Raw genomic sequence first — 288,358 nt, 5'->3', positions numbered from 1 at the left:
CCTGTCAGATGCAAATAGACATTTGAAATAAGCGTCTTTAAGATGTATATGGTTTATGTAAATCCACTTTAGAGACGTATGTGTCCTTACTGGAGCTCCCCTGTTAGCTATACAAAATAAAATGTGTTTTTACAGCAAAATCACAACTATACTATACTGTCTAACGTCTTTAAACCTTCAACAATTCAACAGTTTACTCTACACAGTAGTTCAACACATGCAATTTTAACACAAGGAACCGTGTTTACTCACATTTGAAAACACCCACCTCGCTGATCTCCGCAATTGTTTGATGATGACGTATCTTCTCAAGTGGCCTCCTGGAATAGAAAAGTATCCAACGGATGAGCACCATAGACTGTAAAAAAATAGCACTCGAAAATCTGGCCAGAAGTAGTAGGCCATACGGCCATTCACGTATTGTATTCTCCTACTATATAGTAGGTAAGTAGGCATATTCGAACGCACTATTAGTATGCGTCCGAATCTCGCGAGAATTAGTACATCACCCAGGTAATTCTCGCTTACTCTTTTATGAATACTAAGGATTCGTACATACTTTTTTGCTCGCCTACTGCTTTCCCCCTACTATATAGTAGGGAAGTATGCGGTTTCGAACGCAGCCAACATGTCTTGAAAAAGGCAGTTGCTACCAAGTGGCTAAATGGGACAACAGAGGCTGTCGAGGAGATTAAACATCATCACGTTGAACAGGTAAACTCAGTCCGCTTTTACAGCATCGTTATGCTTATAATTGTGCTCTTATAAACAATTATAACTCAAACTCTCTGGGAAAATGTTTTTTAAAATAAAAACAGAGAGTTGTCAGAAGCTTAGTGATGGTGACGTCGAATTTGTGGGACCGTGGTGTAGTTATTTTATAGCCTACATTTAACTTTTTACTTCTGACGACTGCATATAGGCTTCATAATTCATAAAAGTTGTGCTCATCTGTGATACTTGATTTTTGTCAAGGGAACCAGTGTGACACTAACCGCTGACTGGCCTACAAAGTGGCGTCATACCTGCTTATAAACCTGCTGCCGTCTGTGTCCTTGATGATAATCAAACAATAATTTTTTATATTTACTGCACACAGTGAAGATTATGCAGTTTTTCATTTTCTACATTTAATATTTTATTAAATGCCTACAGTAGGCTATTTCTGTAGTATAGCCGTACTATTTAGACCTACATGAAAAAATAATGTTGCTTATATCTCTGAATCAGTTGTTTACATGGGTCAAAATTCAAAAACAACAAAAAATCATTGATGTTTTATATACTAATTATTACTATAGCTTTTCACTATGGTAAATATGGAAATAAACAGTAATTATATGCAGGTGTGACTCATTTCTATAGGCAGGCAGGGCAAAGCCCAACCAAAATATTAATCAACTTGAAAACATACAGTAGATCCACACAATAAACTTCCAATAATATAATTTGTTAATCATAAATGCATTAAAAAATGAAAGAGTTTTGAGTAAATTATGTTCTTATTTACTTTCTAATGTTGTTCTAAACCTGTATTAATTTCTTTCTTGTGTTGAACACAAAAGAAGATATTTTGAAGAATGTGGCTAACCAGACAGTTGTTAGTAGGAAAGTCCATAGTAGGAAAATATATAGGATACTATGGATGTCACAGGGGACCACTGTTTAGATACCCACATTCGTCAAAATAACCTTTATTTTCAACTGAAGAAATTTCAGTTTTATAAATTTTGTGGCATCTTCATTTTTTTTGTTAAAAGTGTTCAGTGACAATGTGCACTTCATACATTTCAGTGTGTTCACTTTTCAGTGACACTGTGCACTTCATACATTTCAGTGTGTTCACTTTTCAGTGACACTGTGCAATGCAAATAGCTTTGCTAATAAATTGGAATGGAAGTTTTTATTTTTCTGCAGTATAATGTGATACACATACCAGAATACCTCAGATGGCACATGGCAAGTTGTATTTTCAGCTCTATTGTTTTTTACATTTTTGATTTTTTTTAAATATTGCAATATATCGCGATATATCGTATCGTGAGGCCCTTGCCGATACCTAGCCCTACTGGATAGTGGATGCCATCGCCTTGGCTTACCATTCACAATTCGTGCCTTGTCCGCTCAGGTTGCGAGCTCACTCCACAATTCACGAGTTCACCCTTACATCAATTAAACAGAGTAAAGATTATGCGTATTTGGCGTGCTGTCCGGAGGAAGGCTCCGAGCTTGGAAATTTTGCCCGAACACAGAGTACTCCCACGTTGTTGTAAGAGTATTTAGGACTAGAAGTGAGGAGATGGGGTGGTGAAGGGATGCTGTTAAACTGTCAATGAACAGAGGTAAGTTTGCAGTATATATATATATACACCTCTTACCTCATTGATTGGGTTGATTAACAGAGTGTGGTCCACTCGTGTCTAATTAGGTTTGATTGTCTGAATGTGCTCCACATGTGTTTAATTAGGTTTAATTATCTGAACGTGCTCCTCCCGAACTTTGATAATAAAACATCATGAAGTGTTGCATCCTCCTGTGTATTGGCACATTGCGCCTCACTAACAGATATCTGTAGAACTGTGGGCTGGGTGACACCTAACACGTTGGCTAGATTCTATAGCCTACGTGTAGAGCCGGTTTCCTCCTGTGTTCTCACCTCAAATGTGTAGAAGCACCGAGAGGCCTGTCTCTTGTTGGGTTGCTGCGCTTTAACAGTTGTGATTATATTCTCCAGAGTTTAAACCTGTTGAGTCCTCCTCGGTTGCTTCTAATTGGAAGCCCGTGTCTTAACCCTGCGAGAACCCATCTCTTATGAGGTTGGAGTCACCCCAGTATCTTCCATTTGTAGTACAACCCTACACGCTTAGTCCATATGTACATCTCCACATAACTCTTTCGGGGAAGGATGTGGCTTCCGCAGGGTTTCTTTCCAGTGGAAAGAGCACGCTTTCCCAGTGTTATCCAATAGTCTCACTGAATGTGTTATGCGGAACAGCATTGATGGACATTCTCTGTGTAAGCCCTCTCCCATCAGGTAAGAGGGAGAAGGAGGCTCCACACAGGGCACTGGATGGGGGCAGCAGCTGTGGCACAGTCATCCGACATGACGGCGAGAGTGACTGACTGATAGGGAACATCTCGGTTACGTATGTAACCCTTGTTCCCTGAAGGAGGGAAAGGAGACGCCGCGTCCCGTTGCCACATCTGCTGCTCATTATGTACACGTGCTGCGAGGCAGAGCAGCTGATGCAATTATCAAATGCCAATGTGCATTGGCTCGTTTAAGTTACACCCGAAGTAGATTGGCCTCTCTAGCGAGATTCCTATTAGTCGGTCATCTGACGCGATGTCTCCATTCCCTCCTTCAGGGAACGAGAGTTACACATGTAACCGAGATGTTTCTTGAGCTGCAAATCAGCATATTAGAATGATTTCTGAAGGATTATGTGACACTGAAGTCTGGAGTAATGAGGGTGAAATGCGTGCTCTGCCATCACAGGAATAAATTATATATTAAAAAACATATTCAAATAGAAATTGTCTTTTTCCAGGTGCATGTAGTTTTGTCTACCAAAGGGGGGCCCGGCAGAAAAAGTTTGGGAACCACTGGATTAAAGACTCAAACTCAGACTCAACTAAGGTGGATTCGAACACAACACTACCTAAGAGCCTAAGAAGTGTAATCCTGAGTTTAATTTGATTAAAGAAAACTGCATCCAAATAGATCCAGTTCTTCTATTTCTTCAACAACTCTTGCGTGACAGTGCAGCAGAGTGAATCATACTTGAGTGTACTGTATGTGTGATGCATAACAATTTCTGCTGCTTGCAAACGGACTCTTTTGAGGAGAAAGCTGGTTGTGAGCTATTCATTTGTCACTCTGATTGGGCTTTACTTTCTGAACAAGTACAGACCCAAAATCGAATTGTTTTCACATTCACATGAATCGCACCACAGAACCAGTGCAACCAGACCACCTCTTATACAGGTACCCTCGGTTCCGGTACCACGGTGCACTCCCTGGTCTACATGACAGCTTCCACTAATTTTCATGTGTACTGTTTCAAACTAAACTGTGAAAGCACCTCTCTCAAATCTCCAATGTGAAAGCAACTAGAACTCAGAACTATATATACCCCTGTTCTGTTTTCTAACATGCACCTTTGTGCTAACAAAGGATAATAACGCCAATGCACCAGGGTTTAACAGAACAAGTGTGAAACCAGACCAACGCTACAGGGGACACCGGGAACAATTGCTCACAAATTTGGACTGCAACAAAAGTGCCCAGTTTAAAACCTCCCTGAGTGATATTTTGTTTTTCAGTAAATGGAAATACGAGTTTACTGTATATTGTTCCGTTATGTTTGATATTTAGAAGAGTTTCTGTAATGTTTTGAATTCTGTGGTTACCATTGTGCTAAAATGTAGGGCTTGGGCATAGGCTGTGGGAAGCTTAATGAGAGCTGTGGTGTAAGTTTAGTTGCTTCACTCAGTGAGTAATAAGGATACTAATGTCAGTAGTGACAGTCTTTTCTTGTTTGTTCATTCTATATGTAGCAGGGTGACTGAATCCACTAATGAGGATTTAATTCACCTGTGCTTAATTTAAGCCCTGCCCCTTGTTTGATATAAGGGATGTGTGTTTGCCACTTGGTATCGGCCTTGTGACGTCATCCGTGGTTGCCGCAGGCTTGGACCGTAAGCTGGCATCCTCGTCTGCTGTGTGCTGGCTGCCCACGCCTCACAGGTATGAGTAGCCGTTTTTTATATAACAAGAAGAAATTGACCGCGGCTGATTACTTACATTTTGTTTTCGGTGGCATTGATAGCATGTCATTGATAGCATGTGTTCCTGTCTGAGCTGCTGTACTGCAATATGGTGTGCGACTGCGAAGCGGTTTGTGCGCCGGGATCATTCTGCGGTATGTAAGATTTTAGTCTTGTGAGTTAATAATTTGCTTCTGTTTTTAATATTATCTTTCTGCTCGGCAGGCCCCCCTGCGTAACTGACGGTCTCTTGGGCTATTCATGAGAATCGAATATCAATGCTGAACTGTGATCGCGTATAATTGCGACTGCGTCGCTGTTTTGCCTCTGTTCATCACAATAGCAACTATTAACTGCTGTGACTTTGTCGCACGTTGTTATTGAGTACTGTGTATTCCTTTGACTGTGCGAGCTGGTTGGTTGTCTCCTCTGGCCACCGTCTATCGAATTCCATTGGTTTGAAGCATCTTGTATGTATGTTTAACTGTGGGTAATGTATATTTGATTATTTGGTTTATTTCAATGTCAACTTGTTTTTATGTGGTACTGAGTCCTAATTATGTCAAGTGGTTTAGATTCTTGAAGTATTTGACATCTTATCTTCCTGAGTTGTATTTATGTTTGTTGTGTGTTTCTCATTGTTGTCTTTGTTGCAGGAGCTGGGGGTTTCTGGAGGGTGAAGGCGAAGCTGCCATTTGTGTGGTGTGTTCACACCTAGTGCTGTGTGTCTTCTGGCATTTAACCCTTCGTGTGTGTGGGTATTTGTAGTGGATTATTTGGGCGGGTTTGTTTTCCAATTTGGCAGCCGGCCCGGACCTCCAGATACCTCTGCTCTTGATTGAGTTTCTTTAAATTGCGTTTGTTATTCAAAGTGTGTGTATTAGTAGATGCTAATTGATGGTGTTCAGTTATTATAATGCCAATGTGAGTTTTTAACTTTGAATTTCCAACTATTTATTCAACATTGACAAAGAAAACTTTTCTACTTCTGTATATACGACTCGTGTCCTCTCACCCACCCACTCAGAACGAACCTGTGTGCCCTTAGGGCTATTAGTTCCCCGGCTTTCCGGGGTGGCGTAGTCGATCATATATTGCCATTTCTGTTAAAGTGTGGTAAACCTTTCTCAATTCTATTACCCTCTCACCGCCATAGCGCTACATATACATTGCATGTAATGATGAAAGAAACCAAAAAAGTAGTTAGTTCAATTAACTTAATTAAATTAAGGAAAACATTTCCACGTAATTAGTTTAGGTCGGTACAATAAAAACGGTGCAAATTTATTTAAACAGATAATGTTTTGTTGAGCCAACTTAATACATTTGATTCTTAATTTAAGTTAATTGAACAAACAGAGCACTAGCACATTTGTCTGTGTTCAAAACATAAACATTTAAAATTATTACATAATAATATGTAACAGAAAGCAGATCACCAGGTCTGCATGATGATTAAATTAACGAAGTCTAATCTACAAACACCCCTGTCCTCCCCGGATAGCAAGACCAAAGCACATAGTGTCTTGTTTGATTAAAGCTATTTGACGTTCCGACCAACAAACAGGCTCTGTTCTTCCTGGACTGTCTACAAGCAACAGATGGCGCCTATCATCTAAGTAACTCATTGATTGTCATCTAAAGACACCTCTCTTGTTCCTGAATCAACAAAAAACATTTTGTTTTACTGCTCCACGGGGAGTCACGAGCAGCAAGGCGCCGCGATGTCTGCAATTTCGCAAATCCCCTAGGGATCTCTTTAGACACTGATTTACACTTCAGAACAACAGGACAGTGTCCGACCGGATGCGCTGGCTGATAATCCCATCAATTCAAGTAAACGCACACACATAACCCATCACACCGCGTTTCGCAGAGCAAAAGTTCAGCATGCGTGGTGAACTCTCGACGATCCCCACCACACACACAAAACACAGAACAGCTCACATGCCTGGACATTATGATCAAAAATCACTCTTTTCTATATATTCCTGAAATGTATTCGTGGTATATGTCATGGTCCTTATATGGAAGACCGTTATAACTAAGTTTTATGGTATAATCAAAAGTTGAAATGCTCATTATATTGAAGAATCATGTAACTCTGTGTTATTAATCACCAGAACCACGGTCCATTGTATCATTATGTTCAGGAAGAACCAAAGGTGTTGAATTCTTAACTCAATGTATAAAATTATGCATTCTTTCAGTTATACCAGGTTATAAGTGTTTTATACCAAAGTTTATCTCTCCAGTACGTAGCTCCAGAGGGCGTGTACTTAGTTAAACAAAGAAAGTTTGGCGCCACATACATTCGCCCCACGATTGGAGTAGGTACGTGAGAAGGCGTGGTTTTAGCTCCTTCAAAACACGGCGCCATGTCTCTCGAACTTCGCAGTCTGCCAGAGAGGGAGACCTTCTTCCTGCCTTCTTCCAAGAAACCTCTGTTTGCTTTATTATTTCGTTCAAGTCTTTCTTTTGCTAGTCTACCTCAGTTTGATACTTTTCTTACAAACCAACGTAACCAACTTAAGGCTAAAATCAGCTTTGGCTAAGTTTGCGCATGCTCCGAGTTACCATCGCAACCAAGGACGCCGCGACCACGTGCTCCAGGTTCCTTTGTCTTCGCAGCCATCACCCACACTGAGGGCCAACCGCCAGACAGAGTAAAGTAAATCCTTAAATTCGCAATCTGAAACAAATGCTGTTAGGTTGTTGAAAAATTACTAGAAATTGTTGGGGTTTTCGTTGTTAAGGAATGGTCTAAACCAGGGTTCCTCAATAGGCGGCCCGCGGGCCACATCCGGCCCGTGAGAGAAAAATGTTTGGCCCGCGCTTATTTCAAGGTTGTCATGGTAACATCAGCGTAAGCACGTCACTGGCGTTAAAATTCAAACGCTGTATCTGACAGCATTCGCGCACATCGAAAATATGGCAAGTGTTAAGAAAAGTGGACACAGAAAATAGACGATTCAAATCTGAATGGACTGAACAATCAAAAGACTAGCATGTTTAATTTTTTAACGGTCCTCCACGACGACGGCGCGCGAGTGAGTGAGTGAGTGAGGGAGAGTGAGTGAGAGTGTGTGTTCGCGAGTGTGTGTGTGTGTGTGTGTGTGTGAGAGAGAGAGAGAGAGAGAGAGAGAGAGAGAGAGAGAGAGAGAGAGAGAGAGAGAGTGTGAGTGCGTGTAACTTATGTGAGTGAGTGCGTGTGTGAGTGCGTGTGTGTGTGTGTGTGTGTGTGTGTTAGTGAGTGAGTGCGTGCGTGTGTGAGTGCATGTATGTGAGTGAGCTAGTGTATATGTGCGAGTGAATGAGTGTGTGAGAGTGAGACGGCTCGCGATGACTGGTCGGAAAACAATGTGTAGTCTGACATGTTTCTTGTCCACAACATGACAAGATCAAAATCGTGTGACATCTGACACAGTGACTATCGTAACAGACAAAAAAATCGTGTAATCTGAACCAGGCATAGGGCTGATAATATCAAACGCCATTTCAACTCATTGCACTGCAATTTTAACAGCAATTTTCCTGAACATTTTGAGAGTCACAAACAGAAGGTAACACAATTGGTAGCAGCTTACAAGCAATCAGTTGCTGTTATTTATAAAACCACACCCATACAGGAGAATGCCACCGCATTATCCTTACGTGTGGCTTGGAACCTGGCAAACAAGGCCAAAAAGCTGTTCACGGATGATGACATTTCCGGACATGGAGATCCAGAGTTGTTATTTGTTCATTTGTTTTTAATATCCACCATGCAAAGTTCTTTAGTTTTCTTTATCTGAATACAAAAATGCTGATAAGTGCTTGAATAAAACAGACTAATGAGAAAAATAATAAATAAAAATAAATCAAATCAGAATAATTATATTGTGATTTGTGACTCTTTTAACAAAACAACAACAACAACAATAATAGCAGAAGAGCAAACATTAAGGTCATAACATTTTGATCGGTGGCCCTTGGCTTTGTATTGTCGGCAGAATTTGGCCCTTGGTAAAAACCAATTGAGGAACCCTGGTCTAAACTGTTTCTGTCTTTCTCTGAACACACAACCACGTGTTGCCAGAGACACACACACCCACATCTTCTTAAAACGCTACCAACTTACACACACATAAAATCATTTTTATTCTCACTCTTATCATTCTCTCTCTTATTATTCTCACTTTTATTATTCTCACTCTTATTCTCTCATTTTCTTTCTCTCTCTTAACCTTTTATTTTATTTTACTTTATTTTATTTTATTCCTTATTTGCGATCGCTATATTGTTTGTTTGTTGTGCATATCTACTCCTGCGTATTTGAAATAGTATATGTAATCTTAGTTGTTTGATTAAAAACTATAATCTTTATGAATTGAATCTGTCTCATATTGTGCCATTCCTGAAATCCCTGAAAGTGTTATGGTCTACCAGCTCTATCATCATTCTACTATTAAAATATCTAAGTTGTCTAAACACGAAAATAACCAATTCTTTGTGGCCACAGGAAGGGGTTATTTGTTGGTGTTAAAGACAATAGGTTTTTGTTCAGAAATTGTGCATCCGATCTGCCGGACGGATGGTTCGCACGATAAATGAACCTTAAACTCCTATCTAAATTCCCCTAATTAAAATATAATTCTACCTACCTATATCAGTAATTACTATGATAAATTGTGTAACTGTTGATATAAGTTGAGGTTTTGACCTATTCCCTATTTGGCATAATTCAATTTGTGTAAACGACATATACATATTCATATCTTATGAATAAGACCTCTCATTTGAGCTAATAAATTCCCTAACGTAGAGGCATTGTTGTTACAAATAATAATAATTAATTTATCTGTAGATTAAGTCCAATTTAATAATTAGTTTCATCAGTTGACAACCCTAGTTACAATATAAGTCATCATTTGCTCTGTCACATTGGATACTCTGTTTAGAATTAAGGAACAGAGTTACTTAGTATTTGTATCGCTGTTGTTGAAAAAATGTAACGTGTGATGACTCTACTGTGGACTATTTAATACACCATATTACAGTAAACAAAGAGACAAAGCTCTATAAGGAAAAGTTCCTAGATCTGAACTGAACAGAAATCTAGCATTACTGCAGATCAAACAGTAGAGCATGGCACTGTCCATATTAAGGTTGTGGGTTAAATTCCCTGGTAATATGGGAACTGATGATGATATGTCTTGTCGTAAGTCACTTTTACAAGCGCAGACAACAACAGCAGACTGCCCTAGTTTCAAACCAATCAGGTTAAAGGCAGTTTATCATGGTGCATTTGTGGTTGCCTTATATTTCCTATTCAGTCTGCTAGCTGTACTTTTGTTGTTTTGGGTACTGTTTGTACTCTAAAAATCCTTAACTCGTGCACACCTTTAATATAATGTTCCTTTCTAGTTTTCAGCATTGACCAAATTGGATTACCTTTAATAACAAACACAAGACGTGAGCTACACACTATGCCCTAGTTTGATCGATATCAATACTTTTGAAGTATCAAAACTATTTACTCTGTTTAATGAAATATTGGTCAGAAACACTGAGAACAGGTGTAGAGGAAGAAACTGACCACAAACCACAAACACATACCAATGACAGAAGTCTGTGCAGGTTTGTACAGGTTTGGCTATACTTGTTGTGAGGGCAAAACATCCTCCCATATATAGTATTATATACATAATATGTAATATAATATATTAATAATATAATATAATAAATATAATATATAATATAATACATAATATTTCAATATTATGAATTCCCGACTAGTGAGGCCATTTTACTGGTCTTCACTAGTTTAAAAGGGCTTATAAATCGTCCAAAACATGTTTTCACAGCCTGGTCTCATTGTTAATAGTTACGTAGGTATTAAATTAATATGTAACATTTACAGGTGCAGAAGTGAACCGTACATTTTTATATGTTTGATAGATGTGGAAAGGTACAATATGGACGTATTGACAACATTTAAACATAAATATTAATATGTATTAACAGCTAAAGAAATGTAAAATATTTACAAATCTTTTATATCATAAAGATATTTGTATAATTGGCCTTTTACCATTTTATAGATACATTTTAGATCCCTTGACTCTACCCCCAAACATAACAATTTTATAGGAAATATAAAAGGAATATATATAACATAATGGACAGAAATGTGTAGAAAAATGACACTTTTTGTAACAATATAGAATTAAAAAGATATTTTAAGCTACCCATAACCATCTCTTAAAAATATGTGCAGTTTATAATGAAAAACATAACAGACAGACAAGTGGAATCACAATAATTTATAGCAAAAATGTCAAAAGCGGCATCAAAAGCAGTCCAAATAACGATTTGGCAGTTGCACTCCTCTCTGGTGAAATATAATAGTTTTGTATGAGGTACTGAGCAGAATTTAAGAAATTATTTGCTGAAAATCGTATCCCAATCCAATTTGTGAATCTTATCAAAACATGGCATCTGATGAAGAGAGAGCCAATGAGTGTTTGATATCACTGCAGTAAAACGTGTTCCAGTGGTTCCTGGGGTGTCATAACATCGCTGAATAAAATCTTGAATTCAGGTCTGTTCCTTGCAAATGAATGTATTGTAAAGATGTGGATTACAGCAAACGTTGTCAGTCTATACTAGGACTATATTGAGAAAATGCCTTTTGTGTCCCACAGCAAACAAAATAAATAAATAAGTAGATTAATAAACTGTGAATTAAATGTGATTTAAAAAAAAACAATGTCATTGATATGACTGAATACCATAAAATCAAAATATTGATGCCATGATTTTACTATTCATAAAGATTTGTACACAATTGCACGACAGTACAGTTGTTCATACATACATTTACGCTGTAGTGCTGTGTAGGTCAAACTTTATATGACATTCTTTATACAGTTTGTTTGAGTCTAACAGCTTTGAAGTCTTAAATATTTCAAAAATCTACTAGCTAGCCTATGATGCAGCTTACAGTACCATAACAGAAACGTGTTTGATTAAGCTAACAAATGTACAAACTTTAAATATTTCATATTTTGGTGTTTTTACAGTGACTAATGAGGAAATTAGAACATTTATTCGCCTGAAAAATCACAGCCATAATAGCACCAGAGATGGCTGGATGTGAGTAACATTATCCATAAACAACCACATTTAATTAAAACCTGTTTGCATCTGTTGAAGTAGCAAATCTGTTAACCACGGCAAAAACTTTACCTTTATGTCTTCCACGATTTCAGAACTGTTTAGTGCAAAGTTTATATGTAGTGATAGTTTAAATAAACATCTTCAGTACCACTATGGACTCCCTAGGGGTCAGTGAACACTGAAAATATTTTTATCATACCGCTCATTGTCTAATAGACAACAGAACTTGGCAGTATCTCCACTGCCTTGCTCGAGCTGCTCTTCTCCGTACCAAGCATTTACATAAGGTAAGAACAATAAAAAGATCACGAAAGGAAACATTTTGTTGTAGAACCAGCACAAAACTGTTACTTTTAAAGTAAAAAGGTGGTAAAAAGTAGTTCGCGCTGATGGCGCAAAACACAAATCGCATTTATATGTGTGAAATATAATAAAAGTTCCCTTTCGTACGGTCACTACGAGTTATGTCAGTGACTGACGAAATTGGGGGTTTCGCTTAGAAGACCTTCGAGTTCTACAAAACGAGCCAATCAGCCATCTGTGCAGTGATCTGCCGACAGTGTGTGTGCTTCTCCCTGGGTGCTTCAGCACTCCGCTGAGCTTTTTCCTCCCTCTAAAAGAGCTGCACGTGGTACGTCTTTTTCAAGACGGCTCGCCCGTGTGTTTTCTGGATGTGGGCGTGTGATCCATCTGCCTACTGGTCACAAGCGCTGTTTTGCCGTATTGGGCTTAATCACGCAAGTAATCATGAACGACCCAGTGTTTTCATTCGGGGCTCCGGCGGATGATATCATGTCACTCACAGCATCACAAGGCAGGCTTGATTCCTCTGGAAATGACGCAGAGGGCCGGGGGAGAATCTTTTGTTTTCTAAGAACTGATGCCCGTTCCTCCAAGCCCCAAGAGGCCGTGGATGGCAGTGTGCAATGTTCTGCTTCGCCACTCTCGTCCCCCTCTGTCACCAAACCCCTGTCAGAGCAGGCCCCCGTGGAACGCTGGTCATTCCCTGGCCTACTCTGTCAGGATGCGGCTTATGACCGTGCCCCCACCCGGGATGCTATGCCTCTCAATTTGCGGTCAGTGGAGCTTAAGTTCCTGTCCATGAAGACAGCACTCCTGACCGCTTTGGCCTCCATCAAGAGAGTATGGGACCTGCAGGTATTTTCGGTTGACGAAGCATGCCTGGAATTCGGGCCGGCTAACTCTCACATGATCCTGAGACCCCGGCCTGGATACGTGCCCAAGGTTCCCCCCACTCCTTTCAGAGACCAGGTGGTGAACCTGCAAGTGCTGCCCTCGGAGGAGGCAGACCCAGCCTTGTCCAGTACACGCCTCTGTGCTTACGTAGACAGAACTCAGTGTTTCAGGACCTCAGTCCAGCTCTTTGTCTGTTATGGTGGGAAGCTGAAGGAAAAGGCTCTCTCCAAGCAAGGTTGTCTCACTGGATAGTGGACACCATTGTCTTGGCTTACCAGACACAAGGCCGACCATGCCCCCTTGGTGTGAAGGCACACTCCACCAGGAGTGTGGCTTCCTCTTGGGCTCTAGCGCATGGCGCCTCGTGACAGACATCTGCAGAGTTGCAGGCTGGGCGACACCCAACACATTCGCGAGATTCTACAATCTCCGAGTGGAGCCAGTGTCCTCCCATGTACTCGCCCCCAGTGGCCGGTAATAGGACCCGCTCTGTGTCATCGCTTGCCGCGCCATTCCACTCCACGCACTGGATGTGTGCGCTATTTCACTCAGATGAGTTCTTCTTACTAAGACCCTGAGTTCCTCCGACATTGATGATGCTGTCACCAGAGTGCATGCCCGGTTGGTCAGCCCTCATGATTGGCTAGGTGTTCCATGTGCATGGTTCTGTCACGGGGTGACAAATAAGCCCGGGACTATCCCTGCTAGAGAAATGTCCCCGCTGAGATTTGGGAAGCGAAACACCGTCCCAAAGCCTGGGTGAGTGCCTGTCGCTATGGTAACCTAGTGGCGGATTGACAGCAGGTGTGGGTAATTTGCGCTGAGCGTTTGAATGGGGCCACACTAGCTCATGAGAGTATAAAAAGTCAGAGGAAGAGAAAGTGAGTGTGGTTCTTCCCCGGGACGAGGAGAGGTGAGGCGCGCAGTATGTGAGCGGCCGTGGCCGCGGTCGCGGCGGGAGGCCGCGGGAGAGAGAGGACAAGAGAGAGAGACAGACGAGAGAGACAGATGAGAGAGACAGATGAGAGAGCCAGAGAGAACTTCGGCTGGATTGCGGGCGGAGGCCTTGGTGCACTGTGGGTCTGTTGAGTTGCAGTTTTATTGTGGAAATGAGCACGAGTGAAACCTTACAGTGTGTGGTGGAAATGTGAGTGTGGGAATTGTTTCTGCTGTTCACTCGCAATCACAGCTGTCCATTCCTCCCTCTGTCTGAGTCCAGTGAAGAGCCTGCTAATGCTGTGAGTTACACGTGTCTATTCCTCTCTCTGTCTGAGTCCAGTGAAGAGCCTGCTAATGCTGTGAGTTACACGTGTCTATTCCTCCCTCTGTCTGAGTCCAGTGAAGAGCCTGCTAATGCTGTGAGTTACACGTGTCTATTCCTCTCTCTGTCTGAGTCCAGTGAAGAGCCTGCTAATGATGTGAGTTACACGTGTCTATTCCTCCCTCTGTCTGAGTCCAGTGAAGAGCCTGCTAATGCTGTGAGTTACACGTGTCTATTCCTCTCTCTGTCTGAGTCCAGTGAAGAGCCTGCTAATGCTGTGAGTTACACGTGTCTATTCCTCCCTCTGTCTGAGTCCAGTGAAGAGTCTGCTAATGCTGTGAGTTACACGTGTCTATTCCTCCCTCTGTCTGGGTCCAGTGAAGAGCCTGCTAATGCTTGAAGAGCCTGCTAATGCTGGAAGAGCCTGCTAATGCTGTGAGTTACACGTGTCTATTCCTCCCTAATGCTGTGCTGAGAAACGCGAAGAGAACGCTGAAGAGAATGCGGAAGCTGTGGATTATGTCCATTCCTCTCTCTGTCCGAAGGTGCTGAGAAACGCGAAGAGAACGCTGAAGAGAATGCGGAAGCTGTGGATTATGTCCATTCCTCTCTCTGTCCGAAGGTGCTGAGAAACGCGAAGAGAACGCTGAAGAGAATGCGGAAGCTGTGGATTATGTCCATTCCTCTCTCTGTCCGAAGGTGCTGAGAAATGCGAAGAGATACATGAAGAGATAACCTGAACTGAAGAGACTTTTAAAATGGTTTTTATTATTTAATAAAGAGTATATTTATTTGAATTCTGTGTCCGCCATTTCCTTTGTGTCCACGGCCGGCTCCTCAGGGGCGGCACGCAAGCGAAGGGGTGGGCGGCCCGCTGGCGCTCCACCCCGACCTGTGACAGTTCCTCCGTTGGGTGACCCCCACATGTGTATTTCCACGATAAGTCTCCTCCGAGCTTGTGTCTTTCCCTCTCTCTCGAGGTTGAAACACTCCAGCCTGCGGGCTGGATACCTCTGAGTCTTCCATATGCATCCTGTACACGGGTTATATGTGTATTCTAAGTCCTCCCTACAGGTAGGCATTTTGTTACATATTCCTCCTGGGATATGTCACCCAGTGTACCTTGGTATTCTTGCGTTAAGCCCAGCCCTTCGTCCGTGCTAGTCTCACGACAGGGAGCTCAGTCAAAGAGTATAGAAGCCCAAGAGGCGAAACTCTGTTGTGTTATGGGTAACAGTCTGTAGATGGCGCTGCGGAGGCGCATCCGCCATTATGGACTGAAAGCTGCTGAAATCGTTAGCGCCAGTTTGCACGCCACACAACCAAACTCTGAAGATGAGCAAGTGGTCAAAACGCAAGCAGTGTTCTGCAATAAGTTGCAAAAATTATCAGTCCACCAGAAGCGATTTGGCATTTCATCGATTTCCAAAGGATGCACAAAGGTAATAACTCATTTAAGTGGAAATATTTTAATGATGTCGTGATTTAACTTGAATGTTGAATGTGAATGACAGCTCTGTCGTTTGCCTTATGAACTAATGATTGACGGATTATTAGATCGCATTTATTTTCCATAGCATAGACATGCTTTTTTAAGAATAAAATTGGTGTTTTGAGTGTGGTGGATGAAATAGTGGTAACAATTTTCAGGCTCAACCTGGCGGGAATTTCTTTTAGCAGGGAATGCTAAATGATAGATGCTTGCATGAGTTGATTAAAACCCGCACCAGCTTAAAATGAAATAACAGAAATAACAATATACTATGTTGATGGTATGCGACAGGAGAAGTAGTTATTACTTAAAGGCACACTATGCAAGAATTGTACCTTAATATAACAGCTTCAAAGTCATTTCAGTGGCAATGCAAGTTTGAGAGGAGCGCCCCCGACAAATCTCGCGAGAATCACAACTTGCTTTACGGCAACGACGTCACACACATCAACAACAACATGAAGCACAAAGACACTTGAGAGCACTCAGGAGTGAACGGCCATGAAACAGAAAGAAGAAGAAAAAGACACTTGCGCGCATTTCAGTCAGGATTCTTGTAGACGTGATTCTTGTAAGACTCGACGATGGGAAAAACAAAGAAAGCGTGGTCGGAAAAGTGTAGGAAAAGGAAGAGAGAATCTGACCGCGTGAGGAACCGGACAAGAATCCCACTCGGTCAGGCTTTCACTCGTTGGCGTGAGCTAAAAAGCAGCACTGGATGCAACAGCGATGCTGACCTGGCGATCTTGTTGATGGACTAACGTTAGTAAGTAAATCTCTTATTTGTAAACAACGCTGTTGACGTTGATTCATGCGATTATCATGAGAACAGTTGTAAATATCTCACATAACGTTAATTATCAGGACATAAATAAGCCTAGAGGTTGTAAATAGTGTAAACGAGCACAATTTACAAACTATTATGATGTAATAATCATGTCTAATGACATCATAATGGCCGGCCAATGTTATGAAATAATGCGACGTACATTTAACTTTATTGATGTCATCTGGCATTTTGTAATGTTTACATTACAATCAAAAAACATAAATGAAATTATACAGTAGGCCTAGACTACAGGCTATTTACTTGTGATTTAGCTGCAATCATGTAAAAACGTTATAAGCCAGCAAACGCGGTAGGCTACTTTATTATTATAAAGTAGTCTAACACTTGACATAAACTTATTATAGTCCTATTACCATCATCAGTAGTTCAGTAGACTATGCAGTAGCCTAATATTTTTATGAAATCGTGAAACATTACCTGGTCAATATCTTCGGAGTCTATCTGTGCCTGTTCCATGCCTGACACTTTTATCCTACCGAACAGGTACCGGTGTACAGGGGTATTTACGACAGTGCAAGTATTCCACAGCGACTCTAGGGGTCGCTGTTTGACAAAAACACAATTTCTGCATAGTGTGCCTTTAATTTTGCTTAAAGGACAAGTTCGGTATTTTACACTTAAAGCCCTGTTTACAGATCATTTCTGATGAAATAGAACGGGTAAGATTAAAATTTGGACACATGCTGCTGTCCCGAGAATTTTAGGTTTCTTTCGCTCCTCCCCCCCCCCCCCCCCCCCACCCCACTTACACAATGGCAGCCTATGGGCACTGGAACAATCCTTCCTAAAACGCATTAAACTTTCATTTACAAAGACGTGAAACTCACAGAGTGGTCAGGGGTGTTCACTTGATATGCTCACACAAAAGTCGCTGCAAAAGATGCTTTCCAACAGGTTTTATCGTAGTTTTTGTCCAACTCCATTGACTTATATTGGATCAGCTGTGTGAGGTACGGTATTACTCCGCCGCTTCTTCTTCTGCTTCTTCTGTGTATTCAATTAAATGCCAGTGGTTTGCTTGCAATTGGCAAAGGTGCATTATCGCCACCAACTGGGCTGGAGTGTCTATTATTCAAGCTCTCAACGGAAGAATCTACGGGTGTGAGACGTTTGGAAAAATAGATCCACAGTTTTACAATGAATGGTAAAACACCTGTTGGAAAGCATCTTTTGCAGCGATTTTTTTGTGAGCATATCAGTGAACACCCCTGACCACTCGGTGAGTTTCACGTCTTTGTAAACGAAAGTTTAATGCGTTTTAGGAAGGATTGTTCCAGTGCCCATAGGCTGCCATTGTGTAGGTGGGGAAGCGAAAGAAACCTCAAATTCTTGGGACAGCAGCATGTGTCCAAATTTTAATCGTAACCGTTCTATTTCATCAGAAACGATCTGTAAACAGGGCTTTAAGTGTAAAATACCGAACTTGTCCTTTAATGGCTGACCGAAATGAATGGTACATTTAACTGAGGCAAAGTGTTTGCACCCAGATAGCAATTGCTATCTCGTGCGTGCCTTAGCTACATGAAAATGCATACCAGGTGCAATGCCATTTTATGTTTGCATTATAAATAGATTTAAGTGTAACAGAAGTTAATGCTATGATCTTCACTGATGTGTCTGACAGTCACGGTCTATCAGCAATTGCAAAGGTGCATTTGAGCAGTAGCATCAAATGTACTGTGGAAAATGACAACTAGAGTAAAGAGGCAATAGGTATGAGATCAATGCAATTTTTCAAAATGTTCATATTATATTATCTCCAGTCACACCAAGTGCATGGACATTAATGGTGTTACCAATTACCAGACAAATATGCAGATAGCCTAGTCTCTGCATTTCTGCATAAAGTGCAGTGCTATTTTCTTGTTCAAAATAATTTTGACACTTGAAAACATTTATTCATCATGTTTCATATATATACATTGCAGGTGTGCCAGGTGGGTCCAGAATCTAAGGAATGCATCCCTTCATGGCATACCTTTGGATCAGCTGCATCGGACCTACAAGGTGTGCAGTGCCCATTTCCACAGCAGCCAGTTCAAAAGACCATCTGATGTGTATGTGTAATATAAAACTGTAATACTTTTTGAAAATAGATGGTGGTGTCTGATTAATTACTGAGATCTTATGGCACCACTTCCATTTTAGTACTGTTTATAGTTCATGTGTGCACTTGCTAGACTGCACATCTTTTTTGTACCTTTCCGCCTGTAATAGGACATTCACAGATTGTTTTTGTTCTTGCCATTGAAACGTTCACTGTGTGCACTTTCACTGAAGATGTTGAAAAAACAAGTTGTTAATATTTTTGTGATATTCTATGTAAAAGATTAACTGTCTTTAGAAATGTTCATTTATAATTTTATTTATTTATTTATTTATTTTTCCAAATCATATATATGGTGATGTTCACTAATTTCAAAATCAACATTTGAATAAATATCTTATTACTGTGTGTCTGCCTATATATTATTTCATGAATTTCTGTTATTCATATAACAATGAAAATGCATAATAGAACATAAATATTGATAGATTAAAGGTTTGCAGTAATTTTATAATTGTATCTTTGCAAACCGCAAGTGGTAGGCTAATGAAGCTGATTCGGTGGGGGACATACCCTTACGAAAAAGTACTATAGGAATCTTATAGTATTTTGGGACAAAATATTATAGTAATCTTATAGGAATACTATAGTAATTTGGGACATACTATAGAAGTACGATAAGACTACTATAGAAATACTATAGCAGCTTTAAAATATTATAGAGGTATTACAGAACATCACAGAAGTATGTTATGTTCTGTAATACCTCTATAATATCCTAGAGCCGCTATAGTATTTCTATAGTAGTCTTATAGTACTTCTATAGTAATATTTTGTCCCAAAATACTATTTTCCTAAGGGTAATTAGGCCATGCATAACCAACACATAGACGTAACATTTTCTGTCATTTAACGTCGGTCATCCTCATTAATGTATTTTAAATTGTTTTCATATTTAGATATGACGGCCAGAAAAAATTAAGTTGTGTTAAGTTTTTGTTATGTTAAGTTGGTTCAGTTGCCATTGACTCCCTTTATTTTTCTGCGTTTTCCTTCAGTTTTCAGTCCATAATGGCGGCCGCGCCGTCACGTCATGGGGGCAACTGTTGCTATGGAGCGTTCTATTGAGTTTCGCCTCTTTAGTAGGGAGGTTAAGCCCAAAAAATAGGCCTTTGACTTCAAGTCATGATGCAAAGGTCGTCTTTGGTATGGAAGTACCTTAGGGTCATACAAATAAATTTATCCAAAGACACAAGTGAGATCACACTTTGTATCAGAAATAAACAGGTTTTTTCAAAAATGGCCGCCAATGCGCCGAAAATACTCTAGAGCCCATATCTTTGCTTCTGTTATCACTATAATGACAAATTTGGTGTCAAAGTGTACATTTTTGGGGTCAAGAAATCCAATAAAATTGGTTTGAAGTTTAAAAAAACAAAAAAATTCCCCATACCATGACAATTGGGGGTAAATATGCACATTTCACATAAAAATTGTGTCATCAGAGTGACTTTACTTATCTTTTCCTTCAAAAACTTTAATTTTGTATTTAAGCAGTGCAGCTACTTCTGTACATTACATTTGTCCTAAGTAGCATGAGATTTCGACCAGTCAGGAGTAGCCTATAGCAAATCAGTTCCTGCAACAACACATCCTATATGCACCAGGAGCTGTGACAGCTGTTGAAGGTCAGAGGTGACAGGTTAACACTTTGAGGTTCGTATGACTTCCTCATTAAATAGAAAAATGCTTTTAATGTTAGATAACTAGTAACTAGCTAGCTAGTAACTAGTTAGCTTCATTATAACTAGGTCGCTAGTAACTAGTTAGCTTCATCATAACTAGCTAGTGACTAGTTAGTGTCATTTTTATTGAAGCAAGCACATAGCCTACATGTTGCTAGCTAGTTAGTTAGCTTCATTATTTGATATTTTTTTACTTTTGCGAATGCTTGTTAATGCTCATATTATCTCTCTTATGATGTTAAAGCAACTTCATTTCTTTTTTCAGATTAGCCATAATGGAATGCCGTGACTGGAGTTTATGCTTCCTATGTCAGTCCGCCCTAAAGATTGAAAAAACATTAGATCCCTCTTAAACCGAGGACCGTGACGTTGCACGGTATGGCGCAGCCGGGGCCCCACCCTGGAGCCAGGCCCGGGGTTGGGGCTCGCATGCGAGCGCCTGGTGGCCGGACCTCCCCCCACGGGGTCCGGCCGGGCTCAACCCGAAGGAGCGACGTGGGGCCGCCTTCCCGGCGTGGGCTCACCACCTGCAGGAGGGACCGTAAGGGGGTCAGTACTGAGAGGATCGGGCGGCAGTCGAAGGCGGGGGCCTCGACAACCCGATCCCTGGACACGGAAGCTAGCTCTAGGGACGTGGAACGTCACCTCGCTGGCGGGGAAGGAGCCTGAGATTGTGCGTGAGGTTGAGAGGTTCCGACTAGAGATAGTCGGGATCACCTCTACGCACGGCTTGGGCTCTGGAACCACACTCCTCGAGAGAGGATGGACTCTTCACCACTCTGGAGTTGCCCATGGTGAGAGGTGGCGGGCTGGTGTGGGTTTGCTTATAGCCCCCCAGCTCAGCCGCCATGTGTTGGAGTTCACCCCGGTGAACGAGAGGGTCGTTTCCCTGCGCCTTCAGGTCGGGGATAGGTCTCTCACTGTCGTGTGTGCCTACGGGCCAAACGGCAGTGCAAAGTACCCGGCCTTCTTGGGGTCTCTGGGAGGGGTGCTGGAAAGTGCTCCAACTGGGGACTCCGTCGTTCTACTGGGGGACTTCAATGCCCACGTGGGCAGTGGCAGTGACACCTGGAGGGGCGTGATTGGGAGGAACGGCCCCCCTGATCTGAACCCGAGCGGTGTTCAGTTATTGGACTTCTGTGCTAGTTACAGTTTGTCCATAACGAACACCATGTTCAAGCATAAGGGTGTCCATCAGTGCACGTGGCACCAGGACACCCTAGGCCGTAGGTCGATGATCGACTTTGTGGTCGTTTCATCTGACCTGCGGCCGTATGTCTTGGACACTCGGGTAAAGAGAGGGGTGGAGCGGTCAACTGATCACCACCTGGTGGTGAGTTGGATCCGATGGCGGGGGAGGAAGCTGGACAGACTCGGCAGACCCAAGCGTACTGTGAGGGTCTGCTGGGAACGTTTGACCGAGTCTCCTGTCAGAGAGATCTTCAACTCCCACCTCCGGTGGAGCTTCGACCGGATCCCGAGGGAGGCTGGAGATATTGAGTCCGAGTGGACCATGTTCTCCACCTCCATTGTCGAAGCGGCCGCTCGGAGCTGTGGCCGTAAGGTCTCTGGTGCCTGTCGAGGCGGCAATCCCCGAACCCGGTGGTGGACACCGGAAGTAAGGGATGCCGTCAAGCTGAAGAAGGAGTCATATCGGGCCTGGTTGGCTTCCGGGACTCCCGGTGCATGTTGGACTCCGGCAGGGCTGCCCTTTGTCGCCGGTTCTGTTCATAATTTTTATGGACAGAATTTCTAGGCGCAGCCAGGGGCCGGAGGGTGTCAGGTTTGGTGACAACACGATTTCGTCTCTGCTCTTTGCAGATGATGTTGTCGTGTTGGCCTCATCAAACCAGGACCTTCAGCATGCACTGGGACGGTTTGCAGCCGAGTGTGAAGCGGCTGGGATGAGAATCAACACCTCCAAATCCGAGGCCAGAAAAGGGTGGCTTGCCCACTTCAGGTTGGTGAAGAGTTCCTGCCTCAAGTGGAGGAGTTTAAGTATCTTGGGGTTTTGTTCACGAGTGAGGGATGGATGGAACGGGAGATTGACAGACGGATCGGTGCAGCTTTTGCAGTAATGCGGTCGATGTACTGGTCTGTCATGGTGAAGAAAGAGCTGAGCCACAAGGCGAAGCTCTCGATTTACCGGTCAATCTACGTTCCTATTCTCACCTATGGTCATGAGCTTTGGGTCATGACCGAAAGGACAAGATCCCAGATACAGGCGGCCGAAATGAGCTTTCTCCGCAGGGTGGCTGGGCGATCCCTTAGAGATAGGGTGAGAAGCTTGGTCACTCGGGAGGAGCTCAGAGTAGAGCCGCTGCTCCTCCACATCGAGAGGGGTCAGCTGAGGTGGCTCGGGCATCTGTTCCGGATGCCTCCTGGACGCCTTCCCGGGAAGGTGTTCCGGGCGCGTCCCACTGGGAGGAGACCCCCGGGAAGACCTAGGACAGACTATGGAGTCACTATGTCTCCCGGCTGGCCTGGGAACGCCTCGGTGTCCCCCCGGAAGAGCTGGAGGAAGTGTCTAGGGAGAGGGAAGTCTGGGCATCTCTGCTTAGACTGCTGCCCCCGCGACCCGGCCCCGGATAAGCGGAAGAAGATGGATGGATGGATGGATGGATAGATCCCTCTTCATCATTCAAACTGAGAAACAATCCTGAAAGATTGCAATCATGTTACAAAGAAGCTTTAGATAACATCCAGGAGCTGAAGGCATTAGGGGATCTGCCTGAGTTTACAGTGGACATTAGTGGTGGTAGTCAGGATGTAGTTCAGCTGATGATTCAAAATCCTATGGTGTGGCACAAAAGCTGCAGAAATGCGATTGATAAACAAAAAGTTGAGAGAGCAAGAAAAAGAAAAAAGCATGAAGAGTCTGTGAGTCCAGTAAAAACATGGCGCATGAGTGACAAGTCCACCACACTCGCTTTACCCAGACCCTCAACATCATCATGTGAATCATTTGATAAACTGTGTCTCTTCTGTGGTGAAGTGGGCAAAAAAAGGGAACTGAGGAGGGCTGCCACCCTTGGCTTGGATAGAAAAGTGAAAGAATGTGCTCAGGTGGTGGGTGACAGGCATCTATTGGCTGAACTAGCTGCTGGTGACATGGTTGCTATTAATGCTGTTTATCATTGTGCATGCCTGACTAGGCTCTATAGAAAAGCAGAAACTGTTGGATGTGACTCAACTGAAAGTAATGCAACTCAGGTCATCAGAGCACATGTCCTCAATGAGTTGCTCGAATACATCGAGGACTATCGTTGCTCAGGGGAATCACTGGCAATGTCTGACTTGACAGCCCTCTATGACGAGCGCATTGCATAAAAGAGGAATGTGTGTCATATGACCGCTTGAAAACATTTAGCATAGATATAGCGAATTCAGTGATCAGTCACTAGGAGCAGATTGGTGTGGTGGTCCCACCTCAGGCAGTCCACTGAATAAAACGGCCGATTTTGTCAAATAGGGTGTCAAATTTCGTTCAACCTACCCTCCATTAGATGGCAGACATGTCATACTTCATCCGCAACTCAAAAAAACGTCATGCCTCTATACAAAATCTTCAAGCTAGAGTGCATTGAATCAGTGCGAACAAAAGCGGAGCTAGTGTGCGAGTGAGCCATTTTATCAGAGCAATATTGTCAACGTCAGCGAGTATTTGCATTAGATTATTATTATTATTATTATTATTATTATTATATCTAATGGCATCAATAAAGCTTACCCGCAATGAAGTGTTGGGTCTTCTATTTGTGGACCCTGATTATGAAGGGGAATATCTGCCTGATTCTGAAAGTGAAAGTATAGCCCTACACCAAGCACAAACGGTGAATCCTTTGCCCAATTTAGATGGTCCTTTACCCAATGTCAGTGGTGGGAACAATGTTTCTCGGGGTCGGAGTGTTCATCGCGATGTTAGCAGGCGTGTTAGTGTTGTGGGGAACGAGGCGGGAGATTTTTACCGTGTGTGCCTCTCCACAATCGCGGCGACAGTATTGTGGTGGAGACTTTGTTTGTCTAATGCCACTGGGTATGTTAGACAAGGTCGAAGTATTCATAGGACAGTTAGGGGGCAACGTGGAGGCAGGGTGGGGAGTCGCAATGACAATGACAGTAGTCCGAGCTGTGCACACTCGGCGCGCGCGGCAGATCTGGCCGCGCTGCTCCCAGCAGGAGCAGAGACGGTGTGACACGGGGCAGAGGGGCTATTATGCATAGTCTATCGCAAGCTGATGGGAATGCCGGCTTTTGAGTACTTGGCCAATGAGGATGATTTACTATATGTAGTAAATAGAAAATCTCTACAGCAAAAGGCCAACCGCTACTTGCATTCGGTTTGTTTCTACCATTTATTAGTAATGATTTACACAGTTTGTTTACTACTTACTATATACCTGAGCATTCAGTATTGTGCAATATAGCATACAGAAGGTGAGGGACATTTTGGGGGGAAAGAAGTGCTGCATTTGATCATTTTATCATTTAAACGTGACTTTTCATGAAAATTCTATAATCCAAGATGGCCGCCACCATAATGACGTCATAATATGCAAATTAGATGGGAAAATGTAATCCCTACATACACTTTGGGTCATCCTTAATATTTCTCTAATTTACAGAAAGTCTCTATCTTTTATCACTTTTAAGATATAGCCTTTTGAAATTAAGATGTCAAAATCGAACATTTTAGGAAAAAAACTCTGGCGCCGAAACACTGTGTGTTTGGCATGTGTTTTTTAATAAAAAAATGCATACTTCACCTCCAATTGTCATGGTAAGGACAACATTATTGTTTTTTAGTCTTGGAACCTATTTTATTGGACTCCTTGACCCCAAAAATGTACACGTTGATACCAAATTTGTCATTATAGCTATAACAGAAGCAAAGATATGGGCCTCTCAAGTATGGTTGGCGGCCATTTTTAAAAAATGTGCGTATATAAGATACAAAATGTGATCTCACGTGTGTCTTAGGATAAATTTATTTCTATGGCCCTAAGGTACTTCCATACCAAAGGGGACCTTTGCATCATGACTTGAAGTCAAAAGTCACTTAACCTCCCTACTACTTGGGCTTCTATACTCTTTGGCTCAGTCTTGCGCAGGGCACTGGATGACAGCCGATGTGGCGTGATTATACTGGGACCCCCAATTTTGTCAGTCACTGTCTATCTGTGGTGCAATATGAGATACCCTGATGAGCAGTTATTATACAGCGTTGCTTTTGACAATGGTCATTATCAGGAAATAACTTAATAACAAGTTTAATAACCTATAAACAAGTTTAAATACCACAATAAAATCAGCAAATGTTATGTTCTTTGTATACATACATTTTTAATTGAGAATCTTCATCATTTACTGATAAACGTGAGCACATTTCTTCACAAATGTATTTACATTTTAGTACTGTGACTTTGCTAGGCTATTGTAGAACATTCAAATGTTAAATCATGACTTTAACAAGATTTTTAATTTTATTTGCTTGTTTGGCTGGTTAGTATGGCAAGCATAGCCCCTGCTGGAGTAAATGTCATAAAAAAGAAGTTATCATGGCAGAGTTATTGGATATCTACTCAGTTTATTTCAGACCATTGGACTATATATTACTACATAAACAAACCCAGACAGCGTTTTTAGACAGATTGGGAATAAATGTACTAAACTTAAGTACAGTATGTAAAAAATAATGAATGTGTTTTTAACATTAAAGCCTGTTAACCTATTATATTGCACACAATAAAAAAATAATGAACTAAATTGCATCATACGACAACTTTAATTTTAGTCAATCAAAAAATTAACTGAGATTCGGGAACCTCTTTGATTGGTGGATTTAACATTGGTTTCCAGCAGGTCATATGCTGCCTTCACATGATTTCCTACTTTCCCATTTATGAAATTGTGATTTTGAGCTTGTTGCATTCAAGTGTTTGTTGTCAGAAAGAACAGGAATGGTCACAATTACCAGCTGGAGTGCCCTTGATAGTGTGTAGCAGAAGAGTAGACAAGCTTTGGGACAAACTATCATGTCATACAATTGTGTCTGTAACGCCTGCCCTTTGTCGCATCCTGTCACAATAAACTGGCCTGTCAATCATCTTGTCAAAGATAAAATCCTCCACATTTCAGACAGAAATGCAGTTGCACATTGATCTGCAGTCGAGGGTCTTTCATGCAGAGACTCTCCTCATATTCATGCAGAAATATGCATTTAAAAGTTAATGGCCGAACGGATCTTTATAAAAGTCCACATTGTTATTGCAGATTAAATATAACATGAATAACATTGAGTATTTTTTTTTAAATCAGGTTAAACTTTGATTAGTCACTCAATCCTCTATCTAAACATCTCACCAACGGTTGCTCATATCTGTGTTTTGTAGTTTTTTAACACTTTTTACTTGTGTTTGTAGTTCCTCCTCCAAAGCGCAATGGGTTGTGGGCAATATTAGCCTTTAGGGTGTGCATGGATCCACACTTCAAAAATCCACCCGAAATTGTAGGCCATCCGGGGACTTCTGGTATACTCTTTTCAACATACTATACTTTGGGACACACTTATTTTAATCTCACATACTGTTTAGGATGGATGCTATGGACACTGAGACGCAGTGTAAAGACTTCAGCCCCCATAATCCTTTGCCCAGACTCATCAGTACTCGTTGTTTTCAGCTGTGTCTCATTTACCTTGTTATCTCACCTTTTATAAGCCTGATCAAATCAATCACACATCAGTAAATACGACTTGTCATGGATAAAAAATATCTCGTTACGGAGACTTACGTCCGTTTCACACATACTCCATTTGCAGTGTGTATGTGGTGCGTGTACAGCAGTGCAGCGATCGTTTCCACACTGAGTGTATTTTTGCTGTGCTGCACGTGGTTCGTGGTCAAAATGAACACCAATTGACATGGAAGAGCGAGAGCGAGCTCATTTCCAGTTTTCAACCAGGAAACTTTTATTTACGATAATGCCGATAGCATGTGAATGCAGCAGGTATACACAATTATGCTATATGTGTCATTATAACATAACCTGACATAAAAGCCAGTGCTTTTTTCCCCCCTTTTCTTTTTTACATAATGATAAATTGCATTTTAAGTAACTTACTCATCATATATATCAGTGATTCGCGACAACACTCATCAATGTTTATTTATAGAGCACATTTAAACACAACCAAGGTTGACCAAAGTGCTTTACAAAGAATAAAAAAAACACAATAAATAATAAAACAAGACAAAGAAGAAAAAAACTCCTTAACATACTAAGGAGTGTTAAAAGCCAGGGAGAATAAATATGTCTTGAGATCATGGAAAGGATATTTTAATAAGAGTGTTTTTGGTGTTTGGTCGGAAATGTGTAGTCCGTGTGTTTCTCTTCGCGAGACACAAATAACTTCTTTTGTAATGAATTCATCAAGTACATGAAGAAAAAGACAACTCTTTAAAACTAACAAGTGTAATTAAGTAGGATTGAGTAATGAGCATTTTAAAATGTTTTAAGGGGCATGATGTTGCATATGTGTTTGTGTCAGTGTGAGCACCTTGCTTAACTGAGTTATCATTTGCTCATGGAAAGCAGATGTGAATAAATTTCATTGGTAATGTGTTTGCTCTTGACGTACGTGCATTTCTCATTTTGTGTGGGATTCATTAATAAAAATAAAAAAAACTGGTAACACTTTATTACCAAGGTTCACTTTAGACATTCTACTAATTATATATGTAACCTTGCAACTACATGTCAACTATACCAGTCATTAGAGTATTTGTCTGCTTAACACTTTATCTTGATGCTCCCCCAACAGACATTTGACTGACTATACATAACTTTGCAACTACGTCAACTTATTGGAATTTCCCGACCACTAACATCTAACCTAACAGTCTACTTCAGTCTACCAATACTCTAATGAAATTTACTTGACATGAAGTTGACAAGTTACTTATAGTTAGTAGAATGTCTAAAGTGGACCATCAAAATAAAGTGTAACTTTTTTTCTGTTAATTTCCTGTAGCACTAGAGAATTAAAACTTGCTTGAGTAATCAGAAGCAATAATATGTGATATTAATTGAATTCCTTGCAAGTTGCAAACTTTAGATGGTAGGATCTCCTCACTGTGACTTAGTTTCCCTGGAAGTAACAGACAAAATATGTTAGTACACAAGAGACTAACAAGATCCACACACCATAAAGAGTGTTTTATTGGTATACTGTGATAAATAACCAAATGAAAAGCCCACTGCAACCCAATTAAACAGTCTAGCAGTTGGGAAAAGGCTGTAGTGTACAATGAAGCAGGTTGTGATTGACATATACGTAGTTCCTGTATTGTTTTTAATACAGTCTTATCTGCATTTTTTTTTTTAAATACAGGAGTAAATGAGATATGTTCTGTAGCATAACTACATTGTAACAATACAAAATCAAAGATAGTTTATTGAAAATTGTACAGTTTAGACCATTGTAGACCTATAGTTTCAGACCACTGAAGTTAAAGACAGTTTACAATTGAACATATTCTGGTCACTTTATACAGTATTTCCTTTTCATTCTGTTAGCTTTACCTTTGTGGTTGTGGCTTACATAATAACTATTGGTTGTTGGGTTAAAAAGATTTAATACCAGCGCCATAAATCATTTACCTGGTTTAGTGCCACATTGACCACTGTAGAGTCAGTGTTGCTGGTGGCTTTGCAGGCAAATCCTGAGATACAGATGGAGATGATGAACTGAAGGATGGAGAACACCAGCAATATCCCACTGGTCCCCAGATTATAGCTCTAAAAAATATTCAACATGATCATATGAAAGTAGTTTCACAAATAATATCCCATCAATTATATTAAGTGAGTTTGCATTCAATACTGCATTATACTATAAGGAGGCTTTTGAACACTTGAAACATAGCAGTCACATGGACTACTTTGTAATTTTTATTATACTTTTATGATGCCTTTTGCATTGAATTTTGCAAGCATGAAATTAGTCTAATCCAAAAAAAAAAAAAAAAAAAAAAAAGAATAAAAAAATCTGGTCATTGTATGGAAAACAATGACCAGCACAATCTTTATTAGTAAAAAAAAAATGATTTCAGTTAGTAAATGATGACACGTTTGTGTAACTATTCAAATAAAACAGCAATTAAAAAACAAAAACAAATGTAAACAGATCACATTAATATAGTATTGTACATTTAGTACCTTCAAAGTTGAACAGTCATCATCATAATAATAACTGCAACCTCTATAGCCAATGAGTCGTAACTCTATGGACACCAGAGCGATGGCGCCCCCTGCAGTTATGGCACTGATCACATTCATTATAAGAGAGGCTTTCACCTACAGGAAGAAAAAATGACATGTGAAAAGTGACTAGTAGTAATGGTACACACTTAATAAAACACCCTGAACTCAGTTTTTAACAATGTAAATTGATAATGATTTGGGTGTCCCTTTAGTCCACATCCATGTAAAAGGAGGAATGTCTCATTGCTCTTAGAAAGCTGAGATTAAGGTGCAAGTTATTAAAATGTGTAACTGTTGAATATCAAATGAGTTAGGCAAAGTCAGTTTTGCACCTGAAGCAGCTTCTAATTAGAGGTCCAGTTTTCTTGGTCCTTTTACCACCATTTAAATGCTTTGCTACACAATTTTGACAGCTTTTAGTGGTATAATATTGCACATTTGTTTAAAATAAACAGATTTTACTTATAAAATTAAGCATAAACAGCTTACAATATTTTGTAACAACTGTAGCTTTAAATTGAGTTTATGGTTAACTTGTAAAAATGAAGAAACACAACAAGTGATTGTGAGTAAAGTCAGAATCAGAAGAAAGAGCTTGGTATTGAAGCTTTCAAAATACACATATAAATATAACAAGACACATTATAAAATTCAAGAATAAAAAATATAAAAAGCATAAAGACAGATTGTTGGTTTAGTCAGAATGAACATTTACTGATAATGAAAATATTTACAGTATTGTGAATAATAATATGATTAAATATAAATTTACAAAGATATTGCACTAAACATTGTGGTATTGCACTTGGAAGGCATTTAACTGTTGAAGAGAGAAATAGCCTGTGGATAGAAACTGTTCCTGAGCCTAGTCATCTGATGCTGTCATGATTTTACCTGCCCTCTTTCTCTGGAAGAGTACAGATCCTGGAGGGTGGGCAGAGTACACCCAAAGTCAACATAATCTTGAGTTTAGTCAACTTAGCACAATTTTTTCAGGATTTTACAAAGCATATTACCTCATGATGCATAACTTGATGGATGTTGAATCAAACATTGTTTAAAAACCTAATGTAACCTCGGTTCTCTCTAGAAGAGGGAACGAGTATTGCGTAAGTTGCTTACGCATCGGGAAAGTCTTCTTTCTTCGAGATCTGAAGCCAAAAAATTATCCTTAATTTTGTATTCATTGTCAACGCAGTGCGGCAGCCGGCAGACCAAGGCAGGCTGTATAAGCGTGCTCATTGGCTGCTCGGCGGGAACTGCTTAAGCCTATCAGTGAGCCCCCTGAAACGTGGCCTCCAATGAGGGCGCTTCGCGCCCTCCACACCCTTCTAACCGTCAAGATGGGTGTGGCCAGCGTGTATATAACCAGGGCTCACAGGCTAAATATCTGGTTTTCGCAGTCTGAAGCGCAAAAGCTCGTGGCGCGACACGGCAGGTTACGCAATACTCGTTCCCTCTTCTAGAGAGAACTGAGGTTACATTAGGTAACCGAGTACGTTCTCTTACGAGAGGTTCTCTCGTATTGCGTAAGTTGCTTACGCATCGGGAACCCTTTGTCAACGCCGTGTGCGCCGAGCATCCAGCGCATGAATCCCAGGGAGACCGGGGAAAATCATTCTGCTGGAATAGGTGGCCGGTCGGAGAGACGGGCCAACACAGTACAAAGCACTTCACTCAGTATATAAAATAGAGCGGCGCGGCCGGTCTATAAGCATATATCAGTTCAAAACAGTAGAGCCGGCAGCGCGAGCCCACACAGTACATAAGCACTCATTAGGGTAAGAAAAGGTCTTTTACGAAGAGAGTAATCCCCCGCACCACAGAGTGGAATACGGGCGGCCAGCAACGCGGGCCAGCACCGGTAAACAGCGCGTAACGGGGAATGAGAAACAGAGCGGCCCAGCCAGTCTGAGTATAAAACACTTCACCCTAAGTACCATACCAGAAATATCGCCAGCATGTGAACGTAGTCTGCACATAAGCGACTGGGCAGAGCATAAATGTCACTTATACTGACAGTAATTTCGCCTGCAAGGCGGGAACTTCCAGGTTATAAAACCTCACGAATGTCGATGGGGAGGCCCAGCCCGCCGCCATACAAATATCGTGGATAGAAATTCCACTGGACCAGGCCCACGAAGAGGCCATGCCTCTAGTGGAGTGGGCTCTGATACCCAGAGGGCACTGCAGGTGTTTGGAGGCATAAGCTGCTGCTATCGCGTCCACTATCCACCTGGACAGGCTCTGTTTCGAGGCGGCGAGACCCTTGGTGCGTCTGCCGAAGGAAACAAAGAGCTGCTCGGAACGCCTGAAAACGGCGGAGCGCGTGAAGTAAGCTCTCAGCGCCTGGACAGGGCATAGGAGGTTATCACTGTCCCCATTATCGGAAGCTGGCAGAGCCGAAAGGGTAATGATTTGTGCCCTAAAAGGGGTTCCAATCGCTTTGGGGATGTAACCGTGTCTCGGTCTGAGAATGACTTTCGAGTCGTTCGGTCCGAACTCAAGACATGCAGGGCTAATAGATAGCGCATGCAAATCCCTCACGCGTTTTACTGAAGACAGCTATCAGAAAAACGGTTTTAACCCCTTAAACCCTAAGCGTCCCACCGGCGGGACGCCACCCCATGAAAAAAATCCATAATCAAATTACTAAGCAACCACTGAATGATATGATACAAAATAGGTATCATTTTAAAGCTTAGAATCTCAGCTTTTCAATGCACCTATACATTTTATTCAACTCCTAAAAGGTGCTGAGTTATTCCTTTAGAACGGATTATACCGCCGGAGGGCGCCACCTAGCTATGGAAAAAATTAATTGTCATATTTTTCAAAACTACTGCATTGATCAACACAAAATAGGCATCATTTGAAAGCTTAGAGTCTAAACTTTACAATGAATGTAGCCATTATGATTATCTCCAAAGTAGTGCTGAGTTATTTGCTGATAAAATGATTTTTTTTTAATACATAATTTATGAGGAAGAGGAAATTATTATGTACTGCAATGTGTCAAAAACATCATACTGCTCAGATAGTCATGTGTCATATGTCATTTGAAAGGTCTCAATGAGTAGAATACAACAAGCATAATTGTTTCAGGCTTTTACTAAACTTGAGCAAGGTTTTTGTAAAATAAGCCCCTCAAGAGACCCATGGGTAAACCATATATGGATGCTGAATTTTAGACACATTTCCGCTTGTAACTTCATGAAACATGCTCCGATTGTGGAAAATGACACACCATTATTTACAGCAGATGCTTACAATTAAAATGAGTCCACACTCAACGTAATCCATCACTCAGAACTAAAGATACTCCTCATGGAGTTCTAATACACAAAAAATACACAAACGCACGTAGCCAAGCGAGGTAGCTTAGACTTGGCCTTTTTACTCGTATCTTCATGAAACATACATCGATCATGAAAAATGACACATCGTTATTTACAGCAGGAGCTCACGATTAAGAAGAGCCCAAACTCATCAATCACATCTAAAGATATTCTTCATGGCGTTCTAACACAGAAAATACCAAAGACGCACCTAGCCAAATATATACTCATGAAGCACTCGCGTTTGGTTTTCACTTATAACTTCATGAAGCATGCACATATCGTAGAAAAATGCACATCATTATTTTCAGCAGACTCTCACGATTAAAAAGAGCCCAAACTCAGCATAATCCATCACTCATATCTAAAGTTATTCCTCGTGGAGTTGTAACACACGAAGCCACAAATGCGCACATAGACCTTTATTATAGATGTAGCACTTATGTCGCGTTCTAACTCATAACTCAATGAAGCATGCATCAATTGTGGAAAATGGCACATCATTATTTACAGCAGATTGTTAAGATTAAAAAGAGCCCAAACACACCATAATCCATCACTCAGATCTAAAGATATTCCTTATGGCGTTCTGACACAAAAAAATACCAGAGGCGCACCTATGAAGTAGCAATAGCAGTGATGCTATGTTGTTTTGATGTGACGTTTCAGCTTATAACTCAATAAAACATGCATGGATTGTGAAAAATCGTCAACATCTTTATTGACAGCAGATTCTCACGATTACAAAGAGCCCAAACACAACATAATCCATTGCTTTGATCACGAGATATTCCTCACGAAGTGATGCATACTTGGCTAAAAAACAAGTCTCTCATCCTTCTGGGGAGCAAAGTGTTTTCCAATTTTCCCGGAACCGTCCGCGCTCGTTTTCAAACGTGGAATAACACAAAATATGTATCATCTTAAAGCTTAGAATCTCAGCTTTTTAAAGAATCCAACCACTTCAATCAACTCTGAACGAGTGCTGACTAGTCTCTCTAAACCGGAGTGTACCGCCCGCGTGCGCCACCCATGGCGCCACCTAGCTGCGAAAATATTCATTATCATATTTTTCAAAAATATTGCCTTGATTCAAACAAAATTGGTGTCATTTGAAACCTTAGAGTCTGAACTTTACAGTGAATGTAGCCAATTTGAAAAACTCCTAAGTATTGCTGAGTTATTTGCTGATAAATATTAAAAAAAAATCATAATCTATAAAATACTTTTTTGTACTATGTACTGCAATGTGTCAAAAACATCATACATCTCATGAAACATTAAAAAAATCGTTGAAAATGGCACTTCATTTTTTACAGCATATTAATACAATTAAAATGAGCCCAAAATTAACTTTATCTATTGCTTTTATGATAAGATATTCTTCATGGTGAAACACTATCAAAAATGCCCATGAGGGGGCGTCAAGGTCTCAACAAAAAGGCTATCTTTTTTTTTCTTGCTGTAACTTTTGATTACTTTATCCAATCACCACAAAATTTTAACCAGATGCAGCTCATATGTAGAGGGACTTCCCCCCCCAAAAAATTTTCCTCCTACCTTATTTCCTTCCTGAGTTATACCATGTCAAATAAGAAAGATATGCATTATCATTATAAAAAAAATATATATATTTTGTCTTTTATCAGCAGTTTCTCGGCAGCAGAATGTCCAAATGTAATGTAGTTTATATTTTCAAAAAATTTGAAAAGTGTTCTTTCAAACGACACCTACCTTTTGACTCTCCTTGCTATAGTTTTGAAGTTATGAGTCTGTAGTTTTGTGTATGTCACTCAGAAAACTCATTTTTTTTATTGCTTTCCAAATGTGCGAGGACTAAACAAAAAGGCTACCTTTGGATGCGCATGCGCAGCGGACGGTGATGGCTGCTTAATATCGACGCTCCACCTCAGTGCCTATTTTTCGCCCCTTTTCAATCCCTACTAAGTTTTTGGCCACATTTCATGTAAATATCTGGATTTAGTGCTATTCTAGATGGCATCTAAAAGAGATATAATCCAGTCCCCGGCGAAGAAAAAGCAGAAAGAGGACGATCGCCTTCATGACGCCATTGCCGAAATGCTTGATAATCAACTGAGCGCCATAAAGCAAAGCATGACGATGATTGTTCGTGAGGAAATATCGACGATTACAGCACGACTCGACTCGCTGGAAAAAGATGTCAAATCGTTCGGCAGTAGATGTGACAAGATGCAGGCAACGGTCCGGGATGTTAAGAGAGACTTGATTGCTAACAAGTCCTGTCTGGAGAAGCTCCAGGAGAAATTACTTCTTTACGAGGATAAATCCAGACAAAATAATCTAAGGTTGGTGGGCCTAAGGGAAGGAGCTGAAGGCGGGAATGCAATTCAGTTTTTGCAGACCCATATTCCCAAGTGGATTCCGGCTCTCAAAGGGAAGATGATAGAGATAGAACGCGCGCACCGTCTGTACGCGAATGAGGATCCCTCTAGGAATAGAGCACGCACTTTAATTTTCAAGCTTCTTCGTTACAATGATCGGCAGGCGATCCTACAGGGAGCCAGGAGTGCTTCACCTCTGAGTTTCGAAGGTGGTATCTTACGGTTCTTTCCTGACTTCAGCAAGGGAACGTCCCAAAAAAGGAAAGCTATGGCTGAAGGTCGGAAACGTCTCCAACTACTAGGGATCGAGTCATTCCTGCTCTACCCCGCGTCGGTTAAAGTACGTCACGGCCAGGAGCAACTGTTTTTCAAGACCCCTGCGGACCTGCAGCGGTACATCTCTTCTCTGAGCGCTGCCACCACGGAGATGGATACCACCGCGCTATTAGATATGCCGCTGCCTGAGGATTAAATTCGGCCTTTTTGCTTTTGTTTTTTAACATCCTAAGTAGGGATATAGTTTTGATTTCGCTGTGATGGACACTCAGGTGAGAGATGCTGATGTTTGAGTAACTGTTACCCTTACAGTCCGAGTGCATGGCCTCGAGTAGATTTATTTTCCAGGCAGATAAGAGGGTGCGGTTTTCCCCTCTGCAAGCTGCCGATAGTAAATTGTTCTTTGTGTTATTGTTGTTAACTAATATTATGTTAGAACTACCAGGGTTTGCTGTTTTTGTTATTTTACTGGTCCATGGGGGTGAAATTATTAACGATGCGTTATGTTATATGGCTAACTTACCGTTGTCTTATGGGTAATTATATTGTGACAGAATGAGGGATTGTAATGTGATATCGTGGAATGTAAATGGTCTAAATTCTCCCATAAAAAGATCTAAATGCCTAGATTATTTGCACCGTAAACGAGCTGACATTGCATTAATACAAGAATCTCATCTCAAGGCTTCTGATGTTACTCGCTTTCAGAATAGACATTTTAAAATGATAGCTTTCTCTTCGCATAATAGTGCCTCAAGAGGAGTTATTATACTCCAGAACAGGAAATTCCCGTTTCTATTAGAGAAAATAGGAGGGGACGAAAACGGGCGGTTTACTTACGCTTCTGGCTCATGGAACAATTTAAAAATAGTTCTCTTCTCAGTATATTCCCCTAATAATTACGATGTAGACTTTTTCCCATCTCTTACTAAACTATTTCTTAACTTTGTAGACTACAAACTGGTTGTAGGTATGGATGCTAATGCAGTTTGTAACCCCTTAATTGATAGATCCCTTGTCGCTGTTCATGGTGATCTGGCTTCGCAGTCATTAAACGAGCTCATTGTTGATAACAATTTATGTGATATTTGGAGAGTGAAAAATGGGAACTCTAGAGATTATACTTTTTACTCGGCGCGCCACAAATCATTTTCGAGATTAGATTACATCTTGATTTCTAAATCTCTTATCCAAGGAGTAAATCACATTGATATCCTACCTATCCTGATTTCAGATCACTCCGCTGTGATTTGTAATCTATCTCCTCCGATAATTCCCTTAAGCTCCAAAAGGTGGCGTATGAATACAACTTTCTTGCAAAATGAAGATTTTTTGTCCCAGTTACGTTCTAAATTATCCCTCTTTCTTCAAGAAAACTTAAGTTCATCTATTAATCCTCAAATCCTATGGGAAACGACTAAATGTTTCTTGAGAGGAAACTGCATTTCTTTTGCCTCCCATGTAAATAAATCCAGAGGGAAAAAATTAACCCAACTGGAGGCCCAGATTAAACATGTAGAGAAGGATCTTAAAAAAACCTTTACGGAAAATAAAAGCAGACTCTTGGGCAATTTAAAAACTGACCACAAGGCTATTCTATTAAAAAGGGCAGAATTTTTGATACACCGTACCAAACAAAATTACTATCTTAATGGTGAGCGGCCAGGAAAACTTATGGCTTTAAGGTTGAAACGTAATGAGGCCCTGGCCTCAATAACAGCCATTAAGGATAATACAGATGTTCTTCACACGGCTCCAGAGGATGTAAACAGAATATTTAAGGACTTCTATGAGCTGTTATACAGATCTGAGGTGGGAGCGAATGAACAAGCTGTTAGTGAATTTCTGATAAACTTAGATCTCCCTCAATTAACTGAGGAGCAATGTGCTTTTCTCGATTCTCCAATAGTTTTAAAAGAGTTGAAGGAGGCTTTAGTGGCTATGAATAAAGGTAAGACCCCAGGTTTGGATGGGTTACCTCCGGAGCTGTATCTGGCAATATGGGATATGATTGGACCACTCCTCCTCGACTCCATAAATTTCGCTATAGATACTGGTTGTTTCCATAGAGACCAAAATACTGCTCTTATCTCCCTGCTGCTGAAAAAGGGAAAGGAACCCCTATGCTGCTCTAGTTACAGGCCGATTTCACTAATTGGTACGGATGTCAAATTATATGCCAAAGTTCTAGCCCACCGTTTGGGAACGGTTGCCAGTTTTTTAATTGCCCACGATCAGACAGGTTTCCTTAACCCTGTAAGACCCAAATATAGAAAAAAAATTAGCAAATTTTTTTTTTGACCTCCCAGATATTGTTTTAGGAGGCCTCTGATGTAGAAATGAAAGAGTTTTCCGATTTTTTACGTTTTAGTAAGTTTTTAGGAAAATGTTGTAAATTTGCAACGTTGGGCATTATTGGGAGCAGAACTTCTGTGTTTGTACTCACTTTGTCTGAACAGATATACAGAACATTTAAGCATTCATTTGCAGGGTTGATTGCTTACTTAGCCCCATAACAGTATATATCATGAGTAATAACCATACAACAATCATAGTTTTATGAATAAGCATTTATTAATAAAAAATATTGGAAAAAAATATTTACAAAACTTTTCGTAAAAAAAACAAACAAAAAACTGTGGTTTGAAGGCAGTCTGTGTTCACTTGCAGTGATAGTCCCTAAAACAGTTATTTTCATCTGTTAAGCACAGGCGAACATTGCACTTGCTACACAGTGTGTTTGTGCATCCATCATAAAAGACCTTTCTGCGCTGGTGGCATTCTGAAATGGAAAAATTTAAAAATAATGTGAACAATTAACATTAGATATGTGAACATTAAATATGTGAATAATACATATGGGTCTTACATTGTAGTAGATAAACTGAAAGAATAGACAGGGTGGTAGACCATGTGGGTAGAAATCTAAGTATTTCCATTAGCATGCCCATAAGTATTATAATTTCAATTAAGTGATAATCAACATTTCAATACATTCAAACAATACTGTCTATTGCAGCCTATTATGCTCTCTACTTATCATACTAAAGGAACACATGCATCCCCCCAGAGCACTTACAGGTTCACATTCAAGACCATTCGCACCTGTCCCTGGACAATGCAACAGGCATCCCAAGAATTCCAGAACATTCAGAATCTGTTTTTCTATCTCCTAATGCTACTAACTGCTGCTTGGGCAACACTGAGAAAAAATGGCTCAGGATCATTTAGAAGTTAAAAAACAAACAAAAAACTACAAAGATACAGGGAGTTTCAAATGCTGCTATAGATGCTGAAGTTTCAAATATCATATACAATTTATTCATGTGTTTAATAATGGTCTAAGATAAACTAAGTAAAACAATTAACAGAAAAACACATTTAAAACTTAGTTACAATGAATCACTACGGAACGTTTTGCTGCGGATAACTTGCGACGTCTTTTGAATATTATTTACTCACCCGACCCGGTTAACGAACAACGTGCTATCCTCTCGCTAGATGCTGAGAAAGCCTTTGACCGGGTCGAGTGGACATATTTATGGTCTGTCTTAACCCGTTTTGGCTTTGGCCCGCGTTTTATACATATGATTCAGACCCTTTATGTTAACTCATCTGCGCGGGTCTCCACGGGTTTGTGCTGTTCGGAGGCAATCCCATTGAACCGGGGAACTAGACAGGGTTGTCCGTTATCCCCTTTACTATTCGCAATCTCATTAGAACCCTTAGCGCAGGCAATTCGACAAGACCACATTATTTCCCCGATTACTGTAGGTGACTCAAAGCATTTTATCTCTCTTTTTGCAGACGACATCCTGCTCTATATGTCTAATGTTTCATCTTCTCTTCCTCAATGTCTTAAAATATTTAATGATTTTAGCATTATAAGTGGTTACAAAATTAATTGGGGAAAATCCGTATTAATGCCCTTGTCAGCGTCGACTAATGCTGCATTGGCATCCTCCTCGATCCCAATTAGCTCGATCCCAATTCGCAAGACATTCAAATATCTGGGAATTCAGATTTTTCCTTCACTGCAGACTATCTCTAAAGAAAATTATAGTTCTTCATTTACTTCTATCAGACAAGATTTACAGAGATGGGATGTTATTTTAACCTCACTGCAAGGCAGAATTTCTATCATCAAAATGAATATCCTCCCTCGACTTTTATTTCTGTTCTCCATGATCCCTTTATCTCCCCATAGAACCTTCTTCAAAGAATTAGATTCCTTGATTACCAAATTCATATGGAACAAGAAGCGACCAAGAATTAAACTTTCAACACTACAGAGAAGATCCAATAAAGGAGGTTTGTCACTTCCAAACTTCCATTTGTACTTTTGGGCATGTCAGCTGCGATCTCTTAAGGTTTGGTTAAAGGATGATTCCCAGATCGCCTGGAGGGATGTGGAAGCGTCCGCTGTGCTCCCGCATCGGCTCCAGGATATTTTATTCACGGGTGTATTAAAGAAAGATGTGAAGGTTGGGAACACAATTGTGTGTAATTCTCTGAAAATCTGGCATGAGGTATGCAAATTCATGGGGTGTTCATTTAAGTTCACGTCTGAATCTCCGATCTGGCATAATAATAATTTACAATCAGATAACAGACCTTTTGTTTTTAAGTCATGGTCGGATCAAGGTGTACATACCCTGTGTGATATATTCAATAATCAGGGCTTGAGGTCCTTTCAAGATCTGAAAGAGTGTTACAATCTTCCTGGACATTCCTATTTTTTATATTTAAGGTTGAGAAGTGCTATGCGTGCTTACGGAGTGCCGTGGAACTGTAAATTGGACTCTCACCCTCTGATGGACTGTGTGAATTATTCACAGACACAAGGAGCAGTGTCATTCATTTACAGCAGGCTGCTCAAGCATGGCTATGGTAGGCTCTCTATTACCACGATATGGGAAAAGGAACTCGCTCCCCACAAACTAAATTGGGACTTGATATGGGACACTATTCCAACAATGTCTAAAAATCTTGCCCACCAATTGATACACTTTAAATTGCTTCATAAGGCATATGCTACTCCATATGTTTTGCACAAAATGAAGCGATTACCTACCCCCTTCTGTTCACTTTGTAATTCCAATTCTGTGGGTACCTATATGCATATGTTTTATGAGTGCCAGCTTATCAGTAACTTCTGGGATGAAGTGTTTTTAAGTGTATCAGAACTATGTGATAAGGTTATCATCAAGCACCCCGGTCTATGTTTGCTGAATATTGATGAGGATCTTGATCTGACGGTTAGCCAGCGCAGGATTCTACACACTGCTCTAACTGCAGCCAAAAAGATAATTTTTAAGATCTGGCATGAGCCTACGGTCCCAGCAGCCAAACTATGGCTTATAGAAATTAAATATATTGCACTACTAGAACTCACTACAGCGAGAATCAACAAAGCTAAACCAAAGACACTTAAGGCCTGGACTGAATTTGTTACAAAAATATCTCATATAATAACTCGTTAGCTCATATGTACTGAATGTTTCGGAGTGTTGTTAAGGAGCAGTGGAAATCCTAGAGCTGTGCTAACGTTAATTGACCCCCTAACTTATTCATCTATTTTCACTGTTATAATTTTTATTTATTTATTTTTTCTCTCAAAGCAAACCCTGGTCTTGTATATAGTTAATGGTGGTCTCATGTGGACCTTGTTCAATCTTGTAATTAATCAATAAATAAATAATCATAAAAAAAAAAGGCTACCTTTGTTCCAAATGCTGTAACTTTTGAGTACTTTATGCGATCACCACAAAATTTGATTCAGATGCAGCTCACATTTAGGGGTACTTCCCCAAAAATTTTTCTGCTACCATATTTCCTTCCCAAGTTATTGCATGTCAAACAAGAGAGATATGCAAAATCATAATAAAAATTATGTTTTTTTTTTTGTATTTATCAGCAGTTTCTCGGCAGGAGAATATCCAAATGTAATGTAATTTATATTTTCAAAAAATTTGAAAAGAGTTCTATCAAACGATACCTACCTTTTGACTCTCCTTGTTATAGTTTTGAAGTTATGAGTCTTTACTTTTTTGTGTGTCACTCAGACAAAACAACTCCAAAAATGGCCTCAGGGTTTAAGGGGTTAAGCGACAGGTACTTTAAATCCATGGATTCGAGCGGTTCAAAGGGAAACGCCTTCAGGGCCTCCAGGACCAAGGACAGATCCCAAATAGGAACCGAGGGGGGCCGCGGGGGATTCATCCGTCTAGCTCCTCTGAGGAAGCGGATAATGAGCTTGTTCCTTCCTATTGCCCGGCCGCGCGTCGTCTCAGCGAACGCTGCAATAGCCGCCACATACACTTTGAGCGTGGAAGGGGACCTGTCCTTGTCCTACACCCGCGAGACCCCACATGCACGTGGATCCAAGCTCTTAGTAGCGCACCATTTAGAAAACACTGACCATTTAGACGCGTAGAGCCGTCTCGTGGAGGGGGCTCTAGACTGCGTGATCGTGTTCACGACCCCTTCTGGCAGGCCAACGGGTATCCGTTGATTACCCATGCATGCAGAGACCATCGTTCTGGATGGGGATGCCAGATCGATCCACCGGCTTGGGAGAGGAGATCCTTTCTCACCGGGATCGGCCATGGGGATGAGTGCGACAGCCTCACTAGCTCTGAGTACCAGGTTTGGTTCTCCCAATGCGGGGCTATAAGAAGCACTGGGTGGTGCGTTTCCCTGATCCTCGAAATGACCTGTGGTAACAGGGAGATCGGGGGAAAAGCGTACAGCGGGAGGCTGGGCCATGTCTGGGACAGCGCGTCCTCGCTTTTCGAGAAAAATTTCGGGCAGTGAGCGTTGTCTCTCGACACAAAGTGGTCGATCTCCGCTCTGCCGAATAGGCGCCAGAGAAACTGGACTGTCTGGGGGTGCAGGGACCATTCTCCCGGGGGAATGTTGTCCCTGGACAGTCTGTCTGGACCGACATTCAGGTGGCCCGGCACGTGCGCGGCTCTCAGCGAGCGCAACGAGCGGTGAGCCCACACGAGAAGACGTTCTGTCAGCTTGCACAGGTTCCTGGATCTGACACCGTCCTGTCGGTTCACATAGGATACCACGGACATGTTGTCCGAGCGGACTAGCACATGGTGATCTTGTATGAATGGGAGGAAGCGCTTGAGCGCGTTCTCGACCGCTATCATCTCCAAACAGTTTATGTGGAGGCATTTCTCCTGGTCTGACCACAGGCCAAAAACCGGTTTGCCCTCGAAAAGAGCGCCCCAACCTGAGGTGGAAGCGTCCGTCGAGATAACTTTGCGGTGTGAGATGGCTCCCATTGTCACTCCCCGCTGGTACCAGTCGGCCGCTAATCAGGGCTTCAGTGCTGAAACGCAGCTCTGAGTCACTCTGATTCGAAAGCCGCCGGAAGCCCAGGCTCTGTGAGGCACTCGGGCATTCAGCCAGCATTGTAGCGGGCGCATACGTAACAGACCCAGCTGAAGCACTGCTGCAGCTGAAGCCATACAACCCAGCATCCTCTGAAATGTCTTGAGAGGTGCGGTGCTGCCCGGCCGGAAGGACGCGGCCAGGCGTCGAATGCAGCGCGCGCGCTGTGTCGACAGGCGGGCCGTCATTGCCACAGTGTCCAGATCCAAACCCAGAAAAGAGGTTGATTGACTGGGCACTAGCGAGCTCTTGGTCCAGTTGACCGTAAGCCCCAGGCTGTCCAGGTGGCTTAACCCTCTGGGGACCAAGCTGTTTTTGGGGTCCTTGAGATGTTCTGACATGCCTTGACATTTGTGCTTTTTTCAGTTATTTATAAACATGTTAATGGCAAAGGTGTAAATTCACTCTATATAGCACAAACAGGGCTACCATAATATGCGAGCAACGTGTATGTAGATGTTTGTATTTTTAAGAGAATAATGTTTATGCGTGGTTATTCGAAAAAATTAAAATGAAAGTTGCTGAATTAAGACCACAAAACACATATTAAATATGTGTCCACAAGACTTTTGACTAATGGATGTTGTCCCTTTGAGTTCTAGCTTCAAAATTATGTGAAAATAGTCTTGCTTTATCGTTCACAAAAAAAAATACATTGATTTAAATGGTGTAAAACAGGTTTTGCTTGGAAAGCCAATATGCGAGGGGGAGGAGCAGTTTACACCTTAGATTACAATGTCCCACCCACTCTGCATAATTAGCCATACATTCAGGTGTGACACTGAATGAGCCACAATGCAAGGACAAAAGATGTATTTAGAAGAAGACTTATATTGACCATTTAAGATTTCGCTTACATCTCTCTTGTAAATATGTTTTGCTATTTTATTAAAAATGTTACAATTACAACAATAATTACAATTTCAACAATATTTCAAGTGTACTCTTTCTTTGTAAAAAAAAATAAATAAATAAAAAAAATAAATTATAGGCCTAAATTTTATCATATGTATTCATTAGTTTGAATATAGCCAACATTGGAACATCTAACATCTTAGTCTATGAATTTATTTTTGACAAAAATAGTATTTTTTTTGCAGTTTAATATGTTGCTTATACAAATACATTTTATTTCAACATATTCCAGTCGATTTTTACTCATCTCAGTAGGCTATAGCAAAGCAGTTTATTCTTTCACACACAGACGCGCGATTCATATTTAGGCTAAACAGTCTTTACAAATATGTCCCCTTCATTCATCTCACAGAAAGGCGAGTCATATTATAGAAATGCGATTCATCTTTTTGCGGTTTACATAGGCCTACACTAACGTTATTCCATAACGTTATTCCACACGTGAGAAAAGAAAACAGCCTACCTCACTCCTCAGCGGAATCTGCTCCTCATTTCAGGAGATATTGCTCCTCATCAGCACTGTTCTGAAGAATCTTTTCTCCATAAGGTAGGCTATAATGTCTCACTCGCGAGGAGTCGCGACGCGCTTTGTTTACAGCTGATGTGGGCGTTTCACAGCTCTGAAATAGTTCTCAGAATTTGCGTTTGAATAGCATGCGCTCTCCGGGGAGTGGTCACATTACAGTGAATTAGCTCGTAATGAGCTCGACAGGAGTCGCTCTCTTTTTATACATATTACAGAAGCTGATAATATTTGTTTTTTATATAAATGACTTCATTTAAAAGATGCGATCTCAAGCTTTATGCCCGTGGGTCTGTTTGCCTGTTTGACTGAATTTTCGCGGAGTTATAGATCATTTTGAACGCGTTTCAAATGGGAGTTTACTGACAGAGAGAAGGCAGAAATCGCATCATGTTAATTTTTCTTTATTTGTCAAAAAGCAAAACACTTTATTTTTATTGTGAGTATACAGAAAAAAAATAGAAACTGAACAGGATCGATTGATGTATTACACGAAAATGAAAGATCAAAATTAACAGAGCATTTAGTGTTTATTTTCATTGCTAAAAAAAAAAAACGAGCAAAACGCGCGGGCGCGTTTGTGGTCCCCAGAGGGTTAAGGCAGGACGGTGTACTGATATACCTGACCGTCGAAGGCGAATCAAAAGAATGGCCTGTGACGGGGTATTATCTGGATCTGAAAGTACGCGTCTTTTAGATCGAGAGATATAAACCAGTCCCTCGGGCGAATTTGCGCGAGAATTTGCCTGGTTGTGAGCATTTTGAACGGTCTTCTCATAAGAGCCTTGTTCAAACGTCTCAGATCCAAAATTGGTCTGAGAGCTCCGTCCTTCTTGGGAACGAGGAAATAACGGCTGTAAAAGCCCGACTCGCTCATAGAAGGGGAAACCGGTTCTATAGCCCTTTTGCACAGAAGTGTAGCTATTTCTGCTCGAAGTAGATGTGCTACTTCCCCATTCACTCTGGTCTCGATACGCGCTTGAAAGCGCGGAGGGCGGCGAGCGAACTGCAGAGTATAGCCCTGTTTCACTGTGCTTAGCACCCATTCTGACGCGCCTGAAATAGCTTCCCACGCTTTCGCGTGTGCAGCCAGGGGCAGAATGGCCTCCGGGCTCTGATCGCCGCTCATCGCGGACTCGAGAGCTCGAAACGGAGGGGCGGGCGCGGCGCGCGCGCTCTCGGTGCTTAGATACGGCGGGTCGCATGCAGCGATAACTGGCCGTTTCACACACAGCGTCCCGGTGGCTTTGGACGGGGAACATACAGTGTGAGGCACGACGCTTGACAGCGGCGTCGGGGGCGAAGTATTCGAGAGAATGTGTGAGCGCGTGGGAGCGGGCACAGCATCTGTATTTAGAACATGACCGGTCGTGAGGGGATGTGCAACAGAGCGGGCAGTGAGTAGGTGTGGGCACAGCGGGGTGGACACGTGACCTACTTTTAACGCTCGAGCGGCTTCTGCCTGCTTTAAGCGAGCGGGCTCTGTGAGAAACACAGGGTTTATGGTGCTTGTGTGCAGAGGTGAACACAGAGAAGTGGGCACATTTACTGCATTTGAAACACATACAGCGCGAGCCGCAGGGCGGCGTCGGGGGCGAAATGTTCGTTAGTATGTGTGAGCGCTCGAGGGCGGGCACAGGATTTACATTTAAAACATGACCGGTCGTGAGAGGCCGTGTGACAGAGCGGGCAGTGAGTAGGTGTGGGCACGGTGAGGTGGACACGTGACCTACTTTTAACACTCGAGCGGCTTCTGCCTACTTTATGAGAGTGGGCTCTGTGAGAGACACGGGATTTATAGTGCTTGTGTGCAGGGGTGAACACGGAAACGTGGGCACATTCACTGCATTTGAAACACATACGGCGTGAGCCGTGCAACCGGACATTATGTTCATTTGAGATTTCTCTGGGTCGCCGTGAGAACGGTGGTTGCGCGCAGGCGAGCGGGAAGATATACCGGTTCGTTGGCTGCGAGGTAAACATCTGCAGTAGCCGTGGCAACGGGGACTGACAGAGCGTGAAGCTTTGACGGTGGTCCAGCCGCAGCGGGACTTAACCGTCTTTTCTTCCCTCGTGTATCGACGCTCAAAAATAATCGAGCACCATGTGGTGCGAGAGGCGGGTTCGCTTTCTGTATGTAAGAAAAGCAGGCCGCGAGCTAGGAGAAGCGAACAGTAAAAAATGTTATCTGCCGCGAGAGCTGGGCTCGAACACAGGTCTCTGGCGTTACAGCCTATGATTCTGCCACTGGGCTACAGGGGAGAACACATTAGCTTTCGGTTAGCGCGGTTAAGAGTACGACCTCATGTTTGTTTGCAGTCGTGCGTGTAATAAAAACAGGCTTGTTTACTGCAATAGTAATATTTCCAGCCGCCTGAACTTAAGAGGGGACTGAGAAATGTTTGAGAATTGGCGGTTTGTCCGGCCACAGCGGGACGAAAACACTCTCTCTCCTCTTTTCGCCGGTGAGTGAGGTGCGCGCGCTGAACGTTGCTCGTGACCGTCCGCTCTGTCATCCCTTGTGAACGGCGCAATGTGCGCGGCCCAACAAGGGGGAGTGCAGGTTCGCTTTCTGTATGTAAGAAAAACTGGCCGCGAGCTTGGAGAAGCGAACAGCATACATTTTTATCTGCCGCGAGAGCCGGGATCGAACCCGGGTCTCTGGCGCAAAAGCCTATGATTCTGCCACTGAGCCACAGGGGAGAACACATCAGCTTTCGGTTAGAGCGAGCATATAACAGCGTCATGTCTTGTGATGGCGTTTGCTTGCAGGCGTGCGTGTATTTATAACAGGCTCGTATACTGCAATATGAACAATTCCAGTCGCCTGAACTTAAGAGGGGACTGAGAAATGTGTGAGAAATTGAGGTAGGTCCGCACGAGGACGGAGTAGCTTTCTTGTAACGTAAAGAGAGCTCCTGGACCGTCCGTTTCTGCCATCCCTCGTGAGCGGCGCAGTTTGCGCGGCTCGAACAGAGGGAGAGAAAGCTCGCTCCGAGACCGTCCACTTCTGCCATCCCTTGTGAGCGGCGCAGTAGCGCGGCTCGAACAGAGGGAGGGTGTCTATCTCATTCGCCTCATCCCCTGACGCAGCGGCGGCGCGGACGTTTAGCCAGCGATTGAGCGGCCGGGAGGGGTGGCGGAGAGGGCGAGAGAGAAGCTCGAGGGAGAGGTTCCGGCGAGCTCCTCAGTCATATTAGCAGGGTTCCCACACCTTGGTTAACTTCAAATTCAAGGACCTTTCAAGGACTTTCCAGGTCCAATACCCTCAAATTCAAGGACTTAATGTGGGGACACATTTGTTGTGTCCAACAACAAACGTTGAGGTACCATCGTAGTTTCACGCACGCGTGAACGTCATGGTGACGTACAACGTACACTTATCGTAACCAGGGTTTTTCCTGACTCAAAATGAGGCGGAGGTGGTAAAATCCTAATAATGTACTTTAATAATAAGATAATAAAAAAAATTTGTAGATCTTCATATAGCCTAATGTTTTTTCCACAGTATTTTTGTGTGTGGTGCTTGGTACCTCTAGGGGGGTCCGGGGGCATGCCCCCCCGTAAGAAAATTTTGTAAATTTTAAAGATAAATTCATTAATCTGGTACACTTTGAGTCACCCAAATCCACTGTTAAAAATAAATAATCCACCCGCAAACCACCCATATTCTCTGATTTAGATATCTGCATCTGATCACATTACAATTATTCAAATTCTTAAGGTGATGATACACAGGGAAACTTTTTGAGCAATGTTGTTGGGCAATCTTGCAGAGCGATTGTTTCTTGGGAACGTTGCCATTGAAAATGGGCAATACATTTCTATCTGGATCATTTAGATTGGTCGTGGGCCCTGTGTCTCATCTGGTTGCCCGTTGATGGCAACATTGCTCAAAAACTTGCCCTGTGTATCATCACCTTTAGTGTTAAGCATGATAATATGTTAACATATCACTCTGAAGTAGGCTGATTTAAAATTAACATTTATTTAAAATAAAAGTTCTTCTTTTGGCAAAATTACATTTCCTTAATAGCCTAAACCTTTACTCCCTTCAAGCTTAAATTGTCAATGTTTTATTACATCGCTGTTTGAAAACACAAATGTTTTGTACCTTTATAAAGGGCATTTTCCCCTAATTTTATTAAATGTATGCTCCATCTTTCATTTCAAATTCTTAAATTTGATCAATATATTCAATTAAAATAATAAGACACTAGGCTGTTACCAATCCAATTAAATAATTTACAATGAAAAAGTATAACTGTATTAAATTGGATTATTTTAAATATTTTTAAATATACAAATAAGGAATGTTAAAAGGAATGATACTTTATGAAACTAAACCGCCAGTAGGAGGCGGCAGGCGACCGTCTTAATGAGCGAGTCATTGAGTCATTCATTCAAACGATTCGTTCAAACGGCTGATTCATTCAGAATGAGGCAGTTTATGAATGGGTAATTGAATCTTTGACTCAACCGATTCGTTCAAAACGCTGAATCATTCAGTAATGCTACAAGTGTTCGTTGCTGTGAGATTCGCGGTGGTTCTGCTGTGATCTTTGTTTGGGACTATTTTCGCTGCTGAAACAGAACAAAAACAGTCATTGCGTCTCAAATGTAAGTGACTTAATTTTAACTATTTGTTTCTTGAACTGTTATGAAATCAGTCTCGGTTTCAATCTTGATGGCATTCAGGAAAACATCACTCTGATCGTGTGTAGCCTAGGCTATATATTGTTTCTTAACTATAATATGTTATAAATAACTGCGCGAGTCTCAACAGCGCAACTTTGTTACCATCAGTAGGCCTACATTAATTAATGTTTAATTGACGGAGGCAGCCACCTCATAATTCTCTATGCAGGAAAAACCCTGAACGTAACGCGTAAATGCGCTTAACTAGTGTAAATCTAGCAAGCTAGTATGCATAGGCCATGAAGTTTTGGCGAAATAACACATTAGGGGACCGGAGTGAATATGGAATTTTTTTCCAGAAAACTTATTGCACAAAATAAATTCAAGCACTTTCAAGGACCTGTCTCTATTTTGTTTATTTTCAAAAACTTTCCAGGGCCTTGAAAACATTTTTTCAGATTCACAAACTTTCAAGGATTTCAAGGACCCGTGGGAACCCTGTATTAGTCTCCGGTGGTCTCTGCGAGCGGCGCTTCCTATTGCGCGGCCCAGCAGGGACAGGCGGAGCGACAGCTTGGTCGAAAACTTCAAGTCGAGCCCGCACGGTCGACATTGAAAGTTCTTCGGACTCGGGGCAGCCGCCCGTAGAGAGTGCGGTGGCGGCGTGCTCGCGGCCCAGGCAGAGAGCGCAGAAGAGGTGGCGGTCTCCGTTGCTGAGCGGGGCGTTTGACAAAACGTGCTCTTTTAGAACAGAGAGAGATAGTGTGTGTCGCAGGGCGAGCACACACAGCAGTAATAAAAGGATATGTCGCCGGATAGCGTAGCAGGCACGGATGGCTGAAGGCGGCGAAGGCGGCCGGCTTCTTCAGGCGCTGTCCTAGGCTTGCTGGTCGCTGGTTTCAACGGCGGCGGCTCTCAAGATCCAGCGATGCGAAGAGCTTCGCTGAAGACAAGAAAATCAGATATTTAGCCTGTGAGCCCTGGTTATATACACGCTGGCCACACCCATCTTGACGGTTAGAAGGGTGTGGAGGGCGCGAAGCGCCCTCATTGGAGGCCACGTTTCAGGGGGCTCACTGATAGGCTTAAGCAGTTGCCGCCGAGCAGCCAATGAGCACGCTTATACAGCCTGCCTTGGTCTGCCGGCTGCCGCACTGCGTTGACAATGAATACAAAATTAAGGATAATTTTTTGGCTTCAGATCTCGAAGAAAGAAGACTTTCCCGATGCGTAAGCAACTTACTTACTCGTAAGAAAACAATGGCTTTTAAAAGATATGTCAGTGCAAGTTGCTTTCATTTAAGACAACTCAAACATGCATTAGGCTTAAGCCTTGCCTGTGAAACCGGGCATATAAATGTTGTGTGAATAGAGTAGAGCTTTTCTCTATCACACACTCTGAAGTTACACATTCCTGGTCTTTTAAACAAATTTAGTTGGCATCTGGGCAATTTACTAAATATCGAATGTACACTGTTAAAGGGATACTTCACCGATTAGCATTAAGCTTTGTATCAGTAGAAACCCGGTAGTATTTTCGAATGACCGTGCTTCCCTCCCTCATGTCCCCCTATTTTTGCTGTGCTGCACGCGCTGAATTAAAGTGACAGCGCATGGTTCGTGGTCAAAATGAACACCAATTGACATGAAAATATAATAATTTCACCATAAAATTCATTTAATTAAATAAAATTTAGTAATCTCACCATAACTGTATTTAATTAAATACTACTATTTTTCACAGTCATCTTTTTACTTTAAGACTGGGGTAAAGCAAGAAAAACTACAATTTACCTCAACAAGGCGACATAATGAACAACACTTGTCTCATTCGTGGAGGTCCTTTGTGACATACAAGATTTATTGTAGTAGAAATTAAATGCAAAAGAAAAGGTATGAGAGTTGTCTGTTTTTGTCAATTTTAAGTTTTAATTTAAAATGTTTGCGATTTTAATATAAGTACATGATTAAATATTTACCACTTGCTTGAACAAATTAATATATAAATCTATATAGAAGTAATGTATTGAATAATAATAAATGTTTCAGCGTGAATACGTCTATTAAAGAGTGTATATGTGTACAAAGAGAATCGCAATGCTGACAAAACTTTTTTTTAATAAAGGTAAAAGTAAAAATAAAAATAGAGAGTATGTGTTTGTGGTACAGCCGTGGATCAGTTACGCACTGCAAACGCAACATATGTGAAAGCACTATAGCGCATGCTGCTCCTGCACCGCATACCCACTGCAAACAGAGTGTGTGAAACAGGTGTGACGATAAAAAGGTGTCTTTTCATTTTCGAGTCAACTAGTAGCCTAGTTGTATCATTTCTTCCGATACTGCCCTCTGTAACTGGTAGGCATGGCTTGGGAGTGGCCTCGTAGGGCAGTGAAGGAAGGTGCATTCTGGGAGTTGTTGTCTTTCATCCACATGAGCCAAAAATACATTTTCTGGCTTTACTCAGTCTAGAACATACCTGTCAACCCTCGGGATTCTCCCGTATTTTACCTTGCTATCCCGTTATCATGCCGTTTAAATATTTTCACGTATTTCTCCCATATTTTTAATCTTTCTATAAAAAATAAATTAAGAAATCTCGCCCTGCAGCTAATTTCATTGGTTAAGGTTATAATGACGGGTAGGTTTAGGGATCAGTGTTTGGTGTAGGCCAGCGGTTTTCAATAGGTGAGGCGTGCCTCCCCTGGGGGGCGCCAAAGAGCCGCAGGGGAGGCACGACACGCAAAGAAAAAATAACTGTATGCAGCTCTATTGATATTGGTAAGTGTGTGTGCGAGTATTAGCTTTAAAATGCGTCATTTCCTTGTCCCAAGTCAACAGAAGTCAGCATTAAGGGAGGAGACAGGACCCAGCAAAAAAAATATAGGAAATATGATCCTGAGTACTTAAAGTTAGGTTTCACCTGGTCGGGGTCCGAGGCTGCACCTCTGCCGCAGTGTGTGGTCAGCAAGGAGGTGCTAGCAAATGATAGCATGAGACCATGCAAACTTCGGCGTCACATTGAAACTAAGCACACGAATTTAGTGAACAAGCCAGTTGAGTTTTTTGAGATGAAACGTGATGATTTGCAGTCCCAAAAAAGCTTAATAAAGTCGTTTGGCACTATTAACATGAAGGTGACAGAAGCATCTTATCGTGACGCGCTACGTATAGCGAAGGCAGGCAAACCCCATAACATTGGCGAAACATTGCTACTCCTGCAGCTAGAGATATCTGTTCAGTGATGCTGGGAGAAGCATCTGCTGCTAAACTTGACACGATCCCTATCTCTGACAATACCATCCAGTGATGAATATCAGACATGGCTTGTGATGTCAAAGAGCAGGTCCTGGACTGTGTTCGTGAAAGCCCTTTTCACGCCATTCAGCTGGATGAGTCCACTGACGTCGCACACTGTGCTCAATGGTGTACGTTCGGTTTATCAAAGAGCACAGTGTACACAAAGATTTTTTGTTTCGCGTTTCTCTACCCGCCCTCACAACAGCTGACAAACTTTTCAAGGCCTTGAATTACTTTTACCAGGCTAATTGCCTTGACTGGGGCCGGTGTTGTGGGATATGCACTGATGGGGCAAGAGCAATGACTGGCCATCACAGTGGTCTCGTAAAACAGGTGCAGGCAGTTGCCCCTGCGGCTGTCTGGAAGCACTGCATTATCCATTGCCAGGCTTTAGCAACAAAAAGTATGCCCCAAGAATTGCGTGCCGTTCTTGATGAGGCTGTCAAAATTGTGAACCTAATTAAATTGCGTGCCTTAAATGCCCGTCTGTTCTCAATCCTCTGCAATGAGATGGGCGCTCTCTTCCAACAGGTGCTCTTGCACTCCGAGGTAGGTGGCTCTCTCGGGGCAAAGTCCTCACCAGGCTGTGCGATTTGCGCAAAGAAGTCCTCTTCCTCACCGAGATTAACTCCCCACTGGCAAAACATCTGGCAGACATGAACTGGCGTGCTATGTTGGCCTATCTCTCCGACATCTTCAATAGGATCATCTCCCTCAACACCTCTCTCCAGGGCAAAGAGTGCCATGTCTTTTCGGCACACGACCAAGTGTCTGGGTTCAGGAAAAAGCTGGACTTGTGGTGTGCTTGTGTTGAATGAGGTTCGATGGAAATGTTCCCAACCCTGGAGGATGTTGCGGAGAAGGCTGCCTCTTAACTCTGTCCAACCGGTCATCACTGCGCATTTGAATGGGTTGCATGACCAGTTTGGTGAGTATTTCGGAGAGGACGCAATGGGAAATCAGTGGATGAGAAATCCATTCTCTTTCCCCCCCACACCCCGTGATGGACTGAGCCTGCAGGAGGAGGAGGCCCTGGTCAAGCTCAGCTCGAGTATGGACTTGAAGCAGAGACTGGGAGAAATGCCGATCACACATTTCTGGTTGTCTGTGGAGAGGGAGTTCCCCCTCACCTCTACCTACTTGTGTGAGTGTGTGTTTTCCGCACTGACCCTGATTAAAAACAAATACAGATCAAGGCTGCAGGTGGGGGACGACTTGTGTTTATTTCTCTTTGAAGTGCAGCCCTCCATCGAACACCTCTGCGCATCAAAAGCGTGGCCTCATTGTTCCCACTGATATGGACGATTAAATTGAAACTCGTTATTACGGAGCCCGGGAAGTCACCTGTGGGAGGAAAAAAACAATCCATGGCAGCGGTTTTGCAATCCGTCCGCTCAGTTTATTGTAGCGTCTGGACCAATCAGACACACACAAATTATTCATTTATTTAATGAATAATCCAGCAAACTCACTCTCCCAACCAAGGCCTGTGAAACTTTCCCCAAAAACTAACATCCCAAATGAAGCTAACACACTGGCAGGACGCGGTGTCTTGTTACAGGACACACAGAGACTTTACGATCCAAAGGAATGTGGCCACATGCGCAAGAGAGAGACAATGGGAAGACAGAAACAATCTTTAATACAGACTTTGCTGCATATGAACATGCATTCCAGAACATTTTGTGAATGATTTACTGCCCTCTCCTCCCCACTGGAGCCCAAAGGCCCCAGAAGGCCTGAGCATTGTCTACATGCTTTCATGCTCCCAAAGGGAGCTTCAATCCAGGAAAAACTGCAACTTACCATCACTGAACAAGCGACGATCAACTCTTGGCCTTCTCGACACTTCAGGGTGCCGTGCTGTCCAGCATAGCCTCAGCAGGCCCCTGGGGTGCAAGCTCCGACCCACAACAACGCCGAAACCACCATGCAAGTCATCATCATCATCTTCTCCATCAAGCAGAGAAGAAAACGATGGCAACTTGCACCATGACTTTTGACACTCACGGACTCATCAACAAACTCAATTTTCAACCACTTCAAAAATTGTCCACGATTGCAACTGACCATGCAAGTATCAATTTAATGAGGTTCTCTGAAAATGATAAGCTGATGGTTCTTTTCATAGTTAAATAGATCTTTTCCATAGTTCTATTTCCTGCTTCCGGTTCCATATCACTCACCCTTTTACCTATGTATGTATGTATGTATGTATGTTTGTTTAGTTTAGTTATGTTTGTGATTTAGTTAATAAAACTTGTGCACAACAGGTATTTGGTTCTGATTCCCTGCTTGCAACAAAGTCCCTTTTACGATCTTGATCTTGTTACATGCTCTAAGCACTGTACATGCTAAGAAATAATTATTTTTCGGTGGCCATGAAAGATACACTTTTCTTAGAATAAATGAATAATCAAAGAGTTCGTTGGAACTGATTAATTGATTGTAATATTAATTTAGCTTACCTCAAAGTTAATCTAATTAACTGACCCAAATATTAATAATAGTATAATTAATAGGTAATTATGGATTATTATTAATATTTCCCCTTTGAGCTAATTTGTTACATTATAAACCGTACTCACAAATTTTTCAAACTGTAAAAAAAATTCCCTCGGTTTAACAAATCGTGCCCACGGATTAATAAACCGTATTCACGAGTTTCTAATCCACGCTCTCAGATTTGTAAACCGTACCTTTGTAGTACTCCCATTAGAAATAAATGAGAGTGAGAGAGACGAAACTGTTATTTCAGTCAGTGGTCATCTCTGTGTTGGTTTTATTACTTAATCATAGTTTTCCATACCATGAGACAAATGTAATTTTCTTAACTCTCAATAAATAAGTAAACAAATACACTCACCTAAAGGATTATTAGGAACACCTGTTCAATTTCTCATTAATGCAATTATCTAATCAATCAATCACATGGCAGTTGCTTCAATGCATTTAGGGGTGTGGTCCTGGTCAAGACAATCTCCTGAACTCCAAACTGAATGTCAGAATGGGAAAGAAAGGTGATTTAAGCAATTTTGAGCGTGGCATGGTTGTTGGTGCCAGATGGGCCGGTCTGAGTATTTCACAATCTGCTCAGTTACTGGGATTTTCACGCACAACCATTTCTAGGGTTTACAAAGAATGGTGTGAAAAGGGAAAAACATCCAGTATGCGGCAGTCCTGTGGGCGAAAATGCCTTGTTGATGCTAGAGGTCAGAGAAGAATGGGCCGGTTCAAGGGTTCAAGCTGATAGAAGAGCAACTTTGACTGAAATAACCACTCGTTACAACCGAGGTATGCAGCAAAGCATTTGTGAAGCCACAACACGCACAACCTTGAGGCGGATGGGCTACAACAGCAGAAGACCCCACCGGGTAGCACTCATCTCCACTACAAATAGGAAAAAGAGGCTACAATTTGCACGAGCTCACCAAAATTGGACAGCTGAAGACTGGAAATATGTTGCCTGGTCTGATGAGTCTCGAATTTGGTAGACATTCAGATGGTAGAGTCAGAATTTGGCGTAAACAGAATGAGAACATGGATCCATCATGCCTTGTTACCACTGTGCAGGCTGGTGGTGGTGGTGTAATGGTGTGGGGGATGTTTTCTTGGCACACTTTAGGCCCCTTAGTGCCAATTGAGCATCGTTTAACTGCCACGGCCTACCTGAGCATTGTTTCTGACCATGTCCATCCCTTTATGACCACCATGTACCCATCTTCTGATGGCTACTTCCAGCAGGATAATGCACCATGTCACAAAGCTCGAATCATTTCAAATTGGTTTCTTGAACATGACAATGAGTTCCCTGTACTAAAATGGCCCCCACAGTCACCAGATCTCAGCCCAATAGAGCATCTTTGGGATGTGGTGGAATGGGAGCTTCGTGCCCTGGATGTGCATCCCACAAATCTCCATCAACTGCAAGATGCTATCCTATCAATATGGGCCAACATTTCTAAAGAATGCTTTCAGCACCTTGTTGAATCAATGCCACGTAGAATTAAGGCAGTTCTGAAGGCGAAAGGGGGTCAAACACAGTATTAGTATGGTGTTCCTAATAATCCTTTAGGTGAGTGTATACACACAAAGAAAACAACAAATATAAATATAATAAAGCGCGCGCGCGGGGCGGGGGGGGGGGGGGGGGTTACTCTTGGGTTCAGGCTTTATTTTGAGCTTAGAGCCCTCCCCTCGGACAGCAATCCAAATATGCATTATTTCATTATTTTTAAGTGGGAACTTTTGAATGGGAAAATAAACCAAGATGACCCTGCAGAGCACATACTGAAGACTGTCACCAGAGGGGGCTCTCCAGATGGCAGTCCTTAAATTGCAATTGTAAAAAAAATTTTAAAAATCTTTTTATTATAAAAGAGTTACCTTATCTCTTTCACTCATTTTAAAGGAGAACTCCGGTCAATTTTAACATTGAGCTCATTTTTTTGTACATTTGGAGTGCTGTCAATACAGAGAACAACGACAAAAATCGGTGTTGCCTACACCGAGTTATTCTATTTTTAAAATTTGCACCCTGTTGACTTCAATAGGGCAAGTAGTAAGCCTGCTTTTTAGCCTCTTAACATCCTTTAAGTGTCATTACAAGTGCACAGAAAATGTGAGTGATTCCTTCCGAGTGAACACGGGTGGATCTGACTGCAGTAGATGTTAGAGATATTAATAAAAACGAAGTTAATTCAGCCAGCGCTCATACCTTTGTTTACATCCTGTTTTCGGTGGAAGGCCATAGTAATCGATTGTCGAGTTCACGCGCATAGGTTTAGTTACCAATGATCACGCGCGTGAACTCGACAATCGATTACTATGGCGTTCCACCGAAAACAGGATGTAAACAAAGGTATGAGCGCTGGCTGAATTAACTTCGTTTTTATTAATATCTCTAACATCTACTGCAGTCAGATCCACCCGTGTTCACTCGGAAGGAATCACTCACATTTTCTGTGCACTTGTAATGACACTTAAAGGATGTTAAGAGGCTAAAAAGCAGGCTTACTACTTGCCCTATTGAAGTCAACAGGGTGCAAATTTTAAAAATAGAATAACTCGGTGTAGGCAACACCGTTTTTTGTCGTTGTTCTCTGTATTGACAGCACTCCAAATGTACAAAAAAATGAGCTCAATGTTAAAATTGACCGGAGTTCTCCTTTAATGTACAGCTAATTTGAAGTAAATGACCAGTACATTTTAATTATTTAAAATTCAAGAACTTAAAATTATTAGTTTAAACAAATTTAAATTTTACAATTGGGTAAGACTTTAAATAACTTTAGTAATAAAAAAATATCTTAAAATACTGTGTTGGACCAAGCAATAAATTTAAGCAAAACTGTTTGTTGTTTAAGCACTGCTTACTAAAGGTTTTTACATAGCTTAAAAATCAGTGTGAAATTCACTTGTAAAGATACATATTTTTAAATAAATTCATCATGTTATTTTCGTGTGTGAATAATAGTGTATGAATACATTGGAAAATATTTGACAAAAGAAGAGTTATAACCCACAGATTTCTCACATTATATGTACATACCACACACAGGTGAGGTTTATTCCGCGCAGCAACAGAAAGAGATCCAGCACTGATGTACTGAGAAAGAAACACAGGACATTTCAAAGTTCATTCTGGAAAATTAAATCAGAGGCAATAAAGCAAAAGTTACAAACTTACAATTAGGGATCCCCAGTAGGTTATGCCACTAATGACAGAAATAAAGTCGTAATGGCGTTTAGTGGTGCGTACGATACCAAACAAGAACCACACCACTCCAATCATTATTTGGACAGTCTAGAGAGGGCAGATATGGGTCAAGTGTTTCAATTTTTGCATTATGACATATTCTTGTTTGGATATACTCACACACAAAGAAGCTATTAATGTTTTATACTCTATAGAGTCTAAAGGTAATCATACCAGCACACATCTATTAACAAAAGGACATATGGCAACAGCTTTTTATTTTCTGTTCATTTCATAACAAAAGAAAATTATATACTAAAAGTATTCCCAAAATCATAATTATAATTCATCATTAAATGCATTACCCCCAATGCACTTGGTTGTGCTTTGAAAAATTCAGCAAGATCCATATTGTGATATACTCCTCTGGTCTGCTGTCCATCATCACAAATAACAGCATTTTGTACCACCTGTGGATTTACTTGAATGACAACTGTAGCTTTATCAGTTGAGATGACCTTGCTGGTTTCCATATTCCAAGTTTTGACCTGTAATAAATCATTTAAATTCTGCAGTTCACAACTCACTTAAGTTTTCCTTTTTTTGCATTTCATGTACAGTACATGATTTATATGTAAAGCATTAGTTAATGTCCTTGTCCAGAGTGACTTAAAGTAAAAGTAAAAAAGGATTGCACAGCTAAAAATGTTGTCACTATCTATATATCTATCTATCTATCTATCTATCTATCTATCTATCTATCTATCTATTCACAATCATTTGGTTTTTTAAGATAAAACAGTTAAATGTATAGAGTATTTTTTTACAAGAATCCCCTTGGGAGTTTCTCTCGAGACCCCAGCCAATAAAATGTGATTTTAAACACATGTAATATCACTCATTTTATTAATGTTTTTACTCAAAAAATTTTTTTGCAGTGGCAAAATGGAATACTTTTTTATATTTGTCAAATGAAAACAACTAAATCAGCCCCAACACAGAACACACATACACAGATGTGAAGTAGCAACCCTATAGCACATCCACATCCAGTTTGGTTCTCGACCACCTCGATTAAGCTGGGTTCTACTCACTGTCGTGAACCCCGGGCAGGCTCTGGTAATAGAGCAAAAGTAAAAACTCTCTTAGGCAAGGACGGGTCATAGAACGGGTCCCTCCACACGACAGACAGTCTGGGTTCTACAGCCGGCACTTTGTTCCAAAGGATGGGGGGTTGTGTCCAATATTAGATCTACGTCGTCATCTGAATCCTTCAGTCAAGAAGCTCAAGTTAAAAAATGTTTGAAGCAGATTGTGACCCAAATCAGATCCAAGGACTGGTTTGACATGATAGATCTGAAGGATACTTCCACATGTCCACATGCATACTTCCACATGTCCATCCTTCCACAACACAGGAAGTTCCTAAAGTTGTTGCTTTATCACCCCACACGTTCACAAAATGTGTGGATGCCGCTCTAGCTCAGCTGAGGCTTCAGTGCATTCGCACACTGAACTATATAGACGATTGTCTGAATCTAGCTCAATCAAAGCAAGTGGCAGTTCGGCATCAAGATGTCGTTCTCGCCCATATGCAAAAGCTGGGGTTGAGGTTAAATGCCAAGAAGAGTGTGCTTTCTCCAGCACAGAGGACCACTTTTCTCGGTGTGGTGTGGGACTCGTTGACGATGCAGGCTCACTTATCGCCAGCTCGTGTTGCTGCTGTCCTCACAGCCGTAAAATAAATAAAGCTAGGCCAGTCACTCACTGTCAAAGAGTTTCATAGACTGTTGGGTTTGATGGCAGCTGCGCCCAACATGATACCCTTTGGCCTGCTGTACATGAGACCCTGCAGTGGTGCCTCATGACCAAGGTGTTTTCCCTGAGGGGGAACCCACTCTGCATGATCAAGGTTAAGAGCAGGTGTCTTCCCGCTAGGGGTGTGCGATATTGACAAAAAATTAAATCTCGATATTTTCTGGGATTTTCTCGATAGCGATTATTAGACGATATTTTGCGGAGTGTGTTTATTGTGTTGGTACTTTGGCTGGTTTAGGACTGTCTTGGACTTCTAAAGTTTTTGATATTCTTCATACTCTGTGTGGTGGTCAGTTCACAGCAGTGACAGAAATAATTTCTTCCAAAATGTTTCAATTGATTTTTACCTAATATGGGCATTTTTACCTTTATAAAGCCATTTTTAAACCTAATTATATGCATGCATCATCTTTTGTGTCAATTTCATAAATGTAATCAAATTAAATTATGAAAATAAGACACAATAGGGCTGTTACCACTCAAATGAAATCAGTATAAACAAAATTCATCTTTGAAATATTGAATATTGATATTTAAAATGATTTAAAACAAGAAAAGATACTTTAAATGTGAAATTGAAACCGCCAGTAGGTGGCAGCAAGTCACTGTTAATGATTCATTCAAACGGCTGATTCATTCAATGAAAGAAGCATTTGACAATCTTAATCTATCCTAATCAACTGATTCGTTCAAAAAGCTGATTCACTCAGTGCACTCTAAATGCGCACATGTCCGCACTAGTCTAATCTACAAGACTACATCACGTAGAGTATGCATACACTCTCTGAGATATATATATCGCACACCCCTACTTTCTGCCTTGGTTATATCTAGGAAACTTTGGTTCTTGTCCCAAGGTTCTGTGTTAGGAGCTAAATGTCACTTGCAAACATGTAGATTAAAAACATCTGTAAAGTGAGTGATATTGCATTTGTTTAAAAAAAAAAAAAAAAAAACATTATTGTTACAAAATCACATTTTATTGCCTGGGCTCTCTGGAGACCCCAACATCCTAAGTGAACATTAAAAATGAATAGCGCCAGGGCCGGCCCTGGGCATAGGCGGAATAGGCAAATGCTAAGGGCGCCGCCCACCTCTTGGGGCGCCCGTGTGCTCAAATTATTATTTTTATGAATATATTTTTTATTTTATTTTTTATTACCAATACAACTTAAATATTGTGGATTTAAAAAAGCGAGCGTCCCATAAAGACAAAACTACAACATTGCTTTCCCGAATCCCGATCCACCCCGGTCCGAGTGACGCATCAATCTCCCCCGCCCCCGCCCTGCTGAAAAAAAAACAAACATCCGCTACCTGTGTGTGATTGTGAGTGACAGATGGCCGAATTCACTGACACTGATAAGTTGTCATTATGTCAAAAAGACCGAAGCCATCTGGTGCCCAGGGAAGAAAAAAAAGAAGAGAAGAGGAAGAAAAACGCGAAAAAGACAGAGGTAGGTAATGATGATCAGTTTATCTATGTTGCATTAAGTTAGTTCAACGATGCCTGTAACGTTCGCTAATTTGAATTAGCTTATGACATAGTTAGTTGAACTTGTGCAGTATTTTATGGCATTTTTATTTGAATTGGCTAAATTAGTAATGTTATATATATATATATATATATATAAATCTTTATTTAAAATGAGTTCTACATAAAATGTTGCTATATAAACGTAAATCTTTATTTAAAATGAGTCCTACATAAAATGTTGTTATATAAATGTATTATATATATGGATTTATTAAAAATAGCAACATTAAAATTCAATTTAAATAAAGATTTACGTTTCTCCTCTGGTTCATGGTTATAACATCATAAAGTGTAGTTAGTAGGACATTGCTGCCATGCCAGATATACTGGAAAACAAACACTTTCAAAATTAATTTTGAAAATGTAACTACTGTATGCTAGAGAAGTGCTCAATGAATAGAGTTTTGTGCATGAATACCAGATGTAATTATTCTTGCTGTTTGTGTGTTTAAGCTATAATGTGGTTTAGGTGCTGCCATATTTTTATAGTTTCACTATCATCAGCTTTTTAATAATAAAATGTAACACCCAATGGTCACATATAATCCTCCTCTTCTCTCTTCAGATGCACTTTTGAAATATCTGAACCCCGTCCCTGCAAATCCTGGGCCACCTGTTGCAGACATCTCCACTTCAGCACCACCCAGTGATTCAGCATCAAGCACATCTCTTCCCTCCACTTCAGCACCGCCCAGCGATTCAGCATCAAGCACATCTCTTCCCTCCACTTCAGCACCGCCCAGCGATTCAGCATCAAGCACATCTCTTCCCTCCACTTCAGCACCACCCAGCGATTCAGCATCAAGCACATCTCTTCCCTCCACTTCAGCACCGCCCAGCGATTCAGCATCAAGCACATCTCTTCCCTCCACTTCAGCACCGCCCAGCGATTCAGCATCAAGCACATCTCTTCCCTCCACTTCAGCACCGCCCAGCGATTCAGCATCAGTTTACAAAAAGGCTGCACCATTAGACCCTGCTGACTGGCCATCTGTTTTAGTTGAGAAGGTAAGAACAGAGTTTGTCCTCAGAGGACCATATCATATAAAAAGCAATTTCACATTTCCGAAACAAAAAGATGGGAGAAGATGTCAGCATGACTATTTTAATAGAGTCTTAGTCAATGGAGAAAAAATCAAAAGAAGCTGGCTAATGTACTCAAAAAAGAAGGACAGTTTGTACTGCTTCTGCTGCAAAATCTTTTCTCAGAAAGATTTCAAATTGATTAAAGAAGGACTAAAGGACTGGAAAAATGCAAGCCACTTGCTCAAGGTCCATGAGGATAGCCATGAGCACAATACAAACATGGCAACATGGAAGGAATTAGAGGTTCGTCTTGCAAAAGGGTTGACCATAGATAAGCAAGAGATGGCACTCGCTGAGGCAGAGAGAAACAGGTGGCGAGAGGTGCTTACCAGACTGGTGGCAATAATTCAGTCCTTAGCTGAAAGAAACATTGCTTTAAGGGGATCCACAGACACATTAAACAAACCAGACAATGGCAATTTTCTTAAAGAGGTGGAGATAATGGCCAAATTTGACCCAATAATGAAGCAGCATGTTGGTAGGGTGGAAAGTGGAGCTGGAAGTCACACACATTACCTGGGCAAAAGAATCCAAAATGAACTCATAGACTCAATAAGCACAAAAATACTGGAAAAAATATTGGAAGAGATCAAGACCTCAAAGTATTTCTCCATCATTTTAGATTGCACCCCTGATCTGAGTCATAAAGAACAGCTCTCTGTGATTGTCAGGATTGTTTCACTGGAAGAAGAATTGCCACAAATTAAAGAACATTTCATGGGCTTTCTTGTAGCAGAGGAGTCAACCGAGGAAAGTTTGTCTGCTCTCATCCTCAAAAGACTAGAGGAGCTGAACATCCCCTTTGAGGACTGCAGAGGACAATCCTACGATAATGGTGCCAACATGAAGGGAAAGAATAAAGGTGTTCAGGCTAGGCTGCTTCAACTGAACTCAAGGGCCTTTTTTGTCCCATGTGGTGCCCACTCCTTAAATTTGGTGGTAGCTGATGCTGCTAAGAGCTCACCAGATGCCATTGGCTACTTTGGATATGTAGCAAAATTGTTCAAACTCTTCTCAGCCTCCACCCATAGATGGGATATCCTCCTGAAACACGTCAAAACCACCCTGAAATCATGGTCAGAGACCAGGTGGGAAAGCAGGATAGACAGCATCCAGGCAGTAAGGTACCAGGCTGGGCAAGTCAGAGATGCTCTTCTGGAGGTGAGGGAAACTACTCAAGACCCAGTTGTGAAAGTTGAAGCCCAGTCTTTGGCTGAGGAGATTGGATCCTACCGCTTCTCTATTTGCACAGTCATTTGGTATGATATTCTCAACAAGATCCAGCATGTGAGTAAACAGATGCAATCACCATCCATGCAGCTAGATGTGGCAGTTGACATGCTGAAAAAAACCAGGGAATCTCTTGACGGCTACAGAAATACTGGATTTTCTAGTGCACAGGCAACAGCCAAGGAAATGTGTGAGGAGATGAACGTGGAAGCTGTAATCAAACAAAAGCGGTTGAGAACCACAAAAAGGCACTTTGGTTACGAGGCTCCAGATGAGCCTATTGGTGATGCACTTAAAAAATTGGAAACACATTTTTTTAATGTAGTCGTGGATACAGCCCTCTCTTCACTAGATGAGAGATTTCAGACCCTGGGGGAGGTGAATGACAAATTTGGAGTTCTCCTCAACTTTCCCAACATGTCCAAAGAAGAGTTGTTAGAGCACTGTCAAACCCTGAGCACAGCTTTAAGCCATGATGGACAGCCAGACATTGATGGCAGAGAACTACCTGAGATCTACAATGGCTCAAGAACGTCTCAGTGGACTTTCAGTCATTAGCATAAATCATGTGGTCTCACAACAGCTGTCTTATGATGATATCATAGATGACTTTGCTGCTAGAAAGGCAAGGCGAGTAAGACTGTAGAACATTTGCTATACATTTGCATAGTTCATTCAAGTTTGTATATAGTTATTTATTTTTTGTGCAATGCTCTTATTTATAATTTTTGGAATGTTACATATGCTGTAAGAAAGGCAAGGAAAGCAAAGGAAAGCAATGTTTCTGTAATATAGTTTTTTTTGCAATAACAATATAATATAAACATATTTATATTGTATCTATAATACGTTTGTGTGTGTGTTTCCAAAATATTTTCAAAATAAAGAAAAACAAGACAAAGCTGTGCAGTTTGTTTCTGTGTAAGTTTATGAACAAAATTCCAGGGGCACCAGGTGAAATCTTGCCTAGGGCAGCAAATTGGCCAGGGCCGGCCCTGAATAGCGCATAAGGGTTGAATGGAATTTTATGTACCACAGTATGAGCAATAGCTTACACTAAAACTATTACTGATCAGATAAAAAAAGATAATGCTAACACTGGTCTACAATTGTTTTTAGAGGTTGTCTGTTTTAGAGATAAAATGTGCAAATATTATGTATTTTTGATGTGCGGAATTCAAATCTGAAGATTAAAACAACTGATTGGCTACTATTTCCAAGATATTTGAGTCTTTATATTTTACATTTATGTACATTATGTAGATAGTAGATAGTCCATGTAACACTTTAAAAAAATAAGCAAAATGGTTATATAAGTAAGATGTATTATGAAACAAAAGGCAAAAAACTATTATGTATATAGTTTAGTCCTATTCAGTGTCTACTCTGCGCTTCTTGCCTTGTCTCTTGTATTTATTAAATGGAGCATCCCTTGTCACTGTCTAGCAATAGTCTGCAAGGATTGATGGGCCCCGTTTGGAGTTATCTGCACTCTTCACACAAGTACAAGGCATTCTCTACTCACTTTGTCTAAACAGTTATGTGTGTTTTTGCAAAATCAAACACTGACAAATTAGAGAGCATGATGCTGTATGACAGGAGTGCAAAACTCCATTACCAGCTTCAGACTGCATCAATCATTGTTTTGCCTAAAAAGTGATTACTGTCCAAATCCAGTCATAGATTTATTCATAGATTCAGTCAAAGAGGTGTTTCAGTCATTTCTGGTTAAATTGAGACCCCTTCCCTTTATTACTCACTTATCCTCCTCCATTCAATGGTCATATATATACTGACCCAATAGCATATCTTGAAAAACTAGAGCCAATCAACAATTTTAAGCATAATTTTCGTTCTTAGTGACCCAGCATTAGTAAAGTTTACCTACATTTATTTCAGAATCATTTTGACTATAGACCAGTGTTATTTTTAATTTAAGCTTGTCAAAGTGTGTAATAAATGTAGGCATTATAATGCATAGATGTTATGATGCATAAAATATTTTACCTGAAATTAGATGCTGATGTGGATGTCTGATCGCTCTTTTGGCCTATCTTTGTGTTTGTGGACTGTGAAGAACCACTGAGGAGGAGCTTGCTTTAAATGAGTTTGCTTAATACTTATACTATAGGTGTCACAGTTTCCCTTTGTTGTTTGGACTTGTGTTCGTTTTGCACTGTCAACCTGTCGTCATAGACACTAATGGGATTTGTTTTTTAGTTCAGGTGTGTGTCTTTAATTATCCTCATTTACCAGTGTATTTATGTTCCCTTGTTTCAGTTCAGTATTGTCGGGTCTCGTCTGTGTGTAATATGTTGTAACCTTCTCTCTGTGTTGGATTCACCTTTGGAATTATTAAAAGACTGCCTTTTGCCTTCGTCGTCATGTTCGTGTGTATTCTACAACACAGCAGTGACAATAGGGTTATGTTGATGCCCTTCCCCCTAAAATTTGAAGGGTTTTATAAATAGATAAAAACTACAAGAAAGCATAAATTATTGTCATTGATTGAGGTAAAAAATATCAGTGCTTAAAAGCACCAGCAAAAGTGTCTGTTTTCAAAACACTTTCATGGACACTCATGTTAGGAACTCATTTATCTGTTAAAAAATGATGGAGAAACGAATACAGTTATTTATAAATTAAGGGTACATTTACACAACAACGATATGCTTAAAACTGATAGGTTTTTCCTTTTCCGCTTACAGATGACACCATTGTCCCCATTCACACGGATCCGCGAAAACGACTAAAAACCCTGTATTCTGCTGCCAGGCCATTAGATGGTGATGAAACACTATAGACTGAACACGTAATGAGCATGTGCATGACGTCATCATCTTCAGAGATTGCATGTTTGTTGTTTACATGGAGACCGAAGTTTGCGTTTTCAGGCACCCAAAATGCCGTTGTCGTGTAAACCAACGGCCAAAATGCATAAAACTTTTTTATTACATATTTTAATTTATTTTTTGTTTTTTATTAGCGATGCTAATATCTATAAAAGAACGATAAAAGAACAATCAATATAGTTAAACTAAGCATCATGTTTATAGTCTTGTGGAGTGATTTACTAAGCATAAGTTGGAGCGTTATGCAGTTGTGTCTATGGAACAGCTAATGGTCTACTGTTTGTATTTCTGTAAGTAAATGTTGTCTAAGCTATTGATGAGAAGGTTAAAGTAAAATAAACCTTCACATTCAACAGGATCACATGTTAGCTGCAAAAAAAAAATATATGACACGTTCTTTTATTTAAAGGGTAATGTTTTCTTTAGCTATGCTTAACATGTTTATGCAGCGTCAGAGCTCCTGTCATTCGTTATCGCTTCTAATGGCTTTTCATTTATCATAAGAGTATAAGGGTTATGTAATCATAATCAAATGACTTATTGTTAATACTTGCTCAGGTGGTGCTGGGTTCCTTTCTCTATCAGCTGCAACGTTATCTTTTGCTCACGAGAACACATAACATCCATTTCTAGTACTAAGTCGGTCAGCAAGGTAGCCCAGGCACACATAGATAGTAAAACATGCAACCCCATGAAAAAAAGGCATTCCATATGTCTTTGCGATAGATCTGCTGTTATGGGGGGTGTTTTTTCCGATCCCTTCCTGTCTCCTTTCTGTGTCATCATTGTGCAGATATATGCATATCTGCTGATCCAGCAGCTTGTTTTCTCACTCAACATTCGGTGAACTGCACTATTTTTTAGATTTACCAAAGGAACAAATGCCAAAATGTGTTTGGTAGCTATGAGTGAACTGGATGTTCAACAGAAAATATAACAATATAAGAATTACTGGTCCCACTTTATATTAGGTGTCTTTAACTATGTACTTATGTCAAAATAATAATAAATATAGCAGTGTAGAGCAATTATCAGGGTTCAAGCACTTTAAGGCCCTTTAAGCACATTTGTAAAAAGGTATTATGTTTTATTTAGCAAGCATGTAACCACTTAAATCATAGATGGAAAAGACAATTTACAGCATCAAAAATGTAACTTTTTATACCTCACGGCCGGACTAGTAGTGACGTCATAGGCTGTCACCGGTCAATACAATTGCAATTGTCGCGTTTAAACACCTGCTTCAGACACTGGTCACACTGAGGCCTTCCCCATTAACGTCCTAGGATGCAGTGTGAGTTCCCATTCGAAAGAGAACTAGGCTATCACTGTTCCCATATAGATCCACCTAAAATCCACTTTTTCTGTTGTATTGTTTATTTAATGGCATAATGTACACCTCCTGTAATAATCTAAAATACTGGCTAGTACTGCACAGTAATACGTAAGCACACTTCATCCACAGTCGTCTCTGTAATATTTCACTGTTACAGTAAAAAGCTGGAACATTAAGCACTTATGATAAATAAGATTAATATGAATATGATTAAATTTTATAATACTACTGTTGTTATTTAATTTCATTATTTGATCTTCATTTACAAGTAAAAACTTAACAATTACAGCCTTGCCTGATCAATTTTGCAAATTGTAACAACCTAGCCACCAAGTGGTGATTTCACTGGGTTGGATTTAACGCCGCGGTGGTAATAAAGCGTTTTTAAATTACAACCTACTGTAATTTGAGAATTGAAAACACTTCAAATGACTTGACATTTTTTTTACTATTTTTTTTTTTCTCTTGTTTGGTAACATTTAAAAAAAAAACAATGAAGACACGATAAGTTTAACTGTTAGTTTTGCAATTAATCTTGGGTTCATTTACAACGTTTACTTGAAGTCTAGGCATGAGATGATTGCCTGGAATAAGAATTCTTAGGTCAATGTCCATTAAAACCAGGTTTCTATTCAGTGAACAAGAAGCTGTTCCTATGCATGACAAGATAACGTTTGTGGTGAGTTCATCTTCTGCATCCGTTCTCAATAATTCTGACCAATGTTTTGGTAAACAGAGTAATGTGAAACCTCAAAAGTACAGATATTGATCAAAATGTTGCATCTTGTATGTTGCTGACATTTTCTTATGTTCATTTTAAGATTTTATAGATAAATATCTTGCATTACCTTAAACAGCAAAGGTACAGCTAGGCAACCGCAGATGTGCAGTGGTAAACTGCCTTTAACTTGATTGGTGTAAAAACAGTCAAGTCAAGTCAAGTCAAGTTTATTTATATAGCGCTTTTCACAACATAGGTTGTATCAAAGCAGCTTCACAGTAATAAATTAAAACAATACATCAATGTTTGTTTCTAGTGGAACGTCCACGTTTGGTAATGCTGATCAATGGTATCGTTGATTGATTAATTCAATTAAATATCCCCAAATATCCCCAACTGAGCAAGCCAAAGGCAACAGTGGCAAGGAACCGAAAAACTCCATCAGGTGACCTAATGGAGAAAAAAAAACCTTGGGAGAACCCGGGCTCAGTCGGAGGCCAGTTCTCCTCTGGCGTTTATGAACTAGAGACCGGATTTAACTGTAAGATTAAAAGTATTATATAAATGCCTGGCTGAAGAGATGCGTCTTTAATCTAGTTTTAAACTGGGAGAGCGAGTCTGAGCAACGAACAGTATCCGGAAGACTATTCCAGAGTTTTGGAGCTAAATGTGAAAATGCTCTCCCTCCTTTGGTGGATCTGGATATCCTAGGTATGACCAAAAGCCTCGAATTTAGTGATCTTAAAGAGCGCGATGGATTATAGGGCGATAGAAGATCGGTTAAATAGACTGGAGCTAAGCCGTTTAGGGCTTTATAAGTCAGTAGCAATACCTTGTAATTAATACGTGACTTTATAGGTAACCAATGTAGTGACGATAAAATTGGTGTTATATGATCATATTTTCTTGATCTAGTTAGAACTCTAGCGGCGGCATTTTGAACTAACTGTAGCTTGTTTATTGAGGATGCAGGACAACCAGCTAATAAAGCATTACAATAATCTAGTCTCGAGGTCATGAATGCATGAACTAACTTTTCTGCATCAGAAACAGATAGCATATTGCGTAGCTTAGCAATGTTTCTAAGGTGGAAAAAGGCTGTTTTTGTAACATATGAAATATGATTTTCAAAAGACAGGTTGCAGTCTAGTATAACACCCAGGTCTTTTACTGTAGAGGATGAAGTAACAGGACATCCTACTATGTTAATAGTTAATAGTAATATGTTAAAACAGGGCAGTTTGCTGTTGTCTGAACTTGCAAAAAGTGACTTGTGTTAGGGTTAGTTCACCTAAAAATGAAATTTTTTAGAAAGTCCTTCTAGGTGTACATGACATTCTTCTTTCAGACGAATACAATCAGAGTTATATTAAAAAATGTCCTGGCTCTTCCAAGCTTTATAATGGGAGTGAATGTCTGGAACAAATTTGAAGAAAAAAAATTACTCCACACGGTTCCAGTGGGTTAAAAAAGCCCTTCTGAAGCAAAGCCATAGGTTTTTGTAAGAAAAATAGGCTACCCATATTAATAACTTTAGAATCTAAAATAACTAGCTTCCGCCAGACAACCGTACACATACTACACAATTCGACTTACGCCACAAGAGTAACCCATGGCGAATGTATGACGTAGGATGTAGGAGTATCGTAAGCTTAGACACCTCTCGGTTTAAACAAATAAGGCTATGCAACAAACAGAAGCTCCTCTTCTATTATACAGAAATCCTCCGACATTTCTCTTCAAAATTGCTAATTCGAAACCAGGGTTTTGTTTAGCTCCTACCTCTGAGCTTCCACATCCGTCGTATTACGTCGTGTGTTGGGTCAGGGGTTAGTCTTCCACCCTAAATCGATGCATACGATCATCTGGCAGAAGCTAGTGATTATAGTTTATAAAGTTTTAAATATAAGTATTTTCCTTACAAACGTATGGATTCACTTCAGAAGGCCTTTACTAACCCCCTGGATTAGAAGTGGAGTACTTTTATCATGGATGGAGCCAGGACATTTTGTAGTATAACTCTGATTGTATTTGTCTGAAAGAAGAATGACAAATTAACACAAATTAAAGGAAGTTTATCATTGCCCATTTGTTGGTTGCCTTATAATTCCTTTTCAGTCTGCTAGCTATACCTTTGCTGTTTTAAGTAATGTGAGATATTTATCTTTAAAATCTTAACTTGAACATACGAACATGTCAGCAACATACACAAGGCAACATTTTGATCAATATCTATACTTTTAAGGTTTCACATTATTCTGTTTACCAAAACATTGGTCAGAATTATTGAGAACGGATGCAGAAGATGAACTCACCACAAACCACAAAGACTAATAACGTTATCTTGTCATGTATAGGAACAACTTGTTCATTGAATATAAACCTAGTTTTAATGGACATTAACCTTAGAATTCTTATTCCAGACGATCATCTCAAATATGCCTGGACTTCAAAGTAAACATTGTAAATGAACCAAAGATTAAGTGCAAAACTAATAATTAACCTTAGCGTGTCTTCATTATGTTTTTTTTTTTTTATGTTACCAAACAAGAATAAAAAAGTAAAAACTCTTATGTGTTTTCAATTCTCAAATTACAGTAGGTAGTCATCGAAAGTGCCTAAAATTTTACTTGAAAAAAAATTACATTAAATAATAATGGTAATATTATAACATTTAATCTTGGCTAATTGTTTACCATAAAAGTGCTTAATGTTCCAGCCATTTACTGTTACAGTGAAATATTACAGATGGGAACTCACACTGCATCCTAGAACGCTAATGGGGAAGGCATCAGTGTGACCAGTGTCTGAAGCAGGTTTAAACGTGACAATTGTATTGCCAGCCTATGACGTTATTACTAGTGCAACCTTGAGGTGTAAAAGGGGATAACAGCAGATCTATCGCAAAGACATATGTCAGGGGTTCCCAAAGTCTACATTCAAGGGTCCAAATCAATCAAATGTCAAAGGTCCGGAACTATTGGTTATTACAAAACTTGTTTTTAATAAACATGCATAACAAATAAACACTAATTTTATGAAAAAAATAAGGCTCCTTTTGCATTCAAAATACATTAATAACAAGTGCAAAAGTGGCAAAACAATTAATTTAAGTGTCAGCGTTTTTTCTTAACAAAACACAACAATAGGTAGGCCAAAAGTAACCTGGTGCAAAATGGCACTGTCTGTATCCCATCAGCTGCCGAAACCGTGGCACAAATGGTTTGGTTGTTAGATGGAGACACTGGCCTAAATTTTTATTAGTCAATCTGCTGCGGTATGAGTTCTTTACAGAATTAATTGCTGAGAATGCAGACTCACACCGATAGTTCGACCCAAACATGGTAAGAACACAGATGGCTACTTTCTGTAGATTGGGGAAATCTTCAGCTGTGACCATTTTAGTCCAAAAGGTAACAGTGTCACAGTCCACTTCCTGCAAAGCTAAATTTTCCTGTAAGTCAATGAGTTCAGTCTGCAGAGATGCCATGCTTGCCCATGGGAAGATGCTCTTGGTTTCTTTTGAAAACTCAACATTCTTGACCAGAAATTGAGATGGAATGCAGAGCAGCACTTGTCTACCTACATTGAAGCCCTCAAAGCACATCCTGAAATTTTTAGCTAGCGACAATGGTGACAATGGTGATTGCCATTAGTCTCATGGAGAAGAGTTGGAAAGTGGATATGTGGCCCTGTGATGTCACTCTTAAAGATCTCCAGCCGCCTTTCAAAGGAGCGTACTGCTGCCATCAGATCACACACTGTGTTGCCTTGGCCCTGGAGCTTCAGATTCAGTTCATTTAGATGAGATGTTATGTCAACTAAAAAGACCACAAGCTCCATGCTGTCATCATCCCTCAGAAAATCCAAGTAATTCCTGGATTTGACATTCTTCTGCTGGGACAAAAAACATCTCCAAATCTTTCCTGATGGCTCAAAACCTTTCCAAAACTCTTCCCTTACTCAGCCACCTAACATTGTTATGGAGGAGTAAGTCGTCATAAGCAGCGTTTACCTGATAAGAGAAAGAAAAAAGATAAAAAATAAATAAATACATGATCTTTTTATGTTGCATAAATATTCATAAAGTGAACACAAACACCTTTGTAAATGCTGTAAATGTAAATGGTTTAAGTCTGTTGTAAGTAGATTTTGATGACAAACTTTAATACTTCCAAATGCATATAATTACATTTTCTCCTACATTTTATTCACAGTTAAAAATGATTATATCAATAAAAAACATTTGTGAAATTAGGGTTGACTTATCATCAGTCAATGGGGCATCATCAGCATTTCATTAATTATGCCTTAGTTTCCCATTGATTAAAATTGTTTAAAGGTCCCATGACATGGATTATTTTATTATTTTATAATGTTTCCTGGGGTGCCCTTATAATGTTAGTACGTTTTTAAGATCAAAAATTTTAATAATTTAGAAATAAAAGGCATTTTTCCTAGCCTGATTTTAGCCTCTGATTTGAACACTCTGTTTGAAGGGGCGTGTCTGTTGTGAGACTTCAGTGTAAATGCCCACTGCTGTGATTGGCTGACATGCTTGCATATGAAATAGCTAGCATTACATGTGGAACTTTCTCAAAAACTTTTACTATTACAGCTATTATACGTTTTTACTATTACAGCTATCGAGATTAACGAATCGTGAGAAGTTTTTTTTATGTATTTAGATCTATTCCCATCACATAAAAGGTTGCAGTGATGAGCATTGAGCAGATGACAGCTTGTTGATCGCGTGAATGAAGATTTTATCATTGCAACACAGTTTCTGCACTCTCACTAATGATTTCACCAATGCAAACATGAGGTAAGTACAGTAAGACCTTGGCAAGTGTACAGATAAACTCACGCTGTGTGATTGACAGCTTGGGCGATTGGAAAGGGGTTGTTCTTTGATCGCTTTCTGTTTATTTTTAATCACAGTTTAACCCTCTGATGGTCTTTATTTATGTCTACACTCTGGGTTTTGGGGTCTCTAGAGACCCCAGAAAATAACATTTAATTTTGTAACAAGATGATAGTTGTTGTTTTTTTACAAATGTAATTTTATTCTGTTTGTTAATGTTTTTACTCAACATTTGTGCAGTTTTTGGAGAATTTATGATATTTTTTAAATTTCTATAAATAAATTAATAAATAAATATTTAAATAGCCTTTTTACAAAAAAACAGCATTTGATGTAAAATTCACTTTATAAAAGACCCAGATTTCTAACTTTCATTCATGGGGATAACATGGATGATTTTAAATGGTTTAATGTAACATTTTTGCCCATTTTTTGGAAAATGCAGTTTTAAAATAAAAAATAATAATTTTAACCACTAGATGGCTATAGAGCTCCAGTATATGCTATTTGCTATTAGACTACCTGAAAGATATCTTTTCACAAGTTGGATTCAGTTGGATTCATATCTAAATATTATAAAATCACAATTATAACAAAAATAAAATATTTTTGTCAAAGTTTAGCATTTTTTTGTACCAAAAAACCCCCCAGTTTTTCAATAATGTTACATTATGATTAGAATCAAACCTGAACAAAATGTTACAAAGAGAAATGTTGGAGTCTTAAGATTTTATCATTTATTTCAATCATTTATTTTTAATCTAATTCTAGATTCTAGACACACACAATTGCGTGTGTGTGTGTGTGTGTGTGTGTCTGAGAGATAAAGAGAGAGAGAGTGTGTGAGTACACATTGTCGATGTGCCAGTGTCACCACACCACTTTATATTTGAAGTGGTTTAGCATTTTGGATGATTTTATTTGACAAATTATAGCCTTACAAATGTTCCTGTGTGTGTATGTGTGTGTGTGTGTTTACATTTTCAATGTGTCAGTGTCACCAATTTATTTTTGTGGTGGTACTGCATTTTGGATGATTTTATTTGACAAATTATAGCCTTACAAATGTTCCTGTGTGTGTGTGTGTGTGTGTGTGAGAGAGAGTGTGCGAGTACACATTGTCGGTGTCAGTGTCACCACTTTATATTTGTGTTGGTTCTGCATTTAGGATGATTTTATTTGACAAATTATAGCCTTACAAATGTGTGTGTGTGTGTGTGTGTGTGTGTGCGTGTGTGTGCGTGTGTGCGTGCGTGCGTGTGTGTGTGTGTGTGTGTGTGTGAGTACACATTGTCGGTGTCAGTGTCACCACTTTATATTTGTGTTGGTTCTGCATTTTGGATGATTTTATTTGACAAATTATAGCCTTACAAATGTGTGTGTGTGTGTGTGTGTGTGTGTGTGTGTGTGCGTGTGTACATTTTCAATGTGTCAGTGTCACCAATTTATTTTTGTGGTGGTATTGCATTTTGGATGATTTTATTTTACAAATGATAAGAGAACAGTTTTTATAGTCTCAAAAATGTATTCCTCTAAATGTGTGTGTGTGTGTGTGTGTGTGTGTGTATACACACGTGTTGTGAGCAATATAATTTAGCATTGTGGATGTTTTTTGCATTGGTGGAAGTGTGCCACTTTATTTGTGCCATTTCTGTCGATGTGTTCTGCGTTGTTTCTGATTTTGATGATGAATTTTGTCTATTTTGATTGCGGGGTCTCCAGAGACCACGAGTGTCACAATTTTTGTCACGCTAACATAAAAACAGATATCATTCCAATTTTTTATTTTTTTTGTAGATCTAGAAAGTGTTGAGAGCCGTAGAAGGTTTCATTCCATTTGGACAAAGGGAACATTTTTTTTTATTTGAGCAAAAGTCATTTGGGGTCCCAAAAGACCCCATAAACCATAAGAGGGTTAAAAAAGATTATTTTCATCCTACCAGGAGAAACACTGTGAAGTTGATATTTTAGTCACTGGCTTGATTTACTGATGCATAAACAGTATTGAACGATTTTGAGAGAAAGATTATATGTCTGAACTTGAACAATTACACATCAGAAATTCACATAACCCACGGGTTCTTTTGTGTCACAAAAATACTTTTGTGTTCATTTGTACATCCAAACACTGAGCAACTGCCATGCTTCGCTCGTTTGCAAGCCATGATGTCTCTCGAGGAAAAAACAATATTGCGCTCGCGCAGCTCATTTTCTCCTGGGTGGGCCAAATTCTCTTTGCAGGCAAAGAAGAGAAAGGGGAGGTGACCTTTCCCCTTATGACGACATAAAGGGAAGATTCTAGATTCGCCCGTCTGAGCTTTCATTTTCTCAAAAATAGCAATAGGCTTGGTTTACACCTATCAAAATGTCTAGCCACTGGGGGACCATAGGCAGGCCATGGGAACTCATATTAATGTTAAAAAACCTCATAAAGTGAAATTTTCATGTCATGGGACCTTTAAGATATAAATGCTTTGGCTCTGAAGCAATATTTTTATGTGTGCAGTCTCTCTCTCTCTCTCTCTCTCTCTCTGTGTGTGTGTGTGTGTGTGTATGTGATCACTTAATAATCCCCTATTGACCCACACACACAAAAACACAGAAGTAAAATGTAAAATTAATTCTCACCGCAGTCAGGAATGCTCACAGAAGACCGTGCTGAAGGGCAGAGGATGCTCTCAGGTAGTTCACAAGCTTCATAATAGTTTCCATGACGTCTGAATATTCTTTTCCAAGGTTAGCACACAGCACGGACTGGTGTTTTATACAGTGGTATGTCAGCAGGTCGGAGTGCTGTCTCTCCTTTCCCTCAAACAAAGCATCTGCTATCTCCACTAAACACTCCTTAACTATCTCTGATTCAGAGATTGGCTTCTTGTTTTTGCCAACCTGATCTCACAGAAATACGTGAAATGAACACGACCCCTTAACCCCGATTTACGTGGTGGTGGCACATAATGTGTTAAAATTACATGTCGGCACCACGAAAACAACACCCATACAAAGTCAATGAGGCTCATTTGTCGTGGTGGACACACGGATTCCCTGGTTCAACAATGTCACACAGTGGGCGGCGGTAAATGTTGTTTTCTAGTTTACGAAATGTCCTCCTTTTATCATTTATTATAGTGTATTAGTTACGATTTTTGTTGTCTAAATAACAGTAAATGATATAACTATCAATTTATAGATGCAGTAGTTTTAAAGGGGTCATATAATGTAATTTTTGTACAAGCTAATATGATTCTTTAGGGTCTAAATTAAAAGTTTGTAATATACTTTAATTAAAAATTCTCATTAGTATTGTAAGAAAACACTCATTTTACCTGGTCAAAAACAGCTCTGTTTTCAGCACGCCGTTTAAGTGCATGTGTCTTTAAATGATAATAAGCTTTGCTCACCCCGCCCCTCTGTTCTGTGCGGACACAGTTTGTAACACAATAACACAACCATAACGCGCCGTTCATTATAAACGTGGGATTATGAATTATATTGATAACGTCGTACATAGAAAACATGCCATAATGTACCCGAGTGTAAAAATAGTTCTGCATTCATGCAAGCGATTTGCAAAGATTAATATAAAGATTAATATAAAGGTCAATAAAACGTTACACTCACTTTAGTTCTTCTGGAGGTGCAGCAGGAACACAAAATTGGTACGATCCTTTTTTCAGGAGCAGCTTCTGAGCAAATAATCAACTTTTTACTGACCTCGTTTGTAAAGCAGTCTGGTGAAATGATTAGCGCAAACATGAAAGCATTGATGTTGATCGTGGGGAATATTCCCTTCGAAAACAAACTCAGCCACTGCGTCTTCAGCTGTACGGATTTAGGAACATCAAAATGACTGCTGTGTTCCTTATTACACCCAAGAACAGAACACCACAATCTCTTCAACGCCATTCTACTCAGCACTCCAGCTATCAACAATGAACGCGCTGGTCGGCGCGTGCTATGATTGACAGCTCGCTCACGAGGGCGAGAGGGCGGGTTTGTGTTGAAACGCTGCTGTCAATCAACCATCGTGGGAGGGGCGTCAATTTTGTGACGTCACAAAATCGAACAGCTTGATTTGAGACAGGAAGAAACATATAAGAAGATAAAAAAAAAACACTGGATGGATTTTTATCATTTTATGATGGTTGTGTACAGGCACTGCCAACACACATTTCAGTACAATCAACTTGTAAAAGTGCATGTACCATTATATGACCCCTTTAAAGAATGGCCCGAGGCTGTGTTAAATAGATTGTTCCCTTTATGTTATTAAACCCTTTACGATATTTTATTCTTTTCAAATGTATTTTCCGTCATAGCAGCGAATATTATTAATAATAATTATTAGGAATCAGAAGACTTTCAGTCGTTACCACGGCAACGATACGTCACGTTACGCACGCTTCTTACCCATAATCACTGCGCTTTTACCACTCATTTCACCCGCCACCTGACTACAGTAAGTATCTCAACTCAAGGGGTGTTTGTTTGTTAAAAAGCACGCAAAACCTTTGCTGTTATTTCTTTAGTTGTAATGTCTAATTAAACAATATATAAATGCCTAAAGCTCCTTAATTACACTTCCGAGGTGTAATTAAGGAGCTACGTTACGTAACTCCCGCTGAGAGTGAACATAATCCCGAAACACATGTATATAGGCCTACTTGCTCATTTTGTGTTCATTTCACGTATTCCTGTGAGATCAGGTTGCACTACAACCTTCAGGGGCATCTCGACATTAACAACTTAAAGGAACACTATGATCAGACCAATTGCTCAAAGTAAAGTGTTTCCTGCTGGTCAAGAACCAAAAGTCACAGAAGACCTTGACATACAGACTATAAAACTGATTTAAAAAAAAAACGGGGCAAAAATAAAAAGCTAGCGATAAACCCTTAAGAAGAAGAAGAATTGAGCAGGTCAATGCACATATTTGTCTGCGATCCGCCGTAAAAAAGGAAGAAGAAGAAGAAGAAGAATATACAAAATAGACAATTTGGTATGTACATGTATGTTAGGGGCAAATTTGAAATGTAATAAGTATGTGTTTAATAAAATAAAATAAAAAGGTATGATAGTGTTGTATGTTTCATGTTTATTGTTAAGAGTTCAAGTGTTCATGAGATGGATTGCCTGAGGGAAGAAACTGTTCCTATGTCTGGTCGTTCTGGTGCTCAGAGCTCTGTAACGACGACCAGACAGTAACCGTTCAAAGACGAGTGAAGACTGTGTTCGATGTGAGGGGTCCAGAGTAATTTTACCAGCCCTTTTGCTCACTCTGGATAAGTACAATTCTTGGAGAGTGGGGAGGGTAGTACCAATGATTTGCTCAGCAGTCTGGACTACCCTCCGTATTCCTCTGAGGTCAGATTTGGTAGCTGAGCTGAACCAGACAGTTATTGATGTGCAGAGGACGGATTCAATGATGGCAGAGTAGAACTCTTTCAACAAGTCCTGCGGCAGGTTGAGCTTCCTCAGCTGGCGAAGGAAGTACAGCCTCTGCTGGGCCTTTTTGAAAATTTGAGTCAATGTGATTGTCCCACTTCAGGTCCTGGGAGATGGTGGTTCCCAGGAATCTGAATGACTCCACTGCAGTCACAGTGCTGTTCATGATGGTGAATGGGGGGAGAGCAGGGGGGTTTCTCCTGAAGTCCACAATCATCTCCACAGTTTTGAGCCTGTTGAGCTCCAGGTTAAGACTGCACCAGACAGCCAGCTCCTTAACCTCCTGTCTGTAAGTAGACTCGTCACCGTCCTGGATGAGGCCGATCAGTGTGGTGTCGTCTGCAAACTTCAGGAGCTTGATAGAGGGGTCTTTAGATGTGCAGTCATTCGTGTAAAGGGAGAAGAGCAGTGGGGAGAGAATGCAGCCCTGAGGGGCTCCAGTGCTGATGGTGTGGGTGCTGGATGAGAATTTCCCCAGCCTCACTAGCTGCTGCCTGCCTGTCAGGAAGCTGTTGATCCGCTGACAGACAGAGGTGGGGATGGAGAGCTGAGTTAGTTTGGGCTGAAGGAGTGATGGGATGATCGTGTTAACCCCCTGAGGTCGGCTATCGCGCCGGCGCGATAGGCTCGTTTTTTTTCCTTATCAGTGCAAAAAAAAATCAAAATACTAATATTAATTTTTATCTTATATGCTTGTGTTATACATCAATCGATCCTGTTGAGTGTGTATTTTTTTGTGAATACTCACAATAAAAACAAAGTGTTGTGCTTTTTGCCAAATAAAGAAAAATAAACACGAAGCGAGTTCTGCCTTCTCTCTGTCAGTTAAGTCCATTCTGAAACGCGTCCGAAAATGAACCATAACTCAGCGAATACTCAGTCAAACAGGCATACAGTCACACAGGCATGAAGCTTGAATTCTCAAGTAATTTTTATAAAAAACAAATATTCTCAGTTTATGCAATCTGTATGAAAAGAGCGAGATGTCAGTCGTTCTCATCTCAGCTAATTATTTTTAATGTGACCCCGCCCAAGGAGAGCGCGCGCTATTCAAACGCAAATGACTGAGGCAATCCACGCAAACCTGTGAACGCCCACACATCAGCTCGAGAAAACACATCAAGTTTATTCAGATCATTGTACTGGTTTACACCGTCTCTCGGCGCTGTGAGGAATAATACTATAATGGAAAATGTACCTCAGAAGTGCTGGTATTTTGAGGAGCAACAGATCCTGAGCTATGGAATACTGTAGTAAGTTTTTTTTTCATTCTCAAGTGAATCGCGTTTCTGTGTGTGAATGAATGAATGGCAGAGATGCGCGCTGTTTACCACAACTGGCAAAAATTTGAATCGTGTTTCTGTGTGTGAATGAATGTTACGCTTTTAGCAAACTGTATTGCTATACTGAGTAAAAATCGACTGAAATATGTTGAAATAAAATGTATTTGTATAAGCAACGTATTAAACTGCAAATTAACATTTATATTTCTTATAATAAAAACGAAAGACCTATGTTACAGACATATGAAAGACAACATTTTGTTGATTAGTTTTGGATAGATTATAAATTTTTACTGTAAAATATCTGCCACCTCAAATAAGCTTTTGTTTGCCAATTTTTGCTCATATGTTAACATTTATATGTCCTAATATTTCATAAAAACAACATTACAGTCAGGCTAAATATGAAAGACAACATTTTGTTGACTAGATTTGGGTACAGTTTTTACTGTAGAATATACTGCCACATCAAATAAGCTTTTGTTTAGCAATTTCTAAATTTTTAAGAAATTTCTAAATTTCTAGATAAACTCTAGACAATGTTCAAATCAAAAACAGGATGTGCTATGTGATATAGATATATATATATATAGGCTATGAATCCAAGTATGAATCAGAATCAGAATAGATTTTATTGCCATTGTCAATGAAAGGTTTCACAGACTAGGAATTTTCTTCGGTGTAGCCTACTCGTGCAACATGAAACAATCTTTTGCTAATGATAAATAATAAGCAATAAACTATGGAAATAGGCATAGGCGTAATTTGCGGGTGGGACGGATGGGACATGTTCCCACCACTTTTTAAAACATCTCGCGACACGAATGTACCAATTCTACAAATAAATAAAACATCTCCAGTTAACTGGCAGAGCATTCATTTCGTTCGTTTTTTAAATAAGATACTAGCGCTGAAATGTGTTTTTTTAAATCAAGTGATCAAAGTGCTCGTTGCCGCTGCGATCAGTGGTGCGGATACAGTGTTTTCTCGTGTGGCTCGCGCACACACCGCACTGTCTTCACTCGACGCGCGCTTCAATCCATTGCGTTGCGGATACTCTCTATTCGTTCTGTTGAAATCACAAAACATAATGCAAACGTTTGCGTGTCCCTGCTTGATATACAACCACTGATGAACATAATCGTTTTGATGAGAGAAAAAAACTATACGAGAAAAAAAACCCTATACGAGGGCGGATTCAAACTCATAAACCTCTTACACCACTGGCGAAAGTTCTACCACTGGACCATTACGATACACGTTGGTTACATAGGCGGATCTATGTATTGGCACTGACAACATGTATTAGGCTACATGTCATTAAACGACAAATTAAACTCCATGTAACCTACTATTTAAATCGATTGCTGGACATCGTAATGTTATTGGCATCCATCTTCATTGAATTTTGAAATCAGATAGAGCCGGCCAGAACGCTGCATAATTAGTAGCCATGCTGTTACCTTGGAGGGCGGGGGCAATAACAAAAGAAACAAAAGCCGGCATATTCAGTATGTAAATACACACCGACAATGACACGCCTCTACTGCGTGCTAGAATCTCAGAAAAACAAGCCGATTTCAACCTCAAAATGTACGCTTTTAAATATACCAATACTGCTATCTCAAACATGGAGAGGCTTCTTCTTGATCTCAACTAACAGATTCTGCAAAAAAACGAAAATCACCAATTTTGAAAAAAAAAAACACACGCTTCTTTCTCATTTTGCTCGAAAGTTGTGCTGCCGACTTGTGTCCCTGGTTTCCGTGACGGGTCACAAATGTACCTGAAGCTCCTCTATTGCTCATCTATATTTGAACTAAACTGTAAATCTAACAACTGATTTGAAAGAGGACACAATAGGCTGAGAACTAACTAAGAAAAGTATGTAATAGTGTACAAATGTTTAAGTGTAACAGGATCCAGAATTCTCCCCCTGCATTTCCTGACTACTTCCAAAGGCTCACTGAAAAAATGAAAAGTGAACAGTCAGACTCATAATGTCAGTGTTTCTGTAAATCTAAATTGGTTGAAATGTCTGTTGTAATTCCATCTATACTTTAACACAGGGGTTCAGACAGGTAAGTTATATGATTTACTTCAATTTCTCTCAACAAATAGTTTGTCTAACCTGCAGGACTTGGGCATTGGACAAGAGGTGTTGAACATGCCTACGCTCTATGAAGTCCATGCAGCAGCAATCTGGACTCACATGGATCCTGTCCTTAGAGATATATACGGACTAAATATACATCAGTTACTACTGTAACTGATGGATACTGTTACTACATAGGGGCTATGGCATAGAGCTCCCTGGTCCGGCTTGCTTGGAGGGGACAAGCTGTCACTGTCAGTTTCAAAAGGACATCTTTCAATGGACAGAAACAGACATCCCTCCTCCCATGTTTTGGGTGAAAATTGGCAGTAGGGCCACGCGGATGCATAAACTCAACTTTCAGGTCTTGGTGTTCTATATCATCATACACCACTGCGAGCTAATCCCCTGTCTCAATACTGTTGATAGTTATATCAACAATAGCACCCTCAGGATCTTTCAATGGCTCCTCTTCCATTTCATCGACCAAATCCCCTGCTTCTCCCAACTTGTCTTCCATCTCCTCCATCAACATGGCCAATGGACGGCTCTTCCTGGCCCTTGCATCAGTCTGCTGCTCCTCTGAGCAGTATCTTATACAAAGAGTAGCTGGGGAAAAACATTGGCAATCCAATGGCTCACTGCAAAAGCATGATAGCTGTCTGTGGCAGATGCAATTTTGATGTGGGATTACCTGGTGTATTTGTCTTGTTGATGGAACCTGTTTGAGGTGTTGTGTAACAAATGTGTCATATGTCTCCAAGTTCTCTTCCAAAATATGATACAGTTGAACACCATTCAAACTGTTCGAGATCTTCTCAAAGAAATCTTTACCATCCACAACATCATTTCCCCGCAGAAGCAAGGAGTCTGCAGTTCTTTTTACTGTTCCTCCAATGCCGTCGGGGGCACCTTTTCCATGGGATGTTGGGAAGTAATTCCATGTGGTCCTGCTGAAGCCCAGAGTGGGTGGTACTTCAGAAATGAGGTAGAAGTTCTTCTTATTCTTATACTGCTTACTGGGGCCATCTGACCAGAAGTGCACAGTAGTAACTGATGGATATTTAGTCCGTATATCTCTAAGGACAGGATCCATGTGAGTCCAGATTGCTGCTGCATCTTGTCTCTTAGACTCTGACACTGAGCAAAATGCCCCCTTTTCACCCTTGGTGTAATACATTCCAGTATGAAGAGTTAACTGAGGTAAGTTCTGACCAAAATGGCAAGCCTGAATTTCAGAAGCATATTTACACTTCCATGACTCTGAAAAATCAACATGTACAATTACTGTGTTCTCATTGCATGTTTTAATCAATTCTCTGTATGCTTTTACCTGATTGTGAACCAGGCACACATGTGTTGTTGTCTCACTTCTAAATTTCTCCTCATACAGATGAAGCAACTCTGAAAGACTCCCACTATGTAAGTTGAGTTTCATGTTGAAGTGGATCCCACTGGCTGTTTGGTCTTGATCTCGCTCCTACTGCCTCCATTGAACACTGATTCCACTTATCTCTGGAGCCAAAACTGTATGCTTGGTTTTGCACCATAAACAGGTGCGAAGAAGACAGGCCTCATTTGCTGGAGTGCAACAAACTAATTGAAAACTATCCTCCAGTTTGGTTGACTTTAGAGCACCCGATGACATTAGAACCTGAAGCATGAAGTCTGCATTTTCATGATGACGACACAGACATGTACTTCTGTCGGATGCCTTAGGTGCTGTAACATAGAAGGGCCTCAGAGTACAGAAGGATGAGTAACTCAGCTTCATACTCGGGTTCTTCTTGAGAAAGTCACTATGGAGGTTCAGCATTGAGTGTTAAAATCATCCTTTGATGTTTTATCTTTTTCCTGGTGATGGTGTCTGTTTTATCAGTTGTCATGCGAGATGAGTTTACAATGAACTCCTTAACATTCTGGCTGATACGTTGGAGATATGTTGCCTTCTTATGTGTCGTCTGTTTTTTGTCACTCATTAACTTGTAGCTAACACCAAACTGGCGAAGCCTATGAAGAAGCCGATACTTCTTTAGAACCTTGCCTGATAATGCCAGTTGTCTGTGACCTGATTTTTCAACGGCTCGTCTCTGTGCCACAGGAGTTGTATTATTCCTTCTCAGCTTTTGGCAGAGAACATTGTGGAAAAGAAGAGATCTCCTAATGTTGGGGTTCCGAAGTTGGCTTCCCGTTATCATCCTCTCTGTTTCTGTTCGTGGAGAATCTACAATTGTTTTATCTTTTAGTTTGACATTTGACTTTTCTATTTGAGCCTTCTTCTTCCGCCATTCTTGCTTTCTTAGTTTATGTTGCTCTTTTGTTAATTTCTTAACCTTTTCTTTCAATGCTTTTATCTCCCTTGCGTGTCTTTTCCTGGTTTTTCTCCTCTCCCTCTCAGCTGCAAGAGCACGCCTGCTTGAAGTAGGCTCCTCAACAGTCTGGTCCAGAGGACTTTCTGGTGGGGTGTCTATTTCATTTAGCCATCTATTCTGCATAGCTCTGGACCTTTTCTTTGCTATCCTCCAATACTTTCAGCAGTGCCTCTTTGCTCTTTGTCCTAATTCTCCTATTTGTTTTACTTTTTTGTTTTGGACCCTGTCCTTCCATCTCTGTCTCTCCTTTTCTAACTGGTCTCTTCTGCTTTCTGGGTCACTGTTAATTCTTTCTCTCATTTTTCTCTGGTACTCTCTGTTTCTTTTTCTTTGCTCCTCCACTGACAGTTTTGGTCTAGCCATGTCTGCCTACAGTACAGATAAAATATATTAAGATATTTTAAATATATTAATATATTTTAAATATATTAAGATATTTTAAGTCAATCAACATGTATTTTAGATCATATTATCATGTTATGTAGTTGTTATACATTACTTAATGAGTATTTTGGAGCACTTTTCCACTCCGTCAGCTTACATGTCAACACCGTCACCGACAAAATATCTGACGGAGTTGACGTCTAACAGAGTTGACAAAACAACATGTTTTTTCAACTTAATCATGTCTAATAAATGGTAGCCATTTTGATTTTCCTCAGTTGCTAGCTGCCACTAAACTAAACCAAAATACCAACTTTTATTTCAAAATTCTTGATTAAAATCATCCCTACTTTGAAGACAGTAGCCCCGTTTACATGCACACTTTTTAGCTATTCTGATTGAGATCGTTCTGATTGACGGATTCCGGTTGACTGTTTACATGGGATGTTATCTAAACCGATTAGGTGTTTACATGTGCTGACGCTTCCAATCGAAATCATTTTGTGACATGCGCACACAGCTTGTCTGCCGGATCTGGAAGCTCATTATTTCCCACGTTTTCAATCCTGTCAAGATGGTGCATCACTTAATCGTCACGTTAGTTGTACGTTAGGCATTAACCGCGTTTCCAATGTCGGGCCAGTGCGAGCCAGGGCTTTAAACGGGCCTTGCCAGGCTAATAGCCTCGGGCCAGTAACGTTCGGACCGTGCCCAAAATCTGCTGCGTTTCCACTGTCGGGCCAGAAGCTCCACAGCGCTTCACTAAAACACGCCCGTAACACGCCTCTCTGGAACAACGTCACACTAACCCATCATTTCACCAATAAAATGGAAGTTTTATCAGAAAACTAATCAGAAAGAAATCACTGGAAACAGCGTGATCACAAAACAAGAGCGACCGTTTGCTGGCATTTTTGTTGTTTAATTGAATATTTAAAACCCAAGAATAGATGTTTTACCACAGGTTTACAATAAAAAGCGATACATTGATCATAATGAATTAATTTGTGTCAAAATTGCACATAAGTCACACAGAAGTAAAGTGGTTTACCGTTTATGACGTTTGTGAACGTTCACAAAAGAAAGAGGACACAATTATTCAGTCGCGTCTGTTTCTGTTTATTTGGTAGCCTTACAGGACATTTACATCACATTTAAAAAGAATGATAATTTCTACAAATATGCCACCAGAAATTTGACCTGAGGAGCTTTAGCACTCTCTCCCAGAAGGATACAGTTATATTTAAAAGAGGATAGTCCAGTATAAGATTAAATAAAAACAGGATTAAGATAACTTATGATTTGTCTGATTTCTTCAAACGTACATATTTACCATGTTTACTATGGTAATGGTTAGCGCGCATAGTTTTTTGCATCGGGTATAAATATTCCTACCTTATACGGTGATCAGAATCCACAACGGATCACAAACAGAAGGCATTATGTTAGCTGACAGAATTATCTGGCGCAAAACCAGGCATGCGCAGCAAGACGTACACTCAAAGTAATCGGATCAGCTCGTTTACATGGTGTAATCTTTCGTTTGATCGGTTCATGAAAAGGTTTATTCCACCCCCTTCAATCCGACTGAAATTTCAATCGGTTTGAGCATTTTTATTCCGATTGAGGTGTTGACATGGAGCATTTTCATTCTGATTGGACTTTTAAACTAGTTATAATCGGAATACAATGCTACATGTAAACGGGGCTAGTGTTGACACATAAAAGTTGTGACCACAGGGATTTCAACTTGTTTGCTGAATATTTAAAAAAATATATAAAACTTATGAGACCATGTGTTGGACTGCTGCATCCATCAACAGAAAGAAGTCAAAGGGGGTCGTCAGGGTTAAAGCTGACCAAAATATGCCTGATTTCAAATTTGAAAAATATCTGACGGAGTTTACATGATTTGATGACAGATTTTGAAAGGCTGTTGTTAATGTATAAAATAATGCAATGTTCACTTTAAGTATTTTGTGATATTTTATTAAGCCATCCAATTAACCTCATATTCATATTTGGGCATTTTGGGCATTTTAAAACACTTTTTTTTTAATGCAGTTTGATACTGTGACCTCTACAGAGGTACAGTGCTGGTATTTTATAAAATTACTATGAAATAAAATAAATATTAGGGCTGTCAATCGATTAAAAATTTTAATCGATTAATCGCATGATTGTCATGAGTTAACTCGCGATTAATCGCACATTTTTTATCTGTTCTAAATGTACCTTAAATTAATACTTTTCAAGTTTGTAATACTCTAATCAACATGGGCATGGATAAATATGGATGCTTTATGCAAATGTATGTTTATTCTTGAAACCATAGTCAACATAGAGCATGAAGACAAGACGTTGAAGATGTTTCAAAGGTCATAGATGTTTTTCAAAGAACTTGTTCATGTCTATTAGACACATGTAGAAAGAACAAAGAAATACCAGGTTCCCATTACTTCTCTTTCTTTGCACTGAGCTATTGTTTACATGTTTAGATTTTTGCATGACAGGGCAGCTCTTCTGAAAATGCTAAATGTACATTTATTATTTATTATACATTAGTTTGTCTCTCTCTGTGCCCATTTTGATGAAGTTAAATTCTCAATAAAACTGTTTTCATTGGTATATCTTACTGTTTCTGTTGTCAGTCAAACAACGGAATGAATATGAAATGGTGACTTATGCTGTCTGTACACCTAAAGACTTTGAAAAGATTTAGAAAAGACTTTATAAGATTATCAGCTCACATCTAAAGACTTGGGTTCACAGTTTTTAGTCTCAGACTAAAGATTTTACAAACACTGAATCTTGTTGTGACACTATTTACAAGACTACAACTAGATTATTTTAGCTTTTTATTCCCATCATGCTCAGCAGTGATTTAACAAAAATGGAGGAGAAGCAGCTACAGTTAGCTACTGTGGCTTTTGCCATTGCAGTCATTTGCAGTGAAACAAAGAAGAAGAGAAAGCGTCAGAGGATATGGGCACGGCCTTGGCTGCATGGACGGGGACAGCAAGGTCTGTCTGTCCTTCATAGGGAACTGGAGGTGAGTTATGTCAATACTGCTATAGCCTACTATTGCAGTCATGTACTGCTAACTATGCTAATGCTATGCAGAATACCTTGTGCTAGCTTGACCACCCAGGTAAAACCACCCTTTTTTAACCAGATAAAAGACAGACGTGGATTCAGAGAGTTACTCCGGATGACCTCTGAGGACTTTGAATATATATTACAAAAAGTGGAGCCACTCATCTGGAAAGCAAACACAAAGTTTCGAATGGCAATCAGTGCAAAAGATCGACTCTCAGTGACACTGAGATTTTTGGCCACAGGTTTGTATGAGGGACATTATCACTGCTGTTGTAGAAACACCTTCCTAGTTGTACCCCATCCTCCCAAACAACTCATGTTGGCCTGGTGATGAAATTATAGAAATTTACTTGGTAGATATTAGGGGTGGGCGATATCTCGATATTTAAAATATATGGATATATTTTTTAAACACGATGTGGATTTTGACATATCGTATATATCGAGATATTGTTTATATTAAATTCTGAAATTCTCACTTTGCTTGTTTGCCTTCTCTTTGCTGTGCTCGCTCCCGCCCGCCTCCGCTTCCGCCTCCGCCTCCTCGCGTGTTGTCTCATTCAACCAAGTGTTGTCTCATTCAACCAAGTCCCCCCCGGTCAGGCATATCAATCTTCCCCCGCCCAGCGAGTGCTTGAAGTCCGTCAGAAACAGCGCGCGCGCGATCAGTTGTTGGCAATTTGTTGTGTAGCGTCGCCTCTCGCCGCATTGCTTTTGTTTGAGGGCGCTTGACACACTCCTGTAGAAACGGGCCTGGCAGCTCGCGCCAGGTCTAGACCATAGACTGTAAAAAAATAGGTCTAGTCACGGTGAAAGTTTCCTGATTGTGACGGATTGCCGAATTTACATGACACATTAAAAATTAACATTATATTCTGCGATAGATAGGCCTACAGTGCCAAAAAGAAGAGAATAGGATAAAAGTGGATAAAGACAGAGGTAAAGTGATGTAATGAATGAACAGTTTATATTATTGCACAGTAGTAAGATACTATAATTTAATGGTAGTTATTTTTACCTTAAACTTTATGCTAGCAGTTGTTCTTCTCAAGAGGCCCCAATGTGATTTTTTTTAACAATCATGTCAGTTTTTAGACAGTCAGTTTTTTTATTAATGTTTTACTCTACAGTTGTGCAGTTTTGGGGGGATATATGGCATTTTTAAAATTTATTTGCCAAAATTAGTAATGATATTTGATCTGGTAATGATATTTGGTTTATTAAAAATAGTGCAATATGTATTATTTATTCCTTTATTTTACAGTTAAATTATCATTTTAGTATACAGGACTTTTTTTTTTTTAAATGTTGCAGAAGCACTTTGTTCCTACATGAACTGCCTACCTATTTGCACTTCAATAAAAAAGACTTTGTGGTATTTGGCATATTTGTTTTTGCAGTAGTTTTTGGGGGGTTATTTTTCCTGTAAAGATATCGAGATATATATCGTATATTGAGATATAGCAAAATATATCGAGCTATAGTTGATATAAAAACTTTTTCTGGTAAGGAAAAAAGTCAATATCAGGAAACAATGTGTAATCACCATCACATCCAGCCGGCTCCCTGAGACAGCTCCCACGAGTGGGTCTCGAACTTGTGTCTCTGGTGTGAGAGGCGGACACGCTAACCTCCATTACACATGCATAGTTACTGTTACCTTGTTCATGAATTAAACAGCAAAACCAAAAAAACAATTTCATCTCATCTTAGGATGCATAAACTTTTTCAAATGCCAAAATGATCTTTCCATTTTTTTGTATGTTCCATTTATTAAATTAAATGTAACTGTACACTATTATTTATCTGCAAGAGACATACTCGTCTTTTCAATAAAAAGTTGACCGTAGCTGTTTTTAAAGGGTACAAGCTGTCACACACAATTGTAATTGTACAAGATTCCACCAGTTCTGTTACAGTTAGATGGTGATACTTCTTTACTGCTTCCATTCAAGGTGAGACCTTTAAATCCCTGGGATTCCAATACCGCATGGGGAGCACTACGGTTTCACAGATTGTCATCTCAACGTGTGAGGCTCTGTATGAAGTTATGAAGGAGGATTACCTCAAGGTGGAAAAACTAACATTTTAACAGAATAGGGGTCTATCTGTACTCTTACATTATGTGGTGCACATAGCAAGTTAGTCAAACATGATCACTTATTGTTATCTGGATGTGTTTGTTTGCCATTTTATTGTAGACACCAACATCAGAGGCTGCCTGGAGAGCTGTCGCCACAGACTTCAAGGACAAGTGGCAGTACCCAAATTGCCTGGGTGCGCTTGACGGGAAACATATCTCCATTCAGCCCCCCGGTCACTCAGGCAGCACATTCCGGAACTATAAAGGCCACTTCTCTGTTGTTTTAATGGCAGTAGTAGATGCCAATTACAAATTTGTTTATGTAAATGTAGGAGCCCAGGGCAGACTGTCAGATGGTGGTTTATTTGCCCACAGTGACCTCCACAGAGCAATGGAAACAGGCCGCCTGAATTTACCCCCACCAGAACCCCTGCCTAACACCACCACTGTCATGCCATATATGTTTGTTGCTGACGATGCATTCCCCCTTCGCACGGACCTGCAGAAGCCATTTCCCCACCGACAGCTAGACCATGACCAAAGAATCTACAATTACAGCTTGTCGAGAGCAAGACGGGTCGTGGAGAACGCCTTTGGCATTCTCGCCAACAGGTTTCGGGTCTTCAGAACAACCATCTGTCTACATCCTGACAAGGTTGTGAAAATAACACTAGCCTCATGTTTGATCCACAATTTCTTGCGAGAACGCAGATCAGAGTATGTGCCACCAACCTTGACAGACCAGGAGACTGATGACCACGAATGGATCCCTGGATCCTGGAGACAAGAAGGCCAGGGAGCATTCCATGATCTGCCAACCGGCCACGCACGCAATCCTACACAAAGGGCTAAAGAACTGAGGGACCTGATGAAGAAGTACTTCAACTCACCGGAGGGCCAAGTACCATGGCAGGAGCACCACATTTAATGTGTGCATTTTCCCTTACACCACATGTATGATGTATATATTTTTATATATATATATATATATATTTATATATATATATATATATATATATATATATATATATATATATATATATAAATAAATGTAAATCCTGTTCAAGTCTGCATTTTCATTTAAACAAGGAACATTTCTGTTTTACTGGCGTAAACTGTACTGCTGCACTGTACTGGTTAAATCAATTGAATAAATAAAGAAATACAATCAAAACAGTGTGTACTCTTCTTTTATTTCAAGTAGAAAAAACACTTCCACATTGTAAAAAAAAAATGGGCTAACAGGCAACACCCCTTAAAATCTAAACAATGTCATCCTCGTTTTTTTTTTGGTTCTTTTTACAAAAGCCCATTAATTAGCTGTAAATACTAGCTAATTCAGCCACAAGAGCTGAGATAAAGTGCAAATAAAAAACAAAAAAACTAAAAATGAAGTGGAAACTCAATGTGTTTCAATTTGCAGTGCTTGGGCTAACAGGCAACACCCCTTAAAATCAAAACAATATGACATCCTCATATTTTTTACAAAAGCATATTAACCTGCAAATATCAGCTAATTCAGCCACAAGAGCTGAGAAAAAGTGCAAAAAGTAAAAATAAAATAAAAACACGTGGAAACTCAACGCGTTTCAATATTAAAGTGCTTGAACAGCAGCAACATTTAAACATGTTTCAGTACACTGTAATTCACGGAACTAACAAATTACCAAATGATAGACCTACCGCCCCAATGTTAAATGTTAACAATGTGACACTCAAACTATTTTAAATATCCTCACTGTCTTCAAGGAGTTGCACGTAACTTGGTTGCCCGTGGGGAAGAGTGTATGCGTGATGGTGAGATGTTGGGTGCGAGGTCTGAGGCTGAATGTGAGGCTGTATTTGATTATGTTGTAGCTCTCTGGGTATGTATTGTGGTGGTGTTTGCTGTGACCAAATGTTAAACTGATCATTAGATTTTGCCCACTGTTGTGCCCTGCCTGTCAAATCCTGATCTGCTTCTTGAAATTCATACAGTATTGTCATAATTCTCTTTTTGGCTCTTGTTTTCAAAATTGGGTCTTTGATGTGACTGACCTCGACTGCAACTTGTCGTCCAAAGCCAGACTCATCTTCTATTCTATCTTGCTTTTCCGGGTTTAAACTAAATTTCACAGTGTTGGACATTTCTTTCAAGACTTCAAGCTTCTCAAGCTCAATGTCACTGTCACTGGGACGTCTTGCCTTTTTGTTTAATGGCCGGCGGCCTCTGGGCGCCGATGATGGTGGGCTTGAGGACCTTGATGGTCCTGGTGTAGATGCCCTAGGCGCAATCTCCAAAGAATTTTCCCCAGGAGAGGACACTTCATCATCAGCCACTGTCCCCTGTGTGTCTGTGTCATTGTCGTCAATCTGTTGGGCAAGATATCAACATGTATCACATTATGTTGCATGATCCAAAATATTTCTGAAGGTAGGCATACAGTGGTGGTATATAAGATAAGATAAGATAGACCTTACATTCCCACAATGGGGAAATTCTCAGTGTTGCAGCAGCACAGTGGATAGTTAAAAAAAGAATAAATAATTATAATAATAATATAAACAATATATACAATAAATAAACAATATATGAACAATATTAAACTGAGTCCTTGGTGTGTGTGTCGTTTACAAGGAGCAGTGCTAGTGTGAAACAGTCTGACTGCAGCAGGAAGGAAGGACCTGCGATATCTCTCCTTCGCACATTTGGGGTGAAGGAGTCTATCGCAGGAGCTGCTCAGTGCAGTGATGGTGTTCTGCAGGGGGTGGGAGTCACTGTCCAAATTATGTGATTATCATCATTAAATAATAATAAAAATAATAATAGTAATAATAATAATAAATTATCATTATTATTAAATTATATAAAGGCAACCATACAGTCATGTGAAAAAAATAGGACACCATGAAAGCCTGTCTATTTTTCAACATACGGACATGTAATAACAATTTTAACAATACTGAAGGACCCAGTGATTTAACTAAACTATTTAAAAATAAGGAAGGCCTTTTTAAGACTCTCTGTGAAATGTAATTTTAAAAGAATGCAATTTTTGAGGAGGAATAAATTAGGACACCCCCCATATATTTCCCCCACACTGCTTATGAGTGTGGAAAAGGATTTAAAAAGATATCAAAGGACTTTGACATCAGCCATTCCACCATTTTACCTCACTGAAGTAATTTCAACAAAGGGGGGTATCACTAGTTATTAGGGGTCCTAATTTTTTCCTCCATTAAAATAGGCATTTTTATGCATATTTTTTGTTTGATGAGTAAAAATATGTTAATTTATATTGTTTAATTACAATAAATCACTTTCTTTTCCAGGAATGAAAAAACAAAACAAATTAGACATTGTTATGTAAACTTTTTCACATGACTGTATATGGGGGTTATGAATCTATATCATTATATGATGAGAACAATAGTTTGAACTAAATGTCTTGAAAGGGTATAATTTGAAATGCTGTGTTGAAATTATGAACAAGTGTTTCACAGTGAATATTCGAGGGTACATAATACAAGAAAAGATACCTACTATAGAATACAGAGAATGGACAATACTCACAGCAAGGGTAGTCTCAGCATTGCGGGGGGTGACAAATGGCTTTAGAAAGTCTAAATGTCGCAAGATCCACTTTTGTTTAGAAGTGAGGGCCTTGTCCCCACTCCCACTTGGTAGAGGTCTCAGCAGACGGCAAAACAGTGTCCTCAGAGACATGCTGCGTGTTTTAACCTCAGCAACTGGAACATAAATTGGGTAGCATTAGTTACATTTTCCCCGTTTGTGCAAAGCTAGATTTCCTCTCTTTCTCATTCAGTCTTTCATTCGTGCTCTTGTACAGTAATGTCAATATCAAACATTAGCACGTTATGCCATTCAATAGAGTGGTAGAGTTATTAGCATGTTAGCACATACCAGGCATGTCGATGGCTTCGGCAATATCGGTCCACTTCTTTTCTTTTTCCACTCTGTCGTGGTATGAATGGCAGTTTACATCAAAAAGACACAGCTGCTCTGCCCACAGCTCGACAAGGCGCTCCTCTTTATCCACGGTCCATTTTCGCCTACTTGGCGCTCGTTGTGTTTCCACGTCCGTCGACATGTTTCTTTGTTGTGACTGATGGCTTCCTGTTTCCGGTTTTCGGAGAACGAATTTATTGGTTGTTGATTGTTTTACGTCACTATGACTACGCTAAGACTTGCGATAATATCAAACATGTTTGATATGAAAGACTAGAGAAAGACGGGCATAAATCGGGTCGCCGACTGTAGATTATCACCTCACATTTAACGATCGAGACGACGGGAGCGCGCCGAGACTCCAGTAAGATTCCTAAAAAATGCCGGTCTTTAGTCTGGGACTGTGAAAATCCTTTGGTGTACGCCCGGCATTAAACGCGACCCATTAAGACATAACCAGCTCTCCGTTCCCAGATGTTAATCTGCACAAAAATCCTGATAATCGAGCCGTCATCTGATGAAATCAAATACACATAAGATAAAGACAATATCTGTGCTATGATTTCGGCTATGCTTGCATGTAAAATTAGAGAAGCAACATATTATCTGTGTTTAACTGAATTAAAGCGCTGCGAGATGCAGAGAGAGAGAGAGAGGTGTGCGCGCGCGCATGCTGGGAGAGCAGTACCAGCGGTACCGGTAGATTCTCAGAAACTAAATAAGGTTTGGCCGCTTTTTTGAAGGGGAACAATCGCTAAAGGGGTCTGCAATGTCGCCAAGTTGGCAACACTGTGAATCTCCATTTCTCCAACTAGGGGTTGGGCCACGGGTCAAACATAAAATACGCGCTGCGTTAATCGTGCGTTAAAAAAATTAGTGCCGTTAATATGATTTTGCGTTAACACGTTAATAACGCGCTAACTTTGACAGCACTAATAAATATATACAAAACTAAGGGTCTAAACATACACAAGTGTTTCATATCCAACTTTTAAAGCCTTTTTAAATGAAACAATTTATTGTTTTTTAAGGCAAATTGTAACATTTTGATGGGGGACATGTTTTGTCCCTTATTTCAAGAATCAGTGATATATATATTACATGGCTTGGTTGAATTCAAATGTAGAATGCGGTCTGTTATTTCTTGATAGCAGACCGCTGCTAAGTATAACACACCGTTGCCATGAAAAACAGAGCTTTGCTATGGACGTAGGATTCTAACCGTAGAGACGGAATTGACTATTTTCTTTAGCGGAAGCAATACAATCGTTTTTAAATCAATAAACTCCTTTTTAAATCAATATTTTGTGTCAAATTATTGATTTTTTTTGGTAGGTAGCCATGTAATAAGCGGGATAATGTAGAGTGAGGCAGTTGTTATAGCGAATACAACCCCTTCAGGCTGATTGAAGATGATCAGCCTGTCTGGGTTGTATTCGCTATAATAACCGCCTCGCTCTACATTATCCCTTACACATGATATCTTAGATTCATTGCATACTCGCTGTTGTGCTAGTTATTGTATGCCACGCGGTTCTATCCGAAGGCAGATTTGACTTCATGTCTGAGAGTTTCACAATTTTCAGTTCTATCCTAACTGCTGAGTGGGTGTTATTACAGTTTTAATCATAGATCATAGCTCTTTATAGCTTCTCTCTCTTTATAGCTTCTCTCTCTTAGGAAATGATGGAGATGAAACGTCTTCTTCAGTCTCTACAACATCCAGTGTCAGCCCCACATAATGAGAACACACCAGTGGATGATGTGATTTCCAACCCCCACATGCTATAGATTTTGACACTCTCTCCATGAGCGCTTCTAATTCTTATTTTTTTGATGAAGAATTGGTGGAACCTGCCATACAACCCACCCTCCCAAATTATGTTTTTTCTGCTACTGGTGGTTCAAGCGGTGGGTCTGTACATTCATCGGGCGCAGCCCATCTTCTCCAGATGATCACCAGAAGAGGCTCTAAGAGGCAATTTACGCTGTCCAAGTGCACAATGTGGACACACTGACACTTTCTTGAAGAAGGCATATGAGTCAGTAGCCTATATAACCTGAGCAGAGAATACTATCTGCCAGCTGCTTCTTGCATGCAATAACACATTAGAGTCAGCGAGCGTTGACGCTTCTACATCTCAGTTCTTACAGACGGCTCTGTTGACTATGGGTCATGTGACTTGGGAACTTGGGACACTTTCAGCGACCCTTTTAACAGCCCGGCGCCAGGTATGGCTTGCTCAGGCAAGGTTACCTGAAGATTGCAAGAAGACACTGAGAGAACTGCCAATTGAACTAGGATATCTTTTTGGCCCCAATGTTTCTGAGGTATTGGAGAAGAGAATGAAGTTGTCTGAAGCCAAACGACAACTGACTCAGGTTCCACGGGCACCACCTTTTAGGATGCCACTGGCTCCAGCTCACCCACGCTATCAGGGCTCAGAGCATCGAGATGCCACAGCAGAACGCTTCTCAGCTTCAGGCCCCACAGCAACATAGAGGGGCTGAGGAGGCCCAAGGACGCCGCCCTTTTCACCATCACCAGCAGGGGAGACCACGTCGACAGAGCTTGGCATCAACGTTAAAACTAGAAACATTTGTGACTGGAAGATTACTACAAAAAAACAGACAGAACACACAACAGAGCTTCGTCATGCATGTCCCCAGCATACAGCCGGTGAGTCCCATGAATCTAGTGCTCCTCGACAAGCCATACTGAGTGTAGAGAAACAAGCCCATCAACACACTAATCAATGGCACAAACAGGGAGTTAGACCCAAAGGCACTCGAGAAATCAGATTGTCACGAGCATCACATATTGCCGCAGTAGCATCCTCTACCCCAGATATGGCTATGACAAGGATTGCAAAAACTGGTTTCCTACCACCGCCTATAAATCTTGAGAACTGATTTGAAGTATTAACCCCCTGAGGTCGGCTATCGCGCCGGCGCGATAGGCTCGTTTTTTTCCGTATGAGTGCAAAAAAATAATAAAATAAAAATATGAATTTTTATCTTATATGCTTGTGTTATACATCAATCTATCCTGTTAAGTGTGTATTATTTTTGTGTATACTCACAATAAAAACAAAGTGTTGTGCTTTTCGCCAAATAAAGAAAAATAAACACGAAGCGAGTTCTGCCTTCTCTCTGTCCGTGTAGTCCATTCTGAAACGCGTCCGAAAATGAATCATAACTCAGCGAATACTTCTCACACAGGCACGTGAGATATGTCTTTATGAAGCTGTAAATCTCTTCTTTTAAATGAAGTAATTTATATAAAAAACAAATGTTTTCAACTCATGTAATCCGTTTGAAAGCAAGGAGAGGTACTGTTTTTCCTTCTGCCTCATTATCTCTATAATGTGCTGAGGCCGCCCCGCCCCCGGCGCGATTCACATGTAAATAGTTTACCTGATCTAGTATGCATCGCATACGCCCCCCGATCAGTGCCATAAAACACAGTTTCTTCATAAGACTTACTGATAGTTCATCGCGTTTTAAATATGACACGCTTCTCCGGTAATAAAGACGCCCTTCGGATGATTCTGGACAGCGAGGAAGAATGCAACTTTTCCTCAGAGGAAGATTGTAACTCAGACGAACGGCAGCATTTTGAAGAGCGAATTCCGCCGAGAACACAATTTCGGAGTAAGTTTTACTTAAAAGCCTTTTGTCTTTTATTTTTCGTGTTCGCATTTATGAGGAAAAAACAATATTATGTGACAGTTCTCCATTATGGATGCCAGCGCTCTAAAAAAAAGCACTAAAAGACTTTCAAACTTTCACAGAGACCTCAAAACAGAAAGTACAAATCCTTTCTTTAAAACGAATTTCGTTTTGTATCAATTGTATCTTAATTTTAGTAATTCTTTCATTAACAAATGTGAGCCGATCCAAACAAACCTGTGAAACGCCCACATCAGCTGGATAACACACACCGCGAGTTCACTTTCAGACTTATGTACTTTACGATGCTGTGAGGAATAATACTATCTTGATAATAATCCTGCAAAAATTTACCTCAGAAGTTCTGGAAGTATCATTTCGAGGAGCAAACGGATCCCGCTGAGGAATTAGGTCAGTTCTGTTTGCTTTGTTCTAATCGGAATGAATGAACGCAAAGATGCGCGCTGTTGTGGAGCTACTACAGCTGGCAAAAATACTGTTTTAATATGAATCGCGAATACAAAGAAAGATTACACTGGAAATATTGTTACAATTTTAAATGTTGTTGTAATTGTATAACCTTATACAATATAAAAATTATATATATATATATATATATATATATATATATATATATATATATATATATATAAGGATAGATGTAAACAAAATCTTAAAAGGTCATTATAAGCCTTCTCTTTAAATAATTTTATTAAGCTTTATTAGTGACACATTTGGGAAGAGAATATATTCCAAATCTGAAAATATGTATGAGAACAATTAACTGCACAATTACTAGAAATGTTTACCTTGGATATTGTACAATTTGCAAGCAAAATTTGTGGAAAAAACAACAAACCAGTTATATATTGTCCTTGCATTCTTGTGGCTCAGTCACACACCTGAATGAAAGGCTCATTATGTATGCAGCCTCATTATGCGGGCCCCATTGACTCTGCAGGTGTGAATCACGCCCACCCGCATATGGCCTTTCCAAACAAAAAGTGTTTTACAAGATTTAAATCAATGTATTGTGTTATGTGAATGATTAGGCAGGATGATTTTCACATAATTTTGAAGAAAAAATTCTAGGCAACGACATCCATTCGTCAAAAGTCTTATTTACATATATTTAGAATGTGTTTTATGGCCTTATTTCAGAAACTTTAGTTTTTTGTTTTTTAAAAAACCATGCATAAACATTATTCTCTCAAAAATACAAACATGTACATGCAAGTTGTTCACATATTATGGTAGCCCTGTTTGTGCTAAATAGAGTGAATTTACACCTTTGCCATTAATATGTTTATAAGCAACTGAAAAAAGCACAAATGTCAGGGCATGTCAGAACATCTCAAGGACCCCAAAAACCCCTCAGACCCCAGAGGGTTAAAGGGGTGGTTGATTATGATTTCACTTTTCTAATTTTAGTTAGTGTGTAATGTTGTTGTTTGAGCATAAACAACATCTGCAAAGTTACGACGCTCAAAGTTCAAAGCAAAGGAAGATATTTGCTTTTAAAGAAATTGCTTTTTAAGGACTACAACAAACGGCTGGTAGGGACTACACAACATTCCTCCCGGGTTAGTGACATCTCTAACCCTAAAATTTACATAAACCCCGCCCCCGGGAACGCGATTTATAGATTATCATGACAGAATATGCTAATCAATGATTAGAAGATAGTTAACTCCACATCAGCTACATAAATTTAAACATAAATAAAAAAGTTTTAGAAATTTTCAGGATACAAGCTGTTGTAGCTCCGGCCCCCGTTCTGGGAGCAGCAGCTCATTTGCATTTAAAGGGACAATTTTAACATGCTATATAAAAATATTTGTGGGGTACTTTGAGCTAAAACTTCACATACACACTCTGGGGACATCAAAGACATATTTTACATCTTGTGAAAAGAGCATTACACCACCTCTTTAAAGAATGTAGATGAGGAATCTCCAAACGAGATGAATGAGATCGAACACAGACCGAGTCAGCCAGTAGCTAACACTGATGCTATGCTAACTGGTGCTCAAGGCCGAGCAGACAGCAGCACTCAGCTCAGAGCGCAGCCGAGCACAGCACTCTGATAGTGGGTGATTCCATAATCAGAAATATAAGCAGCAGGGATACAACTACGTGCTGCCTTCCACAAGCAACAACTTCTGATATAAACAGGGAACTTTAGAACATTCTGATGAAACAGACTGCAAAATCGAATTATCATTCATGTGGGGAAGAATGATACTCAGAAAGAGCAGTCAGAACTCCTCAAGAGAGATTTCAATTAACTTTTTGAAACAATTAGAAAACTGAAAGTCACTTCCAGCGAGAGGAACAAATCGGTTTTCACGGTTGCTTGGGCTTAATACATGGCTGAAAAAAACCTCCAATATAAAACGAGTAAACTTCATTGACAACTACAAACTTTTCTGGAGTCAGAGACAACTATTCAAACAGGATGGCCTCCACCCAAACAAACTTGGTGCAAGAGTGCTAAAGGACAACATTAACTTCTCCCTCCATCACCCTTCAGCAGTGTGTGCCAACCCACTCAACCTGGTCAGAGTATAAATGAACACAGGACTTCATTTCAGCACCTGAATGGTTGACATATCACACAAGGACAATGATAACACCATGCAGCCACAACAACCTCTGCTCACGGACACAATCTCAGCTGAGCCCTACCCACAGAGCTCACTACAGACAGACTGTGATGGATTAGAACTGCTCGAAGTTTCAGCACCCAAGGATGACTTTCTGGAAAAAAGCCAGGAAAACCAGGACAACATATCACAGCCTCCGCGCAACAGCCCCTCTCACCAGACATGTTATTCCTCTCTCCAGCTTCCCCACATCTGAGCTTCTCCGAGAAATTGGAGAAACTGGTGTATGCTGGAACTAAACTATCCCACTCTTTTGCTGCAAGCCCCCAGATATCAACCAAAAAGGGGTGACCACCAAAGCCTGTGGGCCCAAAAAGCACTCCTCCTGTGAGAGCTCTTTGGCCTATGCCACAATGCCAGGGCCCATACCCTCCGCCATCTGCTCTAGGTGAACCAAAAACAACTGATACCAGCTCTCAGTGATATGTGTCGGTCCCCTATGATAACAGTAACTTCCTCAAATGTTTACAGAACAAGCGGGAACCCAGTGTTCCTGTATCTTTCTCTATTTCCATTATATTACATCCTAGAAAGTCTAAGGTCTCCCCAAGCCGTACAGCAAACCAATCTAATCTGCTGCCTGTTACGTCAAACATGTAAAAAAATAATACTGTCAAGTTAGCACTTTTAAACATCCGATCAATAAAAAATAAATCACTTCTAGTCAACGACTTAATAACCACAAACAACCTGGAATTTATGCTTCTAAATGAAACTTGGCTAGAAGACAACAGTCCTCAATGAAACAGCCCCTCCTAACTTTACTTTTATGAGTGTCTGCAGGGCAGGTAAGAGAGGTGGGGGTGTAGCTACGCTTTTTAAAGATGTCTATCAATATAAGCAAGTATCATTTGGGAATTAACTGTCTTTCGAATATCTGGGTATTGTGTTAAAAGGTTTTTACTTATCATTAATTACAGGCCTCCAAAAAACTCTCCAGCCTTTGCTGAGGACTTTACAGAGCTGTTATCAACAATTTCCTCAGAGTTTGACTGTTTTGCTATTGCTGGGGATTTTCATATTCACATAGATAAAGCAGAAACTAATATGGCAAAATAAATCATAACTGTTTTAAATACTTTTGATCTGACTCAACATGTACACGGACCCACACACAATCGTTGACACACTCTAAATGTACTTATCAGTAAGGGTCTAAACATTTCATCGATTGTTATTAAGGATCTAGCACTGTCTGATAATTTCTGTATTTTCTTTGATATATTGATCTCTCCTACTATTGAAGCTAGATCTGTGTCTGTCAAGAAGAGATGCTTAAATGATAACACTAGTGTGCTATTTATGAAGGCCATATCTTTAACACCAAGCATATCTGCAGACTCTGTTGATTCTCTCCTTGAGTCCTTTAACTCAAAAGTATAGAGTGTAATAGATGATATTGCTCCTGTGAAAGTCAGGAAGAAGAGTGGCAGACAAAAAGCACCTTGGAGAAACTCAACAGCAGTGCAAAATATGAAAAGACAATGCAGAAAAGCTGAGCGCATGTGGTGGAAGACAAAACTTGTAGTCCATTATAACATCTATAAACACAGCCTCCATGCTATCAATGTGGAACTAGGCAAAGCTAGACAGACTTTTTTCTCAAATATTATAAACAGAAACACACAAACTCTTTTTGCTACTGTAGAGAGTCTAACAAACCCCCCAAGCCAGATTCCCAGTGAAATGCTCTCAGACAGCAAGTGCAGTGAGTTTGCTTCCTTCTTCTCTGAGAAAATCAATAATATCAGAAAGGCGATCAGCATATCCTTGTGTGGCACTTAACCCCCTGAGGTCGGCAATCACGCCGGCGTGATCTGCTCGTTTTTTTTATATATCAGTGCAAAATACTCTGTTGATTTTGATTTTACATACTTGTATTGTACATCATTCAAAACTGTTAAATGTCTTCTTTTATTTGTGTACACTCATAATAAAAACAAAATGTTGTGTTTTTCGTAAAACAAAGAAAATAAACATGATGCGCATTCTGCCGTCTCTCTCAATGTGAAACTCATTCTGAAACGCGGCAGAAAATGACCTGTAACTCAGCGAATGTTTGTCACACAGACTTGAAACGCATGTCTATACAACACTTGGAATCTCTATTTTTAAAGTATGTAAATTATATAAAAAACAAATATTCTATTTTAAAGTAATCCATACGAAAGCAGCGGCATGTACAGTTTCTCAAACGCGTCCTCATTAAATTTAATTTGAACACGCCTACGAGCGCACGAGCGATTGACATGCAAATGATCCATGCGGAGAAACGCAGACCTGTAAACGCCCTCATCACCTCAAAACAAAGAAGCAGAGACTTCGTAACTTACTCCTTTTCAACGCGATTTGAAGACAAGAAAGATATAAGGTAAGAAATTTTTACATATTAGTTTGTTATTGTTGCATAAATGTCACATTGCAGTTGAACTGTTGCTAGATATATGGGGAATATTATAATATTTAGACCCGTGTTTACTGTTAAGCCTACTGTGTTTGTGGATATCTGATAAAACGTAGATATGTATGGTAACCATAATGTTTTATATTTGAGCGCGATCGCGTTTGAATGTATCAGATTTTGCAGCGTGATCGCGTTTGAATGTATCAGATTTTGCAGCGCCATCGCGTTTGAATGTATCATTTGAAAATTTGAAAAGCAAAACACACCAAACGGCTTCATGTTTTTACTATTATCTCATTTCATATCATCATAACGAATGGAAACATTTGAAGTAACATGATAATCAATATATTTTTCTCTAGCTTGGTTGTTACTGAAATATCTTGGAAGATTTATACTGCTATCTATTGTTATTATTATTTTACCCAGCACTGCGCATAGCTTATGCCTACAAGGCACAACAAACCTGGTGTTCATTATATTATATATATTGTTGGAAACATTTGTGTGTGTGTGTGTGTATGTGTGTGTGTGTGTGTGTGTGTATTTTGTGAATTTTAAAAAGCAATTTTAACCAGAAAAATCTAATATTTATTTGCAAAATCGTGCAGGCCTTTCTCTTGATATCAGTATGTTCACTTTTTTTTCAGGGCCCAGATGCCACTGAGTCCTGCCAACTTCAACATTCACATGAGTCTCTGGAACATGAACATGGTAAAGTGAAAATCTGGGAGCAGAAAAACACCTTGGAAATGAAAGGTATGTACAATGTTTTTAGGAATGGCACAAAGGTCTGTCTTTGAAGTGTTTTTTTGGCATTTGTTGTGTATCTTTGGGTTATGTTGTGTTGTAAATAAATCCAAACCATTTAAAAGCCATTCTTTTTTAAATCTCCTCATTTACAGTATTGTGAAAGGTTGCTCAGAATGACAGGGCTATTAGGAGCTACATTAGGATAGCTCCTAATAGGGCCGTTGGGGAGGTTCTTTGTCTTTCTCAGGTGAGAAAAGCTTACATATTAATGAGCTGCCGCATAAGGCTTTCTAACATAAAACACGTCGTAAAAATTTTAAATCAATATATTGTCTTCTCTGAATGAGCAGTCAGGGTGATTTTCACATAGTTTTGCAGCAAATATTCTAGGCTACGTGATACAATTTTCAAAAGTCTTGTGAAGAAATAATCAGTATGGGTTTCATGGCCTTATTTCAGTGAGAATTTTTTTTTGTATTTTCACAAACCACGCATAAATGTCATTATCTCAAAACAACAAACTTTTACATACATGCTGCTGATATATTGTTGTAGCAGAGTTTGTGCTGAATACAGTTTAATTAGACTTTAGCCATGAAAATGTCACAAGTAACAGAAATAACCAGAAATGTCAGAGCATGTCAGAACACCTCCAGGGCCCAGAAAACAGCTCAGACCTCAGAGGGTTAAGTCAGACAGATCAGACCACATCCACAGAAAGTTACTATGTCTGATTTTGAAGAAATTAGTGGTAAAATTTGGAAGAAACAGTTCAGTACCTTAACCCCCTGGGGTTGGTGGCGATACCAGCTCGCTTTTTTTCTTCTCAGTTCAAAAGAGACTCAAAATACTCTGTTGATTTTGATCTTATATATAAGTGTTATACATCATTCAAAACTGTTAATGTCTTCTTTTATTTTTGTACACTCATAATAAAAACAAAACGTTGTGTTTTTCATAAAATAAAGAAAATAAACATGATGCGCATTCTGCCGTCTCTCTCAATGTGAAGGTCATTCTGAAACGCGAAAGTAAATGATCTGTAACTCAGCAAATGCTTGTCACACAGACTTGAGACATAAGTCTTTACAAAGCTTGAAGTCTCTATTTTTAAATTATGTAAATTATATCAAAAACAAATATTCCCTGTTTAAGTAATCCGTATGAAAGCAACGACATGTATAGTTTCTTCAGTCCATGCTCATTAACTAATGTGACCACACCCAAGCACGCACAAGCGATTGATATGCAAATAGTCCACGTGAAGGAACCTGTAAAGCCCCATCACCTCAAAACAAAGAATCAGAGACTTAAGTTCTCCTCTGTTTTTCATCGAGTTTGGAAGACACGTTGTGTTTGTGCTGTGCTTTTTTACCTTGGATTTACCTCAGAAGAATTAGAAGAACGTGATTTGAAGATGAGAAAGATTTTTTAAGGTAAGACATGTGCACTCATATTATTGTTGCATAAACTTTACATTGTAGCAACTAGTCAAACTGGTGCCAGACTAAAATGTACATTATGAAATGAGATTGGAGTAAAAACATGAAGCTTAATGCTAAATTGAAATACTTGTAAAACACAAGGATGTTTTTATGTTCGTTAATAAAACACAGCATGATATAAAAGTAGGCTAGTATGAGTGTTTACTCTAATATGATGAATATTATAATGTTAAGACCAGTGTGCAGTGTTTACTGTTAAATACTGTGTTTGTGGATATCTGCTCAAACATAGATTTGTATAATGTGGTAACAATAATGTTTCATAGTTTGGAGCGGCTCGATCGCTTCAGTAAATGTTCTCTGCACGCGTTGTGCGTCTGAAAAGCAAAATGCGCCAAACATTAGGCTTCATGTTTTTATTCCAATCTCATTTCATAACGCCATAACGAATGGAAACATTTGAAGTAACATATGATAATCTATAGGCTATATTTTTCTCTAGTGCAGTGTTACTGAAGTGTTCATTTTTAACGATTTATAGGCTGCATGCTATAGGCTAATATTATTATTATTTTATGCAGCCCTATACGTATATGCCTACAAAGCACAACACACCTGGTGTTCATTATATATATATTAATATTAACATGCCTAAGACTTTTGCACAGTACTGTATATGTATTTTGTATATTTTAAATCGCAATTTTAACCAGAAAAATCTAAAATGTATTCCCAAAATCGTGCAGCCCTATAGTTTTTCTTGATATTAGCATGTTCACAGTTGTTTGGTTTATTTGTATTTTTTTTACAGGGACCAGATGCCACTGAAGGGTCCTGCTGACTTCAACATTCACATGAGTCTCTGTACATGAACATGGTAAAATGAAAAATCAAACACCTTGGAAATGACAGATATGTACTATGTTTCAGGAATGGCACAAAGTTATGTGGCTGTTCAAGTCTCTGTCTTTAGATCAGTGTGTTCAATAATGTGCTTTTTTGTCCTTTGTTGTGTATCTTTGGATTATGTTGTGTTGTAAATAAATCCAAACAATCAAAAAGCCATTCTTTTTAAATATCTCCTCATTATTTGTGCAAGGAAGGCTCCTCATAATGATAGGGCCTGACAGCACCTGATAGGATCATTATGGGAGGGTCTTTGTCTTTCTCAGGTGTGAAACACATCATTATTCATGATGATTCATGCCTCCTTGCATAAAGCTTTCTTACACAATACATGTATATTTTAAATCAATATATTGTTTTATCTGAATGAGTATGCAGGATGATTTTCACATAGTTTTGAAGCTAATATTCTAGGCTACGTGATACAATTTTCAAAAGTCTTGTGAAGAAATAATCAGTATGGGGTTCATGACCTTATTTCAGTGACAATTTTTTTTGTTTTTTCACAAACCACGCATAAATGTCATTATCTCAAAACTACAAACTTTTACATACATGCTGCTGACATATTATCGTAGCAGAATTTGTGCTGAATACAGTGTCATCAGACTTTAACTATGAAAATGTCACAAGTAACAGAAATAAGCACAAATGCCAGAGCATGTCAGAACACCTTCAGGGCCCAGAAAACACCTCAGACCCCAGAGGGTTAAAACATTAACCTGTTAAGCTGCAACCCCACTTTTGAAAAATCCCCAGAAATGACATTCCCAAACTGAAACAGATACAGTTCATGAACCCTTTGCACTAAAAGCACAAGTATGATCTCATTTGAAAGCTGACACCTGGTAGTTTATTGTAAATGTAGAATTAATTATTGTCATAATGATTTTTTTTTTTTAAATAGCTTCAAAGTTTTGTAAAGTTATTAGAATTTTTTTTTATGAAACATATTAATGAAAATAAAATTGAAGTTGGCACTGGAGCAATCTAGAAATGCACTACAGCTAAAGCCACATGTCTGACCATGTTATATTTAAAATATGAAGATAATAAGTCTAAAACTCTGTATTTAGTTAAATGTTTTTCAAGATCATGTCATGACTTTATTTTGATTAGGCTACTCTAAAAATGCTACTGATGTTTAGTCGTCGTCTAAGCATCCATTCAGTCTTTTGTCTCTATTGTTTTGTGGTGCAAACGAGCCCCATTCAGTCTCAGTCTCCCCCTGCACACATTCACACCTCTCCAGCCTGGTTATGGCTCGAAATATGCATTTCTTTTGTCTGCATTATAGTTACTAACGACTGGCTATTCACAGGGTTTCAATCCCTAATTTCTTTTATCAAAGTTCTCACTTCACATTTGAAGTGCACTAAATAGTAGTCAAATGCACTAAAACATATCAGTAAGCATTCTTATTTAGAACAAAATTCATAAAAGAATAACCCCTGGTGGCAGGTGCACCTGGGCTAGCTAGCATGTTAGCTTAGCACACCATCAATACACGACCATTTATGAGATTAAAACCATGTTTGTGCTCCAAACTTACTTCATAACGCAATCGAGTGTTTTAAATAATCTTCTGTGATATAATTTGGCTTCAGATAAAAAAAAAATCAGACAGAAAACATTATTTATAGTTTTATGCACGATGATAAAGTCTATATCGATTAGCATTACATTATAAATATAATCTATTATTATGAAAATACCTGGCATGGCTTGAAGAACACAGGCAAATCAAATATCATAGCAAACATGTTTATTGTCTTCAAAACATCTTTTATCTGCATATTACAGCGATCTCTGTAGCTTTGTGTGTAGCAGTGACGTCCTGGAATGTCACATGATTATGGCTCTTCTTCATGTTCCATATATGGATTATTTTTTGTGCATATAGCGCCCTCAGGCTATTGGTATGAATTGAAAACACTGCACATCTCAGTAAGAAGCGATCATAATGATTACATCGACGCATTTGGGTATAAATTCAATAAATATTATTCCTGTCTTTAGAAATATGACGTGAATCTATGAGAATATATCAATATTTCTCCAAGTTTGCACATTTTTGAGCTAAAAGCCCTGAAGGACGTTGTTTTGTGTATCGCTGTCATGACGACAGCACGGGAGTTTTTTATGAATGGAAGCGGCTGACGCGCATAATTCATATTAAAGGTATCGACTCATTTTTTCATTTCATAACTCCTGACACAAATTAAGACATAACTGTCACTATAAGTTTCTCAGAATACAATAGTGGTCAAATACTGAAACATGAGTATTATATCTTTTTAATGATGTATAGTTTGTCAAGGTATAACATTAAATCTGATAGTAACTTTGAACTATATAAATAAAAAAACGCTTCAGTGCGCCCACGCACTGGTGAAGCTTAACAGGTTAACACAATCCCCACTTCCTTTTTCAAAAGTGTGTTAAACTGCTAAGAAGCAGATCTCCTAGAAGTGTTAAATCCCTCACTTCTCAATGGGACTTTTCCAAAGTCCTTTAAAACCGCAGTTGTCAAGCCCCTCCTGAAAAAGAGCAATCTGGATAGCAACATATTGAGACCAATCTCAAATCTTCCTTTCATAGGCAAGATAATTGAAAAAGTTGTCTTCAATCAGCTGAACAAATTCTTAATCTCAAATGGATCCTTTGACAATTTTTTATCTGGTTTCCGATCACATCAAAGCACAGAGACAGAGCTCATACAGATAATAAACAATATTTGTTATACTGATACAAGTAAAACATCAATTCTGGTACTACTCGACCTCAGTGCTGCATTTGACACTGTCGATCACAACATACTTCTTGACAGGCAGGAAAACTGGGTCGGGCTTTCTGGGATAGTCCTAAAATGGTTCAGGTCATACTTAGAAGGGAGAGGTTATTATGTGAGTATAGGAGACCATAAGTCTGAATGGACATCCATGACATGTGGAGTCCCTCAAGGCTCAATTCTTGCGCCACTCCTGTTCAACCTGTATATGCTCCCAATGAGCCAAATAATGAGAAAGAACCAAATTGCTTACCACAGCTATGAAGATGGCACACAGGTCTACTATTGCCTAACGATTACAGCCCCATTGACTCCCTGTGCCAATGCATTGATGAAGTCGACAGTTGGATGTGCCAAAACTTTCTGCAGTTAACCCTCTGGGGACCAAAAACGCGCCGGCGCGTTTTGCTCGTTTTTTTTTTTAGCAATGAAAAATAAACACAAAATGCTCTGTTAATTTTGATCTTTAGTTTTCGTGTTATACATCAATCGATCCTGTTCAGTTTCTATTTTTTTTCTGTATACTCAAAATAAAAATAAAGTGTTTTGCTTTTTGACAAATAAAGAAACTTTAACATGATGCGATTTCTGCCTTCTCTCTATCCGTAAACTCCCATTTGAAACGCGTTCGAAAATGATCTATAACTCCGCGAAAATTCAGTCAAACAGGCAAACAGACCCACGGGCATAAAGCTTGAGATCGCATCTGTTAAATGAAGTCATTTATATAAAAAACAAATATTATCAGCTTCTGTAATCTGTATAAAAAGAGAGCGACTCCAGTCGACCTCATTACGAGCTAATTCACAGTAATGTGACACGCCCACGGAGAGCGCGTGCTATTCAAACGCAAATTCTGAGAACTATTGAAGATCTGTGAAACGCCCACATCAGCTGTAAACAAAGCGCGTCGCGATCGAGTGAGGCATAATATAGCCTACCTTATGGAGAAAAGATTCCTCAGAACAGTGCTGATATGAGGAACAATATATCCTGATATGAGGAGCAGATCCCGCTGAGGAGTGAGGTAGGCTGTTTTCTTTTCTCACGTGTGGAATAACGTTATGGAATAACGTTAGTGTAGGCCTATGCAAACCGCAAAAAGATGAATCGCATTTCTATAATATGACTCGCCTTTCTGTGAGATGAATGAAGGGTACATATTTGTAAAGACTGTTTAGCCTAAATATAAATCGCGCGTCTGTTTGTGAAAGAATAAACTGCTTTGCTATAGCCTACTGAGATGAGTAAAAATCGACTGGAATATGTTGAAATAAAATGTATTTGTACAAGCAACGTATTAAACTGCAAATTAGCATTTATATGCCCTAATATTTCATAAAAACAACGCTACAGTCAGTCACTTGTTGACTAGATTTGGGTACAGTTTTTAGGCTACTGTAAAATATACTGCCACATAAAATAAGCTTTTGTTTAGCAATTTCTGCTCATATCTAACGTTTTATATGTATGTATATATACAGGGGCGTAATTTAGTCATAGACTAAGATGTTAGATGTTCCAATGCGGCTATATTCAAACTAATGAATACATATGATAAAATGTAGGCCTATAATCTTTTTTCTTTTTCTTTTTTACAAAGAAAGAGTACACTTGAAATATTGTTGAAATTGTAATTATTGTTGTAATTGTAACATTTTTAATAAAATAGCAAAACATATTTACAAGAGAGATGTAAGCAAAATCTTAAATGGTCAATATAAGTCTTCTTCTAAATACATCCTTTGTCCTTGTATTGTGGCTCAGTCAGTGTCACACCTGAAAGGATGGCTCATTAGGCAGAGTCATTATGCAGAGTGGGTGTGAACTACTCCTCCCCCTCGCATATTGGCTTTCCAAGCAAAACCTGTTTTACACCATTTAAATCAATGTATTTTTTTTTTGTGAACGATAAAGCAAGACTATTTTCATATAATTTTGAAGCTAGAACTCAAAGGGACCACATCCATTGGTCAAAAGTCTTGTGGACACATATTTAATATGTGTTTTGTGGTCTTAATTCAGCAACTTTCATTTTTATTTTTTCCAATAACCACGCATAAACATTATTCTCTTAAAAATACAAACATCTACATACAAGTTGCTTGCATATTATGGTAGCCCTGTTTGTGCTATATAGAGTGAATTTACACCTTTGTCATTAACATGTTTATAAATAACTGAAAAAAGCACAAATGTCAAGGCATGTCAGAACTTCTCAAGGGCCCCAAAAACACCTTGGTCCCCAGAGGGTTAAACAAAGACAAAACTGAAGTCATTGCATTTGGAAACAAAGATGAAGTTCTCAAGGTGAACGCATACCTTGACACTAGGGGACAAACAACTAAAAATCAAGTCAGGTCAGACCTTAGTTTCAGTAGTCATGTCAAAGCAATAACTAAATCAGCATACTATCATCTCAAAAATATTGCAAGAATTAGATGCTTTGTTTCCAGACAAGACTTAGAAAAACTTGTGCATGCTTTCATCACCAGCAGGGTGGATTATTGTAATGGACTCCTCACTGGCCTTCCCAAAAAGACCATAAGTCAGTTACAGATCATACAGAATGCTGCTGCCAGGATTCTGAGCAGAACCAGAAAATATGAACACATCACACCAGTCCTCAGGTCTTTACACTGGCTCCCAGTTAGGTTTAGGATTGATTTTTAAAGTATTATTACTGGTATATAAATCACTAAATGGCCTAGGACCTCAATACATTACAGATATGCTCACTGAATATTAACCTAACAGATCACTCAGATCATTAGGATCACATCAACTAGAAATACCAAGGCTTCACTCTAAGCATGGCGAGTTCGCTTTTAGCAATCAAACCCAAGGGTCTGGATGATCAAATTTGTGAGCAAGTTGTGAGTGCTCACCATTTTCAATTGAGGTGAAAATTGATCTCTCTAGAGAGTTATATTTCATGGGAAAATATCTTACACACACAATCACATACAATCACAGAGTATCTACTGTGCGTCCGACTGACTGCACTGTATTCTTCTTCCTTTTGATTCTAAACTGAACTCAAATGGCACTGAGAATTGGGAAACATAAACCACTTAATTGGGGAAATTTAAAAATGCATAATAAAATACACCGGTGTTTTGCCATATAAGAAGTTTATTCTATGTATGATCTTTTTTCTACTTTAATTCATTTTACTCTAATTCATTCTTTTTATAACTGTTTTCATTTCCATTGCTTTTATTTTGCCATAGTGTGAAATTGTACTTCCTTTCTATGTAAAGCATTTTGAATAACTGTTATAATTTCCCTTGCTTTTATTTTGTGATTATTTTTATTCCTTTCTATGTAAAGCACTTTGAATTGCCATAGTGTATGAAATGTGCTGTATAAATAAACTTGCCTTGCCTTTGAATATGCTTTAATCACAGCTGGGAGATATGGGATAGTGCCTTTAGTAGATGGGAAGAGAATGGTTTAAAGATAATTAATCACATTTTTGATGGAGAAACCATAATATCTTTTTCTCAATTATGTGACAAGTGTACACTGAGATCGAATGAACTCTTTAGATATTTACAATTACGATAATTAATGTTAATGAATTAATTAAAAGATCTCCAACAAATGTTGAAAAATATTTTATCAATATTATTGAACATGATCTACCTACTAAAAACCATATAGCACATATTTATGGGAAGTTAATGCAGGACCAATCTGATTACACGTTTCATATCGAAAGAAACTGGGAACTAGAGATAAATACTGTAATAGAGGATGAGATGTGGATAAATATATGTGCTGGCTGTCATAAGGGTATCAGCAGTCAAATGTGGAAGGAATTTGATTGGAAAATGAAAATGAGATTCTTTAGAGTTACACTGGTGGTTGCCAAATTTGACAGTACTTCGCCATTATCACAATGCTGGAGAGGTTGTGGGATGGTGGAGGAATATGTGCATATATTCTGGGAATGTCCCAAAATACAAGTGTATTGGCAGGGGGTTAAAAGGGAAATCAATCAAGTTTTAGAAAGAGATATTCCAATGCACCCAGAATTTTTTTTGCTTGATGGTTTCCCCTCAGATCAGTTCAGTAAATCCCAATTATTTGTATTGCATTTATTGTTAATGGCAGCTAGGAAGATAATCACTGTGAACTGGATGAAGGTGCGTGAACCCACTGTGACAGAATGGACACATAGACTGAAACAGATATAATAGATTTCTGTCATTGTATTCATCGTTTTTATTGTTAATAAACAAATCACATCCATCCCCCGCACTTTTGAAAAGCTTGCTACACCCCTGGGTTGAAGCATAGCTAGTGTTTCTTTGATTTTGTTGAATGGCGTTGTTGTACAGAGATGGCTCTATACACACATATTTTTTTCAGTTAATTAGATTTTATTTCAACTGTCACTACTTTAAGTGTAAACAAAAGTCTGACTAACAGAATGTCTTGTTCAATTTCTACACCAGAAAAACAAAATATTTATGCAAATATTACACAGATAATGAAAAGTTTTGGAAGTAATTAAAGAATAGTACTTTAACAGTCTTAACAGATTTAATAGTCAATGCATTCTAATTATTTCGTTCCTCTTATAACAGTAAATGTATGACAAACGTTCCTATAAAAAAAGATTTCTCCTAAAGAGAGAATTTCTTTTGGAATGCTCAAATATCTGACATTGATTGAAAAAAAAGCTTGATTAACTCTGTATTTCTGTAAAATGAGTGCATTTCAAAGTTCTGTGATTCCGTTTTATCTAAATATATGGAGATTGATAACTAATTATTCTTTGTTTAAATGTTCAAGAAACATTATTTGAAAGATAAGTCTGCATAAACAATCCTACACATTTAAATTAGTGTGTTTGCATGTGTATGTTAAAAATAGATAATGTGAGAATATTTCTTTCATTCAGGTGTGCATGTGACATCTGTATTGTTGCTCACAGGCTTTTCAATCTGACACACAGACACTGAGGAGTTGAAAGGATGAACCATGAATCCAAATCCAACATAGAGAGACTCAGTGAATGCAGATGTGAATGTGTGAATGTGTGTGAGTCTGTGTGTGTCAGAGATGCTGTAGAAGGACAGAGTGCCGGCCGACATATCCACATACACTCCTGCTCTCTTACAGGAGCCTGAAGGGACACGTGTGTTAGTGCACTTATAGCTGTGCCAGACATTGAATGTATCATCGGGGCAGGCTAGACACCACGACTCTTTATTGAATCCAAACACGGTGTCTTCACACTTTCCTTTCCTGCCAAATGCTTTATATACCACTGATATATCAGCACATCCACTCCATTCAGCCTCAAAGTAACAGCGTCCAGACATACTCTCTCTACATATAACATGGGGACGCTTATCAAATCTCTCCGGATGATCAGGATATGACTGATCCTCTTCCACGTATGTCACCTTTCTGTAGTCTTCAGACAGAATGAGATTATTGTGGGCTGTGTTTGGATCCAGTGTGAGATCACAGGCATCTGAACACAAGATGAGAGAACATTTATTTTATAACACAACAATAACTTAAGATGTGTGTGTTTGTTTGAGTGTGTATAGACATACATTTGTGTGGTCCTGCGATAATCCTGAACTCTCCTCCATGATCCACACTGTAAAACACAGTCACATTTTGCACATTTAATACAATTAGTAAACACACATTGGCCTACATTTGTTTTTGTATCTATGTGGGGTTTTCCCTACAATTTATTTTGTTTTAGACTGGGTTAAGTATGTTTTCTGTCCCCTAACCCTAAATATAACCACATCCTTGGTTGGTTGGGGGTGTAACAAGTTAGCTCAAAGGGGAAATATTAATAATAACTCATAATTATCAGTTATGATTAATTATTAATATTTGGGTCAGTTAATTGGATTAACTTGAGGTAGCTAAATTAATATTACAACCAATTAAATGCGAGATTGCACTCGCGGCTCCTTTTATACTTTATATTTACGATGCATTGGCTCGTTTTCTAATAACTCGAAGGTTATAGGGCTCTCTAGTGAAACCCCCATTTTATCATTCACTGACCTAACTTGTAGTGACTGAAAGAAAGGGAACTAATAATATCCATTTCTGATAATCTCGGGTTGCTGTTGTCATGCAGGTTTGTTTATGCATTAAACTCGAGGCAACAAGAAAAGGATGTCAACATAAGTCATGGCCACAAGAAAAATGTTGTTCCCTTCACATAGAATCTCGAGGCCACGACCTCACATCGCATGGCCATGACATAAGGATGTTGTTACCTCCACAAAATGTTTTCATGGATATGACGTTCCCACAAATGAATATGTCATGGCTAAGACAAAACAAATGAACAAATAAGCCACAGGAGAGGTGTGAATTCTAGGGGCTGATAACGGAATGTAAACAAATGCATCAGTCATTGCTTTGGTAACCCAAGAGTTTGCAGACATGTACGAGATGTAAATAGCGACCGTATTTATGGAGGATGATCTGAAATTTATATTATTAACTTGTGTTCACTTCGCTCAAATAGCGCGCAAATTGCGTGTAGATTGGAGAAAAGAGTTTCCCAATAGCATCAGCTATTGACGAAATGAGTAATTTGCAATCAAAAGGGAACTTACATGTGCATGAAAGCAAGAAAAGTTGCCATCCATATTCATAAGCAACAAGTTTGATGCGACAAACTACCCAAGTCATTTTATTCATTTTGATTGCTCTTTAATTAAAATTTTACAAAAACAGCAAGAACATTATAAAAGCACATCTTAATAGTACAATCATTTTATAATCATAACTATAACAAATAAAATAATCTTTTGACAGTACTTTAACCCTCTGAGGTCGGCAAAAGCGCCGGCGCGTTTTGCTGGATTTTCTTCACATTGTAGCACTATAAACTTAAATTACTCCGTCATTTATGGTCATAAAGAAAAAAGAAATGTCACAGAAATATCTGTGATATTTTTACTTTTGTATGTGTCCACTTGCAATCAAATCAAAACATTGTGCTTTTGTAAAATAAAGAAAATAAACAGGGTGTGCGTTCTGCCTCTCCGTCGCGGTGAACTTTTTTTTCTTGAGCACGTCTATAAACTGAAACAAAACTCAGCGAATACTTGTCACACATTTATGAGCCATATACCTTTATAAACATTTAAGTGTGTACTTTTAAATGATCGGATTCAAACTGAAAACAAATATTCTCTGTTTAAGTAATTTGTATAAAACCAACAAGATGTCCAGCTTCTCAAACGCTTCCTAATTATTTTTAATTTGAACACGCCCACTCGCGCAAAAGAGATTGACATGCAAATCTCCACATGGAACGTGAACGTGCTCATTACCTCAAAAACAAAACACCAAAACACTTCACAAGTCTCTGCTTTTCGTCGAGTTTGAAAGACGCGCCGTGAGCTTACATTGGATTTAGGCTACCTCAGAAGAAGAAGAACGCGATTTGAAGACGTAAGGTAAGAAATTCTTACATATTAGTTTGTTATTGTTGCATAAATTTCACATTGAGTTGAACTGTTGCTAGATATATGGTGAATATTATAATATTTAGACCCGTGTTTACTGTTACTGTGTTTGTGGATATCTGCTCAAATGTAGATATGTATATGGTAACCATAATGTTTTATATTTGAGCGCGATCGCGTTTGAAAAGCACCAAACGGCTTCATGTTTTTACTATTATCTCATTTCATATCATCATAACGAATGGAAAAATTTGAAGTAACATGATAATCAATATATTTTTCTCTAGCTTAGTTGTTACTGAAATATTTTGGAAGATTTATAGGCTGCTATAGGTTATTGTTATTATTATTTTATGCAGCACTGCGCATAGCCTATGCCAACAAGGCACAACAAACCTGGTGTTCATTATATTATATATTGTTGGAAACATTTATGTGTGTGTGTGTGTATTCTGTGAATTTTAAAAAGCAATTTTAACCAGAAAAATCTAAAATTTATTCCCAAAATCGTGCAGGCCTTTCTCTTGATATCAGTATGTTCACTTTTTTTTTCTTTCAGGGCCCAGATGCTGAGTCCTGCTGACTTCAACATTCACATGAGTCTCTGTACATGAACATGGTAAAGTGAAAATCAAACACCTTGGAAATGAAAGGTATGTACAATGTTTTTAGGAATGGCACAAAGGTCTCTGTCTTTGGATCATTGTTATCAATGAGTGCTTTTTTGTCATTTGTTGTGTATCTTTGGATTATGTTGTGTTGTAAATAAATCCAAAAAATCTAAAAGCCATTCTTTTTTAAATCTCCTCATTCTTTGTGTAAGGTTGCTCAGAATGATAGGGCCTGATAGCTCCTAATAGGGCCGTTAGGGGAGGGTCTTTGTCTTTCTCAGGTGTGAAAAGCTCCCGCATAGCTCCCGCATAAAGATTTTTCACACAAAACACGTCGTAAAATTTTTAAATCAATATATTGTCTTATCTGAATGAGCAGTCAGGGTGATTTTCACATAGTTTTAGAGCAAATATTCTAGGCTACGTGATACAATTCAAAAGTCTTGTGAAGAAATAATCAGTATGGGGTTCATGACCTTATTTCAGTGAGAATTTTTTTTTTTTTTTTTTTTTTTTTTTTTATTAATTATGCATCACATCTTATTCACATATACAACATTTTTTTTACATCAATCCCCCCCTTCAAGAGAACCCCGCCCCCCCCCCCCCCCCCCCCTCCAAAGTTGAACATACAGCACAGCATTCAGTCACAATCATGGCAGAGTATCATATGGCAATGGTAATGACAATAATTAACAATAGTATAAAATTAAGAGATAATAAAAAAAAAAAAAAAAAAAAAAAAAAAAGTATACATTACAACAGTTAGGAGATAAGATAAAGTTAAAAACAAAACAACCAAAAGTAATATTACAAACAGCAAAACTTCTCCTTTAACATTTAACTGTTATTCCTTGGTCTGGGAAGCACCTTCCAAAATATGGCAGATATTCTAGGTCCTACATAATCAAGAAATGGGGTCCATATATGATAAAATAAACCAATTTTCCCTCTGGACCAGTATGTTAAGTATTCCATGGGTAAAAGTTCAAATATTACCTTATGCCAGTCTAAAACTGTAGGTGGTTTATTTGAAATCCATTTCAACAATATAGCTTTACGTGCAGCATATGTTAAAACATTCCACAATTTTTGACAATGTGATCCTTTTATTTGTGGGTGTGGTAATCCCAACAATAAACACACTGGGTCCAGGTCCAACTTCTTATTAAAAACCAAGTCTAATTTCAAAGCCACTTCTACCCAAAAATCCTGGATATGCATACAGGTCCATACAGTATGTATAAAGCTACCAACTTCCCTGTTACATTTCATACACAGAGCTGATTTCCTTGGGTCCATCTTATGTCTGAGTTCAGGTGATATCTGAAGGCGATGCAGTAACTTAAATTGTAATTCCTTCGCTCTATTACACATGGATATGCTGTTAGCATGCTCCCATATGTCCGCCTCCATAACTTTATCTATTACCGCCCCAAGGTCCCGAGCCCATGTTTGAATAATTGTATTATTAGTCTTAATGGACTTATAAAAGGCCTCATAGCATCGCCTTACTATAGCCTTATTGCTATGTATTTTGTATAGTAGTTGCTCAATTGGTGACATTTCCAGAGTAAATTTATGCCGAATTGGATTCTGTATAAAGCTTTTGATTTGTAGGAACCTAAGAAAATGTGTGTGTGATAAGTTGTATTTCAGTCTTAGTTGGTCAAATGACATCATTCTGTCCCCTTCAAATAAGTCTTTCAAAGTTGTGATACCAGCGTTTTCCCACAGAGCAAACCCATTATCTGTCATGCCAGGGAGAAAATCTGTATTTCTTCGTATTGGAGTAATTGGCGATAAAACATCTGTTCTCTTTTCCCATTTCTTAATCATGTCCCAAGCCTTTAGTGTGGATTTAATAATGAAATTACCCTCTGCAATCTCTAGTTTATTCCGATTCAGGATAAAAGGGAGACTAGCTAATTGTAATGGCTTACCTAAATTATATGCCTCAATATCAAGCCAGACAGAGTCCGAGTCACTCCGTACCCAATCTACTAGATATCGAAATTGGGAAGCCACTTGGTATAGTCTAATGTTGGGAACTGCCAAACCCCCCTGACCCGATGACAGTTGCAATTTTGTTAATTTAAGTCGTGGTCTTTTGCCATTCCATATAAATGATCTGAACCAACCGTTAACCGTCTTAATAGTATTATTATTTAGTACGACTGGGATCATTTGGAATTTGTAGAGCAGTCGTGGTAAGATATTCATCTTAATTAAAGAGATTCTTCCCAGCATTGAGAGTGGTAAAGAAGACCATCTCTCTAGGTCATCATGGATGCGTTTCAGCAAAGGCTGAAAATTTGCTTTAAACATCCTTTGCAGCAGAGGAGTAATAAATATACCTAGATAAAGAAAACCTTCTGTTGCCCATCTGAAAGGTGACAAGCCGGGAGGAAGAGAGTGATGCACCCGACCCAATGGCAAGGCCTCTGACTTACTGAAATTTATTTTGTAACCAGAAAACTTACTAAACTCGTTAATAACAGTAAGGACTAACGTAACAGATATTTCTGGTTGCGTGATAAACAATAAAACATCGTCAGCATACAGAGAAATCTTATGTTGCCTATGATTAATCGATATACCATGAATAGAAGGGTGGGTTCTAATGGCTTCTGCTAGTGGCTCGATTGCGATTGCAAACAGCAGTGGTGATAAGGGGCACCCTTGGCGAGTGCCCCTTCCCAAAGCAAAGTAGGGAGAGCATTTACCATTTGTGATGACAGACCCTACCGGGTTATGATAAAGCAGCTTGACCCAATCAATAAAATCTTTACCTAAATCAAATTCCTTGAGTGTAAAAAACAAAAAATCCCATTCTATACGGTCAAAGGCTTTTTCTGCATCCAATGACACTACCATACCTTTAAGATTATTTTGCTGACACAGCTGAATAATGTTAAGTAACCTTCTAACATTATTACATGAGTTCCTTCCAGTAATAAACCCTGTCTGATCATTATTAATAATAGTTGGGAGGATTTTCTCTAGTCTTAAGGCTAGTATTTTAGATAAAATCTTAAAGTCTAAATTTAGTAGACTGATAGGTCGGTAGGATGAACACATATCCGCTGGTTTATCCTTCTTAAGAATCAGGCTAATGTTTGCTTCTGTAAGTGTTTTGGGAAGAGCTCTCTTCTCGAAGGAGTCATTAAACATGGCAAGTAGGGGCTTCACCAACAGCGGCTTAAAACATTTGTAAAAGTCCGAGCTAAAGCCATCAGGGCCTGGAGCCTTTCCTGATTGTAAAACACCAACAGCTTTAGCTACTTCTTCCAGTGTTATCGGTCCGTTCAGTACTGTCTTTTGTTGGTCATTAGGCTTGGGCAGATTCAGATTGGAGAAAAAGCCCTCCATAAGTCTGGAAGACCCTGCTGGCTGCTCACTTGTATATAACTTTGTATAAAATTCTACAAAAACCTTATTTATGCCATTGCTATCCAGTTTTTCCTGCCCCAAGACATCTTTAACTGAAGATATGTTCTGAGAGATAGGTCTATTCTTAACCAGGTTGGCTAAATATTTGCTAGGTTTGTTACCAAATTCATATAATTTCTGCCTTGCGAATCTTATAGTCTGCTCTGCCTTCTGAGTGAGCAGTGAGTTAAGTGCTGCTCTTGTTGTCAAAGTTGTTTTAAGATTAGTATCCGTAGGATTCTGGTTATATGCCCTCTCACACTCAGCTAGCTGTAGCTCCAGTTCCCGTTGCTTTTCTTGACACTTCCGTTTTGTGCTTTTTTCATAAGATATTATCAAACCGCGTGAGTAAGCCTTACACGTCTCCCACAAAATAGAAGGAGATACATCAGGTGTATTATTACATGAAAAGAATAGCTGAAACTCAGTCCGAAAACAAGATATAAAATTTGGGTCATACAACAGATGATTATTAAACCGCCATTTACTTGATCGTTGCTGGGCCTCTCCATGTGAGAACTGTAAATAAACCGGGGCATGGTCCGATATTGTAATGCTCCCAATATCACAAGATGAAACAGAATACAACATTGCTTTAGGGACAAACAAGTAGTCTATTCTAGAGCTACTTTTATGCACTCCAGAGAAGAATGTGAATTCTTTGTTGTTTGGATTGAGTGCTCGCCACACATCCAAATAACCTAGTTCTTCACATACATCAGCGGTTGCTCGCGCCCGTTTAGTAGGGTTAGTTCTTTCAGCAGGTAACTTATCAATGCGAGGGTCTAATATGCAATTTAAGTCACCACCAGCAAATGACTGAGCACAGTCCAACTCTGCTAATTCTGAAAAAGCTTTTGTAATGAGAGCAGGAGGATGACCTGGTGGAGCATAAACATTTAAAATAGATATATTTTCGCCAAACAGGTGTCCTTTTATTGCAACATATTTTCCTGCATTATCTTTAATACAGGATTCTAGCTTAAAAGGAAGCCGTTTGTTAATAAGGATGCAGACTCCTCTACTATTGGACGTGAAAGAAGAAAAAAAAACTTGTCCCACCCATTCCCGTTTAAGTTTTTCATGTTCTGTGTCTTTTAGGTGTGTTTCCTGCAGTAGGGCTATGTCAACCTCTTCTTTTTTTAGATACGTCAATATTTTTTTTCTTTTCACAGGATGATGTATGCCTCTAATATTCCATGTACATACCTTAAGTTTAGAGTCAATCATAGTGGTTGTGAAGAATTAAATAAAGCGAGGATTGGTTGTTGCCTTAAGTCTGTATGCATTATACTATCCATAATCTAATTCCCTCCATGTACCATACATTGTGACCGGAAAAAAGATAAAACAGAAAGAGAAACTCAAAGTGCTGTGCTGTCTTCCCTAACCCTAGAATAACCCCCTGATCAAAACTATATACACACAGTCTCCCATGAACAAACAGGCAAATGGAACTCAAAATAAAGAGAAGGGTGGAGACCCCAACTTCAGAAGAGAGACCCTTGCTAGGCCCTCTTAACCTTACTTCAGATGCGACTATGATGTTCCTGAACCCACAGTATCGAGTGCAATCAATTATTCAATCAGCCCTATGTTCATTGAGCTGACGTTCAATCATCACTTGAATTTTTCCACATAGTATCACACAAAAAGAACAGGTATATCTCTGCTATCTATGCAGTCAGAAAGTTAATAATATAAAGACAAAAAAAATAAAAAAAAAATAAATAAATAAATAAATAAATAAATAAAATAAATAAAAAATTAAAAGTAAATAAAATTAAATAATTATGTGCTACCACCTGTTGGTGACAGCAGGTGGCAGCTGGCCACGTCCGACATACCCCGCTCCTTTGGGCACTTTCACTTATGACAGACAAAAAAAAAAAAAAAAAAAAAAAAAAAAAAAAAAAAAAAATTCCACTTATGACCGACAAAGTGATATTATTTATGGCTGCGAGCCGTGCAGGTCTCGTTTCCAAGATAAACTTCTGTTAAGAAACAGAAGGGTGAGAGAGAGAGAGAAAAAAAAAAAAAAAAAAAAAAAAAACCACGATAGACACGAGACACAGTCCAAATGCCTTTAACATGATAGTCTTAACGCCAGTCTTTTACACTCGTTCTCCAAAACATTGAGATTGGAAACAAACTACAGCAGCATGAACTGTAACGTTATATTTCAGTTTGTTCGTCACAGACCATGACTAAATTGTAAGATCTTACTTACTCACGCTCGTTCGTCCGGTACAGTGCTTTCACCACCAAGCGTGTTTATATATGCCATAGCTTCTTCGGGCTTGATAAAGGACTTGGTAGTGTTATTCACGGTGATCCTCAGAGTTGCAGGATAATTTAGGCCATAGGTGTGTAGTCCGAGCGACTGGAGCCTCCTTCTGGCCTCGTCAAAAGCCCGACGTTTCCTCTGAGTTCCGCTGGAGAAGTCCTGGAAAAAGAAAATTCTGCTGTCCTCAAAACGAAGCTCCTTCGCCCGCCTGGCTGCCTCTAGCACCCGAACCCGATCGCTGTAGTGGTGAAACCTTACAATCATAGCGCGGGGGTAAGGTTTGCGTGAGTCGGCTCCCCTCCTCGCCGGGCCCGACACCCGATGCGCCCTTTCCAACTTTATTTTCCCGTCCTTGGTGGTCAGTGTCAAAACTTTGGGGAGCCACATCTCCATGAAACTTACAACAGATGAGCCCTCTGAGGATTCTGGCAGACCGATTATTCTGAGGTTTTTACGTCTGCCTCGATCCTCCTGGTCATCCAGCCGTTCCTGTAGAGAGGCCACAACTTTTTCCAGGTATGAGAGACGTTTCTCCGTCTCGACATTTACGTCCTCCACCGCGGAGATGCGATGTTCAGCTTCCCCAACACGCTTAGTTGTGTCTTGCAACTCTTTCGATATATCTCCAATCTTTTGCAGGAAAGAGTCAAACTTAGCCTCTATCACCCCGGATATATTTGCTGTAAGTGTGGCCATGGCCTTGGTCATTGCGGGACTCAACACATCCGTCTCGGCAGTCTCTGTGTTGCCATCTTGTGTCTTATCCGTGTTGCTAGCCGTGACGTTCTTCTTCTCCTGTGTCTTTTTCGCGGATTTTGAAGCCATTTTAACAAAAGCTTTACCCCAGAAGTGGTCCAATGACATCAGCTAAATTCTACACGTGTTTTTTTATCGACTTGGGCTGAATTAAGCATTAGTATCAGGATATTTCGCATCGACAAAGCGGGAGCTCACACCGAACGCTGCTACTCGGTCCGCATCACCGGAAGTCTCAAAAACGAGAATTTTTTTTTGTATTTTCACAAACCACGCATAAATGTCATTATCTCAAAACAACAAACTTTTACACACATGCTGCTGACATATTATTGTAGCAGAGTTTCTGCTGAATACAGTGTAATTAGACTTTAGCCATGAAAATGTCACAAGTAACAGAAATAAGCACAAATGTCAGAGCATGTCAGAACACCTCCAGGGCCCAGAAAACAGCTCAGACCCCAGAGGGTTAAGTTTCTCATATTTGAATATTGTAAATAAATTCAACATACTTGAGTTTGTCCAGTGTGCAGTTTGGATGGTTCTTTGTATCAGAGAGCAGCTTGACTCCTGATTCTCCTGGGTGATTATAGCTCAGATCCAGCTCTCTCAAGTGTGAGGGGTTTGAACTCAAAGCGGAAGACACATAACGACAGCCTTCCTCTGTCACCATACAGCCAGACAATCTACAAACACACACCAACAGTCCACATGACATTAGTTTGTCAATCAGACATCACTTCCACACAGTGACTGGTGCAGTTCACAGTAGACAGAGATCCACTTTCACAATTGCATATATTTTTACTCAACCTTTAAGTTTTTACTTTTGCCCAGTCTCTCTTTTATGCATCTGTGCACTCATGCACGATTCTATTGTGTTGAGGGTCTAGACACTTTCAACTTCAGACCACCCTCATCTGCTAACAAAGTGAAAGTAATCAGCAAAAGTATTTTTATTTGCAATCGTTTCGGTCTGCTTTTATGCCTTCATCACACATGGTATTTGATTATGTCCTCAGCTCACTCTTTGAGAGTTCATTGTGGAATTATCTCATGAAAAAAAAAAAAAAAAATAGTACAGTCCAAAATTAGGACAGGTCCATGAGAAAGATTAGTACTGTACAAACTGTTCAAATTTTATTAGACAAGTAGTCCTAGTATGAAAACCTTAAGGCACTGTTGTAACTTAGATGGATCAGACAGTTATGTTATACTTAATGAATAATCCACAATAACCAAAAAGCAAATAAGGTGCCAGAGTGTCTGTGGTCGTGTATCAGGTTAACTGACTTGTGACGTGCAATATCTCACGACTTCCCGATTGCCCGCCTTAAGACAGTAATGTGCTTTATTTTCTACAGTAATACCATTGTGAAATATATTCTGAATAAAATAAATAATAATATTATTGAAACATTTAGATGTAGCTGAACACCTACACAGGTGTTAGACTCTCAGCTTCATTACCAACTATACAAAAAGGGAAAATATACAAATTCTGTACTGTAATACAAACATAGATCATGTCACATATACTGCAGTGAATTCTAAACAGGAGAGAGTGCCATTCTTGTTTGTAAAGAAATTTTAGAAAAAAAACAACAATTCTAACTGTTGTTACTGTTTGTTAGGTTTTTGCATAATGAGTGACAAAGCGTGTTTGTTGGGTGAAAACCTTTGCTAGTGTTGTGGAAGAATGAGATTTGAGACTTGAGTTAAATGTTTTGAAAGTTTGAATGCACTTTGAATGTGAAATTAACTGTTGTGCCAATTTGAAAGTTGATTAGTATTGAGAAATGTGTCCTAGTGATTGTATAAAACTGTAAACATGGGCAAGCCATAGCCTATTCAAGTTTACTGTGTGCGTTCTGCGTGCATGCCGATAAAATGTTCATTGTTCTGTTATTAATAGTATATCATGCGAGCTTTATCATTGATAAATCATCTTGCATTACTATAGTGCTAAGTTTTATTATATGCTCCGCTATATGTTCCAGATCATCTAAAATGTGGCATTACATGGTAAAAACAATGACCATAAACCCACACTCTCCTTGTCTTATGCACAATTTACTATCAAAGCAATGACCGTAATCCAAAACGACATTATTTTTACATTAAGCATTTCTCCTCCATAGAATATCATAAAAAAATAAATAAATAAATAACAGCGGTTGTGCAAGACGGACAAACTGAAGAGCCCATAATCTAAAAGCAACGTAATTAAATGTAGTGTCAATTTAATTTAAAATAAACAAAGTGCAAATATCCCGTCTTGTTGGCAAAGGCCATTTACACTGATAGAACAAACAAATCGACAAAAGAATGTCGTCTGATAATCGGGAGAGTGGTGTGGCGAGTAAGCACAGGTTGCAGTTGATTCAGCCATTGACACGACTGACCTGAGTTCGAATCGTTACAGACAAGCATTATGCATTCTAGCTACATGATGTGAGCTAAATAAATAATAATAATAAAAAATTAAGACATAAGACCTAGGTATTTTGTAAGTACAGATGAAGTGATGGTGAAGATGAAGCAGATAAAAACATTTTTCATTTTACAGCGAGTTTTAATCTCTGACCTCTTTAGTCTTTTCACAGAAACATTGATTGATCAATAAATGTCTTATGTCACATTTTACAGTAGTTACAGTGTAAAAAGCAGTTAATAACCTGTAAAGTTTCACTTCGCTTAGAGCAAGAGTTTCCCTGTTGTTTGGTACAGACTGTAACTGATTATTAATGAGTAGGCTTATATAATGGTCAAACATAATTTTGTTTTTTTTAATTATCAAATATTCTCCTTGATTAAACTAAGTTGAACAATAAACTATAGTACATTTGAACAAGTCTTTTATGTGACATTGGGTTGCACAGTTTTCACTAAGGACACATTTTTAAAATACATGCACACATAGCTGCGGGAACATATTTTATCAGGGGGATGCTCAGAATTCATTATTAAATAAATGTTAAAAACACTGGATATTTCACTACACAGCAGCAGCACAAAAATCTGCCCTAAGAGGGGAGTGCCCATCTTACCACAGCAGGTGTCAAAGGGAAGCTCATGAGAGTCCTTCAACCTGATACCATCCGCTCAATTTAAAGCGCTAACTGTAAAGGAAACCCAGAGAGGGCAACTCAAAAAAGCACATCTAGACTCTGGAAAGAGGATCATGAAACGGACTGCTTACAGAAAGCTACAAGCTTGACATGGCTCTCTAGGACAACAAGCGATGTACTCAACATAACGACCCTTTAACCAAGATGAGAACTTGAAGTTTGCAGCCCGACTACTAAGGAGGCTCTTTTCCAGCTGAAAGCCTGTCACTTGAGAATGTCTTGGGCATCTGCTCGGGCTTATGCTAGAAGCTCTATGTAGAAACAGACTCTACATAATGACTCTCTAAAACGAGAAGAGTAACAAATACATTTATAATAAATCTATACAGAGCCGGACCGTCAGACTATTTATTTTTCATCATCGGTCAAGTCCTTTCTAAGGCCTGATGTTGCCTGAGGAGGGGCAAGGAAGAAGAAGAGGGTAGCTGTAGTAACTGTGGTGATGTAATCAGCCATCATAGGGTTAATTCCCAAATATGGTGTTCTGCGGGTATAAAAAGAGATGCGGCAGACATCTAGGCAAGCGTGCTATTCCGAGTCCGGGAAGTGACGTCATTCTGGGGCGCCGGTTTAGGTTCAGGAGGTAAGGGATTTTGTGGCAAGTGCATGAATGTTTGGATCAGAAAGGGTAATTTGGGACTCGCTTAACTTGCAGTGTGGCGGAGGAGAACGTGGAGTGAACGCTTATCATGGCGAGCCTTTTATTAGCACGCCTTGAGTGCACTGCGCGGCACGAGTTATTTACCGCAGGTATGTGATGCATTTTTCTTATGCCTAAGCTAACGAGACTATCATCTCCTAAACCTAATGTTATGTTTTAATTGTGGTATGAGGCGTGGAGGTGTTGCAGCAGGCTTAGCAGGCTTTGCAGATTGTGGAAGCATTGAAGACGCTGTCGGCTCGTGCTACTTTCTGTAACTTTTATTTGTGTGACGCTGAACGACTTTGGACAGATTGTGTTTTACTCACAAGTCGCTGTGTTCGCCCGCCCTTCCATCTCTTATTTGAACTGTGCAGTTTCTGTGAACTTGTATGTGAATTCTAATTTGACAGTGTGACGGTTTCCATTCGGTGGAGGACGACCTTACAGTGGTAACCTTACAGTGACGAAGGTCTATGGGTGTCACCCTTATATTTGTATATTATTAGGACTGTTTGGTTTTCTTTTGTATTTTCTGTTTTGTTTGTGTTGAATTGATTTTCTGTTTGTGTTGAATTGATCTTCTGTTTGTGTTGAATTGATTTTCTGTTTGTGATTTCGGATATGTGTTTGTCAAGACATAGGGGAATGACCCATTAACGCCCGCTATCGTGCTGATCACGGTCCACGAGCATCAGCTGGTTGGCTGGTATTGTTCCTGAGAAAGACAGGCCTTTACGGCCGGGTGTGATTATACGCTTCATTGACAGAGTTTTATGTGGAAAATGTATGTTTTTTTGTGTGTTTTTGTTTATTGTTATATTGATTGTTCTTGTCTTTTTCCCTTCAGAATCTGGGGTACCCGTGGTTCCTGAAGTCTTCTGGGTGTGGTGGTGGTTTGACTGACAATCTGCAGTGTTCACAACGGGTGGAGTGTTGTGAGAGAGCACGAGTGGTTGCTGTGTTGATCTAATAGTCAGGACAAATCCCCCAGGTTCTGAAGTGATAGGCGTGTGTGTGTGTGATTGTTGATTTATCTGACTCTACGATTTATTATTGAAGATCGTGTTGTACTTTATTAAATGGTGTTTTTTGAATAAACTGTTTGTACTATCATCGTCGTCTGCTATCTGACTCAGCCTGAATCAGGACTCATAACCCTCAAAAGGAGAAGGAGGCAATGTTATTTGCCTCTGCTGGTTCCAGGATGCTGGTTGTGTCTGAACTGGATCACTTTCCTGAGGTCCTGCTTCTTCCTCCTTGACTCGCATCATCTCTGTGACCTGCTCCTATAAGGAGGAGGTGCACGGGCGGCAATGCTACCCTCTGGTCGCACTTGTAGTGACATCATGGCTGTCGCTGGCCAATACAATTGCTGTGATTTTACAGTGCTTAAAGCTGCAGTCGGCAAGATTTTTTTGATCATATTCACTGAAACCAACACCATGCTCCGACAGAACAACATAAATCAGCCGGTTTAAAAAAAAAAAAAAACGAGATTCTACCTCCACCTGGAGCCTGTTATTTGTTTTGCAAAATTCCATCGCTCCCGGTTCTTCTGGTCCAATCAGCGCAGGGCTGTGTGAGATCTGACTGTCAATCCCCCCTCCCCCACGCACGTTACAGTATCACATGCACACGCCTAAAGTTCGCAGGTGTGTTGGATTGTACAAAGCGTGATGGCGGGGAGAAAATCTACTAACAAGCTTCTAATTCCTCGGTTATTGCTATCTATGGGTAGATTAGCCAGGACAGCCTACCTCCGAGTCCATGGTGTTGATCGATGCTGAAGAGACGGACGCGTTCACAGAAAATCTGGTGCACACGCACTGACGAGCACGAACTTGATGGGAGGGTGCTCGCTGGTAGTGGGGGAGGGGCACGAGAGTTGTAAACATTAAAAATTTTGGCTAAGTCTTTCAGACTTGCCGACTGCAGCTTTAAGTCATCAGTCACACTGTGGCATTTCCCCAATAGTGTCTCAGGACGCAGTGCGAGTTCCTTTTCGAAAGGCAACAGTGTAATTACCATATAGATCCAGGAGAGGCCCATAGAAATCCACTCATTCTTCTGAAAGTTGCTAACTGCTCTTATAACAGCTTTTGTGAGTTATATTTTGTGAATATATATTTAAACAGTATAAAGAAGATTAAACCAGTATTTTCGTCAAACTTTAGAATTTTTTGTTGTTGTTTGAGGTCTTTTGAAGTGACTTGTTTTTGCAATAATGACATAATTTTGCAATAATGCAACATATTGCCACTAAAAGACAAGACTTGACTGTAATCACGTCATTAATCAAATGTTCAGAGAACAGTTCATTTCTGAACTTATCAAAGATACCTCAGAGCCAACAACATCAGCTGCCAGCCCATCAAGTGCATAAATCCAAATAGCCTCCCTGAGTATTTTGGAAGTGATGCTACAACTGTAAGAAGAGTTTGTGTTAAGTGGAAAATGGAGGACAAGAAAGTCAAGAATCCTATCTACTGCGTGAAGTGCAATGTTGCACTGTGCTTGGTGTCAAAGCGCTGTCACACTGAGGGACACTCTAAGTAATTGAAATCTTAGTCCAGAAGTTTGGACTTTTTTTTCTTCACTTTTTTGTACATTTTTTATTTTTATTTTATTTGACAAGAAGGACATATTATTAAATTTTATTTTTAGGTTTTAAGGAAAAAAAAAATCAGTTTATTTATTTAGCAAAATACTTCATACAGTTTTACAATTATGCTTTATTTGACACAAGGTCTTTTTTAGATATTTGAATATTGCACTTTATATACCTCTGCACACTCTCTATATAAGTAATAATTATAATGTAAAAGATGCTTGATTATTTGAAAATAAAAGGCAAAAAGTACTAATGGGTCTCATTGCTTTCTTTGATATTCTATTATGACACCTGAGAAGAAAAATTGTTAACATGATTAGAAGTCCTTTTGCTATGGTTATCATAAAGTAGAAGTATGATTTGGGTGGTAATGTACCTTGTAATGTCTTTTGCGCTTTTGAGAGGTGGGGAACTTTGAGACACCATCAGACTCGGCTCTGCGATTCAGTTCACCCGGTCCCCCCATTCAAAATGCTTACGCAGAAACGCATTTTTGAATGCATCCGTCCCCCGAGATTGGTTTGCAGCGATCGACCTGAAGGACGTGTACTTTCATGTCTCGATAATTCCTCGACTCAGGCCATTTCTGCACTTTTCTTTCAAGGGTCGGGCATATCAGTACAAAGTCCAACCCTTCGGCTGGCCTTGTCACCCTGCATCTTTACGAAGGTCACGGAGGCAGCCATTGTTCCATCCTCAACTATCTCGACAACTGGCTCATACTGGACCAGTTGCAAGAGCAGTTGTGCGAACACAGGGACATAGTGCTCTGTCACCTCAGCCTGTTGGGGCTTTGGGTCAACTGGGACAAAAGCAAACTCTCCGGACACGTCGCACTGCCGTTGCCCCCTCTACGAGGCACCTCTATGTGTTGAAGTGGAACCTGTTCGTTGAGTGGTGTTCTTCCCACCAGGATGACCCCCGAAAAGGGTGAGAATGGTGAGGCTTATGCAGGGCACAGGAAGGGCCAGCATTTTGGTAGGGATCCCAATTCCGCTGGTCCACCTCTGAAGTATGTAGAGAGTGACCGACTGAAAGGGAATGTATGGTAACCCTCGGCTCCTTAGCGAAAATCAAATTTGCGATGCACCTGGTGCTTGTTAAATACCCGCGCTGCGAGGCAGAGCAGCTGGTGCAATTATCGCATGTGCATTGGTTCGTTTAAGCGAGATTCCAATTTTGTCGGTCCACCTCCGACTTGCAATTTCGTTCCCTTCTTTAGGGAATGAGGGTTAACATACGTAACAGATGTTTTCAGTAAAAGTCTAGGGCAAATGGTTTCCAATTGGTTTCCATTTCAAATCCATTTCCAATGGTTTCCAATATCATACAATTGATTTTACAAAAATAATATATATATTGCATTTTTACAAATTTAAAATAAACATATGATTTTCTCCAATTTGACACAAAGCTTCCCCCACTAACCAAATTTCAGAAAACATTGCAATACCATTGATCAATTTATAATAGTCATACTCCATTTTAGTGGTTCTCAACGGGGGTGTTCAGAGAACAACGGGGGGCGTTGGAAGCAAGATTTTTGAAAGGGGGGTGTTCAGGTGTTAATAGTTCACGAGTTTAAATATATAACGCAAATTTTTGTTCATTTACTTGTATTCATTTTAAGCATTTAATAATTTATTTGTAATAAACACTTTAAGTGGGCTATTTAAAAAGTGTTAGGACTATGTATATGTTAAATTATGTTGTAAAACATATGCACAGAGTGTGATGTCATATTGTGTGAGCACGCTTGAAAGAATACGTCAGCAGCGCTCAAAAAAAAAAAAAAAAGAAACATTCGTCTGCAGCCGCTCTACTCCTGACCGCAAGTCCACCGTCAGTGTTGTAGGTAGGTACTAGGCAGTTTTTTTGTGTTCATCTCTATTGCATTACGATTGAAAGCAGTATCAATAATGTCAAAAATATGATGTGCAGTCAAGTTCGGGTGTGTGTATATGCTGTTTAAATGAGTGTTCTCACCGATACGCTTGTTGTGATTCATCTGCCAGTTTAACGCATAGCCTAAGCTATTTATCGTTATTTTTGCAACGACTCTATTATTTTTCCAGTCATAGATCAGCGCTCAAGCACTGACTAGAATCCAGCGCTGACAAGAATCAGCATTCACATGCTCAAAAATGTGTTTCGCGCTGACAACAATCCGGTGGTGCCTAGAATCACGCAGCAGAGGAATGGAAAGCTGACAAGCCATTAAAAAGTATTGACTTAAGAAACACTTATATTTTTTTCAAATATTTTCAATAAATCATGTTCCCATTCACTCCGGCGACAAATTTTACATTTAAACTAAATTCTATTTATAAGGTAAAACTTTTACATTTTTAGGCATTAACTAATTCCAATCCCTAATGCCAAAATGTTTTCTTTGTTCACCAAGTAATTTACTGGTCAGGCATTATTGTTAACTCGCAAGACTGTAAGGAGAAAATGACAATTTGATGGATTATTTAAATATTTTCTGCAATCACATTTTGGTAATGTATTCATTCCGCCATCACATCTGAGCGTGAAACGCTGCTTGGGTAGTTTCAAGATATAAAAATAATTAATAATACAATTATAATTGAATTGTTCATATGCTTTTATTCTTGTTGAAGATTTTTTTGTTTTTACTGATTATGAACACATAATCACGACATACCAAATTAATTGTAATTGTATTAATTATACCATTGATGAAAACAAGCTGATACCAAGGTATTTTAGGCCTAAAATTCTAACATAATTTTTCATGAAAAATCATGATTGTATTTATTTATTTTTTGAAAGTAAGGTTAATGTCCTTTATTTTTCAGAGCATTTGTTTTACAATATATTGCTATTACTGTCATGGGATTAATATTATAACTATTATTATGTAGTAGTGTAATGTAGACAGACACAACTAAAAGAGGTTTGAATTTTTCTTTGTTTAATTTGCACACTGAATATGGGTTGGAGCTTTTAATTTTGAACTCTCAAAGTGCACCAGATTGATGAATTTAACATTAAAATGCACAAAATTTTCTTACAGGGGGCATGCCCCCAAACCCCCCTGGAAGGTCCACCCACCACAGATTTACCAAAAATCCTGTGAGAAACACTGGTATTGCTATGCCAATGCAGTTTATAGCTTGTTTTTTTTTTATTAATCACTGTGAAGAATAGTTCGATTGTATTAATAATTGACAATTTTGTACTTATTTCATCTGTTAACTCTCACTCTTTCCTGCTCGCTCATTAGTTAGGGGGTGGTCAGGGACCTGGATATTGGATAGGGGGCGCTAGCCCAAAAAAGATTGAGAACCACTGCTCTATTTCAATTCAAGCAGCTACTATCCATTTTACTACCATCTCTGCATTAATTGGACCCATACCAAACATTTTTTCTAGGTCTTAGCTGACCCCAAGAAAAAATTCAGTATACATTTTTTTCTCTTTTTCAGAAAATTGTATTCTGGTACAAGAAAAAATCTGCAAACTTTGTAAAGCATTCTGTTAAAAAATTAAATAGTCCTTTTAACCAAAAGCAATCAACAAGTAAGTGATCAGCTGTTTCTTCAATCCCACAAAATATACACTCTTTACCCACTGCTGGATTCAGGTGTGCCATATGACTGTTTGTAGATGAAACAATGTTTTCATGTCCCACTACCTCTGCTACATCCAGCATCACATCCTACACTGTTACTCCGGCTTGAGTGATACACCTAATGCTGTGACAAAGCCATAGAGATGGCGTTCACACACCCAGGTACGACGGCATCCCTGTACTCACCAAATGAATACTAACATTACAAAGGGTCAATACAACTATAACTAAACTTTGCTTCTAAATTAAATATTAAATTTGGATATCAACTGTACTCAAAATAAAAGTCTATTTAAATTCCCCCTTACCATGACAACTCTCCCAATTCAAACTGGAAGGAGAGAGAGAGAGAGAGAGAGAGAGAGAGAGAGAGAGAGAGAGAGAGAGAGAATCTTTGTCAATTTGTGTTCTTAATACCTCAGTATGTTTAGTTGACAGTGTGAACTCTTCAGTCCAGCAGATATTAGCTTTACTCCTGAATCCTGCAGGTCATTGTTACTCAGGTCCAGCTCTCTCAAGCAGGAATTTGAAGATTGTAGGGCTGAAGACAAACTTTCACAGGACTGACCAGTGAGATTACACCAGACCAATCTAAACAGAACAATAAAGAAAGAAGTAATTAACTCCTGTCACAACATCCATTAAATGACTTAGACACATTCTGACATTTACAATTATGACCTCTGTTTTAAGTTTGTTTTAATATTACGGTTAAAATTAAAATTAGTTGAAATTACTGTTCAAATGAATTAAAATCAACAGTATGCCGATTTTATTGTACAAAAATAATTGTAGGCTAGAGAGTTTTTATATGAATTAAAAACAAACACTTTAGTCAGACTTTTTCAGGTATAAAAACATCCATTAATGAAGTGAAACAAATTATTGTAGATAACTTGTTTGAAATAGTTCATTTGTTGGGCTTGGAACAATCAAAGGTAATTAAAGGAGACAATTGTTTGTAACATTCAGAGGTTTGGTTTATAAATTATTAACCATGTAGATCATGATCATGTCCCAAGATTTCATAATGATTAAGCTTCTAATACTCATCAATGACCCAATTTGTTAACCATTGTATGACCAATTTATGGTAATAATTAAATAAATACTCTCCCTAGTTACTTAAATCTCTGCATAAAAGGTAGCAGCGCAGAAACACACCCATGTGAATGCACAGCTGCATTTGCTGCTGCAGTTTCGCTAACGTTCAACTAATACTCTTCTCATGTTGTACTCACAAATGCACTGTGAAACATCTAAGGCTGTGTGGTTGTAAGTCAGTTGTATTTATGCTGTTTGCTTGTTTTTTTCCTGTTCTCGCTGTTTATGCTTCTTAACAGTAGGTGTCATTGCTAATGGTCAATTATCACCTAATTACTTGGATATCTAAATATCTATGGCCCGGTTTCACAGACAAGGATTAGGCAAAGCCAGGATTTTGCTTTAGTTCAAGTAGGGCATTTAATACCTTTTATAAATGTGCTTTGAAAAAAAAAAAGTCTTGAGACAAAACAATGGTACTGACATATTTTAAGATAAAAACAAGTCGCTTTCAGTTAAAACAGCTCAAACATGCATTTTAGTCTGGGACTAGCTTAACCTGTTAAGCTTCACCAGTGCGCGGGCGCACTGAAGCGTTTTTTTATTTATATAGTTCAAAGTTACTATCAGATTTAATGTTATACCTTGACAAACTATACATCATTAAAAAGATATAATACTCAAGTTTCAGTATTTGACCACTATTGTATTCTGAGAAACTTATAGTGACAGTTATGTCTTAATTTGTGTCAGGAGTTATGAAATGAAAAAATGAGTCCATACCTTTAATATGAATTATGCGCGTCAACCGCTTCCATTCATAAAAAACTCCCGTGCTGTCGTCATGACAGCGATACACAAAACAACGTCCTTCAGGGCTTTTAGCTCAAAAATGTGCAAACTTGGAGAAATATTGATATATTCTCATAGATTCACGTCATATTTCTAAAGACAGGAATAATATTTATTGAATTTATACCCAAATGCGTCGATGTAATCATTATGATCGCTTCTTACTGAGATGTGCAGTGTTTTCAATTCATACCAATAGCCTGAGGGCGCTATATGCACAAAAAATAATCCATATATGGGACATGAAGAAGAGCCATAATCATGTGACATTCCAGGACGTCACTGCTACACACAAAGCTACAGAGATCACTGTAATATGCAGATAAAAGATGTTTTGAAGACAATAAACATGTTTGCTATGATATTTGATTTGCCTGTGTTCTTCAAGCCATGCCAGGTATTTTATATTTTATATTATATTTATAATGTAATGCTAATCGATATAGACTTTATCATCGTGCATAAAACTATAAATAATGTTTTCTGTCTGGTTTTTTTTTTATCTGAAGCCAAATTATATCACAGAAGATTATTTAAAACACTCGATTGCGTTATGAAGTAAGTTTGGAGCACAAACATGGTTTTAATCTCATAAATGGTCGTGTATTGATGGTGTGCTAAGCTAACATGCTAGCTAGCCCAGGTGCACCTGCCACTAGGGGTTATTATTTTATGAATTTTGTTCTAAATAAGAATGCTTACTGATATGTTTTAGTGCATTTGACCACTATTTAGTGCACTTCAAATGTGAAGTGAGAACTTTGATAAAAGAAATTAGGGATTAAAACCCTGTGAATAGCCAGTCGTTAGTAACTATAATGCAGACAAAAGAAATGCATATTTCGAGCCATAACCAGTCTGGATAGGTGTGAATGTGTGCAGGGGGAGACTGAGACTGAATGGGGCTCGTTTGCACCACAAAACAATAGAGACAAAAGACTGAATGGATGCTTAGACGACGACTAAACATCAGTAGCATTTTTAGAGTAGCCTAATCAAAATAAAGTCATGACATGATCTTGAAAAACATTTAACTAAATACAGAGTTTTAGACTTATTATCTTCATATTTTAAATATAACATGGTCAGACATGTGGCTTTAGCTGTAGTGCATTTCTAGATTGCTCCAGTGCCAACTTCAATTTTATTTTCATTAATATGTTTCATAAAAAAAAAATTCTAATAACTTTACAAAACTTTGAATCTATTTAAAAAAAAAAAAATCATTATGACAATAATTAATTCTACATTTACAATAAACTACCAGGTGTCAGCTTTCAAATGAGATCATACTTGTGCTTTTAGTGCAAAGGGTTCATGAACTGTATCTGTTTCAGTTTGGGTATGTCATTTCTGGGGATTTTTCAAAAGTGGGGTTGCAGCTTAACAGGTTAAAGGGTTACTTCACCCAAAAATTTGAATTCTGTCATAATTTACTAATCCTCAAGTTGTTCCAAATCTGTATGAATTTCTTTCTTCTGCTGAACACAAAAGAAGATATTTTGAAGAACATGGGTAGCCAAACAGTTGGTGGGCCTTTAAACCTTGTTTGTGAATCCGGGGTACATCTACTTTTACTCTCTGTTGTGCTACACTAAGACACTGTTCTCTTCAAATATATAAAACATTAGCCTTATAGTCAAGTCAAGTCACATTCATTTATACAGCGCATTTATCAATATAGATTGTTTCAAAGCAGCTTTACAGTGATAATAGGAAATTAAAGTAACAGATTGTTTTGGCTTTGCAGCAGCTCTAGAATAAAGTTTTTGTCCAGCTATATATATATATATATATATAGTTGCAGAAAATTCGCTCAAAAGTATGTAATTAATTATAATGGGTTTTTAGGGTTCATGAAGTGAGAAATCAAATCTTCTTTGATATTTAGACATATAAGAGGTCATAGGCTACGTGCACGTAACTAAGGATTTCTACTTCCGCCGCCTTGAGTGTGCGGTCGACCATTTCCGGTTCGCGGCATTGCTATAGCAGCGAGACGGCAGGTTTTGATTGCGAAACATGGCATATTTCACTCGTTGTTTACAAGGCCTCCCGAAAATTGATGTGAACGATGTCCACAGGATTGTTGACCACTCTTCACCTGCACCCGGTTGCAAGCGTGTAAAAGGATTTCGATTGTACATATCAAGTTACATCCACAACTTTGAAGGTGAGTAGCGATAACAGTTACCTCAGCTGTAAGCGACTAGATCAGCTGTTAGCGTTAGACATTGACTAGCTAGCAGCCAAGTATTTTAACTCGCATTAAATCATGTCAATATTACAACATACTTTATTACTGTTATTAAATACCTTGTAATGTTAATATGATTATCAACTGGTTGTGTGTATTTTTCATTTGGGTTTTGTATTTCCTCTCAGTGTCCAAGAAAGATCCAGTGACAGGAGTTGTGTGTGTGAGGGCGTTATGTCATCCGTCAATGGACAGATCTAAACCACCTCACAGTTTAAGTGTAGGATAAGTGTAGTGTTAAGATGGTTACCCATGTTCCTGGGTTAATCGTGTTCTTTTGTTTATTTTCTCTAGGTTAACCATGTTCATTTGGTTGACCATGTCCCCCATTCACGTCAAAAACGACCAGTGTACGCTTAGTTACTACTATGTTTTCACTAACAGCAATCAGTGTTGTAGTAGCAATGTAGTGGTGTAGGTGTAGTATAGTTTGTTTTTCCAGGTATGCTGAACATCCCATGTGAAAGGTGAAACACATAAGATAGGTATAGAAGTGTATGTAAATCTGCTAAGTCTAAGGATTCTGAGTGTACCTGCAAATTAAACTGCTCCACTGACCACATTAAAAGAAAAAGATTAATCCCTTTACTAACAGTGTTTACAAGAAAAAAAGTTAAGTTTTTACTAGCTAACAGTGTACAAAAATAAATAGTAGTTTACTTGAGTATTCCATATAAATATATGACAAATCAGTTATGCTACTCCTGTTTAAATATATTTTTTAAACATCTTGTTACAGGTGGGGCTGAAGGACTCAATCCCTGTTGAGCTGGCCCATCACAGCTGTACATGTGTAGCTGGATCAGTGCTCTGTAACCATGGTGTGGCTCTACTTTTCCAGTCTGCACATTATTCTCAGCTAGACATTCCAGTTGTTCTACCAGTGCTGAGCTGTACGGAGAGTGAACAACAATGGCACAAGCCAAGAACCCTGGCAAGTCTTGGAATAATGTAACAATTTCAATACTTCATCTACACACACACATATCACATACGCTCATCATTGCTTATGGCCTATATTCACAGGGTGTTAAACCAGGTCCCGTCGAGAAGATGGCTGTGCTGTCTGCCAAACCAAAGCAGAGGACCATGGCCGAGGGAGTAAGGTGAGAATTTGGCTAGTAGTTAGTAATCTATTAATTAATTTGTTAGGCCTACTTTTCTCAATCAAATCAAGAAAACTGTAGTTTTGTTACTTGTAGTCATTAAAGGAGAAGTTCACTTTTAAAATGAAAATTCTGTCATCATTTACTCACCCTCATGTTGTTTCAAACATGTATGAATTTCTTTCTTCTGCTGAACACAAAGGGATATATTTAGAAGAATGTCAGTTACCAGACAGTTTTTGGGTCCCATTGACTTCCATAGAATATATTTTTCCTACTATGGAAGTCAATGGGACCCAAAAACTGTCTGGTTACTGACATTCTTCTAAATATATCCCTTTGTGTTCAGCAGAAGAAAGAAATTCATACATGTTTGAAACAACATGAGGGTGAGTAAATGATGACAGAATTTTCATTTTAAAAGTGAACTTCTCCTTTAAGTGATTAGTGGTGGAACGGTACACAGAAGTCATGGTTCTATTCATACCTCGGTTCAGACATCACAGTTTGGTACGAGTTCGGTACAATGGAGGAAAAAGCAAAAAAAAAGAAGTTTTATTAATAAAGTAAAGGCATAGAACCAGTTTATCTGTAGTCCACTGACAATAGTTTTATATAATGAGTTTATTAATTAAATTAATAAAAAGACAAAAAGACCTTGAGATATGTTTGTTAATTGTACCTGAATGAATTGAAAATTATTTGCTACATTTGACTAATATATTTGTTTTCCTAAAAATTTAAAATTACATTTTAATTAACAGTAACTTAAACACTTTGCATTTTGAATGATGTCAAAAAGACGGAGTACATTTTTATGTTTACACTGTTTGATCACGCCTCGATAAAGAACCCGCGTATCTAACAGTAGTTTCGCATTACATCAATTAATTTGCACGTGAGTTTTATTTATTTTTATACCGTGTATTCTCCGTGTAAATTTAAGCACCGAACCGTGACGCCCGTACCGTTTCAGTTCAATACGAATACATGTACCGTTCCACCCCTAGAAGTGATATATCTTACTGGTGTTTCTCAATTTGTTTCAAATAGGTCCACACTGTACAAAGCCATCAGTGGAGAGTTGCTGGACCTGTCCATTCTCAGAGTGTCAGAGATCTACAAAGAGTTCACCCCAGTTTCTGCACCAACCATTTGTACAATGGGTATCACCTGTGAGGTGCCACTAGTGGACTCTGCACTCGGTTTGGTACAAGCAGGCAGTCCCCTGTCATACCAACAACCCAAGGCAAGAAGTCGCCCTTTTCCTCACCATGACGCTCCACCACGCCCAGATTTGCCATTAGCTGGCTGCAGACTGGAGACATCATGCAGTACGTTCGTTTTCACTGAGCATCAACAGCTGCACTTCAAGTCACTTGAGGTTACCTGGGAGATGGCTAACAAAATAGAGGATGCAACTAGGAGTCAAAGTACATCAGCAGACTGGCATAGACTGAGAAAACCTAGACTCACTTCATCACATTTTGGGGAAATATGCCATGCTAAACCATGCACCTTAGATAAGATGGCAGACCGGCTGCTCAAAGGGGTCCGTCAGACAGCAGCAATGAAGAGGGGTCTCGAAATGGAAGCTGATGCCATCAAAGAGTACTGCAAGCTCAAGAGGGTGAACTACTACCCTTGTGGCTTCATAATACACCCTGATACTCCATGGCTAGGTACATCCCCAGATGGGGTTGTCTTTGACCCAACAGAAAGTACTGAATTTGGCCTTGTGGAAATAAAATGTCCAAACATTAAGAGCTATGTGGATTATCCACATCTGAAAATGAAAGACGGCAACTTGGAATTGAAGCAGGGTCATGGCTACTACTGGCAGGTGCAGGGTCAGCTGCTCTTAACAGGGATGGAGTGGTGCGATTTTGTGGTGTTTGCGGAGGAAGACACCCTGATTCAAAGAATATACCGGGACAGTGGTGTGATGCAAAAAATAAGAGAGAGAGCAGACTTCTTTTTTTTCTACACATACCTACATGCATATCTGCAGTAATAAAATGAATTATCAGTAAACAATAACTGTCTTTGTTCTTGTTGATATCTCATTATAGTGTGAGGCCTTCAAGTGGGTTGTTTTAAGTTAATTTAAATTTGTCAAGTTACTAATCAGAAAATATGTGCTAAACAGTGTTGTAACACAGGATTGACCACTTGCCTTAAAGTGTACACAGCAAAGGTGAACCCACACCAATGTATTGCTAGAATTTAAACTAATATTCAATGAGTCAGGCCGACTTTGGGGGAAATTAAACAACACAAAGGGAGACCAAGTTAATATAGATTTCAAATAAATAATTTATTAATTAAAAAAAGTCAGCGGTTTTGGACGCGAATGGAGTAGACGCGTCTACCTCGTGCTCCCTGCACATATCTTCTACTTTATCAGTTTATAATCCTCTACCGATTTATTTTTTCCGAATGTAATGAGATAACAAGTTTAATACACACGGAAGCAGAAAATGGCATCCAAATCAACCAAGCATGCGAAAAAAGACATAAGTAAAGACGACGCGATCGCGGCTCATGGCGAGGTTAGCATGTCAGCCTTGACTAGCTTATTGGAGGAACACAGAGCCGCTCTCTCTTCTGATTTCAAAACCGCTTTGACGTCTTTAGAGGCTAAACTTGACCTCGTCCAGGCTGCGGTGTCGGACCATGGACCACGAATAACATCATTGGAATCCAACACAGACGACCTCAGCGAGCGAATTCACTCTCTGGAAGCGGTGTGTGCCGATCTGACTGAGAACTACGCTAAACTCAAGGCCAAAACAGCAGACCTGGAGGGCCGCAGTCGGCGTAATAATATCAGGATAATTGGCTTACCGGAGTCCGTTGAGGGTCCTCGGCCCACAGTGTTCTTTTCTGAGATGCTGTCGGAGATTATGGGCGAGCAGATTTTGCCGTCTCCTCCTGAACTTGACAGGGCTCATCGGGCTTTGGTCGCTAAGATGAAACAGGGAGGGAGGCCGAGAGCGGTTATAGTCCGTTTTCATCGGTATCAGATCAAGGATGCGGTGATACGTGAGGCCCGTAAAAGAAGAGGATCCTTGCAGTACCGTGGTAACCCGATCGCCATTTACGATGACTACAGTCCGGAGGTTCTGGAACAGCGCGCTCAATATCGAGGAGCAATGGCAGAGCTTTACAATCTTGGATTTAAGCCATCCCTTCTTTTCCCTGCAAGGCTGAGGATCCTGACTAAGGAAGGTGGGCAAAAGATGTTTGCATCGGTGGATGAGGCCAAGGAATTTTTGACGGCTCACCGTAGTGCCTCTTAGTTCTATGACGGCCGTCCAATAAACGCGATCGGTCGAGCTTGTCTTTATTTACTTTTTATGTCTCGAGGGAGCCCGCTGTACAACATTGACTTAACTACGCCAGATTCTCCTGAGCTCTTTGACATTATATACAAACGGCTCACTGTTCATTGAAAGTGTTGTACATCATGCGGTCGTTTCTACGTTTCTAATGACTGATTGGTGCTGTAGTATTTAATCTGATACCATCGTTGAATTAGATTTGTCGTATGATGTATCTCTTTCTTTCTTTTTTTTTTTTTTTTTTTTTTCTTTCTTTTTCTTTTTTTTTTTTGTGCAATTACAAATACTGCTTGCAAGAGTTTGATTGCAATGTTAGTTTACTTTAGGGATTTTTTTTTTTTTTTTTTTTTTTTTTTGTATTAAAGAGGAAGAGAGAGGGGGGAAGGAAGAAGAAGAGGAAGAAGAAAAAAAAACAACAAAAAAAAAACATTTATTTTGATTTGCCCTGTGATCATTACATTGGTCAAATGTTTAAGTTTGATCCAAGGATCGTTATGCCATGGGTCTGCTCCTGTTAAGCGTACTATTTGATACTGTTGTGTTATCTATGTGTTGTATAATGAGGATACTTTGTTTTAAGGGATTGAGGATTATATAAGGTAAGGTGAAATAAGGGAGTGTTCAGAACTCTTAGTTATTTTTCTAGTGGGTAGTTTTACTGTCATTGTAATGTTCTTTGAGGGTTGGGTTGATTTTGTGGGCGGGTTGGGTTTCTGTATGGGATGGCGTCGTGCTGACCTTACGACTTTTATGTTTGCTGTTCTTTTTTTGCTGTTTTGTTCTTTTGCTTTTTGCAATTATTTTATTTTCATTTTCCGATCACAGGCTTCTGATAGATACTCTAATGGGTAGAGAGTTGAGATTTTTGAGTTGGAATGTCAAGGGCTTAAACCATCCAGTTAAGAGAAACAGAGTTCTTGCTCATCTTCGACAGCTCAAAGCAGAGGTTGCTTTCTTGCAAGAAACCCATTTACGCACCGTAGATCACAATCACCTCAATCGTGGTTGGAAGGGGCAGATTTTTCATTCTTCTTTCCAAGCAAAGGCAAGAGGTGTAGCTATTCTGATTAATACGAATGTACCCTTTGTACCAAAAGACATTATATCAGATAAGAATGGCCGCTATATAATTGTTGTAGGCACACTATGCAATAAGAATATAACTTTAGCTAACTTTTATGCTCCTAATTTTGATGATGTCAGTTTTTTTTAAACATTCTCTCTCTCTTTTTCCTGATCTAAACTCACACTCTCTTATACTTGGGGGAGACTTTAATTGTGTCCTTGACCCAGTGCTTGACCGTTCATCATCTAGACAATGCGCTGCAAATAAATCATCCATTTTTCTAAATAATAATTTTTCTGAATATGGTATATCGGATGTATGGCGGCGTTTGAACCCGAAAAAAAGAGAGTATTCTTTTTTTTCAAATGTTCATCACTCTTACTCTCGAATTGATTACTTTGTTCTGGACAATGGTTTAATTTCTAAAGTTCAGTCTTGTGCATATGAAAGTATTATTATATCAGACCACGCTCCTCTTACTCTTGATCTGACCTTTCCAAATTTGCCTTCACCTAGGAGGAACTGGCGTTTTAATACTTCACTCTTGGCAGATGATAATTTTATTTCCTTTGTTGCTGACCAAATTCCTTTTTTCTTGAGCGTTAATAAATCAGCGGAAGTTTCAGACTCAACAGTATGGGAGGCCCTTAAGGCATATATTAGAGGCCAAATTATTTCATACGGTGCTAATAAAAGAAAGCTCTCTAAAGAAAAGCAAATTTCACTCGCTAATGATATTTCAAAAATAGATGAACAATATGCTAGGTTTCCCACACCAGATTTGTATAAGAAACGTTTTAAACTTAAATCAGAGCTCGACTTGCTTTCAACCAACGATATAGAGGACCTTTTGAGGAAAACCAGGAGCGTTTTTTATGAAAGTGGGGAAAAATCCGGGAAAGTTTTAGCTAATCAGCTGCGAGGGCTACGTGCTAAACAAATTATAAGTGGTCTTCGTCTAGATAACGGAGAGGTCACAACTGATCAAAATACTATTAACGACAAGTTCAGAGATTTTTACTCTACTTTGTATACATCTGAACCCTCTTCGCAGGGGGATATCGAAGATTTTCTTGGCCGATTAAATCTCCCCACTTTATCCTTAGATGTTTGCAACCTTTTAGAGGCGCCAATTTCTCAGGAGGAAGTGGCGGCTGCTATCTCTTCTCTACAATCTGGCAAAACCCCAGGACCTGACGGCTTTCCGTCAGAATTCTATAAAAAATTCTCAGTACAACTCACTCCTTTTTTGACATCTGTTTTCTCTGAGTCTCTTAGGACTGGGACTCTTCCCCCAACGTTAAATCAAGCCTGTATCTCTTTGTTACTGAAAAAGGATAAAGACCCCTTAGACTGTGCGTCATATAGGCCCATTTCTTTGCTTAACTGCGACGTTAAAATTTTAGCGAAGGTACTTGCCTCAAGACTTGAAGATGTTCTTCCCACTATCATCTTTCCTGATCAAACAGGGTTTATAAAAAATCGTCAATCTTTTTTTAATATCCGCCGTTTACTTAATGTGGTATACTCTCAGCATCAGGCCATTCCAGAATGTGTTGTCTCTTTAGACGCAGAGAAGGCGTTCGACAGGGTTGAGTGGGAGTACCTTTTTTTAGTTTTAGAAAAATTTGGATTTGGCCCAGTCTTTCTTTCTTGGATTAAATTACTTTATAGTGCTCCCTCTGCAGTAGTCCTAAGCAATGGTTTGTACTCTAGGCCATTTAATTTGCATCGCGGAACCCGGCAGGGCTGTCCGCTAAGCCCACTACTATTTGCTTTAGCCATTGAGCCTTTAGCAATCGCCCTACGCCAGAGTCAGCAGATCACTGGAATTACCAGAGGTGAGACCGTACATAAGGTAACTCTATATGCGGACGATCTACTGCTTTTTGTATCAAATCCACAAACTTCTTTACCCGCAGCTCTATCTTTGCTTGAGAATTTTGGTCGGTTTTCCGGCTACAGGCTTAATCTGCACAAGAGTGAACTTTTTCCAATTAACCCTCTGGGGACCAAAAACGCGCCGGCGCGTTTTGCTCGTTTTTTTTTTTAGCAATGAAAAATAAACACAAAATGCTCTGTTAATTTTGATCTTTAATTTTCGTGTTATACATCAATCGATCCTGTTCAGTTTCTATTTTTTTTCTGTATACTCACAATAAAAATAAAGTGTTTTGCTTTTTGACAAATAAAGAAACTTTAACATGATGCGATTTCTGCCTTCTCTCTGTCAGTAAACTCCCATTTGAAACGCGTTCGAAAATGATCTATAACTCCGCGAAAATTCAGTCAAACAGGCAAACAGACCCACGGGCATAAAGCTTGAGATCGCATCTGTTAAATGAAGTCATTTATATAAAAAACAAATATTATCAGCTTCTGTAATCTGTATAAAAAGAGAGCGATTCCAGTCGAGCTCATTACGAGCTCATTGACTTTAATTCGTTCACGCCTACTCACGGAGCGCGCTATTCACAAGATAATGTGCTAAGCCATCTATGCAAAACAGGTAAACGCCCCCAAGCAAATGCATTAAACGCTTCAAGTTTCATCATTTCGTCACCTGCGCGTTGGGAAGATGACACGGTACACCGGTGCGGAAGCCCTGCAGTTCGTCCTGGATACTATCGACGAAGAGTCCAGATTTTCATCAGAAGAGGAGCGCGACTACTCTGATGACGACCGTTTGTATTTTGAAGAGCGACTTGATCCAGCCGTGGATAGAATTTCGGATGAGTAAGTATTTATTCTTACTTGCATTAGTTGACAAGCTATTCAAAACATGAGCTTACATATTATACTGGGTGGACTTGCCATCCAGAGTACTGACATTTTATATCTACCTATATTCAACACGATCTAATGAAAGTGCATCTATACCATGAATTTAATATCTCGTACCATTTCAACGTTAAAAATGTTTTGTTTTGTTTTTTTGTGTACATATGCTACACCCCTTGGTTAGGAAATTTGTATTTGTATGTGTAGCCTAAATGATATGTTTAGATCATTATGTATGAAAGATAGAATTTAGAAATTATTTTAGAAAGTAGGCCTAGTAGGTGTTTAGATTATATTTTGACTATATAAATGCTGCCTCATTATCATTAACGATGCATGCTCGCAAATATCAGTTGTAAATGTGTGTAAATGTGCTGAAATGTGTAAATATACCCAGTTAATGAAGTGCACAAATGTGTTAGGCTAATGTTTGCGGTGTGCCTCTCCGGTAATGGCCCATTGACACGCATATAGGCTTATTGCACGCGTCTAAAATTATTTACATCAGTAATTCATTATAGACTAATGCTACTATAGTTATATTTATGTAATAATATTCTTCAACTTTTTTAAAAGGAATGTAGCTTCATCACTACCTCCGCCTGCAACTCGGAGTGCGCTTAGCAACACAGTCAGAAATCAGAAAGAGTAAGTACATATTTACCCACTATTTTACAGGTGTTAGTTCAATTTTGTTTATACTTAGTGTTAATAATATGAGCCTGTATGACTTTATTATTTATTTTTGGAGATTGGTTGATGTTACATATGTTTTGTAACTTTTTTTAAAAGGAATGTAGCTTGTTCACTCTCGCCTTCCACTGCAACGAGGACACGCAGCAACAAAAATCAAAAAGAGTAAGTTCATATTTACCTACTATTTTACAGATGTTAGTTACATTTTGTTTATATACTTTGTGATGATACAAATGTAGCCTATATGTGCCTGTGTGGCTTTGCAACAAATGTGTTGTTATGCATGCACAACATAACAATTATTGATTGGTAATGTTAATATAAAAGGTCACATATATGCAATATATGGTCACATTTGATTTGCTTAGAGCCCGCATCAACGGGGCATAAGCATTTACTGTGAGATACCTGCCTTTACTTTTGTTTTTACAAAATTACAATAAAACAGATTGAAAAACAAAACATTTGAATCTCCTCATTCTTTGTTCAGGCTGCCTCACTGATGGCCCATTAACACTTGGGGGAGCGTCTATGTCACACCTCTGGTCTGAATCTCATTAATATTGATGACCATTACCACTCCCACGCATAAACCTCTTCTGACAAAAAAACTGTTTTACAATGTTTAAATCAATGTAGTGTTTCATGTGAACAATCAGGCAGGGACAACATCAAAGGGACAACATCAATTAGTCAAAAGTCTTGTGGACACATATTTATTATGTGTTTTGTGTTCTTAAATCAGCAACTTTCATTTTATTTTTTTCCAATAACCACGCATAAACATTATTCTCTTAAAAATACAAACATCTACATACACGTTGCTCACATATTATGGTAGCCCTGTTTGTGCTATATAGAGTGAATTTACACCTTTGCCATTAACATGTTTATAAATAACTGAAAAAAGCACAAATATCAAGGCATGTCAGAACATCTCAAGGACCCCAAAAACAGCTTGGTCCCCAGAGGGTTAACAAGGTAGATATGCAATTTCAATATTCCAACATACCACTGAAACTAGTCAAGAATAAGCTCACTTATCTTGGGGTCTGTATCACTCGCCATCATAAGCATCTTTTTAAACATAATTTTGGCATGCTTCTTGAACGGATTAAGAAAGATCTTTCTAAATGGTCACCTTTAAAGATTTCCCTCATTGGACGCATTAATTCCATTAAAATGGTGGTGCTTCCTAAATTTCTTTATCTTTTTCAGTGTTTACCTTTATTTCTTCCCCTGTCTTTTTTTAAATCTTTGGACTCTGTTATCTCTTCTTTCATTTGGAATGGTAAGCACCCTCGTCTACGCAAAGCATACCTTCAGAGGCCTAGATGCAATGGTGGTATGTCCTTACCTAATTTTAAGTTTTATTACTGGGCAGCTAACATACGAAATACACTTTATTGGTGGCATTATCACCTTTTGCCCAATAGACCGTCCTGGGTGGACATGGAAATAAATGCTTGTAAGCAAATTTCCCATCCAGCACTTCTTGCATCTAATCTACAGTCAACTTCTTATACTTCTGTCGACTGCCCAGTGGTAAAACACTCGTTGAGGATTTGGATCCAATTCAGGAAATCATTTGGGTTTGGGGATCCCTCTCTTCTTAGCCCTGTGTTCCGTAATCATTTTTTTTCACCTTCAATGCAGGATGGTTCATTCAAGAGTTGGTCTAACAAGGGGATAAAATGTTTCAAAGATTTATTTGTGAATAATGTATTCGCTTCTTTTGAGGAATTGGTATTACATTTTGGTCTTACAAAGTCGAATTTTTTTAGATTCTTGCAAGTAAGACATTACGTTAAGTCACTTGTACCAGACTTTCCACTGATGCCTTCTGAAAATCCTTTGGATAGTTTCCTTTCATGTAATGTAATAGCTAAAGGCTCAATTACTATTATTTATAATTTAATGATGAATCTGGCATCTTCATCTCTGGATAACATTAAAAGAGCTTGGGAGGAAGACCTTGATATACCCCTCTCCGAAGACACATGGAACTGTGTTCTTAAACAGGTCCACTCATCTTCAATATGTGCTCGGCATTCGCTTATACAGTTCAAAGTAGTACACAGAGCTCATATATCCAAAGTTAAACTAGCTCAAATGTTTCCTGGTACTAATCCTATGTGTAATAGATGTCAATGTGCTGAGGGAACGTTAATTCACATGTTCTGGACATGCCCCAAATTAGAGCATTACTGGCGATCCGTATTTCTCACCCTTTCTGCGGTCCTTCAGCATAGATTAGAGCCAGAACCTCTGGTGGCATTATTTGGAGTCGCTCCAGAGGAGATATGGTTGTCAGCATCAATGTGTAAGGTCCTTGCTTTCTCTTCTCTGATCGCACGTAGAGCAATATTATTAAAGTGGAAAGACCCCTTGCCACCCACTCACACTCAATGGATCAAAGATATGATGTCTTGTCTCAGCCTTGAAAAAATTAGGTATTCGCTAAGAGGATCGGAAAAACAATTTTTTAAGCTGTGGCGCTCTTTTACTGAATATGTTGATAAGTCTGTTTAATTAATGCCTCTACTATGGACACTATTTTTTTTTATTCTATATATATATTTATTTATTTATTTTTTATTTATTTATTTATTTTTATTTTTTATTATTATTATTATTTTATTATTATTTATTATTATTATTATTATTATTATTATTTATGTAAGTATGTATTTTATGTATTTGGTTGGAGGTTAATGTATGTGAGCATTTTTGTATGTATACTCTGTTGGATTTAATGGACAGTATGGACGCTGATCTAAGGGGTGGGGGACTGTGAATGTGATTTATGTTGTTAAAAAACAATAAAAACAAACTTTGAACGAAAAAAAGTCAGTAAATGTAAGCCAAAACTAAATTGTGGTGTGAATCAGTATATTGTTTGTAAAAAAAAAATTAAAAAAAAGGAAAATGAGGAAGAGCAGCAGCCAGCCATGAAGCAAACAGTCAGATTTCTACCTGGCTCTTATGTTCTCTCCAGTCTTTGACCAGAGGTCCGTTTTGGTAGTTGCACAAGATACAAGATACAGTGAAAAGTTGGTTAATGCTCCCTGAAATAGACAAAGGGATTACAGTGTCAAAAAGTTTGTTCTCCTTAACCCGCCTGATTAGCCTTTCAATATGAACTCGCAGCCGCGCGATTGACTGTGTCTCCAGGACGTCCTGTGCTGCCATTTGTTCCTTGTTGGAGCGGAAGGCAGGCCTGTGAAGTCTTCCTGGCACAAGGTTGTCCACTCTAAAGCCCTTGTCCACCATCACAGCCATGTCAGGGGACAGGAGAGGTATGATGCCAGACAATCTGAAGAGCTCACGGTCACTGATAGAGCCGCCATAGAGAGCAGAAACAAATGTCAGAGGACCATGTGGTGCCATGCCAATCATGGCCTTGAAGGTACAGTGTGATTTGTAGTGCGAGTACACCTCACTCTGTAGCACAAGTGAGGATGGAGTTTGGCACCGCAGTTCTGTGCAGTCAACAATGACCTGAGTGTCTGCATATTCCTTGAACTCAGGAGGTAGGCTGGCTGTGATTTCTTCAGGTGTCATCCAGATACACACAGCTCCCAGTACACAGTAAAGAAAGTTGGCCCAGGTTGTGATGATCCTGCCGGCTGTTGTCCGATGGATGTTAAATCGGTGGCCAAGCTCTCTCTGTGTGCATCCGGTTGATAGATAATTTAGAAAAAGAAATAACTCATCTATGGGCGGCAACTTAGTTGATCTGTTTGATGTTGTCTTCTCTGCGACAGAGGCCGATGCTTCTCTTGCCACACTTGTCACACGGATCATCTTTGATGTTGCTGGTTCGATGAGCCTCCAGAATGCCATCAGATGGTCATAAGAATGGAATCTTTTAAACAAAAAACACAAAAATAACATTGCTGTTAGTCATGGTAGTCTAATTTAGTTACACATGATCAATTATCTTAATTTTTATTCACTACATTTATTTTATATGAAGAAAAGACAATGAAAGGTTGTGTTGAGTGCTGTAGGTAGCACAAGTTTTGGCCTGATCTCATTATGTTAGTCATAAATTACATTACTTTTACTTTTGATATTTGATGTACACTTGTAGGAAAATACTCTTCCTCTTGTAAGCTGGACTTTTAGTGGAGCAACATTTTACATGTGTAGTAGCCATCTTTACTTTCACTAAAGTGCATGACTTGTGTGATTTTTTTTCCCATTGCTGTTAATATGGTACAAGATATCAGCTTCCTGCAATTCAAAACACTTAATTATGACTCACCTGGTATAAAATCGGATGTCCTCGTCCGATCCTGCAAAGCGCTTCAGTCCTAAACAACTCCGCAGCTGGAGAGCCTGAATTTGTAGTTCGAGCTCCTTTACTTTATGGCGAAGTGTATCGTTTTCCTCAGCTAACTGATCTGCGACCATTGCTGTTGTAGGAGTAATACAGTAATCATGATCTGGTGCCAGGGTAGCCAGCTCCATCTCTTCTTCTGAGTCGATGTCATGGACAGGAGGAGGGCTATCCGCTCTGGGTCTCCGCTCCCACACGCTCGCCCTCGGTGCCGGTGTTTGAAAATTATTCCAGGAAAAAAGAGCAGGAATGGCCCCTTTCTTCAACCGTCTCAATTTCCCCGGGTTGTTTACAAAATCGCCCTTTTGGAAATGCCTGCTGCAAACACGACTCGTCTTGCTTGGGGTGAAGTCGTCCCGCCGTACTCTTACCATCCATTCGGCTCTCACCAACACATCCACTGGAAAGCTATGAAAGCTTATAGTACTGTTGTACCTGGACGAATTCGCACACAGGGGTACACAACAATGGAGTGCGGTCTTTTTCACGCGTTGATACGCCAACCGCCTCTCTTTTACCCGAAATCCGCTCATGTTGAAACTTTGTCTAACTTATGTCTACTCAAAACTAGCTACTCCGGAAAATCTCCACTACAACAACAACACGACCTACCGGAAGTAGTCGACCGCACACTCAAAACACGGAAGTTAACCGGAAGTTCTATTGTGCACGTAGCCTATTGTACTGTAAAAACATCCTGTAAGTTTCATAACTCAAAACTTCCTCTTTAGTCCAAAAACTTTTATAAAACCAAGCTCAGAATATTAATAGTTTTGGATTGTCACATTATTACATCATAGTGTGGCGAAAGACCGCCTCTGCAGAAGAAGATCAATGCCTATATCATTGCCTTTTTAGCCTGCCCATGATTCACACATTTCATGTAGTAGTGAATACAAGACAAACACAAACACTCCAGCAACAAAAAATCCTCTGAGATGCCTCTGAGAATTACAAGACATTTTGAAGTGCCAAGTGGATGATCCAGTCAAATTGCATCAGTAAGACGTGAGCTTAGAATTATAAGGTTCTATCTCCACTTTTGGTCGAAATTGAGTTTTTGACATAATCTGATCCATTAGGTGTTTATTAATGCCTGTGTGATGTTATTTTTGTAAAAAAAATATTTTGTTAGTAGTTATTAATAAAATAAAAAGGTTCCATCTCAGTTGTGCCAGCTGGGATGTAAAAACTTTGATGCTCAATATCTCGGAACTACCCTAAACGGAGATAGAACCTTATAATTCTAAGCTCACGAAGACTGTATGTTTGTTCACTTAATTTTACTGCGGATTCATTTTTAAACAAGACAGTTCGACGCATACATTTCAGAGAGACTGAAAATAAAAAGATTATGCAGTGCCAACTACATTGGATCCGACAGAGATGCGTCAACCCACACAAGTGTGAGTAACACTGTTTTTATCATATTGCTTTGCTTATATCATTGCTTTGTCTATTACAAATCATTTGCAATGTTCTGAGTATTTATACTTTAGCACCGCAGTCAAACTTAATCATTTTGATATGCTCCTTTTCTTTGGCATTTATGGGGTTAATGCGTTGGATTATCGGATATGGAAGAGAGCACATAAAGAACCCTGCTTTGGTCATCGTTTTGATCTAAACCATTCGCTGTAATACTGAATAAAAACTTCAGTGAGCGACATCTTCTGGTTTGTCATCAGTAAGACCTTCACATGTTGCACTAAACACTTTAAGTCATCATTTGTCAATTATAACTGTGGTAACTCCAAGTATTTAAACTTTATTTGCTACAACCAAGACTTATAAAGGCACATTTAATTCACATATGTTTCACATTGTTTGCAATTGTTTCAACTATATATCAAGATATTTTTCAATATCAGAAGTTATCAAAACAATTCTATACGTGTACTGGCGGGGACGTTGAAAATGATTAAAATATGCAAAACTGTCTGGAATGGAATGTTTATGTAAATTGAATCATGAAAAAAATGGCCATAGAAGGAGGCTGATTTCATTTAAATTAGAAGGATGGGAACAAACAAGGAGAGTATGTCTGCCCTTTCAGAAACATGCACCGGCCAATGCTTTTATTTGACCTTCCTAATCCAAACTGGGCAACATATAAGAAATAGTGAAATTCAAACCTCAGCGTGTTCAGTTGACAGTGTGAACTATTCAGTCCAACAGAGAGCAACTTCACTCCTGAATCCTGTAGGTCATTGTAACTCAGGTCCAGCTCTCTGAGATAGGAGTTTGTTGATTGAAGAGCTGAAGACAAATTTTCACAGCTCTGATCAGACAGACAACATCCAGCAAGTCTGTAACAGAGAATGATAGATAGATGGTTAAAGCAATGTTTTCTGTATTATGTGCATGACAATTGTGTCACACAGTGATTCACAGTATATAAAACAAACAACACAGACATAAAGAGGACAAAGTGCAATAAAACTTTATAACATAACATAAAATGAACCATATAACAATAAAATTAAATTAAACAACATACACCATATAAAACCAAATCAGCACATTATCAGAATAGGCTAAGTAAAAGCCAAATTCTACAGATGAGTTTTTAAAAGTTTTTAAAAAAAAACTGACTCAATGTACCAATTTCAAAATCAGAGGAAGATCATTTTGTAGTCTAAGTGTTCGTTTTATGTGCCACAGAACAGAAGAGAGGTTCTCAGGAGCGCATGGAAACATCATATCCTTTTGATTTTCCTGGCAAAAATGTATTGGATCTTTCACATAAAAATCAGTCTACAGGCTTTCATAGACAACCTAGGAAGTCGTGGAAGGTCTCGTAGGTTTCGTAACAAGCTGTGTTCACACATTAGCAATAAAAAAGTGATTACTATTTTTTTAACATGCTGGGGCCGTATGTATAAAGCCACTCAGAGTACAATTTTAGTCTTAAGTCTGTAAAAATTCTAAGAATGACATCATTTTACTCTCATTCCTAAACTTAATAATAAGTGTGATTCATAAAGGTTCCTAAGTGTCAAGACTTGGTCTCAGCTCCTAAATTATTTAAAAGTGCTGGAGAGGTCTCCTAACCTAGTTAAGAGTAAAAAGATGGTAGCAGAGAGGAGGGGGCCACACACTTTTCAACTGAAATATGATGTACTGGAGTTAAATGATGGATAAAAGTTTGATCATCAAGGAATTATTTTTGTAACTAGCCTTTAAGCCATTTTATAGCAATAAAATGAAATGAAAGTAAGAATAAATTTTTGTCGACTAGAAGAATGCAGCAGTGCACCGGTGATGACTTGAGCTCATCATCATTTCACAGTATCAGGGTCTGAAACAGCACTATTGTGACACTGACAACACCAAAGTAGTGTTCAAAAGTGATGTGCAGAGGGTTTTTTATTTTATTTTTGTAAAAAATTTTACATTACATTATATATTTTAAATATTTTAAAATATGAGGTAAGAACAAAACACTAAACTTGGTGAAGATATTTATCTGACAAAATTGTTTCAATTCAAGTCACCTATATTTCTACAGTGCTTTTTACAATACAGATTGTTTCACAGCAGATTTACATTGATTACAGGAAAATAATGCAACAAAGTTAGTTTTGGCTGTACAGCAGCACTAGAAGAAAATAGTGTCATTGTCCAACTTAAGTAGGTTCAGTGTTGATTCATTTCCATTGTAAAAATCATTAGTTATATATTTATATATCTTTTCTATACAGCCACTTTGGAGAAAACAGTGATGTCATCGTCCAGCCCAGTTCAGTTCTCAAATAATAGTCTCAATGCAGGCAGATCAATAATATTGTTAAATATAAAGTGACAAAAAAGGGCAAACTACAGCTACAGATTTTAGGAAAAGTATAACGCTCACAGGAGGGAAAAAAAACATACATTGTCAACATAGTCATATATTAATATTTTGTCTACTTGTGTTCATAATTTTTTTGTATGACAGCCTGGGTAAAAATTATGTCTGTACAAATTAGAATGTTTGTGTTATCACAAATAAACATTTGACTCCAGGCACAACTACACAGTATTAAAAATGTGTTAATTTTTGTAAGCGTATTATTTAAATAAAGGGTGAATCTGACAATTTTCCTTTGCCTCACCTTTCCACAGGGGATTCCACAGCATCAATACTAATTAAAAATTAAAATAGCAATTAAATAGCAATAGCAATTAAAAAAAAAAAAAATTAAATATTAAAGTTTCAGTGTCTTAATTAAATTATTTTATTTTAATACATTAAATGATTGGTGTCATGCTACAGTGACCTCACCCTTGCAGGCTCACTATTGGCTGATTCAGTGGTTGAGGGCGGCCATTTTGGGTTGACATCATTGTAGTCCTTAGTTCACAGCACTTAAGTCCCACTTCAGTCAGCACTTAAGAATCAGTCTTATACTTTACTGAAAGTTACTTTTAGCTGCTTTATAAAAGTCAGTTACTCTTAGAAAAGTCCTACTCTTTACTAAGTATTTTCTGACACTTAAGTCAAGGCTTAAGACTATTCTTAAGAGCATTTCTTAGAAGTTTTATACATACGGCCCCAGGTCTTTCAGAAACACCTCAATTCCTGGATGCTGTTCTCCAGTAAGATCCAGTAAGACAATATATGTCTTAATGATATTTGCAATATCATTTGGACCAATTACAGCAGTTCCAGCTTTATCTGAATTAAACTGTAGACATTTTTCATACATTAAGTCCTTGATGGCTAATACATAATCTAAAAGAATTTCAAGCATACTGATATAATTTTGTTTCAAAGAAGGATAAAGCTGTGAGTCATCAGCATAAAAATGAGATACACTTAAAATGTTGAATCAATTGACCCAAGGGAAACATATAAATAAAACAGAAAAGGTGAAGAATAGATGACCTGACTGAAATTGATCAAAGATATTAATTCTCTCCAACACATGTAGGAGCTGTAACTCCACAACTTTATCAAGAACCTTTGTGAACCTTTGGGCCCTGTGTCCCCCGCAGCATCAGTCCCTGGTACCCTGTACCTGGGTATTAACCTATGCTGTGGCATTCGGGGTGATCAGAGGCACCATTATAATAACTTAATATTCCTATTATTATTATTAGAAGGATTAAAACAATTTCCAACACTACCATCATGTTTATTTGCTAATGTTGTTATTATTTATGAATTTTCCTATTGTTATATCTGTTACTGATACTTTTCCAGTGATATCTTATTATTATAATTATTAATATTATCACTTTTATTTTTATTTGTTGTTTTTACTAATTGGTAAATATGTTATACTTTACAGCTACTCTCTGATTTATATACTTACATTCCCACACACAGGAGTTATCAGAATTGACTTTTGCTGGCTGTTTTTTTTTTTTTTTTTTGAGACTCAGGAATAATTATCATGCAGGCTGGATGAACAATTCATGCAAGAAATATCTTTTAATGACTTCTCCTTGATCACTTGGAGTGCAGAAACTGCAGGAAAGCAATAGAATCTAAATTCAAGTGATTGTAAAAGTAAACCGAGTTACAATGGGGTGTAAAATACCTGATCTACTACCATGCATCTTATTTACAAAAAATGATTTAAAATAAACCTTCAGAAGCTAAATTAATTTTAATACAATTTGAGAGTTTAGGGATACTTTTCCCACTTCAGAGGGTTTGCCCTTTCCTAGGGTCTTACATCCAACTTACCTCATGTTCCCCATTAGTGTGCAAACTTCCCATGTCTAAGACCATATTTTATTGCAAATTCCAATTAGTATTTGACATCTCCATTTGGAAAATGTTGATCTGAGTACTTAAAGCTGCCGTCGGCAAGATTTTTTTTATCATATTCACTGAAACCGACACTATGCTCCGACAGAACAACATAAATCAGCCGGTTTTAGAAAAAACCCGCGCTTCTACCTCCACCTGGAGCCTGTTATTTGTTTTGCAAAAATCCACCTCTCCCGGTTCTTCTGGTCCAATCAGCGCAGGGCTGTGTGAGATCAGACTGTCAATCACAGTTCGTGCATGCCACAGATCCCCCCTCCCCTCTCGTGCACGTTACAAAATCACATGCACACACCTGAAATTCGCAGGTGTGTTGGATTGTACGAAGCATGATGGCGGAGAGAAAATCTACTAACAAGCTACCAATTCCTCGGTTAACAACCAGAGCAAGCAGGTCCAAAACAACCAAGGAAAAGAAAATTATGCTTCACAGAAAATCTGTTGCACACGCACTGACGAGCACGTACTCGATGGGAGAGTGCTTGGTGATAGTGGGGGAGGGGCATGAGAGTTGTAAACATTCAAAATTTTGGCTAAGTCCCCTCAATCTGCCAGACTTGCCGACTGCAGCTTTAAGGAAAGATTGCAAAAGGCTTGGGTTAATTCTGTAGCCAGATGAGCCCTTAGTGCTAGGTGCTTTTTTTGTACACACAACACTACAGTTGGTAGTCAACCAGAATGCCTATTACCGCCACGCTAGCTGGCGCAGCAAAAATAAACCAGTCACATTTCAAAGTCGTTCGCGAAATGACCGCCAGGTGGCGCAAACGGACATTTTTAAATGTAAGTGGGGCTAATGTCAATTAACAGTAAGGATGAATTACTACAACTATGGTAATTTCCAAATAAGCCTATAACAAACATGAAAAGTAAAAAAGAGCTATTGACATTTGCTGTACAATAATGAAACAACCTAAGATTTGGTGGAGTTGAAACTGCATGTTATAAAGTAATCATTTATTTATTAAATAAATAAAGAAAATTTGGTTAATGTTGTTTAAACAAACGGTACATAAATATAGACTATTATTTGAAAGAACAGTGAACTATAATATATCTCTGTTTGTAGGCTATCTATTTAAAAAAAAAAACTTCTTGTAAAAAAAAACTTTTTCATTATTTCAACAAGAATGAGACTGATTACATATGTAAAAAAATAAACGAACAAAACAGAATAGAACAAACTTTAAGGCCTCTCTGTATGCAATCAAGCTCTCCTTCCATGAAATGCGAAATACCTCTAGTTTTCTTTTCTTCCATTTGCGCTCCATTTTTCTGGCTGCTTTCTTAAGTGCCTGAATGTGCTCGTTGTACCACGGCGTTGGACTATTTTCTTTAATCTTCTTTAAGCACAATGGAGCAACTGTGTCTAAAGTGCTGGAAAAGAAAGAGTTAAAAGTTTCTGTTGCAATATCGAGTTCTTCTAAGCTATCTGGGATGCTGAGATGATGAAACTGATCAGGAAGATTATTAATAAAGCAATCTTTAGTGGCAAAAGTGATAGGTCTGACATATTTGTAACAGAGTCGGCTTTGCAGCCTTGGCTAAATTAAGTTTACACAAGACTAGATAATGATCTGAGATGTCATCGCTCTGTCATCGCATCAACATTGATTCTGTGTGATAATATTAGATCTAGAGTATGATTACGACAATGAGTAGGTCCTGACACGTGTTGTCTAACTCCAATAGAGTTAAGAATGTCTTTAACCTGTTAAGCTGCAACCCCACTTTTGAAAAATCCCCAGAAATGACATACCCAAACTGAAACAGATACAGTTCATGAACCCTTTGCACTAAAAGCACAAGTATGATCTCATTTGAAAGCTGACACCTGGTAGTTTATTGTAAATGTAGAATTAATTATTGTCATAATGATTTTTTTTTTAAATAGCTTCAAAGTTTTGTAAAGTTATTAGAATTTTTTTTTTTATGAAACATATTAATGAAAATAAAATTGAAGTTGGCACTGGAGCAATCTAGAAATGCACTACAGCTAAAGCCACATGTCTGACCATGTTATATTTAAAATATGAAGATAATAAGTCTAAAACTCTGTATTTAGTTAAATGTTTTTCAAGATCATGTCATGACTTTATTTTGATTAGGCTACTCTAAAAATGCTACTGATGTTTAGTCGTCTTCTAACCATCTATGCAGTCTTTTGTCTCTATTGTTTTGTGGTGCAAACGAGCCCCATTCAGTCTCAGTCTCCCCCTGCACACATTCACACCTCTCCAGACTGGTTATGGCTCTAAATATGCATTTCTTTTGTCTGCATTATAGCTACTAACGACTGGCTATTCACAGGCTATTCATAGGGTTTCAATCCCTAATTTCTTTTATCAAAGTTCTCACTTCACATTTGAAGTGCACTAAATAGTGGTCAAATGCACTAAAACATATCAGTAAGCATTCTTATTTAGAACAAAATTCATAAAAGAATAACCCCTGGTGGCAGGTGCACCTGGGCTAGCTAGCATGTTAGCTTAGCACACCATCAATACACGACCATTTATGAGATTAAAACCATGTTTGTGCTCCAAACTTACTTCATAACGCAATCGAGTGTTTTAAATAATCTTCTGTGATCTAATTTGGCTTCAGATAAAAAAAAAATCAGACAGAAAACATTATTTATAGTTTTATGCACGATGATAAAGTCTATATCGATTAGCATTACATTATAAATATAATCTATTATTATGAAAATACCTGGCATGGCTTGAAGAACACAGGCAAATCAAATATCATAGCAAACATGTTTATTGTCTTCAAAACATCTTTTATCTGCATATTACAGCGGGATCTCTTGTTAGCTTTGTGTGTAGCAGTGACGTCCTGGAATGTCACATGATTATGGCTCTTCTTCATGTTCCATATATGGATTATTGTTTGTGCATATAGCGCCCTCAGGCTATTGGTATGAATTGAAAACACTGCACATCTCAGTAAGAAGCGCTCACAATGATTACATCGACACATTTGGGTATAAATTCAATAAATATTATTCCTGTCTTTAGAAATATGACGTGAATCTATGAGAATATATCAATGTTTCTCCAAGTTTGCACATTTTTTAGCTAAAGCCCTGAGGGACGTTGTTTTGTGTATCGCTGTCATGACGACAGCACGGGAGTTTTTTATGAATGAAAGCGGCTGACGCGCATAATTCATATTAAAGGTATCGACTCATTTTTTCATTTCATAACTCCTGACACAAATTAAGACATAACTGTCACTATAAGTTTCTCAGAATACAATAGTGGTCAAATACTGAAACTTGAGTATTATATCTTTTTAATGATGTATAGTTTGTCAAGGTATAACATTAAATCTGATAGTAACTTTGAACTATATAAATAAAAAAACGCTTCAGTGCGCCCACGCACTGGTGAAGCTTAACAGGTTAAATGCATATTTTTCGTTATCTACATGTATATTAAAATCACCAACAATTAGGACTTTATCTGCAGCCAGTACTAACTCTGAAAACCAGCAAATTCTTTGATAAAGTCTGTATGGTGCCCTGGTGGCCTGTATACAGTAGCCAGCACAAATCTCAAACGTGATTTATCTTTTACACTATATATTGTTACATTAAGCACCAACACTTCAAAAGATTTATATTTTAAACTAGATTTCTTAGTAATTTTGAAAATTTTACTATAAATTACAGCAACACCTCCCCGTTTGCCTTTCAGACGAGGTTCATGTTTATAACCGTAATCTTGTGGGGTGGACTCATTTAAAGTAATGTAATCGTTTGGTTTTAGTCAGGTTTCTGTCAAACACAGCACATCTAGGTTATAGTCTGTAAACATATCATTAACAATAAGTACTTTTGGAGTAAGGGATCGAATATTCAGCAACCCAAGTTTTATCATTTGGTCATTTGTATTATATCTGTTTTTTATTTGTTGAACATCAATTACATTTTTACCCTTAGATGGGTTTGGAAGTTTTTTGTATTTCTTAATTCGGGGAACAGAAACAGTCTCTATATGATGATATCTAGGTGAAAGAGGCTCTGATGGGATTTCTGACCTAATGCCGGCGACACACTGGCTGCGTGGCGTGAGCGTCTCAGCTGCGTGGCGTGTCCGTTTTTATTTCGACTCCCATGTTAACAGGTTAGAGCTTGCACGAAAACGCGTGCTTGCTAGAAATAGAACCGACGCCTATTTTTCACGCGACACGCAAGCGTGTTAGAAGCGTTTCCAGGCAAAATAAAATAGGAAAACATGTTTATGTCATTTTGACACGAATACATATTAATAAATGACATTTTGATGTTTGAAAGTCTCTAGGTTTTGACATAAATGCAGATATAAATGTAATTTAAAAAAATATTAGCGATTTTCAAATATTGCACCTGTCAATACAGAACAAAATATTTTGTAGCCTATCTTGCGTCAATGCTGCCGACGTTGTCTTTGCTGCTATATATTTATGTTTAACATGAAGTATAGGCCTTCCACAACTCTCTCTCCATATGTCAAATATATCACCAATGAGGCTTATCATTAGGGTTGGGTACCGAAACCCGGTTCCAATAGGGAACCGGTTCCTACGTAAACGGTAGTAACCAGACCGAATAAGAACGAAACTTTCAGTGCCTGATTTCGGTGCCTGACGTTTTTTTACCGCCCCCTATAAAACATCTCGCGGCACGAATGATCCAATAATAAAACATCTCCAGTTGACCAGCAAAGCATTCATTTAGTTCGTTTGTTAAATAAGAGACTATCTAGCGCTGAAATATGTTTTTTTAAATCAAGTGATCAAAGTGCTCATTGCCGCTGCGATCAGTGGCGCGGATACAGTGTTTTCTCGTGGCTCGCGCACACCGCACTTTTCTTCACTCGGACGCGCGCTTCAATACGTTGCGGAGATCGATCTATTTATGAGGCGCCGTCTATATAGCCGCTTTTCCACCGAAATTACCCGGAACAATTTGTCCCAGGAACTTTTTTCCCAGGAACCTTTTTTGCCCCAGACCGGTTGCTTTCTGCGTTTACACCGCGGTCTAAAGTACCGGGAAGGTAAACTGCGCGCAACTGCTCCTCCCAGTCTGCGACGGACAGTAATCAGTTTTGAGCGCCACATTTATAAGTATGGAGGAGATTCAAACTGTGCTGCAGTTATTGGTTTACTAACGAGGTAGGCTAATTAACATAACAAAATAGACGAGCACTGATACTAAAGCGTGTTCAGAAAGCTCGTATGCGTATAAAATTAGACAAGGTACGTTGTGAGATGACTGGGACGAACGCGCAAAAATTTCCTTTTGCGCAAATACTCTTAAAAAAAGCCTGAACCCCGTCTATCAATCATAAATAGTGACAGTCTTGTAAATAGTTGTTTGTTACCAACCTCAATGCGCTATTTCAATCCTGTTATAGTAAATTTGTAACATGGTTTGCCTTGCAATAGATGACAATGTGTAAACATAATGACTTAATATTAAAAGCTGTGGCAGAAAAGAGACGAGCACTGATAAAGCGTGTTCAGAGCTCGTAATGCTAACGTTAGATATAAAATTGTATGTTATCAGCTATTGCGGACATTGGCCGTGAGATGGCTGTGACGAACGCGCAGAAAGTTTCCTCTTCCACAAATACCCAAATAATAAAGCCTGAAACTCGTCGCCAGTCCCCCAGTTTTTTTTATTAAATTCCATATTTGCAGACAGACAACTTTACTGCATGAAGCCACTTTTTAAAAGGGAGGTTAAAAATAAAGAAAATGCTGCGTGGAGTCATCCAACCAAAATGCGGCGTGAACACAACCAATCAGCTTGTGCAGCGCACAAGTCCCACCCCTGAAAGTTCCTGAACTTTGAAAAAGTACTACCTCGTGAGCAGGGACTATCGGAGGGGCAAATATTTACCCGGAACTTCATTTAGACCCTGGTTCCTGCGGTGTAAACACATCGAGTACCAGCCCAAAGTTCCTAGTTCCTGGGGAAAGTTCCTGCGGTGGAAACGCGGCTTATGATTATGTGCGCGGAGAGTTTGTGTGTGTGTGCTCGCGTCTCAGATGAGTATGTGCGCGGAGAGTTTGTGTGAGTGTGTGTGTGTGTGCTCGCGTCTCAGATGAGTATGTGCGCGGAGAGTTCAGCACGTCTAGTGTGTGTAGAGTTTGCGTGTGTGTGCGTGAGCGACTTTAGAAGTTGTGCACTTCATATGTATTAGTTTTAGCATTCAGCAGTATACATGTATGTGTGACTACAAATGTGGCCTTTAAAAACGCGCGTTTTCTCCCGCGGCATTCGGCAATTCGTCTCGCACAGTCTCGCAGAATTCTGCAAGTGCTTTCGGGGGGCACTACTTACAAATTCCCTCAATGTGTTTCGCTTCACAGAATATCCACCAGGTGGCGCATAAAAAACAACTTTACATTAGATTTTTCATTTTACTTCACATTATGTCATGATTGTGAGAAAACATCCACAATAAAATACAAATTATAAATAATAATAGACACAAATATTTACAGTACTGCATTATACAGACATTTGAAAATATTTGTAAATCCAAAAGGTTCATCAAAGTGTTCTTAAGACGAGAAGGGGTATTGGACAACGTTTACGAATTTTTATATATGCTTTGTCATTGCTGTGGTTTCCAGGAGATGAGTGCATGTAGAATATTTAACATTGCTTTTATCAAAACAGCAAAGTGACGTTCTTGCCAGCACATAACTTTTTTTGTACAACTAGGCTATTAAGATGATTGTGCGTGCAATGCGCATTTAAGTGCAACAGAGAATTTAGTGTGAGCATAATACACGTGACTCTGCCTGTAAAAACCCAGCAGTATTTTATTTTTTTTTTATACACAAAATCATCCTAACATAATGAAAGGCTTAAATAATGCGACTTAGCTACCCAGATTCTTAATTCCTGCAGATATTTATTGTGTGATTGTTCTTGTGAGATAATGTTGCAGCACAACGCGTTGCATTTATATTTTGGGCGCATCTGATTGCCATTACAATTACATTATTAATAAATATTTTAATTGAACTGTCTATTTTTCCACGTTAGTCGCAGAATGTCCGGGGTTGGCTTGAGGTCTTGCCGACAGTTTGTAAATCTTTTAAATATTCATATTCACAAAATCCATATAAAGGGTGATCAACAGTCATGACTTCTAAAATAAAATAAAAATGGCCAGATAAGAGGTATCTGATTGACAGTTTGACAGATGTTGTTTTAAAAATTAATTACATCATTATGGGGAAGTGGTATTAAATATTTGGTAAAACATAATAGGCCTACAATTATTTTAATTAAGCATTTTGTTCAGTTTTGTTTTTACAAAATGTTCCCTGTTTTTTATATAATTAATTTAACCTGAGATGTGCGTTATATCGCCTTTTGATAATTCTTTGTGTTGTCGAATTTTGACACAGTTTCATTGTTTGTTCATAATAATTTGATTCATAATTATGTCATTTTTTTTCTAAAAGTAGCAATATTTTAAAGAGATAAAAAGACAGAGAAATGACAGAGAAATTACGTTAGTCTGGTCACAATTATGGCCAGATCAATTAATCTATTGCAGAAATACAAGACAAAGTGCATGAGAAAATTAGAAGTAAGCAAAAGAGCACAGTTCAGATATTGTTAACTATTGAAGCGGGTTTTATACACGTTTCTGCTTTTTTTAAATTGACCATTTAAAATTGTATTCGCCAACACATCAACACGTTTTGTGATTGATTTACGGATTTATTACAGAAAATTGTCAGAAGCAAAGATATTGTACTAGCATAAGCGTCGATTTCGGTGGGGACGGTGCGGTGTACCCACCAGATTTCGTCATGAGTCATTTTGTACACACCACTTTTAACTTAAAGTCCATAATAATTTGACTTTTGTTTCGATTTTTTGACCGTTTTCAGTGGTTATGAGGAGCAATATGAGAGAGAAATTTGGTAATTATTGTCTGACCCATTATAATATTCATTTTATTTTATTTTTCGTGTTCGCATTTATGAGGGAAAAAACAACGTGTCAGTTCTCTGTTACGGACGAGCGCTCTGAAAGCGCCACTAAAAGACTGCTTTAAAACTATCACAGAGACCTCAAACAGAACAGCTGCCTTTCTTTAAATTGAATTTCGTTTTGTATTAATTATATCTTAATTTGAATCAATGTTTCATGAACCAATTGCCTTGATTTATAAGAAGTAAATATAGCAGACAATCTCGACATTGGAGGCGCCGGCGAGTGAACTGGAGTTCGTCTCATAAATGAACCGAAACTCATCGTATAATGCACATTCACATTCACGGCGTATTTAGACACATTTAGACGCATTCATTACTTTTACTGGTTCTTTGTGGCAAGCTTTATGCGTGCGGTCGTGCGCTTGAGTGCGGCTATATAGTAGCCTAAACGCTCATTACTTAATACAAAGCATAAGCCTCTTCCTGCATGCAATCTAATCTACTAGCCTACAATGTTTTCTTTTGATTCCCTGAGAGGAGATCGATTAGCATTGGGGGTTGGCAAAGAATTAGCAGACCTGGGGGGTGGGTGGTTTGTAATTTTTTTACTCTGTGTCAATTGGTAGCAGCTAAAACAAGCAGCTAAAACAAAGACTGCAATTAATTACATTTTGGAACTAACTTCCTTCATGTCGTTTTATTTATACACTGTAAAAAAAAAGTTTTTTTTATTTTTATTTGTAAGTAAAGTTAGCATTAAATATGTTTTACAAATAAATGGTTTACAAACTCTTGGAGGTTTGTTACCATCATTCAGAAGAGTGGTGCTTGTGTTTTACGTGATTAAATCAGGAAGATTACATTGGTTTCTTTGACAGTTTGTCAACAAAATGCAAAAATATAGTATATTTATAAACATCGCTAAAACAAAGAGTGAATAAGAATTAAAAAAGTAATGATGTTTTTTATGTTTTATGTACTTTTAGTTTTGTTGCAATTTCACCAAAAGCTTATAATTAGGAAACACACACAACACGCTAAACTTATATTCTCTATATGTTAAAAATGTTGTAAAAAAAATACGTATTCTAATATAATAAGAATAACAATATGATAGCCTAAATTTATATTGCGCTCAAACTGATTTAGATATGGAAAGAGGAATTCTTCTCAACTACCACCAATAAAGTTTTAAAATTCTTCTTTAGAAAATATCATATTTTGATGTTTCTGCGCAAGTTCAGCAGACAGTGTGGTTCGGGTTTGTTCCGATCAGAGCTCGTGAGTGTGGAGAGCGCATTCTGAATATTCCGCAGGGTCGCTCGCTCAACCCAGATGTCCTGTTGCCTAGTTCGAAAATATGTGGAGTAAGGGCTGCTTCCAACTAAAAGTTTTAGTTGTTCGTTTAAGTCATTCATGGACAAATCTCCCCTTCATATTCATTTAATTACTACTTTAGCCTACAGGATAATGAGCGTTTACGTAATATAGCCGCACTCAAGCGCACGACCGCACGCATAAAGTTTGCCACAAAGAACCGGTAAAAGTAATGATTATGAATGCGTCTAAATGTGTCTAAATACGCCGTGAATGTGAATGTGCATTATACGCTGAGTTTCGGTTCATTTATGAGACGAACTCCAGTTCACTCGCCGGCGCCTCCAATGTCGAGATTGTCTGCTATATTTACTTCTTATAAATCAAGGCAATTGGTTCATGAAACATTGATTAAAATTAAGATATAATTAATACAAAACGAAATTCAATTTATAGAAAGGCAGCTGTTCTGTTTGAGGTCTCTGTGATAGTTTTAAAGCAGTCTTTTAGTGGCGCTTTCAGGGCGCTCGTCCGTAACAGAGAACTGACACATTGTTTTTTCCCTCATAAATGCGAACACGAAAAATAAAATAAAATGAATATTATGGTTTTTTTGTTGGATCAGACAATGATTACCAAATTTCTCTCTCATATTGTTCCTCAACCACTGAAAACGGTTTAAAAAAATCGAACCAAAAGTCAAATTATTATGGACAGAAGTTAAAAGTGGTGGGTACACAATGACCCATGACGAGATCTGGTGGGTACGCGTACCCACCGTCCCCACCGAAATCGATAAAGGGAAACATGATAATATAAAAAGTACTGTACAGTAATGCAGAAACGCGCATTACAACCATGTTAAAGCTATTTAAAACGTTCCGATGCAAAAAGGAACTAAATGTAAAATTAGATAAACTAGTTAATGATATTGCGCAAATGCTCTCGGTCTCTTCAAAGGTCTTCGCGAATTATTGTGTTATAAGACTCAGTTATCATACATCACGTCTCTTCTACTGTAAGTACATAGAAAAAAAATGATGCGCGTTTGAGTCGGATTTTTATGAGTCTGATTTTTATGAAGAATATGTGACTGTTTATGTAACTGGCAAAAGAAAACTTTGCCAACCAAACGTTTGCCAAAAAGCGTGCATGTGTATGACATCAAAGTACTGCCAAAACACTGAGAATCCCTGTCATGTTACTTCAATATCATACAGTATGCTCAGCATGAAGTCGAGCACACATACAGTATTGTCGTCAGTATGGCCACATGAAACACGACTGCCATCTACAGGTTTTAGTATTTCCTGCGTCCAACACCTAATCCCCCTTCTGCAGAATCCCGCAGAATTTCGGAAGTGCTCGTGGCATTCTTCTCTCTGAGACGCGCATTTTTAAAGGCCACATCTGTACCTAGTATACGTGTATGCAAGGGTTTCATATGTGCGTGAATGAAGTTTGATTTAAGCCCTAGACGGCGCCTCATATCTATTCGTTCTGGTGAAATCTCAAAATATAATGGACACAAAGTGTCCCTGCTTGATATACAACCACTGATGAGCATAATCGGTTTTAAAAATAAATAAATAAATAAAAAACTACGAATGCGGATTAGAACCCAAAACCTCTGACACGCTTGACTAAAGTTCAAGTTCAGCTGCCAGTGTTCCTCTTCGGGTAAGTCTAGTATTTTAATGCCAACTGCAAATCTTGCATATCAAGTATGAAGTATATCAATATCAAGTATATTTATATGAGGCTATACTGTGTGTGTTAAATATTTCTGCTCAGTGTCAGATATTTCTCTGTTTTGTAAAAGTCATAATATGAGAAGACAAAATTTTGATCTTAACTCAAGTGTTTTGTGCTACATCAGTAGCCTTTTAAAGGGCACAATTTTTCATTTAATCAGAAAATCTTTTTCAGAAAATCACACACACACACACACACACACACACACACACACACACACACACACAGAGGTATTATTTTTTTGATAAAGTGTGTGCAGTTTAGTTTTCTTAAGTACCGTTTCAAGAACCGTTTAAGCACCGGAACCGTTTGAAAAATACAGAGTAGGTACTGGTATCGGATAAAACCCAACCAATACCCAACCCTACTTATCATATGTCACCTAGCAGCATCAGCGCAGCATCAGTGCCGCCTCAGACACATTTCTGGTGCGCAAAGACATAGAAAACGCCACGCAACAGAAGCGCCACGCAGCCAGTGTGTCGCCGGCCTAAGACTGTGCCATATTACTAGAGAGAAGAGCAGCACCATCCCAGGAGGGATGAATACCATCTCTTTTCAAAAGGTTTAGGTCTGCCCCAAAAACTTTTCCAATTGTCTATGAATTCTATATTATTTTGCGGACACCACTTAGACAGCCAGCCATTGAGTGAGGACAATCTATTGAGTATCTCATCACTCCTGCAAACAGGAAGGGGGCCAGAGCAAATTACAGTGCCTGACATCGTACTTCCGAGTTCACACACCTTTTTAACGTTAATTTTGGTGATCTCCCACTGGCGGAGACGAACATCATTAGTGCCGACGTGAATAATAATCTTAGAGAATTTACGATTAGCATTAGCCAGCACTTTTAAATTTGCTTTGATGTCAGGTGCTCTGGCTCCCGGCAAACATGTGACTATGGTGGCTGGTGTCTCTATTTTCACGTTCCGTGTAATAGAATCACAAATAACTAGGGCACATTCAACAGAATTCACAGTGGGTGTTTCACTGAGAGGGGAGAACCTGTTTGTTATGGTAATCGGAACGGAATAGCAGTGTTTTGTCCCGCAACTACAGCACCTCACCATCAACAAATTGCCCTGCTGCACAGGCTCTACTACAGCCGGAACCGAACAATGTACTGAGTTCACTAAGCTAGTCTCATCCAAAGCAGTATCTAAAGCCCTTGCACTCTTACAATTAACCTCGATTAAAGTTTGGATGCGTGTCTCTAGTTCTGAAATCTTCTCCGCCAACTTTACTATCTCCCTGCTTTTATCACATGTAAATCCTGTGCTGGCAGAGAAGGCTATGCTATACATGTTACATGAAGTGCAAGTGACTATAAGAGGAGATGACGACATGACTCACCATGTTTGTTGACTGATCCTACTCACCTAAGGTTTGATGAACTCGTAAAAGGCGCGAGAGAAAAATAAATAAAGAGCGCACGGATGGCATACTAATAGGCTAGCAAATTACTAGTGTGTTGTGCTAGCAATAACGATTTAGATTGAAGCTAGCGATGTCAGGTTAATGTGTGATGTTGAGTAAGCTATATTTAGCAGTATAAACAAAAAGGAATGATAGTAAATAATGATTCAAAACAGAAAGATAGCCAACTCAGCAGCAGCAACGAGGCAGGCAGGAGCAATCGATCAAATTCATGCTTCCACCATTAGCACTGTATCTACTCACATACTCTTCAGTGCATTGTTGTGTGCTCGGTTCAGGTAGTCTTTGAGTGAAACATTGACTTTCTGACTCCAATTTTACAGCAACAGCCTCCATTGTGTGGCATTGTGTTGTTGTGGCCAGCCTAAGGCACACCTATGCAATAATCCTGCTGTCTAATCAGCATCTTGATTTGCCACACCTGTGAGGTGGATGGATTATCCTGGCAAAGGAGAGGTGCTCACTAACACAGATTTAGACTTTTTTGAACAATATTTGAGAGAAATAGGCCTTTTATGTACATAGAAAAAGTTCCAGATCTTTGAGTTCAGCTCATGAAAAATGGGGGCAAAAACAAAAGTGTTGTGTTTATAATTTTGTTCAGTGTATTTGAACAGGATTTGTTACCAGGTATGACTATCAAAATGTACCTTGCCCCTATTTATATCTTGTAATTCTCTCTCAGTCACGATCCTCACTGATAGGCTCATAAGAGGCAGAGTCTTTATCTCCTCAGGTGTGAATCACAATTGTTCATGATCATTCATGCCTCCTCACATATGGCCTTTTTCACATCATTTTGTTACAAAAATTCTACAAGATCCAGTACTCAAAAGTCTTCTGAACAAATGTTTAGTGTGTGTTGTATGGCCTTATTTCAGTGGCCATGCTCTTTTTTACCATGGGTATATGGTTTCTAAAATAAATAAATAATAAAAAATATATAGATTTTTTTATAAAAATACTGTAAATGTAGAAAATATGAAAACAACCTTTATAAAATTAATTTATATTCTGCAATATTTGTTCCAAGTAATAATAGCAACAGTCACTGACTTTGCAAGTAAACTCAGACATATTTTGGTTACAATAACCTGGTTACTCTGTAATATGTAAGTAACATTTTGAAATGAGCACTTCGCTAGCAAGCAGTACTTTGTGGGCAGTTTTTAAAATTTGCTTGCTAACATAAACTGGCTGACAGACACCTTGCAAATAACCTCAGACTTATCACCCCTAGCATTATCACTCTGAAAGGGTCACAACGCCGTAGGAGCGACACTATAGCTGCGTGGAGTTGACGCCAGCTAAGTGTGTCCATCTTGGCTATATAAACGATTGTGTATTGCATTCAACCTTCTCTACATAATTTAATTATTTTGGTCACCTTGCTCTTTTAAACTTTCACTTTAGGCAGTTCAGTCAGCTGGGGAAAGCAGTGGGAGGATGACTTTACTGATTTTTATGATCTCTGAGCATGGGCGTCAGTTTGGTTTGAAATGTGCTGGGGACAGAGGCGCATTTGGAAGTGCATTTTCAGAAGTACAATGACGCATTAATTTTTTTCCTCTTTCGTGCAGGTCATGTTTTGAAAGACGATGTCCTGTAGCTTACTAATAGCCTGGATGCCAGCCGAACTTAGCCCTGCCCACAAAAATTTTAGGTTGGGAAGTTGTGGAGCTATTATGCCCGAACAAAAGCTGTTCGGACCAATCAAACTGTCAGGGCGGGCTTTATACGATGATGGACAGATGATCAACAGTAACGTAATCATCCACGTCACCAAAAAGCGCTTGGGTTGAATGCGTTTACAACAAAGATGACTGCCGCTGGAGAATTGAGATTTCACGAGTTCACACTTACAAATAAGTCAGATAGAATAAATGCATATTTGGCGTGCTGTCCGAGGAGAGGCTCCGGGCTCGGAATTCGGCCAAAACCCAAAGTACTCCCCCCGTATTCCTGGCTGTGGAAGAACAAGCCAAGAGTGAGTGGAGGGATGCTGAAAACTGTCAAGGAATGTTAGGTGAGTTGACAGAGTGAATAAATATATGCTTCCTCTCATGCTGATAGGGTAGACCTGGTAATTGTTTGAACGTGCTCCTCCCGAACTTTGTTTATGAAACATCATGTGTAGATTCCGCCATCGCGTCTGTTATAGAAGATATCGACAGCGCATTAATTTTAAAAGAGGAACAGAGAACCGCGATCAAGGCATTTGTCGATTAGAAACATGAATGAAAAACATACTTTACTTACTCCGTTGCTCTGATTGGTTGTAGGTCTATCCAATTGAGTGCAGAGGCATTTTCTTTCCTGGTTCGGTTGAAACACGCCCCATAATCAGAGCCCAATGGAGCAGTATCAGACTCATATTCTGACTAGAATCTGAGTATGATGACGTCAGGCTAGCTTACTAATGTAAATAAATAAAAATGTTTAATAAAAAAGCGTTGCTAACACAATACTAAATCATAAATCAGATGTGTGTACAATAACATTACGATGTCCAGCAATCGATTTAAATAGTACATTGGGTTTAATTTGTCATTTACTGAGGTCTAATAAATGTTGTTAGTGCTGAGAATTTTCACGTGAATAAATAAATAGATCTGACAATTTTAAGAGTGTATTTAAATGGTCCAGTAGCAGAACTTTTGCCAAGCGTGTCAGAGGTTCTGGGTTCTAATTTGCACTCGTATAGGTTTTTTTTTATTTTTTTTTTATCAAAACCGATTATGTTTACCGATTATGTTTATCAGTGGTTGTATATCAGGCAGGGACACGTTTGTGTGCATTTTGTTTTGTAATTTCACCAGAACGAATAGAGTGTCTCCACAACAGATTGAAGCACGTGTCTGAGTGAAGACTGTGGAATTAGGTTGGCACAAATAGACAGATCTAGATGACATAGTCCCTCAAACTCAAGGCGATGAATAAACCAAATAACTGTCAATAAATAGATTTGGGCTATGTGAATAGTTATAGCCACATGAGTTATAGCCACATGATTTTTGGGAACTGGGAATATGGCTAGGGGACAAAGGCAGACGGTGACACACTTCTTCCAGTCCATATTGGACTCTATTTATTCTAAAGTTTTATATTAAATTTGAAAAATATTAATTTTTTTATTCTAGAAAAAGTAATTAATTTATTGTCTTTTTTTATTCGTCATTTTCTTTGTTTGAGGGTGATGGTATATTGGGCCTTAAGTGCTCTCTGAAGGCCTGGGGTTCCAAAAGAGCATCTGACCACCTTGACCTCTTCAGCAATAGACATGGGTCCAAGCCCAAATATGTGTGAAATATGTTTAAAATCAATTTCACCCATAACAATTATACTCCTCCAAATAACATTTACATTTACATTTATTCATTTAGCAGACGCTTTTATCCAAAGCGACTTACAAATGAGAACAATAGAAGCAGTTAAACTAACAGTAGGACAACAAAATGCAAGTGCTATGACCCTTCTCAGTTTAATCTAACGCAGATTAAACTTTAATCTAACTTTTTTTTTTTATATAGTTATAGAACAGAATAGAATAGAGTAGTAGAGAAATAATGTCAGCCTTTTTAATTTTAGGTAAATTTGTCAATTTATTTTATAGCCTATTGTTTTGTTGTTATTTGTTTTTTTTATTACCTTGTTAATTGTATTATTGTATGCTCAGGGATGTAGTGGAGGCTAAACGCACGTAAACGCCGTTTACGCACCTCCCAAAATTCGGAAATAGCGTTTACCCACCTCCAAAGTGGTTTATCCACCTCTAAATTGCGTTTATTCACCTCTAAATTTCACGTTATTTGAGCGGACTTTGTTTTTCCAGTGCGTGATCCCGATCAGTACATGATTCGAGCATTTGGGCCGTTAACGACAGAGCAGAACGAACGTGCAGCGGAGCGAAACATTGAGCAGAGAGCGCAGCGCGCCGACACACACATACACACACACGGAACAAAGAGAACGGCGCACACACGGAGCGGAAAAGTTTCTAAACAAGCTGCGCGAGAATGAAACCTGATCACCGAACACGGAGGGGCGGGATATTTTCGGCCTTTTCAATAGCAGCCGCAACAGGAGATCTTTTTTTTTTTTTTTTTATTCATTACAGGTAGCTCGTTTAATGTAGGGAGCATGTCGAAACCCAACTGTACAAGAGATTCAGAGGGAATCAAGCCTGCACCAGGTTAAATACTTTTCCCTCTACAGGGAAACACTGATCCACATGTTTCTGACATATTATAGACTAAACAACTAATCGATTAATCGAGAAAATATTCAACAGATTAATCGATTATGAAAATAATCCCAAATCCCTAATCATTATGTACAAGTGCATTGCATTGGAAGCCTTGGATATAAGCCTCCCTCTCTCTCTCTTAAATATTTTTGTTCTCTCTGTTTTGTCATTTAGTAAACTTTATAGATTTCAACCATATTATTCCTTCTTGAGTCTCTTTAACAAGAACTTAGATTAATGTATGAATTGAATAGTGATTGTACCCTTGGTAGTACCACCAAATGATAGCCTATAGCGATGTCATCAGGATACACATACACCTGTAGGTAGTGGCACATCTTACCGGGTGACCACGTCGTGGTCCACCAGAATTGATAGTTTACCCACCTCTTTTTTTTTTTTTTTTTTTTCTTTTGAACAAATTTATGTTTAACAAACAAGAACAGAAAAACAGAGAACAAAGCTCAGCACAATAAAGATGTGGACAGTATACATCTGGACAATATACTGGACATATGACACAATACAAATAAAAATGATTAATCTATAGCGACGGCATTCAATATAGATGCAACAGTAGAGTTGGTAAAACGAAGATAGGGAGTCCAAATATTTAAGAAACGTCCTTTTGTGGAATGAAGAAGGCAAGTTAGGTATTCCAAAGGAAAGAGCTCCATGATGAGTTTATGCCAAGATGTTTTAGAAGGGGGTTTGTCGCTAATCCACGACAGGAAAATGTTCTTGCGTGCAGCATAGGTGAGAATATCATATAGTCTGCCTGAACCAGGACTGATTTTACTGTCTCTATATCCCAAGAGTAGCGAGACAGGATCACAGGTCAAAACAGTTCCAAAAATAGCGCTCATATCTTCCAGAACATCTTGCCAGTATGACTGAATTTTAGGACAGTACCAAACACAATGAGTATATGTACCCAACGCAGTTTTGCATTTAAGGCAATCAGGAGAGGTATGAGGATACATTTTATGTCTTTTGCTAGGAGATATTTGCAATCTGTGAATAATTTTAAACTGTAACAACCTGGCGCGATTACAGACAGATATCCGTTTTGTTTGATTACAGATGACATCCCATTTCTCCTTATCAATAGCTACACCCAATTCAGTTTGCCATGTTAGTGCTGCGTCTGAGACTGCCAGTATGACAGATGTCTGGTTAAGCACATTATAAAAAGAAGTGATCACCTTCTTAACTGGACATTTGAGTAGTAATTTTTCTATTAGAGATAAAGAGGCTTCAGAAGCAAATGTAGTTTTTTTGAATATAAAATCTCGCACTTGGAGATATCTAAAAAATGAGAGCCAGGGAGGTTATATTTAACCTGAATTTGTTCAAATGAGGATAAGGAGGATCCCACAAACAAATCACACATCTTTTTAATTCCTTGGCGTGTCCAGATATCATAACCTGTATCTGTCATGCCTGGTTCAAAGTCAGGGTTTCCTTGCACTGGGGAAAGCAAAGGAGTCAGTAAAGATCTTCCCTCCAACTTACGCACTGCAAACCATGCTTTAACAGTATTAACAACTATAGGGTTGTTATTGCACAAAGTCCTTACAGACTTTATATTCTTACAGGATAAAAAACCGAGAAATGAGCAGTGAGTTTGAAACTTTTCTAGACATAACCAAACAGAGGTGGGATCCTCCTTTACCCATTCGGCTACAAACCTCAAATGTGATGCCAGTTGATACAATCTGAAGTTAGGCACATCTTTTTCACCTGGGTAGCTTACATTTATTTAGTATAGGCCTATTTTCTTGATTAATTTAAACCTTAAACAACAACACTAAATAATAATAATATTAATAAAAAATGCATTAATTATTATTGAATAAATAATAGTAATAAAATAATATTTTTTACTTCTTCATAAATTATTATTTGAAGAAGAAGAACCAGGAGGATAAAGGTTTTATTCAGTCACGAAACTGCTGCTATTCCTCTGCTGTCGTCGCTTCAGTGATGCTCGCGCTGCTCACGCGCAACAAAGCTCAGCTGATCGACGTCATCGAGTTTGAAAGTAACGGCTCTCCTCATCAAAGCCTGCCGCATCTTCCGCCGTTTGTTCGGCTCTCCGTTACAAGGTTTGTAAACTCGCCAAAGAAATATAAATACTCACTATATATTCAAACACACATATATATAAATTAAATTTATTATACAGTACTACGTTTTTACAGTGTTTACCACTCGTTTATTGTGCAGTATCTGGTATGAAGGTTTTAGCCGCGATGCTAACTAACTATACGTTGATCTAATGAACAAATGGAAATTATTGACTTATTGTCTTAGATTGATTTAAAGTTAGTCATTCAATTCAACATACTCTGTACAACTGTGTCTTCAAATTGTCACGATACGGTCAAGAAACATAAACGAGGACTCAAATGCAGCAAAACAAGATAAGACTTTAATTAACAAAACAAGCAAAAAGGTACAAACAAAACTCCCACGTGGGGGAAAACACTAGAACAAAACTTAAACAGATCAAAACACTGGGAACAAAACACAAGAACATTAGACAACGTAACAGCACAGTACAACAGACACAAGGAGACTAAATAGGGAGGCAAACAAAAGAAGGTAACGATGACAACAGGTGGAATTAATTAAACCAATAACAAGATAAGAAGGGCGGGGCTAACAATGAACACGAGCACATGGCCCAACACAACAAACACCCAAGTGCAAAACAAGACAGGACAAACTTGTGACATAACCCCCTCCTTAAGGAGCGGCTACCAGACGCTCCACTAGGACAGGAGGGACAGACCAGGGCGGGACAGGAGGAACAGACCAGGGCGGGACGGGAGGAACAGACCAGGGCGGGACAGGAGGAACAGACCAGTGCGGGACGGGAGGGACAAACCAGGGCGGGACGGGAGGGACGGACCAGGGCGGGGCGGGACGGGAGGGACGGACCAGGGCGGGACGAGAGGGACGGACCAGGGCGGGACGGACCAGGGCGGGACGGGAGGGAGAGACCAGGGCGGGACGGGAGGAACAGACCGTCCATCGGGCGGCCAGGGAGGAACAGACCGTCCCTCGGGCGGCCAGGGCGGAGACTTTCCCTCGGGCGGCCAGGGCGGAGACTTTCCCTCGGGCGGCCAGGGCGGAGACTTTCCCTCGGGCGGCCAGGGCGGAGACTTTCCCTCGGGCGGCCAGGGCGGAGACTTTCCCTCGGGCGGCCAGGGCGGAGACTTTCCCTCGGGCGGCCAGGGTTCAGGAACTGGAACCACCGGCTTGGGCACTGGAACAGACACCACCGGCTCAGGCACTGGAACTGGCACTAGAACTGGCACCACCGGCTCGGGCACTGGAACGGGCACTGGAACTGGCACCACCGGCTCGGGCACTGGAACTGGCACCACCGGCTCGGGCACTGGAACTGGCACCACCGGCTCGGGCACTGGAACTGGCACCACCGGCTCGGGCACTGGAACTGGCACCACCGGCTCGGGCACTGGAACTGGCACCAACGGCTCGGGCACTGGAACTGGCACCAACGGCTCGGGCACTGGAACTGGCCCCACCGGCTCGGGCACTGGAACTGGCCCCACCGGCTCAGGTTCAGGAACAGACACAGACACTGGCTCCGGCTCAGGAACTGGAACAGACACAGACACAGGCTCAGGAACAGACACTGGCTCCGGCTCAGGAACAGACACTGGCTCCGGCTCAGGAACAGACACTGGCTCCGGCTCAGGAACAGACACTGGCTCCGGCTCAGGAACAGACACTGGCTCCGGCTCAGGAACAGACACTGGCTCCGGCTCAGGAACAGACACTGGCTCCGGCTCAGGAACAGACACTGGCTCCGGCTCAGGAACAGACACTGGCTCCGGCTCAGGAACAGACACTGGCTCCGGCTCAGGAACAGACACTGGCTCCGGCTCAGGAACAGACACTGGCTCCGGCTCAGGAACAGACACTGGCTCCGGCTCAGGAACAGACACTGGCTCCGGCTCAGGAACAGACACTGGCTCCGGCTCAGGAACAGACACTGGCTCCGGCTCAGGAACAGACACTGGCTCCGGCTCAGGAACAGACACTGGCTCCGGCTCAGGAACAGACACTGGCTCCGGCTCAGGAACAGACACTGGCTCCGGCTCAGGAACAGACACTGGCTCCGGCTCAGGAACAGACACTGGCTCCGGCTCAGGAACAGACACTGGCTCCGGCTCAGGAACAGACACTGGCTCCGGCTCAGGAACAGACACTGGCCCCGGCTCAGGAACAGACACTGGCCCCGGCTCAGGAACAGACACTGGCCCCGGCTCAGGAACAGACACTGGCCCCGGCTCAGGAACAGACACTGGCCCCGGCTCAGGAACAGACACTGGCCCCGGCTCAGGAACAGACACTGGCCCCGGCTCAGGAACAGACACTGGCCCCGGCTCAGGAACAGACACTGGCCCCGGCTCAGGAACAGACACTGGCCCCGGCTCAGGAACAGACACTGGCCCCGGCTCAGGAACAGACACTGGCCCCGGCTCAGGAACAGACACTGGCCCCGGCTCAGGAACAGACACTGGCCCCGGCTCAGGAACAGACACTGGCCCCGGCTCAGGAACAGACACTGGCCCCGGCTCAGGAACAGACACTGGCCCCGGCTCAGGAACAGACACTGGCCCCGGCTCAGGAACAGACACTGGCCCCGGCTCAGGAACAGACACTGGCCCCGGCTCAGGAACAGACACTGGCCCCGGCTCAGGAACAGACACTGGCCCCGGCTCAGGAACAGACACTGGCCCCGGCTCAGGAACAGACACTGGCCCCGGCTCAGGAACAGACACTGGCCCCGGCTCAGGAACAGACACTGGCCCCGGCTCAGGAACAGACACTGGCCCCGGCTCAGGAACAGACACTGGCCCCGGCTCAGGAACAGACACTGGCCCCGGCTCAGGAACAGACACTGGCCCCGGCTCAGGAACAGACACTGGCCCCGGCTCAGGAACAGACACTGGCCCCGGCTCAGGAACAGACACTGGCCCCGGCTCAGGAACAGACACCACCGGCTCAGGAACAGACACCACCGGCTCAGGAACAGACACCACCGGCTCAGGAACAGACACCACCGGCTCAGGAACAGACACCACCGGCTCAGGAACAGACACCACCGGCTCAGGAACAGACACCACCGGCTCAAGTGTGTGCGTAGCCCACACACACCACATGGCTGTGGCCATAATGGCCAGTGTCGCGGTCACTGAGGGCTCAGGCTCAGGAACAGACACCACCGGCTCAGACACAGGCTCGACGGTGGCCATCTTGTCCGAAGACACAGGCTCGGCAGGCGTGACGTGAACAGGCTCGGCGGCGGCCATCTTGTCCGAAGACACAGGCTCGGCAGGCGTGACGTGAACAGGCTCGGCGGCGGCCATCTTGTCCGAAGACACAGGCTCGGCAGGCGTGACGTGAACAGGCTCGGCGGCGGCCATCTTGTCCGAAGACACAGGCTCGGCGGCAGTGACGACCATCTTGTCCGAAGACATAGGCTCAGGAACAGTCTCTGGCTGGGCAGACGTGACGTGAACAGTCTCTGGCTGGGCAGACGTGACGTGAACAGTCTCTGGCTGGGCAGACGTGACGTGAACAGTCTCTGGCTGGGCAGACGTGACGTGAACAGTCTCTGGCTGGGCAGACGTGACGTGAACAGTCTCTGGCTGGGCAGACGTGACGTGAACAGTCTCTGGCTGGGCAGACGTGACGTGAACAGTCTCTGGCTGGGCAGACGTGACGTGAACAGTCTCTGGCTGGCCGTGAACAGTTGCAGAGGAAGTCCTTCCTCTCCTCCTGCGTCTTGAAGCCCCCGAACTCTGGACCACCGGCACTGAGATCACTGGAACCATCGGCGTTGGAACCACGGGAACAGGCGATGAAGGACGCTCGGGGCTGAACCTCGCCGGTCCGTGGTCAAAGAATGACCAAACTGGAGAATACTGTCGGTGCTCACCTCTCGTATCTCCTCCCCTACGTCCTCCACGAGTTCCCCTGAATTTAGCCAGCCTGGTTCCTCTAAACTCCTCTCTGTCCCATGTGGTAGAAGAAAGCCCACGAGAATCCATGCTGCTGAGTCCTCAAATGGCTGTTACGTTCTGTCACGATACGGTCAAGAAACATAAACGAGGACTCAAATGCAGCAAAACAAGATAAGACTTTAATTAACAAAACAAGCAAAAAGGTACAAACAAAACTCCCACGTGGGGGAAAACACTAGAACAAAACTTAAACAGATCAAAACACTGGGAACAAAACACAAGAACATTAGACAACGTAACAGCACAGTACAACAGACACAAGGAGACTAAATAGGGAGGCAAACAAAAGAAGGTAACGATGACAACAGGTGGAATTAATTAAACCAATAACAAGATAAGAAGGGCGGGGCTAACAATGAACACGAGCACATGGCCCAACACAACAAACACCCAAGTGCAAAACAAGACAGGACAAACTTGTGACACAAATTGCTGATATAACTTACAGCCTAACTAATTTAGCTGATTCCTACTGTCATCATTGGCGTTTGTTATGAATAACAAAAGCAGGTTAATATAGTTTGGTCTGTTTTTGTTTAGCCTAACTTTACTTACTACAGGTGCCCTCATTCTCTCAAATACCATTTTGAATCCATTTAGTGGTCAATAAATATTATGTTGTGAATAATCAGCTTTGTTATTTTGTTTCCCCAGAACAACCAGTACAATGTTTCAGTGGCAACATTGAATTACAGTAAGTTACCTGCACCACATACAAGTACTTTATTACTATGAACTTTCTCTGTGTGCAATTGTATTGTTTGACTGTGTACTTGTGTTTTATAATCATTTATTCTCTGAAAATCTTCTTCCCTCATGCTCTCAAATCTCATTCATGTTACATTCATGTAATATCACAGGTTTGGAGCCAATAATGCTATGCATTTTTTTATAGGCTATACCTTAATCATATGCATTTGAATATAAGACATTTGAACCCTGAATTATAACTTGAAGTTTGGTCTTTTTCGACAAAAAAAGGAAAAAGCTCTTAAATGGCTTCATAAGACTTACAACACAAACCATAACACATGAGTTGTGAATTCATTGATTATTTTTAGGATCTTTTCTGGGACATTTTTGGAGCTTAACCATTTTTACATAAATTGTTGCATTGACTTGAACTAGACAAGTGTGCATAAGAATGGTTTCATGAATGATTTACACAATTTTTTTCTGCTTGTATTTCATGCAGTGAAATTGAATGGTGACAGGGGTTGCATTATGCCTGAGATCTGCTTTTGGGGTCCACAGACAGAAAGTCAAACAGGTTTGGAACGTCACAAGGCTGAGGAAATTATTTAAATTTCACAACTATCACTTTAATAACCTTACTAACAGTAAATTTTGTACTTTGCAGGGATCTCGGTAAGCTGAAATACAAGTTTGAACAAGAATAAAAATCCTCCTGTAGACCTGAAAATCATTGAAGTGCCTGGTCCATCCACCAGAAAAGAGGAAAAACAAACAGAAAATGAAGCTGATGCACCTTTTCACTTTTCTAACTCGTTAAGTACCTCACATGTCCCTTGTGAAGATTTTATAACTGATTGCATTTTATGTTGCAGTGAGTAAAGGTGCGTCACATTTGTGAATTTTGTGAAATTACACAGGCAAAAAGGTCCAGAGGTGGGTAGAGTACCCAAAAACTGTACTCAAGTAAAAGTACAAGTACTTATAGAAATATTTACTCAAAGTAAAAGTAAAAGTAATAATCTTAATAGTTACTTGAGTAAGAGTAAAAAAGTATCCAATGAAAAAACTACTCAAGTAGCGAGTAACTAGTTACTTCGGATCATATAGGCCTCATATATATATATATATATATATATATATATATATATATTTATTTATATTTCATTTATATATATATATATATATATATATATATATATATATATATGAAGACTTCAGATGCAAAAGCCTCTGAGTGCCATCTGAAACTTTCTTCTAAAACAAGCATTTTTATCAAGCTTGTATATTTAAGTTCAGTAATTTCACTTTAATGACAATTAATAGGTACTTTTCATTGCCATTTAAGTGAAATAACTGCACATTAACATACAAACTTGATAAAAAATGCTCTTTTAGAAGAACATTTCAGATGGTACTTAGAGGCTTTTGCATCTGAAGTCGTCATATATATATCAAATAATATTATTTAGATTTTTTTTATTTAAATGACTATTATTTTCATAAGTAGATTGGCTCTCTTTGCAACAAAAAACATTATTTCTGCCATCTGTAGCCCGAAAATAATTGCCTGTCCTTTGGTTTGTATAATAGTAACTTATACAACTACATTTGGATTATTAGACAATGTCGAAATAAAGTGAATCTGCAGAGTGTTGCATTCAAAGGCATGTAATTGACACAGAGAAGAAAGAGTTAAAACTCTTCACATGTGCTCGCGCTCATGACTGAACATCTGAACACAAAAAAACAAACACAAGTACATCGACGGATCTTTTTCTGTCTGTTCTCCAAAATATAATCAAATGTATATTTCTGCAAGCATGTTTAAACTGGTTAACTGTGTGTACGGCAGGCAAAGGCATTCGTTTTCAAGTCGAGTTCGTACGCCACTGCGCAACAATACACACAAACTACCGCAGGATGGCGGGTGTTCATAAACTGTGAACAATGGTAGCTTATTTAATGTAGAAATGAATGTATTATGTCCAAAAAACAGGTAATGTCATCCTTTCTAGTAGTGCTATCATGGCATAATAATCTGTTTGGTTGTAAAATGTATTACCTGAGTTAAATGAAATCGAATGTATCGTCCTGTGGAATCATTCATTCACAGACAGCTTACGAAGATGTTCAACTAATAAAGATCTTCATCGCTGGCAAATATATGATGCATTTGAAGATTTGCTCTCACTTGACTGTACTGTAGGTCCACGGCCACTTCATCCAACGCTCTTGATGTCCTTAAATCTTCCTGTTACGACTCCGAGTCGAGTGTGAATTGAAATCGCTTCAGACGATTCAGTGCGTGCAGAGACTGAACAGATCATTCAAACTGATTCGCGAACCGATTTAGACAGATCTGCCAACTTGTTTGATGAAGTCTTTGAACAGAATCGACTCAAAAGAGTGATTCATTTGTGAATTGAGCATCGCTCAAGCCCAGAAAAAAGATACATCACGCTTGGAATAAACTACGCATTTAACAACACATTGCATTAAAATAAAGTAACGAGAAGGACGTCGCCCAACGTAACGAAGTAAAAGTACATTTTTTTCATTAGAAATGTACTCGAGTAAAAGTAATAAGTACCCACATTCAAATCTACTCTTAAAAGTACAATTTTTCCCCCCAAAAAAATACTCAAGTAAATGTAACGAAGTAAATGTACTTCGTTACTACCCACCTCTGAAAAGGTCCATTGACCATTGGCAGCAGTGTAGCAATGTAATGTATGAAGCACCACACAAAATTGCTGATCGTGTGGATTCTTATTGAAATGACTGAATTCACCAGTGAACATTCACAGAACAACAGATAATTTTACTGCACCTTAACTCTGTTCAAATGGAAAATGTTTTCTGCTTGTTGTGACATAAGGAATACTGTTTCCGGGTCGAAGCCTCTACTTCTACTTCCTTTATCTTGTTTCTAGATATTGAGAATACTCAACAACCATTTATGGGAACTGTTGATTCAAGTCACATTTAAGCTTTTCAAAAGCCATAGTGTACATTACAGTCTCCAGTCTCACAGCATCCCAGACTTCAACATTTTATGATTCAAAATAGCTGAATAACTAAACCATCTGAGATTTCGGAATAGAGATAAAGGTTAGGATCATAATTTTCAGGAATATTACAGAACAATGAGTGCATATTAGCACTGTTTGTTGTTTGTTTTTGGCATCTGAGAGAGATTTTGGACTTGGAAACAGTTGCGTCAGACTTAAGCGAACTGAAACACGTTTTAAAATTAAGTGAAGATGGACATTTTTAATTAGTCAATTTTAATTTTTTACATTGATTTATTACATGGAACATGTGTTTCCTATGCATTTTGTTGAGATGTGTTTTCTTGTGTAGCCTATTGTATACACATGGTTGATTATTCATGTTACTTATGTATTATACAATTTTTTTGTGTATTCATTGATATTAATCTATTACTAGCTTTTTTCCCCAAGTGCATTGAAGTGTATGTATTAAAATTGATCTAAAATATGTAATAAACAATTCTTATTTTGTATTTGGTTCAGTTTGTTTATTATAATAGAAGTTTATGGTAACCGTAGTAACAACATGAAATTAATTTAATACAAATAATTTTAAAAAAAGAAAAAAAAGAAATTTGGTTCCTGGAGGCACCCACAGTGGTTCCACACAGTGCTTCATATAAGAGTTCCTCAGGAAACTTGTGTGGTTCCTCAGAGAACCACCCCTTTTTAAAGGGTGCCTAGAGGATCTACAGACGGTTCCACCGGTGTGGCAAAGTGAAGAACCCCAAAAGGTTCCTCCAGGCACCTTTTATTTTTACAGTGTACAGCCATTAGTGATAACTGAAGCTAAAGGGTTATTATAGAGCAAACCAATCCACCTTATAAATGTCTCTCCTAAATTAAACTTATGTAAAATATGATGCAAATAAGGCCACTCAACACGGTCGAAGGCCTTTTCCGCATCAAGTGAGATGATTAGACTTTCGATATTCAGAGTTTGACATATATTAATAATATTTAAGAGTCTTCTTACATTGTGGCTAGAACTTCTTCCCTTGATAAACCCCGTCTGGTCTTCCGTGATTATGACAGGCAAAACTTCTTCGAGTCGGAGCGCTAGTATCTTAGAAAGTAACTTAAGATCCTGGTTTAACAAAGCGATAGGCCTGTAATTAGAACAGTGATCTGCGTTCTTGCCCTTTTTAAGGATAACTGTGATGTCTGCCTCTCTCAAAGATTGAGGTAGAAGGCCGGATGTAAAAGAATGCTCTAGCATAGTCAAAAAAGGGTCCAATAGCACGTGGTGGAACTCTTTATAAAAATCGCCAGTCAAGCCATCTGGCCCGGGCGCCTTCCCTGATTATAATGTTTTAAGTGCAAAGAGGGCTTCATCTTTAGTAATAGGTGCATATAATTCAACCTTCTGAGTTTCAGAAATAGTAGGAAGAATTATTTGAGACAGAAAATCTGATTTATAAAGTTGTGAGTAGAATTCTCTGAAAATATTATTTATGTTTTTATTATCAAAATAACGAATACTGGCAGTATCAACTATTGAAGTGATTATTTGAGGATCTGATTCGACTTTAGTCAAGTAAGATAGATACTTGCTGGGTTTATCACCAAATTCATATTGTCGCTGTCTAGAAAAGAGAATAGAACTCTTAGCCCGTCGAGTTAACAAAGCGTCTAATGCGGCTTGCAAAGCGCATTTATTTTGTATCGGATGATGAAGTTAACGTTTTCTCAATATCCTTTAAATCTTTCTCGAGCTTTGACTGGAGCTCTGATTGCCTTCGTTTCTTAGAGGCAGAGTAGCCAATTACTAAACCTCTGATATGTTTTTGAAGTCTCCCAAAGTAGAGAGGGGTCTTCAGTAGACTGTGAATTTATACCCATAAAGATTTTAAATTCACTGGTCATATAAGATACAAATTTCTCATCTCTTAGAAGGCGTGAATCAAATCTCCATCTCCTGCTTCCTGCAAAATGTCCAACAGTAGTCAATTTCAGACAAACCATAGCATGATCACTAACAACAATGTTCCCGATTTCGCAAGATGAGACATATTGTATGAGGGACTTCGGGACAAATAAATAATCTATACGAGTGTGGCATTTATGAGGAGGGGAGTAAAATGTAAATTGTTTGTCGGATGGGTGTAAAGTTCGCCACACATCGAGAAAGCTCATCTCATCACATATCGCAGATAGGGCACTGGCCTGGTTTGTTAACCCCCTGAGGTCGGCTATCGCGAGGGGGAACGCCCCCATATCAGCTCGAGAAAACACATCAAGCTTATTCAGATCATTGTGTCTCGCAGCACTGTGAGGAATAATAATAATAATGGAAAATGTTAACTCAGAAGTGCTGGTATTTCGAGGAGCAACGGATGGAATACTGTAGTAAGTTTTTTTCATTCTCAAGTAAATCGCGTTTCTGTGTGAATGAATGAACGGCAGAGATGCGCTGTTTACCACAACTCGCAAAAAGACGGTTTAAATTTGAATTGCGTTTCTGTGTGTGAATGAATGATCTGCTTTTAGCAAACTATTTTGCTATACTGAGTAAAAATCGACTGAAATATGCTGAAATAAAATGTATTTGTATAAGCAACGTATTAAACTGCAAATTAACATTTATATTCCTTATAATAAAAACTAAAGACCTATGTTACAGACATATGAAAGACAACATTTCTTTGACTAGTTTTGGATAGATTACACATTTTTACTGTAAAATATCTGCCACCTCAAATAAGCTTTTGTTTGCCAATTTTTGCTAATATGTTAAATATAGTATGTTTTGTCAATGTAGGCTATATTCAAAGTAATGAATCCTTAACTTTGAAATATGTATGATAAAATGTATACTTTAGTTTTTGCAAAGAAAGATTGTAATCAGCGCCACATCAATTTTCTCCTTTTTTAGTAAAGCAAATACTTTTCTCTGTTTAACCTTGCCTCGCAAACCCCTCACATTCCATGAACAAAGTTTGACGTTATTATTTGACATTATCAAGATTATTAATATAAAATATAATTAAACCTTGCACAATAAAGCAATTTCGACAACCTAATGATGCATCGTAAAATACAAAAAATAACCAGATCAGAGCTGAGCATAACGACCAACCAAACCTCACTAAACAAGAGGGAAAAAAAGAACAGCAAAGGACAATAGTAGAAGAAAAGGAAAAATGTAAAATTGTAAAGTACAGTAGAAAACTATAACATAAAAGTTCTTTTGAGGGGAGACTTCCCCCAGATTTTATGGGGGCCACCTTTTTAGAATGCACCCTAAAGAGGTGCATAAACACTTGCCAGAACTGACACAAAACGTGGTAGGGACAAAAGCAAGCGCCCACGAGTAAATATGTGATCAAATCTTAATGCAGATCGCTTTCTCAACCAATATTAGTAGTATAAAACACATGCAAGCTGGTAATATAAATGAAATCTTAAACACAACAGGGACTGACTTACAGTCTTCATAAGATGGATGTGTGAACACACACATGATATAACCCACCGCGTCATAGTAAATAAACGTTCCTCAACCTTGGTTTGCAAGACTGGACACAAAAGAAAAAACATCGGCCGGCGAAAGGAAGGTTTTCTTTATCCCGTTGAACGACACCTGTAGCTTCGCTGGGTAGAGCATGGAATATTGTGCGCCAATATCTCTGAGACGCTTTTTAGCCTCCGCAAACTCTTTTCGTTTCCGCAGCACTGCAGCAGAGAGGTCATTGTAGAAATAAATCCGCTTGCCGCCCATAGTAATGTCGCCTTCCGCCGCTTTCCGTCGCGCTGCCGCCATCACTCTCTGCTTATCTGGAAACGAGTGGAATCTGACAATGACCGGGCGCGGCCGCTGGCCATCCCCGGGTTTGGGTGCGAGAGAGCGGTGTGCACGCTCAAGCTTGACACGGCCACCCTTCATATCCATGCCGAGGAAAGTTGGCAGCCAGTGTTCAAAAAAACCTGGAGCATTTTCATCTTCTGTGTCTTCTGGGATATTAAAGATACATATATTCTTTCACCGTCCCCTGTTTTCCAAATCGTCAATATGGTCAGCGAAGGCCTTGACTTTCTCCTCTAGGGCCTGTGTTTTAGCAGCGAGAGGCTCGGTAGCTGTTTCTAGCTGTAGTATTCTGGCTTCCGCTTCGTCCAGGCGCTCATTAGCTCGTGTCAGCTCGGTTGTATGCGACGCCAAAGGATCCAGCTTTTCGCTGATTGCATGATCTTTTTTGTCATCTCCTCAAAAGCTTTAGCAAGCCCGGGCTCCAGTTCAGGTTCAGACGGGTTGCTGCTGTTTTCGACGTCTTGTTCGCCATGTTGAGCTAAAACTGTGGCCGAGGTGTCCATAGCCTGTTGATCCAATTTGACGTTCTTTCGCTTACTGGAGGGCATCGTTTCATGTTGTTTAGTCCAAAAGTGTTCCAAAGTCATAATACAGCGTCAGCATTTGCAAAAAGAGGGCAATATCTAATGGAATATTGCAAAATGTTTGGGCGCCCGCGGAACTCCCGCAAACACGTCTGTCTCTTATGCCGCCATCACGTGTCTCCACCCACCTCTTTTTTTACCACTACACCTCTGTGTATGCTGCTTAGTAAAATGTTATTAAAAAAGTGATAAGCATAGATAATTTTCGGATAATAGTGTTTTTTTTCTTTTTCTTATTAAGTGTGGTGGAAAAGGCGGTTATTGGGTACTCCTTCCGGTTTCAACAAGTAGATTGTGATATCCCTCCCCTGTGAAAAACAGTTCTACCTTTATGGTGATAATAAATAATCTGGACTATGTCAAGTAGACATTGTTTTGAACAAATTGTAAAACTTTTATAACATGATACTGAGATTTTTTTTTTATTGATCAAACATGCTCGGAATACAAGTTTCTCCAGTTCTGTGGCGTACGGATATGTGACTGCAGTCCGCCGCATGCTCCGTAGTCCGCACCAAGGAAGGCTGTTTCGCACTTTCCCTCGTGATGCACTTGACGTCCCCATCAAGGACTTTGTAAGTATGTTGTAATATTGGTAATACTAATAGTGAGTGATTCCCGAAATGTTATCATAAAGTCTTTTTCATTAGTCCCAGTTGGTCCAGCTAAGTCATCATTCAAATGTTTTTTCCTCCAAATGGACGTGCTAGCTACAGGGTTTCTGCAGGGTTTGGTCAGTCAAATTTAAGACTTTTTAAGACCTTTTTATGACCATTATTTATGATTGAAATTTATGACCTACACGAATTACGAAAAATTCATTCAAATTCCTCTCAAAAGTTTTTTTTTTAATTGACTTTCACTGAAAGTAACAAGATGTATTATTTAAATGCCTAAAGACAGCTTTGAATATATTAATAGACAGCAATATTCTTGATACTGATTATTTGCAACGGGCTTGAGCCAACTACTAAACACACCAGACTTTAAAGGCAGACTGTTGCTTCTAAGTGAAAGTTGTAGAAACCAGGGGCCGTATTCACAAAGCATTTTATCTTACCACTAGGAGTACTCCTAAATCGCACTAAAAGATTTTAGCTAGGAGTTTTCTCTTAGAAGTTATTCACAACGCCTTTCAGACCTACTCTTAGTAAAGAAAAATGACAACTCCTAAACTAAGAGTGAGTCTTCGTTGCTATGGATGACGTCATTACTCATGCACGAGCTTGACTGAAGTGACCACCTTGATTGGCTGATGATTGTAACGCGGGAATGATTCCAAACACCTCCCCTACGATGATGAGTGACAGGTCTGAGAATGCGTGCGCTACACAAGCAGTGCGAAGGACGGAAGATGATGAATAACTGAATAAATAGCCTAAATGAATAAAGAGTAAGGCAAAACAAATAGCCTAGTAGCCTAATGAAACATATGGATTGATGCAATTGTCACAGGTCGGGATGGGCCAAGCCGGACTGCGCCCACCCCTGAACCAGGACCACCCTGAGGAACGTGTCAGAGACGAGACGGAAACAGAATTCAAGGGAATAACAGTTCTTTTTATTAAAGTTAAAAGTAATTTGAATAACCTAAGCTAAAATCTTCCTTTCCTCTTCTTCCCCGGAATCGAGGCAATGCAGCAGTCTCCGGGGCCCACTCCCACGCCGGTACAAGGTTCGCAATGGCCTGTGATGGATCGATGGATTTCCACAGATGAGTATGCGGTCGGGGCTGTTCCTCTTCCCACACGGATGCAGGGTCCACAGGGACCTACGACGGACAGGTGAGTTTCCACAGGTGAGTAGACAGTCGGGGCTGTTCCTCTCCCCACACCCATGCAGGGTTCACAGGGACCGACGACAGACGGGTGAGTTTCCACAGGTGAGTAGACGTTCGGGGCCCTTCCTCTTCCCACGCCGCTGTAGGGTTCACAATGGAATGCAGTAGGCAGGTGAGTTTCCACAGGTGAGTAGACGGTCGGGGCCCTTCCTCTTCCCACGCCGCTGTAAGGTTCACAATGGGATGCAGTAGGCAGGTGAGTTTCCACAGGTGAGTATACAGTCAGGGCTGGTCCTCTTCTCACACCGATGCAGAGTTCACAGGGACCAACGACGGACAGGTGAGTTTCCACAGGTGAGTAGACAGTTGGGACTCTGGGGCTGCAGCAAACTCGAGTCAACAGGCTGAACGGAGCTTCTCTAGGACAGACAATTAGGACAGACAGAGTCAGCTTCAACAGCAGTATATAGGCCTCACGTGTGTTGCCGGGGACAGGTGACTTCACCCCATGCAGATGGGCCGGGGGCTATAGCAGACTCAAAGGCGCAGGCCGAGCGGAGCTTCTCCTGGACAGACAGAATCAACTTCAACAGCAGTATACAACTCTCACGTGTGTTGCAGGGGACAGCTAACTTCACACCATGCAGATGGACTTGGGGTTGTAGCAGACTCAAAGTCGCAGCTGAGCAGAGCTGCTCTAAGACAGACAAAATCAACTTCACCACAGTATGCAGTTCTTACGTGTGTTGCAGGGGACAGCTAACTTCACACCATGCAGATGGGCCTGGGGCTATAGCAGGTTCAAGTCGCAGGCCGGGCGGAGCTTCTCCTGGACAGACAGAATCAACTTCGACAGCAGTATACAGTTCTCACGTGTGTTGCGGGGGACAGATAACTTCACACCATACAGATGGACTTAGGGCCGTAGCAGACTCAAAGTCGCAGGCTGAGCGGAGCTTCTCTAGAACAGACAGAATCAACTTCGACAGCAGTATACAGTTCTCACGTGTGCTGCAGGGGACAGATAACTTCACACCATGCAGATGGACTTGGGGCCGTAGCAGACTCAAAGTCGCAGGCTGAGCGGAGCTTCTCTAGAACAGACAGAATCAACTTCAACAGCAGTATACAGTTCTCATATGTGTTGCGGGAGACAGATAACTTCACACCGTGCAGGTGGGCTTAGGGCTGCAGCAGACTCAAAATCAACAGGCTGAGTGGAGCTTCTACAAAGACAAACAGAATCAACTTCAACAGCAGCATACAATTCTCACGTGTGTTGCCGGGGGCAGATAACTTCACACCGTACAGGTGGGCTTAGGGCTGCAGCAGACTCCAAGTCAACAGGCTGAGCGGAGCTTCTTCTAAGACAGTCAAAACCACTACTTCAAAACAGAGAGGTTAGTTTGACTTACAGATGCTGTTCCTTCTAGTCCTCAACAGATGGAACCGATTGACATTATTAAGCTCCAGTTACTGACAGTAAACCAGCATGGCACGAGGGGAGTGCACGGCAAGAGAGAATAAATCTTCCACACACACACAGCAATTTCACTCCAAACATGCAACGTGAGGGGGGAAACGTCAATTTAGGCACTGCAATCCACTTCAAATAAGTGCAGATAAGGCCAGCACTCACCCAGGGGTCTCCGTGCCACAAGCAACGAGCTTCAATGTTGGGAAAAAGATGTTTCAGGGGTTTCCTCCACAGACATAGACAGGATTCACATCACCGTTCCAACACGGGGGAAGAGGGTAAGAGATCGAACATGAATCAGTATAATTCACTCAGTGACGTTTAGATAGCACAATCAAAGCACTCCAATCCACCTCAAATTCAGTGTTGAAACATGCAGGTACGAGATATGATGGTCGATTACTTATCTCTCTCCCTTCCAGGCAAACGGTGTGTTTTCACAACTCTTCCACACTCCTCGAGTCCCCTCCAGCAGCACTTCCCTTTGCACACCACAATTCTTCTCTGCAACACTCAAATAGAACGACTTCTCACGGGAGAGAACCACACAACAGTCTCTCTTCACTGGCTTTTTATATCCTTCTCAATGCCCACATGACTTCGTCATGGCTTTAGATTAATTTCCCACACCTAGTGTCAATTTCCTCATCCCGGTTGGCAGGGCAACAGATATACACTTACACGGGGGGTAGTGTTTCCTTGTTATTATACCGGAGGGGACACAATTGCGGCGAACTTTAGTTCCGCCCTCATTTGTCACACCGTGACACAATATCTTTGCAACATTATTGAATTAATCTGTCACTATATGCCTCTGCCTACGTTTGCAAAGAGAAGAACATTTTAATTTGATTCACAATGAAACGTTACAATTAGTTTACATGCAATGAGTGGCGTAGTTTTGGTTGTTGTTGGTGGCGTTATTGCATCCCTAGTTATGCCTACAATGCAAAATTGTTCCCTCGCGATTGGAAGCTCCTGTAGCCGCCGCATACGCATTTCAAAACATCGCAACGTGAAATGCCACAAAAAGCGGTTTGTGAATAGGTCTTAGTGAGTTAGGAGTCCTCTCGACTTCTTTTAAGCTGTCCCAGGCTTAGGTGCTACTTTTAGGGCTAAAATGCTTCGTGAATTACTCTTAGTCAAAAAAATTAGGAGTCCTAAAGTTAGGAGTGACACGCCCATTATTTTTAGGAGTTGCTCCTAAATTCGCCAGTTAGGAGCTACTTTTAGCCTTAAAATTCTTTGTGAATACGGCCCCAGAGCGTTAACTTTACTCTTTATTGTCAGAAAATATAATGACAAACACTTGCTAAAACAGGTGAACATTTCACAAATCTGAGGTAGAACATTCAAATATTTGTCATTTGTCCTTAACAAAATAAATATCTTTATTGGGAAAATAATTACTTAGTTGTATTGAGCTCGCGCTGCGCTGCCGTTTGGACTTGGAGCCGAGCGGGTAAATGGTCCATGTGGCGCACGGTTCAAATGAGCGTTCCGCTTTTGGCGCATTTAACCTGTTAAGCTGCAACGCCACTTTTGAAAAATCCCCAGAAATGACATACCCAAACTTAAACAGATACAGTTCATGAACCCTTTGTACTAAAAGCACAAGTATGATCTCATTTGAAAGCTGACACCTGGCAGTTTATTGTAAATGTAGAATTAATTATTGTCATAATGAAAAAAATTGTTATAAATAGCTTCAAAGTTTTGTAAAGTTATTAGAAATTAATTTTTATGAAACATCCTCATGAAAATAAAATTGAAGTTGGCACTGGAGCAATCTAGAAATGCACTACAGCTAAAGCCACATGTCTAAACATTTTATATTTAAAATCTGAAGATAATAAGTCCAAAACTCTGTATTTAGTTAAATGTTTTTCAAGACCATGTCAATGACTTTATTTTGATTTGCTACTTTAAAATGCTACTGATGTTTATTGCCATCTTCTAAACATCAATTCAGTATATTGTCTCTATTGTTTTGTGGTGCAAACGAGCCCCATTCAGTCTCAGTCTCCCCCTGCACACATTCACACCTCTCCAGCCTGGTTATGGCTCGAAATATGCATTTCTTTTGTCTGCATTATAGTTACTAATGACTGGCTATTCACAAGCTATTCATAGGGTTTCAATCCCTAATTTCTTTTATCAAAGTTCTCACTTAACATTTAAAAACTGGATCAAATGCCCTGCTTGAATTTCAGTAAGCATATTTAGAAAAAAAACATAAAAGGATAACTGCTATATGTGGCAGGTGCACCTGGGCTAGCTAGCATGTTAGCTTAGCACACCATCAATACACGACAATTTATGAGATTAAAACCATGTTTGTGCTCCAAACTTAATTTATAACGCAAGTCGAGTGTTTTAAATAATCTTCTGTGATATAATTTCGCTTCAGATAAAAAAATCAGACAGAAAATATATATATATATTTTATTCTGCACAATGATAAAGTCTATATCGATTAGCATTACATTATAAATATAATCTATTATTATGGAAATACCTGACATTACTCGAAGAACACAGGTAAACCAAATATCATTTCAATCATGTTTATTGTCTTCAAAACATGTTACAGCGATCTCTGATAGCTTTGAATGTGTTCGAGACTTCCTGGAATGTCACATGATCATGCCTCTTCTTCATGTTCTATATATGGACTATTATTGTGCATGTAGCGCCCTCAGGCTGTTGGTATGGATTGAAAACACAATATATCACAGTATCCAGCACTCATAATGATTACATCGGCGCATTTGGGCATAAATTCAATAAATATTATTCCTGTCTATAGAAATCTGATGAAAACCTATGAAAATATATCAATATTTCTCCAAATCTGCACATTTTTGAGCTAAAGCCCTGAGGGACGTTGTTTTGTGTATCGCTGTCATGACGACAGCACGGGAGTTTTTTATGAATGAAAGCGGTTGACGTGCATAATTCATATTAAAGGTATCGACTCATTTTTTCATTTCATAACTCCTGACACAAATTAAGACATAACTGTCACTATAAGTTTTTCAGAATACAATAGTGGTCAAATACTGAAACTTGAGTCTTATATCTTTTTAATGATGTATAGTTTGTCAATGTATAACATTAAATCTGATAGTAATTTTTAACTAAATTAAAAAAAAAAAACGCTTCAGTGCGCCGACGCACTGGTGAAGCTTAACAGGTTAACCTGTGCATTTAACATAATGCCGCCAGCGCATTTTCAGGGGGAAAAGGCAATGGTAGAACCAACGAATGAACGAGCATATCAATTTAAGACGTGGCTAAATGAAATTTATGACCTTGTATGGAAAATCCGGACATTTTTATGACTTTTTATGGCCTAAAATTCTAATTATTAAATTTAAGACGTTTTATGACTTTTTATGACTCCGCGGAAACCCTGTAGCTAGCAAGGTAAAATGTTAACGTTAGATAGTTAGTTAGCTGCTTGTATAGCGTCCACGCTAACATTACTTAACCCCCTGGGGTCGGCAAACGCGCCGGTGCGTTTTGCTCGATTTTTTTCACATAGCAGCAAAATAGACTTAAAATACTCCATCATTTATGGTCATACAGACAAAGAAATATGAAAAAATAAACTGTTAAAATAATGTCTACTTTTTTATGTGTCCACTTACAAGCAAAAACAAAACATTGTGCTTTTGTAAAATAAAGAAAATAAACAGGGTGTGCTTTCTGGCTCTCTGTCACCGTGAACTTTTTTTTTGGAGCACGTCTCTAAACTTAAACAAAACTCAGAGAATACTAGTCATCCAGGCATGAGCTATATATCTTTATAATCATTTAATTGTCTACTTTTAAATGATCTAATTCAAAACTAAAACGAATATTCTCTGTTTATGTAATCTGTATGAAAAGAGAGAGATGTCTGTCGTTCTCATTACAGCTCATTCATGACTGACTGATGTTTGTGACTGATGTTTGTGACTGACCGCGACAGGTCAACTAGTGGTGAGTTTAACATTTAATTTTTAAAATATCAAAGTAGCATGTAGATAAGTAACACTATTTATCATGATTGACTGATGTTTCTGCTCTGCGTTGCTTAGGTACATCCAGGTCTGTGGGCCGCGACAGGTCAATTAGTGGTGAGTTTAACATTTCATTTTTAGAATATCAAATCAGCATGCAGATCAGTAGCACTATTGATCATGACAAACTGATGTTTCAGTTTTGGGTTGCACAGGTTCGTCCAGGTCCAGGTCCGTGGGCCAGGACAGTTCAAGTAGTATTAAGTATAGCCAGTCGCAGTTGGCTTGTCTTATTGAATATCAAATCAGCATAGGTCATTAGCACTATTGATAATGGCTAAATTTGGGTTGCACGGGTTCATCCAGGTCCGTGGGCTGGGACAGTTCAAGTAGTCGTGAGTATTGCCAGTTACATTTGGCTTGTCTTATTGAATATCAAATTAGCATGAATAATACTATTGCTACTGGACTGACTAATGTTGGTGGTTTGGGTTTCTCAGGTGTACCCAGGTCCCAGTCTGTGGAGAGCAGGTCCATAGATGGTGAATGTCATTGGTTGTATCACTCAATGAGGCACATTGTACATATGTTCACACACTTTTTTCTTTCCTGCTTAGGTCTTTCACATGCAAGGTCCATTTACAATAGGGCTGTGCCAACCACATTCCCCCTGTCAGAAGCGAGTAAGTACAAGAATATTTTCATGTGATACCCAGGTTAATTACTTATGCATTATAACATTGCATTCTCTTTGTAACTGTTTGGTAAATCAGACTTCAGGTTTTCATCTTGTTGCTTTGGCATTTATGACATTTAGTCTAGAACCATCTCTTAATAAAATTGTTCTTTAATGAAACTGATCTGTCAAATACAGTGTTAAGGTTTCCCTGTTGAATGAAGTGTTAAGTAACTAACTGAATTAATTTTTCTGGGATTGCTAGAGAGCACTCTTTTACTGAAAGGCTGAAATGCCTTGCTGTTGTCAGAGAACCATGATTATAGTGAGTAATTATTTTTTTTTCTTAATTTCTCATTATTGCCAGAGTTCCAGAAAATAGTACTCACAAAGTTGGTGACTCTCACTGATGAAGTCATAAAACTGCAGAGGAGCGTACCTCACTCTGGAATTGAAATAACAAAGATGGACACCTTGGAAGAGTTCCAGAGGGAGGAGGCTTCTCTTCTGGAAACACACAAATTTGAAACCTTGGTAAGAAGTTTTCAACCTCTAACGCCAATAGGGGTTATGCGGAACGCCGAGCTTTCGAACCAGAAAACAGGTCTAATCATTTCCACTTTTCACTTCATTACACATCTGCAGCGGTAGATGATCTCTTAGGTAACTGTTAAGTTTCGCTTATTTTAATAAAATTCTTATTTCTGATCAAACTTTAGTGTATTTCTTTTAATTAAAATGTTGGAATGTTAAAATATCAGAAACGGCAACATCCGAACAGCAGTTTTTGTTGTGTGCCGAGCTGCGAGTCAGTCAGGGTGATATGGGTCCGAAAGATTAGGCATGATAATTTCGTTATAAGGAGACACACCACTGTCTGCAGTCGGCATTTTATGCCAGAAGATATATGCAACACAGTAATACAGCAGAGAGGGCTTGGCGATATGGATAAAAAATCATATCTTGGTGTTTTTGGGCTAAATGATGATAAAAGATATACTGTATATCGTATTTTTTATGAAAATGGCTAAATATGTTGTTGTAAGTCAAAGCCACATGTGAGATGTCGTACGCACTTTTATTTAAATGGACTGTCATTAAAATAAAATGCAGATGTTTACCTCCCTGTGTTTCATTCCCTATCTCTTGTTTCTAACAACAATAACAGAAGGATTAAGAGAGGGAGAAGGAGAGACAGGCAGGGGCTCTTGGACAAGAGATAGCATGCGATGGACTGAAGTTTATGATACAAAAACGGTCTTTCATCAGAAAGCTGATTGTTACTGTACAGTTAGTCTATATCCACAACGTTCCACTTCCGGGATTGTTCAGTTGCCGCCGTAAATGCCACCAGATTTCACTCTTTTCAGCCAGATGTCTGATACCTTTCTTTAAAATGAATTTAAGCTCCGGTCGATTTATGTTAACTGCTCCTCAGATCTCTGCAGGGTAAATCCAGACCGCTAGCTAGACTATCTGTCCAATCTGAGTTTTCTGTTGCACGACTAAAACAACTTTTGAACGTGCACGTCCCACCAAAAGAAATTCCTTCCCGAGGCTATTTTGCAGCGGCACCGTGGCTTTGCCTGGTGCTTAGCGCCGCCCAAGACGATTGTGATTAGTTTAGAGAAGTGCCAATAAACCAGTGCACGTTTTTCTCCAATCCCAGAATGCTGCGCCGAAAACACGTGCATGCTAGAAATAGAACCGACACCTATTTTTCACGCGATGACATGTTGATGTTTGAAAGTCTCTAGGTTTTGACCTAAATGCAGATATAAATGTAATAAATAAAAAAAAATGATTTTCATATATTGCACCTGTCAATACAGAACAAAATATTCTGTAGCCTATTTTGCCGTCAATACTTCCGATGTTGTTTTTGCTGTAATCAAATCAGTTTATATTTATGTTTAACATGAAGTGTACTACTGCTTGAGTACAGTAAATCAATTGGAAACAAACGTTACAGACAAGGCTAGCAGCAGCAGCGCCGTGTCAGACACGTTTCTGGTGTGCAAAGACATAGAAAACGACACGCAGCCGCCACGCAACAGAAACGCCAGGCTCATGCGACGCAGCCAGTGTGTAGCCAGCCTAAGGCTGACGCTGGCTAATTTATACAGCCCTATGTCCATCTCAGCCAAGCAAGAGGTCTGATGTATGTAGAGATCTGTATGGTTATATTGTATCAGTCTGTCGTTTTCAGGCGATTTGATGAAGGTAAAAATAGTATGGCTGTGCATAATGCCAATGCTCTATCAAAATCTTTTTTTTTTTTTTGTCATTGATTTTGAATTCCTGCAGAAAAAAGTTGAGACGATTCAACTTATTGGAGAAATGCAACCTGCGGTCACCATGCATGGACAATCATGTTACCGGCGTGCGTGCGTGCGTGTGTGTGGAATAATTGCATATTATTTTTTATCTTGGACTGGATTAGGCTCTTCACCAATCAACTGATGACCCTATTCAACATGAAGGGGAAGGGCAAAAAAGACAAAATAGGATTTGAAGACAAGAAATTGTTTTCAGAAATAAAAGGTAAGCTTCATATTATGGTCATTTAAAAAAAAAGTGTATGTATGTGTGTGTATATATGTATGTGTGTGTATATATATATATATATATATATATATATATATATATATATATATATATATATATATATATATATATATTAGGGATGGGGGAATTAACGCGTTAATCTTTGCGATTAATTTTAGATGTTTAACGCGTTAAAAAAAAATAACGCAATTGACGCAGCACTTTTTTTTTTTTGCCTCGTTTACATGACTTACTGTTGTGAGTGTGCCGAACCAAGTCACCCTGTCATGATGGAGATGGACAAGGATGGAGTTTTAGAAGGAATGTTTACATTTAAAAAGTTGCCTGATGGCCTGTTTGACAAAACAAAGATGGTGTGTACGATTTGCAAAGCTGAATTCAAATATTATAGAAGCAATTTGTCTTTAATCTACCATTTAAAAGAAAAGCACCCAGGTGCTAGCAACATAACTAGCGAGGCTAGAGGAGGGCCTCGCCAATCCACGTTACTAGAGTACAGTAATCGTGGCAGGCCATTGACCAAACCTGTAACTGAAAAAATAACCGATGCTTTAGCTAAATGGATAGCTAGAAACTGCCTCCCAGTTAGCACTGTGGAAGACGAGGGACTGAGAGAAATCATGCAAATTGCATCGGGAGACACGTCTTACAATCTACCCTCGCGAAGAACGATTATGTCGAGAATACACAGTTTGTATGACAGCGAGAGGGCGCGAAGGATGGACATATTAGAGAAAGCAAAATATGTCGCTCTCACAGGAGATCACTGGACATCAGTGAGCAATGACAACTACTCGGGCGTCACAGCACACCTCATAGATGAAGAGTGGCGATTGCGTTCGTTTGCCCTTACTGTGAGTCAGACCACAGAGCGCCACTTTGCAGAGGCATGCGCTGAACATTTTTTGGAAGTCGCCAAAGAATGAAAAGTGGAGCAAAAGTTAACAGCACTTGGGACGGACAGTGCTCGGAACATGACGGCAGCAGCGAGACTACTATCATTTGAGCACCTGCCCTGCACGACCCACAGTGTGCAAAGAACAATCACGGTTTCTCTTCGCGACTGTGGATTCGACAGTCTTCTGGCCAAATGTCGCAAAATTGTTGGGCACTTTAAGCACAGTCCATCAAATGCTCAGGAATTAGCAGAACAGCAAGTTGCACTTGGACAGAAGCAAGAAACACTTGTACAGGACGTAGCGACCAGATGGAATTCTACCCTAGAGATGGTCAAGCGGATCCAGAGAAACCAATCATCACTGTCCACCACTTTGGCTCAGCAAAACAGCAAAATTGTCATGTTCACTGCAGAAGAGCTCGCTAAACTGCAAAAGCTGGAGGAACTACTTGAACCTTGCAGGTTAGTTAATATTATGCTAGTATCTCTCTACCTATGTTTGTGTGTGTGCTCTCTGTCTTCTGTGTGCGTTTATCCCCCTCTGTATTTCGTTTGTGTTCTCTCTCTCTCTCTCTCTGTGTGTGTGTGTTTCTCCTCTCTTCCTGTGTCTTATGTTTGTGTTCTCTCCATCTTTGTGTGTGTGTGTGTGTGTGTGTGTGTGTGATAGGGGATGCTCTATTACTCTGTCTGTGTGTGTGTGTGTGATAGGGGATGCTCTATTACTCTCTCTCTCTGTGTGTGTGTGTGTGTGTGTGTGATAGGGGATGCTCTATTACTCTCTCTCTCTCCATGTGTGTGTGTGTGTGTGATAGGGGATGCTCTATTACTCTCTCTCTCTCCGTGTGTGTGTGTGTGTGATAGGGGATGCTCTATTACTCTCTCTCTCTGTGTGTGTGTGTGTGTGTGATATGGGATGCTCTATTACTCTCTCTCTCTCCGTGTGTGTGTGTGTGTGTGTGATAGGGGATGCTCTATTACTCTCTCACTCTGTGTGTGTGTGCGTGTGTGTGTGTGTGTATGTGTATGTGTGTGATAGGGGATGCTCTATTACTCTCTCTCTCTCTCTCTCTCTCTCTCTGTGTGTGTGTGTGTGCGTGTGTAATTTATTACAATTTACTGACATATTTCAAACATTTCCACTGCAGAAATGTGACTGAACTCCTGGGGGGAGAGCAATACATCTCCTGTTCAGTGGGGTTACCAGCATTGTGCCACTTGTTCAGAGTTATGGAGCCATCAGATGATGATCTGGTCTATGTGTTGAGGTTCAAGAAGGTGTTTACCACAGACCTAGCTAAACGGAAGGAAAGCACCGACCTCACATGGCTGAAGATCGCTACTGCCCTGGACCCCAGGTTTAAGGACCTGAAGTGTCTTCCCAAAGACGAAAGGAATGAGGTGTGGAAATCAATAAGCAACCTGGTAAAGGAAGAGAGGCTGGCACAACAACCATCTGCAGATACAACAGGAAAACAGCCACAGAAGAAGAGCAGGATGTCAGTCTTCTTGCTTGGTTCATCTGATTCAGATTCAGAAGATGAAGAGGTCCATAGACAACTGCCTGGACCGCTACAAATCAGAACCCAAAATTGACATGGAACAGTGTCCACTGCAGTGGTGGTCAATGAGAGAAGGAGCACATGTCCTGCTGGCTGGCATTGCATGCAAGTACCTGTCAACACCTGCAACCACAGTGCCATGTGAGAGGTTGTTCTCATTCTCAGGCCACATTGTCCAGAAAAAGAGAGCTGCTTTGTCCCCTGATAATGTAAACCGACTGGTCTGTCTCAGTTGCTGGCTTAATGTAAAAGAGTAGGCAAAATCTTTGGGTTAAAAAAATTAAACATTCTCCTTTTGTTATTCATATTGCAAAGACTTATGTTCCTTTTTGAAATTCAACAGGCACTTAAACATTTTTTTATATATATATTGTTAGTGCATAAAGAAATTATTTATTTTGGCCAATTGGCTTAAGTTCTAAACTGATCTAGACTTTTTGATGACCTTGATGGTTTTAATATTCAACTTGCACTTTGTTTATAATGTTGCTGCACGCATTTTATTTGATGGGAACAGCTACTCTGTGGTTCTGTGTAGAGTCTGTTTACAGTTCAAATGTCATTAAAATTTTATGTCATTAAAATCTTTGTGTTGTTTAATTTAATTAGGTGATTCTACATTTAAATATTGATGATAACAAGCTTGGGGGAAAAAACAATTATTTGCAATTAATTACAGAAAATGTGCAATTAATTAGTTTTTTTTTTTTTTTTTTTTATAATCGATTGCCAGCCCTAATATACACTCACCTAAAGGATTATTAGGAACACCATACTAATACTGTGTTTGACCCACTTTCGCCTTCAGAACTGCCTTAATTCTACGTGGCATTGATTCAACAAGGTGCTGAAAGTATTCTTTAGAAATGTTGGCCCATATTGATAGGATAGCATCTTGCAGTTGATGGAGATTTCCAGGGCACGAAGCTCCCGTTCCACCACATCCCAAAGATGCTCTATTGGGTTGAGATCTGGTGACTGTGGGGGCCATTTTAGTACAGTGAACTCATTGTCATGTTCAAGAAACCAATTTGAAATGATTCGAGCTTTGTGACATGGTGCATTATCCTGCTGGAAGTAGCCATCAGAGGATGGGTACATGGTGGTCATAAAGGGATGGACATGGTCAGAAACAATGCTCAGGTAGGCCGTGGCATTTAAACGATGCCCAATTGGCACTAAGGGGCCTAAAGTGTGCCAAGAAAACATCCCCCACACCATTACACCACCACCACCAGCCTGCACAGTGGTAACAAGGGCATGATGGATCCATGTTCTCATTCTGTTTACGCCAAATTCTGACTCTACCATCTGAATGTCTCAACAGAAATCGAGACTCATCAGACCAGGCAACATTTTTCCAGTCTTCAACTGTCCAATTTTGGTGAGCTCGTGAAAATTGTAGCCTCTTTTTCCTATTTGTGGTGGAGATGAGTGGTACCCGGTGGGGTCTTCTGCTGTTGTAGCCCATCCGCCTCAAGGTTGTGCGTGTTGTGGCTTCACAAATGCTTTGCTGCATACCTCGGTTGTAACGAGTGGTTATTTCAGTCAAAGTTGCACTTCTATCAGCTTGAATCAGTCGGCCCATTCTCCTCTGACCTCTAGCATCAACAAGGCATTTTCGCCCACAGGACTGCCGCATACTGGATGTTTTTCCCTTTTCACACCATTCTTTGTAAACCCTAGAAATGGTTGTGCGTGAAAATCCCAGTAACTGAGCAGATTGTGAAATACTCAGACCGGCCCGTCTGGCACCAACAACCATGCCACGCTCAAAATTGCTTAAATCACCTTTCTTTCCCATTCTGACATTCAGTTTGGAGTTCAGGAGATTGTCTTGACCAGGACCACACCCCTAAATGCATTGAAGCAACTGCCATGTGATTGGTTGATTAGATAATTGCATTAATGAGAAATTGAACAGGTGTTCCTAATAATCATTTAGGTGAGTGTATATTGTATATATATATATATATATATATGTATGTATGTGTGTGTATATATATATAATATATATATATATATATGTGTGTGTATTTAAATATATATGTGTGTGGAATGCTTAAAATCAGGCTTGATATAATTTTACTTGATTTGTGATTTAATAACTATTTCATTTAATTGATTCGAGTACTCCATTTTCAACTATCTATACTATGTATCTCTGCTGCAAGCTAAACCACAACAGTGGCGTTTGTATTTATGTATTTTACATGTGGATTTTATTGCTTTGTAGCTGCTGTCATGAAATGGGACCCAGCTGCAACAGAGGCCCAAATAAAGATCATTTGGCAGCCGATCATCTGAAACATGCCACCGGGAGAGTCGGGGGTGGTGGCTATCTTCTATATTATCTTATAATCTTGTGGACCTTATAGTGGCCACATTTTGTTAATTGTTATGTTATACTGTTTTAACAACATTTTATAGATTATTTAAAGGAAAATTGTGTTAATTTATAACTTTACTGTTCTGGCTTTTAAGCTTTATTGTGTTATTGTGTTAATTTATACTTTACTGTTCTGGCTTTTAAGTTTTATCTTGTTTGTTGTTGTGTTAATTTATACTTTACTGTTCTGGCTGTTAAGTTTTGTTCCAGCAGAACAAAATACTAAGTTTTATAGCATGTTAACCCCCTGAGGTCGGCAATCACGCCGGCATGATCTGCTCGTTTTTTTATATCAGTGCAAAATACTCTGTTGATTTTGATTTTACATACTTGTGTTGTACATCATTCAAAACTGTTAAATGTCTTCTTTTATTTGTGTACACATAATAAAAACAAAATGTTGTGTTTTTCGTAAAACAAAGAAAATAAACATGATGCGCGTTCTGCCGTCTCTCTCAATGTGAAACTCATTCTGAAACGCGACAGAAAATGACCTGTAACTCAGCGAATGTTTGTCACACAGACTTGAAACGCATGTCTATACAACACTTGGAATCTCTATTTTTAAAGTATGTAAATTATATAAAAAACAAATATTCTATTTTTAAGTAATCAATACGAAAGCAGCGGCATGTACAGTTTCTCAAACGCGCCCTCATTAAATTTAATTTGAACACGCCCACGCGCGCACGAGCGATTGACATGCAAATGATCCATGCGGAGAAACGCAGACCTGTAAACGCCCTCATTACCTCAAAACAAAGAAGCAGAGATTTCGTAACTTACTCCTCTCTGCTTTTCATCGAGTTTGGAAGACTGTAAGCTGTGCTGTACTGTGCTGTTTACCTTGAATTTACCTCGGATTTACCTCAGAAGAACGCAATTTGAAGATGAGACGATTTTTAAGGTAAGACATGTTAAACTGGTCGTGCCAGATTAAAATGTATGTTATGAAATGAGTTTGGAGTAAAAACATGAACTAAGCCTAATGTCATGTATGTACATGTATATATAGACAGAAACATGAAATGTGAACTAGAATGGTAGGCAACCTTTCAGTGCTTGTATACATGTTCGACACGAGGATGTTTTTATATTCTATAATAAAACACAGCATGGTAAAAGTAGGCTAGTGTATATATATATATATATATATATATATATATATATATATATATATATATATATATATATATATATGTGTGTGTGTGTGTGTGTATTCTGTACATTTTAAAAAGCTATTTTAACCTGAAAAATCTAAAATGTATTCCCCAAATTGTGCAGCATAATTTCTCTTGATATCAGCATGTTCACAGCTGTTTTGTTGTTGTTGTTGTTTTTAGAGGAACAAGATGCCACTGAATAAGTCCTGCTGACTTCAACATTCACATAAGTCTCCATACATGAATATGCTAAAGTGAAAAATCAAACACCATGGAAATGAAAGGTATGTACTATGTTTCAGGAATGGCACAAAGGTGTGTGACAGTTCAAGTCTCTGTCTTTAGTTCAGTGTGTTAAATAATGTGTTTTTTTGTCATTTGTGTATCTTTGGATTATGTTGTGCTGTAAATAAATTAAAAACAATCAAAAAGCCATTCTTTTTTAAATCTCCTCATTCTTTGTGCAAGGTTGCTCAGAATGATAGGGCCTGATGGCTCCTAATAGGGCCATTAGGGAGTGTCTTTGTCTTTCTCAGGTGTGAAAAGCTTACATATTAATGAGATGTCCACGCCTCTTGCATAAAGCTTTATTACACAAAACACGTCGTACAAATTTTGAATGTGTGTGTCCCTTTAAATGCAAATAAACTGCTGCTCCTGGTGTTAGCAGCTCCGACGGAGTTTACCTCAGGCAGACAGGCACTGAAAATGTCAGAAACTGTTCAGCCTTTTATGTTAAAACCAGAGTTGGACAATGATGGAGAGACTCAAGAAGAAGTGACAACATGTAGAATGCAACAGGACATTTCTGACTGGTTAGTTTTGTTGAATTTATGTAGCTGATGTGGAGTTAACTATCTTCAAGTCATTGATTAGCATATTTTGTCATGATAATCTATAAATCGCTTATGTGGGAACTGTTGTAAGATGCCTACAGAGCCAGATAATCTATGCTGCATGAAGATAGAACAAGTATAGTTTAGTTTAATTATGGTTATATCTCATGTTGTCATCTTTCTTTTATGACATTCTATTGCATTTGTTACGTACTGTATTGCAATAAATGTGAAAAGACAGATGCGACAGCTTGAGCTGACTCTCAAATGTGCTCTACTACAAAACCTTTTCCTCTTCTCTAAAGCACCTCTTCTCAACATCGCCTCACCCCTTTTGTTGCGTGTTCCCAGGGGCAGGGTTTATGTAAATTAGGACTGTGACGGTGGCAGTTTTTTACGACCACGGTGATAATGGACAAACTACCGGCAGTGGTGCGGTGGTTGGGGGGTTGTTTTGAAATAAAAATATAATAATTAATGAGGCTCAAACATCCATTTCGTAACAGACATGCGTGTTTATTTGAGCAATTCTGTCAAAGAAACAACACACTTAAGCCTGTAAAGCATTAAATAAATATCACTAAATAATGGTAACATAAATAATATAATAAAGTTAAATATATATAAAAAAAAAAGTTTTATATTTCCACACAAAGACGCGTGATATAGCCTACCACTCTGTGCTTTGAGAGAGATCAGGGATGTGGGGCACGAGCAGGAAAGAGACCATCGATGTTCATGTTTTCTACTTGTTGTAAAAGGTCTGAAGAGCGAATTTTATCTTCCACAATGGCAAGGCATTTAGGCTGTTTGATTTTGCGCTGCCAGAGAAAGCAAAACTACAATCACCCGCGTGTGTGAAACGCGCTTTACAAATAAACTTGATGCGCCTTACCATGTCTAATAACAAACACAAACTGTGTTAAAAAGAATTTGACATGCAAGTAAATAGGTAGGCTATCTGTCCTACAGCATATTTGTACTTTACCACAGTAAAGAATGCATATAGGCCTAATTAAAAGCGAAACAAGGAAGAATAATCCCCTTCGAAAATGAGTGAGATGTGAGTGAAGATTTGGGAAAAGAAACAAGAGATTCCATGTCCAGTGGAATAACTAATGGAATAGTTCAATTCGTTGATAATCGGGTGACCAGATCACAAACCAGAATACAAAGTCGACAAAGTTTAAATTTATGGGCTCACGCACAACTCTCTCATTCGTCATGAATCCAAATGTTTCCATGGCTGCGATGTAACATTTAATTGCTAACCTATAATTTCTTTTGTAAACAAAGCTTTGTGCTTCACTTGTGTCATAATATTAATGTAAAACTGAATTCACATACAAAATATGTGTTTTGGCGGACCACAGCCGGTGTTACTCAGCCACCGCAGTGGCGCTTTACAACCGCGGTGGTGCGGTTGTCAAGTTTACTGGTATGTCACTAAACCGTGAAGATGCTTGTTGCAGTCCCTAGCAGCCGTTTGTTGTAGTCCTTAAAAAACGATTTCTTTAAAATAAAATATCTCCCTTTCCTTTGAACTTTGAGGATCGTAACTTTGCAAATGTTGTTTATGCTCAAACAGCAACATTACACATTAACTAAAGTTAAAAAAGTGAAATCATAATCACCACCCCTTTAAAACCACTGTTTATGTGAACAACAAATGTGGTACATTTACCAGAAAAGCACATCCAGCAAATTTCATCCTTCCATTTATTTTGTAAATGTAGGGTTGCTTGAATGCTGAAGCCTATCTCAGGCTCTAGGCAGGGAAACACCCTGAATGGAAAAACCTGCGGTGCTTCCCACTGAGCCACGTGCCACACCAATACCACAATTTACTTGGTTTAATGTATAAAGGAGTATTGTGAAAGTCAAACCTCAGTATGTTCAGTTGACAGAGTGAACTCTTCAGTCCAGCTGAGAGCAGCTTTATTCCTGAATCCTGCAGGTCATTGAAACTCAGGTTGAGCTCTCTAAGACGGGAGTTTGATGATTGTAGAATTGAAGACAAACTTTCACAGTGATGATCAGAGAGAAGACATCCAGCAAATCTATAACACAGGATGAAATAATGGAATGAGGAGAATATGGAGAATCATATTTTCTATATTCAGCACATGACTGAAATAGTCTTTTCTTGATCACATGCCCTGTGACATGAAGTTCTCTAAACACAGATGATGTTTGATTCGCCATCTACAAATTTGAAATTAGCAGTTCAAAAATGCAGGTAAATTATTATTAGTGGTTATTGAATGGATCGGTTTCTCAAGCAAAAAATAGTCTCTAACATCATGTAATTTTGATGTACTGGAAGTGGAACTTTGACACTGGTTCTGGTACTGATGCTATGCTACCGGTCACACCATCAGCATGACCGGTGTCTGAGGCACCTGTAAACAAAAGCCAATAATCATTGGCAGACAGCAGTCTTTGACGTCACACGCGGAGAGCCCATAAGTATAAAAGGGTGTCTGAGTTATATGTACTCAGCTTTTTTGTCTTCAGGAGCTGCTGCTGCAAAACATACCACCCAGGCAACAAAGGAGTGGCTCAAGAAGAAGCACATTAAGGTCTTGGAGTGGCCTAGCCAGTATCCAGACCTTAATCCTATAGAAAATCTGTGGAGGGAGCTGAAACTTCGAGTTGCAAAGTGACAGCCAAGAAACCTTAAGGATTTAGAGAGGATCTGTAAAGAGGAATGGACCAAAATCCCTCCTGAGATGTGTGCAAACCGTATGACCAACTAAAATAAATGTCTTTGTCTTTATTATATATAATGTCTTTACTATGTTTTGCTTGGGGATCAAATACTTATTACACTCAGAGAAATGCAAATAAATTTAAAACCTATATATAATGTGTTTTTTATAGATTGTTTGGTTTATATTCTGTCTCTATCCATTAAAATAAACCTACCATAAAAAATTATAGACTTTTCATTTCTTTGTAAGTGGGTGAACTTACAAAATCAGCAGGGGATCAAATAATTATTTCCCCCACTGTATATAAAAATGTAAAGGAAAACCCAATAAAAGCACATTAAATTGCCAGTAAGAAAAAGTCAAATTAAATCCACATTTGCATTGACAGTTGAATAAATGCTTTATGAAAGTACTGCTCTGAAACCATCTAGCTATTTTCCAAATGTGTGATTTACTAACTAAACTAAAGTGTGAAGATTTAGCTTACCCAGGAAAGTTTAAGTAAATATACAAAAATACATCAATATTTCTCTAAATGTACTACCTTTAGACTACTAGGCATTGTTTTTAAAGCACTTGACAGGACTCACAGGACAGCTTCCATGACTGAACAGGAATGTGTTTATTTCTTAAACATTAATCCATGCATAAGAACATTTTGATTATTTATCTATACTGACACAAACTGAAAATTACATTTCATCATGGAGCACTTCTAATGAAACACAGTTGACTAGGGCCCTGTTTACACCTGGTATTAACCCTCTGAGGTCGGCAAACGCGCGGGCGCGTTTTGCTGGATTTTCTCCACATTGTAGCACTATAAACTTAAATTACTCCGTCATTTATGGTCATACAGAAAAAAGAAATATAAAAAAAGAATCTATGATATTTCTCCTTTTGTATGTGTCCACTTACAATCAAATCAAAACATTGTGCTTTTGTAAAATAAAGAAAATAAACAGGGTGTGCGTTCTGCCTCTCCGTTGCGGTGAACTTTTTTTTCTTGAGCACGTCTATAAACTGAAACAAAACTCAGCGAATACTTGTCACACATTTATGAGCCATATACCTTTATAAACATTTAAGTGTGTACTTTTAAATGATCCGATTCAAAACGAAAACAAATATTCTCTTTTTAAGTAATTTGTATAAAACCAACAAGATGTCCAGCTTCTCAAACGCTTGCTCATTACAGTTAATTTGGCCACGCCCACTCGCGCAAAAGATATTCACATGCAAATCTCCACATGGAACGCGGACTCTCATTACCTCAACAACAAAACACTTCACTTCACTTTTCGTCGAGTTTGAAAGACGTGCCTGAGCTTATATTGGATTAGGCTACCTCAGAAGAAGAAGAACGCGATTTGAAGACAAGAAAGATGTAAGGTAAGAAATTCTTACATATTAGTTTGTTATTGTTGCATAAATGTCACGTTGCAGTTGAACTGTTGCTAGATATATGGGGAATATTATAATATTTAGACCCGTGTTTACTGTTACTGTGTTTGTGGATATCTGCTCAAACGTAGATATGTATATGGTAACCATAATGTTTTATATTTGAGCGCGATCGCGTTTGAATCTATCATATTTTGCTGCACGATCGCGTTTGAATGTATTATATTTTGCTGCGCGATCGCGTTTGAATGTACTGTATCATATTTTGGATGAAAGCAAAACGCACCAAACGGCTTCATGTTTTTATTATTATCTCATTTCATATCATCATAACGGATGGAAACATTTGAAGTAACATGATAATCAATATATTTTTCTCTAGCTTAGTTGTTACTGAAATCTTTTGGAAGATTTATACTGCTATAGGTTATTTATTGTTATTATTATTTTATCCGGCACTGCGCATATACCTTATGCCTACAAGGCACAACAAACCTGGTGTTCATTATATTATATATTGTTGGAAACATTTGTGTGTGTGTGTGTGTGTGTGTGTATTCTGTGAATTTTAAAAAGGAATTTTAAAAAGCAATTTTAACCAGAAAAATCTAATATTTATTTCCAAAATCGTGCAGGCCTTTCTCTTGATATCAGTATGTTCACTTTTTTTTTTTTTCAGGGCCCAGATGCCACTGAGGACTTCAACATTCACATAAGTCTCTGTACGTGAACACGGTAAAGTGAAAATCTTGGAAATGAAAGGTATGTACAATGTTTTTAGGAATGGCACAAAGGTCTCTGTCTTTGAAGTGCTTTTTTGGCATTTGTTGTGTATCTTTGGATTATGTTGTGTTGTAAATAAATCCAAACAATTTAAAAGCCATTCTTTTTTAAATCTCCTCATTTACAGTATTGTGCAAGGTTGCTCAGAATGACAGGGCCTGATAGCTCCTAATAGGGCCGTTAGGGGAGGTTCTTTGTCTTTCTCAGGTGAGAAAAGCTTACATATTGATGAGCTCCCACATAAAGCTTTTTCACACAAATGACGTCGTAAAATTTTTAAATCAATATATTGTCTTATCTGAATGAGCAGTCAGGGTGATTTTCACATAGTTTTTCAGCAAATATTCTAGGCTACGTCATACAATTTTCAAAAGTCTTGTGAAGAAATAATCAGTATGGGTTTCATGGCCTTATTTCAGTGAGAATTTTTTTTTGTATTTTCACAAACCATGCATAAATGTCATTATCTCAAAACTACAAACTTTTACATACATGCTGCTGATATATTATTGTAGCAGAGTTTGTGCTGAATACAGTGTAATTAGACTTTAGCCATGAAAATGTCACAAGTAACAGAAATAACCAGAAATGTCAGAGCATGTCAGAACACCTCCAGGGCCCAGAAAACAGCTCAGACCTCAGAGGGTTAAGATGCATTTTGATCGACCGGATCACAAGTAGATGACACTTAGGGACATATTCACTAAACAGGGCAAATTAGCATGAGTGCAATCCCATAAAAACGCATCTGTGAGTGGAAAGTTCTGCGCTTGATATACTGACTACTGGCAAATTAAAGAACTCAGACGCAGCCGAATCATTTCCATAATGACCAACGCAATCTACCCAGAGCATCGTAAATTGGCGTCTGGTTTAAATATACCAGTAGACTGACTAGTGTAAATCTTAGTAAATAACCTTGTGCGATTCATTTAATACATTAGACATAACAAAATACCTCCATAGCGGTAAAGATATCTTCAGTTGGTATCGAGTGGCATAAGACTTGCTAAACGCGCGTTCAAAATGCTTATTCGACCTGGGGACTGGTTTATAGTGGTGGATCTGAAAGACGCATATACTTTCACATTCAGATAGCCCTCACAGGGGCTTCCCGAGATTCATGTTCGAAGGTGTCGTGAATCTCGTATGTTCACGAAAAACGCAGTGCTTTCCCCTTTGAGACTCAGTGGGGAGCGCGTTCTGGACTACCTAGATAACTAATCCATTTATTGCACTATGTTCTGCATCTTTTCAGTATTTATTTATTCCGGATTTATTCTGGACGCTGTGATCTTAGTTTGAATGCCCCATTATTAACACTTCCTGTGATATATTATTCCCGCGTCGGCTCGACCGTGTTTAGGGCGGAGCTGAAGGTGCCGGCGAAGTTTTGGCACTCTGCCAGTGTTCCAACCAGGTCCGGTACCCAAACTGGGTGAGGCGGGGCTTTAGTTCTTTGTTGTATTCATTTGCTATGGCATGTGTAACATTTTTCTGTCAACTCTGCATATATCCTTCGGATTGATATCGCACGTTTGTCAATGGAGCGGGTTCAGACCATACTAAATGTTCTGATCGCGTTTGTTTAGGACAAAGCTCTGAGGACATCAGAAGTTACAGCGACTGATGGCAGCTGTTAGTTAGTTAGTTAGTTAGTTAGTATACTTTATTGTCCTTTTTAAGGAAATTTTGTCTTGGACTCAAAGCTGCATTAATAGCTGTACAAAGGCTACACCGTAATTTCAATTTTAATGGACAGTAAAACAAAGCCAGATAACGTATAATCTGATAGGTAGCATTATTTGATAGAACACAGGCACAGTAACTTCATATTGACACACGGCTAAACAAAGGCAGAGTACCGTAACTCAATTTGAGCGTTCCAAAACAAAGCCAAAGAGCGGTAACTGGTGTTACGGTGTTCTGCCTTGGTTTCTCATGGGCTTTTGGAAATTACTATTAAGGCAACCCATTATTTTCTCGAAAAAACAATGGAATTAATTCAAGATACTTATCCACATGATAAAGGAGGTCTTAAATGTGCCAAAAATATCAATAACTCATTTTCGATTAAAACCGAAGTTACGGTCTTTTGCCTTTGCACGGCAATATTCTCCCCTAATCACTCTAGGGCCAATAAAATTAATAGAAGCTGCCCTGTGGTAGGCTGCTCCATAAGAGCCTTGTCAAATACTGGTGAGATGTGCTTGACATAATTTTTTGACGTATTTGACATAATTTTGTGCGTGACATATTTTTCCCTTAGAGCTCTACTCTTGGGGCCATATATGGCTGTAGCCTGTCCCACAAGGGATGAAGAAAGGTGTAACAGCCGGGACTTCCCCTGCTATACAGCATAGAATCTTGTGGATCTTTCCTAGTACATTGGTTTAGGGAGTAGCACCACTCTATGAGTCACATGAGATGTGCCCATGGGGTTTACGCATTTCTGACTCCGGCTGGGTAGTCCGTAGAGTTAATTATGCTATGCCCACTATGTTTGTGCATATTCACAGCCTAGTGAGGCAGTCATTCCCTCATCATGGCAAAGTCAATACCAGACGCAGTGTCGAAGTTCCAATTCAAAAGGGAACATCTTTGGTTGCATATGCAACCCATTTTCCTAAGAAGGGGAACAAGATTGTTGTGTCTTGTTGCCACACCTTGGGCCTGTCTGCTCATCTCCCTCAGACAAAGGAGCTGATGACGTGTAACTCAGGCTCCCCTTTTATACTTGTGGGCTCTCCGCACATGACATCATGGATTGCATTTACCAATGATTATTGGCTTTTGTTTACAAATGCCTCAGACACCGGTCATGCTAATACCATTCCCCATATCTTCAATACCAGATGCAGCATCTCGTTCCCCTTCTCAGCATACGCAACCAAAGATGGTTTGAATATATATATATATATATATATATATATATATATATATATATGTAGCAGGAAGGGTTATGACCCCTCCTACTTGTTATGGTGTGGCCAATGGCCTGGCATCCGGTGCGTATAAGAGCATGGGTTACCGGTTCCTTAGGGTGCGTCACTATCCGGGGCCGTGACGTCACCCACGTGCCCTGCTGCTTTTTGCTGGAGTGCAGTGTCAGGTGTTGCTCGTAAAAGATCGCTTAAGCTGCTTATTCACTGTCGGTGCTGTAACGAATACGACTCTGGGTAAATTTGAATTAGCTCAAGAATATGGGGAATTTTGGGAATATTAATTTTTATGACTCATGGTCATAATTCATAAGTCGCATGTACATTTATTTTATCAATTATCGAGACTATCTTGTTCTGTGACTGGTCTGACCGACATTTAATTCGTCCAGCGAAATAAATGTAAAATCATTACAGTCAAGAAGAGATATTCACAAACTTCAAGAGAGTTTCATGTCCTGGCCACGGACATCAACTTCCTGAGTTTATTAATTGAAACTACTCAAGTAGTCTATATTTCGAGCTTGTAGCTTAAGATCTTTTAAAGTTTCATTGACTTATAAGGTGGATTTCCAAACACAGAGGCAGTGAAAAGTATTTATGAATTTTAATAAATGCAAAACTAGAGATTATGAGCTACGAATATACACGTACGTAAAAATGCAAACAATAAACAAACAACATATAACCAAACAATAACATAAGTGATCAGAATGAAATGAAAGAAAGAAAGAAAGAAAAGAGAAGAGGAAGAAGGGGAACTTAATTCACAGTCCTAAGAGATAGACACCAGGAAAACAGCTTTTATCAACTCAATATACTTGCAGTATTCTGTGCTCTTTCAGTGCGATGCTGTAAAAGAGGCGCGCGTGTCCGGCTGGTTTGCGTCTGGCTTCGTCTTCTGGGTCGTTTTGCAAGACGATGTAAAGGCTTACTTGAATTTAAGTTACCGCGAAAATTAGGTTCGTCTTCCGTGCGGAAGAGGCCAGAAATCTTGGTTTCTAAGGCAGCAGGCTTTTACATGGCGCGGGGGTTTGTGTCCCAGAGGCCACGGCGAGGCCTGTTCAGCTGGTTGCCATGGAGCTGCGCTACACGTGGATGAGGTCCGGGATGAGAGCGACCGGAGAAGAGAGGAAGTGGAATCAGCGGGGTCGAAGAAGGAAGAGAGGATAAGAGAGAGAAGAGTGGGGGTCTCTTCCTTTTAACAGACATCTGTTTTACGCCCTGTTTGTGACAACAGCGAATCAAAACTTCTTATCTGTAGCGGGAAGACGTCTTCTTTGTGTGAAGAACAACACGCCCCCTTTTACCATATGTCTTATGAGGGAAAGGATTCATACTTAGAAATATGATATTTCCTGGAACAAGTGCATATTATTGTACTTTGCAGTCAAGATTCGTCTCCGTGAGATAGAGAGGATTACAGAGACATCAATTATGACAGGTAAAGATTGGGGAAACATAACGTTACATTTATATGCATAATTACACACAAATAAAGTTTGATTAAACACACAATGAAATGGTCAGTATTTCCGTTATGGCATGTGAAGACACTTGAGAAACATAGGAATACATATCAACATTTTGGTAATGTCCTATGTGGGTAAGTCAATGGAAAATCTGGACGTGTGTGTGTGGTGCGTTTGGGACGTGACTCGCTGGAATGTTAGTTTTCTTGGGTTGTAAAGTTTTATGGTCTGAGGTAGGGTTACCACAAGACACTATTGAGGAACTTCTTTCATGAACCTTCAGAATTAAAGATTTTACTCTAGCAAGTCACACCTCTATTATAAATTTGTAATGAATGGTAAAATGAAGTTTTACTATGTGGAAGTCCATATATGGAAATGTGCTTCAGTTGCATCTCGTGGTGGGTTTCTGGTTGAAAGTCCACGAGTGTGTGTGTGTGTGTGTGGAATGTCACGAGGCTGTAAGGTCCATATTGAAATGGGGGTTTTAGAGGAGATTGTCCAGAACAGGTTTCCTTTTGTGACTAAAAATGTCCCTCTGGGGAGCACCAAATTGCCATTTTGACATGTCCAAGCAGACTTAGTGACGCCGTGGACAGACCCGTTGTCTACAAAGACAACGAAGGATGTGTTTGGAAACAAGGAATTACTAATTGGAACAGCATGTGACCGCATGTCAGGCATTGTCGCTACATTCCCCCTTTGTGTTGGATGAAGACTTGGAGATGGACTTCATCGAACAACAAATAGGCACAATGGATGGCAGGTGGTTGCTAGGCTGATGATTCAGCTCAAGTGAGGTTGAGGTGGTCGATGTCGTGGGACCCCCCTTTTTCACGGTTCGTAGGAACTCGCCAGACACGGCTTTGTGAGCTTGGCTGTGGATGCTCACGTCTTGTTGAGTCTGGTACAGGATGAAAGCCAAGACGAGTGTCGGGGCGTGGTCGGTGACCGTGGAGATGCCCATCACAGTGTTAGACTTCCTGGGTGTGAGTCTTGCCTTGGTGATCAGGAGTCGGGCTGCTTTCTAGCGGACCACCACAGCATCCTGTTAGAGGCCAAAGGGAGAGAGAGAGAAAGGGAGGAAAAATTTCAGCGATGGATGTCCTTGGTTGGCTAGGACAGTCTTGTTGCTTCGCTGAGGTTGGTATGCCACGTGCTTCGATGTGCCATGCGTGGCTTTCGTGCTGCGGTGTTCAGCACATGGGCACCCTTGGCATAGGAAAGGTCTGTTCATCAGAGGTCCGCATGACCTTTCTTTGTACACAGCGGAGGTGGCGTAAGCGGCTCTGAGGCGTGCAGTGTAGTTGGTAAAGTTTGATTGTGCTGTGTAATCACTGCAATCGTGATGGTGGTAGGTATGTGGCGCAGACATTGGTCTGGTTGCACAGCTGCAGGTCAGAGATGACCTTGAAGCAGCAGGTGTCAGTGTTCGTTTTCTGTGTCGGTGTCAGACGGGGCTGCACTGTCTTCATCTGTTGTGTAAGAAGACTCGGGCTCATCAGGGTTCTGGAGAGAGTGGCTACAGGTTTGACGGTCAGGGCTTGGAGTTCTGGACGGCGGGTGATGCTGGTTCCAGAATCTTTCTGAGCGCTTGGTCCGACGCTTTGGATGAGCACCGTCACAGTCGTGCTGCCACCTGCTGTCTGGCTCTGAGCAGTGCTCAGAGACGGAGTAAATGGTGTGTGTTTCGACAGTCTTTTCATCCATAGCCCTTTGCTTGGTGTAAGCCTTGTGGGCTAAGTCTCTGAGTTTTCGAGTGGACATGGTTCGTGGGCAGACAAGCACATCAAGATGTTTACTCACAGTGCTATGTAGATTTCGCAGAAACAACGTTCTAAAATTCACATCTTCTTCCAAATGTGGAGCGTTGGTTGCTCCGAAGAACGTTTGTCGGAGTCGGCCATAGTAGGACTGGGGGTGTTAAAGTCGGGCCTGTTTGACGTCAAAGGCCTTGATAAACCCTTGGTCTGATTCTGGGTCAGAGAATTCAAGGATCAAAGCTTGTCGCAGTTGCTTGTAATCTGCTTTGACCGCCTCTGGTTGTCGATCCAGGAAGCTACGCACTTCTCTATTTGCGGTTATTCGTAACAAATACAACTTGTCCCAAGCTGTCACGTTAGCGACAGTTTGCAGGTGAAAATCAATGTCTTGAAGGTACGAATGAATACTGCAGTCTCCGGCAAACGTTGGAATGTGTCTGGCCAGCTTGTCAAGGCTTTTGGGAGGAGAGCTGTTGCTGGGGGCCCAATCCGTCTGGAGAGGATTCTGACCCTTTACAGCTCTTGGTGTTTGGCTGACAGGCGAGGTGTTGTGCAGTGGGCTTTCGCCCCCCTTTCCAGCTCTGGGTGTGAGACTGAAAGGCGTGGACTCGTGGGAAGGGGGAAATGGTGTGAGGTGTTCTTCCCCTTCCCTGTCACTGTTAAGTCTGTAAGCATGTCTCAGTTCTCTGCGAACCATGTCTAGTTCGTCTTCGAGATCGTGTCTCTGTTGAGCGAGCTCATGGAGTTCAGTCTCTGCTCTCTCAAGGCGAGCTTCAGCCCGTTGGAGCCTTTCGTTGAGTTCCTTCTGGGTGTTTTCAACTTTCAGTCTTTCAACTTCCTGTTGTAGCGTGGTGTCCGTCTCGTCCTCTTCCTCGTTCAGGAAGAGTAGCTGGTCTAGACGGCTTTGTGTGTGTGCCAGGTCCTCCAGGGCCTCTGTGGCCTGGAGCTGTAGTGCGGCTGTCTTTTGCTGCAGGTCGGCGTTGCTCCTTTCGCTGTCCCGGGCCCTGGCGACGAGTTTGAGTGCGAGGTTTCCGAAGATTTTGGACAGCTGCTCGTGGCTGTATGTCTGGGCTGGATCATGGGACTCGAACTGGCTCAGGTCTGTGTCCCGTTGCTCTTGGCTCGAGCGATGTGGGTCCTGGGGCAGCATGGTCTTTGTTATGTCTCTCAGCCATGCCTCAAGGTCGTCCCAGCGGACTGCAGGACAGGGTGAGCTCGACATCTCGGCTTACTGTTGGCGAGAGAAGCACAGCACACACAAAAAGAGACAAAATGCAAGTTTGTTTTAGGGTCAAATGAGCTATACTCATACGGGCTAGGCCGTTTATGAGAATTTCGGGCTAACTGATGCCGACAGTTAGCGGAGCCAATTTCGTGGGTATAGCTAAACCCACAATAGAGATTTCGACAGGCGGTAGCCTGGGAGTCGTCTGAAGACGCCCACTTGGATTGTTTACTCTATTATACAGCTTTCCTGGGGTCTCTCTTAGGTTCTGTCTGTAAGTGAAATGAGAGAAACAAATCACAACAGAAATGGAGAAAAATTAAAAATAAAAACAAAGTTGAAGGTAGGGAAGATCAAAGGGAAACACAACACAAGGAAGTGAATTGATCTGCAATGAAACGTCACAAACAATAACACGGAGAGTGTTATATAGCAAAGTAAAAAAAATTTAAAGAGGCCTAAGCCTATTAACACTGCTAGAGTTATCGGGACAGGACCTCGAAAGAAGGTGTGTCTTAGAGAGAAAAAGGTGGGCCAAGCACTTAAAATACACCAGGAGGAATATCTAGTATTCTGTGGTTCATAATAAGTGGATGGGTTCTATCAAATTTTAGTTACCTGGGGTGAATAGAGGTCATCCAGGTGGAAACCAGTGATGACGTCTCAATCACCACAGTGCACTGACTGAGTCCTGCCCATAGATACACAATAAGGGATTAAGAGGTTGGACTTAATGTGAATTAAGGCTTTCTGGTTTCATCAAATTGGGTAAATATGTATGCAGGAGTCAGAGGCAAAGGCTTTACTAAAATAGTGATACAACAAAAAAAATTATGATAACTGATGGTGATTTATCAGAATAACCTACCGCACCCCCCCCCCCCCCCCCCCCCCCCCTTTGGAGAAAAGAGGGAAGAGAAAAAAATTATCAATGAAATAAAATGTGAATAACAACACAGGCTTGAGACGCAGGCAGAGGGATAGGCCCCGGCAGTGGGTTTGTGCCACTAGGGTGAGGGCCGTATGTCTTCTCAGTGGTCTTCCCTGGCTGATTAGACACAATTTTGAATTAAAATTCAAACTAGTTTGAATTGAAATTCAACTAAGCATGCAAGGGGAGGTTCAAAATAATAAAAATAAGGAAGGAAAGAAAATTAGAATGATGACAGTGACGTATCAATACTAAAATTAATTAAACTGAAATTCAGAATGACTTCCCATAATCCTTACAATAACACTGAAGTTATTAGTATTGATTATAAAAATAATCAAACGAAAAGGGTAGCAATGAGACACTTCAATTGCAGACTGGGTTAAACAGATATTGATAAGTCGACCCAAGATGGCCACACGGTGGCGTGCTTCTTCCTAGGTGGACCTATCAATGAACTGAGTGAAACAAATCTAAGTTTTTAATTCGAAAAGTTTTCTTTTTTTCGAACTTAACTTAAAGTGTGACAGTCGAAAACAGAAAAAGGAATTGTCTAACTCCAAATAATATCAGCATAAGCTAAGCTTGAATGCAGTTAAGTATTTGAGAGAGAAACTGAATGCAGAGAGGAAAAGAACTTGAAAGCAGGTGTTATCTTAGGACGCCACAAGAGGGCGTAATTGCGCTCGCGCAGGCTGACGTCAGTGGGAGGCGACGCTCACGTAGGATGACGTCGGTGGGGGGCGCGTAATTTGAGCACTGCCGCACCTCTAGAGGCTGCCCTCTAGTGTCGGTCAGTGGCGTGATTCAGCAGATTTTTTCCTGTGGGATCACGAGTATTTTGCGCTCTGTTGCATGCGGAAAATTACACGAGTTTCATCACATGTGACTAATAGGAATTACACATCTATTAAATTACACATTTTACATTACACATTGAGACGGTTTTAGCATAAGAACAGGGACTATCATCTTTTCTTAATTCATAAAACTGGTCTCCAATTACACATTATATCTGAAACGGTTTACAATAAAACAGGTATTAAACTTCTTGTTTTACTTAATTAGAGCTATGAGCACGACAGGAATTAGACATCTGTGAACTTAAGCCGTGAGCACACATGCATCAAACAGCTATGAGCAGGAATTATCATCTACTCATCTCCCATAAGCATTTAATCAAAATAGCCCTTTTATGATTTTTGCGTAGGTTTACGAAATTGGATCGCGAGGCCAATTTCTGACCAGGAGTTTATCGTTAACGTATTATCATAGTTTTGCATTTATTAAAATTCATAAATACTTTTCACTGTCTCCGTGTTTGAAAATCCACCATTCTAAAGTCAATGAAACAAAAGATCCTAAGCTACAAGCTCGATATTAGACTACATTCAGTAGTTTTAATAAATAAACTCAGAAGGTTTGATGTCCGTGGCCAGGAGATCAAACTTTCTTGGAGTTTGTAAAGAGATAACCCTTCTTAACTGTGATAATCTCACCTTTATTCGCGGGACGAATAACGATTCGATCAGTTACAGAACCAGTTAATCTCTATAATTGATAAAATAAATGTACATGCGACTTATGAATTATGACCATGAGTCATAATTATTAATATTTCCAAAATTCCCTATATTCTTGAGCTAATTCAAATTTACCCAGAGTCGTATTCGTTACATTAATGGTGGAGAATGCGGGCAGTTTCAAACGTTATTTGGTGGAACAAATTCAGTTTCAGTGAATGTGTATTATTGGTATTAATAATTGTAACGTTACACGCGCGTTTTGAATTGTGAGGTAAGTCGCTATAAAGCGAACTCACTCAGCTGACGTTAGGCACAAAGCCAGCTCAGCTCTTCAAATTAACAGTTTCAAAAATGTCTAAGCATTTTTAATCACTGTTAAGAGCTAAAACTGCAGTTCATGACATTACAGTGTGTCTCTGTAAAGACGAAGCAAAACTCTTTACAGTTAGTACATGTAATATGATTTAAACCGACTAAATGAAGACGAAGGATCTCTTTAGGACGAAGGCGTAAATCTGACCTGGGCAGTGCCTCAGTTTCAGTCGTAATAGGCCTTATGATAATACGTTAACGATAAACTCCTGGTCAGAAATTGGCCTCGCGATCCAATTTCGTAAACCTACGCAAAAATCATAAAAGGGCTATTTTGATTAAATGCTTATGGGAGATGAGCAGATAATTCATGCTCACAGCTGTTTGGATGCCTGTTGTGCTCACAGCTTAAGTAAACAGATGTTTAATGCCTGTTTGCTCACAGTTTCTAGTGATTAAAACAAGAAGTTTTTAATACCTGTTTTTGTGTAAACCGTTTTATATCTAATGTGTAATTGAAGACCAGTTTTATGAATTAAGAAAAGATGATAGTCCCTGTTCTTATGCTAAAACCGTCTCAATGTGTAATGCAAATGTGTAATATAAATGTGTAATCCCTGTAGTTACATGTTGTAAAACTCGCTCATTCTCCGCATGCAACAGAGCGTGAAATACTCGTGATTTCCACAGATAAGAAAATCTGCTGTCTAAATTGCTGAATCACGTCACCGACACTAGAGGGCAGCCTCTAGGTGCGTGGCAGTTCTCAAATCACGCGCGCCCCACCGACGTCATCCTACGTGAGCGTCGCCTCCCACTGACGTCAGCCTGCGCGAGCGCAATTACGCCCTCTGGTGGCGTTATAAGATAACACCTGCTTTCAATTTCTTTTCCTCTCTGCATTCATTTTCTCTCTCAAATACTTAACTGCATTCAAAGCTTAGCTTATGCTGATATTATTTGGAGTTAGACAATTCTCTTTGCTATTTTTGACTGTCACACTTTAAAGTAAGTTCGAAAAAAAAAAAAAGAGAACTTTTCGAATTAAAAACTTAGATTTGATTCACTCAGTTCATTGATAGGTCCACCTAGGAAGAAGCACGCCACCGTGTGGCCATCTTGGGTCGACTTATCAATATCTGTTTAACCCCCAGTCTGCAATTGAAGTGTCTCATTGCTACCCTTTTCGTTTGATTATTTTTATAATCAATACTAATAACTTCAGTGTTATTGTAAGGATTATAGGAAGTCATTCTGAATTCCAGTTTTAATTATTTTAGTATTGATACATCACTGTATCATTCTAATTTTCTTTCCTTCCTTACTTTTATTATTTTGGACCTCTCCTTGCATGCTAAGTTGAATTTCAATTCAAACTAGTTTAAATTTTAATTTAAAATTGTGTCTAATCAACCAGGTAGACCCTGAGAAGACAACCCACTAGCGGGGCCTATTTCTCTGCCTGCGTCTCAAGCCTGTGTTGTTATTCAAATTTTATTTCATTGATTTTTTTTTTTTTTTCTCTTCTTCTTCTCTTTCTCTTCTCTTTCCTCCTCCCTCTTTTCTCCAAAAAGGGGGGTGGGGTAGGTTATTCTGATAAATCACCATCAGTTATCATAATTTTTTTTTGTTGTATCACTATTTTAGTAAAGCCTTTGCCTCTGACTCCTGCATACATATTTACCCAATTTGATGAAACCAGAAAGCCTTAATTCACATTAAGTCCAACCTCTTAATCCCTTATTGTGTATCTATGGGCAGGACTCAGTCAGTGCACTGTGGTGATTGAGACGTCATCACTGGTTTCCACCTGGATGACCTCTATTCACCTCAGGTAACTAAAATTTGATAGAACCCATCCACTTATTATGAACCACAGAATACTAGATATTCCTCCTGGTGTATTTTAAGTGCTTGGCCCACCTTTTTCTCTCTAAGACACACCTTCTTTCGAGGTCCTGTCCCGATAACTCTAGCAGTGTTAATAGGCTTAGGCCTCTTTAATTTTTTTTTTTACTTTACTATATAACACTCTCCGTGTTATTGTTTGTGACGTTTCATTGCAGATCAATTCACTTCCTTGTGTTGTGTTTCCCCTTTTCTTCCCTACCTCTAACTTTGTCTTTCTCTATGCTGTTGTGATTTGTTTCTCTCATTTCATTACATACAGAACCTAAGAGAGACCCCAGGAAAGCTGAATAATAGAGTAAACAATCCAAGCGGGCGTCTTTAGACGACTCCCAGGCTACCGCCTGTCAAAATCTCTATTGTGGGTTTAGCCATACCCACGAAATTGGCTCCGCTAACTGTCGGCATCAGTTAGCCCGAAATTCTCATAAACGGCCTAGCCCGTATGAGTATAGCTCATTTGACCCTAAAACAAACTTGCATTTTGTCTCTTTTTGTGTGTGCTGTGCTTCTCTCGCCAACAGTAAGCCGAGATGTCGAGCTCACCCTGTCCTGCAGTCCGCTGGGACGACCTTGAGGCATGGCTGAGAGACATAACAAAGACCATGCTGCCCCAGGACCCACATCGCTCGAGCCAAGAGCAACGGGACACAGACCTGAGCCAGTTCGAGTCCCATGATCCAGCCCAGACATACAGCCACGAGCAGCTGTCCAAAATCTTCGGAAACCTCGCACTCAAACTCGTCGCCAGGGCCCGGGACAGCGAAAGGAGCAACGCCGACCTGCAGCAAAAGACAGCCGCACTACAGCTCCAGGCCACAGAGGCCCTGGAGGACCTGGCACACACACAAAGCCGTCTAGACCAGCTACTCTTCCTGAACGAGGAAGAGGACGAGACGGACACCACGCTACAACAGGAAGTTGAAAGACTGAAAGTTGAAAACACCCAGAAGGAACTCAACGAAAGGCTCCAACGGGCTGAAGCTCGCCTTGAGAGAGCAGAGACTGAACTCAAAGACAAACAAGCTAGAGCCAATGCCTGTGAAGGACATTTACACGTGGCCCGAGCTAAAATCCATGAGCTCGCTCAACAGAGACACGATCTCGAAGACGAACTAGACACGGTTCGCAGAGAACTGAGACATGCTTACAGACTTAACAGTGACAGGGAAGGGGAAGAACATCTCACACCGTTTCCCCCTTCCAGCGAGTCCGCACCTTCCAGCCACACACCCAGAGCTGAAAAGGGGGACGAAAGCCCACTGCACGTAACCACGCCCGTCAGCCAAACACCAAAAGCTGAAGGGGGCGGAGCTGTAAAGGGTCAGAATCCTCTCCAGATGGATTGGGCCCCCAGCAACAGCTCTCCTCCCAAAAGCCTTGACAAGCTAGCCCGCAACATTCCTACGTTCAACCCAGCTCCTGCAGGAAACCATGACATTTTTGCTTACTTACAAGACATTGATTTTCACTTGCAAACTGTCGCCAACGTGACCGCTTGGGACGCATTGTATCTGCTACGAATAACTGCAAATAGAGATGTGCGTAAGTTCCTGGATCGCCAACCAAACCCTGTAAAGGCAGATTACAAGCAACTGCGACAAGCTTTGATCCATGAATTCTCTGACCCAGAATCTGACCAAGGGTTTATCACGGCCCTCGACGTGAAACAGGCCCGACTTGAACACCCAAACTCCTATTATGGCCGACTCCGACAAACGTTTTTCGGAGCAACCGACACCCCAGGTATGGAAGAAGATGTGAACTTTAGAACGTTATTTCTGCGGAATCTACATAGCAGCGTGAGTAAACATCTCGGTGTGCTCGTCTGCCCACGAACCATGTCTACTCGAAAACTCAGAGACTTAGCCCACAAGGCTTACACCAAGCAAAGGGCTATGGATGAAAAGACTGTCGAAACACACACCATTTACTCCGTCTCTGAGCACTGCTCAGAGCCAGACAGCAGGTGGCAGCACGACTGTGACGGTGCTCATCCAACGCGTCGGACCGAGCGCTCAGAAAGATTCTGGAACCAGCATCACCCGCCGTCCAGAACTCCAAGCCCTGACCGTCAAACCTATAGCCACTCTCTCCAGAACCCTGATGAGCCCGAGTCTTCTTACACAACAGATGAAGACAGTGCAGCCACGTCTGACACCGACACAGAAAACGAACACTGACACCTGCTGTTTCAAGGTCATCTCTGACCTGCAGCTGTGCAACCAGACCAATGTCTGCGCCACATACCTACCACCATCACGATTGCAGTGATTACACAGCACGAACAAACTTTACCAACTACACTGCACGCCTCAGAGCCGCTTACGACACCTCCGCTGTGTACAAAGAAAGGTCATGCGGACCTCTGATGAACAGACCTTTCCTATGCCAAGGGTGCCCATGTGCTGAACACCGCAGCACGAAAGCCACGCATGGCACATCGAAGCACGTGGCATACCAACCTCAGCGAAGCAACAAGACTGTCCTAGCCAACCAAGGACATCCGTTGCTGAAAATTTTCCTCCCTTTCTCTCTCTCTCCCTTTTTCCTCTAACAGGATGCTGTGGTGGTTCGCGAGAAAGCAGCCACAATCGGACATCACCAGGCCCGGCATCCGGCATCGCATGGAGAGAGAGCAGCCCGACTCCTGATCACCAAGGCAAGACTCACACTCAGGAAGTCTAACATGGTGATGGGCATCTCCACGGTCACCGACCACGCCCCGACACTCGTCTTGGCTTTCATCCTGTACCAGACTCAACAAGACGTGAGCATCCACAGCCAAGCTCACAAAGCCGTGTCTGGCGAGTTCCTACGAACCGTGAAAAAGGGGGGGGTCCCACGACATCGACCACCTCAACCTCACTTGAGCTGAATCATCAGCCTAGCAACCACCTGCTATTTGATCGTCATGAGCCACCTGCCATCCATTGTGCCTACTTGTTGTTCGACGAAGTCCATCCCGGATTTCGTCTAACAACAGGGGGGATTATGTAGCAACAATGGCATCTGCTTTTCAAATTAAGGAATCATGTGACGTCAAAACACATCGTCTGGTTAATAATTTCCCCAGAGGGACATTTGAGCCATAAAGAGGACCCTGTTTTTAAGACCCCCTTTGTAAAACCCCCCTAGTTTAGCATGGACTTCCTGTGATTTTACAGCCTCAGGACATTCCAGAACACACACACACACACACACACACACACACACTCGTGGACTTTCAACCAGAAACCCACCACGAGATGCAACTGAAGCACATTTCCATATATGGACTTCCACATAGTAAAATGTCATTTTACCATTCATTACAAATTTATAATAGAGGTGCGACTTGCTAGAGTAAAATCTTTACTTCTGAAGGTTCATTGAAAGAAAATCACTCAATAGTGTCTTGTAATACGACCTCGACCTGGTCATAAACCTTTATGGTTCCAAAGCTGCAGCTCATCCTTTTCCTGCAAGCCCACATTCCATACACTTCCACACAGTTTTTCATATGTATTTTTATGTGTGTATAATTTCCATGGCAGATTGAGATTTTCTATGTTCTATCATAGAAATCCATTGACTCTTAAAATGCTCAGAATCCTACATTAGAAATGCATATCTGTATTCCCATGTCCGTACACCATGTCTGGTATCATTCTAATCGTAGTGATCTCACGGAAATATATATATGTATTAGATTACAGTAAAATGTATTATTCTGTATGTACAATCTTAAGAGGAAGTATGAAACCTTTCCCTCATAAGACATATGGTAAGAGGGGGCGTGTTTTTTCTTCACACAAAGAAGACGTCTTCCCGCTACAGATTAGAAGTTTGATTCGCTCTGTCACAAAACAAGGCGTAAACAGATTGTCTGTTAAAAGGAAGAGACCCCCACTCTTCTCTCTCTTCTCTCTTCGACCGCTCTGACCTCCTCCTCTCCTCCCCGGCAGCGCTTCTCCAAGGATCATCTGAAGAAGGCCTTAGTCTTCTCCTCGGACAACACATGTTCGAGTAGCTGCCTTGCCTTTGCAACTAAGCTCATCCGTGCCTTTCCCCTCAAAAAGGGAAATGATCTAACTTTCTCGGTAACTTAAATTCAAGTAAGCCTTTACATCATCTTGCGAAACGACCCAGAAGACGAAGCCAGACGCAAACCAGCCGGACACGCGCGCCTCTTCTACAGCCTCACCAGACAGAGCACAGAATTCTGCAAGTAGGCCTACATTGAGTTGATAAAAGCTGTTTTCCGGGTGTCTATCTCTTAGGTCTGTGAATTAAGTTACCCTTCTTCCTCTTCTCTTTTCCTTTTTTTTCTTTCTTTCATTTCATTCTGATCACTTATGTTATTGTTTGGTTATATGTTGTTTGTTTATTGTTTGCATTTTTACGTACGTTTATATTCGTAGCTCATATAATCATAGTTTTGCATTTATTAAAATTCATAAATACTTTTCACTGTCTCCGTGTTTGAAAATCCACCATTCTAAAGTCAATGAAACAAAAGATCCTAAGCTACAAGCTCGATATTAGACTACATTCAGTAGTTTTAATAAATAAACTCAGAAGGTTTGATGTCCGTGGCCAGGAGATCAAACTTTCTTGGAGTTTGTAAAGAGATAACCCTTCTTAACTGTGATAATCTCACCTTTATTCGCGGGACGAATAACGATTAGATCAGTTACAGAACCAGTTAATCTCTATAATTGATAAAATAAATGTACATGCGACTTATGAATTATGACCATGAGTCATAATTATTAATATTTCCAAAATTCCCTATATTCTTGAGCTAATTCAAATTTACCCAGAGTCGTATTCGTTACAGTGCTGTTTGCCAGTCGGTGTGCTTTCTGGAGAGTTCAGTATGGACATTTGAGACGGGTAAGGGAAGCATTTGTATGCGCTGTTTTGTAAATGAAGTTTTGCTTTGGCTGAGCGGGTAATCTGACTGATCTGTATGCTTAGTGTACGATCTATCGGCGCTTCATGCCAACGAGCTTGTCGGAGATCTTCGGCTCCATCCACCGCATAGTTCGGGGATAGTAATCCCAGGACAGCATGTTTTGTGAGTATACTGCTCGAGCGTGAAGCCAAGGGAGAGGGAATCGCGGTGTAACACCTTTTTGTTTTGTTTTTAGGCACGCGATAAGGACTATAGCGGCGTCCTGCATGAGAATTACCTGCCTGTTGCTTCATCGTAAAGTGCCGTTTGCTCTGCTCTTCATCGGCTGCTGTTCTGTTTTATCTGTTTTGACTGTTCTGTTTTAAGTGAACTGTCTTGAGTGAACTGTCTTGAGTGAACTGTCTTGAGTGTTCTGTTTTAAGTGAACTGTCTTGAGTGAACTCTTTCAAGTGAACTGTCTTGAGTGAACTGTTTCGAGTGAACTGTCTTGAGTGTTCTGTTCTGAGTGAACTGACTCGAGTGTCCCGTTTCGAGTGAACCGTCTCGAGGGAATCGTCTCGAGTGAACTGACTCGAGTGAACTGACCCGAGTGTTTTGAGTGAACAGTCTCGAGCGAACTGTTCCAGTGCACTGTTTTCTGTGAATTTTGTTCTCAGTGAAATGCTTTGAGTTTCTTTTGTTTGCTTTTTACTGTTTATTTCTTTAATTGATTTATCTTTTTTGAATTTGTATGTTTATTTTGGTTTGATTGTATTAGTGACTTATGGTTATATCATTTTGTTCTTTTTGCATATCACTGTTTGATGTCTTTCTTTTGTTTGTTGGCAGGGCCTGGGCACCCGGGGGCAGACGAGTGACCATTTAGGTGGTGACGTCCTCACTGTGTGTCGTGGTCTTCTCTGACATGAGTCGTTGAGTGTGTATTAGCGTGTGTGCACTGTGAATAGAGTAATTTTCATAAGGGTGATATCTTGAGACTGCCTCTGCGGGTAAGCCCAGGTTCCTCTGCTGCCAACGATAGAATTAAGTAAATAGATGAGAGTGATTGCTGGACAACACCTTTTTTAAAGAAAAGAACTGTCTTTTAACAATTAATAAAATATATGTTTTCAATCACCTATGTCTCTGACTCCAACTGTGGTTAGGATCTGTGTGTGCCTTAGCTTAGAGGTTATGTTAAATTCTTGGGGTGAAATTCCCCAGGTGGCGTAGTCGGAAATTATATCAATTTGAGCCAAACCGCGCCCGCTCTGCTACATATGTATACATATATATTAGGGGTGTCCATGGTTAACCGATTAACCGATTAACCGTTAAAAATTGCGTAACCGAGTGAAACATTTTGCTTGGTTAAGTGGCGTCAATGGCGTGCATTGAATTTAGTTGTAATACATTTTTGCACCACCAGAGACCGCTAGACCAGTTTTCTAATATGAAGCGGGCAAAGAAAGCGCGCGTCCGAGAGTGAATGCTGTGCGCGAGCCAGAAACAAACATAGTATCCGCGCCACTGATCGCAGCACAATAATATCTGTCTGCAGAGCCGCAGAGCCACAGCTTTACCCCAGCAGTTTTACCCCGCACATGCGCAGTTTCATCACAACAGTTTTACCCGCAGAGTCCGTTTACCGTTACATTAACCCATACAATTTGTATTATGCATTTCCTAAACATGTACTTGCTAATCAAACACTTTATATGAACAAACTACTAATCTATAAAACACAATCGGTCTTCCGACCTTTTACTATTGTGTTGATATGCGCGAGGGAGAGAGAGCAATGCAGCGCTCGTGTTGTTTGAAGGCGGTGAGAGTGCGCGCGCGCGCGGCCGGGGCTCTTTCACTGTTTGTTCTTATGCGCCCTGTCCACTGATCTAAATAATTAGTTGTTACGACGACTTATTTGTTCCCTCGTTTTAATAAATCGTGGACACGTTGAACTAATTCCCTCCCTCCATTTTGATTTAACGAATTACAACGTGGCCAAAAACAGTTTGATACTATTAATTAGTGAATGCTAAATACCTATTTTTTGTGAATTGGTGAATATTCAGGTGAATTGTTTCGTGGCCACGAATTAATAATACCTCAGCACGATTTACAAGACCCTTCTCGATCGCAGCGGCAACGAGCACTTTGATCACTTGATTTAAAAAACAAAACATTTCAGCGCTAGATCGCCTAAAAAAAAAAAACGAACGAAATTAATGCTCTGCTAGTTAACTGGAGATGTTTTGTTTATTTGTATTGGTATTCGTGCCGCGAGATGTTTCAAAAGTGGTGGGGACAATATCGACCTTAGAAAATAGTGGTGGGGACATGTACGTCCCACCCGCAAATTACGCCTATCTCGGGGTTGCGGCGCGCACACTATGGTTAACCGAGTATTAACCGCTAAGGGCCTCGGTTAACGGTTAATGAAAAACTTGAAAACGTGCAGCCCTAATATATATATGTGTGTGTGTGTGTGTGTGTGTGTGTGTGTGTCCTAGTTGAGGCCTAGTTCTGTAACCCACTATATTTATTTATTTATGGAATAATATTTATTTTTGTCTGTTTTTACATAATTTGGAGATACAGAGGTAGAAGTGCTGACAATAGACTTCTGCTCTACCAGCACCTACCATATACACAATCATTTACAGGAAAATCCCTAGTGTTTGAAGGGTCAGGTGCCCAACTGAAGGAAACACTAATCACCACAATAGTGACTTCAAAATGAAACATTTTCAATAGAACATCAATATCAACTATAGCTAAACCTCTGCTAATTCTAAATCAGAACATTGTAGATAATATAATAAAGTCAAATTGGAAAGTAATAAGTGAAGACGGTAATGCTGTTTTTGGAGTTGTTTAAATCACCCTCTGTTGAGATCATGAAAGATTTAATGTGCTATTTTATTTGTAGTTGATTTAATCTGCACCACTATATCACACTTTGCCTGTTGAGACTTTATATTTCTTTGAAGAAAATGTCTTTTGACCTCTAAGTACTACTTTCTTTGAGATATATAAGTTAAATTCTGAATGTGAGGTGGTTGAAAAAAATGCTGTGCTTCTACGGTCGACTGTTCAGTGTGCTTTCAACTGCTCGAATCCTTTCTGTTTAAAGGACAATTCCGGTATTTAACACTTTGAGTCTATTTTATAGTTTGTTTTGGATGAACAAGAGTGGTGGACAAAGAAATTGTCAATGGGTCCTGTCGCGACTTTTTGACTATTTTAGAATTGCCCATGACCGCATTTGAATGGGAGTCAATGGCCATGCACAAACATGTCCTTAAAACAACCCTTAACGTTCGTTTTCAAAACTGTGCAACTCACCGAGTGGTTAGTGGTGTTCGTTGATGTTCCAAAACAAGTAGCGTAGCGAAATACAGTTTCTGTCGTGTTTTATTTGGCATTTTGTAAAATCCATTGATTTCCATTGATGGACTAATTGCTCGTTGATATTACTGTGCCTTACGGAAACGGAAAGGATGCTGTTTACATTTGATTGTAGTCTTTTAGGTCTTTTCGCTCGGTTTCCTGTCTCTCAGAAGCTATGCTCGCCTCAACGCTGAAATCCTACGAATTCCTGATAAGAATTAAACTAGTAAAAACTATAATAATTCTTGAAAAAAAAAAAAAAAAAAAAAAAAAAAAAAAAAAAAGCTATGCTCGCCTCAGAAGGCTAGCGTGAGCAGAGCAACGGAAGTTGCGGAAGTTTATACGCGGTTGTGAGGTATCTGAAAAAATAGTTCCACTATAGAAAAATAAACGGATTGAAATCATACATTGCGCCGATATATTTGTTTTTAATCATCAACGAACACCACTAACCACTCGGTGAGTAGCACAGTTTTGAAAACGAACGTTAAGGGTTGTTTTAAGGACATGTTTGTGCATGGCCATTGACTCCCATTCAAATGCGGTCATGGGCAATTCTAAAATAGTCAAAAAGTCGCGACAGGAACCATTGACAAAATTTCTTTGTCCACCACTCTTGTTCATCCAAAACAAACTACAAAATAGACTCAAAGTGTTAAATACCGGAATTGTCCTTTAAGTCTCAACAAAAGACTAATCCGTTTCTTCTGTGATAATATAAATGAATACTCACAGAGCTTTTCTGCAGTTTATCACAGCTGGTATCAGTCTCCATCTACCCTCGTCTGGTGTTTTGTATTTCATGGGATCAAACTCATCCAGCACCTCCTCTGACATCTGAATCATGTAGGCCAGAGCTGAGCAAAACGAAGGAGAGAGATGCACCTCTTTGTCTGATTTCACAATCTCCTGAATCTCTCTGTACAGAGTATGATCATTCACTTCTAACAAACAGAGAAACAAATGAATGGATTTGTCAGCTGGAAAACAGACATATTCCCTGACTGTGGCTTTGATGTACTGTGCAAATGCCTTGATGGTCTTGGAGCTGTTCTCTGTGTTTATCAGTAGATCCTGTAAGAGCTTCTGATTGGACTCCAATGAGATGCCCAGAAGGAACCGCAGGAACAGATCCAGGTGTCCATTTTTACTCCAAAGGGTTTGATTAGCTGCTGATTTCAGTAGTTTAAACAGCGAGATTATCTTAGTTCTTTTTCTCTTAGATCTGTACATCTTATATTTATCATCCAGAAAACTCTGCAGTGGTTCCATGTTTTTCATTAGATGGGAGTAAAACAAATAGAAAGCAGCTAGAAACTCCTGAAAGCTCAGATGAATGAAACTGTAGACTTTCTTCAGATAAATCACAGATTCTTCCTTAAAGATCTCAGTGCAAATCCTAGAATACACTGAGGTGTCAGTGACATCTATGCCGCTCTCTCTCAGGTCCTCTTCATAGAACATGACATTGCCCTTCATCAGCTGTTTAAAAGCCAGTTCACCAAGTTTCACAATCATTTCTCTGTTGGACTGCAGGAGTTTCTCTGGATCTCTCTCTTCATACTTCTGATTCCTCATATTGATCTGAATCAGCAGGAACTGGATGTACATTTCAGTCAGAGTTTGAGGGATTTCTGTACTGTCATCTTGTATCAGGATGTTTTGAAACACAGTGGATGAGATCCAGCAGAAGACGGGTATGTGGCACATGATGTCGAGGCTTCTTGCTCTTCTGATGAGTGAGATGATTTTGCTGGCTTGATGCTCATCACTGATTCTCTTCCTGAAATATTCCTCCTTCTGAGGCTCACTGAATCCCTGAATTTCTGTCACACGGTTGATGTATTTGAAAGGGATCTGATTGGCTGCTGCTGGTCTGGAGGTGATCCAGATGAGAGCAGAGGGAAGAAGCTCTCCTTTCATGAGGTTTGATATCAGCACACCCACTGATGAAGTCTCAGTCACATTAGATAAAATCTTACTGTCTGAAAACATCAGTGTAATTCTGCTTTCATCCAGACCATCTAAGATGAACACAACTTTACATTCCTCATAAATCTTTGAGTCCAGATCTTTAAGTTCAGGATGAAAGTCCATCAGAAGTCTGTGAAGACTGCACTGATGATCTCCAATCAAGTTGAGCTCTCGAAATGGAAGAACAAACATGAAATCTACATCCTGATTGGCTTTTCCCTCTGCCCAGTCGAGAACAAACTTCTGCACAGAGACGGTTTTTCCAATTCCAGCAATGCCTTTAGTAAGAACAGCCTTGATTTCATCTTTCTTCTCACATCCGGGTTCAAGTGAAGGTTTGAAGATGTCATTGCAGTAGATTGCATTGTCTTGTGAGTGTTGTGTTCTGGCTGTTCTCTCCAAGTGTAAAACATCATGTTCTTCATTTACTCCTATAGTCTCATCCTCTATGATGTAAGGCTGTGTATAGATCCTTTTCAGGAAGGTTTGATTCTCTTGTAGTTTGAGGCTCTTACATAAGCTCTCATACTTATTTTTCATGCTGGTTTTGTGTTGGTCTTTGACTCTCTGTAGTTCATCATCTACTGTTTGGAGAGAATCATGCTGCAGGTCTCCAGTCTGATCATCTCTATCCACACTGCAGAAACAAGAACAAAAAAATAAATGAATGAGAACACATTCTTTGTGATCATCCCCTTATGCCTGTCACTCAGAAGTAAAAATAAATAAAGTCAAATTGACGGTGAAATTAAAGTGCTTTTCATCCAAGTAAATAAAGAAAACAGTGCAGCATTTAAAGGTAATTTCTGATTATTGAAATCACAGAGTTTACTATTTTGAGACTCATGTGAAAGGCATCTTACCAGTAAAAAGACAGAACAACACTTTTTATGTGTCAACAGCACATTTGTGTATTTACCAGAAAAGTCAATCTGATAATTGTACTGCAATTTACCGGGTTTAACCCTCAATGGTACGCATTATGTTCTAACCATGAAATATTTTTTCAAATACGTTTTTATTACATAAAATAGCTTTAATCATACAAATCAGATTTTTTGTGGGGTACTTAGGGAAACGTTGCCATATGGCAATGCTGTACCATAATGGAAAATGGTCAAAAAAGATCTTTCCCTATAAAATTATGATTTTCTTTTCTATTTAATTTCACATTTCTTTTAGAAATTGAAAGATTTATATACTTGGAACATAATAAGTTAATAAGTAGATCCCTATCATTTAATCCCTATCATTCCCAATCATTTGGCTAACTCATCCTCTCTCTCATCACATGGAAGAGCTAACTCTGCACTCTTCCTATTGCCCTTTCTGTAAAATATTGCTGTATTAATTTTCTGAAATGAAGTAATCAATTTTTATTTATACATAAATACAGCTATTCTACAATAAACATTCAAATAAATAAATAACTGCAATCATATTGTTGATGCTACTATCTATAAAAAAATCCCAATGGGAAAATATATTGCTGCAATTTCACTGTGGTACAGCATTGCCATATGGCAAATTTTTTTTTTTTTTTTTTTACAGTAAAACTATGTTAGACAAAGTTGATTTGTGAATAAAAAGATCTAATGTACTTATCAAAGATGCTGTACCTTGAGAAGAGATGTTTAGAAATTAGGTTAATAGAGCATTTTCTGGAGCACTTCAACAGGTGTCTTCCGTGTGAGGGTGACAGTGGGAAAGAGAGTTTTGGAGGGACATTCAAATGTCATGTGACTTAAAAACAGCACATCATAACCACACCCATATTTTGTGGTCATGTCCAAAATTAAGAAATTACTGGAAAGATATATTTGATGCCCTTAAAGAAATCTTCCATTACGAAATCCCAGAAGACCCCATAATAGCCCTTCTAGGTGTGCGTCTAGAGGGCCTTGAGGGTAGAGCTAAAATATATTTATTACAAATTTTACTTGCTGCAGCCATTAAGTGTATTACATGCAGATGGTTAAAACCTGACCCTCCATCATACAATGCTTGGATCAAAAAAGTATGGGAGTTGTACGAAATGGAACAAATCACATTTGCATTACGACTTCAGAAAACGGTTTTCTTAAAGGAGAACTCCGGTCAATTTTAACATTGAGCTCATTTTTTTGTACATTTGGAGTGCTGTCAATACAGAGAACAACTACAAAAATCGGTGTTGCCTACACCGAGTTATTCTATTTTTAAAATTTGCACCCTGTTGACTTCAATGGGGCAAGTACTAAACCTGCTTTTAGGCTCTTAACATCCTTGATGTGTCATTACAAGTGCACAGAAAATGTGAGTGATTCCTTCTGAGTGAACACGAGTGGATCTGACTGCAGTAGATGTAAAAGATATGTATAAAAATGATGTTATTTAAGCCAGCGCAAATACCTGTTTACATCCTGTTTTTCGGTTGAAGTCCATAGTAATCGATTATCGAGTTCACGCGCGTGATCATAGGTAACTAAACCTATGCGCGTGAACTCGGCAATCGACTACTTTGGACTTCAACTGAAAAACAGGATGTAAACAATGTTAAAATTGACCGGAGTTCTCCTTTAAAGAGGTGGGCCCCTGTGATGCCTTTAATACTCCAGTGATCATGAGTTATACTATCATATCCACCCTGTGTTCATTTCTGCCTTTCTCCATTTCCTTTGTTTTTTTTTCCTCCTTCTGTACTAGGTGTATTTGTTTTCATTCTCTGTATAATGTGTACGATATAACTAAGTTTTGAAGAATTGTCAATATCATGCAAACATAATGGAGTAACATGTTAAAACCCAATGCCAGACTGTATTGTATGTAATGCTGTGGTTCAAAAAACAAACAAAAAACAGCACATCATTGGGTACCTTAAGGCCTGCCCTTTTAATTCCTATAGTGCTATTATATATATTTTTATTTATTTATTTATTTATTTATTTATTTTTTTCTTTCTTTCTTCTGAATAACAAGGAAATGAGTAGAAATGCAACCTTTTTGTCAGAAAGTGCCATTTTTAAGTTTGTCGTGATATGATAAGCGATCGTTAAATTTAATCAGCGCAATTTACTGCAATGTTTTTTTTCCCCTTAGTTGGCTAGAACAAAAGTGGATGTTACTTGTTCAGACGACATTTTCCGGTGAAAATTCTTATGTTGGTCATACTTCCAAAAAGTAGAATCTGTGATGGCGAATGACAGTATCCACTCCGGAGCGGCGACTGACATTCTCCTCAAAACATTGGATTCATCCGCGCTGTGCTGTGCCGAGGTACAACCCACGTAAAGTTGATAATTCCGTGAATAACTGCAATTGCAGATTTCGAACAGAGATAGCGACTAAGAAGAAAAACCGTGGACTGCAGTTTTAAGAAAAAGAAATGATTTTATAAGTATTGTAACTCGGTTAATCTATTGATTCATTCTGTGTTACTGATTGTCTGTACATGTTTGTACTCACACAGGATCAGAGGCCACTGCTCCATCACTGAAGTTAAGGGCTGCACTCATGTATTCATCCCTCCTCATAGACACACAGCTGGGCTCTGAAGATCCTGATCTCTGGTTCTGGTAGTCAACAACATCACCCTCCTCCTCTCTGATGTCATGGGAACTCATTTTAGAAGCATCGTTGATTTCACTCATGCAAAACAAGAAATAAAGAAAAGAAAAGTTTATTTACTTAAGTGTTACTGAACTGAAGTTGTCATGACTTAAAATCAGGAATTCTTTGTTAAAAAAAATAACCTGTTTTTAGGGTGGTTGTGATTTTGGCTGTCATACGAGGATGCAAATCTCTAAAATGACTCATAACGAGAGTATGGGCCTCAGTGTTTAAACTTGCACAGTGTACGTCAGCTGTAAGTGACTGATTTCTTGAGTTTTTTCAGCTTGAACAAAACATAATCAACAAAAGAGCTCTAACCAAAAAAATTAAATTGCATGACTAATTGAATACTACTCGCAATATATCATTAACTTTGGACACTTGACTCACTGAATAAATAGTATCAAAGCTCAGTGTTTCCCAACCCTGTTCCTGGAGGCACACCAACAGTACACATGTTTGCTGTCTCACTTATCTGATCACATTAGTTACCACATTGGTAACTAACTGATTAGTATAATAAAATTACAACAATAAGAAGAATAGAATTAACCAAGAATTAGCTGTGAACGTGTATGCAGGTGCTGGTTTAGTAGCTGATTCACTAAATGGCGGTGCAAACAAAAAATCTAGGTAACACTTTAGACATTCTGCTAACTACAATAACTGTGCAACTGGGGGCCTGTTTACACCTGGTCACTTCATGCATTTTTACTGATCAGATAGCTATGTGATTTATCAAAACGATTCCATTTACATACATGTGTTTTCACAAAACGGAAATAAATCCGATCTTCAATTCCCGCGCTATATGCAAATTTAATGGAGTTCACGTCACCAAAAGCAACATATGAGCTGCAATTTATTGATCATCAGCTAATTTAAAAAACAAAGATCGCAATAGGAGAGAGCGGCAACAGCCCTGGTAAGATCATTTCCTTTCTTTACTTTAAATAAAGATTATTATGTGTTAAGTGTCTGCGACTTTCACTTTGATTTACCATAGTTTGCGCGTTGGCTTGATGGATAGATGTTCAGCTGCTCATCTGCGGTTATGCGTGATGCAGTAACGCCATCATATCTGGCTATAACATGACATATTGCTATATAACAAAATGCTATATTGTGGAGCTATATCCCAGCCACTGCAAACTGGCTGGGATTTTAAAGATAACTAGATTCAAGGATTCAAGGAAGGTTTATTGTCGTTCCATAAACAAAGTGCATGAAAGGAACGAAACTAAGTACTGAGATCCTGGTAACAGTAACAAAGTAAAAAACACTAAAATCAAAGACCAAGCAGATACAGCAAATAAATACAATAAAACAAAACAATAGAACAATAAAATCTCAAATTAAGCATGAATAAAAGCATGCAAATAAATGAGTATTAATAAATATGAATATCATTTATTTAAGTGTTATTGCACTTGAGTCTGTAGTGTGGGCAATAACTGCATATAAAAGAGTCTGTAGAGTGTGGCTGTTGTTACAGCACTTTTTAAAAGACTAGTGTATGACTGTTATGAAACACTTTAAAGAGTCTCTGGTGTATGGGTGTTATTCAGTCCCTCCAGTTTTTCGCGATTCCGCGATCGCTGAATACAACGCAAAATCAACAAAATGTCGCATTTTTTTGCGATCCTGCATAATTCCTAATTTAACCGCAAAATAATCACAAAAATGAAAAAGACCTCAAAAACATTCAATTATTATCACCCAATTGAAATGTCTCTAGTTTAATTAAAGTTTCAATGCATTTTTACGTGGATACAGATGTTGCGCACGCGTGAAACACGGCGAAAGAAAATTTCAAATGAGCGCCAAGGACCGGGGGCAATATCCTGATATATTGCACGAGAGTGGGGGTAAATTGTTTTGCATCCCGTGTAATAAAATTTTAGACCACAAAAGAAAGTATACTAATCGACTATCATCTAAGCGGGAGCAAACATCTGAATCAGAGGAAACGCAAGCCGCTAATCATGTCGGAGATGGCTTCAAGGATGACGGCCGCTGGACATGATCGAAATGAAGAAATCAAAAGTGATTCTTGTGTTGTTTTATATTGCTGTGTGGTATGACGATTTAAGTGTCAAATCGCTAAAGATTTTTTCTTTTTTTATATCCGGATTCCGGCTGTGCAGCTGAATCAGCCGATATCCGAACAGCTTTCAATGGGCAGTAGGCTACGGCAAACTTATTAACGCGTTTAACATGATTCAATGACATCACAAAAAGTATGATATGCTTGATGGTAGGCTACTAAAAAGAATTATTAAAAGCGCAGTATACCGCGAAAGAGAACTAATTTCAGCCTGACTTCAGTCAGTGTGTGTGTGTGTGTGTGTGTGACTGACTGACTGACTGACTGAATGCCGTTTGTCATTACTGTAGTAGGTCTTAAAGTGACAGTAACCTAATTTACCTGCTGTTGTCAGTGTTGTTAAAAAAAACTGTATCCTTGTATTTATTTGTCCTGTTTTGTTACTTTTTGTTATTTTTTCCTTTGTTCTTATTGTGTGGAGTGTTTACTTTTTTTAAATAATCACATGGATCTTGTGTTGTACAAAAAAAAAAGAAAACTTTTATAATTCTTTCACACAAAAATCACACAAAAAATCGTGAAATCCTGGAGGGACTGGTTATTGCTGTAATGATCACCAGCTGGAGCTGCCCTTGTGAGCCACCAGAGGGCAGTCCACATCAGACTATCATATTCACTCACTAACTACATTTCCCATAACTCACTGCCCGGACTCATCATCACTTATCACTGATCACATTCACCTGTAACTCATTCACTGATTGCATTCACCTGTCTCATCATCCTGTTAGTCTGTCTATATATACCTTGTTCATTCATTCACTCACCGCGAAGTCTTGTTAAGTGTTACACTGCCATTCTGAGCGTTTCCCTGGTTGTCTTGTTTCTTGTTTTTGGATATCTTGCCCTGTTTCCTGGATTACTCTCTTGCCTCTGGTCCCTGGATTACTCTCTTGCCTCTGGTCCCTGCCTGGTTTGTTTGTTTCTTTGTTTTGGACTGCTTTCCTGTGTATGACCCTAGCCTGTATGTTGGATTACGCCTCTGGATTGCCCCACAAAATAAAGCTGCATTTGGATCTCCTACTTCGTGTCTCTGAGCAGTACGTGACAGAAGACTTCGCCACACTTCAGATCCAGCAGCTATGACCTCCTGTAATACAGCAGTACGGATCTCACCTGATCTTCCCAGCATGAGCCGGGAGTTCGCTGGACAGATCGCGGCCTTAGCCCTGGATAGCCTCGATCTGTTCCAGTACACCTGGGGGTTTTTTCCTCTCGCTGCCTCTTGCTCTCTGGGTGACGAGGCTATTAAGTTATGTTACCGGCTGGGGGCTAAGGAGGTCGACCCGAGGGAGCTCCCCGATCTCTCTGGTCTGGATTGGAGAGAGGCACTCTCCAGATGTCTGGAGAGCTTCCTTCCGTGGCACCCCCGTCCAGCCGAGCCTGCACTTCACGCCAGTCCAGCCGAGCTTGCACTTCACGCCAGTCCAGCCGAGCCTGCACTTCACGCCAGATCTGCCGAAGCCAAGACAGCAAGCGACATGCCCGCCAAGCTAGAGTCTTCACCGCTGGTCCCGTCCAGCACAGAGCCCTCTTCACCGCTGGTCCCGTCCAGCACAGAGCCCTCTTCACCGCTGGTCCCGTCCAGCACAGAGCCCTCTTCACCGCTGGTCCCGTCCAGCACAGAGCCCTCTTCACCGCTGGTCCCGTCCAGCACAGAGCCCTCTTCACCGCTGGTCCCGTCCAGCACAGAGCCCTCTTCACCGCTGGTCCCGTCCAGCACAGAGCCTTCACTGCTGGTCCCGTCCAGCTCAGAGCCCTCTTCGCCGCTGGTCCCGTCCAGCACAGAGCCCTCTTCACCGCTGGTCCCGTCCAGCACAGAGCTCTCTTCACCGCTGGTCCCGTCCAGCACAGAGCCCTCACTGCTGGTCCCGTCCAGCACAGAGCCTTCACTGCTGGTCCCGTCCAGCACAGAGCCTTCACTGCTGGTCCCGTCCAGCTCAGAGCCCTCTTCGCCGCTGGTCCCGCCCAGCTCAGAGCCCTCTTCGCCGCTGGTTCTATCCAGCTCAAAGCCTTCATCGCTGGTCCTAACCAGCTCAGAGTCCTCTTCGCCGCTGGTCCTACCCAGCTCAAAGCCCTCGCCGCCGCTGGTCCCGTCAAGCTCAGAGTGCGCTTCTGCTGATCCAGAGACTGTTCACGTCGCTTCTGCTGATCCAGAGACTGTTCACGTCGCTTCTGCTGATCCAGAGACTGTTCACGTTGCTTCTGCTGATCCAGAGACTATTCATGTCGCTTCTGCTGATGCAGAGACTGTTCACGTCGCTTCTGCTGATCCAGAGACTGTTCACGTCGCTTCTGCTGATCCAGAGACTGTTCAGGTCGCTTCTGCTGATGCAGAGACTGTTCACGTCGCTTCTGCTGATCCAGAGACTGTTCACGTCGCTTCTGCTGATCCAGAGACTGTTCACGTCACTTCTGCCGATCCAGAGAGTGAGCTTCACGTCACTTCTGCCGATCCAGAGACTGAGCTTCACGTCACGTCCGCCCGTCAAGTGTCTCGTCCCGCCGAGACTGAATCTGTTCCTGAGCCTGAAACTGATCCGGATACTGAGCTTGAATCTGTTCCTCTTCCTGCGCCTGTGTCTACAGACAAGATGGCCGACTGCACGCCTGTGTCTTCTGACAAGATGGCCGACTCCACGCCTGTGTCTTCGGACAAGATGGCCGACTCCACGCCTGTGTCTCCGGACAAGATGGCCGACTCCACGCCTGTGTCTCCGGACAAGATGGCCGACTCCACGCCTGTGTCTCCGGACAAGATGGCCGACTCCACGCCTGTGTCTCCGGACAAGATGGCCGACTCCACGCCTGTGTCTCCGGACAAGATGGCCGACTCCACGCCTGTGTCTCCGGACAAGATGGCCGACTCCACGCCTGTGTCTCCGGACAAGATGGCCGACTCCACGCCTGTGTCTCCGGACACGATGACCTCCGCCACCGAACCAGTGTCTCAGGACGAGATGGTCTCCGCCGAGCCAGTTCCTACGGACAAGATGGCCGCTGACACGTCTGTTCCTGAGCCGGAGCCAGTGTCTGTTCCTGAGCCGGAGCCAGTGTCTGTTCCTGAGCCGGAGCCAGTGTCTGTTCCTGAGCCGGAGCCAGTGTCTGTTCCTGAGCCGGAGCCAGTGTCTGTTCCTGAGCCGGAGCCAGTGTCTGTTCCTGAGCCGGAGCCAGTGTCTGTTCCTGAGCCGGAGCCAGTGTCTGTTCCTGAGCCGGAGCCAGTGTCTGTTCCTGAGCCGGAGCCAGTGTCTGTTCCTGAGCCGGAGCCAGTGTCTGTTCCTGAGCCGGAGCCAGTGTCTGTTCCTGAGCCGGAGCCAGTGTCTGTTCCTGAGCCGGAGCCAGTGTCTGTTCCTGAGCCGGAGCCAGTGTCTGTTCCAGTCCCTGAGCCGATGTCTGTTCCAGTGCCCTGGCCGCCCGAGGGGTCGTCTCCGCCCTGGCCGCCCGAGGGGTCGTTCCAGTCCCTGAGCCGATGTCTGTTCCAGTCCCTGAGCCGATGTCTGTTCCTGTGCCTGTTCCAGTGCCCTGGCCGCCCGAGGGGTCGTCTCCGCCCTGGCCGCCCGAGGGGTCGTTCCAGTCCCTGAGCCGATGTCTGTTCCAGTCCCTGAGCCGATGTCTGTTCCTGTGCCCTGGCCGCCCGAGGGGTCGTCTCCGCCCTGGCCGCCCGAGGGGTCGTCTCCGCCCTGGCCGCCCGATGGACGGTCGTCTCCGCCCTGGCCGCCCGATGGACGGTCGTCTCCGCCCTGGCCGCCCGATGGAGGGTCGTCTCCGCCCTGGCCGCCCGATGGACTGCCTGCTCCGTCCTGGCCTCCCGTATTACCACAGTCTCAAGGTCCTCTTCCGCTCCACGGACCTGGCCCTCCATCCCGCCCCCGGATCCGCCTCCGGGCCACCTCCCACCTGGACAGTTTTGGAGCGTCTGGAAGCCGCTCTTTGGGGAGGGGCTATGTAACGATCACCAGCTGGAGCTGCCCTTGTGAGCCACCAGAGGGCAGTCCACATCAGACTATCATATTCACTCACTAACTACATTTCCCATAACTCACTGCCCGGACTCATCATCACTTATCACTGATCACATTCACCTGTAACTCATTCACTGATTGCATTCACCTGTCTCATCATCCTGTTAGTCTGTCTATATATACCTTGTTCATTCATTCACTCACCGCGAAGTCTTGTTAAGTGTTACACTGCCATTCTGAGCGTTTCCCTGGTTGTCTTGTTTCTTGTTTTTGGATATCTTGCCCTGTTTCCTGGATTACTCTCTTGCCTCTGGTCCCTGGATTACTCTCTTGCCTCTGGTCCCTGCCTGTTTTGTTTGTTTGTTTGTTTCTTTGTTTTGGACTGCTTTCCTGTGTATGACCCTAGCCTGTATGTTGGATTACGCCTCTGGATTGCCCCACAAAATAAAGCTGCATTTGGATCTCCTACTTCGTGTCTCTGAGCAGTACGTGACAATTGCACATGAAAATAGTTTGTGGGAAGAAGCTTATTTCTGAGTTTGGTTGTTCTTGCCCCAATGCTATGCATCCTTCCTGAAGGAGGGAGTGCAAAAAGTCCATGAGCGCCATCATGCGTCCATTAGAAGCATGAATTATCTCTCAAAATCTGGTTAAATGCCCATTAATAATTCTCTTCTCCATCATCTTCGAACTGATCTCATTTGTGTTCTCTATGTATTTGTTAGGTTTGTGTCTCATCTGAAGCAAAAGTTTGATTTTGAGAGAAGAAAAATGTTTTTAAAATGTGATTGACAAGTTCGCTCCATGAGCTTATTGTGGATTTATTTATAACTATCGAGACACACGCAAACAGTAAACTGAACCAAGGGAGAAAACGCACCAGGTTCTGAAACAAACACTTAGGCCATGTCCTCACGAATATTTTTTTCTCCGTTTTGGCCTTCCGTCCACACTGAGACGGCGTTTTTATTAATGAAAACTAAGCTTTTTGAAAACACCATTTTCACGTTGTAGTGTGGACAGTGAAACCGGTGGTATTTAAAAACAATGACGTAAATTTAGTCATGCATATTGTACCAATAGATATTCATATTTATACCAGTATTGTGCCTGTTATGTGCTATTCACTTTCACACTGTTGCTAAAAATATTCTACATTGCACACTCTTCATATCACAGTCCTGCAAAGATGACAGAATTTACTCACATTTGCTTTCCTGCGGCAATACATGAGAGCAGTTGCGTTTTAGACCAAACATATGGTGACTGTGTGCGACCTGGACCGCATCAGTGAATGGTGAGATATTTTACTAAATAAAATTATCCTGTCCAAAGAATTGCGCGATAACTTTTGTGGGGTTTTACGCATGCGCAGTAAGGTGAATTTAGTGTTTTCAGGCGTTTTTCAAAAGTTTCTCATCCACACTGAAACGTGCAAAAGCGCTAGTGTGGACGGAGAGTGTTTATAAACGAAAACGCCGTTTTCAAAAAAGTATCCGGATTAATGTAGACGTAGCCTTAGGTGTGAAAGCACCCTAAAAGTGGAGTTAAATGCAGCCTAGTTCTTTTATTGGTTGTTGGGATACCTAATTAGTCCACACCTGTTCCTTGTTCTATTAATCGTCATCCTCACGTATTTAAATCTTTAATCTCTCTGAGTTCATGTCTTGTGTTAACATTAGATTAGTTGTATGTCTTGCTCTGTTTATTAAATATTGTCATTTTTCATTCATCCTGCGTCACACATCTTCCTTCGATCTTTATACAAGCAACCTCTGACACAAACAAGAAGACTAAATAGGAGACAAATATAAAATGACCAGTGTCTCAAATTATCTGTTATAAAAGGGCACATACCTTAATAAATAATTGATTGCGCTACACAGCAAGTCTGTTGCAGTTAGGCTCAAATGCACTGTTATATGGCATAGATACAAAAAAATTACATAGTTAAATATGAAAATGTGATCTTTCTTATTAATAATAAAAACACTTACTTTGGCATCAAACACACGTCAGAAAAGTAAGCAGATCAAACTGTCTCTCTCCCTCTCGTCCAAATGATCAACTAAGAAAAACAAGCCTGTAAAGTTTTATGGGTCTGATGCTGACTTTATTGGCTGTTTCTATGGTTATCAGATTAGAAAGGAACACATTAGCAGGGTGAGACAAAGTAACTAAAATACTTAATGTAAACAAACAAAACCACCACAAGGAATAAAAAGGAAAAATTAGCTCTACGAGAGCAGTCATAAAGCAGTCCCTCAAGGGCATAGTCCAGACTGGGATGGTTCCCTGAGTATTGCTATGCTTTGCCTAATGTACTGTATGCTTCTTGAGAGCTTCCTTCCTGCAGAAGTTTCTATTCACTTTTCCAAATTCAGCCAACTTGTTAGCTCTTGCTATTTTACTCATGTTCATTTATTTATATCAGCAACCATTTGATGTATATTGTGCTTTCTTTTTGTTTCTTTTTTTTTCCTACAGAGGAAACTGCATGTATGTGAATTTGTTTGTTTTGTTTTTTTTTAAATAGATGATAGGTCCTTAACTCAATTTGGTAGCGATGGCACAGCTGATTGGTTGCTGTTGCATCAGCAAACAAATGAGCTGCTGCTCAACATTCAAATACCGGTATTGTTGCTGTTAACCCTCCACCTTCCCCAGCTCCACCTGTATAGATCTACTACTGGGGTTATTTCATGTATGGTACATGTCTTACATGCTCACAGTCTGTAAATGTATTGGCAGTAGCAAAGTCCCATAACTTACTCTGCAGCAGCAGCAGCGTAGCAGATCTATTCTGCCAAGACCAAATACATTAACATTGCCATATCCATTACCATTACCATGCCAATCTCTATTACCATACCAATCTCCTTTATGACAGAAATAATTTGTATATCATGGTCTCATCGGGATAAGACCATTACAAATCACACTCTATGACATGGATCTAATAAACATTTGGGTATGATATGTATGTAGACTATGATGATGACACCTATTGAATTGTAGCCTATGATGCAAGTTAGTATAGAAGAATAAAATGTCATCATCATGCGCTATTGGTAAACAAATTAAGCACTTTGGAAAATGTGTTTTTTATGTGCACTAAAAAAAAAGGGGAGGAAGCGAAAGAGGAGAATATGAATGCGGTCATGTCTAAGGAAAAGAAGCCAAACTTGGCATGCCAATTTTGCAAATGGAGTTTAATGTAAGAAATTTTTACCTCCTTAAGCTTCAAGAGGACATCAGTGCACTGAAGCATTTTTTGTATATATTAGTTCAAAGTTTTAATGTAAACAATAGACAAACTACTCATGATTAAAAATATTGGACCTCTATTTTATTTTGAACATTGCTAAGAGATTCATGCTTTGTGTACTGAACAATAAACAAAGGATAAGAACACCTGATCTGTAGTTTAATGCCTGTGAACTCAACAAAACTCAAGGAACAAAGAAACAGTACCAAGCCCAGAAACATACTGCCATTAAAAAGGTCAACAATAAGGCATGTCAACACTGGAAGCCAGCATGTTTGTGTAAACACAACCCAGTAAAAGAGTCAGCCAGTTGGATTTACAACACATAAAAAGTGAATGGTTGTTCAAATGGGAAAAGAACCGTGTAAACTTTATAGTTAACCTAAACAATGTGTTTGGCAAAAAAAAAAAAAAAAATGTTTTCAAATGCCATTTATGTTTGAAAGGTTATATTTTTGTTATTGTCGCTTTCAAAGAAGTCTTTTTGACCCTTTTTTTTTTTTTTTTTTTTTTTACTTGTACTTGTGTGTATTTCAATTTCTGAAACCTAAAACAAACATTATTTTGTTGAATACACTACAGTGATATATGACTGAGAGCTGAGTGAGTCAGTCTGGTTCAGTGCCAGCCAAAGCACAAAGCAGACATGAATTTAGCAGTTGATCACATGCGTCAAGCACTGAACATTCTGAACACGCGTGTGATACGTATGAAGGGTTATTATTCACAAGAAAAGACTAAACCGATTATTTGGGCAATGCTAACTGAGACGTTTCATTCATACATTATTGGCAGGCGAGTTATAAGTAAATCGTTCCAGGCAAATTGACTGAGAACACCAGGATGTGTGTTTTGGGAAACAAAAAATTAGCTGGGTTCATTCCCTAAATAAAGTTTGCTCCCTCTATGAAGACAATGGATGCTATTTAGGGTCTAGTGAAGTACTCATAGAGATGAACGTACTTCTGGTGAGAGAAATATGCATGGGAAGCAATCCCAGAGTACAATGTTTAATATGAGAAATTTTATAGGTCACATACTTAAATGTGTAGCATTTTATGAGGTTGAAAAGATAACAAGAAACACAGAAAACTGTAAGTAAAGTAAATGAGTAGGAATTACACCAACAAAGTTACGCAGATAATTATATAGGATAATAAAGATGTGACGCTTATCAGCAATAACAATCAGAGTATGCAAAAACTTAAGTTACATGATCATATGTATAATGTATGAAACATAACTTACCTTGTCTTCCTTTGAGCTGCTTCTTTCTTCTTCTTGACTTTTAAGGCGGTTGGCATACAACTTTGTGCATTACCACCACCTGCTGGTTATGAGTGAGGGTCAGAATCATTGACCTAACTCATTTTATCTCCTGAACTACCTGTTTTCTTTTAAATTACTATATATATTAAGAATTAGATATTTAAAACAGTCATCATGTGATTTTCTTTTAAATGATTGACAACACAAAATTCACCTTACAGTTATTACATGTTAATAATACATACTTGATAGTAGTGTCATACAGTATTACAGAAGAGCATAGTTATTAGTCATGAATTTGAATGATTAACAAACCATTACCCAATTCTATTCAATATTTAAACTAAAATAATTTATTTCACAAATGATTTGTCCAACATATTTTCATTTAATAAAAAAACAGGGGTCTGAAACCATGTATCTTTTATAGAGATTGTATTTTACATTGCTATTGGTAAGCTTGTTTACCTCTTAATCACCCACGACTCTGGTATTCTTTTTTTAATTATCAAAAAATGAAGAATGATGGAAAAATAGTGAAAACAATAGTGGCAGACAAGGGATGCTATTTAGTTTGCATCATTGATTCTGTTATGTCCCTGTTTATTACTGTTAAGCTGCTTTGAAACAATCTATATTGAATAAAGCGCTATATAAATAAAGGTGAGTTGACTTGTAATTATTAACACCATTCATCTTGATGATAAAAGTGGCTGGCTCTAGCTCAGCTTCTGCAGGAGAGGAACCATCTGATGAAGATCTACTTGCTCCAGCTGCACAGGTAGATGTTCCAGGTGATTATTACCAATTCTCCTTTAATTAAAGAATACTGTTTGTCTTTTGTATGTTACTTAACCTGTTTTTTTATTATTTTATTATGTATTATCAACCTTCAGTCTGGGTGGTTTTGGAAACAGTAAGGTAGGAGGTGTACTACACCTTCTTGTCGTGCCAGCTAACATGGCTTTCTTTGCTCTTTTTGTCCATTTAATAAAAATAATTGGGGTCTTTTTACTCTCTACAGGTTTTTTTCCACAGCCGCTGCCATTTTCCTTCTAACCTGCTCTCAGCTTTGAGCATCTATCTTTTTATCACCACACACACTTTTGTTTGTGATCATCTTTTTATCATCACATAATTTGCTTCTTTGGTGATCTCCTCCTGGTCTCCGTCCTCTGTACTCTTAGCCTCCTTCATCACCTGATGCATTCTTTTACACCAGGCTGTTTCTGTGGGTCCCCTACCGCAAGTGGGCATACAGGCTGCTGTGCACACAGCCCACCTGTTGCCGTCTTGGCCTCCAGTTGGCAACTTGTGGGATGTACAAAACCGTCAGGCGGGTCTTAGATGTCAGCTGCTGGAGTACCTAGTACCTTAAATGTCGGCCTTGCAAAAAAAATTAAATAATGGCAGTCTGGTCACGGGATATCTTGGACCAACTTGATCCCATCCACTGTGATAAGTTTCCTGCAGTTTTGACCTACAGGTTGGCAGACTACATGCTCAATATTATGTTATATTACACTGTGTTCTTTGATTTCTCAATCGTGCAGGCTGTCCTGTGATAAGGAGGTGATCAGGATGATGTGGGGACGCACACTGAGGAACAGTTCCACTGCCCTGTACAGGCAACTGTGTGTCAGGCACAGAGAACAGTGGGTTGCCCAGTCAGCCGAATACCTCCCTGTGCTTGGTAAGTTCATGACCCATGCCAGACCCCAGCCATCTCGCTGCCCATATACCACAGATGGTGCCTGTGCCTTGTCCGGCATGGCTGCTGTCGGTATATGCAAAACATGTACAGGCATGTCTCTGAACTAAAGGCTAGGGTGATCTCCATCTGTTGCTCCATGCTAAAGATGGACTCTACGAAAAAGGTAAGAGGACACAAACTCACAACTTCAATATTAGTAGAGATACTGTATGCCACAAAGACACAGGCTATGCACAGGCTTTTTTTAAATCCAATTTCAGGTCACTAAGAAGCTCGCTGGTGAGGCGGATGGAACCGCATCATGGGTCATAGACATGGGCAATGATTTTGGTAGGTCCTCATGTGTGTCCTTACGGAGGCCGAGGGTGATGGAGTGCTTCCCATGTGCTCTGGACTTGTGGAGTGCTACCGCGGAGCTGGAGAAGCACCTCCAGAAGTCATTTACGTGGACCGGGACTGCTGCTCTTCCAAGGGCAAAGGCAAGGCAGTCGCAATGTTCCCAGAGTGGTACCAGCTGCTTGTCAGGCTAGATGTGTGGCACTTCATGCAGTGATTCAGGCTTTTGGACCAGGAGAGGATGCAGGAGATCTGGCGTACCCAGCAATGCCACATAGAGTGCATCCAGGATCCTCCAGGTGTACAGCTGTACAGGAAAGTAGGAGAGGTAACCAAGGGAGGGATCATTCTGCCCTTGTACCGCTGTGCATGTGGCACAACATCCCTGGAGTTATTTCACCTGCACCTGAATCCAGTAGCGGAGATAGCGTGAGTGCTTGGGTGCGGCCGCCCCAGGGCCCCGTGCCAATTAGGGGCCCCTCAAACGGCGCCGATCTTGCATCACTGGACAGGAACGGGGCCCTCGCCAGGTGACACATTGCACGGGGCCCTGGCAAAGTAACATATTGCAGATTATTAGCTGAAAAAAGCTAATTACTGCATTAGCTAACGTTGAGATAATCCAGCTCCTGTTATGAAACATAACAGTCAGGCGTGAGGTGCGAATGTATAATGTAGAGAATAGTTACGAATAGTTACGGAAATGGAGAGAAAATATAAATCGGGCGCATTAAAAAGAAAACGAGATAGTAGGAAAAGTGTGGTAGCATCGTGTGCTCCTCTCACATCGTACTTATCATCATCATCATCCACAACTCAACACTGTTAGATTTATTTGTTCTGGAGGATCGTTAAGCAGACAACAAAATGGTAAGAAAAAAATCATCTTTAAAAATTTATATTTTAGTTATGAATAAGTCACTCAGTCAGAATGTTATAAATCAGTTGTTTTTCATCAAATTTTTCATCTTAAGTTTTCATGTAGTAGCAACTGTAGCCTACCTATGGAGTTGTAAACAAACTTTGTGTTCAATATATAATAGTGCCATGTCAATTATATAATGTGGCACTGATTGAGCGCACTTGGCCTGTTCAGCACCATCGCTGTCAATCAGATGTCGCTGTCCGCTGAAACATTTTTACTTGACTGGCAAACTGTTTTCTTTGTTCGTCAATACAAACTTGTCAAAAAATGATGTTTTATTTAACATATAAGCTTACTTGGCTCAACAAGTGACACATTATTACATATGCATTCATCAGATATTTTACGTTTTTTTTTAACGGTTTTAATTTTAAAATGACTTGGTAGCAGAGGGCCCCATGATGAAGCTCCGCCCCCACTGTACTGAGAGTCTTGCTCCGCCCCTGCCTGAATCGCTTTGTGCCAGGTTTGTGTGTATTGTTTGTGTGTGCACACTCAAATGTTTTTCTTTGTTATCTATTCTGTTTTTGTTTTTAGGTACAAGTGCAAGTGCCTTGATCTTTCAGGTGTAACTGCTGGAAGGGCTGGTGCTGTGGAATGAGGCACACTGAGTTGCTACTGTTGAAGGTGGCAGTAGGGAGGACATCTGCTACGGCGGCCAAATGCAGCAGTACCTGAACTGAGTGAGTGGACCTCACTGAGTGAGCACCTGAACCTACATGAGTGAGCAGCTTCTGGGCTTCAAAATGGTGCAAGATTACACCAGACCAGGCAGACACACAGGTATTATGGTCATGCACAAGCTGCTTATGGGTAGCAGCTGCATTTCACCCAGGTGTTGTTAAAACATTTGCGTTACACACTCTGTTTTTCTATAGGTGAGCTCATTGGCGTGGAATACTTGTATTTCAAAACCAATGGAGCATTTGAGGAAGACTTTGCTACAGATCCTGCCACTCCAGATGGGCTTCGGTATGAAGAACAGGAGGGTGATCTGGAGGGGGATGACGGGTTTGAGGACTTGAGTTTTGATGAGTCCGTTGAATTTATGGAGCTCACCTACAATCTCCTGCAGCCCATTGACCTCCTGGTCTGTCATCATCCCAGAAAGATCCAGCAGAGTCTTCCTTGCTTGAGACAGGCACTATTGGCCAGGTAAATAAATACCCATATAGCAATCAAACCCTTTAGGGGGTGATCATTTTGATATTTCATTTAGGTCAGGCGTCTTCAATGTTTTTCAGGGCAAGAACCCCTTAGGTGATAGAGACATGAAGCAAGGACCCCCGATACAAAATATGTAAAATAAAGCTACATATTAAACATATAACCTTCAATATTAATAGAAATAATTATACTATAATCAAGAATAAGTTATATTATGTTAAGACAGTAGATAAGAACTATGCACATAGTTGTCGCCCGGGCCTGGACTAATTTTGAGGTCTGGTACAAAAAATACATAGTCTATAGGCCCATATACACTCACCTAAAGGATTATTAGGAACACCATACTAATACTGTGTTTGACCCCCTTTCGCCTTCAGAACTGCCTTAATTCTACGTGGCATTGATTCAACAAGGTGCTGAAAGCATTCTTTAGAAATGTTGGCCCATATTGATAGGATAGCATCTTGCATTTGATGGAGATTTGTGGGATGCACATCCAGGGCACGAAGCTCCCGTTCCACCACATCCCAAAGATGCTCTATTGGGTTGAGATCTGGTGACTGTGGGGGCCATTTTAGTACAGTGAACTCATTGTCATGTTCAAGAAACCAATTTGAAATGATTCGAGCTTTGTGACATGGTGCATTATCCTGCTGGAAGTAGCCATCAGAGGATGGGTACATGGTGGTCATAAAGGGATGGACATGGTCAGAAACAATGCTCAGGTAGGCCGTGGCATTTAAACGATGCCCAATTGGCACTAAGGGGCCTAAAGTGTGCCAAGAAAACATCCCCCACACCATTACACCACCACCACCAGCCTGCACAGTGGTAACAAGGCATGATGGATCCATGTTCTCATTCTGTTTACGCCAAATTCTGACTCTACCATCTGAATGTCTCAACAGAAATCGAGACTCATCAGACCAGGCAACATTTTTCCAGGCTTCAACTGTCCAATTTTGGTGAGCTCGTGCAAATTGTAGCCTCTTTTTCCTATTTGTAGTGGAGATGAGTGGTACCCGGTGGGGTCTTCTGCTGTTGTAGCCCATTCGCCTCAAGGTTGTGCGTGTTGTAGCTTCACAAATGCTTTGCTGCATACCTCGGTTGTAACGAGTGGTTATTTCAGTCAAAGTTGCTCTTCTATCAACTTGAATCAGTCGCCCATTCTCCTCTGACCTCTAGCATCAACAAGGCATTTTCGCCCACAGGACTGCCGCATACTGGATGTTTTTCCCTTTTCACACCATTCTTTGTAAACCCTAGAAATGGTTGTGGGTGAAAATCCCAGTAACTGAGCAGATTGTGAAATACTCAGACCGGAGCGTCTGGCACCAACAACCATGCCACGCTCAAAATTGCTTAAATCACCTTTCTTTCCCATTCTGACATTCAGTTTGGAGTTCAGGAGATTGTCTTGACAAGGGCCACACCCCTAAATGCATTGAAGCAACTGCCATGTGATTGGTTGATTAGATAATTGCATTAATGAGAAATTGAACAGGTGTTCCTAATAATCCTTTAGGTGAGTGTATGAACTATTCATCATTAAAATATTATTTTCCTAAATGACAGTGATTCTGCTATGTCTATTAAACCTTTACAATTACGATCACACCGGGATATTTAAATCTGCTTTCGCGCTGCTGGTGTTTGAAATAGCTTCAGTAACAGTGTTTTCAACTACACAGTAGGCCTATTTCTATTTCTGTGTTGAAACATCAAATAATAACGAAAGTATTAGGATAAAAGTTTATAATCCAGATATAAACACAGATGTTGCGGCAGCTGTGATCAAAATTAATAAATGACGTTTGAAACTAATGTTACACTTCAAATAAAGATTGTATCTATTAAACTATTACACCAGTATTCGGCGACCAGAGACTATTAAAATGTATTTGATGAGATTCATTAAACTCTGGACAAAACGAGTCTTCGATTTTTTTACATAACGAATTAATTTAAATTAATAATAATAAAAAATATTTATAACATTTTAGACAACTATAAATAGACTCGAAACACAAAATAGATCATTTTGTCAAAACTAAGCAAGTTACATATTATTTTGTTTCGTTGTCTAATGTTTTGTTTTCAGAAGTGTGGGGGAACCATGATTTATCCATCTTTAAAAAGAACCCAGATTATCCAGAGTATCAGGCATCTAACTTTATATTTACTAATATTAAAATGAACACTTACAGACTAGGATGTTAAATGTACAATCTTACAGACTATGATGAAATCTTTATGTAGCCTACATTAACAAGGATTTGGAACAATTATAATGCATTATGATGAAGGATTCTGAAATGTTTTCTTATTTTAAAGACGTGCATGCTTCTCATCAAGTGTGCAAAATTCTGCAAACCACGCCACAACCCTCCCCTCAGAGTGGCCATTTCTCAATATGCGTTCTTGTCTGTACTTGTGTTCTTTTGGACTTGTGAAACGTCATCAGTCGCTGCCCAAGTACCGTCCCAATACACAAGTTTGCATTTTGGCAAGAACGGTTAAAAATCCCGGAAGTGTTCTTGACACGCCCATTTTACCGAGGATGGATAGGTTGGTAACTTGTGTGAACTTAGTTCCATAGTTGACTATTGACTTCCATAGTAGGAAAAAAATCTACTATGGAAGTCAATGAGACCAGAAACTGTCTGGTTACTGATATTCTTCTAAATATCTTCCTTTCTTTTCAGCAGAAGAAAGAAATTCATACAGGTTTGAAACAACATGAGGGTGAGCATATGATGACAAAATTTTCATTTTAAAGTGGAGTATCCCTTTAAGAACAAGCTGAAGCACTTTCATCCACCCAGGTGACAGATGTGGGATGCGACATGGAGATCTCTGTGGACCTGCAGAGTCTGCCTCTTGCGCAAGCAGGTTCCTCAGGACTTCAGAAACAGCCCTTTTTGCACAAGCGCAAGCTGGCTCATTCTAGAGGATCTGAAATTTTTTTTACATATGAAAATTACATTCTTGAATGTCTTCATTTGCATAGTAGGTCTGAATTATATGGACTCTAGATTATTCGAATTTTCAGTGACCTAAAGACCACAAGTGTTTTTAAAGGACTCCTGCATTTACCTTAAAAACAAAACAAAAAACAAACAAAAAAAAAAACCTTTTGGGACTGTCATACTCTAACTTAATACAGGACTTATTAAAAAATGTTGCAGTCAAATCATAAGTTTCAGACAGGACCAGCAGTGACACGCAGCTGGAATCAGCTTACAAATTCCATTAGATGAGCTCCAAAGCTAACCATATTCAAGTCCAAATTGACAATATGTTTACCTGTGCATTTAAAACCAAAAAAAATAATCAAATAATGTTCATGGTATCATTAAGTTTGTCCTTTTATTTATACTTTTTCATTTATATTAGGTATGCTTACATGCACAAAATATCAATACAAATGTATCCAGTCCATTTTCAGATTCTAAAAGTTGTGTTTATCCGTTTCCAAAACTCTGCAATTCATTTTACATATTCATGTTACATGTGAAGGAAAAAAAGAGAGAGCAGAAAATCATCTGGTCCACATTCAGTTGTGGTATGAAAGTATCCTTGATTTCACACAGATACGTATTTTCTGGTGACATTTTAAACTTCTGAGCCATTTAAATCTCTTTCCACACAAAGAACACAAATAGGGTCTGACATCTGCATGACTTTTCAGATGTATTTGTAAGTGTGATGGCAAAACAAACTTTTTGTTACACTTATCGCAATTAAATAGCCTTTTTCCAGAGTGAATGCTCAGGTGATTTTTGAAAATGCTCCTTTTTCTAAACCTCTTGCCACACAGCAGTTTCTTTCCAGAATGAGTTTGCAAATTATGTTTCAGGCCTCTTTGACACGTGCAATTATTTTTACACTGAAGACATGTGAAAGGACTGTCTCTAGTGTGAAGTCTCATGTGAGTGTCAAGATTTCCTTTAAATCTGAAACTCTTTCCACAGTGATGGCACACGTAAGGCTTCTCTCCAGTGTGAATTCTCATGTGAGTCTTAAGGTTTCCTTTAAGTGTGAAACCCTTTCCACACTGATCACACATGAAAGGCTTCTCTCCGATGTGAGTTATTACATGCTTCTTAAGGTGATTTCTATCTGTGAAACTACTTCCACACCGATTGCATTTAAAAGAGTTCTCTCTTGAGTGAATCCTCATGTGCTTATTAAGGGTCACTTTATGTCTGAAACTCTTTCCACACTGACAACATGCGAATGGCTTCTCTCCAGTGTGAATTCTCATGTGATACTTAAGATTTCCTTTTTGTGAGAAGCTCTTCCCACACAGTTTGCAGATGTAAGGGTTCTCTCCAGTATGACCTCTCATGTGGATATCAAGGGATTCTCTATATGTAAAATTCATTTTGCAGTGGGTGCAGGTGAAAGGCTTCTCTCCAGTGTGAATTCTCATATGAGACTTGAGGCTTACTTTATGACTGAAACTCTTTCCACAGTGAGAGCACGTGAAAGGCTTTTCTCCAGTGTGAATTCGCATGTGATACTTAAGATTTCCTTTTTGTGAGAAGCTCTTCCCACACAGTTTGCAGACGTAAGGGCTCTCTCCCGTGTGACTTTTGATGTGGGCATTAAGAGTTGGTTTATAAGTGAAATTCATTCCACACTGAGGGCATGTGTAAGGTTTCTCTCCAGTGTGAACTCTCGTATGATTCTTGAGACTTGCTTTATGACAGAAACCCTTTCCACAGTGATGGCATGTGAAAGGCTTCACTTCAGTATGCATTCTCATGTGATTCTTAAGGTATTTATTGAACCGGAAACTCCTTTCACACTGTTTACATTTGAAAGGCTTCTCTTCAGTGTGAATAATTACATGACTGTTAGTCTTTTCAGTCTGTGAGAAATGAAAAGATTTTTCTCCAGTTATGAAATCATGATCTTCCTCTTCCATTTCATTCAGTTCTTGACTCTCCTCTTTCAGCGCCATCAGGTCTACAGCAGACAAAGACAAATACAAGTTAACCCCAGTTTAATGGCACAAAGCAACAGACACCAAGACATTTCAGTGTTTCCCATTCATTAACTAGATTGTGGCGGCCTGCCATAGTCTAATCTGTCCCGCCTCAGTTTCATAATGAACCGAAAATATATTTAAACTTCTCTCATAAAAGGTCTTTAACATTGTGTTTTGTTTAGAAATATGGCTTTATCCTCTAATCAAATAGCAAAAGGCTGAGACTAAATAAGTCTGTTCGCGCTGCACATTTCAAAGCGAAGTGCACACTTTGTCCCATTTAAAGTTCAGGTACAAGTCAATTCACAATTTTTCTTTGTTAAATGTGCACACTGAACTTAAACTGTACAAAATGTTCTTGAGGAGGGACCAAAGTCCACCCACCAGTCTCACAAAATCTTGTGGGAGACACTTTTATTTAGATAAAGCATCAAAACCATCTGTATGCTGGATCCCATACACACTAAACTGCTGAAAGAGTAGTTTAATGTAATCCCAAAATCTCTCCTCAACATTGTCAACTCTTTGCTTTTTGTAGTACATCTCAATAGCTATGTTTCCATCACCCTGTTTTTATGCACATTTTGAAGTATCACATCAGAAACGGGAGATGGAAACACCAAATTTCGACAGAAAAACCCTTAATTCGCAAAAAAGTTTTTAAGCTCGCTTGAGGTGGTTTTTGACCTGTACGAAAAAGAGTTAATGCGAATAATGGGAGATGGAATCACATTTGCAAGACTTATCAATGAACATTAAACATGGACATTTTTTCATTCAAGAACTTGTTCAATAACAAATAAAAAAATGTTGTTGTTGTTTTAAAGCAGGGCTCAGTAGTTTCGGGATTTCGTCGCTGTATTCTCGCTTTTTGCTCGCAGGTTTCTCTCTAGAGCTCCCCCCACAGCTTCGGAATAGATATTTGACAACACTGTTGTAAAAACTCGTTGGCGATTCTCAGACACCAGAGGCTAGTAGATCAATGACATCAAAGCAGATGGGACATTCTTTAAAACGTCTTCTTCAGTCGGGTTCGAACAGCGTGAGGGAGCGCAATAATGACAGCATTTTAGCAGATTTCTTTTGGCCGTAAAGCAATTGTTTACATCGCGAGACCTGATATCACGCGATACTTCCTGACGCGGCGGCCGGCGGCTCGCCGGCTCAAAGTTGCAAGTGCGGATTTTCCGCTCACGGGCACCAGGGGGGTGCGAAACGACCACCATTCAACCCGAAATAAGTAATATAACCATTCCAATGACTCCGAAGCTGTTCAGTTAAGGTAAAAAAAGTTACTTAGTTCACCTTTAAGTATAACCTGTGATCTATTGTTTCTTGCTCATTTCTCTACTTTCTCATGTGTGTTACCTTTGTCAACCAAGTTTCTGTATGGTCAACTGTGTAACTGCTGTTTTTAATTTTCAAAAATACTCAGTTGCCGACTGTACAACATGTTTAGTGTTCCCGCAAGGTATTTTTCTTCCCAAACAGCATATAATTTTTTTTACTTGTTTGAGAAAAACTGTGAGGACCATTTAACAACTTTTGTGAAAACAGAGAGGTTTTATATCTCTAAATATTTTTCTGTAAAGTCTCAATGATTACAATTTTTATTTAGGTAAGTGGATACATAATTGTCAATCAGGTGGCTATTTAAATTCTAGGTATTTTTCCAAGCAATGAACAAATACTTATTTTGTCAGGAACATAGTTGACTAGAATATATCTAACATCTGCTTTTTGGAGAGAGAAAACCCTGAGTTTGGCTAATAGCATAAGTACTTTATTTTAAGGGTTTTATGTAAAGTCCTGTTTGTGTTTTGGAAAGTAAAGTTTTCTTCACATTGTCAATTTCCAAAAATACCCCTAATTATAGAATGATCCAAGACACTCGTATGACATTCTTTAAAAAATATCATTCATTTCTGTAAAGCTCAACATTGTAAAGGCCCACTGAAGTGCCTTGAAACGCAGAGCATTATTCAATGTGTTGACGTAATTTCCACTGAAACAGGAAGACAGGGCGGGACATATCGAACAGCCACTCTCTTTTTTTAAAGGTCCCGTTGCATGCGATTCCATGTTTCAAAGTTTAGTTAGTGTGTAATGTTGTTGTTAGAGTATAAATAATATCTGTAAAATTATAACGCTCAAAGTTCAATGCCAAGCGAGATATTTTATTTAACAGAAGTTGACTACAAAAAACGCCTGGATTGGACTACACCCCTCTACATCCTGCTTTAGTGACATCACCAGAACCGTGTTTAGACTAAACTCCGCCCACAGGAATACAGGCGTATTGATGGCGAAATGTCAACAGACGGTTGATGTTTATCTATAATCGGATACCGCAAAAGTTTAATTCGAAGTTGTTAGTTTGCTCTGTCCATTTCACCACGGACTGTTTTTCTAACCTGGGATAATATCAAGCAGGCTTCTCTCAGCGTTTCATACTGACGAAGGGGACTATTTCAACTATATTCCAGCAAGCGGTAAGTAGTGATTTAATATGGAAGTAGCGATCAACTTCACATCGTTTCTCTTAGTAGGATGAAAATAATCTTACTTAAACTGTGATTAATATACAGAAAGCGATCACAGAACAATCCCTTTCCAATCGGCCAAGCTATCAATCACACAGCGCGAGTTTATATGGACACTTGCCAAAACTCGTTATGAAATCAATGACGCTGTTACACTGCACAACGAAGCTCTTACTGTATTTATATGCCTCATGTTTGCATTGGTGAAATCATTAGTGAGTGCAGAAACTGCGTTGCAATGATAAGATCTTTCACGCGATCAACAGGCTGTCATCTGCTCAATGCTCATCATCACTGCAATTTTCTATGTGATTGAAATAGATCTAAATACTTAAAAAACTTCTCACGATTCGTTAATCCCGATAGCTGTAATAGTAAAAACGTATAATAGCTGTAATAGTAAAAGTTTTCCAGATAGTTCCACATGTAATGCCAGATATTTCATATGCAAGCATTTCAGCCAATCACAGCAGAGGGCGTTTACACTGAAGTCTCACAGCAGACACGCCCCTTCAAACAGGGTGTTCAAACCAGGGAATGAAATCAGGCTAGGAAATATGCCTTTTACTTCTAAATTATAACAATTTTTGATCTAAAAAACATACTAACATTATAAGGGCACCCCTGGAAACATGATAAAATAATAAAAATAATCCATGGAATGGGACCTTTAAATAGCTATTAGCGTTTCATTTATATCACAGCTCGGCCAGAGCCATTGAGCTTGGTAAAGCCACAGTTTCCTCCTTATCGCTAACTGTTTGTTCTCTTAATCTCTTCCGTATCACTGTAAAATATAGCATTTTGTGCAGAATTCAAATAGGTCCAATACGTTTTGTGGTCTGCGCAGACTCGCGCATATGATCCGCTCTGTGCTATCCTGTATCTAGACCATCTGGACTGTGAAACCAAACTTAAAGGAGAAGTTCACTTTTAAAATGAAAATTCTGTCATCATATACTCACCCTCATGTTGTTTCAAACCTGTATGAATTTCTTTCTTCTGCTGAACAGAAAGGAAGATAATTAGAAGATTATCAGTAACCAGACAGTTTTTGGGTCCCAATGACTTCCATAGTAGGAAAAAAAATACTATGGAAGTCATTGGGACCCAAAAACTGTCTGGTTACTGATAATCTTCTAATTATCTTCCTTTCTGTTCAGCAGAAGAAAGAAATTCATACAGGTTTGAAACAACATGAGGGTGAGTATATGATGACAGAATTTTCATTTTAAAAGTGAACTTCTCCTTTAATTCGCCCCCATGGAAAGCATATTTACGCTGTCTGAATCATTCCTTATCCCCTATATAGGCTAGTGCACTATGTCATTCACAATGTAGTAACAAGTGACTTATTTCAGCCGCAGCTTCTATTTATAATGTAGGGGGCGGGACACTTCAGATTCTAGAGAATATTTGATTGGACAGAAAATCTGATGAGAAGCTGAAGTGCAGAGTGATGTCATCAAAATCATTTATCCAAATTGGCGGAAGTGAGAGACTGTAAGTTTTGAATGCTTAGGCTATATCTTCTAAATGCGAATTTTGTCTTTTTTTTTGGAGCAGACTAGCTTATAAATAACAGTAAGGCTAACATATTCACACTAAAAGCCAAAAAACTTCCATTTTGATATCATCAAATTACTGAGTTCAGCTTTAAGAATGAAACCAACCTGTTTGTTCCTCAGTATCTTCTTGTTTCACTCTGAATGTTTCTTCAATCGTCACGTCTTCACTCTCCTCTTTAATAAACGCCATCTTTATGATAGTGTGTCACGTGGATTGTTGCTTCACCAGGAGTTTTTCTGTGTGTTTAGAGTGACATATCGTCATGTTTAAGATGAGAATAATTAAGACAGACAAATAAACCCTTGCTAAATCTCTGGGTGCGTCTTAATCAGCTACCTAGTTCAGCGCACTGGTAAGAGAGTAAGTCAGAGTTAATGCTCAGTGAATCTCGAAAGCCCCGTTGCTCTCATGACCGAATTCGTGTTTACAATAAACGATTCACTACATAGAGTGAGACGCACGTTTTCTGTTACTCATGTGAGGATGCACTTTACTGACAAAAATAACGATCATTTAAATCAACTCCAGGAGGAGATTTCTCTTCAGCAATCGGATATCTATCTGATCAGTAAAAACACATTAAGTGACCAGGGGTAAACTATTAGTTAAACCATTACAATATTATCTTTAATAATAAATAATTAACTTTGCATCACTTGTAAGAATTATACAATTGATTGGAAAGTTTGAATCTTCTTCGGTTTTTTGGCGCTTTGGATCCGGTGTGCATATAGTCATCTACTTTTGCTGTTGTGCAGTCATGATTTACTTATATTCATTTCTTCCTTGTTTACAATCTTTCTATTCTTTATCACATATACCTATTCATATCTTCCTCCTTTTAGAATTACTCGATGCTCCATCCTATTCAATCTCAACAGGTCCTACATGGCGCTGCGTGTTCAGCTCCTCCAGAACAATTCTGTGGTAAATTAAATTAAATTCTAAGATCCAGAATAGACTAGAGCATCCTCATTCCAGATTTACATCCTTCCACTTAACCCTGTAATATACGACAATTCACCATGACGTCACAACAGTAATAGACGTTCTTCCGGGTGGCGATATTTTTTTCCCCAGGATGGTAGGGGAAGACTCATGAATATTAATTAGGGAAGTCATCACTGATTGGTCTGATGACCTACCCCGACCCCACCCCTAAACCTACCCGCCACTGGGGGTCTGATGATCTACCCCTAACCCCGCCCTAAACCTACCCGTCACTGGGGTTAAGACCAATCAGTGATTACTTCCCTAATTAATATTCATGAGTCTTCCCCTACCCTCCTGGGAAAAAAAATATCGCTTCCGGGTGGCAAAAGCCGAAGCGTTCCTATGACAACGCTAGTAAATTGCTTGGAAAGGAGGCCCACCGTCGACAGTAAAAATGTAATAAAAATAAAAAATCTAATTAAATATAATGCATTTTTTTTATCATAATAACAACTGTGTTTAATGATATAAGTAAAAGATATAATAAATATGTAATATAGTAGGCCTACACATAATTAGCAAAATACTCTCTATAGCTCTTTTTTCTAGCCAAAATAACGTGCTATATAGCCTATCATGGTCATTAAATGGCTTTCCTGAGGTAAATGTTATGTGACAATTGTTCTCCAGCTGTTATATCGACTTTTGCGCGGTTGAAAAACACTGATTAGTCGATATTATGTATGAGGAATATACATTTAGGTAAGTTGCGTGAGAAAATGGATGTAGTGAGAGCGTGTGAAAAGTGACAATTGTATGAGGCGCCACGTAGGATTTAAATCAAACTTCGCTTATCAATACATACATAACACAATACAATTATAAATTACTCGCATATACATTTATTGGATGTTCAAAATACATATATGAAATACTCGTGCACACTACTATGAAATCCATACCAATACATATTATGTTAGTAATGAATGCTTGTGAATAACTTGCATATAGGCTACATATAAACTTGACGCACGCATACACCTATAAATACTTATAAACTTCCATGCATATACACCTATAAACACTCGTCTCGCACATACACACTCGCAGCACGCAGACACACCCATAAACACTCGCACATACATATAAACTCGATGCGCATACACATCCATAAAACACTCGCGCATACAAAATAAAACGTGGATGCATGCTTTAGTTGTGTAGGCTATGTATGCGAGTATTTATAGGTGTATGTGTGCGTCAAGTTTATATGCAATATTCACAAGTGTATGCATTCATTACTAACATTGGTATGAATTTCATATTAATGTGCACGTGTATTTCATATGTATTTTGAACATCCAATAGTATAGCCTACATGTATATGCGGGTAATTTATAGGTGTATATGCACGTGTGTTATATTGATAAGCGAAGTTTGATTTAAATCCTACGTGGCGCCTCATACAATAGGGTATATGTCGAACGTCGCATTACGAAACCGGAAAACAGAACGCATCGCTTCCGGTTCAGGTCTTTTGTATGTGCTTCTTGCATTTTTTTACTGTTTTACTCAAGATAACTTAAAAGGAGCGAGCAAAGATGATCATAACCAATGTCCCTCGCATGTGAAGATCGATATTTAAAAGTAAAAAAAAAAAAAAATCTTCACACTAACGTTTAGATATTTAAATAGAATAAAACGGCAATAACAAAGTGAGATAGGTAGGTTAGCTGATTACCTTAAAATTCCATAGATATCGGCGTCAGTTCATACGGCTGTTAACACTTTCTATGACAAGCGGATGCGATGAGACCAGGTTTCCGGTTTCGTCATGCGACGTTCGACATATACCCTATTGCGTGAGTCTCACGGTCAGTCGCTATAGAGCTGGTAAGTCCCGCCCCTTCCGTAAAACCCCGCTGGACCTCAAAGTTGAAAAACCGTCAATGCAAGTGAATAGGAGAAAATTATTATTTTCTGGTCCCGTTTGAATTGTGCCATGAATGTGAACATATGTTGTCTGTGAATTTTTTATATAACTTTTCATGTTACGAGTTTGACAGTATATGGTATGATTCTTCGGCTAGCAGTTGTGGAAAAGACATAACGAGAAAGACTACATGTCGCCTATGTGACGTCACCCCATAAAGTTGACTTTTACCCGTGGTTTTCGCCAACCTCAACGATTTTGTCCTCTCCCTGAAAGAAGGCGGTGAAGTGCACCAAAGACACAGCCATGTTTAGCGGGATCCGTGAGCTAGTCCGTGTGCTAGTGGTGTTGACGTTTCAAACGCGTCGAGAGTTGTAGTCCACAAAGTGCTCTCACACAAAGTCTAACCGTATCAAACTTCTACCCGCTAAATTGTATCATTCTTCACACGAAAAGTTATATAAAAAATTCACAGACAACATATGTTCACATTCATGGCACAATTCAAACGGGACCAGAAAATAATTATTTTCTCCCATTCACTTGCATTGACGGTTTTTCAACTTTGAGGTCCAGCGGGGTTTTGCGGAAGGGGCGGGACTTACCAGCTCTATAACCTCCTCACCCACAGGAAATCGATAAAACCCTACACCTTTTGCTGTATATCTGACAGCGCAACCCCAAACACAACACGTTTTCATCATCGTTTCAACTTTGATCAACAACAATGTTTTTAACTATGTAACTGTTGCAGTCGCCAGCTGGATCTCTTCAGTTAGTCAGTGGAAGCCGCTCGCGTTCTGCCACCCGGAAGTTACTCGCCGCCTATTGTTTACAAACATTCTGAAAAGGCCTATACACTACCGTTCAAAAGTTTGGGGTCAGTGAGATTTTTAATGTTTTTAAAAGAAGCATCTTCTTCTCACCAAGGCTGCATTTATTTGATTAAAAATACAAACAAAAACAGTAATATTGTGAAATATTATTCCAATTTAAAACAGCTGTTCTATGTGAATATGAGTCATTCCACGAAACCGGTACGATTTGGACAAACACATTTTTGGATTTTTTACTTTTATGTATTACTTTTCTGAACAACCCACAACATTAATTACATGTTTAACTTCCAGAAAATCATATTTTCCCACCTCAGGCATCAAATCCCTATTATTATTGGTAATTATTTTAAGATATGGGCACTATTAGTCTTCAACCCCGTTATGGACACTATGGGAGCTCTCAGAATATGATTATAAAATATATTTGTAATGAAATCAACATTTTCCTATTAATCATATGTCCCTCACACTAATTCAGTAATTGTAAATGTAAAATTTACATATAATTTTACACTTATGCTATACTAAAGCCTGAAATGGGCACTTTTTGTGACAGCAACCTCATCATTTTTGATCAAAGATGTGGCTTAACTTCAGAATTTTAACTAAAATCAGTATTCTTATGATTGCTCTGAACATTTCTGACTAAGTTCAACAAACATTAAATTACTTATTCATGAACTTAAAAAAAAATGAATAAAAATGTAGGTGTGACGGGGTTGAGACTAGATTAACAGGGTTGAAGATGGTAACGGGGTTGAAGAGACAAATACAGCTAAACATATACATCGTTGTTTTTTTCTCAAATTCACTGAAAGATTTTCTATGACCACTGTATTTCATTATGTAACCAAGAAAAACAACATATATAAATTGCAATTGCAACTCAGTTTTATTAACCCGACTGCAGGAAAAACAACAATAACTTTAAATACATTAGAACATTATAAACTGACTAAATAGGTCATCAAAATAAAACATATTACTTGTGTGCTTTTTTGATGTGTTTGTGTGTCTGTGCGAACATGTTTTTGTGTGTTTTTTTGCATTTGCGCGCGCTTCCTGGCAAAAAAGTAACGGGGTTGAGTGTGACGGGGTTGTGATTTTTTGCTTGAAAATGGCCACTGCTCTACATGTAGTGAACAACAAGAGAGTACATGGCATTCATTGTATTAAGAAATCATGTATATTTTTGAAATAACAAAGATAATTTTCACAAGTAATAGAATTCTATCTTTATTTGATGTAACGGGGTTGAGTCGTTGAGCTTGACGACCACAATATCAGATTCTAAATAAGTTATAGTTATAAAAGAAGGTGGTAACTTGCCTGTGTCTACACACAGTGTTGTTCAGAAGACTTCTATGATGTTAATTCATGTTATTGATGTCACATATAAGGATCTGTTCATTAGTTTTATGGGGGAGAATGGTTTGCGTAACGGGGTTGAGGGATTACTGAGGGACGGAACTAAATAATGTGATTTTAATAAATAATCATGAATTTACTTACAAAAAAAACATTACCAGCAAAAAAGCACAGAAAGATATTCATGGGAATGGCAAAATGTATGGACTTTTTTCTAATTATATTATTCAAATTCCAAGTACACTTTCAAAGAAGGCCATGAGGGACATGACAAAATAGGTGGTGTCAACTGAAAAACAAGATAATTTCTAATATAAAGATAATATGTATGTCATTATTTTTAAACTTTATTAAAGGAGACATTTCAATTGATACAAAAAGCTTTTAAGAATAGATTTTGGTGACCCAATAGGTAAAATACACTTAAAAACTTCAGAGGGACTCAAATCGTACCGGTTTCGTGGAATGACTCATATACAGTAAAGTGTAATTTATTCCTGTGATCAAAGCTGAATTTTCAGCATCATTACTATTCAGTGTCACATGATCCTTCAGAAATCATTCTAATATGAGGATTTGATGCTCAAGAAACATTTATGACTATTATCAATGTTGAAAACAGTTATTTACATTTTTATTTCATGATGCTATGATGAATAGAAAGTTCAAAAGAACAGCATTTATCTGAAATCTAAAGCTTTTGTAACATTAAACACTACCGTTCAAAAGTTTGGGGTCAGTAAGAATTTTAATTTTATTTTTGGGGGAAAGAAATAAAATAAATCCATACTTTTATTCATCAAGGATGAGTTAAACTGATCAAAAGTTACAGTAAAGACATTTATAATATTTTAAATAGAAAATATATTTTAAATAAATGCTGTTCTTTTGAACTTTCTATAATTCATCAAAGAATTTTGAAAAAAAAAATGTACACAACTGTTTTCAACATTGATAATAATGAATGTTTCTTGAGCATCAAATCATCATATTAGAATGATTTCTGAAAGATCATGTGACACTGAAGACTGGAGTAATGATGCTGAAAATTCAGCTTTGATCACAGGAATAAATTACAGTTTAAAATATATTAAAATAAAAAAACAGTCATTTTAAATTGTACATATAAATTTCACAATATTACTGTTTTTTTAATTGTTTTTTATCAAATAAATGCAGCCTTGGTGAGCAGAAGATACTTATTTTAAAAACATTAAAAATCTTACTGACCCCAAACTTTTGAACTGTATATGAATTTTATCAATATTCTGTATCCTTCTCTATCTCTTTTAAAATCATATCCTAATAAATATTTCAAATCCTTATTTATCTTACCTTGTTTGTTTAAATATGCAATTAATTATTTTCTTTCTTTATCATACCTTTTACAGTCATATATTATATGCTCCACTGTTTCCTTCTCCCTACAATTCTCACATAGACCAGTCTCATGTACTCCAGTTATGAACAGAGAAGCGTTCAGTCCCGAGTGTCCAAATCTCATCCCATTAATTATGACCTCTTCTTTCCTATTTTAACCACTTAAGTTATACTTCTTTGTTAATGATATTTTAAAATCGGTAATATATATTCTTACTCCTGTAAGCCCTGTTTTTTGGGCTCTAGATCCATCAGTATAATGTGTACTTGCATAGAATTTCCTGTATGTGCTTACATAATATTTATGCTGACCCATTTCCTCCCATTCCCTTTTCTTATCTAATACCTCTAAATCAATTGTAACACCAGGAATTATTCATGTTGGACCTCTCACCATACAGGTGACACACTATGTTTTCAATCTGATATTTCTTTGCTAATTAGTTTATATTCCGTCCATATCCGCTCTCCCTTTATTTAAGTATTCCCAGCAATTATTTAAAACTTCTTTAGCTATATGATTTACAGTATAACTCTTTAAAGATAGAATGACAATTTATCTCTCCTCAAACTCAATGGCATTTAATTAGCCTCTATTAGTGCATTGACTAATGTTGTTTTAGTTGGTCCTAAGCATATTCTAAGAGCTCCATACTGCATCCTATCTAGACTCTTTAATAATGTTTCTGATGCTGAACTATAAATCATGCATCCATAATCAATAATAGACCTTAACAATGCTTGATATATTGTTAACATTGATATCTTTCAGCTCCCCATTCTTTTCCAGTTATTGCCCTCATTACATTTAAAAATCGCCATTTTTATCTGTTCCTCAATATGTTTCTTCCAGGTTGTACGGTTCGATTTAAATAACTAAATTGTTTTAAAACACAAACCTTTCTTCAGCCGAATCACAACAGATGCAGAACAGCGGCGCAAACTTATGACGTCACATCGCCAGACCAAAATAAAAGTCCTGTAAACACGCAAAAATGATAAGAGTGCATGCAAACTACCGTTCAAAATGTGGCATTTATACAAGATATCCTTTTATTGAAAAGCAAATAGTGACAAATGTGATTAAAAAAAACAAAACAAAAAAACAAACAGTTTATAATACAGTACATGTCAAAAGTTTTTTTTAAATAATTATGTTTTGGAAAAAAGTCTCTTCTGCTCACCAAGGCTGCATTTATTTGATCAAAAATACAGTAAAAACTGTAATATTGCAAAACATTATTACAATTTGAAACAATTGTTTACTAGTTTAATATATTTTAAAATTGAATTTATTCCTATGATCAAAGCTGAATATTCAGCATCATTACTCCAGTCTTCAGTGTCACACGATCCTTCAGAAATCATTCTAATATGATCATTTGATGCTCAGAATTTAATTATTATCAATGTTGAAACCAGTTTTTTTCTGCTTAACATTTTTGTGGAAATGATTTGAACACAAATGTAAAATTTTCACTTTAATCAGTAGACAATAATCCTTTATATTGCAAAAAGTATTTTAACAAAACTGCTCACATAAAATAACATTTTAAATAAGATCAAAGACAGACCAAATTATCATTTCAATCCCAATCCTTGTAGAAGACAGATTTATTTTTCAGTATGTATCATTTAATATGGGGAGTAAAATTATGTTTGTAAATCCATTTCCAATAAAGGAAACCTAGGACATGACGTGCAAGAAAAAAAAGTAAACGTTTCCTCGATTTACTAAATCGTGTGGATGATTAACTAACTTGTTCCCTCGATTTACTATTTCGTTCCCTCAATTTGATAGATTGTGCGAACAAATTAGTTAATAGTGCGCACGATTTAGCCTACTGTACAATTTCTTTTCTGCATGTCATGTGTGCGGCTTCGTAGAAACCTAAGAGTTTAAAAGGTAACTTGTTTATATTATAGTGACATTTCAGCACAAATTTAATAAAAATAATCTGAGGAAATGTAAACCAGCTGGTTTCATTAACATATAGAATAAATTGTTTTAACAATTTTAATTTGTGTTAATCAGACAGACAAAATCAATTTCATCATCACTGTAATTTCCTTTATAGTCATGTTTTTCCAAAGACACCCAGATAGCACACGTATGTCTGGCCGATGTCGGCCCGATGTACGAAGTTCCATCGACACGATGTCGCTCAGAGAGCGTTTGCTAATCGGCAATATGTTTGAACGATGCAAAAGCTGTAAATCCCGGCCGCTCTGCATGGGCTTTATAGTACCTTTACAGGGTTGCCAACTCTCACGCATCTCGCGTGACAGTCACGCATTCAGCCTCAATCTCACGCTCTCACGCTCAACAAAGAAATCTCACGCAAAAATAGACATTCTGTACTGTATTTTTTTTTCACTCATGTGCACTAAATTTCAGAATTACTATAAACAATTCAGGCTCTTAACTACTGGATGGACCACTAGTTATGGCGCAAATTAGTTAAAAATCTCCCAGAACCTAGAGCGAGCACGCATGCGAGACAGAGACTGTCGTCCAACCGATAGCGCGCGCACGCACGGCAGAGAGGGAAAGTCTTACAACTGCGCATTTTATCAGTTGCGGCGCCTTCATCTATAGGCTACACTGCAGCACGACGTATATTCACATCAAATGTTAACGCAGAGGAACGGGACACTGCAGTTCACAAAAGTTCATTATTTGCATGTGCTTTAAAGCCTTGCCGGTTAAACATGTCATTCGCTGCTGATGCGCTGTTCAAATATGCGCTTTACTGAGCGCGTACACTCGACGCGCATATGCACTAAAAGCCTGTTACTGGACTAAAAGTTATCTTTTGAGTCTTATATTGCGCTAATACTGTCAAATATGTTCAATAACCAACTTGTTCAATGTTTACATAAACAAGTTGGTTATGTCTAAAGTGAAAGCAAACAGAGAAAATTAATTAAAATCTGCTTGTCATATATGCGTGTATATTAGACGCGTCGCGTGCAGTTCTTAAAGAGACAGTAGCCCTAATAATAAACATGCTGCCGCTTGTTCTTAAAGAGATAGTTCACCCAAAACCAAACAGTTGCTGGTCCCCATTGACATACATAGTAGGAAAAAAATATACTATGGAAGTCACAGGGGTACATCAACTGTTTGGTTACTGACATTCTTTCAAATAACGTTTATTTTCAACAGAAGAAAGAAACTTATTCAGGTTTAAAACAACTTAAGAGAGTAAATTATGACTTTTTGGGGGGAGAACTATGCCGTTAATGTTAATAAAACAACAAAACACACAGAGGAAATCATTCACTGCTCTTGACTGAGAACTTTAAGTCTGTTGTGTTTTATTTTCATATTTGTCCATTTAATTACTTTCTTCAATTCTACTGTTAAATACACCTATAGCTGAAAAAATAAAGCACTGTTTATTTCATTTGTATATTAAGTTGTGTATGTGTAATATGTATCTCTGTTCTTAATTTTTAATAACAAAGAAAATAGTGACAAAGATTTCATCTTCGCCACTTTGACCTAAATGTCTGCCATTCTTTTTTATTTTATATTTTGTTACCTATATTTTGCTATAAGGCTTTGTTTTTAAAATAGGGACATTAGTTTGGCTGTAATGCTCAGTCACATGCAAAATAGTAAAACCAACATGAAAAAGAATCATGATAAAATCGTGATTTTTTTCTGAAAAACAAAACAAAAATTGTGATATTATTGCCATATCGCCCACCCCAGGTGTAAAAAAGTGCCTAGATGTGCTTAGATGCTAAAAATGTGTTATTATTGATCATTATATCACACTACAATTAAACATAATGAAACATTCATTTGAATTGAAATTGTTTTATTAGCTTAGCTAATATTATTTATTAGCTTTTTCTAGAGATTGCAGTCATGCATGACATGGTGAAAAATGACTTGAAATAATACTGAAAATAGGTTAAGATGAATGTTAAAGGTGTGCCCCCTAAAAGCACAAGTGGCCCCTGCCTGGCCCCCCAACCCCCCCCCCCCCCCCCCCCCGTCGGAGAAGTCTCACTCCGAGCTAAACTGAAAAGTTGGCAACCCTGCCTTTATTTATAGGCCGAACCTTTCAGGCTACTCCTTTACATTAGACACCATGCTGCTTTCATTGACGCACACACACACCCACACACACCCACACCCACACACACACACACATAATTTGCACTCAGAGAGCAGAGATCACACTGCAACATTCAGGAGCACAGAAACTAGTCAACACTGCCCCACGACTTTCATTAATAAAATAGCTTCACTACTGAACACATGCAACTTTCATCCCTCAAAATGGCCATATTAATTTGAAAAAATGAATTTGGGCATTTCCAATTTGGCCATTTCTAATTGTTGACTTATTATTATTGTTATTATTATTTATGTATAAGACTTGTCCCCCTCAATGTAGCCTATATGGTATACAGCTCTGGGGCTACTTGACTATCCAACATGAAAAACAATTATGAAAAAAAGTAGCTATAGTGACATCGAAAAAATGATCTTATTTTTGTGTGTGTAACTGTCTCTAGTATAATGAACAGACACGATTCAAAGTTAAGACACTTTAATAAAACAAAAAATAACTCCAGGAGAAGGGATTAAAAAGGAACAGGAACAATGTAGCCCCTCGATAGAAACAGGTTCTTCCTGGCAGCTTGTAACAGAGTGAAAAAAACATTGGGAAAAGCAGTTAGAACTTGCTTTAAAAAACAAATAGCCAACTACATCAACAAAAACGTTTTAACTGTTTTCCTTTAGCCAGATCATGGGCTTTAGTCTTTTGATGTCTGCATCGTACGCTGTAGAGCAGCATACAGTATGCAGCACTGCTCGCCCCGGTCATCTGTGAAGCGTCGCAATTTGTGTTTACCAGTTTAAGGACCGGGTCAGTTTATTTTGCAGCCCCTGCATGAGTGAATTATCGAGTCTCTATAGCCATCGATATCAACCAATTCAGCACCATCACCATGGAGGCACGGACAGGTTACGTCGTACGTAAGAAGGTATGAAATGGTATACCTTTAGTTAAGTTTCCTTTTTGTAGCGCACTAAGAGACAATGGGAAATCCAATGTATAATATAATTAATTAAATTATAATATTATAATTAAAAATCTAACAACAATCAGTGTAATGACAATTTTATTCTTTGCATGAAAACACTTGAATTAGCCTAATTGAACACGTCTGTGCATATTAAAACTTCAGAATTATATTTGTGTAGACCTGCAACAGTGATAAGGTGAAGCTAAGAGTGGTCCAGACCAACCTTCCGAACGTTTGACTTACAGAAGGTATACTTAACTAAGAACGTTTCGATAAGGTACAGCTTAAAGTGTAACTTAAGAACGAATACAATACAATGGCTGAATACAAAACATTCCCTTGTTTTTAAAAAAACAAATATTTAATTGTAATTTTCATATACAGTAGGCCGTCTTTATCAATAAAATGTAAATGTCAAGGTGCATGTAGGGAACATGTAATTAAGTTGCTATCTTTGCTTGAAAAAGAATGCCACCTTTAAAATGTGATGAACTGAGCAGCATCAGTGTGGCTTAAGGGTATTTACAGTAAGACTGCAAAGTAACAAATTTTGAAGCACCTCCTGATATGCCTGAGCTGTAGTTTCATCAATCAGCTCACCTTCACAGCTGTGGTCTCTGCCTCCGCTGCCCTCCAAGTCTATCTTGGCTGAGCCAGTTTTGAATGGCTGCTTCAACCTCAGCCTCAGTAACGTGTACCAGGGCACCATTCCTAAGAACTGTCACTACAAGAGAAAATATTAAGGGGAAAAAACACCATCAAGAGAGGGAAGTACCAATTGTACTACCTGTGTCACCAATCAATGTATCAGCTACAATAAAGGGTGCGTGTAATTTACCAACATAACACCTAGAACATACACAATACATTTATCAACCTTTTACCTTCCATTCTAAAAATAACACCCTCACTATCCATTCAACTTGTTCTATTATAAAACAACTCCCACAAAACCATTTTTTCCTAACCTCTAAGCCCTCCCCCTATTAGCTATTAAAGGTATAGTTCACTTTGAAATAAAATTTTGGTATGTTTTAGCTTACCTCAAGGGCATCCAAGATGTAGGTGTCTTTTTTTTCCGCAGTAGTTTCAATTTTGATATTTTTAGGTCAAACCGTTCTTGTCTGTCAGTCCTATAATGCAGGTCTGTGGTCACTGTCTCAAAAAGCATGCACAGAGTCCAAATTAAAACAATTCCCCATCGAATAGTAGACGAATAGTATTTATATCGTTTTTAACTCTTGTACACAGCCACGTCCAAGTGATCTGAGGGCGCGCACGCATCCTGGTGTGTGACGTGTACGCAGACTGGTGCATACATATATATACACTAGATGTCGCCGGAACGAATTCATTGGAACAAATGCCGTAGGCAAGGCGACATCTAGTGTATATATATCTATGCACCAGTCTACGTACACGTCACACACCAAGATGCGCGTGCGCCCTCAGATCACTTGGACGTGGCTGTGTACAAGAGTTAAAAACGATATAAATACTATTCGTCTTCTCACACAAACCGCTCGTTTCGTGTCTTAGGCCATCAATGTGTACTTACGATGGGGAATTGTTTAATTTGGACGATGGGGAATTGTTTTAATTTGGACTATTTGCATGCTCTTTGAGACAGTGACCACAGACCTCCATTAAATGACTGACAGACAAGAACGGTTTGACCTAAAAATATCAAAATTGAAACTACTGCGGAAAAAAAGACACCTACATCTTGGATGCCCTTGAGGTAAGCTAAAACATACCAAAATTTAATTTCAAAGTGAACTATCCCTTTAAAGGTAAGGTTTCACACTTTTGACTCTTTGTAATTGTAATTAGTGTTTGTGAATAAATACTGTAGTCATTAAGTTTTTTTCTATGTAGAGGAGGTAGTTGAAGCTTATAAAGTGCAAACAAAACCCCTAAACAGTACTTGTTGCCATTTTTAAGTCTGATTTTATTTATAAACCTTTTACTGTTTTTATAAAGTTCAACTACTTTTTTACACAGGTCCTTGTACAGTTCTTTTGACCTTGTTTGGAGTGCAGCTACTTTTATACCAATGATGCTTATCTCAGGGGAACACGTCCTCTTCCATCGAGCATGTGGCTTCGAGGAGACTTCTTTTGTGTCCCATTAAATTTAACATTTAATTTAATATTCAACAATAATTTGATCTGCCTGCACTGACACCATTATTTGAGAACTGAGCTGGACAATGACATCACGGTTTTCTCTAGAGCGGCTATATATATATATATATATATATATATATATATATATATATATATATATATATATATATATAAATTAACTAAATTAATACATTTGTTTACAACAAAAATTAAACATCACTGAACTTACTTAAGCTGGGCTGTGACGCTATTTTCTCCTGAAACAAACTTTTATGCATTATTTTCCTGTTATCTCTGTAAAGCTGCTTTGAAACCATCTATATTGTAAAAAGCGCTAGGCTATATAAATAAATGTGACTTGACTCCCATCCATTTAAGTTAGCACACCCCCTCAAGAGCTACATTAAGAAAATCACTAACAACAGTATTTATACACACACACACACTTACAATTACAGAAAGTCACAGGTGTAGAAACTTACCTTGTAAGTTTACCATGTAAACCTGTGTTGTCAACATTCAAGGGTATGTAAACTTTGATCAGGGCCATTTTGTTGTTTTCAGTTATCATGATTAAAAAAGGAGCCAAACAACTATGTGATAAACGGCTTTGTGTGACCAATATCCTTAAAAGTATTTTGCAAGATCAGTATGGCAGTATTGAACAACATATGCTGCCGCTGTATGCAAGCTTTTAAGCACAATTGTATATGAAACAGGAATATTGATGAAGTCTCCCTTGAAGGGATTGTTACTGCTAACCTAGTAAAACTTACGCAGTAGAATTTCACGGACTGGCGTGACTTGATGCCAGTCTTCTGTCCTCTCCCACACCAATTTAGTTGGGTGGCAAGTTCAGGAGTGAACACTTTCCTGCAGACTCGCCGCACTGTTTTTTTTTATGTTGATTCCTCCATTTATGGACAGCTTTGTGATCTGTAATAAAATACAGAATTAAAGCAAATGTTACTACAGGCAATCAAAATCCTATTTCCTGTCACATGTCTTGTTAGTTTGGAGCACCTAAGTTCAACCCTCCTGCTTACATTTGTGCAGGCCAACAAACAACTGACTCAACTAATCAACTCCCCATTTTGATGTTGCTTACCCACCTCAAAGTATTAGAGGACATACCATATGTTTCTTAAAATCGGCATCTTGCCGAAGCCTTTCGTCAAATCGATTTAGGTCTTCCAATGTGGAAATTGGAAGTATATTTTGGTAGTCAGGGCTTTCTTGTTGTAAAGCCCTGTTTTGACTGAGGGACTGGACAATTGTTGCCAAATGGTCAAGCTGGTTTGTTATTTGATTAGCTAGAATGGTTTATTATTTATTCATTTGATTTTGCAACTGTTCACTGAAATAGCCGGTTTCAATAAAACTACTTGTGACATGTTATATTTGGCTTTGACTTTGACTGAACATTTGCTCTCACTTTGCGGAAAAAATATTGGGATATATATTGTATATCGATATTCAGCCTAAATATTTCGGAATATGACTTTTGGTCCATATCGCCCATTCCTATTGTAACCTCAAACACTGGAGGTGGCCATGCTAATAATTATGCCACAGCCACTTAGCTGTTTGCTGCCATGTCTCTTAGAGTCTCTTATAGTTGTCCATCATTCCATTGTTATAGCATGTTGATAGTCTTTAGTGTCTGTATTTGTAATAGAGATATCACAGTAGCAGACATACATGCAGTGGCCAAGTGAGGACCTTGTAAAATACCCGTCCCCAGCTGTTTTTAAACCAAGCTGCACATCCATGTATATGTCCCCAGTATTTTTCAAACCAAACTGAATGCCTCCTCCATCAAGCCTTCAAGTTTGACACAATGCAGCCAGGCAGATAACATTCTCCAAACTAAAAACATAAAAAACAATAAAAAATACAAATAGAAGTGTTCTACTGTATCTTTAGAAGAAGTGGTAGTATTGGTGGTGCTAGTATTGGGAGGTCCAGTGGACCCAAACACCACATACATATGTAATATAAACAAACTACACCAAAATGAGCCAAGGTCAACAAGTACCATGTATGTTAATTCCACCATGTTTCTTTCAGGAAGCGTCAACAAAACAGATCCCACAGATCCCAATGAAGTAATAGGATTAAATAGCTTACGTTCAGGAAGGCCCAGCTCTTCAATGGAGTTGGATGCCGTTCCTCCACTTCATCAGGCCTCCACCTAACTGTTGTTACTTGGAAATAATAATAAAAAATCATTACCTCATGTTTGTGATTAGTGAAAGGATCCTAAATAATCTAGTAACTCTGCACATGTTAGGTTAAGTTCAAAGGCCTACTGGCCATCATTTCTGAAAGATGCTTACGTTCAGTGTAAGCTGGCCTTTGATGGCAGTCTGTCTCTGGTCTGGCCTCCAATTCTTGCCTCCAATTTGATGTCATGCCTTTGAATAAAAAAATCATTTATTGATGTTAGTAACACATGTCTCACAAATATAATCAGAAATGCTTGAGTTAGTGTAGATATGGTGCATGTCATCTCTATGTCATATCTCTTACGTTGAGATGAATGTATATTGCTCTGTTGCCAGGCTGGAACAGGGCTATGGTTGCTGTTGGAGCACACTGGTCGGGGCTGTGAAATCCCTGTTATGAAATAAAAACATTACAAAAAGATTGTCTTTGTCACCACAAGCCTTTTGTACATTTTTCAGACACCATATCTTGACTAGGTCATCACTCTTACGTTGAGAAGAGTCCAAGTTGCTTGGTTGCCAGATTAAAACTGGACCATGGTTGCTGTTGGAGGACACTGCTCGGAGCTGTGAAATCCCTGTTATGAAATGAAAACATTACAAAAAGATAAAGCTAGCATGTTTGTCACCACAAGCCTAGCGATGTTGACTTTGATGTGATTTATTTTGACACACAGATCAAAATAATCTTAAGCTCTGATGGCATCTGTGGTCTTTGGTCTTATGACCACTGGTAAGAGAGGAGGGGCTGTTAAGTTTCTTGGAGGGGGTCGATTTCGTTTTTTTGGGTGGGCAAGGTTGTATTTCTAGAAAATTTACCAGAAGGTCATCTTCCTCTGATGATGTTGATGAGGGTGATGGTGACATGAGACGTTTTGGTCTATGTAAATGAACCATTATGAGACTTTTTGGTTTTCATGTATAATGTTATGCAATACAAGCAAAGGTGACAACATTCCCCTCAAGCAGAAAGACATGACATAGTTCCATTACATTTTGTGTGATACAGTTAAAACTCAGACTAAAATGAGGATTATTTCATATTCAACAAAGAAATATGTGCTTACTTCCTTCGTTGTCGTACAGGTGTAACGTCTTGTTCTCTGTCTGTGTTAAGGTCTGATGTTACACATGACCTTTCCCACTTTTGTCTTATTTTGTCAATTGAATCTGTAAGCAAGATTTAGCCTGTTAACTATTCAACTATAACATAAACTAGGTATAATATAATGTAGTGATAGTATTTGACAATATCAGAACAAATAAATAACAAAGCAACACCAGATGGTGTACTCAATTGCATACTTCTACATAGAAAACTACCTGATTCGTAGAGTTAGTTAAAGTTAGTCCAGCTATAAAAGCTCAGAATGCATAATATATACAACTAGAAAAAAAAGTTTGTTGAAACAAACTTTAAGTTGGCTTGAGAAAGCCGGACCAGAGAGTTTGAAGAAGTTAAAAGTAGTTAGAAGTTTGAAGTAGTTTGAAGTTTAAAGTAGTTTAAATTTTGATTGATAAATTAGTTAGAAAGAAAGAATACTTAGAAAGAAAGAAAAAAGATTAGTTAGAAAGAAAAAGAAAGAAATATTAGTTAGAAAGAAAGAAATATTAGACAGAAAGAAAGAAAAAGAAAGAAAGATTAGTTAGTTAAGAAAGAAAGAAAGAAAGAAAGAAAGAAAGATTAGGTAGAAAGAAAGAATGAAAGAAAAAAGAAAGAAAGATTAGGTAGAAAGAAAGAAAGAAAGATTAGTTAAAAAAAGAAAGAAAGAAAGATTAGGTAGAAAGAATGAAAGAAAAAAGAAAGAAAGATTAGGTAGAAAGAAAGAATGAAAGAAAGATTAGTTAAAAAAGAAAGAAAGAAAGAAAGAAAGAAAGAAAGATTAGGTAGAAAGAAAGAATGAAAGAATAAAGAAAAAGATTAGGTAGAAAGAAAGAAAGGTGGATTAGTTATTTAGAAAGAAAGATGGATTAGTCAGAAAGAAAGAAAGATGGATTAGTTAGAAAGAAAGATAGATTAGCTAGAATGAAAGAAAGAATGAACGGTGGATTAGTTGGTTAGAAAGAAAGAAAGATGGATTAGTAAGAAAGAAAGATGTATTAGTTAGAAAGAAAGAAAGAAAGAAAGATGGATTAGTTAAAAAGAAAGAAAAATAGATTAGTTAGAAAGAAAGAACAATTGATTATTTAGAAAGAAAGAAAGATTAGTTAGAAAAAAAGATAGAAAGAAAGAAAGAAAGAAAAATAGATTAGTTAGAAAGAAAGAACAATTGATTATTTAGAAAGAAAGAAAGAAAAAAAGATTAGTTAGAAAAAAAGATAGAAAGAAAGAAAGAAAGAAAGATGGATTAGTTAGAAAGAAAGAAAGAAAGATGTATTAGTTAGAAAGAAAGATAGATTAGCTAGAATGAAAGAAAGATGGATTAGTTAGAAAGAAAGAAAGAAAGAAAGATGGATTAGTTTGTTAGAAAGAAAGAAAGAAAGAAAGAAGGATTAGTTTGTTAGAAAGAAAGAAGGATTAATTTGTTAGAAAGAAAGAAAGAAAGAAAGAAAGAAAGAAAGATTAGTTAAGAAAGAAAGAGAAAGAAAGAAAGAAAGATTAGGTAGAAAGTAAGAATGAAAGAAAAAAGAAAGAAAGATTAGGTAGAAAGAAAGAAAGATTAGTTAAAAAAGAAAGAAAGAAAGAAAGATTAGGTAGAAAGAAAGAAAGAAAGATTAGGTAGAAAGAAAGAAAGAAAGATTAGGTAGAAAGAACGAATGAAAGAATAAAGAAAAAGATTAGGTAGAAAGAAAGAAAGAAAGAAAGAAAGAAAGGTGGATTAGTTATTTAGAAAGAAAGAAAGATGGATTAGTCAGAAAGAAAGAAAGATGGATTAGTTATTTAGAAAGAAAGAAAGATGGATTAGTCAGAAAGAAAGAAAGATGGATTAGTTAGAAAGAAAGATAGATTAGCTGAATGAAAGAAAGAATGAACGAACGGTGGATTAGTTGGTTAGTAAGAAAGAAAGATGTATTAGTTAGAAAGAAAGAAAGAAAGAAAGAAAGATGGATTAGTTAAAAAGAAAGAAAAATAGATTAATTAGAAAGAAAGAACAATTGATTATTTAGAAAGAAAGAAAGAAAGAAAGAAAGATTAGTTAGAAAAAAGATAGAAAGAAAGAAAGATGGATTAGTTAGAAAGAAAGATAGATTATCTAGAATGAAAGAAAGATGGATTAGTTAGAAAGAAAGAAAGAAAGAAAGAAAGATGGATTAGTTTGTTAGAAAGAAAGAAAGAAAGAAGGATTAGTTTGTTAGAAAGAAAGAAAGAAAGAAAGAAAGATTAGTTAGAATGAAAGAAAGAAAGATATATTAGTTTCGAAAGACAGAAAGATGGATTAGTTAGAAAGAAAGATAGATTAGAAATAAATATAGATTAGTTAGAAAGAAAGATAGATTAGTTAGAATGAAAGAATAAAATATATATTAGTTAGAAAGAAAGATAGATTAGATAGAAAGATAGATTAGTTATAAAGAAAGAAAGATGGATTGGTTAGTTATAAAGAAAGAAAGATGGATTAGTTAGAAAGAAAGAAAGATGGATTAGTTAAAAAGAAAGAAAGAAAGAAAGAAAGAAGGAAAGATAGATTAGTTAGAAAGAAAGATTACATAGAAAGATAGATTAGTTAGAAAGAAAGAACAATTGATTATTTAGAAAGAAAGAAAGATTAGTTAGAAAAAAAGATAGAAAGAAAGAAAGAAAGATGGATTAGTTAGAAAGAAAGAAAGATGGATTAGTTAGAAAGAAAGATAGATTAGCTAGAATGAAAGAAAGATGGATTAGTTAGAAAGAAAGAAAGAAAGATGGATTAGTTTGTTAGAAAGAAAGAAAGAAAGAAAGAAAGAAAGAAAGAAAGAAGGAAAGATTAGTTTGTTAGAAAGAAAGAAAGAAAGAAAAGGATTAGTTTGTTAGAAAGAAAGAAAGAAAGAAAGATTAGTTAAAAAATAAAGAAAGATTAGTTAAGAAAGAAAGAGAAAGAAAGAAAGAAAGATTAGGTAGAAAGAAAGAATGAAAGAAAGAAAGAAAGAAAGGTGGATTAGTTATTTAGAAAGAAAGAAAGATGGATTAGTCAGAAAGAAAGAAAGATGGATTAGTTATTTAGAAAGAAAGAAAGATGGATTAGTCAGAAAGAAAGAAAGATGGATTAGTTAGAAAGAAAGATAGATTAGCTGAATGAAAGAAAGAATGAACGAACGGTGGATTAGTTGGTTAGTAAGAAAGAAAGATGTATTAGTTAGAAAGAAAGAAAGAAAGAAAGAAAGATGGATTAGTTAAAAAGAAAGAAAAATAGATTAATTAGAAAGAAAGAACAATTGATTATTTAGAAAGAAAGAAAGAAAGATTAGTTAGAAAAAAGATAGAAAGAAAGAAAGATGGATTAGTTAGAAAGAAAGATAGATTATCTAGAATGAAAGAAAGATGGATTAGTTAGAAAGAAAGAAAGAAAGAAAGATGGATTAGTTTGTTAGAAAGAAAGAAAGAAAGAAGGATTAGTTTGTTAGAAAGAAAGAAAGAAAGATTAGTTAGAATGAAAGAAAGAAAGATATATTAGTTTCGAAAGAAAGAAAGATGGATTAGTTAGAAAGAAAGATAGATTAGAAATAAATATAGATTAGTTAGAAAGAAAGATAGATTAGTTAGAATGAAAGAATAAAATATATTAGTTAGAAAGAAAGATAGATTAGCTAGAATGAAAGAAAGATGGATTAGTTAGAAAGAAAGATGGATTAGTTTGTTAGAAAGAAAGAAAGAAAGAAAGAAGGAAAGATTAGTTTGTTAGAAAGAAAGAAAGAAAGAAAGAAATAAGGATTAGTTTGTTAGAAAGAAAGAAAGAAAGAAAGATTAGTTAAAAAATAAAGAAAGATTAGTTAAGAAAGAAAGAGAAAGAAAGAAAGAAAGATTAGGTAGAAAGAAAGAATGAAAGAAAAAAGAAAGAAAGATTAGGTAGAAAGAAAGAAAGAAAGAAAGATTAGTTAAAAAAAGAAAGAAAGAAAGAAAGATTAGGTAGAAAGAAAGAAAGAAAGATTAGGTAGAAAGAAAGAATGAAAGAAAGATTAGTTAAAAAAGAAAGAAAGAAAGATTAGGTAGAAAGAAAGAATAAAGAAAAAGATTAGGTAGAAAGAAAGAAAGAAAGAAAGAAAGAAAGAAAGGTGGATTGGTTATTTAGAAAGAAAGAAAGATGGATTAGTCAGAAAGAAAGAAAGATGGATTAGTTATTTAGAAAGAAAGAAAGATGGATTAGTCAGAAAGAAAGAAAGATGGATTAGTTAGAAAGAAAGATAGATTAGCTAGAATGAAAGAAAGAATGAACGAACGGTGGATTAGTTGGTTAGAAAGAAAGAAAGATGGATTAGTAAGAAAGAAAGATGTATTAGTTAGAAAGAAAGAAAGAAAGAAAGAAAGATGGATTAGTTAAAAAGAAAGAAAAATAGATTAATTAGAAAGAAAGAACAATTGATTATTTAGAAAGAAAGAAAGAAAGATTAGTTAGAAAAAAGATAGAAAGAAAGAAAGATGGATTAGTTAGAAAGAAAGATAGATTATCTAGAATGAAAGAAAGATGGATTAGTTAGAAAGAAAGAAAGAAAGAAAGATGGATTAGTTTGTTAGAAAGAAAGAAAGAAAGAAGGATTAGTTTGTTAGAAAGAAAGAAAGAAAGATTAGTTAGAATGAAAGAAAGAAAGATATATTAGTTTCGAAAGAAAGAAAGATGGATTAGTTAGAAAGAAAGATAGATTAGAAATAAATATAGATTAGTTAGAAAGAAAGATAGATTAGTTAGAATGAAAGAATAAAATATATATTAGTTAGAAAGAAAGATAGATTAGCTAGAATGAAAGAAAGATGGATTAGTTAGAAAGAAAGATGGATTAGTTTGTTAGAAAGAAAGAAAGAAAGAAAGAAGGAAAGATTAGTTTGTTAGAAAGAAAGAAAGAAAGAAAGAAATAAGGATTAGTTTGTTAGAAAGAAAGAAAGAAATAAAGATTAGTTAAAAAATAAAGAAAGATTAGTTAAGAAAGAAAGAGAAAGAAAGAAAGAAAGATTAGGTAGAAAGAAAGAATGAAAGAAAAAAGAAAGAAAGATTAGGTAGAAAGAAAGAAAGAAAGAAAGATTAGTTAAAAAAAGAAAGAAAGAAAGAAAGATTAGGTAGAAAGAAAGAAAGAAAGATTAGGTAGAAAGAAAGAATGAAAGAAAGATTAGTTAAAAAAGAAAGAAAGAAAGATTAGGTAGAAAGAAAGAATAAAGAAAAAGATTAGGTAGAAAGAAAGAAAGAAAGAAAGAAAGAAAGAAAGAAAGAAAGAAAGGTGGATTGGTTATTTAGAAAGAAAGAAAGATGGATTAGTCAGAAAGAAAGAAAGATGGATTAGTTATTTAGAAAGAAAGAAAGATGGATTAGTCAGAAAGAAAGAAAGATGGATTAGTTAGAAAGAAAGATAGATTAGCTAGAATGAAAGAAAGAATGAACGAACGGTGGATTAGTTGGTTAGAAAGAAAGAAAGATGGATTAGTAAGAAAGAAAGATGTATTAGTTAGAAAGAAAGAAAGAAAGAAAGAAAGATGGATTAGTTAAAAAGAAAGAAAAATAGATTAATTAGAAAGAAAGAACAATTGATTATTTAGAAAGAAAGAAAGAAAGAAAGAAAGAAAGAAAGAAAGATTAGTTAGAAAAAAGATAGAAAGAAAGAAAGAAAGATGGATTAGTAAGAAAGAAAGATGGATTAGTTAGAAAGAAAGATAGATTATCTAGAATGAAAGAAAGATGGATTAGTTAGAAAGAAAGAAAGAAAGAAAGATGGATTAGTTTGTTAGAAAGAAAGAAAGAAAGATTAGTTAGAATGAAAGAAAGAAAGATATATTAGTTTCGAAAGAAAGATGGATTAGTTAGAAAGAAAGATAGATTAGAAAGAAATATAGATTAGTTAGAAAGAAAGATAGATTAGTTAGAATGAAAGAATAAAATATATATTAGTTAGAAAGAAAGATAGATTAGATAGAAAGATAGATTAGTTATAAAGAAAGAAAGAAAAATAGATTAGTTAGAATGAAAGAAAGATATATTAGTTAGAAAGAAAGATATTAGAAAGAAAGATAGATTAGTTAGAATGAAAGAAAGAAAGATAGATTAGTTAGTAAGAAAGAAAGAAAGAAAGATGGATTAGTTAAAAAGAAAGAAAAATAGATTAGTTAGAAAGAAATAACAATTGATTATTTAGAAAGAAAGAAAGAAAGATTAGTTAGAAAAAAAGATAGAAAGAAAGAAAGAAAGATGGATTAGTTTGAAAGAAAGATGGATTAGTTAGAAAGAAAGATAGATTAGAAAGAAAGAAAGACAGATTAGTTAGAATGAAAGAATAAAATATATATTACAGTATTTCACAATTGCTAAGACACATTTCTTGAAACCTTCACCCATATTCTCAAAACTTTAAACACAAAACCCAGTCTTTAACCCTCTGGGGACCAAAAACGCGCCGGCGCGTTTTGCTCGGTTTTTTTTTTAGCAATGAAAAATAAACACAAAATGCTCTGTTAATTTTGATCTTTAATTTTCGTGTTATACATCAATCGATCCTGTTCAGTTTCTATTTTTTTTCTGTATACTCACAATAAAAATAAAGTGTTTTGCTTTTTGACAAATAAAGAAACTTTAACATGATGCGATTTCTGCCTTCTCTCTGTCAGTAAACTCCCATTTGAAACGCGTTCGAAAATGATCTATAACTCCGCGAAAATTCAGTCAAACAGGCAAACAGACCCACGGGCATAAAGCTTGAGATCGCATCTGTTAAATGAAGTCATTTATATAAAAAACAAATATTATCAGCTTCTGTAATCTGTATAAAAAGAGAGCGATTCCAGTCGAGCTCATTACGAGCTCATTGACTTTAATTCGTTCACGCCTACTTACGGAGCGCGCTATTCACAAGATAATGTGCTAAGCCATCTATGCAAAACAGGTAAACGCCCCCAAGCAAATGCATTAAACGCTTCAAGTTTCATCATTTCGTCACCTGCGCGTTGGGAAGATGACACGGTACACCGGTGCGGAAGCCCTTCAGTTCGTCCTGGATACTAGCGACGAAGAGTCCAGATTTTCATCAGAAGAGGAGCGCGACTACTCTGATGACGACCGTTTGTATTTTGAAGAGCGACTTGATCCAGCCGTGGATAGAATTTCGGATGAGTAAGTATTTATTCTTACTTGCATTAGTTGACAAGCTATTCAAAACATGAGCTTACATATTATACTGGGTGGACTTGCCATCCAGAGTACTGACATTTTATATCTACCTATATTCAACACGATCTAATGAAAGTGCATATCTATACCATGAATTTAATATCTCGTACCATTTCAATGTTAATTTTTTTTTTTTTTTTTTTTTTTGTGTACATATGCTACACCCCTTGGTTAGGAAATTTGTATTTGTATGTGTAGCCTAAATTATATGTTTAGATCATTATGTATGAAAGATAGAATTTAGAAATTATTTTAGAAAGTAGGCCTAGTAGGTGTTTAGATTATATTTTGACTATATAAATGCTGCCTCATTATCATTAACGATGCATGCTCGCAAATATCAGTTGTAAATGTGTGTAAATGTGCTGAAATGTGTAAATATACCCAGTTAATGAAGTGCACAAATGTGTTAGGCTAATGTTTGCGGTGTGCCTCTCCGGTAATGGCCCATTGACACGCATATAGGCTTATTGCACGCGTCTAAAATTATTTACATCAGTAATTCATTATAGACTAATGCTACTATAGTTATATTCAGGGTGCGATTTGAGAAAAAAACAGAGGGGGGGATGTTTCGAAAAAAAAAAATTATTTATAAAAATAAATCATGAGAACATGAACTTCATTCACTGCATTTGCTGCTCTGGGGTGCGTTTCCCGAAAGCATCGTTAGCCAACTATGGTCGCAAGTTCATCGCAATGTCCATTGAACTCTATTGGTAACGACGGAACTTGCGACCATAGTTGGCCAACGATGCTTTGTTTCCCGTACAACTATATAGTTCGCTGCTTAACTACCATAGTACGATGCATCGTTGGAGAAATCAACTAGCTAGTCACGACTGTTTCCCGAAACCGTCTGTCGCAAAGTATCGTTCAACCACGTTGGTTTATGACGTCTCGCATGTGGTGGACTATTAACTTATTTTAATTCATCTGTTTAAGATCGAATTAACGCTAGATTTTGTCATATAAGTTACAGACATGGCATCTAAAGACCATTTCTAATTTTTCTCAGTTATTTTGCTTTATTACCAGACTCAATATTTGGCTCGTTCTTACATAGTAGAGCACGTTCGCACATGCGCAGTCTTCAAAAACGGTGCTTTAAATCTCTTGACAAACTAAAAGACGTAAATTACATTTATGTATTCTAAATAAATAACACGGGTCCTACTGAATGTCAGCTTGCTTATTTTGCTAAAGATAAGGATTTATTCAGTCTACATCTCATGTAAACTAGAAAATATGCTTCTAACGACAGCTCGAGAGCTGTCGTTCCAACCACACAAGTTTGCGATGCTGTTTGCGAACGTTCGTTGGAACGATGGTTTCGGGAAAGACCAAATCGTTGAACTATGCTGATAACGACGGAACTTGCGACCATAGTTGGCTAACGATGCTTTCGGGAAACGCACCCCTGGACCCTTTTCATTGTTCCCAGCTAGCTAGCTAGTTTTCGCGCTGAAAAAATACATAAATATTTGTAGGCTACTTGGTGGCATTCTGAAAAGCCGTACATGGATCAAAGCTAATGGACAGGATCAGATAAATCAGAGCTTAGATTCTCTGGCCGAGCCCGAACTTCACCCGGGCCGGGCCCTTGATCGAGCACTTGTGTTACAAAATGCAACACGTCACGTGTCATGCTCAGCGAGCGTCTCCTCCACTCGCACGCATCACACCGGCCCGGGATAATAAACTTTAAAAATATTTATTTTGTTTAAAAATTATTCTATATTCTAAAACCTTGTTGAATTAAATTAGAGTTGTAGCCTACTTGGCCATCCAAAGTTCATTCTTGTTCATTTTCTGTGTTCATCATTGTTCACGTTTTTTATTTTTTTATTTTTTTTTTACGTTTCTTCATTCGGACCCATTTGCGATCCATTTCATTCTGAATAAACAAACAAGGCAGTTTACATGATTTGTCCTGGTTGCATTATTCATTAAGATAATAATTAATAAATGCAGCTCAATTACCCGTGAACTTGATAAATGTATATGTTTTACTATGCACAATTGCCTTTCAACTTCTGCCTTTCAGATTCTGTAGGCCTACTATATGTGTTGTAGCCATTAAATAAGCTAATTTAGTTTCATATTTGTTAAAATATTATAATGTTTGTTTTTTTTCCATCTATGTTGATTTATGAAAAGTGAACAGCAGGAGTAAGATAAGATGTGCAGTATATCAGGAGACTTGTCAGACTAGTCAGACATGATTTTGACCACTTCATTAAGTTTTGTTTTGCCGAAAGCCTTTCTTTAAAGTGAATTTCGTTTTGTATAAATTGTATCTTAATTTTAATACATGTTTCATCAACGAATTGCATGTATTTAATAAATAAGAAGCAAATATAGCAGACAATAGGCTATAATCATGGAGGCGCGCCGCGGTCACTTGCACTGCACGTTAACTGGAGTGCATCTCATCATAAATTAACAGAGAATATTAAGAAATAGGCTATATCTAAAGAAAGCTTGAAATGTCTTTAAACGAAACAATTCTAAACGAAAAGAAATATGCAACACTCTGATGTAATCCATGCATTTCTCCATATATGCGCATTCACGGAGATGGCGATCGTCAACTTCATCTTTGCTTCATCTCTCCTTCCCTGGCGCCACGTACCCCTGGTTATAACGGCCCACGTATTTAAAAAATGGTCATGTTTAAATCGGGCTCGGGCTCATGATTACAGTTAATGTGTCGGGCCGGACCGACAAAGTCAATTCGCCTCATTCGGGCTTCGCGATACCGCGCCGCGCGAAACGCCTTCGCGCCGCAGGACCTCTAGACTCGCGTAAACGCGTCTTTACATTGATTGAAATCACTCGCGCCAGACACTCAGAAGTGAGTGAGTAATAAAAAAAAAACTTTGCTTTAGCCTCAATTGAGTAAAACACCGTGTGTAACTTCGGCCATTCTCAGTGGTGTGACTGGGACACTAACTCTGCTCGTCATCATAGAAACAGATAATCAGATTGTGATGTTTATTCCCGCTTAAGTAATATGTTGAATATGCGGCGTAAAAAAAGACCTGCAACCGTCTCGCAAGTGTTGATAGGCTATTACTCGTGAGGTGTAACCAGCGCCGTGGGCGGGACATTGAGATTGAGCAAGTCTGCAGAGTGGTGATTACAGAGAGGCTGCGGAGCCAGCCAAAGTAGCGCATTTTTAAATAAAATGGACTTTAATCAAACCACGGATCCGTGATAAGTTTTGTGATCCGCCTCGCCACTATGTAGTAGCACTGATCACTTTGAGGGGGGGATAAATTTATCCCCACCGGGGATAAAAATAAGTAAGCAGAGGCAGGGATACATTGACCAGAAAGGGGGAAATCCCACGCATCCCCCCCGGCAAATCGCACCCTGGTTATATTTATGTAATAATATTCTTCAACTTTTTTAAAAGGAATGTAGCTTCATCACTACCTCCGCCTGCAACTCGGAGTGCGCTTAGCAACACAGTCAGAAATCAGAAAGAGTAAGTATATATTTACCCACTATTTTACAGGTGTTAGTTCAATTTTGTTTATACTTCGTGTTAATAATATGAGCCTGTATGACTTTATTTATTTTTGGAGATTGGTTGATGTTACATATGTTTTGTAACTTTTTTTAAAAGGAATGTAGCTTGTTCACTCTCGCCTTCCACTGCAACGAGGACACGCAGCAACAAAAATCAAAAAGAGTAAGTACATATTTACCTACTATTTTACAGATGTTAGTTACATTTTGTTTATATACTTAGTGATGATACAAATGTAGCCTATATGTGCCTGTGTGGCTTTGCAACAAATGTGTTGTTATGCATGCACAATATAACAATTATTGATTGGTAATGTTAATATAAAAGGTCACATATATGTAATATATGGTCACATTTGATTTGCTTAGAGCCCGCATCAACGGGGCATAAGCATTTACTGTGAGATACCTGCCTTTACTTTTGTTTTTACAAAATTACAATAAAACAGATTGAAAAACAAAACATTTGAATCTCCTCATTCTTTGTTCAGGCTGCCTCACTGATGGCCCATTAACACTTGGGGGAGCGTCTATGTCACACCCCTGGTCTGAATCTCATTAATATTGATGACCCATTACCACTCCCACGCATAAACCTCTTCTGACAAAAAAACTGTTTTACAATGTTTAAATCAATGTAGTGTTTCATGTGAACAATCAGGCAGGATGATTTTCACATAATTTTGAAGCTAGAACTCAAAGGGACAACATCAATTAGTCAAAAGTCTTGTGGACACATATTTATTATGTGTTTTGTGTTCTTAAATCAGCAACTTTCATTTTATTTTTTTCCAATAACCACACATAAACATTATTCTCTTAAAAATACAAACATCTACATGCACGTTGCTCGCATATTATGGTAGCCCTGTTTGTGCTATATAGAGTGAATTTACACC

At 39.2% G+C, this 288,358-nt stretch overlaps 2 protein-coding genes and 1 long non-coding RNA gene across 4 annotated transcripts; 1 reads left to right on the top strand and 2 right to left on the bottom strand.

The window, feature by feature from the left end:
- Positions 1–113,236: 113,236 nt before the first annotated feature.
- On the bottom strand, positions 113,237–246,556 carry LOC307157478 (protein NLRC3-like). Its single transcript, XM_079869388.1, has 9 exons — positions 246,505–246,556; positions 235,773–235,952; positions 231,088–232,965; positions 206,989–207,162; positions 153,201–153,374; positions 133,992–134,165; positions 124,104–124,277; positions 114,613–114,659; positions 113,237–114,527 (listed from the first exon to the last, which is right to left on the bottom strand). The coding sequence occupies exons 2-9, from the start codon at positions 235,928–235,930 to the stop codon at positions 113,941–113,943; spliced, it is 3,366 nt and encodes a 1,121-aa protein (XP_079725514.1). The 5' UTR covers positions 235,931–235,952; positions 246,505–246,556; the 3' UTR covers positions 113,237–113,940.
- LOC307157482 lies at positions 175,445–181,176 on the top strand. 2 transcript variants are annotated; one of them, XR_013821005.1, is made up of 4 exons: positions 175,445–175,651; positions 180,263–180,302; positions 180,804–180,878; positions 180,969–181,176. It is a non-coding gene; the product is annotated as an uncharacterized lncRNA (long non-coding RNA). The 2 variants fall into 2 exon arrangements; XR_013821006.1 differs by lacking the exon at positions 175,445–175,651 and having other exon boundaries at positions 180,077–180,302.
- A 7,464-nt stretch (positions 246,557–254,020) lies between the features above and the next one.
- LOC307157486 (uncharacterized protein) lies at positions 254,021–267,191 on the bottom strand. The gene is made up of 3 exons (XM_079869403.1): positions 267,131–267,191; positions 259,883–260,014; positions 254,021–255,644 (listed from the first exon to the last, which is right to left on the bottom strand). Exons 2-3 carry the CDS (start codon positions 259,965–259,967, stop codon positions 254,227–254,229), a joined length of 1,503 nt encoding a protein of 500 aa, XP_079725529.1. The 5' UTR covers positions 259,968–260,014; positions 267,131–267,191; the 3' UTR covers positions 254,021–254,226.
- Between the last annotated feature and the right edge of the window lie 21,167 nt (positions 267,192–288,358).

This window comes from Squalius cephalus (genome assembly GCF_949319135.1).
Source record: "Squalius cephalus genome assembly, chromosome: 4".
Lineage (NCBI taxonomy): Eukaryota > Metazoa > Chordata > Actinopteri > Cypriniformes > Leuciscidae > Squalius > Squalius cephalus.
Note: the sequence above shows the minus strand (reverse complement) of the source record. Positions and strands in the feature narration are given on the sequence as shown.

Excerpts from the sequence above, each read along its gene's own strand:
- LOC307157478 (XM_079869388.1), bottom strand. The coding sequence starts at position 235,930 with ATGAGTTCCCATGACATCAGAGAGGAGGAGGGTGATGTTGTTGACTAC. Across the intron at positions 207,163-231,087 it reads ATAAACTGCAGAAAAGCTCT|ATTTGCTGGATGTCTTCTCT; the intron begins GTGAGTATTCAT and ends CCTGTGTTATAG. Across the intron at positions 124,278-133,991 it reads TGTCAACTAAACATACTGAG|ATTGTCTGGCTGTATGGTGA; the intron begins GTATTAAGAACA and ends GTGTGTTTGTAG.
- LOC307157486 (XM_079869403.1), bottom strand. The coding sequence starts at position 259,967 with ATGGCGTTTATTAAAGAGGAGAGTGAAGACGTGACGATTGAAGAAACA. Across the intron at positions 255,645-259,882 it reads AGATACTGAGGAACAAACAG|ACCTGATGGCGCTGAAAGAG; the intron begins GTTGGTTTCATT and ends TGTCTGCTGTAG.